The sequence below is a fragment of the Rhea pennata genome, chromosome 9 (genome assembly GCF_028389875.1).
Source record: "Rhea pennata isolate bPtePen1 chromosome 9, bPtePen1.pri, whole genome shotgun sequence".
Classification (NCBI taxonomy): domain Eukaryota; kingdom Metazoa; phylum Chordata; class Aves; order Rheiformes; family Rheidae; genus Rhea; species Rhea pennata.
This window is the reverse complement of record NC_084671.1, coordinates 6,426,011-6,695,659: the sequence shown is the minus strand read 5'-3', so window position 1 is coordinate 6,695,659 and position 269,649 is coordinate 6,426,011. Positions and strand designations below refer to the sequence as shown.

Here is a 269,649-nt window from a genome sequence, read left to right as displayed (position 1 = left end):
GGTGTGGGCATTGAACTGGGGCTCGCTTTCGTTTGCTGAGGGCATCTGCACATGTTTCTACTCTGCTGCTGAGCAGGTCCCTCCTGGAGAGTTATGGCCATCCCTGCCCTATTGGCCCTTTATGGTGGCCACAGGCAACTCGGGAACTAAAAAGTGACTTTCGCAAGGCCCCGGGCACCTTCCTGCTGCACGGGAGGAGGAGGAGGTTTTCGCCAGCGCCCGCCCGGCGAGGCCATCCTGCACGGGCCGCTCACAGCCCATGGAAAGCAGCCGCATTTGCACAGTCTAAGGTTGAAGTTTGGGTCACTTTGGACACAGATGAGTCACCTTTAATGGTTTTTGCATCCTGCCCCGTTGTCTGCTCTAGTTCCTTCATCCTTGCAATACAAATGTGATTTGGGCTGTGAAAACACTGGAAAGGAAGAAAAGCGCTGCAAAGAAACAGCTGTATCTACTTTGGGTTTGGTTTTTGTTTTGTTTTTCCTAAAAGCTGTAAAACCACGCTGAAAAGCATGCAAAAGCAGGACACAGAAAAGCCCTCCCCGCCCCCGGACATCACGGGGAGCCGCCGCCGCGAGGGCTCAGAGGCTGTGCCCAGCATCCCGGCAGCCCGCATCAGGGCACAGACAACTTCTGCCTTCCCATTCTGCATCTCCACTGCTTCTGCAGAAGGGGCACAAACCTCACCAGGCTGCCAAAATATCGCCCCAGCGCATCTAAACCCCAGCTTTCGTCCACAGCGTGAACACAGAGGGAGGGCAGGCAGCTTTTGCTGCCGCACCGTCGTTGCAATGATCGGAGAAAGCAGCTGCTTCGTTCAGGCCCCCGTGCAATCTGCAGCACGCTGCGTATTTCTATCTAACAGTTAAACCACACGGCGCTTAGCACACGTCCAGGGCGTCTTGAGAAACCTCCCCGGCTGAAAACTGGCTCTCACGTACCTGCAGTCCGGGGCGATTACGGGACGTGCGCTGAGGAGGTGACTAATGCGGGGCTGAACTGCGTGGAAATAACAGCCCCGCTCCTTGCTCTCACTTTCAATCCTCCATGCGAAAGGCATTGAAACTTTCTGAAAAAAAAAAAAAAAAAAAAAAAAAAACAAGTTTAGGCTCAGTGATTTCGTTACCTCTGTTCTCTGCCTCTCTCTGCTTTTGGCTGTGCCCTCCTGTGTCTTGCCCACGGTAGAGAGACTCTGTTGTAAGATCTGGAGTCACTGGAGTTAGGATATAGCTTCATCTTCAATGAGGTGGGCACAAATCCTTGCGTACGAAATGCACGCTTTGCCCTTATTATAAAATTATATATCCACATATGTACATATACACATGCATATATATTTGGTGCGGTAGTGCAAAACTAGGACCACTTCATTAAGGATTACAGATTAACTCTAGGTTTATAATGTTCCTTTTACTCAGAGTGAAACGATGCTATGGGCAGGAATTTGGGCACAGTGTCGCATTCTGCTTTCTGGGCTGCTGAACTTCTCGCCTGACTCAAGTTTCCATGGGAGTGTCTGAGTTTAAGTAAAATCTAAAAAAACTGTGTTAACCCGTCACTTTGAGGCAGACATGCATGTTTACTGACATCGCCCTCTGATGCCACCGCTTTGGGCCTTTACCTCAAGATGTAAATTCTAGCTTTAAATCGCGTTTCAGTGTCACGTGCACACGCGGCTTTATCCCGAGCGGAGATCGCTCTGCGCTCCTGCGCCCCGCGGGAGCGGTTCGGGCATTCAGCCCGCCCGGCCGGCGCGGCTGGACGCTTTCCCTCCCGCAAGGGGGGCAGAGCCTCGTCTGCTAAACCCCCGCCACGTAAGGACAGGGGACGGCGGCCGCTCGCAGGGAGCGCAGATGGGGATCACCAGCCCGGGGCACGCGTCCCGGCGGGGCTCCCTCGCCCGGCCCCGCGGGAAGGGCTGGGGCAGCAAACCCGGACAACACCCGGCTGCACTCGTTTTACTTAAAATTTACTTCACACATGATTTCTACAGCCCGCCCCAGGGCTTTTCCGAGAGCTGACACACCTGAGCAGCTCACCTGAGCACGAGCACGCAGCGTTAAAACCCTCGCCTGCGTAAGGCTGTGTCCTGGTGAGGTCTGGGAATCCATAAGACTCCTTCGGGGTGGGTTGTATACAGTTTTGCCCGCAGAGTTGTAGCCAACTCATCTAATGCACTAGGTGAAGGCCCCTCGGACACCAGAGCAAGGAAATGCAACCAAGAGGCTAGACACGAAGGAGACTTCCCTGCAGCCTGTGAACCACAGTGCAGGTAGCTGAGGCTTTGGCCTTTAGCCTTACTCTCTGCCTTGGTGGTTTCCCTGAGGTTAATAAATTAATCAGGGAGAAGGAGCGCTGCCCTTCTGCAGCCTGGATCCACCACTCGGCTTGTTTTTCCTTCCCTGAAATGTTTATGAAGAAATGAACTGGAGCAGTTTCAGCAAAGGCTGCTTTGCACGTTAAACGAGCCTGGTGTCCGTGAGTAATAAGGAAAGCCGCTGGCCAGAGTGCCCGGCCTGCTCTGGGGTGGGGAATGACACGCCGCTCTGGAAGGCAAGGTCAGGATCGGTCCTAGAAAGTAACAAAAACAAATCTTGGACCGTGTTATGAACTGGCGAAGATCAGCATGGTCTTGCTAAAAGCAGGAGAGGTATCCAGACTCCAGCCAGAGAATGAAACCCTTTACAATTAAACAAGAGATTTCTTTCAAGTATCCTAAGTTTCATCTTCCCCGAATGCAGAAAGTTTCCCGTATGTTTTCTCTCTGATTCATCTTGAGCAATAACCATTAAATGAAATGAGTCCAACTGGGCAAAGTTGCCTGGTTTCACACAGCTGGTTTACAATCCTTATCAGGAGCTACAAGAACAGGTAAAAGGTTGCAGTCAAACAACACAGTCGGAGATATCGCCGCTCCTGACGCAACTGGTCTTGAAAACACTTATGCTTTTGGGCCATCTTATGCCTGGGATTTCACGTTTTCATTCAATCCTTTTGTTGCCGTTGGTTTCTGTGGTGCTCAGAAGCCACCTCACCCGCCTTTCGTCACCCAGCTGGAGGAGCAGAGGCGTCCACAGGGAGCCCTGGTTCTTCAGCCTCACGTTTGTTTGTTTTCCTCTTACTTCTTCTCCCACCTGGGCCTCCTTGTCCCTTTTGCGCTTCTGCCCTACCAGCGCGCTTGCCACACGTGTCCTCCGTGGAAACCCTTTCTTTGCCTTAGCCACACAGAGGGAGAAGGTTTGATCGTCAGGTGCCAGGAACCTCCCTGAGGTCTTAGCAGTTGGGGTTCCTTATCAGAGGGCAGGTGGGTTGCAACAGAGGGTTTCTACCAAAACACGAGAGACAAGAGATGTCTCTTACTAATTGGTTTGTGAGAAGCTCACGGGGCTCCCTAATACATATCCTCACCCTAAAGAAGGCCAGAAAGCACAGTGGTTTCAGTTGCATTAGCACGAGGTGCTCTTGGATTGTCAGAATTATCGATGAAGTTTGCAGGGTTAATCTAATCCTGGTCTTTCTTCTTCTTCTTCTTCTTTTTTTTTTTTTTTTTTTTTTTTCAGAATATCTTCACAGGGAAAGAGCCACAGGAATTTGAGTGCCTTGTGCAAGAACAGCACGTTTCCTGGCTTTTCAACTTACTGTAAGTCAGTTCTGCGTAAGAATTTTGCTGCTTTTCTTCTTTTTTTTCTTAATCTTGGGAATGATGAAGGAGGGAGGTTTGCACCCCTCCTTACCTAAATTTGCCTTTTGCTTTATTTATTTATTTAACTATCAGTGTGATTCATACTGCGTTAAGCGTGGAGCGGCAGAGCAGCAAGGATCCAGCCGGATCACGGGCCCCTGAGCTTGCCCGGGGGAAAGCGGGGGGCTGAGTGGGAGGACACGAGCTGCCCTCGCTCCAGCGTGCTCCACCAGCCCCGCTCGCTCCTTTACCCCCAGCCACTCTACGCTTTTGGTCACAGTTGAACACAGTGTTGTTTACACGCAAGGCTTACCAAGCCAAACACTGGTTTACATAAAAACTTTACACAGTCCAGGTATCTACAAACATTTTGGAGCTTGCATAATGTTTGCTGCTGCATTTCAAGTTCAAGTTCAGATCATATTCACCAAGAAAAGTCAGGTGAGGACTTCCAGCACAGTGACAGCTTCCTTTCCTTTCCTTATGTAATTAGGCATGCAACTCGCTCCTTCCAATTAATATAGTCTTACGAGAAAAATAAAATTCATATGTGAAATCTAATAGCACAGGTAGATCTGTAGGGATTAACAATATGAAGGAGAACATTGTCAAGCATATAATGATATTTTGTGGTATGTTTGCTACAGCTAATGCTCTTAATTGCATTTTCCACTTTAATTCTAGTAGCCAAAGGCTCAATGCACAAGGCAAATACAAGACAGGATAATTGGCATGCCCAAGTGCCTCTTTTCAATACAAATCAGGCAGACAGCAAAGATGAGTTGAGCAAGGAGATCACTATGTTGCCGTTTAATTCACACAAGATTTTGCCAAAATGAATTTCACGCTGCAGGATGGAAAAACAGGCCCGGGAAATGAAGTCAAACGGTCAGGAGGGCCTGGCGCCGCAGCATCCCCTTCCACATTAACATTTCAAACAGGTGCCAGCAGGCTCGTTTGCAGACACATCAAGGAGGAATAGGATCAGAAAAAGCCGGCTTCTCAGGCACACTCTTCCCTTCCCTGCATGTGTCTGAAATTGCTCTGGAATTTGCATTCCTGAGAGAATCCTCCGGGACAACAAGCGCGATTAGCAGAAGGCTCTCGGAGCAGGAGGACCTTGCTGCGGTGCACACAACAGCCACGGGGCTTGTTAGCCATGCCCAGCTTTTAAGACATCAGCCCTGCAAATTCACGCAGAGGGGAACTATCACGCTATTTCAGTAAGTGCTTTGCAGCAGTTTGAATGCATGCAAGAAGTTGCGCAGTAACGTTTTAGAGTGTAAATCCTCTAGGGCAAAGATTACCTTTATAGGCTTAGATACACAAACACATTACCACAGCTTTACTCTTAATCCATCAGAGTTGCAAGGTAAAATAAATAAAAAGGTTAAGTTTTTTTCACTGAGTTTTAAGCCAAGGTGCTTCATCTTCCATTTGATCTAAGAGCACAGCCTGAGTTAAATTTGAAACTGCTGATATTCATTAAGGCGTTGTGCTTCCGAGTCTTACGCTTTTTTTGTTGTTGTTTGAAGATAGAGTAAATAAGTATTTCTACTTATCAACGCTACAGAGCTCGTGCGGTTTCTTTGGAGGAATCTCCAGTCTTCAGGGCTTTACGTATCAGTAACTGAGGCAGAGCTGCGCAGACTCCCTAAGAGCGCTGTCTGCATTTCACCAGCCGACAGCCGACCCTGCGGCTTGTGGATGGACTTCCAACAGCATGGCACCCGTTCAACAGTTAGTTAAGCATTTTTATTTACTGTAAAGAAAACACGGTCTGTGTTGGCCTCTCGACAGATTATTTGGCCATCTAACCTAAAAAAAACACTACGACGTTGTCAGTCACAGCCAGTTTTGGAAAGCAGCGCTGTGCTTAGTACAGTATTTCCAGGCTGGGAGCCATAAAACAAGCCCGTTCCTGCCTCAGTTCATGGGACTTTTGCTGTTAACTCTAACAGGATCAAAGCCAATGAACGGTCACAAAGACACACAAATTTCAAAGCCACAAATCATTGTCTGTAAAAACAGAGCAGTTGTGGGAAAACCAGGCACGGAGCAAACAGCCAGAAAACCATTTGTGGAGGTAGTTTCCTTCCTGTTTCGTTTTGCAAACTGGTGCATGGCAAGGACAGGTTCAAGGCAAGGCCAGTTCAAGGAAAATTGTGCGAGCAAGTAGCTGAGAACAACAGGACGTCTCCCTTCCAGCACCAACAAGCCATTAGGTTGACCTAGCCTGAGTGTAAGGTTGCACCCTGAAGTCTCTTAAGGGCACAACTTGCCTCTGCCTCAGTTCTGCGCTTCTTGTGGAGATAGACTTTGTACGTAGCCTTTGCACATTTACCTGTCTCGCTTCTGAAGTGGAGAAGGAAACATTTTTACATCCTCGTATGCTGAGTTTGCAAGCTTCCATTCAGATCTGCGTTGCTGTGAGCACTCCTTTTTTGCAGCCAAAAAAAGTGGTGTTATGAAGGACGAAATCCAGATGTTCCCTGTTTACCCAGTGATTATCAATGATTTCATAACATTTACCCTGCAAGTCATGACTAGAGTATTTCAGCTGCCAGCAATGCAGGCCAGGAATCGAGCAGTTCCCTCTGCTCGGGGCATTCGCATCACTGAACCAAGCTGCAGGGACGACTAAACTACCAGAGCTAGGAATAAAGGCTTCTGAAATATGTATTTGGCCCCTTGAAACCTAAATTTCACAAATGGGTAACAGGTACATCAAAAATGCTTCTCGGCGTAAGAACGTTCAGACGCTGAAGGCGTTCGACCTGGTGCTGGCGGATGAGCGAGGCTGAAACGCAGGTCCTTGTGCCCCTACGCAGACTCGGCAATATCACTACTGTTAGATTAATGCCTGATGTATTGAGCTGAATATGACCTAGGGTCTCTCTATTTACTTGTGTTAATGCTTCCTTCACTTGGCATTTCTGAGCAGAAGACATTTCTAGTCCCAAATCACCCAACACTTAAAAACCATTCACTTTGTCCTACCTTTACGAGACGTTTGCTCTCTGCAGTAACATTTGAGACTCTAAAAAAGAGCAGAAATTAGGTGAGAGTCTTCGACAGCCAAGCTGGATATTATGTCTTCTACCTACATGGATATGATAAAAAGAAAAAAAGTGAATACTGTACATTTTGCAAGGACTGCAAATTCTGCAAAGGTCAGCAGAAGTCCACATTAAACATACATCAAAGCTCTGCTCCAGGCTATGAAATGGAAAAAGAAATGGCAAAGTAACCTCGCTGGAATTTTGGAGGTGTACACACTCACCAAATGCTGATCTGCATCTGTTTTAAAAATATATTGTCTATTTGAAGAAACGTTGATACCATAAATCTCATAAGGAAAACAGATGAGAGATAATTCTGGCTCAACTGCAGTAGCACCACATCTGGAGATGAATTTCACCTGGAGTAATCAAACTACAGTAAACAAAGATTTGCTAGATGCAGCAAAGCTAAAGATTATTGCACGCTGGTAAGAAGTACACAGGCTCTGTGCGGGTATTCAAATACATACATGTTTAGAGATAGTTGTGTACATTCACACGTACACACGTACCTCTCTGTTTCTATGCAGACATGGAGATTTTTAGGTCTGAGCCACAACCATGTGCAAAGATTATCTGATTAGTAGAGTTTTCAAGTAATCTGTTCCTCATGACATTCCTTCAAATGCAAAAAAAAAAAAAAAAAAAAAAAAAAAAAAAGGCCCAGAGGTTTCTCAAAGCATCAATAATTCAGTTTTAAAACTCAATTTTCACAAAGTGCTCTTTGAACATGAATTCTTTATAATCTGCCTGTGGGGGAGATGGGTCTTGAGACTTCTTCCCCTTGACTGCCCCCTTGAAGCCCGGGACACAATGGGGAAGAAAAGCTGAAGAAAGCTGATAAAGAGCCCAGAGGAGGCCTGGGCTTGCAATCCTGTCCCTGGACCTCATGCCTCAAATCGTTTTGGTGCCCTTTGGTGTCTACAGAAACAACAGCTCCTAGAGGCAGGTGAACAACCAAGCGTCGATTAATAAAAATATATTTGTTAAAACGAAAGCAAGTTTCCAGCCTCAGAGCTGTAGTGAAAAGTTCAGAGCTCAGAGACCCAAAAGTAAAGAAAAGTAAAGGAACTGCAGATGTTTTCTCTTCAAATCTGTGTCAGACTTTGGGGATTCAGCAGCTTGCGACTCCTTGGATGACGTGGCCTGCATAATTTCCTTACTCAGTGGCATGCCTTCAGCAGGGGCAAAACATGAAATCAGGAGGAAAGAGGGAAAATTTTTGTCTCTCTGTGCACTCCATCACCAGCTGTGACAAGAGCTGGAGCACTCTGCAGGCTCATTTCATTTAACATGTTACACCTGGACTGGCTAAGCAGGGGATGAACAGAACCAATAACACACGGACTTTTTTATAGCAGGATCCAGGCAAGCACCGGAAGCTTAAACGCCAAACTGAAGACCCTCACAGCTCCTGCTCCTGCTAAGCTTGCAAGTCTTGCCTTCCTTCAAAGCAGCTGCCTTGTCCAGCTCTATGTCTCTGTATTTAAAACTGTTGCACGGCCATGAGGGTAAGACACACTTGAAGTCAGGAAGACAGCAAACCAATATATCAAACGAGGAATGTAATTTACCCTTCAGGCTCTTGTTTTGATTTACAAAGTGCAAATGAAGCAGAAGTTACTGCTTTTTTCAACTGTCCTTGCCTTGGGAGCATTTATGAAATTCTGGAGGCTTCCTGTGTTGCATTTTAAGAACCATAATTCAAAGCCACGGGCAGTCAGCTGATCAGTACCACTACCTTTGTGTGCTTGAAGTAGAGACTTCCAAAAGAAGAAATCCATTCCGATTTGCGAAAGGTTCTTTTCCACATAAGGCAATGATGCTTTTGTGCATTCCCTGACTCTAACCTTCGGAAAGATTCAGCGCATAAGAAAACTGATGGACTCCCAACACAAATTTAAAATCCAAAACAATATGTTGGGTCATTGCACTAAATTCTCACAGTTCTTTTTCCACAGTGCAGACTGGAGGTTAAAATTCCCAAAGACAACAGACTCTCCCTTATTCCGGCAACTCTTTACACTGCCCTTTCTGCAAATCTATCTGTGATTGCGGGGATTAGAGGCAGGCACCACGGACATGAAAGGCATGCTTTCCATTGCTAAGCAGAGATGAAGCATCACTAATCTACATGGTGACTTTAATCAGGGCTGGTATCTACACGGGTCTTGTGCAAGTAGGAGCCACACAGCTGAAGTCTCCGGTAGAAAAGTGGGTGCTCATATGCTGGGGAAAGGGGCTCCTCTGTGCATCTGGTCCACTGCAGCCCCGAAACTCCCTTCAGGAGCTGCAGCCATGTGAATGCTGTGCCTTGAGACAGCTCTTTCAAAACAACACCGTATCTAATCTCAGGGGTAGGAAGCAGCACTTGTGAGAGGGAGTTTTCACAAAGAAAGTGTATACATCTGCTTTGCCCCTTATCAAAATTTCCTGCTTGTCAGCTTCCATCTACTTCCCTCCTGCTCCGCAGCCCCCTCCGGGCTCTGATTTCATCTCTTCCCTTTGTTCACATTCCTGCACCTCCACTAACCCAGGGATGTTGAACTCCAGCAGGGAAACTCGAAAGTGCTTGGCTGCATTGTCTGGGCAGTGCTTTACAAAAACAGCGTGTGCAGTCTCTGCTATCCCTGCCCAGCTACTGTGCTCCCTTTGGAGTAAGTCCCCACAGAACCATGGAACCGCCCCAGACAAGCTCAGCAAACAAATAGCCCCGTATTACAACTCTATGCTTCTGCTCCCGATTTTTAGGCTGGAAATACAGACAAATAAACAATGTACGTATACCTCTGCAATAGGCACGTATGCAGTCAGACACCGGCAGGATCCGTGTGATCTGCCATACCTCTACACGTCAACGTTTTGAGGAGCATGTGCAGCACAGCCAAGACTTTTCCCAAAGAATCTGACTCACTCTGAATGCAGACATACATGGCAAATCTGAGATTTCTGCATGCATGACGGGCTGGTAAGAGCTACAGCGTATGCACCATGACATCCTCAAAATCACCTTGGGGAAAATTTCTGAAAGAAGAAAGAGGATATGACTGGAAAAACCCAGGCTGTGTATGGAACATTTGCAAAATACCACTAACTTCCACCTGAACATCTTGTAGAGATGAGGAAATTACTACTTAATAATAGGCTCCATAGACCAGCTGCTGCAAAAGCTCTCTGAACAAGTAGCCATTGCATGTGATATGTTTTAACTGACACAAGATTAAAAATAGCACCTCGTCTTTGCCACAGAGTGGCAGTGGTGGTAAATGTGGCCTAAAAAAGCTGAAGAAGAAGTGGTGAGGTGCAGATCAGAGCATTCTGCGGATCTCCCCTCCAGACAAGAGTCTCAAGCGTATTCTCTCCTCTTGCGCAATGCTGATAGAGACAACCCAGATAACCTTCCTGCCTAGATCTGTAACAGCAACTCATTGTCTTCTAGTATCCATTGTCTCTAATCTTAATTAAAATAAAATCCATATATCCATCAGCTATCAGCAGCATCCTAGCCCTAGCAAACATGCTGGGCCAATAGCCCTGCTGCTCAAATTACACAGCTATTTCACAAACCACCCCCTCCAATTTTACTATTTCTGCTGATAACAGTGAGTTCAAAGGTTCTGTGGCTCCTATTTCAAGAGCCAAGCTATGGTTTCAAAAGCTCTCTTCAGTTAAAATAGTTAACCCCCTGATGACGTTCACAACTAAGCCCTGAAGTACACTGTTCCCAGCTTCACTTTCTACCTTTCTCCCTGCAACGTGTTGGCAGGGGGAAAAAGTGCCTTTATTTCCTTAACTAAGGCAAATAAGGTTGGGTATTAGCATGGAATAACTGCACGGTATTTTAAAGCCAGCTCTAAGCTGGCTGGTCCAAAGCTGGAAGGAGTATGACTGTGGTGGTAAGAAGGTGTTGAGTGACTGACCATCATTCCCACTCCAGGCTTCTATCAACGGGGAGCTCTGGTGGCAGTGGTGGATTAAGGGCTTCTCACCCTCACTGCAGCGCACTGCCCCTTAAATACAACAAAACCATGCTACTACACCATAAATGACATTTGGGAACTGAGGAAGTTCCTGGGTCAGAAAGGGGCTGGGTGGAAGATGAAAACTCTAAGCTCGCATTGCCACTGGAGCCCAGGGACTGCCAAACCTCAGTCTCAGAGAAACTGCTCGTAACGTCTTCTAAACTGCCTCTGATTTTCTCCGAAAAGCAAGGAAAATGAGGCCATGGGGAGCCTTGTGCAGCTGTGGGCTGTCTGCAGGATCAGAGCTGCCCGCTTAGCACTAGCTCCGATTTCACTGAGCCGCATGATGGTACCAACAGACACCTACTTCCTGGGAGGCTCCTCAAAACGTAACTGCCTGCAACAACAAAAAGGCATTTTGGCAGAATTTGGTATTAACTGCTTCCCTTCAGGAAAGAACATTGCTGAGTGCCAAACTGCTAGTAGCAATGAAAGTGAAAATGAAACTTAAAAAAAATCCCTCTGAAGGAAATCAGTGTTCACTGTCTCCTAAGCAGCAGCTCTTCTCCAAACGAATATCCCATTAGATAAACATTAGGCAGATTCCCCCCTTCCCCCCATTCATCTGACAGATGAGTTTCAGCAGCCTGAAAAAGATCTATAATGATTTACAATAGGGCTGATAAAAAAGCTATTCACAGAGTCGTCTTTTTTCTCTGAAAAGCGTCAACCTAAGAGAAACCAGAGTAATCAGCCAGACCCAACCTCTGCACTGGCATAACTAGGGGGGCAGCTGGGAGAGCAGGGAGCCCTCCCAATGGCGCAGGATGGGAAACCTCACTCAGCTTTGTTGAGGTTGAACAAGGAACCTCACTCAGCCTTGTTCCTTGCTGAGTCAGCTCAAGTCACTAACCCAGAGGAGATCTAGTTGGCTTTTTTGGCTGGGTTAATGGGCTGCATTGGCTCTGATGAGCACTGGAGCTGATTCAAGATCAGCAGCAAGGCCACATAGCCAGGAGCAGAAGAAACAAGGTTGTCCTCTTGGTGCAGGGGCAAAAGGCTCAGACACCTCCTGGAATTTCTTGCAACCACAGGTCAACATCCATGCTGCGAGCTGGGGAATCTGGCACTGGAGAGAGAGGTATAAATCTCTTATCAGGGCTAAGAACCGAACAGACAAACTGCTAACGCCCTTTTCTCTAAGGACAGTGAGCAACAGAGCTGTCCGGGGTCCGTCCCAGCAGCTGGCGCAGCGCAGGAATAGCGGAGGACCTCATAGCTGTCTCCGATATCAAAAAGAAGCAAAACAAAGTGCCTCATATGCATATATGTGCTGATATCTGACCACCACATCGTAACCGCACAGCTGAAGCCAACCGCGCTTCGTTGAAAGGAGCGGCTAGTTGTGACGCCTCTCTCCTGATGTTTTTTTCTTACAAAATCCCATCTTTGACATTAAAGTCCACTTTTTAAAATTAAGCCCTTGAGTGACTCTCTTACATGAGACCACTCTGTTTCCATGTTGCTGTCTGCTACCAGAATACTTTTGGTGCTATAAAGGGCTCTCTGCTGAGAAGTATGCTTTTATATAGTGGTACTTCTTTTCTAGGTGATTAAGGGTCTAATTGTCCCAAATACATGCTAGAACTATAGCCTTATAGAAGCCAAGGAAATCAAGTTCAACTGCCTCCAAAATTCATAGAAAGAAACATATTATTTTAAGCCACAGCAAGCCCTAGATAATTGTTTAATCAAGTCATTTATGGAGGTGATTTTACAATCTAACTGTGCTGAAGAACTATTTTTACAAGCAGATTGCAGCCATCAGTTATTTTTCAAGTACCTTCTTGTGGCATTTCTTCCTAGTTATAAAGAAATTACTTTTATATCTGTTTTTTCCACATGACCATTCTGTTGCAACACACTCAAATTTTTCTTTCTCCAAACCTCACAACTCCTTAACCAGCTTAACCAGTATAAATTCTCTGAAAGATGAGACTAAAGCAGTATAACCTTTTACTCAGGTAGAAGTATTGACAAGAACTACTAAATAATGCCAAATTCCTTGGCCTTGCATGTTTTGCTGTGACTACATGCTTTTGCCGCCTCTTCACTGTTGAGTAGAGCTCGTACTTACAAGCCCAGCTACTGCCTTATAGTAACACATCTCAGGGGCTTCTGTAAGACTGATCTCACATCTTGCCAACTTCAATTTTATGCGGAGCTCCCCCATAGCTGTCTATGAATGTCCATGTCTCCTTAACAAGTCACAGGCAGCCTTCTTTGTGACAACTTCAAGTACTGATTCTGCCAAGCCAAAACCATTTACTCATGATTTTTTCAAAAATCAATAGCAAAAAGTCTTAAAATGGTTTTACTCTTGCAAAACATATTACAGGCAAGTCTGAGTTCCTTTGATATCTGGTTTTATGTTTGAACCCCCCGGGTATGCCTAGACTGTGCTTCCAATCTTCCCTCCTCCACATTAAAACTTTTTTTTTTTTTTTTTTTTTTACTCCTTTTCTACCAAAATTTAAGATCCTTGGTCAGCTCTAGCAAATAGGCCTTGAAAAAGGTCATCTATATCAAAATTATGTCATCATATGAACATTTTATCTGGAAGAAAAACAGTTTTAAGAGTTTCCTCCCATCCCTTGCTACCCTTCATTGTACTTCCAGTGGTGTCCCCACTGTAAATCACATCACAGAACAACTAAAATCAAAACAAACTTTTAGGAAGTGGGGCACTTCTTTTCCACTCATTTCTGTGATCTGTCTTTACACAGTGCCCCCCGCTCAGGTCAACCCGTGTGCAGTGACAGCCTATGCCCAGCTGTAAAGGAAACCCTGGTGAGACAGTGACAACAGGGAGGTCCACGGAGTCCCCCTCTGCTCCCATGCAGCTGCAGGGAGGGGGCTCACGGCATCTAAGGAGCTCCTATTTCCAGCTTCAGGAAAACTCAACAATCCTCTTGGAAACTCCATCTGAAAACATACAGCTTCCTGAAAAACTGCCCACTCCGGTCTGAGGAGAAACCTGGGAGAAAAATGCTTGATAGGACTTAGAGTGACACTTGTCTTTGTGCAGCACTTTCTTTCCAAGTGTTGACTTATTAAACATTATTTTCAAATGGGCTTTATTTGCGTTACCTGAATAAACCCTTCTAGTTAATAAATTACTTAGCAACTTTGAGTGACCGGAGCAGTAGTTAATCTATTGATAATGCAACATTTGTTCAGACCAACAAAAATAAGAGGCAGTGTCTGGATGAAGCTCAGAATCTTCTGCTTGCTGGCATCTGAAAATGTGTCTGGCACCTGCTTGGTGGACTCAAATCTCAGAGCTAGCTAAAACTTAATGGGGAAAAGCAAATGCTGCAGTTCGTTTAAAATGAAGTTCTGGGCTGCCTTTAGCAATCACTGGAGTTGTCACAGCTCTAAACCATGGATTTATTTTAAATACTTTGTTCTTCACTTCGAGACTTCTTACATTAGATATTTATTGTCAGGATTCTTTTCCAGCTTCCTTCCCAAGTAAATAAGGAAATCCTGTTCAAAAGAAACCAGGGAAGTGTTTGCTATACTTTTTTTTTTAATTCCCAGGCACTGAAGTTCTTGTTTTACAAACTGATGTCAGTTTGAGATTAACTTGAACGATTTGAGTAATGAAAAGAGAAAAACTTAGCCACAAGAGTAAATATACTGCAGCTTAGTGAAGTATACTGCAGTGTACTTTGAGTTAAATATTGCTATAGTTAAATAGTTTTCCAGTTAAATATTACACAATTTTGGAGTAGAAACGGTGAAAATAGAAAGCATGTTGACCCGAGAGACAGCTTCTCTTTCAATTCTTCCTCCTGCCTTTTCTGTTTACTGAATTTCAGTGCAGTACAAGCCCAACAAAACAGCTTGCACCTGGCAAGATCTGCTGCGTGTAAACAACGCTTGGCCAGGCTCCGATGGGCCGGCCTCTTTAGGTTCCCTCCCTTCAGCCACCAGGCCACAAAACTGTTTTAATACACTGTTTGCTTCTAGCTATAGGGAACTTCTGCTCCCAACTATATAATGACCCATTTTTCAGGACAAAAGGAAAATATCTTTGCTGCTCAAAGTCACCAGAAATACAAAGTGGCCACAGAAGAGCCTGGTACACATAAATATAAAGGTAGTGCTGTAACTTCCTTATTTTATTTGCATGATATTTATACCATAAATATAACTGTTTTTTATCACTACTATATGTCCAGTGAAGATTTCATTGACATCTTCACTGTGTCCAGTGTGTCCTTCCAGGTTTGCCTGAGGTCATCCATGACTCAACAGTGTGCACAAATAATTCCAGATTTCCTCCCACTCTGCACAATCTCATATTCACTCCATCTGCCACCTGCTTCCTATTCCCCCACCTCTGAAGGTCCCTTCTAATGCTCTTGGTGGTCTTGACTGACAATCTGACAAGAACCACATTTGAGATGGAGCAGATAGCACCAAACTGGAGGATTAAGGGAGTATTTCCTGAGCCGGAGAATCACCATGCCCCACTCCCAGAAAGTCTTTTGTGTCCTACCCTTGAGGCTAAATAGTTGGAAGATACACAGCCAGATTCTCCTCTTGTTACTGCTTTCTTTGTTTTTAATACCAATTAGGCAGCAGGAAAGACTGAACAGCTGAATCTTTCTAGTCACTGGCATAAAGTCCTTCAACAGATGTAAAAAGACCTATTGTATTGTAAAATAGAGAGTATCCAGATTAGAGTATCCACACTTCAGCAGTCATCCTGGAGCTAGACCCATGTGTCAGAGATGAGAGCAGCCCACAGGACTCTCCAGCATCTGCACTGGGGCTAACGCGGAGACCAGTATGTGTACTGGCACCTCACCCTTTACAAAATCTGCCCCAGAAAGACAAAGTGGCCACCAAGCAGCCCCAAAACCTCTACAGAGGTGTGAAACAGTGAAAAAATGCAAAAAGGCTACATGCAGCATTGGTGTCTCCTGAAGTGTCGTGATCCTCCTGCTACAAGCATTTAAATAAGCGTAAATACAAACAAAGCTATTCCCCATGGCCATTACTACGTCCTTAGGACAGTCGCGCTAGCGTAAATACAACTACATCAGGCCAGGCCAAGCTGAGACTTCAAGAAAACTAAGGTTCTGCTGGACAGAGCTGAGCATTTAGCTTCACTGCATGTTTCTAGCTAGAAGATATAAAGTAACTTGCACAGTTAATATAGTACAAATACACTGCCCAACCCATTTTGCTCTTCTTTTCTGGTTACAGGAGGAAGAAAGGCTTTCCACGCAAGTAAGAACAGTCCCCAGTGGCTTCCTCTGCTTCCTCGGCACCCATAGCGTTTGGTGGCACGCTGGGAGACCACGTCCTGGTGGGAGCCGCGCCGCTAACAGCCCTCGGGAGTACAAATGGCAGTTCCCTTAGCGAGGCAGCAACAATCTCATTAAATTCTCTATCAACTTGTGTATTGCTTTTAATCTGTCCCAGGAGGAAACTACATTCCAGGCAAAGTCAGACAGATACATGACAGATGCTTTACCATGAAGAAGCTTCTGAAAAGTACACACAAAAAAAGGTATTCTTATCTGGCACCCTAAAGAGAAATATTTATCCTCCATTGAAAATGGAGGTTAAAGGCACTCATCTATGATAAAGTTAATCAAATTTAATGCTTCAAGGCTTAAGCAGATTGCTTAGCAGGACTTTGCTATATGTCAGAAAAAAATTACTATTCTTTGTAAAATGTTACAGAGGCAGTTAGGTATGTTATGCATTTCATCCCGCTTCTCTGGAGCTGAGGCTGCAATGAACCTGTTTCGACATTATCACTTTGTTAATATAATACAGAGACAGGCTCGCAGGCAGCTGTAAACATCCCTTTTGTTCCCACAGCCGGGACCCTCGGCGTTGTCCGGTGCTTCGCGCAGCCCAGTCCTGGAATAGCTGCACGGCCATATCCAGCCTCAGCGCCTCCAGCCGGAGTGAACTGTGTCAACCTAAGTGATCTCCAGGGACACATAGGTAGATATATATATATATGTATATATATGTATATGTATACACATACACACAGATATATATAGCCCTTACGATGGATCCATCATTCAAATGATGAAATCATTTCAAGTACTCCAAAATTCTAGTCTACTGCAACAAAAAACACGTTTCTTTCCCTTTTAAGCCTCAGTGATCCAATAAATTAACTCAGTGCTCAGGACAGTGTAAAGCACAAGAAAGCTGAGGTTCTGGAGATGCTGCAGACAAACCTCGAACCTATAGTTAATGATCTTGGGAGGACTTACTAAACTGGAGAATATTGCTTCAACGTTCTTGGCAAATCTCAGTGAGGGAATTACCATCCAGTACACGCGCTCCCTTGCATGAATATATCTGCTCTTGCAGTACAAACCGAACAAAAGAAGTCCCTTCATTTTCTGTCCTAAAATACTACTGATATTATAGATTTAAAAGTGCCTGTGTTCTACTCAAGAACTGGCTTTCTAGGTATAAACTTTCTGTAGAAGGCTAATGAAGCACTATTCCCTTAAAGACGAAGGGCACTCATGAAGGGAAGTATACTGTTGAAAGTGCCCCTATATAATTGACATAATTAATGACAAAGCTCAAAACCTAAACAGCACCCAAAGAGGTGAAAGGTTCAGTATTTTGTCAATTAAAAATGAAAGATCTGAAGTCAGATCTAAAACATCAATGCTACGGCATTATTGGAGATCAGTGTGGTATGCGTATGCACATATATTCCCTGCTCTATTTATCAAATCCACTGCTTGGGGCATTGAAAGACAGACATGCCAGGTCTGAAAGAATTCATTGATATGTGCATTTGGGGCAATTATTGCTGTTATTTGTGTAACACCATATGCAGAAAGCGCATTGAACTGAGAGTGAGGTCCTCGCTCTGATCTGCTGACAGTATAAATCATGATTAAGACATGAAATCACAATGATTTGCAACTGCCAGTGAAAAGTGAGGTCTGAATCTGGCACATGGGGGAACTAACAAGCTCTCACAGCCATGCCGTGGTCTGCTCTTGCAGAGGCGCAAAGATAAGGACCATCGTCCAAGGTTAACTCAAACCTAGCTCAAACCCTGCTTTTCGCATCTGCTCGACCACAAGGCTTGACAGGGTGAGGCCGTGTGCTTTTACAGCCAAATATTCAGCTGCTGCAGGGTAGGAGTGAGTGGCTGAAGCACCACAGCCCAAATCTCCGGGTGCCAATCGATGGGAATCCTGAGTTTGGAGTTCCTTGTGAAGGAAGGACTTACATAGCCCTACTATCCTCTAGGACAAAATGCTACATCTAGGCCATGCTCCCAAGAGATGGAAAGCCACAGCCTGACAGCATGGCCACTGGGCTGTCCTTGTCTCCAGGAGAGCTAAATTCCCTCTTTCCTGCCGCAGCAAGAGTTACATGCTTTGCTAGCTGCGACCTCTGGGCAAATACCTGCATTGCCCCATCACTGCAACCAGTGAGGAAACACAACTACAGACTCTTTTGAGACACCCTCTTCTGAAATGTAAAACCCCACTTTCACACATTTTCAGAGCTCTTAGAAATTCCTGCTAGCCAGTCGGCTGGGGAAGAACTGTTCTCAGATACTGCGGGACCAGAGGGTTTTCTTTATATGCCAATTAATACAGGTCCCAAGTCTGCAGATTTCCTGCATTACCCAGGCATGGGACAGAGATTAAGGCTTATGTCTAATTAAACGGTTCACTGGGTAAGTTTTAATGGGATGAAGGAGCCTGGAAGAATCAAGAGGTTTTGCTAGTGAGCTACTTCCATGTGGCACTAAGCCAACACACAGAACTTTTTTAATGGAAGCAAACAACGTTCCCTCCCGCTGGTGTCATGACCTCGAAATTTTACTGTAGTAGAATTTCATCAAAACAGTAATCTGATACTCTCAGAAACTTTGAAAAAAATGTTTTCAGCATAAGCTTACATTTCTTAGAGACAAATTTTGAATGCAGAAATTCAAATATTAAAAGTGGCAACATTCTTAAGTATATTTTACAGTGAAAACAGTTGGAATTTCAGTCTCGTATTACCCTACATTGGTGCAGAAAACCCATAAATGTATTATCATTTTACTATGATATTTTTAAGATCTGAAAAATTCAAACTGTGACATGCTCATTTTTGGAAGGGATATTTGAGCGTATTTTCCCCCATTTTTCCCCATTGTTCTTTTCAAAACAGACTTCATTCATTCAGTCTTACAACACTGACAGTAACTAAATATGTATTTAATCAGAGACAAAGACTATCCATGGAGGGCTTCAAAAGAAGAGTAAGACCACATCTTGCAGATGCCTACCAGCTGATTTATGGTTCTGGAAAATCTTATGTGAATTGGTAGATTTGCCCACAAGAATAGTTCTGTTACAGTCATAGGTTGGGAAGAAAACCATGAAAAGACTATGGAAAATCAGAGAATGAGGACTAACTCCTAAGAATTAATAGTAAAAGAACTCTATAGCTTAAGAGTGTCCTGGCTTCCTTTCACTTTCATTTCTAGTCTTTTTGAAGACAAACAAAAGGAAAGTTTTGTTTCTTTTAAATGAGGTAAGATCTTCCTAACGCTTGGGAATGAAAATCTGCTAAAACCTTATTCAGGATGCAGAATTCTTTCTCTGATACAGTTTATCAGTAATTAAATCAACTTTTTACAAGGATCTCTCAGATGAAATTTCTTTCCTATGAAATTTATGAAGCATGAAAAAGAACATGAGATGGAAGCTGGGTTTTTTGTAAGATTCTTTTGTGCATGTGTTAAAATCTATTAGAAACTTCTGTTGTGAAGATCATGCAAAAAAAAACCCTTTCCATTAAATAAAAACAAATGGAGGTTCCTCTAGCACTGCTCTGTAAGGGGCTGGGACGCTGCAAGCCAGACGAACCCAGACTGTCACGCTGACTCTGCTGAGAAGTTGTAGGAGGAGATCATGAGCTCACTTTCAAGAAAACATTAATTCTCTCCATTTGATGCATGTTTTGGAGTTACACAAATTTGAATTCCTTTGGCACACAGTCTAAATACTACTCAGAGCCAGACAAACAAATTGCCTGTTGCCACATTAAACAGGAATGTAGGGATCATTTTGCTATGAAAGTTTATGGTGGAAGACCAACAACTAGTTTCCCTGTAGATGGCTCAATACAATGCAGTTACATCTTCTAAAGACCATCCAGATAGCCACAAGAGGTGAAAAGAAGAGCTCTTTGTTTTAATTTTGCCCTGGAATGCTACTGAGAATTCCCGTCTGGAAGCTGCCTGCATCCTAATGCTCAGGTTAGGACTTCCAGGCTGCAGCCACTATTTCAGCCTGAGTTGCAGCAACAACATGAAAGTGAATCCAAGTTTCTGTGTTTGGATTTGAAAAATCCGTTTTCTGTGGCTGCACTGTTAGCAGATCCATAGTGGTGCCACCTCTAAAGATTTTGAACCACCCAGAGCTAAGTTACGAAGCTGCTCCTAATCTAAAGACCCCCAAACCCCACTGAAAGTTGATGGACACACGTCCTACATCACGCTGGTGCCTTTGGAAACCTTCTGCTTGAGCTAAAAAGTGCGGAGAAGGGCTTGCAAGGAGGAACTGTGCAGGTTTGAAAACACACATAAGCAAACAACCCCCTCAAAAGTGAGTTCAGGTAGAGGATGTACGTGGTTAATCTAGGCATCCCACGCTCGGGGGTGCGGTGGGGGGGAGAACCGCACTGTCTGGGCAGCGGCAGCACTGGCTCGGGAGCTGATGGCACGGCACAGGAGCCGGCACCGCAGCGGGACTTGCTCCGAGAGGCTCCGCAGCGGCAAGGGAGCCCCGCGGCCGAGGCGGCGCCGCCCCCGCCCCTCCGCCGGCGGCCGGGGGAGGCTCCCGCCGCCGCCGCGGGGCTTTTAGCCCGGAGGCGGAGGAGGGAGCGGGGAGAGCGGCGCTCGCGGGCGGCCGAGCAGCGCCGCTCCCCGGGGCGCGGGGCCGCCCGCGCCGCTGCGTCCCTCCCTCCCTCCCTCCCCTCCTCTCCTCTCCCCGCTCTTCCTCCCTCCCGGCTCTTCCTCGCCGCCGCCGCCGCGATGCTGCCCGCCGCCGCCGGCGGCCCCAGCGCCGCGCAGACCTGCGGGCTGGTGCTGGGCGCCGCCGTGCTGCTCCAGTCCCTCTGCGTCGCCGTCACCTTCTTCTACTTCACCAGCGAGCTCAGCCAGGTGGGTGGCGGCGGGCGGGCGGCGGGCGGCCCCGCGGAGCACGGTGCACCGGCGTGCTCCGGTGCGGAAGTTACACCTTTTCTTTTTCCTTTTTTTTTTTTTTTTTTTTTTACGGCCCCAGAATTAGGTTTTTTCAGAGTTCCCAACTTGCTCTCTCATCACATTACACTGCTTGGTCAGCTCGCCAGAAACCTTAATAGCGCTCGGGGGACTGCAAGAGCAATCTCTGTGAACGGGACGTTCATATATAGACAACAGGTGAAAAAGACAGCCAAGAAATACTTCTCTCTTTCTTTCTTTCTTTCTTTCCTTTCTTTTTTTTTTCTTTTTTTTTCTTTTTCTTTTCTTTTCTTTTTTTTTTTTTTTAATGGCTCCTTCAGGAAAATACACGGTTTTAAGACACTGACTAATCCCCAAAGAATTTCAAGCAGACAGCAAACACCACTGAATTTCGCATCATGACTTGTAAAATACCCTTTGTATAGTCTAGGTTCTTTGGGTTTCCTGAAGTTTCCTGAAGTTTACATTTGGTTTAGATTCACGTGAGCCTTTGTGTGTGCAGTCCAACTTTATAGAGATCCCGCTCACAGTTTCCCTAAGTGTCCTAAGTAAACTTTACCACTCTGCTGTACGCTGGTACCAGCACGCTGCTCTCTCTGGGGCACAAAGATACAAACCTCCCTGTAGGTAAGTGCGCTATGGTTATGCAATTCCAGGAAGTATTGCACAAACGCAAACTATTATTTGTTTCCCATGCATTTACCCCACAGCAAATTTGACAGAAGTGGGAGTCTTTTGAGAAGTGAAAATCATTTGTGAAGCAGATGTTAACTTGCTTGTTAACTGTCCTGCAGTCAATGCTTGCATTTTTAAAGTGTACAAAAGAGAGATTTTTTTCTGCTCAGTCTATAGCTGTGACCCTTCCAAATTTTGGAACTACAGAATCATAGAAACAATCATTTTATGAAATCAGATTACATAATATCAGTAATGTAGAAAAGCTACATACCATGCCTTTTCTTCATGGTAACAAACTTGCCAGTCTAAGGAAGGAGTAGCCACACTCATCTTTCACTGAACTACATACACCTGAACCAGAACCACATCTAAAAGTACTTGCCCAAACTATAGCTATTTCTGAAGAATAATATGCCTGCATTTACACTAAAACACTAAATCTGCTCATGCTGAAATTCTGGTGGGCTAAAAAGTGACCTTGCTGGCTCTGTGGTATGTGGGGTGCCTTAAGCACATATTCTTCAGTGCTTCATCTGGTGCATGATCGTAGTATCAACATAGAATCACAGCGTTGGAAGGGACCTCTGGAGATCATCAAGTGCAACCCTCAGCAGAGCCCGTACAGGGATTGAACCTGCGACGCTGGCATTAGCAGCACCATGCTCTAACCAACTGAGCTAAGTACTCTGCCTGATAAAGAAGTATAAAGTTTATCTAGAAATACAGATTATTCTTGTTGAGAATTTGGGATAAATCTCAACATACATACTGTGATTTTGTCTGCTCATTTTTCTTCTTTGTTCACAATATCTGCCTTTCTACACCTTCAGCAAATTACTGTGGCTGCACAGATGCAGATATTTTTATCTTTACAAAACAAAACATGCATAACTCTCTCTACAGCTGTAGCCATCTGAGCAGAACTACAAATATGACCATTTGTTCCACAGTTTTGTTATGGGAGGAAGTGCTGAGACGTGAGCACAATAAAGTTCATTATGCTTCAGGATACAGAGCTGAAAAGCAAATACCCTCAGACTTCCTTCGTTTTTTAAAAACACAGTCCCTGTAGTAGTCCTGGAATAGGGAGAAGCTTTACGAGTGTTCAGATTCTGTTAGCATTGCTGTGGGACTTTCCACCGCAGAGATTTCAGTGCTATGCAGAAGCCTTGCAACACCCTGATGCTTTGGTTTCTCTACCTGCTCTTCCTAGAGAGCAGCAATACCAGTCCCTCTATACCAGATGTCAGTGATACAAGGTTGCATCACCTGCAGATCTCAAAATGGATGCAAAATACTGTTCCAGTGACAGTATAGTAAAGCTGTTTTGGAGGAAAGTATGACTGGTAAGCAAAAGGCAAAGTGCAGTACTGCTTGCTCCCAGGCGAGAGGGCAAAGCTCAGAGGGGAGCCTTGCCAGACCTGATAAGAGAATAAACAGTAATGTCTGGTCTGCACACTATTTTTTCAAACTATCTTGTTATAAAAACTAATGTAGTTAAATCCATCAAAGTCCTTAGCTTTAAGTGCAGTTGTACCTTAATAAGCACACAATTTTTATCACTTTGAGTTCTCAGAACAAGAAGCCTGACTTAAATACACCGCTGCCTTTGTCAGCAAAGATATGGAAATCTTCATGAACACTCATTGTGGTGGCAGCATTTTGCATGGTCGACTGCAAAGGACAGAAATCTTTTCAAATGCTTGATTAAGCTCTGAGAGTCTGCTGTCCAAATTGACTGCTTGCTGTTAAACAGGATAAGAACTGCAGTGTAATATGGGTGGATTCTCCTAATCCTTCCTGAGTGCAAAAGCTCATCCTAGATGCCTTTGTTTCCTAACAGGCAGGAAAAGAATGAAGTGTGGAAAGTGTGGAGGAGGAGGAGGAGGAGGAGGAGGAGGTAGATCTTGTTTGCTGCTTGCAATACCCCAGGCTTAAGGACAGCTGAAGCTGGTACATGTTGAGTTAATGTATAGCAAACCGAACCAAACTTTTTTAACACAAGAACAGTGACATTTAAATATTAAAACAAGAAGTCGGTCTGAATGCACATTCATTGCCGCTATCTTTCCAAAGTTTGTGTAGTACTTTGCTTGTGTAACGAGTCTTACCAGCCTTTATAGCTGATGCAGCGCCACGGAGTTCAAAGCAAACAGGAGTTCATAATCCGCTGGCACTTGCTCCCAGGCAGTTTAGCTTACGTGCTCTTACATTAAACAACAGCGCCAGCTTGAGTCCTGCGCATCGCCTAGCCCTGCACAGGCAGCAGAGCTTGGGAGAGCTTTTCCGCTATCACTGAAATGCTTTCGGTTAGATCCCCTCGAAGTCAACAGCAATTTTGCCACTCTACAAACTCATTGCTCTTTATCTGTTGGAATAAAGGTGCCCTCCCTTTACCCGGAGGGCACGGACAGGCCACCAGCCTTCAGCTTTATAATTCAACCTGAACCCAAACGCCTCTGCTGCCAGCTTTGCTATGGCATATTAGGCCAAACAGACTTCCAGATCGCTACAGAGCGACCCCAGACTGCTGCGGATATGTTCCAGGAAAGCCTGGATCAGAAGCGCATTTTCTGAAAAGACAGAATGGAAAATACTTTCAAGGTCTGATATTTGATTTCCTCCTCAATAATTTGAGGAGAAAAATCCATTGTGCAAAAGAGATATTTTAAGGCAGAATCAGAGAAACTAAAGTGTTCGCAAGGTTGTGATTTAGGTATTGAATTTCCCACAAAGCTTATTTAGTGGAGTGCTGCTTACCAAACCTGTGTCCGGGGAGATGGTGTAAGTGTTTCTTTGCAGATTAGGCATCTCACTGTAATTAAATAAAAATGCAAAATCAGGATGTGTTACTCATTCCGCCTGAACAGTCATAACTTGTACCATACTAGTAAGTGCTGCTAAGAAAAACAAGTGTGCTCCTAAGCACAGCGAATTAGAGATACACTGCAGCTGAACATCTGCAAGCACACCGTAAGCAAAAAATTTTGTCTTTCCCTTCCAACGCAGCTCCAGGACACGTATTCAAAGAGCGGCATTGCTTGTCTCACCGGGGAAGAACTCGGAAATTTCATACAGAACCTGGACGTAATTGAAAATGAAGAAAGAGAGGCCGATCCCTGCTGGCAAGTGAAGTGGCAACTGGGAAAGCTAATTAAAAAGGTATTTGGGAACCCGCACGTTGATAGAGCGGCGGGGTTGATGATATTCAAGCTCAGAGAGCTAACTTCCAGCAGCGAAGTCAGGCTGGGCGCGCGGGCGCGGAGCCGCAGCCGAGCCACGGCACCAGCCGGGGAGGAACGGCGCGGGCCGAGAAACCCTTCTGAAGGGGAAGAACCCGCTCCCCGTTCGGAAACGCGCGCCAGCACGAGCACAGGAGACGCCGCGCCGCGGGAAGGGAAGCAGGAGGGCGCGCGAGCGGCGCTGGGCACCCCCTGCCCCTCCACATCTCCAAAATCCCGGCGTATAAAAACCTCATCCGTACCTGTTCATGTCAGGCTGAGGCTTACCTGGAAAATTTTGCCTCCCCAAATAGACGCCGTATTTAATACGTAGGCAAAGATCTCAGCAGCTTCGGTGTAAGTTCTGCTAGCGAAGTCCTGTCACCCTGCACGAAGAAAACATTGCTTTATTTTGCAGATGTTCACGTATCTAATATATCTAATATATACCTGATAACTCTACTGTCTCCCTCTTGCTGAGGAAAGCTAATAAAAATACATTAAAAAAAGGGATGTGTAGGAAGTAAGATACAGTGGCTTACAAACTAGAGATAGAAAAATAAACCGAGTTCAGTCTCCCAGGGGTTGCAGAGAGTTGTCCTGTGGATGCTGGCGTGCCGCATTGCTTACGGAAGAAGAGCGCAGGGCCAATGTTTCCAAAAGGAGCAGAAACTCGGCCGTCGGGCTGAGCCCTCCTGAAAATGTTTTCCCAGATATTTAGTTACTAAAAAAAAAAAAAAAAAAAGCAGATACGGAAATATTTTATACCAAAGAATTAATGATGCAGGCTTTTTTGATTTGCTTAATGGTCAAATTCATAACGCCACTTATTCATGAGTCTGAGGATAAGAGGGCCCATTTCCTGCATCTATTACTTTCCGCCGACAAACTAATTATTTTTCTCTGTGTTTGTTGACAGATGATGTCAAGAAGCTACGAGGAAAACATATCTGCAGTCAACGGTACTACGGTTATTTTATTAACCGCAGCAAAAAGAGGCTGCTCGCGGGGTCTGACGCGTCGCGGCTCGGGCAGTTTTTGGGCCGCCCAGCCCCAGGGGACTCATCCTGGCCGGAGCCTGCAGATGCTCGGCGGGAGCGTGTGGATTTGTTACGGGGGGTTATTTTGGGGAGGGGAGAAGGAGACAGTAAAGCAAAGAGGCATTTAAAGACATTGCAAAGGGAGAAAGAGAGAAAGAGAAGTCTGAGCCTTGTTACCCCAAACCATCTCGTCCACGCTGTAGTCGATTAAGAAAAAGGCACGTGCATCCCTTAAAATAAGCTCAGACGAGCCGGGCGCGTTGACAAGGCGCCAGGCGCTCCCTGCCCCTAACCGGAGCCGGCGTTTCTCACCCTCCTTTAGCCGGAAGAGCCCTGACGTTGCCCAGCGCCGCCGAGCAGCCGCCGCTGAGTCCCGGCCACCGCGCAGCAGCGCACCTCACCGGGAGCAGCAATAGGAGGAGCTCTCTGTCCCCGCACAGTAAGGAGCAACCTGCTCAAAAAAAAAAACAAAAAACAGATAAAAATCGTGGCGTTTCTGCCCTCTTTGCTAGCTCGATGCTCACTTCACGCTCGCATGGAGTTAGCATCAAAACGTCCCGTACAGAACATCCTTTTTTTTTTTCCGGCTCGTTCTTGCAGCGTATGGAGAAACCCTGTTTGCTCGTGGATGCCTCACTAACTTTTCTTCTGGCGCCTTCATTAAAAAATAAACAAACAAACCCCCTCTTCCTGATGCTACGCTTTCCTCTTTGCTTTCCTCTACTTTCCTGCCGTTCGCTGTCCTCGTGCCAGCTGCTCTGGTGACAGACCCAGCGGGAACGCAAGACGCGGGCAGGGAAGACGTAGACGTCGAGGTCGCGTTAGCGAACGGCTCCCCCGGGTTTCTGCCCCTTTGCAGGGCTACTGAGTAACTGCACGGTGCTACGTGCTTGTTTGGGGCAGGGGGCAAAAATTGTAAGTAAAAATAGCGAATTCCCACGTTATTTTTGACAGACTGGTCAAATGAGCTGCCTTTGAAGCCGACGGGAGCAGCCAGCTCCCTTCTCTCCCGGCACGCAGCCTCAGGCTAAACTACTCACCGGCTTTTGACTTTCCACCTTCTCCCTCTCTCTTATATATTTTTTTTTCTTTTTTTCCTCCAACAGGTTCCTCGCCCAGACGAGGCCGCGGCCAAAAAATAAACAGCTGGGAGTCGTCGCGGAAAGGCCACTCTTTCCTCCACAACGTGGAGCTGAGAAACGGCGAGCTGGTGATGCCCAGCACCGGCTTCTACTACATCTACTCGCAGACGTACTTCCGCTTCCGCGAGAGCGAGGACGGCGGCCCGGCCCCGACCAGGAACCCCAAGCAGCTCGTGCAGTACGTTTACAAACTGACCAACTACCCGGAGCCCATTTTGCTCATGAAAAGCGCCAGAACGAGCTGCTGGTCTAAGGCGGCAGAGTACGGGCTTTACTCCATCTACCAGGGGGGCGTCTTCCAGCTCAAAAGGGACGACAGGATTTTCGTCTCCGTCAGCAACGGGGATATAGTTGACATGGACAAAGAAGCGAGTTTTTTCGGAGCCTTTTTGATCAGTTAGAAAGGCGGAAGCCGCGCTCCGAAGGAGCCGCTCGGCCTAGTTAGGACCAGCTTAAAATTCTGCAAAATCGGGGGCGAGAAGCCAACCCGGGCTCCCGGCTCCCGCGGTCCCCGGCGGGCTCGGGGCCGAGCCGGGGTCGGGATCGAACCTCCCTTTTACGGGAGCAAAAGGCCGCCAGAAATCCCAAACACGCCTCTTCGCCTAAGCTAGCAAAGCCCTTAAGCGCCTGATTAATTTTAAGCACACGAAGAGCCCGACTAAAAGCGGGGTTTTTACACGCTTGAAATTAAATACGCGCTTAAGCGAGCAAACAGGAGCCCGTCTGAAGCAGGAGGCTGAGCAGAAAAGCGGCGCAGTACGGCGAGCGCCGCTCGGAGCGGCCCGTCCGCGGGAGGCAACGCGCCCCGACACCCGGCCTTCGCCGGGGGACGCGCGCAGCTGCCTCCACCGAAGCGCGAGCTGCAATTTAGGTAATGCCGTTTTGGTCCTCGTTTTATTTGCAGGAAGGAGTGGACGTGTTTTTTTTTTTTTAATTTACACTAGCCACTGCATTTGTTAACTGTATGAGTAGGACTATTTCGTGTGTGTATATATATATGTATATATATATATAAAAAAAAATTTTGCTAGCGTGAGCTATGTGAGCCAGATCCACAGGATAAATCAGCTGGCATAGATCAGCACCTCAGCAATATCGGCGGCACCGGAGCGATGCTGAATTGCACCGTGCATCGTTTTGACTGGGTTTAGCAAAAACTGAAGAGAAGAAGGTGAAAGTGAAAAGAAAAATGGGGAGGGGGAAGGAAGATAGCTGCTCTGCACGCGTTACCTGGAGTCAAGGGAACGAGGCCACGGGAAAAATCTGGTGGTCTATTTTCTCCATCGTTTACTGGAGTGCTTTGCTTTGGCTCACCTGCAAATCCTCTACTTCAGCACCAAACTGAAAATACTTCTACCAAAGTTTAGTCCAGTTTTGGACTGCACTTAATTCAGAAATTGTCTCCCCAATACAAAAGACTAGGTTGTAAAAACCGTTCCCTACCTATCCGAATGCCTCCTGTATTGGTGAAAAGACTTTGGCAGCTGCTTATCTTTACCAGCAGCCCAGGCTTTATCTAAGCACAGGATTGACTCACATCATCAAATCTCGATCAACTTAGTCTATTAAGAAGTTTAAATTGTTTAAAAAAAAAAAAAAAAGTGCTTATTTGAAAGGAAAAATACATTTGAACTGTGAAAAAAAAATCAGAGTTATTAGTAGCAGCTTAGCATGAAAACCCTCCGTACCGTTGAGACATGGTTTATATAACCCAGTAGTCATGTTTTGCTAGAAAGGACTGGGAGGAAACTGTGAAAATGCAGGAAACTACCCAAACTGAGAGCTGAGATTAAGACAAACTGCCTAATACACACAGCTTTTTTTGCTTCATGTCAGTCTTCAACTCCCAATATGTAATATCACACCAACTCATTTATGCTCCCGGGCATTATCTTTTTATCTAAATACACCTATTCTTGGTCTCTGCATGCAGAGCATAGCCCAACTGTGATCGTACTGAATAATCGTATTTCTGAATAATCCAAAGCCATGCGTGCCAGATATTATCCTGGGGAGAGACTGTAAAGCGGTATCAGACAGGGCACATTTGAAGACGAATAGAAAGATATATCAACTTCCGTTGGTAGATTTGCACCTGGAATCATCCTTTTCATCTCATTTCTTTATGCCAGATGGTGAATGTAGCAAATTTTTATTCATGGGTGTGGGTTGCAATAACATACAAATTTTGTAATTTTTGTATGTATATTTTATATAAAACATTTTTACTAAATAATTATTTGGTCTTGTAGTGATTACTGGTGTCGTTCTGTGGCTCCCAACGTTGAGCGCTTCCCTGGGTGTCCCCCCCCATTTCTGGGCTTCAGTAACCATTCAAACACTGGAAAATCTATTTAGTATGGGAGCAGCTCATCCTCACCGTTACCTAACTGCTGCGGAGGATGTACTGCATTGACGATGACCACTGACGTGGATCTTGTGAAGCGGGAGTAAACTGGGGGTCCCGCGTTGCTGGTTTAAGCACTGCACGCAAATCACATACCAAAAGACCTCCCTAATGGAGGAGCAACCTAAAACTTGTTTATCCCTGGGCTTGTGTTAGCTTTAATTTGGAATAGGTGGGCACGTCTCAAGCCATGGCGAGTAGGTCCGTGCGCGCGGCTCCCCGCACCCGCGGGAACCGGTGCGCTGTCGGCGGCAGCCCCAAACCGCAGGATGCCCACAGGTTTAAAAACAAACAAAAAACCCTTTCCGTCCGCGTAGAGTGCTTTTATTTCAGCAGAGAGGTCTTTTTTCTGGTGTTTCCATGGGAGAGAGGGCATATCAGCCAACTTGCTTTCACTGCACCTTTCATTGCTTCATAGAAACACATTTCTGTTTTTTGCTTCTCTTTCTAAATGTCACTATTCCTGTTTGTATTACAGCAGCATTCGCTCGCCCAAACGGGATCAGGGATGCATTTTGCTATACACTAGACATAGAGATCTTGAGATTCACATTTTGAGGTTTTGTCTGACATCTAAATGTTAGGGTTTAAAAAGACTGAATAGAGGGATCAATATAACAGAAAAAAAAAGATCTCTGATACTGAGAAAAGATTCTCATTCATCTCTCCACTGTGTCTTGCTCCCTTCAGTATCAGAAATGGCAAATAGGTTTGGATGATCTCTAGGTCTGACCCAAATATTCATAGTTTGGGAGCTTTTTATACATCGTTGCACAAAAGTCTATAACCTTTTCATCACAACTATCCTTAATGCTGTTCTCCAAAACTTTTCTCCTTTCCTTCACATAGAAGGACTGAAATTGCACACTGTGGTACGGGTTAGAAGTCACACGCTGTCCTCCGAGGGACGGGGCACCGTAGGTAACTGCGTGACCGCTGCAACGCAGCTGCCCTGCAGCACCAGGCTGTTTCCTGAGACGTTTGCAACCGGAAGCTGTAGAGACATTCCCATTAATTTCTGCTGACAGTTTTAGGGGTGACACCAAGTTGGGACACCGGGCCATGACAAGAAGGCTGTAGATGGAGCTGCAGCTTAGGGCAGAAACCCGTCATTTAAGCGGTTTCCCATCCTTGCAGGCTGTTCCATCACACTCAGACTCCTTCTCTTTGGCACACGTAATCCTTTCGTACCAAACGCACGACACAGATAACACTCAGAGCATTAGCAAACGTTAGGGAACCCAGAGTTGTTCAAATTGCCTTTTAGAAACCAGCAAACTGAATGCAACAGAGCCCAAAGACGCAAATACCTTTCTGAGATACTTCTGGTTTTGTCTGACATGACTTCTTCAGCTCGTATTATTCTCTGTTTGTATCAGGTCATCTGTATTTATCCCATACAACTATGGGGTGAAGACAGAGTGGATTAACTGCGTATTTGCTGGCAAATTCAGCCAAATTAACACTTGCCATTTAACACCAGAGGCAGAAGGATCAAAAAGAAAATAGGGCCAAGAATAATTAATGCTCCAACCCCATCCTGCGTGTTCTGGCACGAGCACAACTCAAATCACGAGCAATACTAACAAATACGCACGAGTCAGGTGAACGTCTCCATCCCTTGTCAGTGCAGCTCTTCAGCCATGAAGTTCCCTGTTCCGCGAGTCGCTGGAAAGGGGGCTGCAGCCTCCAGAACCACAGTCAGGGTGACGTTAACTCTGAAACTGGGGATCTGATTCAGCAGGAACGTCCAATGACCTTCACAAAAACGCAGAATAAACCTTCCGTTACTCTCACACTATAAATTATTTAATAAACTCTACGTACCTTTAACTGAGAGCAAACCGATCCGTGACCACCGAACCATGTTCTCTCCCTGCTTAGTGAACAGGTAACCAAGAGAGAAGTTAATACAACGGTGCAACCTGGTAGCGTAAGAGACTGAAGCAGGGTGAAAAGGTAAATCTAAGAAGGATGCCTCTCTCAACTAGTGGTATTAGAGCAAAGCCTCGCTGATTAATTTACTAACACTATTTTGAAGTCTGCTTGCAGATATTTACTTCCATATAAACAACTACAATGTGATTTGAGCACATTCTGCATTTTAGATTAAGTTAGATTACCACTATTACAGCAGCAATATTCACTTGCACTTATTCAGTTCACTTATTGAACTGTAACCTTTGAAAGCGTACACCAGATGCTACCTTCTGTTCTTAAAATACATTTATAAGAAAAGTCAAAACATCTTCTGCCGCTCGATATAATCAAATAATTGCATTTGCTGTTCTCCGAATTGTTGGAGATGCATCATTTTTACCTGGGAGATCTCTCCCTTGAAGTCTGTTTTCCACTTCCTTCATCTCTCCACAATAAAACCATAATCATTCCATATTCAAACCCTTCAGCTATTTCCATGACAACAAACAATGATACAAACAAGAATTAAAACTTTATTGGATGAAAGAAAATGGAAAGAGTGGAACATAGGAGACATATTTCAAAACATCATAAATAGAAACACTCTTCAACCTTATCTCTTAGTGCTCGATAGAGCCTCACTGTTGCACAAGAGAAGCACCAATATTTTAGGAGTCCCATGAAAGGAAATATCTATTATAATTTTTTTTTGCTGTTGCTGAAATGTTTGATTTGGTCATACATCTAGTTAGTGGACAAAACTGTGAACAAAAAGTGATTAATTTCTGCCTCTTTCTCTCATTCCCGTAACATCAGCAACTTCACTGTTCTCTGTTGTTAAGGCAATGTAAAAGCACCGTCCTTGCAGCTGCGAGCAGGCAGCTAACGGTCTGGACCACGCAGCAATCTCCCATCACAGCTAACGACAAAGTTACCCACCGCTGTCCTTCACAAATCGGAAGCAGAGGCGCGACTTCATTTTTAATGCCAAGTAAAAGTTTGGTCTGCAGTTGCCACCGAATCAGACAACCGGAACCGCTTTCCTCCTCTCTCCCAGGCGACCCGTTTCTGGCCCCGGCCCTACGGAGGAAGGGCACCCAGAGGACCCCTCGAGTCAGGCTGCCCTTTAAACAACGAAGGGATTGATGCGGTTGGATTCAAAGCAAGCCTGGAATTTCTCACCCTCGCGGGTCATCATTCAACACACCAAAGTCCCACTGAAGCAAGTGTAATACGCAATTCCTAACGCCGCGAAACCGAGCCGTCAGGAGAACCTCGGTCTGGTGCACCTAGGCCTGCTGCTTCCTCACTCCTGGCTGCTTGAGTTTCCTACGTACGTCTCACTCAAGCATTATTTTAGTAGGGAGTCAAAATTTTTCTGAAGATTGGAAAGCAAGCTTTGCTCTCCTGGGGGAAAAGGAAATGGCCATTTTTGACAAGATACAACACAGTAAAAACTGGAAAAATTTCACGAGCATGAAGAAGACTCGTTGCAAAGAAAAGTCCCATTTGTAGCTGCAGACCATTTGCTCTAGCAAATATCAAAGTCCTGCAGGTAACGCCACTGGTTTGAGGCCATATCAGGAAAAAGAGGGAAAGAATTCTCTATAATAATGCAGAGCATGAAAAGCAAATGCAGAGGCAATTCCAGCTCTTCCACAACAATGCAGTGTGATATAAATTAAATTGGACACAAAATTATAACATGAAATTACTGTACATTGGTGGCCTGTAGCCTATGATTTTTCATTGAAAATATTTAAAGCAATTACTCAGGCAGATGGATAAACAAAATGGGAAGCATATTAGCCTCTTCTCAGCTGCAGTTAATTTGTAGTCATCCCCCATAAAATTTATCACCTGTTGAGCAACTTGCTACAAAACTGACTCACTGTTCGAGAACAGGAATGAGGAATTCTAGCTCCAACCAAGCTGCAAAATATATCATCCAAACCGGGACAGGGATAAGACGCTAAGGCTAACGCTTGCACCGTGGTGAAAAGCACCGTGATGAAAAGCACCGTGAACGCGCTCACGGAGAGGAGGCACATCGAGAGGCGCAGGCAGCGTTGCGCTTACGCGCCCGCCGCGAGTAGAGCTCGGCAGCTATCGAACAGCAATAGTAGCAGGCGGCGCGTGCACGTACGCGAGAGCATCCATCCTCTGGAGGCAAGCAGCGGGACGCTCCGGCTCCCAGCTGGGCGAAGCCAGCTGCCCTGGGAGGTTCAGCTCGGGGGCGGCCAAGGAGGACTGTGCCATGCCATGCCATGCCATGCCTTGCCCTCCTCAACGCCCTTGCACGGACCGGTTGGAAAGAAAAGGAGGGAAGAGGTCCCCCCCGCCTTGCAGGTGTTTTGTGCACCGTTTCCCGGCCCCGGAGCTTGGCTTAGGCTGCTCCCACCCTAGCTAACCCTTCTCGGGTACAGCGTTACCCTGCAGCAGCAGGCAGGAGGCTGCGCCGGGGGAGACGCGCAGCTGGGAAGGGCAGAGCGCGGCGCGGCAGCAGCACCGCGAAACCAGGGTTAACCGCAGGTAAATCACGGGGAAGAGGGCGCCGACCGCAGCCGCGCCGAGCTGCAGCCTCCCCGCGGCCCGGGGCGCCCGCCGAGGGCGGCAGCGGGAGGCGGAAAGGGGAGGGACGGCGGCGGCTCTGCCCACCTGCCTGCGCCCATCGCTAAGTTTCTAGGCGTCCGGCAGGACCGCGCGTCCCTGAAGACCCGCCGCGCCTCGGAGGGTTACAGCCGCACAGGGAGAGGGGGCTCTGGGCACCGAGGAAACGAAGCCGTCGCTGCTGCGAGAGCGGAACCGCCCTTCGCACCCGCCGCGGGCGGCAGCGGGGAAGCAGCCGGGCGCGGGGCGGCCGGAGCGCGCCTGGCGCCCGCGCAGCCCGGCGGCCGCACCGCGCCCGAGGAAAGCTCGCGGCGCCGCGCTCCGCGCCGAGCCGCGCAACGCCCGGGGCAGCGCGGGCTGCCCGCGCCCCCGCTGCGCGCCCGCCCCCCCCCCCCCCCGCGCAGAGGCGGAGCGCGGCCAGTCCGCTCCGCGCCGCTCCGCTCCGCGCCGGGCGGGCTCCTGCGCGGGGGCGGCCGCCGCGCGGGGGGTGATGCGCAGCCCGCGGCGGCAGGATGCGGGAGGGGAGCGCGGGCGGCCGCGGCGCCGAGAACCGCACGGGCCCCGAGCCCCCGCTGCACCTCTTCCCCGCGCCCGTCCTCACCGGCATCACCGTGGCCTGCGTCCTCCTCTTCGTCATCGGCATCGTCGGCAACCTCATGACCATGCTGGTGGTGTCGCGGTTCCGGGACATGCGGACCACCACCAACTTCTACCTGTCCAGCATGGCCTTCTCCGACCTGCTCATCTTCCTCTGCATGCCCCTGGACCTCTTCCGCCTCTGGCAGTACCGGCCCTGGAACTTGGGGAACCTCCTCTGCAAGCTCTTCCAGTTCGTCAGCGAGAGCTGCACCTACTCTACCATCCTCAACATCACCGCGCTCAGCGTGGAGCGGTACGTAGCCATCTGCTTCCCCCTCCGAGCTAAGGTGTTCATCACCAAAGGGAAGGTGAAGCTGGTCATCCTCTTCCTCTGGGCTGTCTCCTTCGTTAGCGCTGGACCCATCTTTGTCTTGGTTGGGGTCGAGCACGAGAACGGCACCAACCCGTTGAGCACCAACGAGTGCCGGGCCACGGAGTACGCCATCCGGTCGGGACTTCTCACCATCATGGTCTGGACCTCCAGCATCTTCTTTTTCCTGCCCGTGTTTTGCCTGACTGTGCTGTACAGCCTGATCGGGAGGAAGCTCTGGAGGAGAAAGAGGAAGAACATGGGTCCAAACACTGCCATCAGGGATCAGAACAACAAGCAAACTGTGAAGATGTTAGGTACGGCTCTGCTTGCTCTGTTTTTTAGAGTGTGTCTGTGTGAGTGTGCAGGCGAGAGAGACAGAGGGACGGAAAGGCTGAGAAAAACACTAGCAGTTCATTGTAATTGCTTCTGAAGGAAAGCATTTATTGGAAATTTTTCCTGCAAAGGGCAACAAGTTCAGGTTTTTGTAGAATAACACTTCGCCCTCTTTAGATTTATTTTCCACTGGTTTGAGCTGGGGGTTCTGCAATGGTTAAGCAGATGTTAGTAACAGTTACTGCCAAGGACAAATACGGCAGACACGACTAGTTACTGCCTGCAGATTTTTGAACATTTTTGTTCTTTGGTTGTGGATACCGACATTATTTAGAAAAAGAAGTTTATTTGATTTTTAAACAAGGCTAAACACAGAGCTACAAAGTTTAGCTGCAGACTAAGTAAACAGGATATGCTGCACACTTAGCTGTAACTGAAAGGATTATTGGGTTTTTAACAAATGGGAGATTATTTACAAGCGTGGCTGTCTAAGCTTACGAAAACTAATCTGCCTGTTTGTGTTAGAGGAACACCAGCCTGTGCTTAATAGGGAGCATTTTGCCTCCGTTGAGGTCTGCGATCCTATGAAATTCTCACTGACGTTAAGAAAACAGGACCGAGCCGACAGTCTCGGTCGTTCCTAATTTGGTAGATTCGCATCCCTGAACGGCTCGAGCGAGTCGCGGTTGGCACGTGGAAACACAACTGGCGGCGCCCCGACGCCGTCGGCCCCGCGTTGGGCGCCCGGGACGCGACGCTCGGCGGCCGCGGGGGTCTCGCCGGGCGGCCGCGCGCCCTTCGGCTGCGCGGAAGCAGCCGGGCTAACGAGCTGGATGAAGAGGTGGCAGCAGGTCCTAACTACCTTAATGAGTAAATGGGAGCCCAGCTGGGTTTTTTGTTCCTGCACTGGTTATTACTCCTGCAGCCGCTGCATAGTAATAAAACCCACAGCGTTCTTTGTGCCCTTTCGGTTACAGTTTACGATCAATAAAATTACTTCAGTCTGGTAAGCGTGACCGTGGAAGCAATTCATCGTTTTACACTTGTAGAGCCTCGGAATTATGAACCTGTACTTACTACAGCAAAGATGCTAGCGTACATTGCTCCCTTGTTTTTATTCCGAATACTTAACCATAATGAACTTCAAAGCACTGATTGATTATTTCTGCACTGAACTATTGCCACAAGTATTAATATTTCAAACACCTTTTTGCTTTTACAAGGTCGGAGAGTAGCAAGATGGTGTCAAGGGTGTCCTTTGCCAGGGACACAGCAGCCTCTAAACAGCAATAGCTGGATGGGAAGAAAAGTAGTTAATAAAAGCAGCTCACTGCTAGCAGATACACAACGTCCTCTGCTCTCAGTGATTTTAGTTTTCTGCTTAAATTTAGGAGGCAATTTTAAGTCCTTAGCAAGTCTTGGAGCACCAGGTAAACAGGATTAACAGCAACACTACTTTTTAGATTGCAAAGCAAGGGTATGCTTCTAGGTCCATTGCTACACCCCTAAACACACAGCCTAACTTTCAGAGTAGCTATCATACAGCATTCCTGCTGAAATCAGTGTCATCCTGCACCGGCGAGGATCAAACTGTATCTTTAAAAGTCTGACTGCGGGTATGTGTGGCCACACGTGAAAATACTGGCTATGCTTAAAACTCTGCTTATAATAATAGCAACATTTGTTACATGGGTTTAACTCCAGAGCACCCTTGTTAGCTCGGGAAACACGGTCTGAATTTTGCAGGGGGAGAAAAATGAGGGGAAAAATGGAAGTGGTTGGCTCAAGAAGATGCAGAGTTGGAAGCTCGATGCTCCGAATCCCAGCTCTGAGCTTTGTAGCCCACTGAAAGTCCTTCATTAATAGGCATCTAAATTTGGAATCTATTTCATGAAGTTTTTACGGAAAGTTGCCAATAACCGTCCCGCTTAGCGGGATTTCTGCTATGACCTGACATGGTCTGAAATCCTGCCCCATAGAACCTGGTGGGAAACCATAATTCACTGCAACGGGGTTCGGATTAATGCGAGCAGGACTGTTAACGAGACAGAGGAGATAACTGGGAATAATTATTTAAGACTGTTAAAAGCCCTGTCTTGAGTTTTCTCTCTTTCTGGTATATTAATGGATACATTCAAAGCAATGTGAAAAATACTGCAGGTCAAGAGCACACAGCAAACCAGCAGAAAAAGTTCCCTTCTCTCTAGAATGGAAATTCAGTACAATATTATAGGAATAACATGTAATAGTATGATTATACATTAAGTTTTACTCTTCTTGAAGAAATTCATGTTCCAGAAAATTGACAAATTAAATATAGTTTGAAGATATATAGAGAAAAACCAGAGGCGCAGGGTGCGCAACAGGCTGTTGTTACCTTGGAATATGTTCTGTACAGATCTGGATCCTGTCCCTTTATTTCGCTTTCGGCCCTTACCTTAAATCATTTTGCTTCCCGGTCATAGTCTCCGTTGTGAAGCCCAGCGTTGAGTCTGTTGCACGATACGTAACTTCATTCATTAAACTCTGCACGGGAGAGACTATGTTGATGCTTTTTTTTCCCCCATTCTGATTCTTTAAATCTCTTTTTATGAGAACCTAAGTTTATATAGTTCAAAAGTGTGTTATATCAAGTTAGCGATGCAGTAAACGTGCCACCTGCTTAAATATGACCCATGTGTATTAAATATAGCTAATTTAAACTGTCATTTGAGAGAGATAAAACTGAAAAATCAAGATGCATTTTCACACGTCAAGATCAGTATGTTAAAGGAATAGAAATGTGTTTGGTTTAAATCCGCTGCAGTTTAACGTTTGTACTTAACTCCATTTCTTTTGCTGTTTTTATTTTAGTTGTGGTGGTATTTGCTTTCATACTCTGCTGGTTGCCTTTTCACGTAGGACGATACTTATTTTCCAAGTCCTTCGAAGCGGGCTCCTTGGAGATAGCCGTGATCAGCCAGTACTGCAACCTGGTGTCCTTCGTGCTCTTCTACCTTAGCGCGGCCATCAACCCCATTCTCTACAACATCATGTCCAGGAAGTACCGGCTCGCCGCTTGCCGGCTCTTTGGGCTGAAGCCGCTTCCGAAGAAAAGACTCTCCAGCACGAAGCCGGGAAGTTCCCGCGCTTGGGCAGAGCCGAGCGTCGGCAGCTGACGCGCGGGCGCCGGCGCTCCCCGGAGAGCCCCGCGGAAGGGAGCAGCACGAGAAACGCAGGGCGACACGTCCTCGGCCGGGCGCGCCGGGAGCGGTGCAGCGGGCGGTTACAGGTTTCTTTGTCTTTTTTTTTTTTTTTTTTTTAATCTAAACATCTAAATTTTGAGGGTATGAAAGGAGGCCACGGTTACAGAATTCAGCAACGCTCAAATGTTATTTTTCAGCTGCTTTCTTTCTTTTTTTTTTTTTTTTTAACGCAGACTGTGGCAAGAGCGCCGGGCTTTGCCGCTCGGAGCAGGCAGCCGCAGCCTCGTCCACTTGTGCATCTTCGAGCAGCAGCTAATTTGAGCTGAATTTTTCTGGAGTTGACGTTAGTTTTGCTAAGAATTTTGCTAGCGAATAATCAGACCCTAAAGATAGAAAATTGAATTGCCTCTTTAGTGCAGTAAATATGGAATTTGATACACTTTTCATAATCCTTATTTTTTAAAAAAGCAAATTTTTTCCTCATTTATGGGAAAATAATTTCTTAAAAGAGAGATAAGAATGGATAACTTCTAAACATACTACTAAAAATAAACAATCTTCATATCTTGCCTGAATAGAAAGGAAATGGAAAAAAAAAAAAAAGCCTTCATAGAAATGACTCAGAACATGGCTTGTAGTGAATTTTTTTTTTTAAGTATATATATTAGTGGGATAAGGTCAGTGCTGACTTCAGAGCTGCAGTGATGCTATGAAAACATGGAAAGTAATCTCTCACCAAAGCAATTTTTTGCTAGCTAAATCATCCATACGTGGTTTGTTCGGCTTGACTGTGAACAACTTGTTGTACTTGAACTTGAAAGCTTTGAGTAGTTTCAGTGTCGCAATGAATCTGCGGCTACCTTGCTGCACACCGTGGTCCCCAACGAGCTCGTTAGCAATCAGGTCTCCTGCCTGGGGGAAAAAACATCCTTTTTTGTTTAGGGATAGCGCCGAGCCCGTCCGCCCCGCTGGCGGCAGCTGGGGCTTTGCCCCAGCAGAGCCCGGCACACAGTCGTACCAGCTCGCTGCGGCACTGATTTCAAAGTCACACTTGCTGCGGACTTCTAGGAACACGTGCAGCAAACAGGACCTGAGAAAGTAATGGAAAAAGCTGCTTTAAAACACAGAGGCAGAGATGGTCTCATCCTTGATCCATAAAAATCTCAAAATCAGTTGATTTTTGTAACTCAAATATCATATTTAAAAAAAAAAAAGCTTTTCCATATGGTATGCTAATGTGTACGTCTTCTATTGGCTCCGTTGTCACATCAACATGTGGATTTTGTGGTCCAGCTCCTGAGCATGCATGTGCAATAGCAGCTTTCTATTTATTTTGTCCTAGTATTTATTGCCAGCTGGTCCACAATTGATCCTACTTAATGAATTGTCTGTTATCAAAAATTTCCTGCTGCCTTGAAGCTCGTGTTAACGACGATGGGCTGTATCCTGGTACACCTCTAGCTAACGGCGCTGCTCGGGTGTAACTACAGAGCGAATTCGGCCTATTCTGCGTATACCGTCTCCTTTGTGTGACATTTTGCTGTGTTAGGACTATGGATTTGGATTGCTTCGCTTTGACGTGGCACCTCAGTTGGTTTTGTTCCCCAACGGTGGTATTTTTGAATGCAAATGTACGCTTGAAGGGACAAAATACAAGAATAGCTGGGGAAGCCAAGACTGGTCGGAGATGCAAAGGGTCAAACCAGCGAGACCCCGTTGGTGTGAACCTCAGGAGCGGAGCGAGCTCCAGGCTGGTGGGTCGTTGGCAGGAGGAGAGCCGTAGCGCTGCTGGGATCGTCTCCCCTTCAGTCCCTACCACCACTTCTGCTTTTTCATCCTTTTTGTTCTTTCGTTCCTTGTTGACGGACAAACGGATGTGATGGCAGATACCACATAACTCAGGGAAACAAGAAATTTGGGAATCTTGAAAAGGCTGGAAAGATGCAAGCTCCCGAACTACATCGCCGTGTAAATGAACTGAACGTATGCCTACCGTCACCTCCGTGTTTCAAATTTCGGCTGTGTCTATGGTATTAAATGTGAACAGAAAATGAAAAAAAGTTATGAGAACCTTTATAATCCTACCGTTTGCAATGTTTGTGGTGGTGCAGGAACGGCTACGCTGGCACGCGAGGTGGAAAGCAGGTCTCTGTCAGATTCGTTCTGGTCTTCCCCGACCAAACGGCAGTCGGACCCGGCCCCAGGAGACCTGGTGATGTGCCCCAGGCATGGGGCAGCCACCGGCTCTCGCCTGCCGTGGTCGGGCTGGGAGATCACGGTCATACATATAGGTGATGTCTATATAGAAATGCCAAAGCCAGTGGAGCTGCACTTACCAGCGCGGGCGATCTGCAGATGGTGAACAGGGTCTGCTCCTTCAAATTGTTCCTCATGTGTACGGTACTGCTCTTCTAAGGGTAAGAAAAATCACCTGGATCACCTTCAGTTCCACTTCAAAAAAGAAAAAAAGAAAAACAAAACACAAAAAACAAATGTTGTCATCGGATGCCTCAAGGAAGATATATGCTCCCCCACTCCTTAAATAGCTGCCACCACTTAAATAGCTGAAGGTGGAATCGCTTGCCTCGAGGCTAAGTTACTGCTGGAGTTGTGGTGGTTCAGTCACTTCTTCATTCAAACAAACGTGTCATCGAGATTTTGAGAGCGAGCTTCTTGGAAAAGCCGAGTGGAAAAGGAAATGCAGAAGTGTTTTCCACCTAGGCACAGATAACTGAAGTCAATCCCAGGTGGATATAAAGAATTTGTCCCAGGTAGCACCATTGGGAAAGGTGATGGGCAGGTTTCCCCTGTCACCCAGGGCATTTCTGCAGCCCCTCAGCCTCCTGGCACCTTCTCCCCAAAACCTCCCCCATCTGAAATAACTTTGTGGGGCTTTTTTTTGTTTTGTTTTGTTTTTTTCCTATCAGGCATTCAAACAGGGCTTTGAGATCTGTTTTACAAAGACTGGAGCACGTGCAGGGGCTCTGCTATTCCGTAAGCAGAACCTTTCCAGAGCCCTGTCTGTGTGGGAACAAACTTTACCAGTTCTGATGGGGGGGAATAATAATAATAATAATAATAAAATAAGCATAGGGGCTTTGAGAGTCAATATTTTGCTGTGTTCTCACTGCCTTGTGTGAGAAAACCTCATATTGGGAATAATTTGTCTGCTATGCTGGAGGTTCGTTCATTAAACAGTTCACACCTTAAAGGCTTTTCTAACTCTACATTTTGTATCGCAGCTTCACAAATAAACAGGAACAGTCTGGCTACATTTTATTTCTTGGCCACATGTTAAATTGGTGAAGAAATAGGTCAGAAACACTTCACCGGAAAGCTTCATTCATTTTAGAAAAGCACCTTTGATGGAGGCATGCGCAAGGCAGAAAATCATGTCCTAGTGTACTTCTTGCCAAAAAATATTCTGGAAAAATATCACTTGCACATTAAATTTTGACTTAATAAATTCTGAGTATCTGTTAATTTTGTGTCACATAACATTTGCATCAGCCCTATTTAAAGCAGCAGCAGTAAGATACCTGAGTACCTGCAAGCAGCTCCAGCACTGGTCTGCTGCAGCAGCCAAGGTGCAGCAAAGTCGCGCCACCTCACCTGCTGCTGGGCGATCACGTTGCTGCGCTTTTCTCGGGCATTTCTGGACTTGGATCTGTGCCCTGCAGGAACACGCGCTCGGCTTGGAAAAGTGCCAGCGGTCGGATCGCAGCTGGCCCGGAGCAGGGACTCCTCGCCAGGGGTTTGTCCTCTAACGTGAGCGCTGCCTGGTTTCTGATCTACTGTGCTCCTGTTCTGGCCACTAGCGCATCTGTTTGAAAGCTTCTAGGCTGCTTCTCTGGGTGTACTTGAGAATAAAGCATTTGGTAATGAAGGCTGTTTAGTGCTTTCCATGCTGCATTTCCCTCACTGGGATGGGAGTGAAGGTTTGGATCTGTGCAAGTCCATAATCACTCTTGGAGATAAATTGCCCCACACTCAACTTCGTAGGCTTGCTCTGAGGGCATGGGAGATCCTCAGTCAGTCCTTGGCCCCATTTTGAATGACGACAGGTCAAAAAAGCTTTTTTTTTCTTCTCACATTCTGAGTGATTTTCACGTGATTGTAGCACTGTGCATCAGAAAGCAAAGGCTCGGTGATTTCCAAGCTTTCATTTGCATTGCTTTTGCTTTTCGTCCTTCCCACAAGCTACCCAGCGCTGCAGAGGAGTCTTCATTAGAGAAGGCAGGCAGGGAGCCCAACACCACGAGCATCTCCGGCAGCGAGCCCAGGCACCAGGAGCTCTGCAGCGGAGAGATTTAAATAGCTTTAACACTCTGATATTGCAGAAGAGAGCAAACTCATACGACAGATTCTCACCAGAAGTTAAGCCAATAGCCGTGATGACACGCAGGCCTGTACTCTGTCCAGTCGAGAGCATCTTATTCTATCAAGCAGCAACAATGTGATTGATTTTTATAAAATTTGCTGTGCTGTATCGGGTGCACAGTGTGCAGATGCAAAAGGTGCAATCTTGTAAGCTATTTTTATTAGCAAATACTGTATTTCCGTGAGTTTGCAGTGTGGAGCTGTTCGGAAGCAACCACGAGCCCAGCAGAAGCGAGAGATGCTCCTGATGCAGGCGTGGGGCTGGGCTCCTCAGAGAAGGGGTGGCCGTGGGCGCCATCTGAGCATCTCCGGTCTCTAGCGCTGGTACGTAAGGGAGCAACACAATATTAGATATACTCAGATCACAGCAGTGGTTTGTTCATTTAAATAAATAAACAAACAAATCTGCAAGTAATTGCATAGCTTCTGCGATAGGAACTCCTAAACCACGTACTGGAGCGAAGGTAACGACAGGAGCAGCAGCAGCGTGAACACAGGGTGCCAGAGCACTCGCAATTTTAAACTGAGAACCACAGCTAACGCAGCTCGAAGGCCACACCGCAGTGCCCAAGAGCGTTAAGCCCTGCCGAGCCCAGGGACCCACTTTTTTCCGGTGCGCGTCTACCCCGATGATGGCTCAGCACGCGTTTGTGGCGCAGGGCACAGCACCTCTGCTAAGCCGTGAACTCACCAACGTTGAATTCAGCAGCGTTCTCTCGAGTGGCGCTTGGCCAGGACACGGTGACATTAGAATACGTCACTCTGGACGGTCACCCAAGCCGAGCATACTGTGACCAGCTCACAAGTGTTTTGCGGCAAGGAAGGGTATCTGATGGGTGAATTTCTCAGCTCTGTCCACATCTTAATCCTCACAAGGCTTTTAAGTCTCTGTACTGTTTGCTCTGCTTTACTTGCGGAAAAAACACATCTTTCATACAACAGAAAGTGAGGGAGATGGGCTAGTAAAATTACCAAGAAATGATATCCACTGAGCACATCGATCCAAGGAGCTATTCATCAACAGTCCTAGCAGACCTAAAAATAATTTTGTTTGCGTGCAGTACCATTCATGCTAGTGATTAGTACAAAAAAATGTCACTATTCAAACAACATTCAGCCACAACAGCAGAAAGCAGGCTAGCTCTTGAAAGCGTCCTGTGAAACCACAGATCCTTTCTATCCTTTTACTCTGGCAAGAACCTGCACACTGTGGAGACAGAGCAATTGTCAAGAGCAGAAACATATGTCCATATCTTCCTTTTTTTTTTTACTTAATTGTGGTTCTCAGCTCTGAGGAGAATAAGAGATGAAATTTGTATCTGCACTCCAAGGCAGGTGTGAATAGTAAGGGCATAGAATGCAGTTTCTGCAGTTCCTCAATAAATCACAATGCATCATGAATTCTCCGATAATTCAATAACTTCTATAAAAGATTTGTACAGGAGATACAATTTCCACAACATTTCCCACAATAATTTCTGTATAGCTTTTCTCTAATACCTCTGGGCACAGACGGGTCTAGCAAAACCACCAGGTTCATGTAGCTGTCTCAGATGCTGGGGGAAATCACTGCATTCTCCTAACGCATAAATCCCCAAGCTTCACTCAGATCTCAAAGGGCTCTGCACTTTTAAACCTCAGCACGGGGTCATGAGCACCCTTCCCCTCCGCCCCACACAGCTAGAGGAGGAACTGCTCTTCCCTCGGGGATACTGAGTACAGCACAAGAGCTCAGTTGCTAGTGATGATGAAACGCTGAGCTTCCACCATCCCTATAGGACTCTGCGTAGAAAGTGTCACCTTCCCTCTGTTTAGAGGGGAAAGCAGCATTTCCCAGGAAATTCTTTTTTGGTTCCAAACCCGTAAGTAATAAGAAGCATCAAGCAATAAGAAAAACAGGACCTGCTAAAGCCCCGACCCCCGTGCAATGAGCAGCTTAGGTGATGCTGCTCTACTCAGGATTCCTGGGAGGCCTCTTCGCTGGAGTTCCCGCAGTATTTCATTTCCAGGGATATTTTCAAATCTTTCTGTTAAGGTTCAAGAGAGGAGAGGCTGAAGAGCCCCAGTCCCCTGACACGGAGGCTGGAAGTAAGCCTCTCCACAGGCAAACGCTTTCTCATTGGAAAAGAGCTACCTGCAGGCAGCCCAGTTTGAGTTTCCTAAAACTCAATTGCTTGGTGAGTCTAGCAGGAAAAGCGCCGCAGGAGGCGAACAAGCTGCTGTGGTGGATTGACACTACCTGCTTGCCGTCTCATCGCCCCAAGCGCTGTACGGCTCAGACCGTTCCTGTCCTGCCGCACCGTGTTTGGATGCGGACAACCCCCTTCCCCGCGCAGGGCTCAACTCTCCGCCACTGAACCTGCAAGCGGGCTCCAAACTTACAACCACCACCGAGGCCAAAAGCAAAACAAATTTTGCCCGTTTCATTTTTGAGCAGGTTCTTTGGCTGCAGGGAGCAGAGGGAATTGCTGCTGCCATAGAAACAGCAGTCACTTGTCCTGGTGACCACGCTCTGCTGCGCGCAGGCTGGGAGGCTGCTCGATCGCAAGACGCCACGCGGCCCGCTGTCCACCTCCAGCAAGGCACCGCAAGCCCGGAGGTTGTTCACAGGGCCAGAAAAGCATCTCCAAGTCTGAGCCCCAGCTCTGCTTCAAGACTCCTACCAGCTTTCCTCTCAACCCCAAAGAGCATGCAAGAGAAATCGTTTTATACGATATTGTCCAAGCATGGTAACAACTTGGTTTGTGTTTCTTGACAAAGTCCAGGTGAAACTCTCTGCTACTTAACCCACCTCTACGGTCTGGGGCTGTACAGAGGACCCAGGGCGACTGCACCAAACTCACGGCCTGTAACATTGCTCGTACTGAGCTCCGAGATCCTGCGGACGTAAATACACAACTCCTGCTTCACCACCGCGGGCCTGCCAGGCAGGAGCTTTAACTGCTCTCTATCACCTCCGCAGTCACTTAGGATAATGTTGTAAACCAAGGAATATTAAAAAAAAGAATAGAGATCTCTTCAGATAACAAAGCAGCGGTTACTACTCTACTGGCATCTTTAAAAGATAATTAGAGACTGTTTTGGCAAGCACTGTTTAAAATGAAGAAAAGTTGAGCAACCAAACAAGAAAAATTACATTTCCTTAGGAGAAAAGCCTTTCACATTGTAAATTGCAGTAATTAAAAAGTGTATTTATGCAGTGATTTGAGGAAGAGAAGCTGAGTAAAAAGACAAACATTGTGTTTGCCAAACATGTATCAAGATGCAAAATATTAGATTAATTCCTTATGATAAGCAATTGAATTCATTGTACGCAATTAAGGAATAAGTGCAAACTTCCATATTTCAAGTGTTTAACTACAAATCTAGGTATATTATTAATACCACATTTTCACACAAGTTAATTAAGAAAATGATTCAAATACCCTCAGAAACCTGACTTTAAAAGTATTTCTACTAATCAGAGATTATTGTAAACCAGTAGCGCTAAAGGAAAGCAAACTGCCAGTGGGCTCCGGACCTCACTGCCACAACTAGGCTGCCCACGGTCTAGCGGGGCTCTAGAGACAGGACTGACATTTCACATGGACAAGGACACGGAGGGCTGGCCGTATTACGGCCCTGACTACCCTATCCCTGCTTCACACAAGGAAAATTTTCCTCCCAAGCAAGCTATTCCCCAGCTGGTTCCTGCGGTCCTTCCTGTGATCGCAGAGATTAAGCCTCTATTTTCAAAGGCGGATTTTAAAAAGAAACACCGATTACAAGAGTGCCACAAGCATGACGAGTTTTATCTAAGTCAAAGACCAGAAGAGCCAAAATTATAGTCAGGATAAATCCTCCCATCATCTCACTCATTAGTCCATTGGTTTCATCAATAACGTTTGATGTTTTTTAGCCAACAGAAGGCAGCTAGGAAAGCAATAAAACTGTTATAAGTTCTTAATTGCCAAATTAGAGCTTACCTATCTGCTGTGAGTATACTTTGCCCAAATTCCTATTTGCTCTCTCTGAAAACCAGCTCCTATCAGAAGGACTCCTGGCCTTCATGTGAAGGATTTTTAGATGAACATGGTAGTAGCCTTCAGTTACACAGTACAGGCTACAGCCCCCTTTGAAGAATAAGCAAGCCGTAGCTTTCCAGCAGGTAGAGTAGGAAGCGGCAGCGTATTCAGTTCAGCCTGAGAAAAGATGAAGCCATAAATCTCTGGAATGTAAAAGGCATCTTGGTTGCTCAGTCATGCAGAGATCATAAGCTGTTCAAGCTCCCTAGATATTTTCTACCAATGTTTCTGAACCATTTCTGTGAAGAGCTACATGGAAAGAAAGAAAAAAAAGTCTCTTTTCAAACAGGCTCCTTGTCACTGCACAGCAATTCATATTTGTGCTTTTTTTTAAAAAAAGAAAGGGAGACCCACAAGCTGACCAAGGTTGGAAACCTACAGGTCAAAGCTGTGGTTGCACAAGGTCAGCAAACAGGACAGTGCTGCAGGCTGCTGGTGCAGTTGCTGTTGCATTGCAAACAACAGCAGAGCTAGCAAATCAGCCAAGGTGCTCATCCCTATCTCAGGGAAACTACACAACTCAAAGCAGAAAGTTGATGATTTGTGGACTGCAGCTTGGCTGCAGCACCATAACAGGCACCATGAACCATGAACCCACCTTCTCTTGCGAGCGCTCCACTAGCACCACGGCTCTGCCATGGCCTTTCAGGGCTGGTGGCACTGAACTGCAACTGCAAACGTTTCACAAACGAAACAGATCTCCCAAACTGCAAATGGGCAACATCTCGCGTCAAACGTGGGGCCACGGCTCCTGCTTTAGGCTGCCGAGACATCCTGATGGACTAGAAGGGGGCCACTGCACACAGATTGAAAGGCCGGTTTGAAGAAAACTTTTGGTAATATCAGAAAGAATTAAAACATTTATTGGGCATAAATATATTACATATACACTACAGATACAGTTAAGTCTTACATACATAGTGTAGTATTTGCAAAATCTATACATTAAAATTGATATGGCAGTTTTAATACAATGCATATGAAATAGTCTAAAATTTACAATACAAGAAAACTTATGATTATTTTTCTCTTAAAGTTGAAAAGCTTGGAATGTATGTTCCCATAGTGAGGTAAAAACATTTTGTTTTTTCAATTTAAAGAACTGTGCAAGGATAAGGTTCATACACATTCATTTAGGGCACTTTTCAATTGTGACACTGAATACGGAACTACTGTAGCCAACAAACAGAATTAGGAAACAACATATCGAGTTCATAGAGAAAAAGGCAGAAAAATATAAAAATATCTCTCTCTGTCCTTAAGTTTTTAAATATTTAGTGTTTCACTTTACTTTTTTTTTGTTCATAATTTCTTTGAGACCAGAGAGTTTTCAGATTTGATTCAATGCTTGATACTACCAGATCAAAGGACAAAGATACATGGAGAAAGACAATACATCATGAAATGGTAGTATTCACTGGTAATGGAAATCAAAACAGGAATGGTTTAAGATCTGTGATGCTTTATTTATTTATTTACTTTTGTTAATAAATGAATTACAATCAAATCTCTATGGCAGAATATACAAACTAAAATAACTTCAAATTAACTTATTTAGGGCCTGTCCCAACTCCTCCAGAACACTTTCACTGTTAACCTCAGAGCTGGACTCGGCTTTTGCATTAGCATGATAAGGGACACCAAACAAATTAGCAATGACAGAAATGCTTAAAGTGTAACAAAATGCTTTTCTTACACTTCTGCTTGCTGCTTGTAGTTTTTTTTTTAATTTCAAACATTCAGAAGTGATCAAATTATCTAAAGCATTTTTTTTATTAAAACTTTTTTAAAAAAGGTGTCAAGCTTGGATTTCTTAGCAGCATTGCTGAAAATATATTCAAAAAATAAAAAAGGGAATTCTTCAAATTTCTAGGTTTCCAAACTAGCTGTCTTCTTGTTTTAAAAAATACACTCTTTTCCCCTCCACTGAAAACAGCTATATATGCTTTGCTCACAAAATACAGATGCAAGGTCACAAACTTTCATATCACAAATAAATTTAAATAAGATGTAAATAAATTTGACAAGCCATGACTTTGGCAAAAAACAAAAAAATATATATTTAGCTCAATGCCATTAGTTTGCAAGGCTAAATTAAACTAATTATAGTCAATAACAAAATACAGAACATTTCTAATATTTGCTACATCTAGAGAGGCACACAGAATAATTCATCGATCTTAGCACTTTCTTTCCAGAGATGATTATGTTTTTGGATACATGTAAACGTTTGAATCACCGATAATGTTTTTTTTTTTTTGGCATTTAATGTACTAGATGCTCCCATCTTCAAAAACGCAAGAAAATGTAAGAAGATTAATAATACTAGGAATGCTGACAGGTAAAAAGTTGACCTAAAGTACAACAGTATAAAACAGACAAAATATAACATGCTACAGGGAGGGCGGGAAGGGGATTAGTACATAAGTACACTTTTTATTTTTTATTTTTTTTTACAATAAATAAAAGATTGCACTGTAATTGGTATTTAAAGTACTGTATGCAGTATATAGTATAAATAAACCTAAAACAAAAATAATGTTGTTTTTCCCCATTACTTTGGTTAAGGGAATATTATGCTAGTACAGGACACTGAATCTTAGACAATGGAGACAGAGCACAAAAGAGCTAGGACCAAAGCAAAACCAAGTAGCAAAAATATACAAAAACAGTAGGCAGGGAAATACACTGTGTCTGTTGCACCCTTTTGGAATCTATTTGCACCTCCAGCTCATTAATGTCCCTGAGGTACTTGCACAATGTTGACTTAATATAAATAATCCAATGACTCAAGAGTTAAAAATCTAGTATCTTGATGGATTAAAATGTGGGTCTGGGAAGGGGCGGTCAGGAGACCGGCTGGGAACGCTGCTGTAAGAGCAAGGACGAGATACCTGCAGGACTCTCGGCTGAGTTTTGCAATGTACCAAGTATTTTATTTAACCCTGTGGCAAGAATTACATAGCCGCCCACTTAAGGTACTTAGAACAAAGAGATCTCCCTTCCGATACCTCTGAGAAAGTTCTATAAAACGGATACCCCTCCAAAAAATGATCAACTGACAGTAAAGTTTGCTTACGTTGAGTGAATCTTACCTAATTCAGTAGAGGCAGTAGACTGTCACCAGCTCCAATCATATTAATCAGGCTGAACATAATAGAATAATATCTAGTAGTAGATTAAGAATAGTTATATACAGTGACAAACAAACAAGTTAAAGCAGCTTTTAAATAGCTGAACATGGGAATAACTAACTATTGCACAATGCCCTCTTACTTAAAATTACTGCTAGGAATCAAAATGGTAAAAAAAAAACCTATAATGCTTCATAATTTATAAGCAGTTTGGTTATTTGATTTCTTATACAGGCAGTTCATAGTGTTGTAACTGTAAAAGTGACATAATTAAAAAGGTTTTTAGACCGCAGGATATTTCTTCGATTTAAATGCACTAAACAGTTAAAATAACAGTGTACACTTTATCTTGAAAAAATGGGGCAAAAGTATTGTAGTGAATAAATCATAGGCAACATTGATAATACTGTTCAATGAAAACCTGGTACTGCTGACTAACACTGTATTCTAGTCTTACCACTATACACACTTGTGACTAATGTTTAAAAGAAAAAGAAGAGGAAAAAAAAGTGACTGATGATTAAAATTTCCTAAATAGTAACATAAAAGACTGTAAGGACTTCAGTGAAAACAAAAAAAATCCAACATCAAAAAAAGGAAAATTGGTGACAATTTTCAAACTGTGAAGGAAAAAAAAAAACTTGCTTTTGGTATCTGGTTTGCTTATTTCTCCAGTTTGACCACTTCCTAGTTATGAATTTCAAAAAGGTGCATCAAAACACTGATTTATCTTTCTTCAAGCTAGAACTGTAAAAACAAAAGAAGTATATAAAATGTATGGTAGAACAAAAGGCTTTCGAAAAGGAATATCTGAATAAATGTGTGGATTATAATGCGTAGCATTAGTTAAATTCATATCTCAAACTTCCATTGAATTCTCTACTTCATAAAGAAGTATTGTAATATACAGGCAAATATAATCGACAAACTTGCAAAGCCAAGCACGATGAGGGCTGCAAACTGTTCATCACTAGGAATCATGCTCTTGATCTTAGGGTCATCTAGGCTTCCCACTTCTCCTGCGAGCATGATCTCACTTCGCTGGAGCACGAAGGCAACGGAGGGGCTGAAAGGGCCGCTAAGCTCCTGTGAGGTATCCAAGCACCGGCGACACACGCACACACGAAATCGATAGTCTGTGTTGACTTGAAGGCCTGAGATTTGGAACGTCGTCTCATCTCCCTTGTACACCTTCAAAACAAAAGAGCAAAGCTGTATAGAAAAAGCGGTACCAAGCAACCCCCTCCTTTCCTCCGTAACGTGTCAGAACAATTTAAACAAGTCTTAGACGCAATATTCTTGAGTGCAAAATGAGCGTAAATACTCCTTTCTGAACAGAGGTACGAGAAATCTAGACCTGAAAGAATTCTGCGTTTCACATATAGCCACAGGTTGTAAGAAATTTAGCAGCGTAATTTTGCAAGGATTTGGGACAGAATTTTAAGTTAGGTCAAATCTGCGTCTTGTGAGGAAATATTTCTGCAGCCCCCAAGGGAAGCAGCTCTCACCATGTTAATGAAGGTTTCGGAAAAATATCACCATATAGTGTGTTGTATGAGAGAAGTCCCACTGTGACAGCTCTCAGTCTCAAGTGTTCAATAGACTGAATACACACACAGACAGACAAAACGTCAAACAATAAATCAAACGCAAGATTGTGGGTGTAATAAATATTTCTATACTGTTAAAATTCCACTGTACGCCTCAAACAGGTCAAAGACATAAGCACCATATTTGGCCCTAAAACAGCAAAAACCTGCAAACTAAGGTTATTGGAAAACATTAACTGCATAATCTTAAAATTGGCTACACATCTTAATGTACTTTCTTCAGCTTTCTCTCAAGAGTCAGCAGTTATGTCAGAAATGACACTTTTAGAATTGTGGAAACAATAAAATATTAATTCAAGTATAGAAAGCTCCTCTTGGTTGCACTGTATTTGTTCTTTTAACACACTAGATCACACACCTATGCTAGTAAAATGTAGGTAACGTATGACTCAAGAGAGCATGAGTCACAAGATGAGAAAGGAGACAGTTTTGCAATTTAAATGGAAAAAGACCATTGTAACCATTTATGAACTCCAAAAACAAATAACTAGTCAACAATTTATATAACAGAGAGTTGTTGAAACTGGCATTTCAGGAAATGAAAAGCAATGTGCCATTAAGTGCTTGTATCTCCTGGGAAAATAAAAAACGAAAAGTTCACTTAAATTCTTCTTTCTTTACTCATTTAAACAATTTCCTTTTCTCCTTGCCGTGGGAACGACAGGAGGTAACAGCAGCTCTACTCCTCTAAAGGTACGAATTCTAACCTCAAAAAGGGTAACAAGGGGGAAATTACAACTGAGCTCATAGGGGTTTCAAGCATCTTTCTCTAGAATAAGAAAAACAGCAAGAAAAAAAGACCAAAATAAGAAACATGCTCATCTAAACACCAGTTAAAGAATCCAACCGTCTTGCCCATACTGGCCCCTGAGACTTAGACTAAGCTTTTTCTTTTATTCTTTTTTCCGTCCTCCTTTTAAACTTATCTAAATCTTTCACAGGTTTTCCAAATAAAGTTCACGTGATGGTTATTTTAAGTTTGCAGACCAGCTAGAACTCAGCTAAGTAGACTTATGTTTCTTGGCCCCAGGATATAAATCTGGAAGAAACATATAAACAAAATTATTTCACCTTCAGCAAGTATTCTCAGTGTTCACAGCAAGCTCACTGGAACTCAAGCTACAGAGGAATACATCATATTCCTACCATAAGTATTTGTGTTTAACCATAGCTATGCTCTGCTGTCTGTCCTGTAATCTTTGCTTGCCTGTCCAAAGCTAACAAGAACTGAAAACTAGGGTTAAAGTAACAGATCACAGGAAGAAGAAAATTAGCAGTGCTGTAGCTGTCCATAGCAACAATATAAAGCTTGAAATATTTATTTGCAAAGTGAACCTTAATTCTACCTTCAACATCAAGAGAGTCACTGCCACTGTATTTTCAGAGGGCAATTCCATTTCCGCCCATCTGTCACGAGCAACTGCCTTCCTCTTACTCCACCACCTAAGCTCCATCTTTTAGGCAGCTGCTACTTCAGTATATTCACATACTGTCATGCAATGTAAATGCATAAATTTGTGTGCAAGTGTAGTTTCAGTGAGTATTAAAAAGGTGCATGTTTCCACAACACTAGACTCTCAGGATTCCTTTACTTCAAAGACTTATCTAACTTCTATTTCTTTTGACTCTGAGATATCGTAACTCTAAGAATTTATCCTTACAATGCAGCTGTAAGGCAAGGTATGTTCTGTGGTGGCTGTTGTAATTATTCGTTTCATTTCAAAACATATCAAAGGAACTCTAGATGTCTTTGCCATAAACAAAATCCTTTGCAGTCAACATTACTACTTCTAAAACAGATTAAAAAAATCCAATAAAATCCATATAATGAAGTTTATTAATAAATTTACAGTCTAAGCTTCACAAATTACATTTACCAAATACTAAGGATGGGATATATACAAACTGTCTTTGTATTAAAAAAAATCCATCCAGTTAAATTGGTTTTGTTACTCCTTTCTTCTGTTGGGGTGGTGAATAGCAGTGTAACTGGAGGCTAACTTTTGCTAAATCAAAGACTTGTATCATCATTACAGTCTAATAAACACGGATGACCAAGTTCACTTAAGACAGCCAGTCAGCAGCACTTCAATAAAGGCCAGACAGTCTAGTGAGAGAAGTGTGCATCTTCAAAAAAAAAAAAATGTTTGAAAAATAGCTCAAAGTCCATATTAATTTAGTAACACTCAAGAATGATAAAGACAAAACATTTCTTGTGGCTAGGAAGGTGGTGTAAAATGTCCTGGTTTCAATGGTTGGATGAATATTTAGCACTAATGGAGCTATGTCGTGTCTCAATGACAGGCAAGTAGTCCTTGTGCTCAATTATCATTCCCTTTTGACAGCAGCTGCTGCATCACCCATGCCAGCTGCAATAAGGACCCCGGAGCGCTTCTTTTCCAGTGGAAAATGCGCTGAGCCAAGTTCAGCTGTGCTGAATTTTGCTGGCACTTGTGTCTCCAGGACCACAAGGAGCCAGCCCAGGACCCCATCAGTACAAAGGTAGATGGTTAGCTGTGAATGCAGTTATGCTCTATGAACAAGCTTCACTACAAAACTGTGAAAAAAAATCATTTAATTTGATAATTATCTCAAAGGTCTCTGAATTTGTTAAGTAAATGTTAAAACAAATACCACTCTATAAAGTGGATTTTTTCAGATGTAGCACATTGCACTTCAGTGGCAAATAAGTCAGAGTAAAGAGGCTATCTGATTTGCAACTTTCAGATCCTAGAAACAGCTCTTTTGTTTTAGGCACCTGAGAATATAATAAAAACATGATGAGCTGTTTTGTTGGCTCCCTCAGCGAAAATAATCATCACCAGTCATACACTGCTGCTGAAGCCTCTTACAGCATTTGATACCACTGATCAATGCAGACAGCTCAGAAAATGCCTGTAGGCAAGCGTTTCTCAATTTCACAGACGTCATTAAAGAATTCCAACAAATCCTCAATCTTTTTGAAATAACAAAGATGACAGCTACAATTGCTCTATAAGCAACACACTGGAAAGTGGAAGATAATCTTACCTGCTTGTTGCACTCCATTGCAATGACCAGTGTATTTAATAATTAATAAAAAGCCTATTTTGTATGGTGATAGGAAGATCAAGAATCAGAGGCGGGCCTCAAACTATTTAGAAAACATGCTCACTGGAAAGGTTTTATTTCTTCTAAGTCACCTGAAAAATTCCTCTTTAAAAAACTGACTGGGATTATTATTTTATCCAGACTCAATCAGCTTCACTCACTCCACTGCTGAGATGGTCATAAACCCTGAAGAGCTCTGTGGACAGCCTTGTCTCCTAACCAAGGCAAGTAGGAGTCGCTCAGATAACCTTCCAGGAGGTGGGCTGCACTCAACGGCCCTAATAAATATCAATTAGTTGTTCCGTCTCCTTACACAACACTGGCATCAGAAGGCACAGAAAATAGGACAAGTTACACTAATAATACAGTGCTAATTCATAGTGTATAATTACACTGTATACTGGCATGCCCCTAACATAAGTGCCTTTGACTTGAAGAAATAATGATTTTTTTTTTGTTGAGTTGAGCTTTACACAAATTAACATTGCACGGAGTGTGTTTCAGAGACACATGTACAGAGTCTGAAACAAACAACAGTAATAAGAATTTGAGCTTGGTAATACAACTGAGCTCTCCGAGACCTGCACCCCTCGGTGCATAACGTGCCCTCCATCTCCAGAGGCCTTGGGCTGTATCCTCTGGAGACTCTTACGCATCTGACGGATCTACCCTTGTATTTTCCTCTTTCAGAATGCCTTCTGGGAGAGTTTTCTCTCAGAACTGTTGTGGCAGATCAAACACCATGCCTTCCATAATTCCTCAAAATTTTAAAGGTAAAGCATTCTGCCTTAATGATAAACAATTTAAGGGTTAAGAGGCTCTAATTTATCTATCTCACTGCCTATAAATACCTCTTATTAAGAGCTGGCTCCTCAGTGAGAAGATCCTTAGACCTTGTTGAAGCAGAAAACTAAAAGTGCTGCTAGCACTGCAGAATGCAGACAGTTCTGCAAACGCAAAATTCAAACTATCCAAACTAGGAATGATTTTAACACACTTGAAAGCTAAGTTCTAACTGAGTAAGTTTTGTTAGATGCAACTGCAAGAAATAGGAAAAAAACAAGTCCGGGTCGCTGACTCCTGGAGTCTGCAGTGATTTACTTCCTGACTTGTCAACAAAAGACATTTCAATATGGGATTTCCTAAAAAGAACTGTCAGGTTATGTGCTATTGCTCTTTGAAGCACACATAAAGGAACAGGTCATTCAAAAAACAGAAAAAGAAATAGCTCACTTTTCCAATACGGCTTTTAGGTACCTAAACTGTTATCTGTTTCATTTCAGTAAATCAAATTTTTCGGACACAATTCTTAGCAGAGAAATATTTGCACGTGTTTTCCCAGACGAGGGCAGGAACAGCTCCATCCGCAGTCTGAGAGGGCTGTTGACTACACTGACGTCACCTTCGCTACGTCAAACGGTGGAAAACGGCAGCTTACGCGATGCGGAGAGCTGCTTCTGCGGGGCTACGGCAGGAGAGAGGCAGCTCAGGTGCCGATGATGCAGAAACTGCAGCCACACACAAGGGCGTGCCAATGGCTAAAGCTGCACCAGGGCAAAGAGAAGCTAAAGCAACATAGCTTATTTTATAAGTTAATAAGGATGGCTGTTTTATATGATTTAAACGCGTTTCTTCAATGTAAGAGAGGAAGAAATACTACTGTATTTCAGGGGGGCTGCTCCGAGGTGTTCTTAGAAATGCCTCTGGAGAGAGCTTCCTCCAAGATGTACATACACAGCAACAGCTGATAGTCAGCACCCACATTGGGTAAAAGTCTTAAAGATCTCAAACTTGAGAGAGTTGAGAGAGTACATCACAGCAATGTGATGTAGTTTTCTCCTATTCATGCTTTGCTTCATAATGAATTTGCTATATTTATTTATTTTAGACACAAAACATACTAGACAGGAGTTATGATGTCCTGCTTACGCAGGAAAACCTGGTTATTTGTAGACGAAAGAACTAATCCCTATGAATAAGAGAAATGAAAAATGGCCACTTATTTCAGTTTGTACCCTACTCCGTGAGAACACGGCGCAAATGGTGAAGCAGACTACTTCATGCTTAGTCACCAGCAAGTGCCAAGATGGATTCACTCTTTGAAACTGGACTGTACTCTGTGATGCAAAAATTTTCCAGATATAGAAATCAAGTGTCACAGCTGCACAGCTCAGATGACATGATGCATGAGCACGTTCAGGGAGCCTGCACGCCTGATACCACTCCACACCACGTTCACAACTGGCTCACTGAACAGCCACATGATTTAGCTGCACTTTGAAAAGTCAAACATGAACCGTCATTAAAACGTTCTAACTCAGTTTAATGATGACAGGATTTTTCTTTTCCAAGCACTTATTTGAAAAGACTCAAATCTATGGTGTAAAGCATACAACATTCTTATCAAAAAAATCCACCAGCTTAAAACACCTAACACAGTATGAATGCTAACCCTGTACCACAAAAGGCACACTAATATCTTCATACTGTGCTTCCCAGAAGAGCAGTATATTTTTAAAATTTCTTGAGAGGGAGAATGTTTGATATGTCTATTTCTCATCTAGTGTTTTTTTTAAAAAAAAGTTCACATGCCTCATCATCTTGATTTCTATTTTCCACAGATGTTATTGCTTTACAATCTAATTGGCTTGTTCTACTCCAAAGCGAGACACCTGTGCATGAACTTATATTCACAAACTTTTATTCTTCTTTTAAACACTGAAATTAAGAACTAGAGATTTAAGTTAAAATAAAGAAATTTGTTTTATTAGTCAACTCTTAGCTATATTCAGCTGAGGTAAACCACCTGGCAGCAAGCAGGGAGATGTGGTTCCATGGATTTATAGCAGGTTTTCCTAGCTGAACTTCTTAAGGCCTTGCCATGAAATAATTGCCTTTAAATTGCCACAAACAGAATGATCTTGGCTTTTGGCAGCATTACTGACTTGTCACAGAGAAAAAGCTTCATATATGCATTGGTTGAAAAGTTGCCATTTTAAGATTATTTTAAAAGTGGATTTTTATTCTATATGCGTATATGCTCAGTGACCTTGACTAGTACCTAAATAATGACATTCCCTAATGACACATTTTATTTAAGTGAAAACTAAGCGGAAGGCAGAACATGAACACGATCCCTACTGGAATGCATCCTACCAGCCATGACAACAGCTCTGTTTAGACAAGCAGCCATCCCACAGCAAGATTTCCTCCTTCCTCCACTACCAAGTCTGACCTGCCTATCTGGGGATTTCTCACCTGAGGACAGATCTCAGTAGGCGCAGGCTCAGTAGGCTACGTTGCTCCAGCACAAATCTTCCTAGCTCTCAGGCAAAAGTCGCAGGGGGAGCACAGCTGGAACTGTGCTGTCCTTGGACAGTCGCTAACAGATGGCTACCACGAGGGAGAGAGAAGAGCAGAGCTCAGACTCTTCTCATCGCGGCTTGGGCTGGTAGAAAGCAAGTCGCAGAGCAGAAGAATCACAATTGCCTTCAAGAGGCTGCGTGAAGGTGAGTTTGAGGATGAGCAACCCTGACTGTGACATGACGTCCTGCACATCCTGTAAATACCTTGACATAGCTAAAATCATAGATTAGTAACAAGCAGAAACAAAACATCTGCTCTGTTGCATTTATTTTCATGTCAGAGGGGCACAAAAACCTGTTTCATGCAGCTACTTTTCTCTTTCTTATCCAGCTGTATTATCTATGTTTCTTGGAAAACACACTTGCAACTATAGAAACGCCAGTCACTCAGGCGCTGATTCTTCTAGTGGGTGTATTTAACAGTCTAAAATTCTGTAATATTTCTCACTTGTAGAAACCTTCAAAGCTGTTCATAAAACTTTTCTAAGGTAATATGTCCCTCGACACACATATGCAAAACATCTAAATCACTTGCAGAGAATAGATTTTAAGTTTAGCACTTGCACTTAAAATACAATTAACATATCACTAAAAATTTCTTTTTCAGCTAAATAGTAGCAAGTGACCAAAGACACATTCTTACACCACAGAAAATACGAAGTTAAATGCATTAACCAGAAAATCACTGGAAAAATGTATATATTTTATCTAAGCTAAGAGCACGCACATAGCTACCGCAACTCAGCTACGCATACAATAATTCAGTCATGTGCCCAAATGCCTAGAACACACCCTCATCTGTGATTAAGAAAAATTATTTAAATTAGTAAAACTAATTTCTGAGACAGTAAATTGCGGCAATCACCCTCTTTTCCATAGGTTATTATCAGCCAGTCTAACCACTAAATCTGAAGTGTCAGCTTTGAGAACCATTGCCAGGATCTTTTCCGAATGAGTCACTTGTGAAAACACAAGCTAAATATCTCTCAGCAGGGTCATGCTTCACATGTTTTTATGAGAAATGAAAATCTTTGATATAAAATCTTGAAGGGACCTTTTAATTTCCTTTATTGCTGTTCTTTTTCATATGACAGTTTCTTGATTGCAAAGACTAAGTCATTATCTACCTTAAAGGAACATGAAGCTGTGCCCAATGCTCCAGAAGAACGGCCTTCCAGATTTTGAAGCACTGAAGCTACATTTACTAAGCTGCATACGAAAGCTATACATTTAGGCTACTTTGTAAAGCAGGCAACAGCACAACGGGTCCACTTATCCACTTACTGCTGGCATTAGCAGAAGAGCACAGCACACACAGCTGTTCTATTAGCTACACCAGTGCCCAGAATATTTCCCGACAAAAACATTTAGGCTTCTATCTTTAACATCAGCAACAGCAATTGAATTGCTTTGTACTTATGTCCATGTTGTTACTGCAAATTAAAGAATTTTCAGAAACTCTCAAAAAAGGGCTTAAGAGGAAAGGCACTGTTGTAAAGAAAGTACCACCTTATTCACATTTTAAGAATTTCATTTCCTATTCCCTATTTCCTATGCGCACTCCCTGTTTTGGATTTGTCTGGAATCCACATGATAATGCAAGAAAGAATAGGGAGAAAATACAGCATAGAAGAAATGCATCATAAATAAGACGTATTTGTGATATATGAAATGAAGGATTTAGGTATGAAGGAGCTGCACTGTTTCAGCTGCTCTGGGAAAATGTCCACTTGTGATTTCTCATCAACATAGAAAATGAAAGAAAGATCAGTCATGTATCACTTATTTCATGGTTCCACAGTGCAAGAAAGTACACACAGCTTCTGTGGGCTAGTAGATGTGCAGTAAACTTGTCCTGGGGAACAGATCCAAGCATCTAAACCCTGAACAGGAATGGGATGGCTGAAGCAACCAATTTAAAGATGTGTTTGACTGAAATCCTTGCTAAAAGGTTTTGAGAGATACCCTGGGAATACAGGAACTGGCTTAGGAATTAGGAAGCTAATCCATCCAGTTCATCATCTCAGCTTCAAACAGCAATCGGTAACAGCCAGTTCAGAAGAAAATATAAGCAGAAGAAATAATAGTGGGCAGATCGAATTCTGACTTTCCAAAGGTTAGTTCAGTTACGGTGACTAACTATGAACAGAGCAGAAATCACTCCAATAAGATAATGATGTTCTACATCTCTCAGCAGAGAAAACAACATATTACAGCCCTTAATTTTGACTCGGCCTTTACTGAGGCTCACCTGATGCACCACCATAGGGTGTAATTCAATTTAGTGGAAGAAAAGCAGCAAAGACAGTGTTCAAAAACACTTCCATTTTACTGTCAGTTTATCAGTGTTAAAAACAGGTAATTTTCCTACCTGCTTATATTCAGATTCTCTTCCAACCAGTACCTGCAGGATGTAACCAACAGGATCTCCCTTCATGGGTGGGACCATTTCCCAGGTGATTTCACAGGCATTTCCTTCCAGCTGGGTCACTCGAGGGGCTACAATAAAAATAAATGCAGTAGCACTTTAATATAAAGACTCTACTGACATGTCACTCATTTTACACGCACTGTAACATATAACAGAACATTTTTAAAGAGAACTTCAGGACATAAGGTTTAGTAGCAAAAAAATCTGTAATTATGCAGCTAAAAATCAGATTGCCATTAGAATTGAATGGAAGAAATAAAGCTGAGGCTGGCCTGTTAAATTACTCAAAACTTCCATTTATTTCAAGACAGTCTTGCCTGATTAAGTAGTTCAGGATTCTTGTAGTATCAAACTATAGCAAACACTATGCACAGAAAATTGGATGCAATTTAGATCTGATTAACACGAGTTTACTGTAGAACATAGTTCACTTCTGTAGAACTAAAGTGATCTGGCTGTAGAGTATGTCTTATCTGTCAGCTGTGCAACCTGCAAAGGTTGTACAGTAAAAACCTTGAACTTTAAAAATCCAATTGCAATGTCATGCACTGTTTTTTTCCAAGCAGAAGCCAATTCACAAATTACACTTGCATTACTAAAAGCAGAAATTTCATTATGTTCTAAGCAAACACTTGTACCCATGGAGATGTCTGTCCCACATTTTAAGGCAGCTGGCTACATACCATTGAAAGCAAGCACTAAAATCAAACTTTTCATTCAAGAAAAAGATGAGAGAAAGAATGAGAGAAGGGAAGCTAAAAAATGTTCTATATTAGAGATGAAGCCCAGTCTGGGAACCAGAAGTACAAGCATAACTTTAAATACTTGCTCTCATATCTAATTCTGAGCCTTAAATTCAGATAAGCAGACCTTATTTTAGCCTATTTTTAGTGAGACCTGTAACCAGTGCTTTCACCGGAAATGCAGGAGTGATGCAGAAATGCTGCCTTCCTTGCGAAGGGATCTCTCGCCAGCGGAAAGCTAAAAACCCCGCGCTCTGCCCCGCTGCGCGGCACGGCAGCGGCACGCGCGTGCGTACAGCCGAGCATCTGCCACAGGCAGGCATCAAAACCGCCGCGGCAGCGTTCCCGCTCCACCGAGCTCTTTACGGAGCGGAGCCCGCAAGCACGTGACCGAAAAATTAAACTGTGAGGAACAACGGCGCTAAACATTTTACTGAGCAGTTACTGTGTGCACGTGCAAGGACACGAGCTGCTTAAAGGCAATAGAGCTTCGCAGCCCTGGGAAAACAGACAACAGAGGCTATCAAAGAAAAACGCTGCTGCTGCTGCATACATCACACGAGTTTTAGACTAATTTGCTGCTACCCAGGAGGAACACATGAATTACATGCAGACCCAAATGAAATCAATACCTATTTACTTCTCCCTGCACATCTGCCTGTGTTGAGCCACTGGTAACAGAAGCCTTCATCGCAGCTGACAACATCCTTAGCTGCTTTCCCTCCTCCTTCCGTGCCTCACCCTGCTACACTTAGATTTTTGTCTGACGTTTACCAAACTCTGCCATTAACAATACTGCTATTTTAGAGCTGGCAACAGCAGGCAAATAATTAGGATACTTTGTAGGAGAACAAACACGTGCTTATGAGGCATGGAAACCTGTACAAAGTTTATGTTGCTCTAACACTGAAGGGAATCAACACAATTATTTTGTTGCCTGCCTCAACAGAGCTGCTCTCCCCGTGGCACTGCTTTCTCACGGCAGTGCTCGCTAATGCAGTTTTTGTTATGCCTTTTTCTTTATTACAGCCAGCGGTCTGTCACGTACCTACGGTCCCAACCCACACATGACCCAGGGTTTGCACACTGTATCTTAATGGTTTGATATTTAGTCCATAGCATGAGTCATATCTAACAGGCACTGAAAACTCAAGCAGGAAGGGAGTTCAAAACAAAGCAAAAATCTAAATGAGACCTGAACATACTAAAATGGATTTCCACCCAACAAACAGGGACGCGAGGACAGCGCGCACTGGCTGCCCTGGGCTGGCTTTGCCCATTTAGTGCCAGTAAGAGAAGCAATGAGACAAATAGTAACATACTGACTTAGCACGTGGGTCTCTGACAAAAATACATGCTCAGGCTGCGAGGCACATCTTCACTGCTAGCATCCCCTCCATGAGCCTGGTTCACCCGGCGGGAGCTCCCTCACTCGCTGGGTAGGCAAATCTCACCTGAGGACAGCTGTGCGGTAGGAGGCGATAAGCATCCCTCCCCCTCGGGTAAGCGTAACCCACACTCGAGCTCCGCACCAGACAAATACAGGTATCTTCGTCCAAAAGCAGCACTGGAGCAAACGCGAAACCCCAGGCAACGTCCATGGGAAGATGGAGGCGGGCTGCTCGCATGCACTGATTCTAGTGTAGTGAGGCCAAATCTCCCTGTGCTCCCTCCGCACCCAGGGCGAGACAGATGCTCTTGGGGGTGGTTCAAAGCAGTTAACTTCAGGGCCAGGGAAACTGCACGCTGGCAGTGCTCTCCCCCCTCTAAACCCTCCAATCACGAACGGTGTCACAATCACCCAAACCAGGTTTCAAAAACAGCAAAGCAAATGAAAACTCTGACAAATCCTAACGGTTGCTATTTCACACAGTGCATGGTACTGTTTGACAAACGAGTTTAAAGCACAAAGGAAAAACAGATCAGTGTGGTATCTGATTTTAGCTCTGTTTATCTGACAGCCAGTACAGCAAATCTGCTGCCTTCATAATAATTTTTTATGAACGGACTTGAACGTAGGGTAGACTTCACACAAAATAAAAGAGGTTTTGTTATAAAACTCCATTTTAATTAGGTCTTTTTTCTTCTAGTGGAAAATATACTAAATGAGATAATCTACTATCTTATGCATATGAAATATCAATGATTTTATAAATTGAAGAAATAAACTCTAAAGTGCTAAGCTGAACATCATCTATACACTTTAAAACAACACGCAACTTTACTAGAGCTTACGTTGGCATGTATACATACATACATACTATAGCACTTATATCCCTTATTAAGTGTTCCACTAAGCCATAGTAATAGAGCAACCTCCTATAGAACAGTAGTGGTTTGTACAACATTTATGTTGCTCATCTGAGATTTTCTTCAGTGATAATTTAACTTCCCACCATAATCCAGTTTCACTACTCTCAGCAATATGCAAATAGAGCACACCAATTTCTTACGCACATTATTATATACTTAGGTATGGCCTTATAAAATTACATACTTAAAAATTACTTAAATAATTACATCATTCTCATGTATGTAATATGTTACAAAAAATCTTCTATCTACCTTTGATTGCAGGTGGGACTGATTTAGTTGTGCAGAAGGTGCAGACTTCTGAGAAAGGTCCTTCCCCAGCATCACTGACAGCCTGTATTCGAAATGAGTAACAAGTGGATTCTGTCAGCCTTTGTATCTTGTACGTATGACTCGGTCCCCTGTAAATTGGAATAAACCTGGAAACAAAGAAATTGAGAAAACAAATTACACCAGAGTTGCAGTGACACTTCTGGCTATTATGCACAGTGGATCAAGGCATCTATATTGTGAAAATTGTCAGAGCATGCTTTGCAAAGCTATTAAACCTAAGTATAAAAATGGTATGTTATTAATATATAAACAATGATTATTAGATTAGGGAAATGAGGAGATCAGTCTCTTTTGCAATTAAAACTTATCTTGCAAAATGATTATATGAATTATGTGCAAAACCTTCCGTCAGTGCATCTCCTACTACCTAGTAATCAAAATGGATTAACTGTGTTCTGCTACAACACACCAAGAACGCTGTTAGTTTAAAAATAATTAAAAAAAAGATTAAAACTTCTAATCTTTTATTGCTTGACTTGGTTCTTATTCCCACACCAGATCTTACTGTTGTCCATGTCATCATAAAGCCAGAGTAACATTATGTAAATCAGGACATAAGGATTGGGGTTAATATATTATACGCTTTCAGTTTAAAGAGTTTATAGACTGAAGATGGACAAACAACAGCCGAGACAAACACGCTCAGAGAGAATACACTGCGGATCATGTGTGCAAAGCAATAGGAAGTGTATGATTACAGAGAGGGTATCAGATAGGCAGGCTGGGATGCCAGTTGACAAGATTTGGGAGACAACTGTAGTGATGTGTCTGCTTGAGAACAGGCTGTAAGAGCAGGAGAAAGATACACTAAGGAAGTGGCTTGCAAAACACTTCCTTGGACAATGCCAGACATCACCACGCGTTGTTTCCAAGAATATAAAGCAGAACAAAAATCAATGGCACTTAGTCAAAAACAAAAAACAAAAAACCTCAAGTTGCTAAAGAGAATCTGGCTTCTATTTTCAGTTGCTCTGCTCAGATAAATGTTTTTCAGTATGTCATACATTAGCCAGCAACTTCTAAGCATTTCTTTTCTCTAAAGACCTTGGGCTCACAGGGGCCGAGCAGAACGGGAACGAGGGTTAATACAGAGGAAGCGCTCGGCATGCTGCACCAAACCATTCAGCCTCTGCTCAAGAACAAGGTCTTCCTTGCAAGAGTCCTGAATCTGGAGAATATAAAATTCACCAAGTAGGATGACATGGTTTTATGAAGATTTAGTATACCTATTCAAATATCCTAACTATTTCAGCTGATTTGAAATCATCAGGAAGCCAATGAAGTGATGTGTTTTTGACCTCCCTTATCTAGGCACTAGCTCTATCCTGGATAATAAGTCCCGACCCCTTTGGCTTTGCACAGGATGTACAGTATAACCAATTTGAGCATTTCAGAGAAACTGGGGCTGTCGTTAGCTCTCAGGGTCAGAAATCAATTCATATTAAATTATGATTGAAATCCACAGAAGTACAAATAGAGAGACCAGGAATCATCTGTAATAAAAAGAAATGTTCAGGTAATTTAAATTGCTGAAAATGTACTCTGAGGACTAATTTGACTTACTACCCTCACCGAGTTTTAGTTAGCCCCTCACTTTGACTACAAATCAAAGGTCAACATCAATAAATTTTTAGCAGCAGATTTTAAAGCCTATTCCTAAAGGAAATTTTTTCAATCATACGCCTGTGCAGTTTTAAGCAGAATTGCCTGCCAGCCCAAGTTTTTGAGGTTCACATAAGCTGCAATGGCAATTTTCAAAAGACTTGACAGCAGGTCTGTTGCAGGAGTGAGATTTCTTGGGATTCACCACATGATCAGCAAACCACAAGCATTTTGGATAGTGTTACAACTGGAAATAAGACTGCTCAACTCTTTCTCTCTCTCTCTCTCTCCCCCTCTTTACTTTTTGTCAATCACACAACTGTCTCCGAAACCACCACAGTACTCACAGAAGTGCACAGCCTTGTCTCTCACTCTCATCTAAGGCTGTAGATACCAAAATAGATGCAATGCAATATTTAGATTAAAATTGTCCTTGCAATCATCCACGAAGCTAGGTAAGCATGGGAGGACAAACATACCTTGCCAGCTAACAGACATGTACACTTCTATCTCATTTTGGGCTGATGATGAGGCCCTTGCTAAACATATTGATAGAACAGCAATGAATTTTAGTTCTCTAATTAGTGTTTCATCTTTCAAATACGATCAGTCGAGGTTTCATAACACTGAAAAAGTGATCTGGCAAAACACTTCAGCTTCTCCAGTCATTTGGGAATTGGAATAATATTCCCATCCACTCTCCATCTCCACCTCCTTTTACTTTTATATCTCTATCGCAAGGAACATCCATAAAGAAAGCAAAAAGCATTCCAGAAAAGCTCTCATCCATGGTCAGCACACAAGACAAATGAAAGCACATTTAGCTACCTTTCTTCAGAAGATGACTGTTCTGATTTTAGAAGGCTGATTATTAAGTCAATCAAATTCAATTGCTGTTAAGCTGTTCTATGATAATACTTCATAATTGTGTTTGAAGATGCATATCATGATGTAGGAAATGTAATGCAGACGGAACATTTCAACTTCAAAACATATGTGACTTTTTTGGTAATAATATAGTATTTTCTTCAAGTCTAAAGCAGGCACTTCATAATCCTCCAGAGTTATTTCTGTTATTTTTAAAAGCAGTGTAGTTCCCATTTGATGTAGCCTGCTATAGAATTGGAGAAATATGTCCTACCAACTTTTTTCAATCTCCTAAGTTTTCAGCTGAAGAAAGATTGCAGTGAACTTAACACTGAACCAGTGTGATTGCTTGTGACTGCAATGTCAGCATACATTACAAACTGCTACAAATAAGACAATTTGTTCAAATTAATGCAATTATCTTTTTTTAAAAAAACTAAAGACAACTTAAACATGTACATTTAAGTCTCAGCTTTGTGTACCTTTGTCTCCTTGGCAAGTCTCGTGTTGTCCACTGCTCTTTATGTTCCAAACCCTTACCAATTCTTTTCACTCATCTAACAGAGCTTTATATGATTCATAAACTGAATGCGAGCAGAGAGAACACAAGTCACATACTCTGTACAGCTAACACCACAACTTACACATTCAGCCACAAGAGATGGGAAGCTTGTACTAGAATTAAGTGCAGAGTCCAGTGGAGCTCTTCTCAGCCATTCTTGATGTGCAGCTAAGCTAGAGATACAGGGATGAGCACATGGCCTTACAAATTACCATTTGTTGCCTCCTCTACCAAAACAGGAATGCTCTTAGTTGGCCAAACTGCAATGTTCAAGCAGTTTAGTTTAAGCTTCATGTGAAACAGTGCCCAAATACTAATGCTGATGTTTGAGGCACACTTCCCACAGAAGGTGTACTAGCTGAGCCTGCCCCAGCCTCCATGAGCTGACTGTTCCCACCACCATGCTGCTCCTGTGGTGCATCTTTTTGTAGGGTTAAATGGTGATCTGGATTAGAGAACTAGTATGGGTTAAAGAGCTACATAAATAGGTTATTTTTATATTGGATTAGTTCCCTAGCCTGGTTCAATGTTATGGTAAAAAAGTTGCACTGGTACAACTTTGGGAATATTATGGGGACACAAGTGGTTTAAACAAAAGTTTTATTTTTGTCAAAGTGCCAAATAAATGCCAAAAGTTTTCCTGACCTAAAAAATAGAGGTGCATTAACTTTGGTTTCTTATTTCTTTCTCAATCTCCCCTCCAAGGTGGAGGAAAACTAAACACGAAGTATGCTTGCATCTTAGCCAAGTATGCATTCCCTAACACCCACCTTTCTGCAACTTTCTCTAGGGAAGCAGACACTTCCCAGAGCATCCTTCCCCTCTCATCTCACTTTACTGAGTTGAATTACTCTCCTTCCCAGCCATTCTCATGTCAGAAATGGATCATTCATTTACTAACAGACAGTGGAAAAGACAGAACATAATGTTCTAGAATGATTGTTTAGAAGATACCACTGCTGTTATTTTTTCATCAATACCTTTTTACTCTCAATCAAGATCTTCTTGGAAATGTTTTACATGTTGTAGTTATTTTGTTTCCTCCTCTTCAGTCACTCCCAGTCAAGCAGAGGATTATGAATGTGCTCACTCTGCTTTCATTCATTAGTTCACAGCACATTTTAATCAGCAGGTTCCTTTTCAAGCTCTTTGGTTTTGTTTATAGTTTAATAACACATTTGTTCTCACAATAATTCACTTTGGAAGAAAATCTAATGTATGGCACTGAATAAGAGCAATTTCAAGCCAAGTACAATGGCTAAGAAGCAACCTGAGTGATTCTTTTACTGTCTCCCAGAAAAACGTGGTGATCTGCTGCAATTCTGGCTGGAGAGAAATCATTAATACACCAATGATCTAACCTGGTGACCTGAGGCTTCTTTTGAGAATATGCAGCCAATCACATAATTTCAAACCAAAGTACATGAATTTCACAAATCAATAACTACTTTAATAATATTATCACAACAATAAAAAAATCCCCGTTTTCTGCACAGTTATAGCCCTCACCTACTCTCTAGACTGTTCCTCTATTTTGTTTAAAGAACATTATCAAACCCTCACTGGTTTGTATGGTTCCCCCCCCCCCACCCCACCAACAGCTCCCTACACTAGGAGGTGGCACCCAGGAAAGCAGAAGCTTCAAAACAAAAACATCTAATTCACCACAAGGGACAGAGAACATTCAGTTCTTTGCAGTATTTCAGCTAAAAAAAAAAAAAAACCCTTCCAGATCCTCTGCTGAGCATAGCTTCACTGAAGTTCACGCATCTCCGCTCCACTCACAAGCTCGGCTCAGATCACTGAGCTCAGTGCTCCGTGGGCCCCTGCACCTCAAGACACCAACGGGGCCAATGCTTGCTTATTAATGTTCTGCATATTAAAACTTGCCTGCATTCAAATCATTGCCAGCCACAGCTGGTGGGAAGGTTTAACACCTATCAGCTTTCAAATGAAGTTTGTTCCTGCTGATGCAAGAAAGCATCATTTAATTTTTACTAAATCTAGATGCCAGAAGTAGAATTTAATTAATTTATTAAAAGGCAAATGATACCGAGAAGAACTTTAGGTGGATGTCAAAAGAGAGGTACCTTTTCAGTTTTTCAAGTTAGGCTGTAGAGGAGCCCTGAAGCCAGGAGGTAAACAGGAAACATGATGAATAATAATATTATTCATCAATTAATACTGCTCATAATCCAACAGTCATCTCCTTCACCAGCTGGTAAGAGCAATAAGCACTTGGAAATCTCTCTATCAACCACACCTTAAAGGTACAGAGTAGGCTTTTATTCTGTTTACTGGCAGAGATACATGTGCAGAAATCAACACACATTTTTCTGTTCTATTTTGGTTTAAAATCTTCGGCTCCCAATGGAAAGTTTGAAATCAGCAACATCTTCCACCCCCAAATCTACCTTTTGCAAGTAGGTGCTGAGGGAAGGGAAAAATCTGGGTGGAAGTTCCTGAAAGGGTTTCACACCCAGTGACTTCCCCAGAGCCTGACTTCCCATCCTACCATGAGGTCAGGATGGAGCTGTGGAGCAGGCAGACAGGATACCTTGGTCTCTCTGACCTGAAGACATGGATCCTGAAAGGTACCTTAAAATATGTATATTTGTTTACAATATGTCTAGAAACAAGCCTCCTCAGTACACTTCAATCTAATTTTTGGTTGAGAGACGTAAAAACATGACCACTGAAGGAGACAAGTCTGTCTTATACTTAGAAGAGCAAAACTAAGTGGAGAGAAGAAAAAGGAAAGGAAAGAAGTCGTAAGAGGTGGAAATAGTTTTGCTTCCTATGTCTATCTAGCATATTGTATCAACTGAGAGGATATGCTGGACATTCCAATCCACAGGCTAGACCAACAGCACATGCAGCCCAAAATTGATTTTTTGCTTGCTTCTACTACATCATCCTTTCACCTACAGCTGAGTTTGACCATGCAACCCGTATTTACCATAGATAGTCACTTGTCACATATCCAGAATTATTGAAAATGGAAATACTCCTGACATATTGCCAGACAGGAGAAGGTTGCAGCTCCTTTTGGTTGCTGCTCTTTTATTCCCAAGGCAGTCTGCCAGGCTGAAGCCCTTTAGACTTCTTGGAAGTTGGCAAAGTAGTTGCACGGAACCTACATAAATTCTGCTATTTTATACAGGTGGGAGATGGACACACACTAAGAGAGAAAAGCAACTAAGCACCTTGAAAATCAACTTCTAAGGATGAGCTAGAGATAGTGAACAATGTTTAATACTGAGTTCAGTGAGTCCTGAGAAAAACACATAGTAAAATCTCAACAGCTTCAGGGCACATTCAAGGAAAAATAAAAAACAGATCAGTAAAGTATCTGACAAACACCCCCCATGTGGAACCACATAACAAGCCAAGGATCAGATGGAAAAAAAATGAATACTGAGCACAAGTTAATAGGAATTTGCAGCATTCCACTGAAAGATTAAAGGGAAATTAGGAGAACATCCAGTGGCCCATAATAGCTATATAGTCAAAAAGAAACAGATTACAAATTAGACCGCAAACAATACCATGGTTTATAATGGCAATACATTAATAATTAACTAGATATAAATAAGAGTAGGCTTAATAAAGCTAAAGCCAAAACAGGGAAAAAAAAAAAAAAAAAAAAAAAAAAAGAACTAAAACCCCACAGTTCAGTGATGATAAATCAATGCTCTTATATGCATTTTTTTGCAGCATTACAAACCACTTTGCAGATATGGTAACAATTATTTTTATCAACCTTAAAACAATATCTTCATAATCATTTATCAAAATAACATTCTTAGTCATCTGGATGGAAACAAAGTCTAGGATCTACTTTATCAGCTTTAACAAAATCAAGTTGGAAGTTAGAGATGTGCCCTCTAAGGAAAATCAGCTAACGAGCTCCTCACCATAAGCCAGACCCCACTAGCACTTCATATATTAGTTATCATACCGACAAAGTATCATTTTTCTTACGAGTTTGTTACAAACACTTAGATCTAGCTTTCATTACAGAGATAGTCTTTGGTCCTGACTGTGTTCTTATATATGATGAATATTCAGCTACACCCATGAAGTCTGATGGTGCAGCAGGTGCATACTGGGGAAAATGTAAGAGAAAATTGGATTAGTATAAAGGGGTTTCATTCTAACTACTGAATTTCCCAGCAAATTAGGGAAACTTTGAACATACTTACTGAAAAGCATTTAGTTTTGCGTCTCATTAGAGTCCTAATATCCTGAATAAATCTTATCTCAGACCTTTAATATACTTTTCTCACACATCACTTTGTCTCAAAAGGCGAGGTGACTCATACCTACTAAAAACGACATTTTATTCCTGTTTCTAGGAACAAGCTGAAATGCATTTACAAGTTTTTTAAACTGTCCCTTGGGATATTTTTTCTTTATTTGCCCGGCACTCACTACAAAGCCTCAAGTATCCAATCACAATGTTCTTACTACAACTACTGCTACTATTAATAGCAATACTCATCTATACAATGCAACATTATCCAAGTAAACATAGGCTATTTTAAAGACTTTTCTGAATGACGACTTTACTCTGCAAGCCTAGCTAAATAGAAACTGTGGCACGCCATATGTCTTGGTGTTAATTGTTCATTTCCTTTCATCATTTTTTTACTCAGTATGAAAATTATTTTTCCTGCAGGTTTTTGCAAAGATACGTCAGTGTATCTAATTGTATATTTTAATAGAATTTTACAAGCCAGTAGGCCAGATACATATCAATAATTGCTGTTAAAATGGGTGCAAATTGTTTTGATCAAATCATGAGTGTAAACAGTTTTCTAATCAGACTGCTTGAAACTTGCAGTAACGAGATAATGGTTATGCTAGTCATCAGAGGGAATGTTTAGCAATTTATCTCTTTTTCTATTCTGCCTCCCTGTTAATGCAGGGCAAACATACACGCCAAGGATGATACACAGCAGAAAAAAAAGGACCATTTCCCACATCATGTCCCTTAGATCCAGTGAAAAACTTGCATGTCTCTGCTGTTTATACTCAGGCTTTAAAGTCTCTACTCTGCACCTACCAAATAGGAACAAGGATAGACAACCTGAGCCACTGGAAGGTAACTGACAGCCTAATAAGCTTACAGCTCGGATGTCCTCTGCTGCCTGCACTAGATTAATAGCGCACTCCTTGGCCAAGGAACATTATGGGTGATGCCTCCTGAAATAAATGAAACGGCCTTCAAAAAAGAGCTGGGCTGTGGCACCGCTCAGCTTTCTGAAATCGTCAGTCTGCTGTTTTGTTAGGTGGAATAAAAGACTGCAAGAGCTCTCTGCGTACCGATCTGCATACCAAGTTTTTACTACTGCTTTACAAATCTTGGTGATGAAGTTTGGTCAGTGCACAGCTTCATAAGAAAGCACCACTGGGAAAAATGCCTTCCCTGCTGAAATTAATGGGTAAACTCCAAATGATTCAATGATGCAGGATTTTACGTTAATGTAAATTTGAGCATTAAGTCATCAGTCTCTTTTGTTGAAAAGAAAGTCTTCGGCAATCTCAAGGCAAGAATCTGCAGGAGTTGCTTCAGAGCAGCTGTCCCATAAAGAAATTGCTATGTTCGGGAAAAGCTCTCCCGCTATTCACACTAAGGTAAAATTTCCCAAGTAGAAAGGTATTATGTTAGCTGGTTGCAATTCCCTCCTTGGAGTAGCTAGAATTTTCCAGGGCTACCTGTATTAGGGTATGGGGTCAAAACTCGTTTATCCATTAAGTAACAACAAAAGCATTTACAGTTTAGATTATCAGTAAACATCATCTCCTACAATCCATTTGCCAAAGCAGCCTTCTAAAGAATAGTGATCCTTCACTGATATTTTTAAAGAGTATATTTAAATTACTTCTTACCCAACATCACCAAGGATTCTTTCTTAATATATAATTACAGATAATTCTGTGATTTTATGTGTACATGAAGGTCCAAATAAAAGTATCTCAACTGCAATATATATTAGTCTAAAAAAAACCAGAAGCAAATGATGAATGACCCACTAATAATGTATTTGCTAATTCTCCTTTTGAGACTGGATATTGTAAGCATTTCAAGACATTAAGTAGTATAATTAGTTGTAGGAACAACTAAAGACTAATTACCAGTGGGGGGGAGGGGAAGCATTACTATAATTAGGCTCATTTGTTTCATTTGGAGAGGAAAAATACACAGTAATGTGGAAAATAGTGCAATCTGGTTAACACTATTTTCTTGACATTACTAAGTCAGGAAACAAAGTCACAACTGATAGTTTATTTTAAAAAGAAAGAAATTTTATAGTCCTTTTAGACGTATAGGTCAACTGCTCCCAACTAACATTTCCATGTACTGTGCTTTCTAGAAAAAGATTCTTCTTCATTTCCACTTAATGCTACACATAATTGAAAGGACAAGAGATGCTAATTTGATCTTCCTAAATGTCACACACTGAAGAGTGAATGAGGGATAAAGCAGGTGCATTTCGGACACACACACCTTTGCCAGCCCCTACATTAATCAGTGCCAGAAGATTTCCAAGTATTCTGTTTCACAAGGTCTTGCAATCAATGAAACATTTAGTCTGCAGCAACTTGCCTGTTACACCTTATTATGGCATGGGAAAGTTAAAACCAATTCTTAATGACCAAGACACACTCAAAAGCACTGGCTGACTATCACTGCATAAAATAAGGATTTTATCTTTAGAAAAAGGCTATCAAAGCTATTGGGCTTGAAATCTGACTCAATGTTGATTCTCTTTTTGAAAAGGATTTGCTCACTTTGCTTCTTTATTTCTAAAAATTTTCAATGGCATTTAGAAGTTAACCTATATTTTAACCCTTGTGAGTAAGCAACCTTACAATACACGAACTGCTTGCACAGATTCACTGGAGAAGGGAAAGTTGTACCCTGAGTGAGGGGATTTCAGTATAGAGAAAGAATAAAAATCTTCTGAACCACTAGGGATATGACAGAGGTTAATCCTCTGGCTCAACGAGTCTGAGTTATGCGTAGCCTTCTCAAAAGTCAGAAGCTATCTCTTCTGTAAGCAGAGGAGACACTATGAAACTTTTCTACAACTCATTCAATACCATGAAAGATCCCAAAACACCCTTCTACATCATTTATTCTGTGTCATTTTTCACTATAGGCTGGCCTTATATTATTCCATTCAATGTCCATCGTTTACCTGCATTGACCTGTATTCCAGGATTTTTCACAGGCATTCACATGAATGAGTAACTGCTCAGCTGTGGTGGGCTTTATTTTATGGATACGATCTAAGAGCAGACTCCTATCACCACAACTAACTGCTGTTTCTACCAGTTCACATGTGGGCTGTTCCTCTCCATTCATTAGGAATGACAGCTCTCCAGAACATACACACTTCTTTGCTGGATCCTTTCTGCAATATCTTTCGTTGTGATAGATGCACACAACAGGGACTATGAGAGATGGAATAAAAAAATGGGTCTTACTGCCAAGACCTGCCAGCTCCAACTGTTCTCAAACAGGGCACCGAACAAAGATAACAACACACCAAACCTGCTCATATGCTGTGCCCATGCTGGTGGGCAGTCAATCAGCCTGAGGGCTCGAGGCTAGGGCTCATTTCCGATATTAATTGAACTAATTGCTACTGTCACAACCACTAAAAGAAATCATTTTATGAAAGGACTCCATTCAAGCAAAAGGAAAAAAAAATCAATGCAGTACAAACAAAATCAAGTAGTTTCGGTGCACCTTTGGGGGCTCACGTTTACTGTAATCCTAATCAAAAGCTTGGAAGACCTAGCAGAGGGACAAGCGCAAGGAACAGTAACTGCTCCTAATTAAGTTCTTAAGAGACCATTTGCAGTTAGAAAAGTTTGTGCAAAAGCAAATGGTGATGCTAGAAAAAGCTCTCATCCTCTGCTGCCAGGTAACATAACATTTTATTCTTACAAGGAAACTTATTATTTCTCCAACATAAAAACAGGTTTAAAACAATTTATGGTTCCTCACCATCCTACCTGCAGTGTTACGTGAAAGCAAACAAAAGAAGCCTGCTGGATGTTTCTTTATTGTTGACTTGATCACATGCTGCTGCAGGTGATAGGCTCCTGCCAAGCATCATTGCACTCCGAAGAAACTGTTTTATCAGTCAGAATTTCAAATGGGCATTTATATTCACTGAACACCTCTCAGTATTAATACAAGGGATAATGTACCCTCTCTGCATCTCTCCGAGTTGAGACAGTAGGAGGTATTTAGGCATTACTCATGGTGGTTTCATTACTTACAATTAGAGCTGTTGGGCTAGATCTTTAGCTGGCATAAACTTGGCACAGCTCTATTTAAATTAAAGAAATCACGCTAATTTACACCAAATTATCTGTACTGAAGGTCCCTAAAGATTATCTACTTGATACATCAATTATTTTATGTAATTAAACCAGCTGAGAGTGAGTGTTTCTTAGTAAATTATGAGCCATCTATGATATTTATTCATTGAAGGGATCAGGCTTAAGCAACATTCACATTGTCCTCCCCAACCCCGATTTTGGAGCTTCTTGACCACATCTGTTTGTACGGAAAAGACTTGCAATGTCCAATTCTGCATGTTCTGCACACTCAAAGCTCCCATGGCTTTGAAGAAAATTTTAGAGAGGGAAGACATGGTGGATGAGTCCCCCTACATTCTTATTTTGTAATTACTGCATAGATACCAACCTGATGCTGACCTCCTATTTTGCTAATGCCTCAATAGAGTTTAGCTGTAAAATTCTGACCACCATGCTGCCCAAAGGAACTTATTTTGCCCAGTTTTGTCTTAGACTTGCAACTTTGTGACCAGCTGATTTATTAATACACACAGTACACTGGGAGCAATATCTCAGTCTTGTGCATTCCAAAGGGTAAAGTAGTTACAATGCTGAAGCCCAATATACAGGCAGAGAAGTCAGTGTTTTGCTAGAATTTCAACAGTACAGCATGGATTTCAGTTTTCTGTAATATGTTTAACAGCTTTGTTATTTAATTTACTTGGTCTGACTACAGGCACAGAATCTTTGTTAAAACTACATTTTTAGGTAGGTTTGTAGGTACAGGATAATGAGGAAAACATTTTTTCTTACTGTGATTCACAAATATTTTATGATGAATCAGAATCTGTTTTCATTAACACATTGAAAAGAATGTGTATCTCCTACCTTTTGTTTCTGTCTTCTATCTGCAAGATATAGACCATGTCATCGGTAGGATGAAGTTTGGAACTGCTGTCTCCCCATTTCAACTTCAGGCTCTGAGGACCTGCTGCAGCACACTCTAATCGAGGAGGTAATGGTGGTAATGGCCTAGTTTTTGCTTTAATAAAGTGGCTAAATGGTCCAGCTCCAATTTCATTGACAGCCTGGATTCTGATCCTAAAGCAAACAACAAAAAAGGTTAATGTTAAATAAGGTGCTTTCACAATGTTCTTGACATACAAAAGTCTCAAGAAACAAAATAACCGTCTGGACCTCACTGGTCCACTGTTAAATACTCCCAGTGATCAGTATTTGGCTCTGGCAAAGGCTCTGTAACATAACAAATATTATCATCCTGTTTATATCGTAAGAACAGCAATGAAGATACCGAGAACTGCAATCAGGTAGAAGCAGGAAGACCTAGCAAAGCAACCTCTGAGCCTGATGGCAGTCCCTTTAACCACCAGAACAAGTGCTCAGGACATTGTGAGGTTATCTAATACCTTTTATCATCCTTACAGTCTGGTGCAATGCTAAAGTAGTATCTCATATTGTGAGCAATTGTGTTTCCTCAATGGTACTACAGGCACAATGAGTCACCACTTAAAGTAAGAACCTAGCCAGTGGGATTGCAAAATATGTAACACTGGCAGCTCTCAAAACAGACCACCCCTTTGCAGTCACAGAAGATGACATGGAGAACTGCTGATTAATTATCCTCACTGCGAGGGACACAGGCACAGACACAAGTGAGGGTTGGAAAACTTTACCTGTGTAATTATAACTAAATAAAACGTGAAAGGGGCTTGTGCTTTTCTAACACAGCTCAGCTGTAAGTTAATTCAGGTAAAATCATCAATTGAAAACACAGGTGTAGCAACCATAAAACCCATCTCCATATTGTAAATATCTCTGAAGACCAATGAATAGTATTATTTCAGCATCTATGATGTCTTAGTTTTTGGTTAACATTTTTATTTTTATATAAAAACAGTGTATAAATACGCAGTGAAAACCACTTCTGAATTCCTTTCAACATTTTCACTAAAGGTTTGTAACTTAAAGCATCCTATTTTGGAAGGGTCGTTTTCAAATCCGATAATCACAATTTGAAAGTCAAAATATAAATAACATATTTAGGTATAGTACCTAAGTCTGTGGGCCCGGGGCAATATTATTTGTTTTCAATCTCGTATTTTCATAGAATCATAGAAACAGTAAAGTTGGAGGGGACCTCTGCAGATCATCTAGTTCAACCTCCCTGCTCAGTGGGGTCACCTAGAGCATGGTAGACATGGTTGCATCCAAGCAGGCCTTGAAGATCGCCAGAGAAGGAGACTCCACAACCTCTCTGGGCAACCTGGTCCAGGGCTCCGTCACTCTCACAGGGAAGAAATTCCCCCTCACGGTCAGGCGGAACTTCCTGTGCTTCAATTTCTGCCCACTGCCTCTTGTCCTGTCACATGGGACAACTGAAAAGAGTCTGGCCCTGTCCCCTTGACACCCTCCCTTCAGATACTTATCAATGTGTATAAGATTCCCCCCCCTCAGTCTTCTCCTCCCCAGGCTGAAGAGGCCCAGCTCTCGCAGCCATTCCTTGTAGGGCAGATGCTCCAGCCCTAGGATCATCTTTGTAGCCTTACACTGGATCCTCTCCAGTAGCTCCATGTCTCTCTTGTCCTAGGGAGCCCAGAACTGGACACAGTACTCAAGATGTGGCCTCACCAGGGCTGCACAGAAGAGCAGGATCACCTCCCTCGACCTGCTGGAAACACTCTTCCTAATGCACCCCAGGAGACCATTGGCTTTCTTGGCCACAAGGGCACATTGCTGGCTCATGGTCAACTTGTCATCCACAGGCACTCCCAGGTCCTTCTCTGCAGAGCTGCTCTCCAGCAGGTCAGCCCCCAGCTTGTACTGCTGCCTAGGGTTATTTTTCCCTAGGTGCAGGACTCTGCACTTGCCCTTGTTGAACCTCAGGAGGCTCCTCTCTGCCCAGCTCTCCAGCTTGTCCAGGTCTCTCTGAATGGCAGCACAGCCCTCAGCTCTATCAGCCACTTCTCCCAGCTTGGCAGCATCAGCAATCTTGCTGAGGAGGCACTCTGTCCCCTCATCCAGGTCACTGATGAATAAGTTGAACAGGATGGGACCCAGTACTGAGCCCTGGGGGACGCCACTAGCCACAGGCCTCCAACTGGACTCCACACCACTGATGACAACCTTCTGAGCTCGGCCTCTCAGCCAGTTCTCAATCCACCTCACTGTCCACTCGTCTAACCCACACTTCCTGAGCTTCTCTAGGAGGATGTTACGGGAGACAGTGTCAAAAGCCTTGCTGAAGGCAAGGTACACAATGTCCACTGCTCTTCCCTCATCTACCCAGACAGTCATTCCATCCTAGAAGGCTATCGGATTGGTTAAGCCGGATTTCCCCTTGGTGAATCCATGCTGGCTACTCCTGATCACCTTCTTTTCCTCCATATGTCTGGAGATGACATCAGAATGAGCTGTTCCATCACCTTTCCAGTGACGGAGGTGAGGCTGACTGGCCTATAGTTGCCTGGGTCCTCCTTCTTGCCCTTCTTGAAGACTGGGGTGACACTGGCTTTCTTCCAGCACTCAGGCACCTCTACAGTTCTCCAGCAGTTTTCAAAGATGATGGAGAGCAGCCTGGCAACAACATCCGCCAGCTCCCTCAGGACCCGTGGGTGCATCTCATCTGGGCCCATGGATTTGTGGATGTCTAGCCTGCCCAGAAGGTCTCTAATCCTATCCTCCTCAACCAAAGGAAAGTCCTCCCTTCTCTGGAGTTTCTCCCTCACATCCAGGCTCTGGGATTCCTGGGGGCTGCCTTTAGCAGTGAAGACTGAAGCAAAGAAGGCATGCAGTAATTCTGCCTTCTCTTGTATCCCTTATCACCAGGGCCTCCGCCACATTCAGTAGCAGGCCCACATTTTCCCTAGTCCTCCTCTTGCTGCTGATGTATTTGAAGAAGCCCTTCTGGTGTCCTTGACATCCCTTGCCAGACTCAATTCCAACCGGGCCATCGCCTTCCTCGCTGCATCTCTACATACTCTGACTGCATTCCTGTAATTCTCCCAAGTAGCCTGTCCCCTCTCCCACATTCTGTGTATTTTCTTCCTCTGCCTGAACATGGCCAAGAGCTCCTTGCTCACCCAGGCAGGTCTCCTGCCCCTCTTGTTGCACTTCTTACTCATAGGGATGCACTGCTCTTGAGCTTTCCTACTGCTTGTTTTTAACATATCTATCTATCTATCTATATCAGACTAGGCAAATTAAGAAACCATTAAATGACCTTTCATAGACCATTGTATTTTATAAGAGTTTTGACCTAGGAAAAGAAACACACTAAAGAGGATGTTGTTTTCACCTCCAAGTGCTTCGTATTCCAGCAAACTGAAAAATCACTTCTGAATTAATCTTACATCATCTGACACGAGAGGAGTTTGATTCACCAGTTCCTATAAGACTGGTGCAATTGATGACATTCTAGGCACACACACCTGCAAAAACCTGTTGGAATTAAAACGCTGCAGACTTCAAAAGGCAGCACAGTCTACTCCCGTCATCTGCCTGAAGACAATGGTTAACAGTTGTTCAGTCTCCCAAATCCCCACTCAGGTAACACTTTCCAGGCTTGAACAAGACTTAGTTTCCCACTCCAGAGCATAAATTCTGTTTTACAACCCACTCCTAACTGTTGACTTGAGCATCCATGCTCATTCTTCTCATCTTGAAAGATCTTTCCCTTGATATAGTTTAGAAACTGTTTAAAATTTTTATTCCTAAATCAAATTAAAAATAATCTTTGTTATTAAGCTTTAATAAGGCTATGTTTACCACTAACTTAAAAGAAGCATTCTTAAAAAAGTTGTTTTATAGCAAAGTATTACAACAGTACAGCACAATTAACTACGGAAAATATTGAGCAAAGCTTGGGAACAGAGCGTAACAGAATATTGATATTTCTATTGTTGTTGAATACTTATTTATCGTGGAATATGTATTAGCTTGCTTCCAGTTACATCAGTTCACAGAAAACGGGTCCAAGTATTATTCCTCCATTATCAGAACTTCCTGACTATGGCAGTAAAACGAAAGGATTACAGAATAGCCACGTTATGTATGTCTGCAGTTGGCCTGCTCGCCAGCGCTGGCCAGAGCTGATGATTATAGATGGCTTTTGGGAGGCACCTGCCTTTTGCAGGAGGAATGCTGGGCTGTGCCCAATATTGGAGGTGTTCTCTCCAAACCAGTTGGCCATTAGCTGCCTGGCAGATGTATGCCCCAGTTTGATGCCTCCAAAGTGTTTTGGGATGCAAATCCTTCTCACGGCACGTTAGCTCGATCTGCCACAATACAGAAACAGAATCCACCAAACTCACCAGCTCTGAGCTCACCTCTGCAAAGAGGCCTGAGCTTACTCTGTTTATCCTCCAAGATGCTTATACACACAGCCATTCCCAGGTAAAGGCGGACAGCAGCAGAGTGTCGTCAGACCCAAACTAACCACCCCAAAGAGCAGACACACATGTGCACGCTGTTAGAATCACGCTGCTATTCAAAACCAATGATTCTTTCCAATTTTAGCCTTGGTGCATTTGCAATAACCAAGATTTGCTTTCAAGTTCTGGGCTCCCACAAACTAAAACACTGACAGTGAAATTCAAATGAAACTTAAAACATAAACCTTTGCTAATTTACTTGAAATTTTGCTGAAGCTTTGGCAAGACATTTCAGAGTCTTAAAAACAGTAGTGTTTAGCTTGTTTAGTCTAGGAAAAACAAAGCTTGGAAGAAAACATGCTTGCTGCTTTTAAACACAGCGGGAAACAAGCACTTGAGAGAGAGAGAAGAGTTAGCTATGTTAAACAAAGCTGACAAAAAGAAAAATTGTTGGTGAACAAATTTAGAGAATGAGATCAACGCAGTTCTGAAATATCCTTCCAATTCAAATGTGAGGGCAGAAAAGGAGGAACTGGGAGGACAGAAACCCCAGCATCTTTTAAGGTACAGCTCAGTACACATATCGAAAGGAAATACATAGTGTGCTGACTCCAAGAGCAATTGCCTGGAATTTGCTTGTGATGAAGAGACTCTTTCCAGGCCTGTATTTCAGAAATGTTCCACCTTTGCTTTTGTAAAAGCATAGAATTATCAACAGCTTCCCATGTTCTTACTGTAAAATTTCATTCCATTTTCTGCAATAGTAATTCCACTTTAGAGTAGCTCAAGGAAATCATTCATGGTGGTTAATCAAAACTAACAATATTCTTATGCTTATGTGGCCCTTGCTGCCTGAAATGCACAGAAGACTAGAGAGTGTAAAGGGATGTGTTTATTTAGGGATATATTTACATGGGCACAGATGTTCCCAGATAAAAGACTGGTGTATATAAGTTTAAGGAAGAAACACAAATCAAAGAGTTAACAATCAATCCGATAACAAAATATTTCTTCAACATGTCTATTTTTATTAGCACAAAAATACTGCAGTGGGTACTGCATGAGATGCTTTTGCAACACAACTTCAGTCACTTGTCTTCCCTGACAGACGGAAGATGCAAGATTTGGGAGTTTGTTTTTCTCATTTTATTAAAGAAAAAGCTTTCATATATTATTGCTCCTGACTGGCCATCTACTGGTTTGTGCTCTTATCATTTTTATGAGCTTAGCGCTACAAAAATATTTAGAACAGTTAAGACAGTTAATGCTCGTACTTTTGCCCTTTCATTCAGATCAGAGACAAGCAGACTCCCAGACTAAAAACATGTAATCTAATTGAGTGCCTTTTACAAATTAAGGAAATCAGAATGCAAAAAAAATCCAATAGGAGCTCCGCAGAACAGTACTTCTTACGGTAGCAGGAATAAGAACTGCAGGGACAAAACTGCAGTATGATTAGAAAGCAGCCTAAGATCCTGTCTATCCTTTCATTCCAGATTTCCATTTCTAGACTTTTGACAAATGCCCTTGTCTCCAAAGGAAGCTGTAGACAAGCAGGAACCAGATCAAGAGACAGCTGCAATTTAGATGCTCCCTTCTGACTGTTGCTCAAAGGTCTTGTTTTGCTTTAGCTGTTTTGGCCCTCAACAGGACAGCAAGCAGCAGATCGCCCAAAGATGATGCATTTCCTCAGCTATGTAAGTCAGTCAATATTAGTTTTATTAGGTTTTTGCTTAGTCTCCAACCAGTTGAGTTCCCTGATCTGGCTCAAAGGAAGACCACATAAGCACCAATGCAGATGCAAGGGAGAGTGGGAGAAATGCACAAAAATGTGGAGGCAGAGGCAGGTCAGAAGTATGACAACTGCTAGAGGAGGTGGTTCTATTCTCTCATTCCTTTACAAAGTAAAAAACATGGTGAATTTTCAGTAAGATGAATTTTCCTCGTCTTGAATGTTGCAAGAAAGCTTTGCAACGTTCCCCAAAAAACAAAACAAACAAAAAAACCCACCAAAAAATACTACATAGTTTTCCAACCTAGATACTTTTGGCAACAGTCAGGACCCACTGTGCTAGGCATTGTAAGGACACAAAATGAAAGCATGTTGCTTGGTTTAAATAATTTTTAGAATGTATATATTTTTATATATAATATATAATATATATAGTATATATAATATAATGTATATATAATATGTATTATATTTTGTGTATATTTATGTGTATTCTGCTTGCTACAAGAAGTTCTCTTTTAGGGTACATGATAAAATTTGAGAATGGAACTTTTTATTAAATTCTACAAGATCTGTAGGATTGTGACCCTTGAATCCAAGAAAAATTTTGTTGTAGGTCTGTGCCATGTCTAATTTTAGAGCTGTGCAATTAGATTTCAATATTTATTAGAACAGTACTCAAAATAGAATTTCTTCTGACATGACTCCTGCTGTATTGCTGTTCACTGCCTGCAACCACTTAATTTTTGTTTTAGTTAGCAGTTACATGAAAAACATCATATAAGTCTGAAAATTAAAGTAACAATAAAATTTTTGGAATGCCATTTAGAAAGGAAATTTAGACTCTAGACTATTATGAAGAAATTGGTTTTAAACTCAGATTTTCTTTTCTTTATTTTTTCATATGCTAAAAATAAGAAATACCATTCAAAATCATACAAATAAAAGTTCATAGCATGCAAATTGATATCCATACATAGTTATCAATATAGTTAATAACACATATTCTTGGAATTTTATTGATTAGCATCTGAAAAAATGTGATGTTGCATTCTAATTTTTGCTATCATAGTCTGGGAATTTATTTACCTAGCAGAGCAGGTAAATAAATGCCTTAATGTTGCCTTAGCAAAGCAATGTTAAAGAAAAGAAAGATAATGGAAGGAGAGAGGGGAGAGTGAAAGGGCAAAAAAACCCCTCTAGTATTTAAACTTTCCATAGAGGAATTGTATCAGACTGATGGCTTATTTTTTCTTTTTTAAAACATCCTCTACATCCCATAAATATTTCCTGTGCAAAATTAAGAAGTGCAATCTCATCCTGAGTTTCTGCACTACACACACACAAAAAAATTTAACTTACCGGTATGAGGTTTCTGGTAGCAAATCATTGATAACATAAGTTGTAACATTTCCCACTGGAATGTTGTTGTCGCCAAGGTCAATATTGTACGAAGTGATCTCAGCTCCGTTATTGCATGGTTCCTCCCAGCTCAGTACAAGGCACATAGAGGGGGATAGCTGAGAGGCATCCGTGGGCTCATCCTCCAGCACAGAGAGGGCAGAGACTGCATCAGGTACAGATGCAGGGAGTTTGCATGTTACTAGATCGCTGTAGGGTCCAGCTCCTGCCTGGTTAACAGCCTGTGTGCCAAAACAGAATTTTTATAGGACAAATGCTCTTTTACAGGTCAGCCAAGCTTGTAACAGTGAACTCAGTGGTCAGAAACAGTTACATTGATTCTTTAGAGAATAAACAACGTTTAAATGATTCATGCTCTCCATATTAAAGCAACTAATATCTTCCTTTGCTATTCAGAAGTATCACTCAGACAAATTCAAGAATATTTATCTTTGTCTTAACAGCTATTTAATCAAACTTAAAAGTAACCTTTTTAGCAGTAGCAAACTTTGGTAAGAGCTAAAGCGTCATCATGCTGACAGTCATCATGCTGTCAGTGACAGCTGGTAGCATGCTGTCCAGCAAACGGGCTGCCCAAGTTATGCTGTCCTGTATACAAGAACGCAGTCTGCTGCAGTCTTCTGCCAAGTCCAACACGAGATACTTTATGCAAGCGGAGCATCCCAGACATAAAGGGCATTTTGCTTGCTAACAGCTACATTTGTTCTCAACTTACATAAATAATAGCTAATTTCATACCAAAAGTTTCTGATAAAAGAAAATATTAACTCAGCATGGTGTTAAATTGGTGACTTCCTCTGAAGTCACAAATCACTAGCAAACTACTGAAGCACATAGCTCTTAACATTTTCCACAAGAGTGCGGAGCAACCAGTTATCAAACTTCTCATCTAAATTCATAGATCCACAGTCATAGAGGAAACTAAGTTTCAAAATCTGGCCCGCTTCTACTCACTAATTGCAGAGCCCGATGTCTGTCCAAGCTCAGCTCTGCACAGTTGTACAGAACTGCTTTTTATCAACTGTTTCTCTGCATGTAGTAAAAGCTGTGTATGTTGCACTGCAATGGCACGGGAAATGCCCAGCATTACCTTCTCGTGGTTATTATACATGCTTGTGTAGAGAATCATAGAATCATCCAGGCTGGAAGGGGCACTGGGACACAATTTAGTCCAACCTGCCACTCCAAGCAGGATCAGCACTGAGTCCTGACCAGGTTGCTTGGGGTTTTGTCCAGTCGCATCTTGAAAACTTCCAAGAACGGAGAACCTACAACCCTTTTGGGCTACTTTTACAACCCTTAATTACTCCCACAGTGATAACATTTATTCTTTATATCTTTTCTGAATCTATTTCAACCTTTCCCTGGAGCGAAACTGGCCATGGTATTCCAGATACTGAGTGGCAATAATGGGGAAGAACAGCTTCCTTTGCTCTAACACCCATGCTCATTCTGATATAGCCCACTATGCTGTTGGCCAGCACGGTACACACAAAGCTTGTGATCGGATGTTATGGTACAGCCCGCACTACACTAGTGCAGATGATACAGGCCTCCAAAAGGAGCTTTTGACATTCCCCAGCATCATCCACCACACTTGCTTCCTTGACAGCTGGGAAAGTATGCCCATATTCTCCCACTGGAACATGACCGACCTAGAAAACTGTTTACTATCTTTTCAGTAGGACTAAAACAGCGAGGAAAGATATGTCCAACAATTGTTTGGTTTCTTGCTTATGCTTAGCTGCAGTGAATAATTCTGTCTGCTATGCATAGCACAAACAGATAGCCTTGGTTTGTTTTTCCAGGAGGTGTTTGTTCAATTGAAAAAAAGAGATAATAAAGTTAGATTTGTCAGCCCTTTAAAAAGCTCTTCAAAACAAATCCTGCTCCAGGGACAGCTTCTATTTAGTGAAGCGCTCCTAGAGCTCTTAAGTGAGCCTTGTTTTGTGGTCTGCCAATGATGTTATTTGTCTTGCCTCTAAACCACTGTTTGGCAATCCGTATCTGGCTCCAAGCAATGCATTTTTAGCAATACTTTTAACTGTTTTATTAGACAATCTCATCATCATAACTGATAGGAATTTCATTCTTTGCTTCCTAGATATTTCCCCTCCCTAAACGGCACAATATTTTCCTCTGTAGGAGCCACAATTGTATTCAGGAACATTCATTACAGGAGAAAAACTGAGCAATGGAGAAGACAAATTGTATTCCCTGCATTATACATGCCTGATTTCTCGATTTTCTCTTTTCACTGAGTTACTGTAGATTGAGATAGCAATGTTGTGTTTATTACAAGTCAGAGTAAAAGTTAGGGAAATCTATCTTTTAAAAGTAAAAGAAGGATTTTCTGTTTAAATTGCTAAAAGATAAGAAAGGAATATTGCCCTCTCCGTTTTATTAAAAAAAGTCTAAGATTTCTGAAACTTGTTAACTTTCCTTTTTGTCTGCAACACAAAACATGAGTTTTTTTTTCTTACAATTGTTTAAATGTTACAGTGCATCTTAAAACATGGATTCTCAGATGCTTCTGTATATACCACAAAGATGAGATCTACAGGATGAAACCCTCTAGAAAACACGGACTTCATTAAAATATCTTAGTGGTGCTGTGTATTTCATTTAACTTGGTCTACAAATTAAATTATAACTGATGTGTTAAAACCTGGGTAGCCTGATGGAACTTACTTTAAATTACCTACCGCAGCTATCAGCTACTATATAGCTGGCTGTCACCGTTTGTAACATTAAAACCTTCAAGTCCCCACCATTTGCAACAGAAGTGGCTCCATGATCTCCTCTTTGCCCAGCAGATTTTCAGTGCTTTCCTTCTTATGTAGGCAGAAGGCACTTTCCGGCTCACACTTCAGTCCACTCGCACATGCTCTTTCAGTTACTTTCCCCTAACATTGCCAGTTCAAAGTACGTGCGGCCAGTTATGACAAAGGCGGAAAATACAACCAAGCATACTTAAAAGTGTGGGACCCTAGCTCTTTGGTTTTTGGCTAACTGCTAGAAAGCCACTTTATTTTATATATTTATATATAAAGCATGTTCTGCTCAGAAAAATTTAAGACTTGACAAAAGCATGTTTTCTTTGATCAAAGAAACGACCCTGGGTGGTCCACATGTTGCCAGCTGGGTGGGTACATGAGCTTTTGGTTGGATTTACTGGTGGTATTCTGTCTTAGCATACAAATAAATCTTGTGGAAGAGAATGCAAGAGTATCTTGCACAAAAATGTTTTTACTACACTCCCATTGACTTCCCATTACTTCCTGTCTACTATTTTCAGCGGATATTAAGGAGAAAAGCACACATTTTACATATAAGAGACAAAACGGTAAAAACGAGGACTATACTTTCTGGCAGCTACAACTAGGTACCTAGCAACCTACTAACTGGTGTGCTTTATTTGATAAATGAAAAAGATGGAATTTATTACTTAAGTTAGGGGAATCTTCAACATCCTGTGTAAAGCGGGAGGTAGCTGTTGTTTATGTAACATTTCCTAGAAAAAATCATTTCTGGAAAGAGCCTAGAACATTATAATTTTATTTTAATGTAAGAGGACAGCGCATCACTGGTTGTTAACAGCAGTATGCACCGAAGATAAGGCACATGATACATGAAAGCAAATTTTGAGAGCTAAAAGTTGTATCAACCCTCTCATTTATCATTTTGAATTGTGCAGAATTTATATTGTTTGATTATAGATAACAGCAGTCTGCATTATTTAAAATAAAGGTACACTACTCGTGACTTTCAGAGCACTTAATTTGCTACTGGTTAATAATGAAAATAAAAACACAGCAGAATAAAATTACGTTTACATCTTAGACTACAATGCATGCAAAAAAATCACAGACAAAAACTCACAAAATCCATACCTGTAGCCTACAGCAATAATGTGCTGCTGCTGACAACTCACTTAGTTCAAAACAGGTATCTGTGCCATTATATACGAGTTCTAGAGATTCCTCGTCATCTCCCCACTCTAATCTGTATTCAGAAATGTCAGCACCAGAACATTCAGGGCTCTGCAAAACAAATATTTGTGTGGTTCAACTCAGACACAGACACTTCAGATCATTGTGTTTCACTGAATAAGGAATAAAGTCCCTTATTATTATATTAATGCATAACTACCACTGCAAGTGAACACATGCTGAATTAGTGTTTTATAATAGGTTACTGAAACAGGCCGATTTTGCACAAAAATTACCTGGAAGAAATTCACAGAAATGAGAAAGTATATGCCGGTTACATAGCGCTACTTTGCTTTTCATCAGGACACTCAGTAATAAATTGTCTCTCCATTGGCTTGGCAGAAGCACAATATGGAGACACAAAGCCCCTCAGCCTGGTCTGGCGATCAAAACCATACCTGGGAGAGCTAGCCTTCAAAAACCTGAAGGAGTTCCTCACAGTACTGGGAAAACAAAAATCTCAGCAAATGAGGCTAGGAGTATGGAATATGGAAATGTGCATCTGCATACCTTAATGTCCACAAAACAATTCCCACAGGATCCGTATATCCCCAACAATTCCTTTCTCATTTTGAAGTCTACAGCAACACGGAATATGTACCTGAATTTGCTAGAAATGTGCTAGAGCAGGTATAATGGCACGGTTCCCAAAAATCCCCAAGCATCTTGTACTTTTTACCAGAACTATTTAGGGCTGTACTGTGTGGATCGGGGAATCTCTGCTCTACAGGCAGTTTAAAACACATACTCTAGGACAGGACAAATGTTTTGTGATTACAACATGCACCAAGCTCTCTCTTCTCCTTCTCTCCACTGGGGACTCAGAAAGTAATTACGCATGTAATCTGGCTCAAAAAAACACCGCAAAACTCAACCTAGTAACTGTGACAAAATTAAATAAGCAGTCATCTAGTTTAGCAGCTGCAAATTTGTCTGTATGGCTACTCGTTACTTGGAAGACAAATGGTGGGCTCAGCAGAGAAGCACATGAAACTTCCACTGTAGGGAGTCTAATTTCCAAATAAAGGATATAAAGCATCATTACAACTATAATGGCCACCTCGAAAAAAAACACGCAGCATTCACTAGCGTTGTTTCAGAGCTTCTAGCTATTTAAGTAGGAACATACAGAACTGCTAAGCTGGGAAACAGGAGAGGAGCATCTTGGCATTTGCAACTTTCTGTAATAAAAGTGTGACCATCTTAACTGAAATTTACTGTAAAAGTCATAATCTTAAACCAATGTGCAAAAAAGGCATAGTAGGCTGCATGGCAGGCAGCATGGTGTGCTCTCTTCATAATTCTGCAGCCAGAAAAAAAAGAAAAACAATCCTTAAACTCAGTCTTCTACTGTTTTTCATTTTTACTCTGATCAGCTAAAAAGTAATAGGCCCTTTAAGAAAACCTAACCATTGCAAACTATGTAATTCCTTCCAAAGCTGCATTTTTAGTTAGAATAAACAAATGTATCCTGTATATAATTACAGAGCATGCCAGAAACAACGTAGCATTAACTCATGGCTGGGGACAGCAAGTATCTGTTCATGTGCTCATTTAAAAGGTAACATTAAAAAGCTTAGTGTGATTTTTATCGTAGCTTCACAAAATGTTGCAAGAAATATTAACAAACTCCTCCAAAATTGCACGAAATGTGCCTGTTTCATTATAAAATTAAACTCAGATTAGGCTTGTATCTACATATGCTGGCAGCACAAATCAATATATTCAAGTATCTCACTAACATTATTAGCTTCTTTCTCAACACTGCCCAGGTTAAAAGCCATCCTTTGTAGCTGACACAGCTGCAAGGTTTTTGGAGAAAGTCTCCGGCAGAATCACATTGCTCCATATCAGAGCTTTATTTACAAAAACAACCTTTCTTTTCCATCTTAATCATTTAACACTTTCTTTTAACAATATCAATCAACTCTTCAGTGTTTCAGCTATAATTTATTTAAAAAATCCCAAGTCTAAAATCCTGGAGGATGGAAAGGAAATACATACAAACAAATCAAAGTAAGTATTTGGGGAAGAGACAAACAATTTGAAGAAAAACTGGAACATACGCATTTGTGCAAAGTTAATTTCATATCAGAGACTCTAACTTCATCCAAAAATCAAATATTTGGCTTCATAATTCCAGCCCAGAACATTCTGATATACTAAAAGCCTGCAGAGTGTGTACTTCTAAATAGACCAGCGGTCTATCATTTGGTACCAACGTAGGAGGTCTCATGTGTCTGTATTCCAGGTCTGAATGACTCATGGTGAACTTTACGTAACTCTTTAAAGAGAAGAGTGGAGAAGATGAGTTTCTACAATAGAAGAGTTTGTGCATACGGTTTTCTTTTAAAAAAATCTGAACTAGTTAATAGTTCTCGAGCTGGCTTTCAAGTGTGCAATGACCAAATTGGGTTGGATAAGCAAGACAGAAATTAAACATTCAGGGCACCTGACTTACCTCCCAGCTTACAAGTACACTTGTATCAGACAGAAAGGACAAGGAAGGTGCTCTGCACTGGCTGGGTGGTCCTGCTGCTGTGGTGATTTCTGTAGCTTCAGAGTATGGCCCGTACTAGGAGGGAACAAGGCACCTATATATTAATATATGAACACACACATCTCTCGCTCCTTTAAGACTTTTTAAGAACAGCATATAGAAACTTTCCTAATGTAATAAACTTCCTCAAAGATAAACTGGGCTTCCAACACTCAAGGTCAATTATCAGAGTTCAGTATTAGACTGTGGCCATATAAATTATTGAAAAGTAAAGTGTGAGGTAAGATAAGGTGTGAACAGACAGCACATCAGCTGCTCCAGCACTCATGTCCATGCTCCTGTGCCATGGCAAACACAAGGGAAAATGCAAATCACCTCAGATTTACTGAGAAGTAAAAAATGTGCACTCAAAACTAGGATTACTGACAAACAAAGAAGGTGGACTAGAAATACTTTGCAACTTTGAACACACAGTTTTCCCAATAAGTCAAAATATCATACACTCCCCTTAGAATAATGCTCTCACAAAGGCAAGCAGGATCTACCCAGACCTCACTCAATCAACAAGAATTTTCCAGTAGATTTCAGTAGTAATCAAATCAGAATTTCTCATGAATGTGGGAAGGTACATCTTCTAAGGAACTCCTAAGAACAAAAACCTTCAAATAGTGTATATTTTTTCAAATAAAACCAAAAATATTCGTTAACAATGTAAACACTCCTCAAAATACAGCACAATGTATCAGTGAAATTTCAGACTTTGCTTTTATAGAATTAAGATTTCTAAAAACTGGAGGGATGCGATGAAAGAGGAATAGAGATCCCTCCTTGTAAGCAGATATGACTATTAGTAGAGATTTAGCATATTTTGGCCCAGGTGATTTTGGCCAGCCAAATCACTTCAAAAAAAAAAAAAAAAAAAAAAAAAAAAAAAGTACTGGATTCAAAACTGCGTATCTCCCTCTTAAGATCCTTTAAGAATTTTTCTCTTTCTACTCCATTTGTCTACCCCGCCTTCATCTTTCCACTCATCAGCACTAACATTATCACATTCAAGTATCATGTCTAAGGCATGCCACAACCTCCAGTGTGAAAAAGGCAAACCACACTTGAGCACGCCTGTTTTGGTGCACCGAACGTACCCCACCATCATTCAGAGCTCTCACTCTGAACTGGTATGTTGTTCCAGGAAGGAGATTGCTGACTGTGCACTCCAGATCAGGACCATGATACACTTCAGAAGTGACTTCTTCAGGTTCTGTCATTTCTACGCTGTACTCGGAGACAGGACAGCCACTTTCTGACGGAGGGGCATCTAGAAAGAAGTCACGTAATTCATTAACAACGTAAGGACATACGCAGGGAAGACTGATTCTTCACATGTCACAGATACACCTTCCATCAGCAATGTATCTATTCCCCTTTGACAGATGCCATACCCACAACATATCAGCCATGCATATGATTAGGATTTTTAAAGCAAATGAGTAAAATTAATTTTAACCTAAGTATTCACATGGTCAGACCCATGGCTTGCATGAGTTCCCTGAGGCAACAATCTCTGTGAGTGAGTGAGAAGCAGTGCTGGATACCAGAAGTCCCCAATTACTTAAGTAGGACACAGTAGCTACCCCGCCTCCGCTGACAAATTGTGCTTTCCTATATGAAAATGGTGTTGTGTGCAACACCCCCCCACCCCCAAACTTGGGGTACTTGTTGATCAGTAAGACAGAAGAGATAAAGAGTACAGAAAATTGCACAAAGAATGGGACTGGTGCTGAATATATTCTTTTCGTATCAGAGAGAAAGTATGAGACACACAGTAGCTGTCTGATATGATCTTGGCTGCCGGCTTTGATTGGACACAGGTTAGTACAGGGCATGTACCCTCCAAAACTACTGCTTAAGCATGGGATTTCTGGTAGGGCACCAATAACGCCCAATATATCTTTATTATATCTTTATAACTGCCATCCTCAAAATTTATTATTCACTCTGCATACAATAAAATACCACAAAGCCTTTATGAAGATTTAAATCTTCATAAAATGATGTAAATCCTGAACTTCAGTTGGAAGAATAGTCTTCTGGGAAACTGTTTTTTTTTTTTGTGCCCATATCTGGTTCTTTGCGGACACTTTGCTCACCACAAAACCAATATTTTTGGTAATAATTTTGTATTAGATCCTAAGCCAGTATCACAGAACCAATTCCACATGGAGTTTTGAAAAAACAGTGCTCCACTCTAAGATACGATCTCCTAGGAAGCAATATGAAACACTGAATGCACAAATGATTTTTTATACTGGATTGAGATATATTTGTCAGTTAGAAATAGTGCTGCTCTAGAAAGACACTTCCAATATTTAATTTAACAGATGATGCCAGAAAGAACCTTGGATGCTGAAAGTTTATTATAATGATCAAAGAATCTGTTGCATACTGCCATGTACTTTGTATTTAGAAAAACATGTGTTTTGATGGGTCAGTGTTATGTTTATCATCCATATACTTTTCTAAATTATAAGCTTCCAAAGACTTTTTAGGGGTTATTTTGTGAATCAGGGTTTAAATACCACCCAAGAGTTTCAATATGCTCTGACTCAAATTTCTGAGTGTAGTTTTAAATTAGAAGCAGTAAAATGCTTCTACAAAGTCACTATTGCAAAGAAATAAAAAGAATCTTGAATCACACAGTATTTTTGAGATAAAAGGATAGATATTTTAGTATAGCGGCTATGTTATAGTCTTGACATAGAGATAGATCCTAATTAACAACAATGGGAGCGCAGTTTCAGGCCCAAAGGGCAACTGAAGGACAACTAAGTTCAGCGAGCTCAATACAGAACCGTAGAAGCCGATGAACAGTTTTACTTCTGACTTGCACAGACTTTGCTGCAGTTGGGATTGTATTTCCAAGTGGGCAGAGCACACTGCAACTTATAAAATCCACCAATAGAAATAAGAGCTAATGAAGGTTTAGCAACTAACAGTCTAAGACAAAGCTGTTGCCTAGATATTTGCTCCACTCACGTACCCCATTGCAGATGAACTTCTTTGTGCTTCGGCTTCCCTAAAATCCGTGGTGGCCGGCAGGGGCCTGGTGCAACACTTAGCGTACGGACAGGTAAACTTTCAGAACACTGGAAAAGAACAGGAGCTGAAGTTAGCACTCTAATAAGATTACTTACGTGCCTACGAGGTGAGGCATGAATTAGAAAGTGATAATAAAAAGTATTTCCTATCGCTGCTGTTTCTAAAAAGACTATGCTAGTACATTAGAAATTCATATAAACAATGGAGGAAGAGATACTATCAAACATATTATTTATAAATGTAATTAACAGAGCTCTTTCATTAGCACAACTGAAAATTTCAGCTAAGGAAAATTTATTGGACAATTGTCCTTGGCTCTATATTTTAATTTCCATTGTTTTTTAAATAATACCAAGCACTGAAAGTCTTCAACTTATCATAAAAAAGCCTTATCCAGAGGAATGAAAATGTAGGTACTAAAACACCTCTAACTCAAAGGAAGATGGAAATGACGAGAATGGGTGTCTGGAAAACATAACTAAAAAATTTAAAGAAGAACTCAACCACTTAAAGAGCAATTAAATATTATAACAAGCTACACACATTACATCTTCTGATATCACCAAATTATGTCAGTACAGGTCTACAGTAGATAAGATTCTACAGCCTTTCTCAAGCAAGCAGTCAGATCAGATAAACATTATGGTCTTTTCTACCCTAAATTTAAATATATAAATCTCACTAAATTTCAATCTGCCGGGGGGGGGGGGGGGGTGTGGAATTCACAGAGGTAAAGTAGTTTTCCAAAATTCACTGAATATCAAGAAATGATTAAATGAAACTACTGTGGCTTTATTACATTCAAAGGCTAAATTTGAGGAGAAATCTTCAACTACTTTTTAAAGCAGAAATGATTAAGTAAATGTAACAGATAGATCTCTGAAAAATATATAAAAACAAGGAGTTCTTACTGTTAAATAATACCTACCTGACTGTGTCCACCTGTGCTGATACAGCATGCCCGGAGTTTATACAAAGTGCCTGGTTTCAAGTGAGTACAGGTATATTCTGTAGCTGATCCACTATATGCCACTTCCCATTGACTTGCTAGAAAAAGAGGTATATCCGTGTTTAGGGAAATAAAATGCAACAGCATATGATTACTACTGTCTAGGAGGAAAAAATAATCTTCAATGAAGTTTCCCACAAATTTCAGGAAAGTCATTAGTATTTATATTACTAATATTCCCACTTAAAGACATACAAAAATACACAGAAATATATTTTATAGATATCCATACATATATATACACACACACAATCATACAGTAAGTTCAGTCCTACAGTCTGGAATTCTACTTGTCTTAAAGGAGAATAATAATAATAATAATAATAATAAAATACTCCCTCCCCCCCCACCTCCCCAATGCAAATTCTCCTAGGAACCCCGGAAATTTTAAGGTTATAAGTGCGTAACTGGATTTTACTCAGATCTGTAGCATTAGTATATTAATGACAATAATACACTACAATTCGTAGTGCTTTTACTAATTAAGTGGTATGTGGTTTAGCTTTGTGGTTAATTTGTGTCCAGGGAGCTCTAATATGTACTATTATGACTAAGGACATTAAGATTTTTTTCTTTCCTTCCATCTATGTTTCAACAATAATTTTAGTTTTCTATTTCATATTTGGTAAAATTCACAGAGTACTGGGAAGATGTCAGACTATGTAGCTCAAAAATACCACCTAAAATACATGATACAATCATTTCTCAAAAATGATCATGCAAAAATAATATAATATAATAATAATAATAATAATATAATAATAGCTAAAAAAAAAGAAGTCATTACTCTCTTTACAGTAGTCATAATTATGAGTTGAAATGGATGAAACTGTGTTACCTACCTTCTGAATTTCCTTGAGAAATCTCTAATAGGTATTTTAGGATTTCTGAACCACCATTATCCTGTGGAGGATCTGAAAAACAAGGAAACTCATCAGTACATCAGATTAGGAGTAAAATTCAAGATGAAGTTTACAGAAGCGGTTTCTAGTTCTGCTTCTTCTCCCTCACAAACTAACTCCCCCACATTAACTACAGCAGGGAATTGTTATAGCAGAATGGTAGCACAAGTTATTTTTTTAGAATGAGTCAAAATAAATTTGTTGGGTAGTATCTCAGAAACACGAAAAGAAAATACAGGGAAAAAGCACTGAAAAAGATGCAGATATTTGTGCTAAGTATGGAGGTTTGCATCACTGATAAAGGAAGCAGATGGAATGATAAGCAGCATACATGTGAAATGGGACATGAAATGGAAGGTGAAAAGCCTGAATGGGGCACCTAAGTTAACTAAAATTTAATCTTAATTTAATTTTGATTTAAAATTTTTAAAAATAATAAAATTAAAAGCAAAATAATTTAAAATTAAAAGTAAGCATTTTTGACTCTGCAAACAAGCACTTTTACACATCTCTAAGTAGTCAAACAACTACAGCTGTGAAGCTCTCCAAACACATTCAGCTTGAACTGAGAAGCTGCATGAACAATCTTAGTTATAATATGCATTTACTTAATTTTATTTGAATTCAGCAATGTATATTATGTCCTACAAAAGCTGTAGTATGACAAACTGGATTGGCTTACCCCATTTAACACTAAAGCCATGAGATGTTATTGGCCCTTTAATAACGGGTCTGGTTGGAGGTCCTGGCCTGTCTGGGCTTGTTGTACAGACCAAAATTTCACTTGGAGAACTCCGTCCTTCCACATTAGAAGCAAACAACTGAAAAAAAAAAACCCACAACAAAAATAACGTTATTTCCTTTTCTGATAGCTTTACATAAGACCTCCCTTAACAGTTGCACAAACACCATTAAAACACAAAGCATGTCAGATCCCAGGGAGTGTGGGACTCTAATAATAAATATCCGATTGTCATGTTGTCTTTTCAGAAACCACACAGAATTTGCTAGTCCTCCACTACCCCAGGATCGTGGTAAGTTTGGATATGAGAATTACAGTCTTTCCCCTTTAAAAAGTCAAATGCCAACCTGTAGTTACGTAGTCACGGAAGATGAAAATAATGACAGCATCTATGTTATTTTTGAAGTATCTCAAAAGATATTTAAATATCTTTTATATAGAGCTATATATATATATAGCTAAATAGCTCAAAAGCTATTTAAAAGAAACTACTTAAGAATATCAGGATCACATAATCAGAAACTTAAGCAAAATTGCAGGAGAGTAACAAGTGCTTACTGTTTAGTTCTTCAAAACTAGCAGGATGCACGCAAAATATCCTCAGCCAAATCTTTTGTATCTACTCAAGAATATTTTCTGTTGACTTCACTGACAACAGCGCTAAGCTAAGAGAAGACATTAGGACCTGGCCATGAGACTGAGTAAATCCCAGTCATACTAGAACCTAAAATGATCTAACCGTAGCTGTTGGAAGTCATGTTAGTTCATACTAGTCTCTGGGACTTATAACTGCTGCCAAGGAAGTGAGTAATGAAATGTCTGTTATAACTGCTAATTCTTAATAAAAACTAGCAGGAACTTTTCCATTTGCAAAGCTCTGTCACAATGATTTCTATCATCTCTTCTAACAAAGGCCTTCAAATAAAACAATTTACAATTTTTAGGGCCAGGAAAAGTCACTGTGGTTCTCTAGTCCATACTCCTGCTTTAAAAAGCCATTAAAGCCTGTATTAGCTTCTGTATGAACTAGGACATATCTTTTACAACTGTAAATGATCTCAATATTAAAAAATGCCAACAAAAAAGAACCAAAAAATCATTACCATGCATGAGTGTCTCCTGAAACACCTGAATTTGCTTGGTTTATAGTTTTCTACAAATGGAAATTACCACTTTCAGCTTACTAAACTAAAATGCCAGTTATCAAAGTTTCATACACACTGGAGATCCTTATTGACTTGTCACTTCAATCATCCACCTGCTAAATTAAATTAATTGAGGTTGTGGCATTTTTTTTAAGATCATATTTCCTAATCATTTATTCATCTCTTGGCTGTTCTCTGAATATTCACCAATGAAAGAAACCCTAACATGAACACTTGATACATGAGCTAGCCAAACATCCAAGTAAGAGCAGTAGGGATCAGTGCCGGATACAGAAGTAACAGAATATTATTTTTTTAACTTATATATCATTCTATTTATATAGCTAAAGATTGTACTAGCCTGGTAGGAACTCAAAATTCATATTAAACTGATTGCTCAACCAGGCATTCAACACTTTCAGAGTCAGTGCTTCCCCAGTCTCAAACCCTCCATCCTGTTACCAGAAATAAAACTTTGTTTCCTTCTAGGTTGCCAGTGAAAGTATGAAATAGTGTATAGCAGCGCTGGCCGCTGTGGAAGCTCACCGGCAACAGTCACTGCTGATTCCCTTTTACGTTGATATTCCAAACATGTCAGAGAATGAAATTTCTGCACCTTTTCATGTTAAGCTTTGTATTATTTACCTTTCTTTGTCAAACTCTCACCTGATACTAAATGAACCATTTTACAAAGGTGTATTATGCTTCCATTACCATTGTAATGAACCAAACTTCACCAAAAACGCTAGCTTGGCAGGACACACCTTCTGTGAACACACATGGACTGGCAGGAATTAAATTTCCCCCCTTAATGCTTTATTAGCTAAAGTCCCATATTACTCGACCCATTACTTTGCCAAGGTTCCAAGGCAAGCCTAGAACTAGCCAGCTTCAAAATACTGCTGTGGTATTAGTTCTTTTACAGTTTTGGGGCTTCTTATTCAAGTCCTATGGCTAATTAATGGTGGTCCATACTGCTGGTCTGCACACCATGAGTGAAAAATCTCAGTACTGCCAGGTCAGGGTTGTGCTTGTAGCCACTGACTGCAGGAAGAAATCCAGTTCACTACAGTATCAACCCAAGTTTGATAAATTCATTTTAATTTCAAAGTAAAATTTTTAAAAGTAATCCCTCTCCCCTCCTCCTCCAAAAAAAAAAAAGCACTACTCATCCTCTTCCCTTAGAAGATCACAGGAGCTTTTGCAAAGCTAAACTAAAATATGCTTTTATTTTCCTCTCCTACTGCTACCTCAACAGCTTTCCGATTCTTCAGCTAGTTCTTCACAAAACTTTACGAGGTCTTTGGTCCCACAAAGCAGTTTAAGCAAAGTTGTTTTCAAAGCTTTAAACAATTCTGCGTGAAATTTTTCTGTTGCTACTGAACACATTAAGACCAAGGAAAGCCAAGTATTTCCAAGCTGATACAAAGCTATTGCATCCTGCTCTCACTGTGTTTCTTACAAACGACAAAAAGCTGTTTCCAGACACCTGTTTTGTTTGGCAACACTGACATGCGGCAAGCACAGCGATTATCAGCTTTACGGAAGACTTCGTGCCATCTAAGGAGCAAACCCTGCATACTGCATGGCGGATCGCCATCTCCTGGAGCAGAACTCGGATCACCGCCCTGGCTTTGCAAGTGCTGGCACAGGAGCCAGCCTTGCTGCAGAACATCTGATTTTGTAAAAATCACACTTTTTTCAGTTGATTACAGCACCTGGCACTTCTACTGTGCTTGATGACTTCAAGAGTAGCTAGGCAGATTTCTGACTTTGGCATCTGCTGAGGATTTCTAAGTATCTCTTTGGGAGGCCCGTATACTTTGGAGCACTCAGAGAGCAGGCGATATCAGCACCGGCTAAAACAAAACAAAACCAAAACAGCTACGCACACCTAAGAGCCATCTCTCTTAAGGAAAAGCTTTATTTCTGCATGACAGGTGAGGACACTACCCTGAGTCTAGGGAGGAAGCTGTCTTTGCTGGGCTCCTTTCAGCGTCCTTCTCAACTGTATGGAAGTCAAATTCTTTTTGTAACCACACACCAGTCATTTGGGGGAGAAATACAGCTGACTAAAATCACCTCCAAGATCACCTGGAACCCAAAGTCATATTTTTAAGAGATCACACCTGTAGTATATGGTACCAAGAACTATGACTGTTTCAGAAAGACTGAGCAACAAGAAACTTTAATAATTCCTTTTACTATAGGTAGAATTTGTATTTGATGACTCAGTTTTGCAGGCAGTAATAAAAGGTCCCTATAGTGCCTGGAAAAAAAACAACACACAAAATACTATATAATGACAAAAGGAAAAAGATCTCCTCTAAATTTACCCTGAATTTATACTGTGTGCTTCTTCTGAGATTCTTCACAGTACAGGCTTGCTCCTCTCCAGTGTACTTTGGATGAAACACAGTATCCTAGAAGAAACAAAAATAAACACATTTGCATAACTAAGAAGTCTGAATAAGTGCTCTCTGTATTACAGTGTGCAGCTAGAACACATCATATCAAAAGGGCTTTAAAGTGGGGTGGCTTTTTTTTCCTTCTTCAGAAAAGATTAAAGATTTTATCTATTAACTATTCTTAATCTATTAGATCACAATAATTGTCTCTAAAAGTGTCAGAATTGCAGAAAGCAAGAATATCACACAGACGCAAATATAAAATGGCAAATTGAACTGGTTAAGGACAAACTGCCCTTTATCTTATGGACTCTTGTGCAGTTTTGCAAGGGAATCCTGGATGACAACATAGATTTTTAGGCAGTTTAGCTAAGGATTCTAATTGCCAATGTGGAGCAACATAAATCACACTACCAAGTAGTGAGCGCCTCTAAAAAGGTTTTAGGTGTCTTCCTCCTCTTCCAGTTGCCTTCAGAAAAGAGGGAAAGGAGGGAGAACAGAGAAAGTTCAGTAGCTCTCAGGACTGTACCCTAACCATTTCTGGAAAGATACCCATTCAACAGAACCAGAAACATGAAGTATATTCAGAAAAGACAAATTCATTTAAGCAATGCACCCCAATATACATGACCTAGCTTCAGATTCTATTCTTCTAAAAGAATAACTTCTCTATTGCATAAAGCTTTAAAGAGTCTTCATATAATCTTTACGAAAATATTAAAAATGGCTCTCTACAATAGCAAACCAGTCTTCTCAAAAAACTTGAAATAATAAATGAAAACCCAATCTGAGCCACTCTTTACATTTAATAAACACAGTACTTACATTATCTTCTTCCTGAATTTCTAGAGTGTAGGAAATCACTTCCTCTGGTGCACATCCTTCTACTTTATTCCACTGCAATGTGATCCATGTGACACCAGCTCGAACAAGTCTTGGTGCAGAAGGTGTCTGAGGAATATTACCTGCAGTGTAGCATACCACTTCCTGGCTGTAGCCACTGCATAGGGAGGGAGGGAGGGAGGGAGGGAGAGAAAGGAATATTAAAAAAGTGTATTTAGATACATATTTAATATTTTTGGAAGATCTAACTGATTTTAAAATTGCCTAGGTGGTAAAGACAAGCACTCAAAGTTAGGAAATAGCAGAACCAAGAATGGAAACGAACACAGGATTTTCCGTGTCTTCACTGTCTTTTTTTTTTAAAAAAAAACAGATCTTATCACAATAATATTCAAAAATATAACATTTGATTGCCTCAAAAATATTAACTATTAACTATGAGGTAGAGTAATATCTCCACTTTACAAAGTCCACCTTGTCAACTTTTAGATGTTCAACTTAAGATGAACAGACTTGTTTGGCAGCTTCTGCCTTTTATAAACTCAAAATTTAAGTTCTGTTTAAATGATAGATGTGAAAGCTGAGTACTTCAGCAAACTCAGTCCCACATATTTCACAGACTTCTCTCCCCCCACCCCCCCACCCCCCAAAAAAGCCAGGAAAACTTAGTTAGCCAGTCATGACCATACACGCTCAGCACCGCATAGAAGTTCTCTGGTGCAGGGACAGGTAGCTCCCAACTGTCCAGGCTGGTTCTCCACCTATCTAATTTTACCTGCCCAAATTCCTTTGCATTTGAAGCTGAGCATAAAGTATGGTTCTTCCTTCATACAAACTCAAATCAGAGATAACCGTTTACAGCAGGAGATGTACACAAATTCCAGCACAAAATGCCTTGAAATGTCTTAGGAAGTTGTGCTGAACCAAGTACAGAAAGACCTTGCCTAAGACTCCAGGTAGACTGTATTATGCACAATGGAAACTTGAAAACAGGACTTAAAACAAACCCATTTTGGTGAATTTTTAGAGACACATCAGACCTCTCAACCAAATATAAACTTTCTTGCAATTTTCAAATCCATTTCTAAAGCATAAATGTACTTTATTTCTTAACAAAGAAGTTGTATGAATTTAATACACATGAAAAGCCTCATCTCGTTCTTCCTACTCTTCTTTCTTCTTCCACAAAAGAGCCAAGTATCTTGGTTGAAATATTTTCATAGTTTAAAGAAGATCTATCTATAGCCTACATGCAACAATCTAACGAAAACCTACCTATAACAGACACCTGAACACAAAAACATCTCAAATGGATGGTCTATAAACATTACAAACAACCAAAATCACTTTACAACACAAAGTGGTATTATCCTGTCATAATTTTGAATGGTGTCTATAAAAATACACTATGTCTTGGTGGTGCTTATCTCAGGTTAACACAGAGCAACTGCCCATGAGTGCAGTTCTTAGCCCACTCCTTCCTCAACTGATTGAGCAAAGGGTAGGGGGTAAGGGAGGAATGGGTGTTGCTGCATGCTTGAAGCTATCTTAAAAAAAAAATTGAGGATCTATCAAAGGGAAGAGATTCCAAACCCAGGAACTCTGCAGACCCCATTACCAGGTGGTCCCCTTCCATTTAGGCTAAGCAGTTCCAGCTCAAGCCTCTCCCTACCCTACAGTTCAAAGATTATTTCAATAGGGAGAGAGGTGATCTTGCAAGAAGTCACCAAAAGGGATTCTGTGCACACAGGAACAGTCCCAGCACATCTAAGAATGAAAACACAGAAATGTGAATAGAGTAACTTTTTAAAGCTATATATTGTCAGGACTTTGATTTTGGAAAAAACAGATACACCAGTAGCATTTTCTTCCCATTGTGCAATAATTTATTACTAGATTATGTGTGGTTAAGGACAATGAATGAATATACAAAAGCACTAAGTGTTTCAAAAATTACTTCAGCTTCTTTACAGCTAACCTTTCTTACCTATATTCTTTCAGTGAATACATGAATACAGGCCCTGCTGCAAGAAGGGTTTTTGGGTATGCTCTGGTCCTTAGCTGCGTAACATTTCAGCCCAGTGCTACCTACAACTCTATCCCAAATCTGTAAGGATTGGAATAAGTCCCATTTCTCAACATTTTCACATGAGTATATCTGTTTATGTTGAGAGAAAAGTGCAAACAAGATACAGAGAATCAATGCCCTTGTGCTGTGCCTCTCCTATCTTGGTCTTGGCTCTTACACCCTTCTTCCTCATCCTACTTGCCAGCCCTGCCATTCCTGCTGAAGAAGGAAGAGATTGTACTGCTGAAAAAAAGACAGAAGGACATTGATCTAAAATAGAAAAATAAATACATCAAAATTCCTTTCAAAATCTGTAACTCAACTTCCTCTTGCTTGTTTTTCTTGGTTCACAGAGGTCCCGACTGGGAATTTTACATAACAGATGTATTCTTCTTGCATTAGAAACAGACCACAAAACAGCATTCGACACCTCAAAATAAGCCTATCTGCTTAGCCTAACCTTCACTCTTAAAGTACCTTGCAGTTCCCTGTGAGGTGAGTGACACCACCAGGGCAGGTGTGACTTACCCTAGACCACTAATAATGAAACAGTAGAACTTCAGATACTTAACTCAGAGACATACAGAGGGAAGAAAAATAAAAGGAGGAAACCATTGAGAGTTAAACTTTTTGACTGTCACTTCTTCTCAATGAAATACATAACTTAGGAATAACTTACCTAGTACCAATGTCATTTTGAGCCGCTAATCGGAAGGTGTATCCCAAAGCTGGGCAAAGCTTAGTCAACTTGCAATGCTTCTGGCTTCCGAAGTAACATTCTCTGAAACCACTGTTTCTTTTTCCCTAGAAAGAGAATAATTGGATAGCTACGAAACGAAAGCATGCATTGCTCACATTAATTCTTCCTTTTAAAAAGAACTGTCAAATGATTTTAGAATTTGATACTTTTACACTGTGCAAAGACGTGCAAGTCACTGACAGCATTGCTACGTTATTTAAAACGATACATATTCACACAATCAGTCCGCTGTCAGATTTCCTTTACTATCAGATTCCTATCTTCATTGCAATTGCAATGGATCCTACTTATTAAAGAAAAAGTGTATGTTAAATGTGAAATTCATCTCTGAAACAATCGGGTCACAGGACTACAGAAAACTTGCAACCAACATTTCTTGGAAGTGCAACCCTCTGTACCGCAAATTCTATGTAAAGCCTTCAAAAATACTTTATCCCACAAGAGGGCTCTCGCTCCCCACGGTTGGGCCATAATAAACTCCAGCTACTTCCATCTGAGAAGGGCGAGCACGGGTGCAGCGTTTGGCTCTGTATGGCATAGCACGCAGAATTATGCCCTAAGGGGCAAAATAGGTTTACTCACCACAGAGAAACATTTAATGATGCCACGTCCTGTACCCATCTGACTGTTCAGAGCAAGCGGCACACAACAAGCACACAGGATAAGAGCGTGTTTTACTTTAAGAAACTTGGCTTTCAAGCAGGCTCTGTTTATGGGAGCTTGACGTTAATTTGACCTGGAGCTATTATGAGTGCTAACAAAGCCAAGATAATGCAAGAGCAAGAGATGATATCAAGACAGCTCTCTAACTCCCAAGTCCTTCCTAACGTACATCAAGTACAAACCCAACACAGTGGAGAACAGGAATATCCAAAACTTCTCTTCCTCCCCTCCACATTTAATACAAAATAAAACTCTTTTCAATCCAGCCCAACTTTGCATGCATGCTCCATTCAGGGTAAAAACAAAGCTGACTGAGCTTTTTGCAGATATCAGAGTAATTGGTCTCATTCTGTGTCATACTGCTCACACTTGGGCAATAATCGCTGTGAAAGCTTTCCGGACTGAATGCTAAGAATAGTCCTGAACTACTCGACTCTGTATAAAGACACCTACCTGAACTGAGGTAGTGATAAGGACTTAAAACTTAATGGAAAAAGTAACAGATAATAACATAATGAAGTAGAAGTACCCAAAAGTAGAGCAGAAGAAAAACCTACCCAAAGAATCAACATGAGCTCAAATTGGCCCATGAGAGTAAAGTAATGGTCATCTCTAAAACTTCTGACCTAAGAAGCTCTGCTATGCCATTTTTGGCATCTGTCTCTACAGTTTTCAGTTTATCTTGGTAAAAGTCACATCTGTCCTGAGAGCCTAGACAAGACTATGCACTTCACGTGATGCACCGAGTCGACAGAAGACTCTACGTTTCCTAAGCTGACTACCGTGAGAATTATTTATCAAGGTATCCCTACCTGCAGCTAACAGCTTGATATGCTGATGCCTCCATGAATACTGTCTTGTCTCTCACGTATCATACTTCTTCAATGGGCAATACATCACTTCATCTTTAAAGATTTCAAAAATGCCTGAGTCGGACACTTTTTTTTTTTTTTTTTTTAATATAAACTGGCCCATTCTTCAGCCCCTATCCATTTCCACCTCTTTTCACTCAGACTGCAACACAGAAGCAAGAATTTCACAAAAACAGTTTGTAGTAGATCTCCAAAATATGTTTATCTGGCTAGAAACAATCATTCACACCTCCTGCACTGCACAACAATTTGGAGGCACCTGAGGGACACTTAGTACACGGGCAAACAGCCATAACTTATTTACACAGTGTGAGTCTACATTCATTCTAGAACTTGTTTTTATACACAGTCTTTTTAAAATTCACGCAACTGGTCTGGTTGTGACACTGCTATACAGTGCAACTGAATTAAGCTATAAAATTGGAAGAGATCATTAACCCTAAAATGAAAGCTTTTTATATACAGAAAAGCATTTATCAGATCTTAAGCCCTAGATACACAGTTATTTAACAGAAATCCTTTTAGACAAAAATGATAGGTGATAGCATTCCCCAGCTCAGAGGTAATATGTTTAATATTCAGGTTATAAAAAACCTAATTACCAGTCCAATGTTTTACTAAAATATCCATCGATCAGTTAGCGACTATTTTTTTCTACATAAGCTCTCTTTTGTAGATTCAGATGCCTTGAATTATTTTTTCCTTAACTCTTTAAAATCATCCTCACTTCATTATTTTTAAAGCATTTGAAAACAAAGGTCTTCATCTCTATTTTCTGCTTAAGAATGTATTTATATTTTATCATTTTCCTATGCTTTTTGCCCCTAGTGAACAAGAGCGACCAAAGGCTAAGCATGTGGATTGATGAACAGATGCACTGTGATAGCTGGTTAAAGAATAAAGTCATGGGAAAGCATCACCTGTAGCACACAGGCTGCAACACCTGAAATACAAGCAAAGGACCAAGGAAATTCCAGTTTTTCAAACTGGTGGGTTAAATCTTTGCAAAGACACCCCCCAAAAAAACATCTTTGTTATCTTCAGCTTTATAATAATAAAAAAAAATCTGTTATTATATCTATTTTTCTTCGAGAGCTGGTTTTGTACGCTCCCCAGACTCACTCAGAGACCGACTGGTATTCCAATTACTCAGACTGGCTGGTATTTCAGATTCTATTGGCACTAATTGGAGAGGCTGGCCGATATTTCTAACTATCCTGGCATTAATAGCCTGGAAATAGTCTCTCTACTCCTTCCCTCCCAAGATTTATGAAAGCTCTAATGCTGGCATAATTATAGACAAGAACAACTGGCAGGCTGGTACTGGCTGCCACCCAAGAGTCTTACAGCTTTCCCAGAATCCTTCTCTTATTCTTTGTACACTCAGCATCCAAGATTTAATCCTTCAAATAATGTTTTGTAAGTTGCTTAAAATATACTTTATCGTTTCCTCAGAAATCTTTAATCCTCAGGTCTCAGATTGAAAGCAGACACGGTCTGCCTTCTTCACTAGTCCTGCTTTCTCCAGTCCTACGGTCCTGATGATACTCAAAGACACTGTGATGATAATCAGGACCTGCCCAATGAAACACGAACAATTCAGCTCCACAAATCCATTAGAATTTGCACCATAATGTAACATGGCATAAACAAAAATGTCTTGTCTGCCAGTGCATTTATACTTAAAACTATATACTCACTTAAAGCCAAGTCTCTTTTGCAGATAGAGTTCAAAAGCATATTTAGATAGTGGTTATGAGATCTTAAACAGATTTTATTGACTGTACTCCATAGTAGACAAAGTAGTAAACACAAAATAAAGAATAAATCATTACAGGTAGAGTGGATACAAAAACATAGCCCTGTCCCTCACAAGACCTCTCTGCAAAAGACAGAGTAAAAGCTGCCAGCACCAGAACCGCAATCATAAGGCCAGGCGGTAATCTGTTCCAGTCCATACTAGCATTAACTTCTCCTGTTTGGTTCATACTGGCAATAAAAAGCAACAGATTGATATTCAATCTGACACAGAGCTGTGGAACAAATTGCCTACGATTATTATAGAGCACCTTAATATCACTACAAAATATTTACTGTGCAGGCTTTTTTTCTTTTCCTTTTTTTTTGGCATATAAATTTTGCATATATACAGAAAACAGAACAGCACCTACAAAACACCTCTAGGTATTAATTGTAACCCAAGACTCCTCTCTTGCACATGTAATACCAGTGGCATAGCCAGAAAACAAACCTAGAGGGCAAGAAGGCAAACAAATACAAGCCCAAGCATGACAGTGGAACTCAGCGTATCTGAATTATGATGGATCACCATGGAGATCCATGGACCAGACGGTCAGAAGTTAACACATCTCTGCTAACCTCAAGAAATTCAAAACTTATAAATCTCCACTTCTCAATATATAAACTTAATGATTAAATTTTCACCACCAACCCATTAAATTCTCTGGTAACGCATCTGCATCTATCTTGTGCAAATCAAACTGAACATTCGTCACATCAGAATTAAAGCTGCTTTTGAGTTGTATACAAACAGAAGAAAAACAGATGAGTTAGGTGTCTCTGGCTCAGGAGCGGTTCTCCACTTTCCCATAGAAAATGAATAGGATACTCTCATCATCTGTTCACACATGAGAAACTTTTATTTACTACCACTTAAGCACAAAAAGATCATTTCATATCTAATTAGGAACACAGACCTGATTCTTACAGCAATGCCAGTGGCATTTGCTCAATAGAGCCACTGACTTTGATGAACACCGTAATAAGGAAAAAGCATCACATCCTCTACAGTGATGTTTTCTGTTAGGTATTTTTTAATATCATTTTTTTCTAATCAGCCTTTTGTTTGTCCTAATTGATCGGTTCTGGCATAAAGTCATCAACTGCCTACTTTTAGCTTGTAAGTTCAAAGAGAAACATATACAAAAAAGGAGAGAGTCAGAAGGTGAAGATTTCCGTAATTGCTACTTTTAAGTGATTTTGCTGCCAGCTGTACTATTGCTAACCACTTGAGGTGCAGGCATTTCCAGATCTCACTGAACTCCAAAACACTTGAGAACACCGGCTGTTTCTAACCCCTCTGAAGTCAAAGAAAACTTCAATACTGTACATCCAATTTAACTGAATGACAAGTCACCAAACTGATCTTTCATTCTGCTGGTAAAGATCATTCACCGTAGTTCTTTAGGCAGTTAAAACTAAAACATTTTATTAGCAAGGTTTTAGAACGGTAATTCAAAGACCTACTTTGGTATTGAGAAAGCAAGTAATCATCTTCTAAATAGAACAAAACACTAGTCATATCACAAGCAACTTAATCCAAATTAGGAGGGAAGACAACAGAATAGCAGGCATAGCTTTGTCTATCCACCACTACTTCCTAGAGTCCACAGGTCGGAGGGAAAAACCAACAACAGCAAAAGGACTACACTGAAGAACAAAAAGCAGCTGGGTAAAACTGCACGAAACACAACGAAACAAGGCAGCGTGCTCTCCATCAAAAGCAGATCAGAACATAAAGACATTAGTTCCCACGAGGAAACAAACGCAACTCGCGTGCGTTTCAGCTAAAGCTCATCTCATGAGGTGAGCGAGGATTTTTAGCATATCTACAGAGGGGAAAGCAAACCCTAACCAACTTCAGAAACCAAGTAACCCAATTACTTGTGGAGATAACTCTAGCCTTATCTCCAGTAAAACTCCAAGGGGAAACGTTTCCACACGAAACCCATCTCTCTTGCTGACAGGCATCCCGTTCCCAACCGCTGTGATTGCCACGAGTAGGTTGTTCGGATTTCAGACTCTGAACAAGCTCCTGAAATGCTCACGGAAATGAAGAGTCATATGGGCCTTTTACACGGTATTCTGCATCTTCTCAGCTCATTACAGTAAAATAAGACAACATACAGTAGGCGCACTGATTCGTTCTCTTTGGAAGACCTTCCTGCTGCACTTTGAGCAGCTTTTTAAAGCAGCGGGAGCACATGGTGTGCGTGCCCATCCCACAGCAAGGCACTCGCCGAGGAACGCACTGCAGCAAAGTCCTAACGATACCGCCTAATGACAAGCTGGAATTTTAAATACCTCAGCCCTGGAGGTTTTAGCAACTGCAGCCACGAAGACATAAGATGCTGTTCCCTTGCTACAGTTTACAACCTAACCTAATCCAATGGCAGTAAAACGGCATGCTGCTTTTGCCATCGTTCTGCAGCAACACTATTTTTTGAAAGTAATGCTGTCTACAGTCACAACCTCATTTTAGTTGCTACAAACTACAACTTTAGCTACTTAGTAAAACCATGTGGCATTAGTCGAGATACTGTTTTAGCATTGGGCAAGCTCCAAGACGCAGAGTGTCACCCCATGCTGCGGGCGGCGAGGAAGCGCTAGGAGGCTGCTACCACCGCTGGTGCGAGGAGACCACATGTCCTCCGCAGAGCAGGCGCCGGGGCAATCTGCTGCTTTATCTGAGATGCAACCCTCGACGTTCGTTGCTCATTCTCGCTGCTCTCCCACCTCTCTCGCCCAAGGCCAATTTTGTGTCTCTAGTTGCAGGCTGCCACCTTTGTGGGACAGCTTTCCAGGAGCTGTGGGCAATGCCTGTGTTGCGATTGCTCCCCGCAGTTCATTCTCACACTACCCTTCATTGTGAAGGGACTCAATGTTTTCATAGCAGACTGCTGTTTTTAGGGTGTTTTTGTAATTTTATTATTGGATAGGTATCTTGTACTCCACTCCTGCAAAGCTCCCTCTGCTTTGCAGGCACAATTTAATTTCCCTCTGATCACCGATTTTCCTGTGTTTGTGTTTTATTCTGTGCCCTGTAGTTAATGAATGTTGCTCTAGCTGAGACCTGGCTGAGCTTTCACTGCTGCCTGGCAGGCGTTTTCCTCCTCCCTGATGTATTTATTTCTTGATTTCACCAGGACAGGGTGGCATTGTAACAAAGTTTGTGCTTTTGCTTACATAGATTTCACATAACCGAGTGAGAGGGCACAGGACGTGACAAGTGAATTCTCTTTTGTGCTAGGATGCTGTAACTTCTGCTACTCAGGTAGTTATGTACCCTAACGCAGATGACTGGCAATGTCATGTGAAAAAAGTGAGCGGAGCGTGTTGCCGCTGAGAAAGAGCCAGCTAGAGCAGGGGCCTGCCGAAACAGCCCTCTTGCACATCCAACCTGTGTTTTCAGACTTTTTTCTTCACTAGTCTTGATATCAAGTTCTAATTCATTAACTCAAAAGGGCATTTCTGTCACACATCAGAGTAAAAATTTCTTTAGACGAGCTACACCTGTGGCTCATTCATTAACTACCTCGTGACTGGACAATTACATTTCAATCCGGAGCCGGCCTGTCAGACCACTGGAGATGTACCAAATAAATGTGTGTAGGGCCATTATTCTTTCATCTTTGCTGGCTAGCTATCCACAAGGAGCTCAAATTTCAGGATTGTTGCTGAGAAAACAAGGTAATTAAACATCTAGACTGAGGACCTGGGAATTAAGATTTTTTTTTCTTTTCCTTCTTTTTTTCATGGGTACATGAAGTAACCTAAAACAAATTACTTTTACCTTGTAAAAACAGATATAACAACAATTCTTTCTGAAGATGAGACTCTAGGCATATACTAACTATGAAAGGCTTTATAGGACAACACCATTTTAGAATTGTCTTACACAAATTCAAGGTTTTGATTGGGTTGCAAGTGAACAAAATGAACATCCAAAGAATGTGCATTGCAATAACAGTTTGTTATTGGTCTTTCTTTTGACAGGACTTTCTGTTGCTTCCCTTCCCTTTGCAGTTTGGGGTCACTTGCACATTTCCACTACTTCATTCCTTTTTAGCATTATGTTCCCATGGAAATTACTGCAAGAGAAAAAACTGCACAATCAAGATGCCCCAGAAGGTATAATAGGCTTCGAGGCTCATATCTCTGATTATGTCGGGCTATTATTTTGAGACTTTTATTTTTTATACTTTCCGAGATCTCATATTCCATCATTTTTTCTTTTTTATCGACAACCTTTCATTCCATTATTCAGACTGGGGCAGCAGGCCATTCTTAAGCTGTTGTCTGATTTCAGTTCAGTTCAGTGGGTTTCTCGTCACGTAGGTCCCACTTGCTGTGATACTGCATGCAACAAATGTTTGCACAGTGTGCAGTTCCAAATGTCAAACCTAGCAGAATGATCTGGGAACCTGTTACTAGTGAAATTATGGAAAACTATTCATAACATAATATTCCTCTTAAAATATTATTCTGAAAAACACTAAAAACCTCAGGAGAGGTTTATCAGACTGTACAACCAAACACCCTTTCACACTCATCCTTTTCTTTTCTTTTTTTTTTTTTTTTAATTTTTAAACATCTTGCTCAAGCCTGTTCTGTCTTTCAATACATATTTTTTCCTTCTGAGATTATATTCACTGACTCATGCTTTCTGCAGAAATATGGCTTGTGCAATAGAAAGGAGGTATAAGGGAAATAGGGGAGGAATGGGGGGGTGGGACTCAAAAGCGAAACCCACCTCGAGCAAGCAACACTCTCCACATCTCTTGCCTTTGGCAATCTCCCCAACTGCTTGCAGCTTATTAACAGTGTAACATCTTTGGGGCAGAGAATTTATTTTCCTTTGTGTCTGTAAGTGGACTAGTTGCCCATATATAAAAGACAACTTTTTTTTTTTTTTTGGACCTCTAATGTATTTTCTATAAGTAGAGCTGCAAAATCATGCCCCATCTCGTTTGAGGCAGAAACAGTGCTTTATTCTGTGCTTACATAGCATCTAGAAGGAGATTGTGAATTGAATTCTAAGATCCACCACAATGCAAATAACTGAACAATACGTAATACTAATTAACAAATTAATTACAACAAATGAGCACGAGAAAATTAAATTCCAAGCTTATAAACTCAGAATATTGTCTCTTCATAAAACACAGTGGTTGAAAAGTATCCCCCTCATTCCCCTTTTCACTTTCCAGATCTCTACCTAATGTCATCACGATTTCATTTCCTTACTTCTAGTTTCCCCTGCATTTAATTACTTTACCCGTCAAATCGTCATAAAGTCTGAGTGCCATTTATGTATTTATTTCAACTAGTTACTACTTACCTCATCCCATTCTAGAAGGTAGCTGGTGATTTTTGAACCATTATCAATGGGTGCCTATGAATAAAAATAAACAAAAGGCGATTTTGGGAATAAGAGAAAACTACTTCCCCCTCAGGCAATGACTACAGTCTGAAGCAAAACCAAAGTCTGAGGTTTGCACACAGCTTGGCAACCTTTTTAACGAATAACGGGAAGAAGCTGACTGTAATGAAACACATACATTTTAAAAGTCATGTGTTAAGCCAGTGCATGGGACAGTATTCATCAGACTACAGCAAGTTCAGGTCTCTTATACTAAAAAATGGCTGTCTCAGCTTTCAATTATTTTCAGCACTTATGCCAGTAAACTACTTCTCTCTCCTTTCTTGGGTGCCTGATTCAAGCAATACCTACCTTCCATTGTAAGGTTAAGGAGCTTTTGGTCCTGTGCGAGGGTTTGGGTGGGAAGGGACACTCTGGTGCGCAGCTGTGAGTGGTGAAGCTTACTGGCTCTGAGCAGGATCCCTTTACCGAGTTGTATATTGCATATACCCTGGGAAAGGACACACATACACGGGTTATAAATCTGCTGACGCTTAGAAGATGAGAACACACTGCCTCAGCCACAATATTTGACTACCAAAGCATCCACGATACTATCCACTAATGATAGATTTCTCACAAATCAGTGGCTATCGCTATTCTATTTCACTCGGTACAAGCATGCAAAAAAACAAATACACAACAGGAGATGATCATTACAGTGTTTCGTGCAACTTCTCCCACAGGCAGCTGACTTATCATCATCTTTTCTTTTGACCACAAGAAGTCTCTGCCACTCTTTCCATGGCTCTTGGCAACACTTCATGCACTGTGCTCAAGCCCTCTTCAGCATACAACAGAATGTAAGAGCTCACGAGGAAAAGGTGCGAACATTAACGCCCTACTTAAATTGATTTGTGTGTACCATTTTCAGTGATAGCTATTGCTGCTGTCCTTCCACATGTACAAGTTTCTCCAACACTCCTCAAGTGTCTATACTCAGTAGAGCTCTGAACTAAAAACTAACACAATAATACAAATAGCTCGAAAACATTGCTTTGATAAACCAAAAATCTTCAAAACAATTTTGATTTCAAGCAAATCCTCCACATAACAGCATAAAAGGGGATATACTGCAAACTAACATGGGAAAACAAGTACAATATATTTGAGCACCTCCTCATCAGGTGCTTTTCTCTGAAAAACTAATGATGTTATTTTTCCTGTCACATTTTCTGCACAGCAAAAGAAAAGTGCAAGTCCCAAGTCTTTTGCGCACAAAACTTTCAAACTGTGACCAGACAATGACCTCAGGGCTGGCTGCAGCTATTGTGTACATGAATGTAGAGTTTAAGAAAGGGCAATTTCTAATTTGTTTTCAGTAGATAAGAGTAATTTATGTGCAATGGCCACCTACATAGAATTAAACCTTTGGGGGGAATTCACAAGAGCTGCTTGCCCTCAGTGGAAATATCATGTAGTGCTGCTTTATATATCTCCTGTTAGCAGTCAAGAGTGAAAACAAATGCGATTAATTACTTGAGTCTGCATCTGGCAACTGGATACACCGTTTGCATGTGTCCCGGAAATCAGTGTAGCTAAGAGTCAAAGATGCATCATTGGGGAATACAACCACATAAAAATGAGTTTAACAAGAACATCATCTGCAAATCAATGGAAAATTGCATTTTTGCTTCTGCCACTTGGAAGTTGCCGTGGTACCTGAGGTTTGTCAATGTTCATTACCGTAACTCTACTGCCTACTAGGGGGTGTAATACAAACTCCTGAAAAATGAAAGAAAACAAATGTCCTGGAAATAAGTAGCTCTGGAATTCCTACAGTAGATTGCAACAGGGGCCTCTCGGAAGATTAAAAGTTTAAGTGGAAAAGAGACTGACTGGCCCTCAGAAAGGTGAGTGGAATCATCCCTGTAACTACCAAAATAATAACCTGAAGAAATCTACATCTTGAACCTAGGATGTAGGTTCACAGTGAAGCAGGTTGTTCTAAATGTCTAGGGTCAAATGAAGAAGCAGCAAGCTCAAGCAGCTTCTGTGTGAAAAAGAAGTCCTTAAAGATGCTGCCAAGATTAAAGAGACCCAATATGATCTGCTGAGTAACTGTTGGTCACAAATTTCTTTACTTAACAGATTTATTTCTTCAGAGTTGTTAATATGTAATGCAGTTTCAATGGAGGGAAAAAAAGTATTAGGAAACAATATCTGCTTTTAAGTGTTGGTTTCTCCCACTGTAAATGCGTGCTGCTGCTTTTAAGTCTGACTTTCATATCTGGCAGTTTTTTGTTTTTTTTTTTTTAATAAAAGTTACTGCTAGCTGTTTACAAATGATTTATAATTTGGCAAATATGCAGAAAAACGCAGGGAACTGTAGGCTGACAGAATGAACTGATTTGGAAGTTAGCCAGGATATAGGGCAAATACCTCGAGCACCATTAAAAATTGCATGAGACCTCACCAGTACACTTTGAACGACCACCACTTTACTGTTTGAAGCCTGCTTTAGAAATTAAGCTCAATTGCTTACAGCAGGAAGCTCAGTAGTGTTTTACAACTTTCTTCTTCCTTGAATCTACTTACTCAGAAGTTACTTATGGTCTTTAGCTTCCCTTGAAAAGTACATTTTAGGGCACTATTAGAAAATGTCCTTAAAAGAAGAAGCTAGGATATCAGAGAAAAAGAAGTGTTTGTTTTTTTTTGCTCAGAAGCAAAGTGTTCATTTTCCAAAGTTTTACAAATGGTAGCAGCCTTGATGAGAAAATGTATGCCAAGCTTAGCCCTTGTCTGGAAAAACAGAAGGAAACAATAGACAGGAGTGACAGTTTTTTTTTTTTTTTTTTTTTTTTTTAAGGATATTAAGCATAAGTGAACAGGATGTGAATTTGAAGCCTTGGCTCATAAGCAAAAACTTTTTAAAAATGCAAAAAAATCAGATAATAAAAAACCGGTATTAAAAATATCAAGGCTCAAAATTGAGAATAATTATGTAATTGTGTAATGAATGTAGTTCTAGAAACGAAGAGAAATATGCTCTAACACTGAACTCTCATTGGCATTACTGTTGCACTTGAAGGAGATGTGTTCCTCCAAAAAATTCTTTATAAGATCAGATCAGCCTTGCAGAATACATCAGTTCCAGCACCAGCCTTACTGCCTGCCTTGCTCCTGCCATTCGTGACTGAAAGCACATGAAGGCTCTGGCATTCTAGTGTTAGCTTTCCATCTATAATAAAAACTATTCTGCAAATAAGCAATAAAGCTAATTAGTTTCAGTGGAATTTATGTATGAAGAGTTACATTTTTAACAGATTCTCTGTCTCAGATTCAGGTGCCATTTTATGCACCTATGTTTTTGCTAATTTTTTTCTTCACCCTAACATCCCACTGAACTTTTACCCCAGTCTCTCTTTCCACTTATAATTACCAATCATCATTCTCTCTATAACACTACAATCCAGAGAGATCATAATGTTAGCAAACGTTAGCTTAAAATAGCAAGACAGACCAGTGTGAATCCATTTCTTAGAAAACAGTAAATATTGAAATTATTATAGCCGGATAGATTTGTCATCAGATTTGCTTCATGAAGTTAGGAGTATTTAAGAAAAAAAACACACAGGACTACTTTCAGTTTTTCTAGTACACATCTGATATAATAAGGCAGACAAACACCAATGCTCTGGTCAAATTTTTGAACAAGCTTGAGGTATCCTATACTTTCATATCTAAGCACCTCAAGACTTGTTATACTTATATACATATATATAGATAGATAGGCAGAAGTAGAGGTAGAGACAGATGTCTTTTTACTCTTACTTTAGCAACAACAGTATGACAGAAAAGATCGTGTTCAAAAACACTCTCATAGTTTTCAGTCTAAGATAAAATGGATCAAAGAATACTTAGCAGGCATGAAAGTAATCCTGCATCTGTTACTACAAAATTCTTGGGTTGCACTACGTTAGATAAAACCTTTCCACATTTATTCTCACATATCTGAACAGACTACATTTAAGTGACATTCAGAGTCTCACTAACTCACCTGACATGATAATCTGTTGCTGGCCTAAGGTCTTTCAGGTTATATTCTAGTTCTTCTCCACTGCAGAAAGAAACCATTAACAAATCATGAAAAGCAGTATCATATTTAGCACAGCTATTGATATTCCAGTGACTAGGGATTCCTATATATAATGACTTGAAAGAAAAAAAAAATCCATCACAGAAAAATAATAGTAAGGAATACAGAACACTTCAGGTTTCCTGAAAGCCTTATGAAGCCTGAAGAGAAGAGTAGTTACGACCCCATTTATAAAGTCAACTAACTATACGGCTTTATTTCAGTGCTAGCCTTCCATCTGTTGATATTCATATAAAGCTTATAGCATTTTTCAACCTTCTCAGAGTTGAAAGGACCTGAATCAATGTAACATTACTGTTGTACTTTTTGCATATTTACTATTTCAAACTACTTCAGAAAAGTGACAGTCAAACTTCACAGGTAAATAGTAGTTCACAGCCAAGTTCACGTCTCAATTTTCTATCCTGGACATCATTAAAGGGGAAAAAAGAAAGGTATAACACCATATGTATTTGATCACAAAATAAGCTCAGATGATCACTGAAATTAGAGAAATCCCTCAAGAATTTTTACTTAAGACTGCTAACAGCCAAGTATTCAGCATTTCTCAGTGGAGGTTATTACATAGTCTACTGGTGGGCATCCTCCCTTCTCTGTCGATTAAAGGCTATCTGAAGCAGTAGAGCCCTTACCAATTGCTCTTCAGCTCAAGAAGAACTGGGTTTAATATTCTTAATTATGGAAGTCCACAGAAAACACAGTCCATCAGGAAGACAGCTGCATGGTGTACACAAAGGGATTTTGACATTTAGCAAAGATAAATGTGCTGCTTTTCACTGTTAACGGGAGACACAGCAACACACGTGATACCTATCGCAGGCTAAGGGGGCAGGAGAGGAAGGCAGTCTGGGGCCTTGTGCGGTGCACTTAACCAGCTTGCCACAAGCTCCTTCAGGCATAAGGATATGAGCAGAAAAGAGGATGTATTTACAAGTAGCTGGGACACATTTGTGCAACTCATGGGGACCCTGAAAAGTGAAGAGAGATTATTTCTTATGCAAATACAAATTGAGAGCAATACAAGTGTAGAAGTTATACCATTACCTGTAAATTATCTTATATTTTCCATCCCTCCCTTTATCTGATAAGGCAACCTCGTAAGTACAGGTGTAAGGCAAACCATTGTTGTGTCTATCTGCGTTTAAAAGGCCGGTGGGAGGTGACCAGGTAAGTAAAGCTGTTCTTGCTTGAATATTTGTAACCTATAAAAGAAACATCAGTTACTCTGAATTCAAGAAAAACATTGTCTTCTAAATATTCGCTTTTTGCTTGAATCTTTACAATCAATTTCTTATAAGCAGCAAGAAATTTAAGAACTAGAGGTGAAAAGTAAAATTAGAAATGGTCATCAACAAAACAAACAAAAAAATGATTTACAGAATAACATCTAAGAAATGAAGAATAGAAAGACACATATCCCCACAGGGAGCTGGCTACATACTGCCTAAAGGTTTAAGTACTCCCTGCACACTTTTAAAGTACTCCGCTGTTGTGGTCGTGATCAGAAAGTAAGTGGAAATAAGACAAACAATGACTTCATTCTAAAGATTTTCTTGTCTGCACTTATTTTTCTAAAGCTTCTCTTAGTGAGGTTCTTGAAAAACCCAGCAACAGCATTTTTAGTCATCCTGTTCCTTGTTGTAACTCGAAGCTGCAATAATTCAAGTATCTGCAAAGTTGCACTGACTCAAAGGCCTAGGGAAGGATCACATTAAAAGTCTGACTTAACGATTAAAAATTAAATTCCAAATCAATCACTTTATGCCCTGCCAGAAAGAGGGTATTTATGACCCATAGTCGCCACTGGGTGCAGCTCTACAGGAGAATCTAAATGGCAGATGGGCCAGAATTCCCTTCGAATAAAACACTGAAAAATGCCTCAAGCCCCATCACCAAAACAGCTTTATCATGGGCAGCAACGCAGCTGTATTCTTCTGGAAACACGGCTCCAAATAACTTTAGATTGACAGAGGTTAAACCTCCTGTAGCTTTCGTTGTGCGACTCCAGGCCTCAACAGGAAAGCCCATGGGCACATTGCCAGCAGCATCCTTCATCACATGCATGTGCAGAACAGTAGCTTCCAGGAGAACAGGCTTCTGCTACCAAGCCAAGAAAGAAAAAGTCCTTCTCCCCACTTACTGCTTCAAAAGAAATAATAATAATAATAATAAAAACTATTGTTATTTTAGCTATCATGCAAGTCTTTGGAGAGAAATCCAGAGACTATTCGGAAGTCCTAAGCAAAACACCCTGCCACAAACTCTTCGGCTTTCATAATGAAAGCGACTCCTTAAAAAAAATAAATTAAAAATAAACAAAATAAAATAAAAAAGCCACTTAGATAGCCTCCACAAGGAGGAACAAAAGCAGGAGGTTTTAAATTCTTTATTAATTTCTTCTACCCACAAAATTTCACTCTGTTTTATCATTTTAGCAGATTTCTCCAAAATACAAAGCAACTTTGTTATTTCAAAAGATGTAAGAGGGTAATGGAGAACGATGCAGGTGCATAGCTACACATTTCCAATACTTTCTTTGAGGCATCTGAAATACCTTAATGATTTAGCAGTGGCATTTTAGCATTAGTTTGCTACATAACTGTGCTTAGAACGAAATTGCTAAGGTTCAGTTTGGGATTCTTTAAGAATGAAGCCTAGCAATGGGCTGCAATATCAGATTTTAAGGTCTGCTTGCTTACAAGTCAGACTTCTGGACAGCTTTAAACGTATATACTGCAGAATATTTATCTTCTCATGTGAAAACATGTTGCTCCCTGCTGAAAAGCACTCCAACTGTTGTATGTGATGCCAATATATCAAGCACATGCTCTTTAAGCAAGTCATAAATCTGCGTTTTTAACATAATGACAAGTAGGTGAAACCACAAAGTATCTCATCTTAATTTCACCACTGTCCTCTCAAAAATTAAAGATTTTTGTTTATTGCAACACATTTACTCCTGCCAAAAAGAAAACTTCTGTTCAACATAATATGAAAACTTCTTTTTTTACAACTGGTTTAAGTAGTAGCAACCTTTCTTCATTAAAAATATGAACATGTGAATTCTTGTACACATATTCAGTGATTTCTTGCTCTAGTCACATTTTTCTGCTGCTAAGAAATCAGCTTCCTTCAAAACCTGGACTAGCAAAAACTGAGATTAGATATTTTTAAAATTCTGTTTCAAATAAGACAAAAAGTTAAATATCATATATATATATATAAATATATATATATATATATATATATAAATACAGATATGAGTTTAATTGTGACAAAGATATTTAGAGCTAGAAATCTATGTGTTCTACAATGTATTCAATAGGTCAGAGAACTGGATAATAAAAAGATCCAAATCAGAATGTTCTTTTAACATACATTGCTACTATTTATCAGCTCAACCCATGAACAAGCAGTTTCTTTTATTATTATGGAAATAGGCTTGCATAATTGTTTTTCATAAATTCAGATGGACTTGGAACTCGAGGCATGATATCCTGCCAATGTTCTCTTGCAATGTTTTTCCCTCCGACTAGTCACGAGGACACACGTATATATACTCTGCATATGGTGAAAGCCTTGGACTTTCATGAACTCCAACAATCTGTAAAAGGTCTTTTATCATTTCTTAAAATAAGACTAGGAAATCCTAGAAAATGGTAGGTTAGCTTTCTAAGTTAGTGTATACATATTTCCACAGAGGGGATAAAAGTTAGAAATAGCTCCTAAGCACAGCGTTCCCCTACCTACCCCATTGAACTACTACTGATACAGGGTTCAGAGTTACTGTTGGCCTATTTCAGTGGTATTATGTATGTAGTAATTGCTGGAGCAGTTTTTAAAATAAACATAATAGATCATTAAATACAATAAATCTTAGCTGCACTGAGTACACAAACTAAGTGTAGCAGCAAGCAAGCATGTATGATAGAGTCAGGAAATACAAAACTCTACCAGTGCCGAAAGCTAGAACAACAGTGCTGTGCATGGCAGAGCAACAACTGATTTATTTGTATGAACGGAGATGCACAAATCTGCTGCTCACAGACTAAGAGGCTCAAAGTCATGTCATGCTTGCTAGAGGTGTATCTCTTCAGTATCTTATTCAATGGCCAAGCAACCATTTAACTTTACTAACTTCTACATGGAGCAAAGAAAACCCGCTTTGCTATGAAAAAGGGTATAGTTAGTAAGTGACATTAGGATGCACTGAAAACAACAAGCAAAAACTCCCCAAACAGCTCAGTGCCTCCAACTCCAATTTGTCCCCTGCACGCCCGGGAAAACAAGCGCCTTTTGAAAGGTGCTACACAGCTGAACAGATGCGGACCAGCACCCTTCCTTGGATTTTCAACACGGTAAGACCAGGACAGCTGCGGTCCCAACAGCAGGCCTAATGTCACTGACTCGGATGCCATTACTCGTTCAGGGTATTGTTCAAGTCAACTTTCAGTTACAAACATCTTACTCTAAGTCAGGAACAGTTTATTGATCACTAAAGCCGCTCTCTTTCTATCCCACCAAAACCCAAGGAACCAGCGAGCTTCCTCGCAGGCTGGGGAGGCAGAGCTCTGGGCTGCCTTCCAGGTAGCGCGACCCGACTCGCCCGCTCGCAGAACTGCCGCGTTTGGTTTTAAGGGAGCTGGCTTTTCCTTCTGGCTACAGGGGCACAAAAGATTCTCCCCTACGGAGGTTTGTGTGCCTGCTGAAAAGCACAGTTAATTAGTTTCTGAAAACTTCTCAGTTTACGCAGCAAATGCCTGCTTTATACAGTACCAAAACTTGGTGGTGTAAATAATTATCTTATAAAAGCCCCTGGGAAAGGATCCCAGCTCCTCCACGACTTTAATAAGGTTACACGACTGATGAATATCAGTCCTCGCAGGCATTCAGGTACCGAACAATGTTTCTGTACAACTTTCATTATCTTTTAAATTCCGGGTTAGCGTTCACAGCCATCGGGCTGCTCGGAGCTTTGTTGTACGTGTGAGAACTACACCGCAAGCAACATTCATTTACTCCCTCGGGGGCAACGTCTGACAGACTCGGGGGTCAAACGGATTCATGGTGATTACCAGGTCAAAATTTCACTTTTAAACCCTGGGTCTAACCCAGCAGTTTTAGGCAAAAAGCCCGATGCTTAAGGAGGAGCTGCCCGGCAGCCGCGGCGCTGCCCCCGGCACTGCCGCCGCCGGCACGCGGGCTCCGGGAGGCGACGGCCTGCCGAGCGCCGCTCCGCCGGCCGCCGCGGCTCTGCGCTCGGCCCTCCCCGAGACGCAGCTTCAAGCTGCTCTTCCCTCGCCGAGGTGTTTGCTTCAGAGAACGCTTACCGAGTCCGTGAGGTTTCAGTTTAAATAAAAACATGGGGAAAAAAAAATATAGCTTTTTTGCTTCACTTCTCTTTGCCACTAACTTACTGTTTTCTGTCTGTTTTTCTAAACTGCCACTTCTTTCTACATAAGCGTTTTTCTATACATTGTTTTACTTCTTTCATATACACAAAATGCTTACCAGAAACATGGCCCACTTGACTACTTATACATAATATGTATTTCCACCATATATAATACTAAATACATGCACATAATTACTGAAAGCAGTCAGTGGCACATGATACTCATACAAGTTTAATCACAAATGTCAAAGTTACAGGAGAAGTCACAGAAAATCCCTGACATCTCCTTAAACATCATTACCATTTAACCAGCATTTATCATATTCTAGACATTTTATTTTTTTAAAAAAAGATTCCTTTAAGAGCTACTTTTGAAACGGTGCACACAAATTTATATTTTCCTATCGGTATTTTTTGCTCCCCTCTGCTTTCAGTACCCTGGGTACCAGGAATCTAATCGTGCAGGGCTCTGAACCCTGCAAAGTTAAAATAGCTGCTCTTCTTACCGCTGTAGATATATAAATGTGAACTATCACATTTTTCAGGTCAGCTCTCTTGATGTTTGTAAAAGGTATCAAGCTGTGCCATTCTACAAGCCGAGGCACATTCAGGTAGTCCCCGGCACGAAGCACTGACACAATATAGTAGCATAGTTTGGTGCTAACTGTGCATGCTTAGCCGCCTGCAAGCTAGCTTTCCAAGCAATCCTTTTCTAAGGGCTTCAAGCTTTATACTGTGTCACTTGTTTCTAAATGAAATAAAGTAATTTTCCAACTTGCAAACAGAAACTTGGGCTGCAGCCCTCTCGTATTTATTATCTCCATAAGTCTGACTTCGGTCTGGCTGGCCTGGCTTAAAATGGACACTTTCATAAGCAAAGACAATAGCACCCAACAACTGAATACCTTTCTGATTTATTCAGAATGAAAGTATTTAAGAGAACAGGTCCTAAAAATAAAACCTCAGACTCTGCTCGTGCATGCTCTCCCTCAGGTATGCCACTTCTGCAGCTTAGCAACTACCACTTCTTCAGACTTCCACTGCACAGTTTCTTTCCATCAGCTGTTCAGCTGCTACTGAACTCAGTCCTTATAACAGCATTTTAACTATTATTTGTTTATTTGCTCTCTAAGCTTCCAACCTAACACGAAAAGCCCTACATGCTTCCAGAGCAATTAGGATAGAGAACCTCAAAGACTCTCTCACTGTCTCATGATTGCTTCTTCAAGTTTTTGTCTGGACTATTTAGGATCCACAGCTTTTCTTCTGACACAAACTAGAAAAACATCACAGGCAAAGGCCTCATAGTCAGATTTATTAATAACCTTGCTTGATTTGGGTCACACCCAAATTAAAGTTATTGTATAGTGATTGAATTTTCTTCACAATTCATGTGCTTTCTTTTGCTTAAGACAAACTTGAATATGATAATTGCCATTGAATAACAGAATTAGCTTAATTTAATCATGATTACAGACACAAATTGCTTATGACAAATAAAATTAAACTCAGGCGGAAGGGGAGAGGAGCTATGTAAATCATCACAACTACACAGTGCTGGGGTCCTCATTTCACTATCAATGCCGACAGTCTCTTCCTGTAAACAGAGGACTGGTGCAACTCTTGCAGTGGGCAGAGGCCATACATTCCCACAGGCATAGAACATCCTTAGAATTTACGCCCATTGACTATATCCCTGAAAACTCAACTAGATAAAAATATACAAAGGCAACAATATAGCAAGCAAAAATTCAGAGATGCTCCCTTGCGAAATCCCCAGTAGATTGTGACAGAATGTACTCATCGAATTTGCTATTTTTCCTTGTATGTGGTAATTCTGGATCACATACCTGTGGTTTCTCCATTCCAGAAAGAATGTCTTGAACCCTTTTTGTTTCTGAATCATATTCTGTAAAACAGAGAATGTGGAAATAGGAAGAAAAATAAATTACCACCATTAAACAAAGATGTCACCTATATCAATATTCTTTTAGGAAGTTGTAAACAGGAGATACTGACTATCTGTACATGAACACCAAGCGTTTTTTGCTCTTGTGAATTTAATGTACGCAGTTACATAAATTCACAGTAAATGAATTTATGAGAACAAAGAGGAGCAGAACAAAGAGGAAATGAAATGACACATCACTGCAGCCGTTCAGAAAGGTGGGATTATTTGCTGAGGTGTCCTCCACAAACAGTGCTATTGGCTAAAATTTGGTTTGACAGAGCAAAAATATCCTAGTTCCAAGGACCAACTGCAGAAGAGGCTCAGAGGTTTCTACAGCTCAATTACTGCTGAACCTAATCCTAGTTTGTTAACTAAATATATCCTTACTCCATCAGCTGTACAGCTTGGCTATCTGCCCGCTCACTGGTGCACCAGGCTACTGGAGAAGATAAACATACATTCTTACACCCATGCCGAGCAACCTCTGGCCAGCTGAGCAGGGTGTCCATCCCAAGCACTGAGATTTCAGGCACACAGGAATAGCTACACAGCAGCTCACTGACCATACAGCTATCTGTCTTTAAATGGCATTATTATTTAATGGTCAAAGCTCTTGTAAGAGCCTCTCCACTATCAAAGTAGTCATTTCTGGCCAGGCTAATTGCGTTGCTGGACACACCATAATCCCTATTCCCTCCCTTACCCCCCCGCCTGGGGTAGCAGCTCTTACAGGGTCTACACACAGCATTATTAAAGAAGAGGGTATGAAATAGTTTGCAAAACTTAGCCAGATTCTTTTAAGCATAAAAGGTGCTACAAAAGTGATCAGCTGAGCAGTGGAACCAGGCTAAACCCCTTCCCAAAGTGTCCTGAGGTAAAACATGAACCTAAAGTAATGAGGTGACACAGAGCAGCTTTATCCCTTTTGGACCACAGCAGAGAGAGAGGCCTCATTTTCCTCTAGAGTATTCTTTAATGGAAAACTGGAAACATTTTTTGTCATTTAATCATGATATAAAAAAGTTTGCTAGTCAAAGCAGATAAATACAACAAGCATATACTTAAAACAAAATGAGCAGGATTTCTTTTTTAAAAAATAAAAATTTTGGCACAGGAAGTAAAAAAATATTAATAAAGAAAAACTAGCAAGATCAGATCAACAGCTTTCCCAAATGATCCCCCCAAAGCCTGACCTACTTCTTGTAGCTGAAAACGTGTCTTTATTTTTGTCTGTGACCTGCTTTTAAAAATGTATCCCTACTTCTTAAAAATTCCATGTGCTAGGATGCCAAAAAATAAAACTGGCTGAATGCTAATGGCAAAACTCCAGTGTAAATGCCCATCTCTCCTTAAAGGAATGCACCTTGGTGCACAGTATGAATGGCAGAACTCCCCGCTTCACACATTCCTGAATGCCTTCCCTTTCAGCCACTCTGAAAAGAAAAAAGCAGTAATAATTCTGAGCAAGAGGATTGTATGACTGTCTTCTTCCACAGTAGATAACCCTTAGAGTATATTAATGAAGTGTATAAAATGGCAAGATTCAGCCAGCGTAAGATAAAACTGGCTTGAAAAGTACACAGGTGGATCCAAATTGCTAAGGAAAAGGTTGAGATGTTGATCCAAATAAAAACATAATTGAAATTTAGGGGGTTTCAGAACTCAGGGTTCCCCTCAGTATTACGAGGGAAGCAAACTGAGCCATGAAATCTTGGATCCAGACCTGGAAATTCTGTAGGTCCTGTAGGCTTATCTCAAAGGGATGTTAGTAAGAAGCAGCTTCTGCAGTCACAAAGTAACAAAATGCTGCTACTATTCTACTGAAAGTTTATGGTTATTATGTCACCCCTAATTACAACTCCCAGAAGCTGAGCATGAATCATTCTCAACCTAAAATCTCAAACATGTGGACTGAATTTGCTCTCCTCCCTTTGCTTTCGAGCAAGGATGCTCTGTGTCGCACTCAGTAAGAGAGGAAAATAAACGCTAAAGCCCGAAGAAATCTCACTTCCCTCTCCTGTGAAAAACGATCGCTTTGCACAGCAACTGAGCCCTCTGACCCTTGCAGCTCAGGGTTGAAGGTTCAAACTATTGCAAATACTGGAACTGACTTTAAGACCTAAGGGAGTAGAGTATCCCCAACAAATAAATTTTTAAAATGCACAGGAATCAAAGTCCTAGCACGGAGATTTTTGTTATTAGCTCTCCAAGTACATAATAATATGCTCAAAAGAGAAGGGTTTGACTACCAAATACACAGTGGCTTTAAGTTATGACATGTATGACCACAAACGTTCATACAGATAAACCGGTGCTAGAAGACAACTGAGATGATTTCTTTAAGGGTTACAGAGGGAGGTAGGGGGTAAAGAGGGAACGTGGCATCGTAGAGCTAAGGTGTGAATACAAGGCGAAATTAATAACTAAATTTAAATTTGATTCTCATGGCCTAGACAGCTTGACACACAGATAACTACAACAACACTCATATGGATGAGCATTACATCACATTTTCTAAAGAATAAGACCTATCAGATGATGTTCGTATGCTGACCAACTATGTCAGATGTTCCCCATGTTGAAGCTCCAGTGTGTTCACACATAAAAGTGGACAGGCATAACTGAACATTCATTCATTGCACATACACCTACCACTTAAAAGGTACAGACCAGCTGCCTAGTGTTGCTCATTTGCTAATACCATGAATCATATTACAAAAACAAAGAACAGATTTTATATTAAGAAGCATCTTTCACCACTAGCTTTGAAAACACTGTACCACACAGAAAGGACAGTGTGTGCCTTTGAGCCTTACACTGAATTAAAATTAAAAAACCTTAAATATTAGGTAAAGCATTGTAAAAATAGAGCAAATCAAAATATTTGATTAAAAATTAAATACAACGAATGACTTGTATAGGAGAATCAGAGAATAAATCAGGTTAGAAGGAAGCATCAGGAGGCCATCTATCCAACTTCTTGCTCCAACAAAAAACAAGCGCACAACTGTCCCATGGAAAAACTGGTTAGCAAAACTAAAACCATCAGTTTTGAGAAAGTAGCTCACAGAATCATTATATCTTACAGTATTTCAAACACTTACTTTCCTATTTCATAAGCCATAAAAATTTCTCAGGGTTCTATGGACACGTGATCTACTTTCAGTAAAAAAACAGAATTATTCACAGTCCTGAGCTAGACTAACCTACAGAGAACTGGACTGGTCATGAATCCTTCCCTCCGTAGAAAGATGGTCTTACCTGCCAATGTCTCCCATAACCTATTAAGCATCAAGCTAAACATCCTTCTCCCAAGCCAACATGGAGCAGAAGTCCTTTTGAAATTGAAAAGGATACGGAGAAAAAAAAAAGCATCTTGCACGCTCTACGCTTTTTAAATAGAGTTGGTGAAAAGCTTTTTCTCTTTCAGTAATGCCTAGCTCATTTCCGTTGTCAAACATCACCCGCAGAGGTCTGTTCTACTGGATTAGCTCACCGGGACATTTAAGGATCTGGAGCACATGCACCTCTCAGGTGTCACTGATGCAGTGGTGCACAGGTAGACAAGAACAAGACAAGGAAAGAGGAAGCCCTGATTTAAAACAGAAGACAAAATTTAGAAAAATGACTTACAACTCCTTGGGCAAAGGAGTAGGTGGGGGTGATTCACTTACTTAACACTGTCCTTGACTAAGGAACAGCTGATTTAATTTTAATCTCTTCCTCCCTGTTCCTCAGTTAATTGAGCATGGAATATCTGACACTAGCAAATAAAAGCTTTGTGCCTCTCTCTCACTCCACACTAACAATGAGACTTGTAGAGACAAGGAGCCAGCATAAGCTGCTTTCCGTATTTGACGTTGGAAACCGAAGTTCAGCCATGTCAAGAACCACCCAACTAACACGTCATGTCATTGTCCCTTTTTAACTTTTCCCCCTAACATCTGGTCCCTACATCTGCCAGGGCATAACTTCTTCACCCTAGGAGGAAGCTGGGGGTAGGGATAAATTCCATGTGAACGCTCAACAGAGGCCTCCAAGGGACAGAACAAAAATCTGAGTTATCCTGCATTTGAGATATTATAGTGTCCCAAACTAAAAAATCAAGTTCTCATTCCCAAGCTGTGGATTATTTGGATCCAATGTTTTGGGTTAACCTTTTGTAGCAGAGAAGTCAGCTGTAAGACCTAGACAACATCTAAGCTCATGCTATGATCATCTTCACCGCCTCCCCCCAAAAAAGTTGGAGTAATAACCAAAACTCCATAGATATCGTAAGAGTAAACGCCCCTGAAAAATAAGAAATACTTTTCCAGCAGCTGTTTGATACTGACAAAGCTTCAGTGTTAATTCTTGCTGAACTGAAGCCTTTTATTATATGCTTCTATTAACTTATGTCTATGTTCCTTCCTGCACGTAGAGTACAAGTAAGTTTTCAGACCTTTCCAACAATACTTTTGAAAACCAAGAACAGCTTTAAAAAATAGAAAAAAATACTTGTCATTTCAAGATAAGTTTGAAGTTTCCATGAATAGTTTTCATGGTTGCATGAACAGCAGCTGTGTATGTAAATCGTTTGAAATAGCTACAAGCTCTAAACTAATTAAGATTTTCCCATTGCAAATACAGATTTTAGTTTTGTTCTGCATTCTTTCCTTCACAGAAAGGAAGAGGTCCAGCTCAATACTTAGCTTCTGGCCACAGACAGTATTTACTGTTTCAACGGCCTTCCCATTCCAAGGGAATGACATCAGCACTGGTGCTTTGCAAACTTTAAGTCTAACTCTCAAGCAAAGCTCCATGCTCACAGATATGCCAGTCATAACATAACATGCCTTCTCAGAATTTATTCCAGATTTATTGGGGCTGGGACCAGCTTTTATACTAGGAAAGATCTTTTATCAGTCACGTACAGCACAACCTACCATTCGCAAAAAACCATACATTTCAGTTCACAGTACATCTCCTCTGTCAAGTACCTATTGATGTCAAAGTTTCAGACAAAAAAAGAACACGTGGACTCTATTTCAGCTTTTAGAAATAAACAGTGAAAAATCCTTATACAACAAAGAACCTAAAAATTAGGATGTCATGCTGCAACTGAGTCACAGAAAACAAGACTAGAGTGTCACAAGGTCACCAAGTCCATACCCCTACTCCAAAGCAAGGTCACGTTTGATCTTTTTCTAATCAGTTCTTTAAAAATTAAATATTAAAAAAAAAAAAAAACATGGCCATGGCAATCTTGCAACCTTTCCTAGGCTAGGCAATTTATCTCAACACCTAACTATCATCACCATTTCTGCTCAAGTTTACCTGCTGCTACTTGTATGTAATACTACTTTATTGCACTGGGGATAAGTTTATCATCAGCTTCTTTATTTGCAACCTTTCACATATTCGGAGGCATCTTTCTTTTCAAGCCAAACAAGTTTATTTCTTTCACAGACTGCATCTACCAGATCGCAGATCACATTTACTGCTGTCCTACAGTTTTTTTTTCTTTGTTCTTTTTTTAATTTGTCTACACTCTTCTGCAGATGTGGTACCAGCATCAGTGTCAGTGCTCTAGCTGAGGTCTTAACACCACCTGGTGAGGAGAGACATACCTGCTCACACGGTTCATTTGGTGGTTTTGTTCCCTCATCGTGAACAGGGCAACTTGACATGCTTATTTAGCAGCCTATTACATCTCCCAGCCCTAATATGCATAGTGAAAAAGCAGGTGTGAGAATGACTGGTGTGAGAATGACAATATAGTACTTTTCCCTCATCTTGATCAAACTGTTCTTTTGTTTGTCAGGTTGTTTTGGTTTTTTGTTTGTTTGTTTGTTTTTTGGTCAAGGCCATTTGATCATCATGTCCTCCTTCCCTTCCCCCTTAACCACCAAGCACTCTCAACCCTATCACAGCCTGATAAAGGCTATAATTTAATAAGAATCTATTTCTATTCCATTTTTCAAGTTCCTAATGAAAATATTGAATAAAATCAGATCGAGGACAGATTCAGGCCTAATCTAATCTGACACAGCTTTCCAGTTTGTCCAGGAGGCAGCCCAGTGCAGGACAGGATAGGGATGAACTGCAAGGAGATGTGCTGCCTAATAGGCATAACAACGAGCAAGAGCAAAGTCTAGTGTCAACCTGGACACTCAGTGCTTTATGCACCTCTGTTCTGCTCCTTTTTTGCAATGGGAAAACTTGGAAGCCCTTTATAATCAAAAACTTTTGAAAGAAATATTTATCTTCAATAGAGTCAGTAACATCATACTAAAATATAATAACCCAAGGAAGATCACTAATTAAGCCTACAAATGCCTGCATGAGCTTTCAGTTCTAAATGCTAAATATTTCAAATTTCTGCTAAAGACACAAAAGCTAATAAAAACATTAGAAATACAACATGACTGCAGCTCGCATGTTAAAGCTAAGGAGCTGAACATTTTCCTGCTTTGAGAAAAGATCCAACCATTGAAACATGTTCAAGTTCTTAAAAATAAACAACTAAATGTTGTGCACAAGCATCTCCCATAAGTTTTCTAAGAACCTTCCTACTCTTGCTTTCTTAATCCTCCTGCTAAAACGCCTCATTCAATTTTATGAGCTTATCTCCCAGCATTCTGCTTTAAAAACTAAACCTGACATAGACAGCATCCAAAACCAAGTCACTCCCTAAATAATTGAAGTTATAAAAAACTCTGCATAAAAAAAATAGAAATATATGTTTTCAGATTTCAGTAATAATAATAATAAAACCTTAGCCAGGGTATTGTATGCTTACAATCCTGTCTCATTGGGAATTAAGGCAAAGGATAATTAGAGTGTATACCTCAGCATCCTTGTAATTTAGGCATGAATTTAATTATGTGTTTCAAAGATTTTCCAGGCCATAGTGCACATCTATTAAATCAATAGTTAGTATACTAACTCCTACTGCTTTTTTCACTATCAGTAGGGAAAATATCTGTAGTACAAAGGCACTTTCTGGCTTGTCCCTCTGTTTCAAGTCAGCATTCTGCATCTATCTGCCATCGCACAGCCAAACATCAGATGTTCCCACATCAAGCAGACGTGGAAGCACCCAGATGTATGTACTGAAGTCACTTCTGCTAAAATTTGTTTTAAAATTAAGTGCAAGCTCATTCAATTCTCCCTCTCCCAATTTTGTTTTGCTGTACACTTTTTATTGGAATGCAGTAAGGAGCATAAGACCAGCTGCAATGACAAGGGAAATGAAAGACTGGATGCAAGGGACAAATGGAGCGGGTAAGTGACATGTTGGTTTTGTTTTTTCTACTTTGTTGCTGCTACTGCTGGGACACAGCAATAACAACTCCTACTTTATTGGCTAAAGATCTGAGTGAATTCCTACTCTGAACATGCAGTTGGTCCACCAGAAGGCAGAGAAAGGTTTTCTCAGTAAAAATATAGTACCCCCATCTATATCACATACATTCTGTATCTTAAGAAAGTGCTTTGTACCTCTTACAAAGAAGATAACAGATGCAGCGCACTACATATGGCTGCAGCTGGCTGTTTTGAAGGAACACCAAACTAAACAGAAACAGAGAAAGTGCAAGTTAAATTTGCTAGAACAAGAAACTGCACTTACACACAGGAACTCTTTCTGCTGAGCTCCCTTTCGTATTTTTGACTTGCTTTAGCTTATCTTCCCTGTCAAAATAATTTTTATATCTTAGCCAGCTTCTCTTTTGCTAATATATAACAGAAGCCTGCATGCTACTCAGGTTTGAAAGCCCAGAGAGATCTTTGCAGATAAACACAGGCTGCCACTTGCAGTGGCCACCAGTCTTTCTTTTTCTAAAGTAAGCTTTTAAAAACAGCATAGCTCTCATACAAAAGTAGCTAACCAAGAATAACTATTTAAAATTCTGTTGATTTTTTTATTAGCATAATCTAAATGCTACAGGCTACAGTTTCAAAGAGTTCTTCCAAGCTGTGCTGGCACGGGCAAAAAGCATTTGTGTGAGCAGGCAGGCAAGCAAGCATCCACATGTGTGAGACAGGTAACGAGATGCTTAAGCCTCTCCCTACTGGCAAATTCTCACGTGTGTAACATCTAATAGTAAGGTTGCACAAAGGAGCTTGTAAAAATCTGAGTTTCTCACCTTTTGGCCAAGGCGGGAGATGTAGAGCATAGCTCCATGGGTTACACGCCAAACTGGCGTGAGAGCAAACATCGGCTCAGTGCCAGGACTCACAACAGTCAATTTGGGCTATGGGCAGATTTTGAAACAAATTTTTCTCCCCTTTCTGTTGCCCCTTCTGTAGAAGCATTAGATATTGTTACACTGTATGGCGTTGGAGTTTATTAAGGGTAATAGTACAGATTGAAGTAAACGAAAATAGAAAGTGAGGCACAGTCATTCCTTTCCAGTTAAGGAATGATTTTAGTCATTGTCCCTTCTTGCACCTTGTCTGGTTTGACTGCTGAGACCTGTTACGATGTAGCACAAAGGTTTATTCGGGTTTCTTCCCTTTAAATAAGCATTAATTCTTTATCTTCATTTTCATTTCTATCGACTTTCTTCTGTATCATTTCTGATTTGTTTTGAGTTACATGTTTTTCACATATCTTTGTAAAACATTCTTCTACCTTTTCTTTCAGGTGTTTAAAAGTCTATTCAGAATTGCCACAGAGGTTGTTCAATTTGAACAATAATACTTCTGCTTTGACAATGAGACTGAAAGGTCATCTTACAATTTTCCCAGAGCTCCTGACTCCCACTTTCAGGGTAAAAAAAAAAAAAAAAGCTTCATGCTCCATTTCAGCTGCAAGCTTTGCTAGTACATGGTAACCTTTTCCTAGATGCAATGAAGTTCTCCAAACATCTTATGATTTCCTATGATAGCTGGAATGTGTGGTGTTACTTTATCCTTAATCCTTTCATTTGTACACTGCTTCATGCTTTCCTTCTCTTGCTTCTCCTCACTCCCCATCACTTCAGTCTGTGGCTGCCTGTCTGACTCTCCTTCATTAGTATTCACGAGTCATGGTACAATCTGGCAAGACAGTCCCCGGCAGCCCTCCAAGTCTGATGAACTAAGTGGCCATTCAAAAGGAGAAGTAACTTCTGCAAAGATCACAAAGTTACTATTATTATTATTACTATAGACTGCCACAAATGACATGGTCATAAAAGCCCTACAGGTTTCTCCAATCCAAGTAAGGAGGAGGAGGGGAGAGCCAACTGACTGGCTAAGATAGCCATCCTTCTTAAAACGTAAAAGGCCTCAATAGCGACTCACAAGGGTATCCCATTGATGCCAGCTGTGAAGGGACATTATCTGGAATTCACAGATTTTCTCTCTGAAATAAAAGGTTCCCTTCAACCCCAGCAACTCATTTCTCAGCTGCTGGGCAAAGCCAGAGCCTAAAAATAAATAAATAAATAAATAAATAAACAAACAAACAAACCCCACACATCCAAACAATAAAAGGAGGTGTCTCAACACCTCTTTTCTCCCAACGGAGTTTTATGTTGATGAAAAGCACAAAAATTACAGCGCTGTCTTGACAAGCATGCCGCAGACAGCATCTCACTGCCAGCTTGAGCAGCAGCAGACAGCAAGCGCGTGGTTTTGTCTCTCTTGCCACTTCACTCTTGAGCCTTCCTGTTGAGATTGCCAGCTGGTCTGCCAGTCTCAGAGGTGATCCGTGCACTCTCTAAGAACTGAACGGAAACCAATAGCCCCTCTAAAGCACAGGCTCTTAGAAGTCCCCACTGCTACCAGTCTCTGTGGCATTCAAGCCCGGGTCCAAAGGGTGAAAGGCTTTTGTATGTATGCTATGTCAATCAGGAAACATTTTTTCCAGAAATAATATCTCCAAGGCAGAGAGACAATGCCATCTGTATTGAACCTAATAAAATTCACTTTTTTCTTCAATCTTCAAAAATACAAGCACATGATAAATAGCCAAAAAAAGCCTTTGATAATCAGCCCACTGTACAAAATAATAGCATTTTTCTGATCAAACAAAAAAACTAGCAAAATAACCTGCAAATCTGCATATTTGCACAGGAACACAATCAGACAGAACAACCAAAATGAACTCCATAGGAGCTCCAAACTTTGTCTGGATTAAACGGAGCTCTGCAGCCAAAATTAACAATCTCCCTGGCAATGAACCTTGTATAGCCATTGAGTTTGTCGCAGCAATATGAAGGCAGGGGAGCACTTCCCTAACGCAGTATAGTCTAAGAAACTCTCAGAAAATAACCACAGGCTAAATTTTGCCCCCAGTCACAACTACTCAGCCTCACTTGACTCTTTAAATTTTACTGGGGGGGAACAGAAAGTGCTTTGCAGTGCTAGATTTTAGCAATAACCACTGTATCTCTCCCTAAAACAGAGCACAGCAGGTTATTAGCCCTTCAAGAGAAAGTAAGCACGCAGAACTCTCTCTAAAGCAGGACAAAAGCACAAAACTGTCACCTTTATCACCCTACCTAACTTTAACATTTACATTAAGTTGAAATATTTCTGCATGTTTTAAAAGAAGTTATATTCCACTGGAGAAGTTTTTTTAAAAAAATAACTCCAAATTATAATTCTTGGCATATTGAGTCTGTTCACAGAACCAGCACCGGAGTTCTTTACTGTCAGCCTAGACGAATGGCTACAGAGCTGCAGTATTTCTGAATGAACCTCATCTTTGCTTTTCTGTTAATCCAGAATAACTTATCTATTCCCTTTTTTCAGACTATGAGATAATCAGATTGCAGTGAAGAAGGGAATATCCCAGTAATTTGAGAAAAGAACAGCTTTTTCATTACAGTCAGCCCAGCCACCGCATCTCGGAGATGGGGAAGACGAAGAGCTACCTCTTTAACCCAAGCCAGACACCTCTGAATCGAGAGGTGAACAGAAACAAGCCATCTTCGTTGTGACAGAAGACGATCAATTTATTTAAATAACCACAGGCCAAATTGTTCTGCACTTGAATCTGAATGATGAACTATGACTACCTGCATTAGAATTTCATTAAACAGACCGTACATTGAGGAACCCGTGTGACGAGAATTATGAACACAGGAGCAACAGAACCGAGTTTGCAAGGAAGCAAATTTTTTGTGCAAACGTTGGTTATGGCTGGGTTCAGCTTTGCATTTGCAGGCACTCCAGCTGCTCCCCAGCTGTGCCTCCTAATCCCCTCCAAGAGCTCCAGCACACACCACAGCATGAGAGCCCGGCGCTCTTCAAAACCTTACGGCACATTTGCTACTAGGACTGGTTTTTAACCACATGTCTCCAGTGAATTCAGAATCAATCACTTTCCCCGGTAGGTGTCAACTTCCTACAATACAAAATGTTAAAAAGTTGACATGTTATCAGTGCCTCTCATTTCTGTGCTTCGAAGAGTACGCTCAAGATAACGGCTAAAGAAACCAATCTACATGTCTACACCAATTAACCATAAGTGAGTCAGAAGAACAGCCCATGCAATTTGCACTACCGGACAGAAAGAGGACAATATGCGACCTCAAGAATTTACATGATCAGCTTCACCACTGAGAATCTTTCCAAATACTTAAAATAGCTTAGAGAAATATCCACCTCACTGGAAAGGCTTCAACAAGGCTACAGGAATTTCAGCTTGATCTGGATTTCATTGCTGAGATGAAATTCAGACGAAAGTCACATGGATCACAGTAAATGAAAGCAGCTGCTTTGAGCACAGCTCCTTACAGGGGGAAAAAAAAGGCACACCCAAGCTTCAGGGCAAAATCTTATATAATATACCTAGCAGAAAATGGAAATGGCCACTTCAACAGACTGCATTTTCAAAATAAAGCTTCCCTCCCTCCCCAAATAAAAGATACTGAAGATCACAAAAACTTTTGAAATCAAATTCCATCCTTCCTCTGAAAATACTGGGTTTTGTAGCACAGCTGAGAAGAGCTAGGTAAACAAATCTCATCAAGTTCAGAGGGACATGAAATTTCAATTCATCGTCTTCTTAATTCAGACAAATATACAAAAAGACATTATTCAAAACATCTGGGTATACAAATCCCTATTTGTTGCTCATTAAATTGTTTGACTTGAAGGTGTTTTATTTTTTATACTCTGGGGGAGGAAATGTTCTACCTCCCTTCTATAAATACACTCTCTCTTCTGGCACAATGTCCCAAATATTTCCAGACAAGGAAAGCATCTTTGCCTCCCTTTCTATGTAACCGTCGGTGGTCCACATTATCTCCTATTAAATGGTCAGAACACACTGTTTATCTTGCTCTGAAGCTCTGAGACTTTGTGTAACTTTTCTGCCCAGCACAGGGATTTATTTAAGCAGGATGAGAGTCTGCTTGACTGTCTTTCCTGTTAGTTGAGTATCTATAAATTACGTAAACTCCTAGGAAAAATACTCCCGACTCAGATTTCGGTCTTTTGGATTTGACCGTCAGTTCCAGCAGAAGCTGGAAATTCTTGAGATAATACGAAGATCCTCCAGGGGAAGAGGCTGTGCCTTACGTCATTCAAAACCAACTTCTTGATAAATCATGGAACAGATAGCTTATCAAACTCTCTTCAGCCAGAGACACTGTGGTAGCAATATGAGTCAAGTGAGGGATGAAAGCAGATGAGAAAAAAATGAGAATCTACAGGGGGCTGATCAGGACTGTGAAGAATAGCCTTGGCGAAAAACTCCAGACACAGTTAAAAGGATTAAGTCAGTGATAATGTCAAATGAGAACCCTGGATCGCAATTTCCCTACTCTTTACTAGATGTTCCCTACAGTTTCCTAGATGGACTCTGACCTGTCTCTTCAACAGGCTAGCAAGCTTACTGTTAGGGAGCTTCACTTGAGGTTTGTCTGACCTTCTGTGAGGAGACTAAAAAACGGAACAAGAGTCATGGTCACTCATTCTGCCGTATTTATGTTTCAGACCTGCAGGACCCCAGGAGACAACCTCTCAAGCAGCTCCTAATCACACCAAATCAAGGCTTTCTGCATACCACAGCTAGATGTTTTGTTTGTATTTTTCAATTACTAAAACTTTGGATAAATCCAAATTTGACACATTTATAGTCACCATTAAAAAAAAAGCTGAGATTCTAGATGAGAGAGTATTGTGAAATTAAATTAGGAGGCTAGGCTATGCACCTATTCAGGTGATGAAGTGAACCTCTATCAGCAACTTCCAGTGACTAAGTTAGGAAGCTGGTTCCTTAGCCTTCCGAGATAAGGGCATAAAAATAGAGTGTGAATATCTATCTCTTCCTCTCCTTTCTCCAGCCCTGCAGTTTGCAGCCTTCTGTGTTAATGAAGCACAAAAATCCTTCTGCTAGGAAAAAGGAAATGTGATGTTAAAGGTAGGATTGTAACATTATTCATACTTCTAATAAACTTTGTTTTTGTTCCTGCAAACAGGGTGCTTGCTGCAAAATGGGTACTGTATAAAAATACCTCCATGTTCCCAACACTTCACATGAAGACAAACTTTCATAGGCCTGTAAATCTCTGGAAATTGTGTGCAGTGGACCTCTGTGGAAAGAGCTGGTCATGGTAAGATGCACTACAAGGTATGCACTCATAGGTAGCTCAAATCAAAACACCACTGTCCTTGCGCTGAGGGAGGGAATATGTTAGCACTGAGCATGGACCAGTTTTTCAGTATCGCTGGTTTATATGTGATATTTATCCTTCTAGTCTTCTCCAGCAGAGCCTCACAACGCGAGACAGCTTCCGGAGAGCAGAGGAAATGGAGATCCATTTCTCCGCCTCAGTACAGTACCTTTTTCAGTGATCCTGGATAAACATCTTGGCAATTCTGTCTGCTGAAGAAAAGCCATAAATTAAACCTGATCTGGATACATTCTTGCATGCGTACAGATTGACATGAACTTGGGAATGCACTTTGCTTGAACTCTGCATAATGTCAGTATGTTTCTAATACATTCATCAATCTATATGAGCCCACATAAATGGGCTCACCTAATTTACGTGATTATTGTGTTAAGTATTCTTTGCTAAAGAATCTGTGTGGTCCAGCTAATGGAGTTGATGCTGGTACACAAAGATGTATCTCAGTCTGTTAAGATTGGAAGTATCTGAAAAATATAACCATTTTGTCTCCTGCACAGATAAACAGTCACACAGCTTATTACTTTAGAGAAAATATGGAAGAATGTTTAACAAGTAGACATATATCCAAATAAAAACAAACACACACACAGAGCAAAAACATCAGCTCTATTATGAGGTAAGAGTTAAGATAGAAATACAAGAATATAATACTGAAAATACCCTGGTATCACAAATCAACTGGTTTCTGAAGTTCAGTGCCTAATTAATGTATCATATTTTCTTTCATTTGAAACTTAAAACAGTATTCACAGCAATAAGAATAGTAATACAACTTGGTATTTCCTATGTAATGCTAATCTATACTCAGAGGATTCAACATGTCTCTCTATTCTGATTAAATACATTTCATATTCCATTACTCAGGGTAATACTAGAAGTCACATTTATTGACAAATGTGTTAGTCTGTAGAGTTTTCCCCTCTCACCTATACTTCTAATAAAAACACTGTGTCAGTTGACAGTTTATTGTCTTTTATAAAACCAAACACACTAAGGGAAACAAGAGAAGCTGCATTTACGCCAGCAGTATTTTGTGTGCTAGTAGAAGAACCACTTATGATAAGTTTTGTTCACAAATCATTTTTGCATTGGTATAATAAAGGTCCTAATTAGTATGTACTAATTCTTCAGTTTCTGGCTAAGAAAACATAAACATTACATATCCTATAGTGTTTCTCAGCTCCTCTTAAACGGATCACAATTAAGCTTTTAAATCTACAGAATATACAGAATACAAACAGACATACACGTACACACACACACACTTTAAAAAGAGCTCAGTTCAGACTTTCCTTAAGTGCAAGCCCTTTAAAGCCTACATGACACCGATCTTACAAACTTATTAAGGAGGCAAGAGCAGATACAAATCCCTGATAAACATTAAGATCAGATTTGTCTCTATCTGTACTTGCTAAAAGCACTAAAGAACCTTGCACAGTCCAATATACTTGCAAAACAGACTCGGGATCACAGCTGAACTGCTTTGGCAGGCTCTATCTAGGATGAGTAAGCAGAGGAACTTTGCCTGGTTCCTTTCTGCACTGAATCACCCTCACTCTCTCCCTCAATTTCCCTTTAATTCACAGGCTGTGAGTTCAAGAAACTTGATCAAATTTATTTATTTATTTTTTAAATCCCTCTAAACCTATTTAGATACTATAAAAACACAGAAAATAGGATAGGCCTGTATCAAGAAAGAGACAGCTCTAGTTATTTTATACTGTGTCCGCCACTTTGCATTACACACTACTGGCTTGCTGAGCCTGTCTCACGTAGCTCAAGGACACTTGCTGGATCAGCTCTGGCTAGCATCAGCCCAGGCAAACAACACTTGCCAACTCTAATTCTGCATCACCAGATGGCTGGAACAAAATATTTTCTATACGGAAATAGCAGCCTCTCAGTTCAGATATATGGGCAGAAAGAAAAACTATATCCTACAGGGATAAGGAAGCAAGAAAAGGGATAAGGTCAGTAGCAAGAAAGCCTCATCTCAGAACCTGTCTTGCTTTTGTCTTCAGTAATTTTTAAAGTGTTTTTGAAGTCAAACTGCCACGGGCGGGAAGCTCTTTTGCGAAGTCCATGCTCCTGCATTCCCCACATGGGCAAAGACCCGAGAGATTGTAGCTTGGCAGGTCTCTAGAGCAGTGCGTATTAGCAACGCTCACAGGAACTGGAAGCATCTGAGGTAATGGTCTGGCCCCTGCGAGTATTTGAAGGCTGCTTCATGCACAAAACCAGGTTTATAAAACCTCAACTACAAGAAAGCAGCTTCTCTGAGTTTTAAAGAAGCTTGTGCACTCATGATAACAATACTGCAGAAGTTCATGGTCTTCCCATGGTCAAAAACTACTCTAACTATTAAACCACATCCTAATCTTTTTAATCTCTCTCTCTAAGCAACCCTAAGGCAGGCCGGTGCCACGCGCTGCAAGGAAAGAGGCGAACGGCAGCGCTAAAAACATCAGACATCCTTACAGACTGCAGGTCTCCAAAGGGATACCGAAAGGCCCGGGACCCTCCGGGCCACCCAACGCGAGCGCGGTGGGCCCCGCGAGCGCTCCCGGCGCGCGCCGAGCCTCCCCTGCCGCTGCCAGGTGCGGGCGAAGCGCCCCGGGCCTGGGAAACGGCCTCCCCTTGGCCCCAGCCGCCGCCTGCTTGTTCCGGCGTCCAGTTTCCAGAGCCCAGCCAGTCCACGGACAAGGATACACGTAACAATTCCATATCCTGGTTTCTACTTTTATTCATTTTAAGTGTTTTGGTTTTGGCTATATTAGGTTCTTAAAGCTCCAACGGAGATGGGAGGGGGAGATTTTATCTGAGAGGGAAAAAATGTTTTACTAACAAAACAGGCAAAAGCATTTTAAGCATCCTCCAAACTGCTTATGTTCCCACACTGTTCGCAGTCGCACACAAAACGTCTCAAACTGCTACATCACTCCGTGACCAGCAAGTGAACCACCGAGCGCCTGAGCAGGAAGTGACTCACACCGAAATTCAGAAAGGACAGCATGAATGGGCAGGATTTCCCCTTGCAGCTCTTTCTACATGGCGAGGCTTCTCTATAAATAACAAAGGAAAAGAAAAAAAACACAGACCCTCCCTCTCCATTCAATTTTTAAAGCACCTCTACAGAAAAGCTATACTGTGGATCTTAAAACCCAAATCCCTACTGCATGCATCCATCCCCACGGCACGTGTCTAGGGTGGTCTGTACAAGACAGCACCTTACCTACCACCACAGCTGCTCAGGGGAGCTGTTTACTTTTTAGACATTTATAAGCCATCAGTATTTCTTCCTTTTTTTAACCTTAAAATGGCATTTTCTGCATCTAGCATAAAGCAGAAGTCTTTATTTACAAGCACAGTCCCCACCACGAAGACTCAATGCTGTTAATGCAAAGGCCAGAGGAAATGGACTTTTATCCCCAACTGTCATTTCCATGCTAAAAACACATCACGATGCTATGCTACAGGGCCAGCATGGGACAGAGGGTTTATAACAGAAGCACTAACATGTTTTTAATGTACCACCATATTCTGCATAGAGCGTAGGGTAGGATGAAGGTGTGCGTGGTGGCTCTGCTGCTGACAAGGTGAGCAAACCAAAATACTCCAACAACGTTTATGTACTTCATTTTAGTATTATGGGTGATACTACCAACCCATCTCTTCTACCAGCACTGAATTAGCAGCTCAGAAAAGCTCTGACTCTTCACATTAGAAGGAGGCAGCAACCTATTGACCCAAGGCAGAATTTTCCCACAGCACTTGCAGTTTCATGGGCACAATACATTTATAATGAAAAAGTGCATCATTAACTTGAATATCTCACATCCTGTAATTCCTCATACATTTTCAAGGAAAAGAAAATTGTCCTTGTATTGTAGAACAAACATTTTCTTCAATATTATTCTTACAGTACCATATAACCCCCTCATTACTGCAGTCATAGCAGAGATTGCTAGGCATTGTAAAGGTGCTTCGGAAGAGGCAACATCCCCCCAGGCATCACCACCAAGCAACAAGACAATCGTTTTATTTTTGCTTTAACTCTTATCCCACCAGTAATGGAACCAAGAACAGAAATACCTATCTTCCACTTCCCAGTCACAACGCTGCTGCGCAGACCACACTCCTCTACTGATAAAAACAGGCACCCAAATCACCTTCCAAAAGCGCCAGTTCAGCAGCTGCTGCCCACCCACCGCCCGACGCTCGCCGCCAACACGGCCCAGCCGGCGCTTCCCAAAGGCACCAGCGGAAGCCTTGAATCCCAACTGCGGAAAGCTGCTTTGCTTCTGAAAAGCCAGTCCTTAAGGCAAGCAATTACTCTGCCGTGTATTTTAATACGTACTGAACCGCGCTATGTTCTGCTTAACTGCAGTCACTAGAATTTAGGACCTGCACACCTCTGCACCAGTAACGTACAGGATCCTAAAGCACCACTCGCCGGCAGCCAGCACAGCACCACGACCGCTTCCACGGCTGCGGCCTGCCGGCCAAGGCCGCCGGGCCGCGCGGAGAGCCAGCTCCGACACCTCCGGCCAGCGTGCCGGCCACCGTTTCGCAAACACACACATCAACCAGCTACGACAGGCTCTGCTACGCAACACACCACCCCGCAGACTAGTAAATTCATGTAAATGAACCCATCGCATCCAGTTCTTCCTCACACCAGCTGTTCTACTCTAAGTTGGTACATTCTTATTTGTCTCTTTTTTTTTTTTTTTTTGTTCAAGTCTGGGTTTCTAAATTGAGACTCTTATTCTTTACATACTACACACACTTCATAAGGTTTTCCAGGATATTCTGCAGTTTTGGAAGCAGCAAAACATTGTCAAATTTTAACTGTTAGCATACTTAAATCTATACACCTACACAAAAAGTTGAAGGTTTAAATACCTTTGCTGTTCATTCCTTATGACAGTCTTTTACTTAGCTATTCTAAGCATACAACCATCTTAACATGAACCAAAATTATCAGATGTTACCAGCTTGCTTTTCACTTTCATCCCAGTTACCTCCATCGCTCTCTTTCTTAGGTAGCAATAAATCCTCAAACAGTTTAGGTAGAAACAGATAATGTAAACATAACATAGCAGCTGTGATCGCAAGCTTATAAATACCAAGTGGGAACCTCTTTTAGGGCTCTGTTCACTGGAAGTCTTTACAAAGCCTCAGTGACAACCTTTCTGCAGAAATTTTTGCTTTGCTATGCATGTATGAATATTCCTAATAAACAGACCTCGAGGTGAAAAAGCTTGTATATTCAGTGCACAGTATTGTTAACAGTCCTATTTCTCCTTTCTACACTATAAGCATACTTTGGACATGGGCTTAATCCCAGAGTAGTCTGAGAACGTGGGCAGTCATTATTGAATGTAGATGTAGCACTTAACTTTAAAATGCCAATGAATTTTATTTATCAAGAGGGTGTGAAGATTGATATTTATTTACATGGTCTCGTGCTAGGGATTTTTCCACAGTTTGGTGGAGGACTCCATCACTTGGTCTGTTCCACTTTTCAGGCTCTCTCTGGCTGACAGACCAGCTGTTCCACGGCCCTGATTTCACTCATTTTCTTGGCATTTTGAGCGATCAGGATCTTCAGCTGGACTAGGGCACACTACTCCAAGAAGGAAGTCAAACATAAGGGTTGCAGAAAGCCCTTAATGTATTCTAAGATACTCTTAGAAATAGCTTATCTTCAAGCTGAGCATCCAGGCAAATTTAGCACCCACTGAAAGCATGCTGCACTTTAAATGCCAAGACTGTACTTTTTTCCAGGTCTTTCATATAGATTCTTCATCCCCATTAACTCCACAACAGACTAGAGACACAAAAGAAGGCCCATCCATGAGCACCGATATTAGAGGTGCTATGAACTAATTTTACAAGAAATAATTAGGAAGTCTACCCTCTGCTTCAGAGGAAAGGTAACTTGTAGTTAGTCAAGACTTCACTTACAGCTGCTTGGGCAGATCTTACATACAATATCTGAAAACAGAACAAGGAAGGGGGGAGGATCTCACAAGATACAAGTATGAATTGAAAAAAAAAGGGGGGGGAGGAATACCACTACTAGGGTTTACTATAACAGAGTGATTCCTGACTATTACCTGTATACAGCCTAGGACCATGGATGTCCTATAAATATCCAGCCTCAGGTGGCTTTCCTGTCTCCATGTTAGATAGAGCAAAGGCCAAGTAGTCCTATTATTGAAATTCTTGAGAAGTGCTCTAAGACAGACACTAAACTTTGTTCCTCATACGAAGAATTTTAATTTAACTTTTTTCGATTAAAATATTCCCAAATACAGTCCTCCACTAAGAGAATCACATCCTTCACATCCTAAGGAATCTGAAACAGGGTTGGGTATCCTCATTCCTTGGTACATTATAGTTAATTTTTCTTCTTTCAGCTACTGAGGAAGTTACTTTTCCTGAGTATTTCTTGCAGTTATCTCTCACGAGTAGAAGTATACAGCCAAATAAGCATACACAATATTTAGATAATGGAAAAACTATGTTGTCTGCATAAATCTACATAACAGATTTCTGAGTATAATATACTACATTACAAATATTTTAGACTGAGCTTCTTAAGTTGCTTACTGCACAGAAGTTTCTTCAGCCAAACGAAGTTGTAATAATCAGAAAGAAGACAGGAAAAAAACAGAATGGATGAAAGGTATGAAACTGATTAAAAATTATTGAGCTAAATTTAGGTGGAATAGGCTATATGTGGAATGGCTGGTGGTAAACAGCAGATTGAATGACCTATGAATTTCATATGAGCGACTTATTATTTTACAAAAGACTTTCAAATTATTTTTACGATAAGCCCCCAGAAATGTGGAAGAAAAATTTTTTCTGTTGTAGCCACACTTAGTTAACCACAAATCCCAATTGCTAGGATTAAGCAATTTTTTTTCTTGAATTTCTTCTGACTCAGTCAACTTGATTTGCATTGAGCTTTTCCATAAGCAAACTTGTTTTTTCAGCAGTATCTCTAAACGATCTAGTAAATTTAATACATTCACACAGCAGATACAAAGTAGCCCTACCTATTAGTCAGGTTTTGGTTATTAATTAACAAAAGAATTTTGCCCACAAAATACAATTATTTTTTGAACAGTTAAGAAGAAAATGATGCTGCAGCTACCAGGGAGTAATCATGGAAGATAGGGAGGTAAGGGGTTCCTCTTACAAAACAAATACAGCGTAGCAAGCTCAACATTTATATTTAAGTTCACACTGTATTAACACTGTCTTTATGTGTGGGTGGTAGTGTTTTTTGGCATAGTTACTAGATTCATATACAGGCGGTTTTAAGCCAGAAAGGTGCAATAAAAGGGAATTAAAAATAAATAAAACTGTCTTTACCATGTGGGTCTTGTTCACTTGACTTTGGGCTGCTTCTTGCTCTGCGTTCTGGTTTTTTTACTCCTGGTGCCCCCCCACCGCCGCCGCCGCCTCCTCCGCTGCTCGCTCCGTTGTGACTCTTCGCGTAACCATTATATACAGTCGTGCAGCTGCCTATATGGCTTTTGTAGATGGATGAAGGAGGGCTATTCAGTCGGTTTTGGCGATCAATCTGCCTGTCTTTGAGTTTTTTGTGCTGTGGCTTGCCGTACTGATCTTCCCTAGTAATATAGCTGGACATTCCATATAGTGGTATGATTTCTGAAATGAAAGAATTCATGCACATTAACATAAAACAACAACAAATTACTGAAATTTTTCAGAAAACCAAATTCCTGACCATCTTGAAACGAAATTATGTCAGATTTTTCTAGAGATTTATTTCTACGACAAATCTGTATCTTTTCCTTTTCTTAAGGAAGCTTTTCTGCACGGCTGGTGATTTTTTTTTGTCATAAGCATGCTTGTTTACTGTTCCAGATCTCAGAACTCTTTTGATGAGTGTGTACAAACAAATTAAATACAGCAACGAAGTCTATAAGTTTTTCCCCTCCTTCTCAGTCTGTGCATTTCACAGACTCAGATTTCAAGGAAAAATGCCAGGAAAAAGTTTTCCTAAATTCATAGCAATCTAGCAGCTTCTTCCCCAGAAGCTGATGGCTAGAGTAAGTGCGTAATGCACTTTCCTTTTGCACTTGCTTTGAGTTTGAAGTTTGAACAAATTCACACTCAAAACAACACAATAAAAAACCCTATCAGTTTTGTCTCTGTTAGCAAAATACCAGTCAACATCCAATATATTCTTTATGCTTTTACTAAAGCCATTCAGAAATCATCTTACAAACCTCCAAAGCAAACAAGCATTCTAGTCAGCTGTTGGAAGCCTTGTTTTTAAGTTGAGACTGCCATACCATATTAAAATTTTCCAAATTGTTTCAACTACCCAGACTTTCTTTCCTCTTCTTTCAATGGTGTCTTGTCTTTCGTCTTTCCTTATCTAGGTATATGACTATATTTAGATTCTTGCAGCAGCTAAGGGCTAAAAACAGCATGCCACAAGTACATGCAGTTTTTGTTACTTTGTATATGAAAGGCCGTGTCTGAGATGGAACGTTTTGCAATCAGTGCTTGTTAGGGCAGAAAAATACTCAGACTAATTGTTCTATTTAAAGTATTACCCTTTGTGCATCAAATGGGCAACGGTGAAATAACATTCATCAGCACAATATTCAACTTTTAGTTTTTTTTGTATTACAAGTATAAGTCCTTCCAATAAGGCAACCAAATAACTTTTTTCTTCTCAAGTTGAATCACCCTCTTGCTCTCTCCAGACTATAGAAATATTGAACATCTACTTAACACTAGTTAAGCTGAAAGCCTCCATCTTTGCTTAACATGCTACAACATTTGCACACAATGCTTTGTTAAGCAACCTGACAAACTGTACTGCCCCCTTTCCAAGGGAAAATTTTCTAACCTATTTATATAATTGGCTATACCGTCCCACTAGTTTTCTTATATTTACTTATAGGACAGCGTAATATTTTAAATAAACATTTCAAAATATATTTTTACATAAACTAGAACTGCTGGCAGTTTCTCAGTAGTTTGTAAATTTTCAGTAAGAAACTATCTCCTGCTAAAAGACTTTCATCTTGCCAGCAGTTTCCTGATGAAAAATTAAAATGTCTCTTCATGTTCAAGTAGACTCAATATTAATTGGAATTTTCGCTTGACCAGAGCTAGGTTTTGGATGTGGTACAGGTTAGGAAAAAATATCGCTAAAACAGACTGCATAGATTCTTCTCCACTTTTCCACTCTTGCCCTTTCTCAAATGTAATCAAGTTTGTGTGTCAGCTGCAATGGTCCACTCTTTAATAGAAAATGAAGTCTGCTGGTCAACAGAAAATTGGAAGAGCAGCATAAGTACATATTTTTCTTTCTTTCTTTCTCTGTCTCTTCTCTCCCCACTCAAACCCCCTCCCCCAGTTCTGGTGATAATAGCTTAAATTCTTTAGAAAGGATATTAATTCCAGGAAGTTTCACAGTTTGGCACTAAAAAACATGAATCCCATACTGATTTCCACGCTAAACACCTCAAATGGTTTTGCTGATTATTTCTTCAGTTATTGCCTTCTTTCAGAATACACGAAGACTTCTCTCAAGGGTGAACCAGATACAGCAATACACACTTCAGACAGCAATATCCTGCTTTCACTCCCTTCACTGCAGTTACTTATGGTCTGACTAGGGTTGCCATGCTACTTTTTGGTATCAGATAATGCTTTTCAATGACTTACTGCACAATCTTAACCAAAATAACAAACTAAAAATGCCTGTTATTTCTTAGAAAACCACCATAGCTATAAACTGCTAGAGGGCAAAAAGCACATTACTGCCAACAGGAAGTTGGTATTCAGCTTCTCCCACTGGAAATGACTGCGGTGAGACTTATTCAGATCTAGCCTTCCTTCCAAGCCCTTATACATTCGTAGTCGCAAGCCTGGATTGACAAATTTTGTTTTTTGGTTTTCTGTACAATGCTGCATCATGATGCAGTAAGAATGACGAGCATGACTCACATCCTTAGTTTAAAAGACAAGAGGAGAAAAAAAAATCCCCTTTATAATCGTAAATTAAAACTGTTTTTGCATCCGCACCCTAGAGTTGCAGCATATGATACCTTGAGTTCTTGCACTCTGGATGGTCAGACTCCTCAACAATTGCCTGCTCTAGCAATTAAAGCAGGAGGCTCCACTCACGTGGGAGAAGTCATTCTACAAATTCTCTAGTTTGGTTGCCATTCTTGATTTCACTAGCCCTTAAAACCTGCCAAACACGGATGTGAAATGCCAGCACTTTCTTTCAGCTCACCTTGTTCTCCATATATTGTAGGGGGAAGATGATGCTGTGGAAAAAACTGTGGTGGCATGTCCCCAGGTCCAGTGACAGGAGGATAAAAAGCTGTATGAGAATTGTGAATAAAATGGGGATGGTGCGCCAGGTATGGAGGTAAGTGGTGGGTTGGAGAGATGGCTGAAGGATAACTAGGAGGGTAACACTCTGGAGACTGGGGAGTAACCACCACCCTCCGAACGCCTGTGTTGTCTTCTATCACCTAGAAGTGAAGGCAAGGAAATTAGCACAGTATGTACCATTCAAATCAAACATTTTTAAAGCCGCACTGTTCACAGTTTGTTCTTCCATTAGAAAATGGAGAGTCCTAAGTTTTATTCATAAATATATTTCTAAAATTAATATCAGCACAAGTAATCATAGTTGCAATCTACCTTTTCTTAGAGACTCAGATAGCCATACTAATCACTGAAAGACTTACTATTGCTAGTGATAACTATGTGGCTAAGGACCGAAATAAATATCCTGTTTTAGAAAATAAAACAATTAAGAAGAGAGCAGAAAGTACCAAAATAAGAGTACTCATTAGGACCAATCTCATCTTGTCCACGTAAAACTTTTATCAATTTTGACTCAAATTGAGTGCTATTTGAGAGCACGCAGACTTAGTAACACTTAGAAATTAACTGACATTGCTACTGTGGAAGAGCCTGGGTGTGTGACATAAAGAAACGGTTTCTGCAGGAATCTTTTATGTTGACACACTTTTTCAAAATAATTGCTCTGTTTACAAAAGACATGTGTTAAAAACAAACTATAGAGCAGAAGTGCTTTTCTGCTGCATCCTGGTCTACATGTCCATGCAAATCAACTCTGAAATATGCATTCCTTGGCCCCAAATACCATAGTCAAAGCATATAAAAACAGATGTAGGAAGGTGAAAATGTGCTTAGGTTGAAAAAAAAAAATCAGCTTATAATTTTTCCAGAGTTGTATTTCTGGAGAACAGTCAACCTGCCAAATTTCAGTCCAGGCTTAAGAGCCAAACTTTTCTTTAAGCCTATGCAAAAAGCTTCTGCCATTTTGAGGAATTAAAAATACAATCATATAAGAACAGTTAATATTCCTTTAGTTCTGTGTGTACAACTAAATAAAGTAGAAAAGCATATAAGGAAGCACAATTTAGTTTCATACAACAGGCTGTTACAGAGACTTGTTTCTAAACCGACTGAGGACACATCGGAGGAAAACAACATAAGCAATGAACGTGTTCCACGAGATAAGCGTACGTGCAAAGGCATAGCACAAATGAAAGGAAAACCCAGCTTGCTTACTTATCGACTAAGATGCACCATCCATTTTACCTTTAAGGTACTCCTATTGCGGTTTTAGGAGTTTTTGCTGTTTTGCATTCAGGACACACTCACCTCAGAGCTCAGGTTTTCGGCAGACACAGTCTAACAAAATCTAGGCATCTGCCATAAGATACTGCCGCTCTCAGCTGCTTGCCACCACCACTTGCTGGAGATAGCAGCATCAGCAGAAGAGATCCTGCTAAGGATTCCCATGCTCCAGCTACTCCAGTAAAATCATGGTATCTTAGCCTAAACCGTAAAGAAAAATTTGCTTATGCTAATACACACTGGACTGAAGCAATCATGGCTTGGGCACGCATTTGTTCCTGCTGACTGCTGCAGAGTGACAAGGTTTGTCCAGAAAGCAAAGCCAAAGAGCCATGAGAGGTAATGCTCCAGCAAACATGAGTCTGTGCCTCCGGCATCATCTGAGCAAGTAATCACAAGGTAAAATTTAACCAGTATTAGCTGACCCATCCTTAACCCAGTGGTGTCCTAGGCTTATCTGAATTTAACCTCTTAGCTACAAGCTAAGACCACGGACATGCACAATTTCTGTGAATCAGCTGACTTGCTAGAGAAGACAATTTTCTATAAAAAGTAGCTCAGTCACATGACAAAATGATGTTTTATGCTAAAAAGTGTGTCCCTTGCTATGCCGAATAACCAGAATAGAAATCATTTAACTCAACGTATTTATTCCTAACTTTTAATCTGACATCTTAAGTTAGCAATTTGTTACCTGCCAGCTTTAAATTTCAAACTTTACAGAGTCCTCAAAAGACAGCTGACCTTCATGTCACTTCAAGCTCAGTATTTTCAGGCCTCCAATCTTTTGTTTTATTCAACTTTCACAACTGCTCTGATCCTTGCATCAGCTCTGAAACATATACTTAGAAATCTGGAGAAGTGGAAAATCTTTTTCCAATTAGCACATACTTAAAAAGCAGAACTATTCATTTAAGACTGTGTAGAGAAATGCTGGACTTACTCCCTTACACTTGGATCATGTTCTAATCTAACTATCTAATAAGTTCCTAAATTTTGATGTGAAGCGTTTTCATCATGGCCTGAAAGACGATTTTGGTATTTTTCCAGATCGGTACAAGCTCTTACCTGTACAGTCAGGCCAGACCACAGATGCGTTTTATACCTTGGATGAACCAACAAGCAGATTCAGACAGAAAGACTGCACTCTGTAGTAGCATATAATGTAAAGTGAGAGTTAAGTTATTAGGGCTTCTCTTCCAGAGCAATATTCTAGACAGCCCGGAGGAAAGCTCAAAGTCCCTTTGACGATCTGATGCAATTCTACGATGATGAAACTATGCAGTGCCAGCAATAGGGAGGGAAAAGCCCAGCACTGGGGATGTGATGGCCTTCCAAATGACTTTTGTCAAAAAGCTAAGACTACCTTTCTTTCTCTTCCTTGCAGTCCATAGATGCTTACAACATCTGGGTTACTATACATCCGTATGTTCCAGACGAATGCAGAAACACAAAGAATCATGCACACAATTACTTTATTTCCTTGCCTACAGGATATTTCCTCTCCAAATGAGGATTTATAGATATACATGCAAATTTCTGAAGCTCCACATACAGTCTTTAAACATGATATTTTGTCTCTAACGGAACAGAAAATTGGTAATCAAATGTATTATACGTTGTATGTATTATGTAACTATAAAAACAGGAATGGTTGAACTGCAGGTGGGTCTGATTTGTAAAATTTGCAGGGGGTATATTTTAGTAGTGCCATTATGGGAGATGACACACACTATATCAATTTGCGAATCAGTTCTTATCCATTCCTATAAAAACCCTATAACTCAGAGAGGTTAAACTTTGTTATTTAAAGAAATCTGCAGTTCTTTGTGTCTGCTTAGAATTGCTTGTTGTGAAGATCTTAAGTTCTTCAGGTAACTCACTGCCTACTGAACTGCCTCTAATTCAGCGCCCAGAAGCAATGAAGCCCTAACCTCTGTTGCAGTCTCTAGATGCAACTGAAATATTAAAAGCAATTGCTAATTTTAGCAGTTTGTATTCATAGAAAAGTATACCTGGTCATTTGGCACTTAGAGGCAAACTTTTATTATTTTGTGTTTTCCAAACAGTTACTAGCTCATTGTTTTTTGCTCATTGTAAATTGTTTTTTGCTGTTATTTTTTAGTGCTTGCTGGTGTAATTGGCACATTGCCTCAGCAACAATATTATTATACCAGTTTTGTGTATTTTTTCATATTTTAGGGAGCTTAATTACTAAGTGCGGTAGATGATCTTTCAGGAGATTTTGGATGAACGTAACTCTTATACAGTAAAATTACCTCCCACATTGGTTGCCACATTCTGAGGATAGTATTTTAATGGGTTTTTTTTTTTTAGTTTTACATTAAAGATATCATTGTAGAATGTCAACTCAATCTAACTGAGAATTCACTTATTCAAAATAAGTCACTACTCCATGTTCTCTGTTTTTCTCCAAAGTATAATCCTACCCCTCAAGAAAAATAAAAATATTTATTTTGTACAGGTATATTGTACCTGTGTTTTGTAAATTCCAGTTAAAGTAATACAATTACTCTTTCCTGTAACATACAGGTTTACTGAATGGGTGTAACACATTAAGATGGATTTAATTTCCATTCTCTTTCAAAAAGATATTCTCATTTTATTCAGACTTTGTGTGCTAGATTCTGCAAGGATATCTGGAATACAGCCACTGAGTGGGCCACAACCAATACTTTGAGAATGTCATAAACTAATCTGAAACTTCACTCATAAATCAATCTGTACTAGAAAAGAGCACAAAATGAGCTCATCCACAATGAACTATTTATTTATTCCTTTAAATTAAGGATGCCAATGCAAGATCAGGCCAGTCCAGGCCAGTCCTGACAAGTTTAGCATCACTCTCTTTGCCATCCATTACTTACAAACACTAGTATTAAATATCTATCTCAAACTCAGCATATAGACAGGATGAGTATCTATAATATTGACAAGAACGTGGTGATATTTTACATCTAGAACAATACAGGTCTTTAGGGCTAATGCTTACGAACCAGGAAGGTTCGTCACTTTATGGTTTGCTCCATATGAGTATGTGATCTAAAAAAACACTGGTTTATGTTGAGCATGTTAGGGAGGATCACGCTGTTAAAGGATCACTCAATCGATCACAGTCTATAAAATGCAAAGGAAGCTCTGTGAGCAGCAAACCATGCAAAAACAGAGAATTTGTGGCTAAAAGCTTATGCTAGACAAAATCAGTCCAGAGGAGAACATCTCCTTTAGTGCAGATATTTTCACAAGAAAATCCTGCTTAAGGATGTGGCAGATTTTCCGCTGCTTGAAATATTATTTAAAGACTTTTCTCTTTCTAGAAGTTTTGTTCTCGTTCAAATGCTATGTGCTCAACACAGGAATTACCAAAGTGCGGGAGCATGGCTTGTGCTGTGCGGTCCGGACTGCACGACCCCAGCATTCCCTCCTGACAGATCAAGTCTTATCAGCAGCATGCATACTTCATGCTCAGATTAGTAAATTAGTCCTTTAGCCTTAAAATACCTGTGGCAGAGAGTGAACATTGACAACTCTGTAAATAAAACCAAAAGAGGATTTTCATGCCAGATTTTGTTCTCACTGATGTTCAACTACATATGAGCAATTCTTCAAACTCTAACGGAATTACTCCAGATTTAAATCAGAGCAGTCCTCAGCCAATAGCCATAAGATGACAAGCTCATAACCACATTTTTTCCATTTTTATATTTCCATATATGGAAATATATGGATATTTCCATTTTTTCAAATCTTTGTCACTCTAACACTCTCAATTCTTCCTTTCCTCCCCCAAACTACAATGTAAAAATGCAAAAACAGCACTTCACGAAGATGTCCCCAAATTTCACAGTCTAACATCTAAATCACCATTTTTTCACTCAGCTCATGCTCTGGGAGCTCGGAGGCAGCATCACAGCTCCTCAGCGGTGAGGGGCAGCCTCACGTCAACACCTCTAACACGCGCGGCAGCCCTCCTGCAACACCAACAAACCCAGCTTCTAGTCATCACTACCAATGTGGCCCTTGAAGTCTAGAAACAGAGCTGATCTCGCGGGGCACAAAACGTCCTGCCAGGTCCCTTCTGCTGATCATTTCCCCAGTACCAAAGAGGTAATGAAGCATCACTGTAGTCCTGGGCTCCAGGCAGTAGATAGCTAATGCAATGTCTGAGGCTAATGCTTACAGCTCCAAAGGCTTGGCACAACAAAATGGAAAAAAAGATTTCATGGCTTTCCTTAATAGGCACCGTTACTCCTCCCCAGGGGTAGCTGCTTTCTGCCTGACTCCTACATATACACTTTGGGGCAAATCAAACCAAAAATCAGATGTGTTTTTATTCACTTCTCAGGATGAATTAATTTGCCTTACAGCCTTGCCGTTACCATTCCAAATTTGTATTCTCAGGGTTTATCATGAAATAGTTATTAATTGTGAGACAATAGAGCAAAAGCAAGAGCAAGTAAGGCAGGGACATTTATGGCAATAATAGCTGATTTGATTACTACCCACTTTCAAGTATTATTTCATATCACATTATCTGAAAGGCAAAAATGCTCTCTCTCCACATGGCAGAAAAAACATCCTGCTGCTAAAAAGCACTGAACATATAGTTTTTCCCTGCAACTTTACAACACATTTCCAGCCACTTGGAAAATTTTATTCAAAGAAGGATTTCTTTTTTTTTTTCTTTCTTTTTTTTTTTCTTTTTTTTAAAAAAAAAACTTTTTTTCCCCTTTTTTGGGGGAGGGGGGAAATGGCACTTAAACTACTTACGGGTTCTTTAGCAGAATTATTATGGTGCCCCATAAAAATCCTTGCAAAGCAGACAGGATGAACTGGGTTCAGACAGAGGTACAACTGGAAGACTTTCATCACTCAGTTGGAAAGCACTTCATTTATAAAACAACCTTTTATCTTATCTTATCTTAGGGCTGGTCGGTAAAGGAGTTTAATGATAAAAAAAGGTGTCAAAGCTATTTCAAAGGAAAAGTAATTTTTTTAAAAAATAAAGCCAAATGGAGTTTTTATTATTAAAACACAAAAACCAGAAGTCAGTCAATAATAACAATCCTACATGCTTTTTTAAGTGTACCTTTCACTCAGAGACCAAGGAAAACCACGAGCTTTGAAACACACGCTGAGAGTGAACATTTTCATTGTTGCACCAAATGGAAGAGAGAGGCTGGTCCAAAAAAATAAAATAAAATAAAAAATAAGATAAATCAAGTCTCTCATTGAAAATATTCCCTCAGTTTCTCACATTAGTTGAAACTGGAGGGCATCAAACCACTTTGGGATATCTAGGATATTATCTGTACCAAGAATGCAATTAGGGCATATCACAAACACCAGCATCAACACTTCTTTCACTGAAGCACTGATTTCTGAGAATTGCCTCCAGATATCTTCAAGTCAAGACTTTCAGGCAGGTCCTTTTAAAAGATGGAAGCACAATATCCTCTATATTTGAGGCACACTTTCCCGTACTCAGAAGCTGAAGTACCACAGAGTGATTGCAGTATTTTGTAGGATGTAAGTATGATATCATCAACAATTTTTCAAAAACACACAAATTCACATTTGCTGGAAAGGGAAAGGGATTCCAGGACATCATACATTCTGTACATAATATTAACAAGATGTCAGAATACACGTATCAGAAGTTCTTACGTTATCCATTAATGATGTGAAACACTGTATACTCTTAACGAAGCTTTCAATCCAGTACAGGTCTTGATGAAATCGGATTTACTGTATTGTTCATAGAAACTTTTCCTTATATCATTTTTTTTTCTAATTTCAAAAATAACGCAAGCTTCGCAGAAGATGGAAGGAAAACAAATGATCAGATAAACTTAAATGTGTTGTTTACATAAAAGAAGGGTAGCTGTTCAGGAGTCCTAAAATCTAATAGCTTTGTGAAAGGCTTTTTCTATCTTTTCCATAAATACAAATTTGAAAATTTAATCATGCTCCTTAAAAACAAAATCAAAAAAAAAAAATCTAGTCCTTGACATGTTGCAGGATTTCTACTGGGATTATGCTGAGAAGCAACAGTGGCTCCTTCTCTCACTTCCAGACTCCTACCCCTCATGATTTTCATGTTAAGGCATCACCCAACAATGCAGACTGCTCAGAGCAGTAGCGAAGTTGCACATATAAACTCAGTTTGTGCACATAGCTTTTGTTAGCATTAAAAAAACTTCGTATAGACACACCATATAGTTTGTGAAGGTGCACATGCATGCTCACATGGGCACACGTGTACGTACTGTCTGTAAAAGAGGATGAAGAGGTATTGCAGTTTTCATTTTCAGCAATATTTCTAAAGTACAGAACACTTCAGTCAAGCAGAGTTCTCCATATGAATCAATGCTACTGCTTCTATAGGCGTTTTAACTCTTGAAGAAGCATACCTGTGAGATATAACCTGGAGGCACATGTATAGGGGGAATGGATCCATTGGGTGACATCATAGGAACCTCTGCTGGTCCTAGCAGAAAGAAAGAGATGGAATTTTTTCAGTTAAAAAAAAAAAAAAAAAAAAACCAAAAAAAAAACCACACACACAGTTGCTCAGACAAGGATAAAACTAGCTTTACTTTAGAAGCCTACAATAAAAAAATAGAAAAAATAAAAAAAACCACTCAGCAGCTCCAGTAATTTAAGGTGTACGGACGATGCTTTGTGCTCTCACATTCAGAATAAGATCACTGTTGAATAACACATTTTGTTGAAATAACATTTTCAGCATAAAACAGCTACAGCATAGGCTTTATGTTACCCACTGATCAACTTATATAGCATTAGGCAGTAACATAATATGTCCTTTAGCAGCCCACAACTCCTATACTGAAATCTGGTTAAGTTATTCTTGTCAAAAGCAGAGAAGAATTGAACAAAGCAGAAACTGTGCAGCCTGGAACTCGGCACCTCCCAAGAAAAGCGTCCAATTGTACCAAAAATCACATATGTGAAAAACTATCTATCTATGTAAGAATGCACAAAGACCAAACTCATTATCTCAGCTATTCAGACTAACCTTGGAATGTGGTTATATAAGCAAAAAGCTTATGGTTTCCACTCTGAAATCCAGCCCTGAACATACCAGTTCCATTTGGAGGTACTAAGTACAAGTATAACAAAGTAAGTGCCATAATCATTAGATTTTGCAAACAGAGCCATACAGCTAAAAGAAAGTGTCTAGATAAAATGGAAATTGTTCACTCAGTAGCTCATTGATTTAGTCATTAAAATCAGGAATATCACGCAGGAGACAATTAAAAAAAAAGACATCAGACACATACTTGCAATAAGCATTTACTGCTTTGAAAATGGAAAATTAATTTAATTACATTCTTATTGCATATGAAAATGTTTACACAAACCTATTTTACCTAGCATTTGCCATGGGCTAAAAAAAATATCCATCATCAGTTACTGCAGCTAAGCTGCCATGTGACAGCTTAAACCACACAACTCAAACCTGTGATTGAGCTATGATAGACATAAGGTAATAAATATTAGCTTGCCTTTTTGAAAGAAGCCACTATATTGAGAAGAATTTGGAGAGAACTCTACTACTTTACTGTAAATTGAATGTTACCAATAACACAAAAGATCACTTCACTGCCTTTTCTGATGGAGCAATCATTTTACACCTCCAGCCCATATTGCACTCACAGAAAGGAAGCTAAAACTAATCCATACGGAGATCCATCCCAGGCAGAGACGGGATGTAACAGCCTAAGCTGGCACTTGCCCATCAGCACAGGACTGACTGCTCGTAAAGTTAAGATGCGTTCAATGAAACTTCCAACAACGTGAAGTGAGCCAGAGTTTATTTTTCTAATATCAGCAAAACAGTAAAAACAGTCCACATAATTAAAAAAGTCGCTCCTTATGCACCTACGTTTTTATACTCCTCGGACTACTTCTCCTGCAATAACCAGGCCTTCTCACCATCTCTAAACGCAAGTTACACACGTGAATTCACCTGAATTATTTCCATCTGCTCTGATTTTGGTTCACTTTTCCCATCCAGTTATTTATAGTCTAATCCCATGTATGGTTTTCACTAGTCACATCTAGCCTTGAAATATGACAAATTGTCAAGCTTATTAAGCATATGAAACTCCTAAAGTTTAAATTTCTATTATTTCACAACTTATTTTGGAAGTGTGCATTTCTGTTACTCTTCATACTTTTCTGCACTTAACTATCTAGGAAACTTGATCTGTAGTATATTCCCACAAAGAAAAAAAAATCTCAATTACTATTGCTTATTATTCAATGCATGGGTTTTTCTTACTATCTCATTCTATAGCTCTGTCTCAATTCTTTTTCTCCTCAGAAAAAGATCACGCAATTCCAATTTTAGTGTGAATCGGAAAAAAAATCAGTATGAGCAGCAAGCAGTTACTGTGGAAGGAGAGCTGTAGTCTGCACGGTTCTGTTTAAGGCCATCAAAAACAGGAAGCAACCACTAGTTCAGAGGAGTTTTTCAGAACTATTGAGCAGATGCATTCTTCCTATCAAAATACCCTCGTAAAATTTTTCTGAAGAATACATTTTTCATTTCTCTCTGATTCTACTTTAGTTTATATAGGCGGCCAAGTTCCACACCAGTCCGTTGGACAATATATGGCTACAGATAACAGCCCACACAGACAAGCACACAACGGCACTTCGCTGCGGAAATCCAAGCCACACTTGACAGTCAAGCGTTGCTCAGTTTTGCAGGACAAAACACGTCTGAGAATAGCTAAGATTAATTATTAATATTGCTAGGTGACTCACTTCTTATTGGTAGCCTTTCAGATTTGAAAAACTTCAAGAAAAAGAATCTTTATCAAATGAAGATTTCTGAATACAGTCATTAAGTAGACGCCACAAGCAAACAGTGCTTTACAAAATAAAGTTTTATTCTTTAATCTGTTTCAACCTTCTCCAAAATGGTACCTACTTATATTTACAGTGGCCCTAACTGCTCTTTCTCCAAAATACATACACTGACTTGAAATTAAATTTGAAAAAAGAAAGTTTTAAATTTCTCTATGTAGATCAGGAGGTTGCTATACCACAACCAACCGAGCCGCACTTCACTCGGCATGCTTCATCATCTCTCCTTCTAAACCTTTTGCCAGTTGCTCATATGGAGTAGCAATCTTCTCGCAGGAAGAAATCAAACTCCCACACAGATGCTGTTGACTGTAACACTTCCATTTCAATAAAAAAAAAGAGATTGTATTTTATCATCAAAACGTGCACCATGCAAGAAGATTCTTAACCTTGGATATGACCCACAAACTGTTAAAGTCATTTGGATAACAGGTTTTAAAAGAATGACAGCTTAGTGATTTGCAGCTAGATTTTGTTTCCAGTGCTTTGATTTCAAGGCTGGCCAAATGACTTTAGCATACATTATTTCATCTCTCCCATCATTGTTATCAAAACAACTTCAAGTGGTAGTGAGCAATATACAGAACACATCTCCGCAGCACGACAAAGCCCAGGAATTAAAGTCAATTCTTGCAGTGAAACCACTCCCCATTTAGCACCAATACAAAACAAAAGCTTTTTCTTCCTTTCTTGGTATATTTTTAGTTATGGCTAATATTTTTGAACTGTTAAAATAGTTATTTACAGAATAACATTCTTAAGTTACTTATATCCAGCTTATATTCATGTCTTACCTAAGGGATCAGATTCTTGTAAGTTTAAACGAAGCTTCTGTTTCAATATAAAATTTGACCTAATTGCAAAAAAATTCAGTCTGCTTCAACAAGGCTGCCATAAAACTGAAACGAGCTTGTTTTAATACTTTTTGAACTTGTTAACAAAATAGCAACATCTCCTGCATTTGTACTGAAAGAAAGCCAGAAGAGATTTGGCCATCTCCACTAAAAAAAACAATAGGCCAAATTCCACTCCAGGTTCCAGCATCATAAATTCAGCACACCTCTCAGCTCCTGGAGGTTTGCCTCAAAATGCTGGGGATGGCTCCATTGAAAATGCAGGTGCAAAGAAATGATTCCTCCTCATCAAATGCCAGAGGAAAACTGGAAGAGCCAGCCCTTCACAGGCTGAAAGCCTATCCATGAAAATAGATCTACCCAGGAAAGTGAAAGAATATTGGGAAAGAATTGAAAAGACTTTCCCAGTTTTGTTGCCTTTAAAATACCTGCACAAAACCAGCAAAGTTTATTCTAGACCTACTTGTATTACTGTGTATTATCTGAAGTTGCAGATTTAAAAAGTTTGATTAAAAAATTTTTATTTCTATTTCCATTCCCAAGAAGTCCACTTCTGTCACGAAAAGATCGCCAGTTCTTCTGTCCATTTTTCTTCTTTCAGGAATCACATGTCAATCCATTTGAGGAACTCCCAGATTCTTATCTATGACACTTTCACAATTCTTGTGTAAAAACAATTTTATAAGAAGTGTTTTTTCTGCTCCTGAGTAACCTTTTTATGCATACATTAAAACTCCCTTTAGTTGAATTAGTTTTCTTCCTTCAATTGCAGAAGCAAAATCTGGCATTTCAGTTCTCTGGCTACAGCAACTGCTGGCTTGCTTGCTTACCACATAGCATTACAGGGGAAGGAGGCCATTGCCTGGTATCACTAACTTGTTTTTCTTCCTTCACTGTTATATTTAAATGCATTATTTTTCTCTTCTTTGTGTAAATGATGCCCACTGGAGAATATTATTCACATCCAGAACGTGGGCATATGTTCTACTGTGTTTCCACTGATCATTTTACATGGCTTATTACTAAGACTCAAAACCCGTCTGGCTTCATTATAAACTTTACCTTCTGCCCAGAGCCACTGAAAACTGGACTAAGTTCCTGAAGAATCACAGCCCTGCTTCCAACCAGCTTGTGCTGACTTACAGTTTCACACTGCAATACTTGCATTAGCAGAGAAACTAAATTTAATGATTTTGGCAGTTTTACTTTGAAGAATCCTATAAATTTTAACAACATGAACCTACTGCACTAGCTAAGCAGAAAACGAAATCCAGCCAGGTAAATCCATTATATTTCATAAAGCTTAACAGTTATAGTTGGTCCAGGAAAAAACATTACGCCTCTCTCTCGTTCACCCTAAAATTGGTATCACATCTTCCAAAAGACAGGCCGCTGCTTAGGAAGCATACGTATCGAGCAGGAGGTGTGACCAAACGAAAAGGAAAGATAATTCACGGGCAAACTGGCCTGTTTTGTATAACTGCTTTGCTAAAGCAAACGACCCAGGCCTTGCTGCCCTTGGCAGGGACCCAGCGGTTCCCGTTTTCACATGGACAAGCAGCTGTTCCGTAACAATTTCCTCAATGAAATAAGCACAAACAGGCTCCCTTTCACTATCAGGCACACATGTCTTCTCTTTCCACTTCATTATTCTCAAACCGACATACGGGCCAAATAAGGTGATGACACAGGGGGAGAGGAAAAAAAAAAAAAAAAACACAGAAGGGAAAAATAAGAAAAGAAAAAAAGCCAGACATTTCCACTCATGCTCCTTCCTTTGCAGCAGAGGTGCGGATGGCATTTTTCCCTCTCTTTTTGGCAAGAGTAAAACTGCTTGTTGCACAAACTCGCCGTGACAGAACAAAACGTGTGTGTGTGTGTCAGATCAATTTTATAAAATCCTAATCCTTTCAAGTAGGATCTAAATAGTTTTCACAAATAAGAATTGCCACAGTTTGGAGGTGCAAACTCTCCTAGACAAGAGCTAATTCAGATGCTACAGATTTTATTTGAAAGCTATTGATCGGGATGCTTGCAAAACCTGTGTGTTCTCCAGCCTTGACAGAACCATTCTCATCCATGAAAATAGGTACAATATATTTACAAAACAGCAGTGCTTTTTTATAACTTATTTATTTTTTTTACATATTCCACTCACATACGGTAAAGGTAATGGAAGATTGAAATCCTGTGTGTCTACTTATGTTAATAAGATACAGGATCCTAAAAAGACATTTATCTTTCAGAGTTTCAGTGCATTATCATCATTAACATTAATCACCAAATCATGCAAACCTGAACCGCATGTTCAGTGCTTGGATCTTAACAGCAAAAGGCCCTACAATAATACTGAGTCCAGAGTCTTTGACTGATATTTTGAACACACGTAGACAAACTTACTTAACCAAATATCAAATCAAAAGATGCCGAAATTTGTGCCAAGAGCATCAAGCAGCCAGTTCCTGCGGCATTTTCTGGCTACTTTGTATGAGAGTGCCTTTGCTGTATACACCAGAGACTCTCAACAACTGCTTATTTTACCTGTGTTTGCTACTTGACCTTCTTGCACACAGCAGGAGGCTCAAGTACATTTGATTTGTAGCTAAACAACAGCACTCTACATGAGTTGACTCTTTAAAACAAGAATCAAGAGATTCCTATTCACTAGCATGCTATTTTGCAATGCGTCTCCCCCAGAGGTAGTAGTCTAGTTTGAGGCATATTTTAGAAATAATAAAACACAACTTGGAACAACAGGCAATTCACCAAAATAGATCAGCAGCGTTTTCTGAGCACTCTGTCTTGAGCTATCACAACACAGAGAAAGCTAGTTTAAATATTCATTTTTATGAAATGAAAGGCTAAAATTCAGAAGGCAAAAGATGTGGTTGCCCCAAACAGGGCAGAGAACAGCAACACCCTGCAACGGAGGTGGGGTGCTCCCTGCCCACCTTCGCGAGGTCCTCAGGTGCCACGCTGTCAGGGCCAGGAACCAGCTCCTTCCCTCCCTCCCCAGACTGTCGGGTTTCCTTCAGAGGGAGGCTTGCACAGGGGACCAACGTGCCATCGACAGCCTCTCCTCTCGCCACGGGGCCAGAACGCGAGTGGGACGCGTGGCGGACGGGCAGGGACTCGGGCTGGCAGGGTGGAGCCACCCTACAGTGGCTGCAGTAGAGAGAAGCTGCATGAGCACTAGTAACGGTAATTTGCATCAGTGACAGTTAATCTCACATATTAAGAGAAACTTTCATAGTATGAAGAGCATTAAACACTTAGAAAAGGTTAAGAATAGGCGAGTACACTTGTTTAAGCACAGAGAAGGGAGATGGACTCAATGAACTCTTCAGGTCCCCTACTACTTGACATTCCCAAGGGGGCTTGCTTTGTCTGCCTTTTTTTTAAAACAAAACAAAACAAAAAAAAACAAAAAAAAAAAAAAAAAAAAACACAGTCCTAGGCCCATATATACCTGCAGAAATCAAATTTAAAAATCCTACAGCTGAACTTACTCATCAGAAATTAGTATTTTTTTGGAGTGGAAACTTTTTTTTTTTTTTTTTCTAATAGAAATGGAATACATTTTGCCCCAATCTGAATAAAGAAGTTAGATGTTTTTGCTAAAACAAACCTTTTCTGGTTGTTGATTCATCAGCTGCTACTGCAAAAACACTTGCAAAGAGTATGTTGCAATACTTCAAGCACTGAAAATAAGCATATCCCCATGGCAATTCACCAGATGGGTTACAGACTGTAAATCATAGCTGTCTAGACTAAAACACAAGAGACAAACATCTGTCTAAAATCAGTTAACTTGAATGGCAAATACTGTTAAATAAATTAGGAGTACTCTGGACATTGAAAACATCTGAAATTAATCCATTTGCACATAAGCCACCACAGAATAACCTGAAACTGCAGAGACATTAATTATGGGATGAATATTACCTAAGATGATGCTCGACTTCTGAAGCAGGAACACAAAAGCATTCCTACTACCCAGCACCAAAAAGCAGCACAAATTGCCTCAAAGGATTCACGAATATGTCCCCATCACATCTGTGTGGAGTGGAGTTATGATCCTCACTTAACAAATAAAAGCATGAGACAAAAAAAAAAAAAAAAAAAAAAAAAAAAAAAAAAAAAAAAAAAAAAAAAAAAAAAAAGACCGAGGCAGGCTCACACAGGAAGTTTGTGGGAACATAACTGGACACAAAACCAAAATACAGCTGAAGTCACAAGACAATACTTAAGACCAAATGAATTTTCAGACTTTTAACAGACTTTTAAAGACCTGTTGGACACCACATAGAAAAATAATTCTACTTAGAAAAAACAAGTTCCTCTTGTATCTGCTACCTTCCGCTATGGCTTTGCATAACCATTAGCTTTATGATAGAAATATTCTAGAAAACCAGCAGATGAAAAGACTGCAGCCTGCCCATGGCAGAAGGAGCTGAGATAAAGGGAAAGAGACAGCAGAAAATTGAATTTCCAAGCAGGAGCAATTCACCACACAGCTATTGCCTTGGAGACCCCACAAAAGACAGAGCTCAAATCTCACATATCGAGTTTTTGCACTGCTATTGCTTTGAACAGCAACAGAAGTATCTCTGTTCTCCATCCGTGCTTTCAGCACTACGGTTGCGCTCTATACCCGGAGAGCCGACAGCAAGGCCGCCGAGCGGCAATGCCGTCACGAGGAGCGGCCGTTGGCTAGGGAGACCTGTTCCATTTTTACCCCAGACATTAGCAGCATTATAATTTAGATCTCATAAAACACTACTTGCCTGGTATCAGGTGGGATAGTTTATTTGTAGAAAGACAAACACCAAGATGCAAGAATATCGCAGGGGATGAAAGTTCACTCTCAAAACCTTTTTTCTCCCCCATTTGCAATCTTGAAACAGCTCCTCAATGCATACTAACGATGTGCACGATTTTGGGGTGGGTGAGCGCGCTTTCTGGTACCTCCATAGTGTGGTACTCACTAGTTACAGGTTTGGCTCTCCATAAAAGATTTATACAAATTCTAAACAGTCAGCTTTGAGCACAACTTTTGTTAGAGATAGTTATAATTACACAATACCGGTTCTCTGAAGCAGTAACAAAAAAATACTCCCATTATTCATACCACAATTATTATATTACCACGGCAACACCAAAACGTCTGTACAATCAGCAACAGATGCCACCTCAAGCCAACAACAAAAGTTAACACATTCGACTCTCTTCCATGCCAAGCCAGGCAATTGCTAGGCGATGGCTTTTCTTTGCACTCGTCCACCCACAGCGAGAACTGTCGCCCAGACCATGAAGATTCAGGGAAGAGCCGAGCCCTCCGGCCCAGCCGGCGCTGACCAAGCAGTACCGCTAGCAGTCGTGACTGGGCCCGACAATCTCGACCCAGACTTCAGAGGATCTATCAGAATTCCTACACCTGAACGTAGCAATCAGAAACAAAGCAAATAGTATTCACCTGACACAAACAGCAATCCTGATGATTTGGCAGGGAGGGAAGGAGAATCAATACCTCGGATGACTGATAAAACGTGAGTCCTAACAAGCCAGGAAGCGGCCCTGGCGGCGCAGGGAAAGGGATGAAACCAGGCCGCGGGAGCTCCTCAGTGAGCCGCGCTCGACGTGCAGCGCGCTGCAGCACCGCTGCCCCCGGCGCGGCCCCGTCCCTTGCCTCCCTCAGGCCTGTGCTGCAAACACAAGCTCCAGCCTTACTGTGATTAAGTACTTCGCAGTCGTTTCGTGAGGTATAGGAAACCGTCAACATTCATATTCACTACTTAACACCAAGAAGCGCTAGCACAGTTGCTGTGACAAACTACCGCTTCCCCAGGGTAGAAGCACAGTTTTAGTACTTACTAATATATATATACTCTAAGTATTAAAAGCAAGTTTCAAAATATCATTTAATATTGTGCATCTCTCTGCTTGGGGGCTTATTAAGTATTGCACCATGATTTGGGGAGGGAGGAGAACCCACAAGTTTAAATTTAAAGTGTAATAACCAGTCCAGTGTTCTGGATAGCAAGTGCCCTCCATAAAGCCCAGGAATTTTCCAGATGAATCTCTGCCTCCTAGTAAGAACCTTTTTCTCCTTTGCTCCCAATAGTTCAGTAATTGCTGCCGACACTGAAGCAGCTCATTAAGAATAAAACAAATAAACCAAAAAAAATTGCATCTTAAGTACAGAAGCCTCAACAAAAATCATTCTTCTGCTACAGCATACGCTGGTCGCTGAGCACGACAGCCCTGAAACACCTGCTCGAGGCAGGGAGCTCCAAGGCAGGCAGCTCTCCGCTCCCCAAGGCGGCCACCTATTCCTAAGCCACTTCTGACAGATGTTCGTCACATTTGTTCTTAACAGTTTCCAGTGACAGAAACTCCACAATGTCCTCAGATAACGTATTCTCATTCTACCTGCTTTGGCACTGAAAGTGCTTGCTATTTCTGCTTGCTATTTCTTCTCCTGCTGCAGCGGACATAGCACCCTCCTAATGTTTTCTTTCCAACAACTGTTTGTAAAAGTGTCCCCTCCCCATCCCCAGGTTCACAGGTTCTCCTTGAGCCTTCCTCCTTCCATAGAGCAAACAAAACCAAATTTTCAACCTTTTCTCATAGGTCACACTAACAGACCCCTGACTCCTCTTGCTGCTCTACCCTGAACTCCTTCCAATCAAACCAAATTAAATGGAAGGTGCTTCAAGCACTGCATAAAGCTGATCAGAGCTACCTTAATCCCAGCGAGGCAGAAAGCTGCTTGCATTAACTTTTATTTGTCCTTACCACTCCTGCTCTGGCAGGCTCTCCTCTCAGCAGCTGTCTTCACTACACATTGGATTTCCCAGGAAAGGCGCTGACTCCCTTTATCACAGTCCACTTCCATTTATTAAAAAAAAAAAAAAAAAATCAATGTGGGGGGAAGGATGTGACTTGTCAGGTTATGTTTGGCATTCCTTGTCATCCTCCCCTCATTCTTACTAGCTTTTGTATTTCACTTCTCAGATTTCCAAGCTGAGCCACTGAGATAAGAATGTTAGTTGAGTAGTGCTTTAAAACATGCTTCTTGGCTCATGACAGCATTATACCCTTCAAAAAATAAGCATTAGCATAAACCATATGTTCTTGTTTTCCTCCATCCTCAGATAAGCAATCCTGATGACACTACATGAGATAGCGGTGCAAAATTTGACTCATGTTCCACATAGATTAACTGCTCAGAAAAAACAAACACTGTATAATCAACTAAATTCTTCCAACTATCAAAGTAACACTTCTGGTTTAAAAACATGAATCTAGAGTATAATCTCTAAAATATTTTAACTTTTCAAATTCAGTAAAGGGAGTTTCTCACTGGTTATATGAACTGCATATTAACTATGAAGTTAATTTGCCATCTAAAACGCTCATCATGTAGTTTTACAAGGTAACAACTTGTATGCTCCAGAGAATAAGAATTTCTACAACTACATACGAACTGGCTATCACTCTTTAGAGATTTACTGCCGAGGAGTTTTTAGGCAAACAAAATGCAGTTTGCGAACAAAATGCAGTTTGGTACTTCTCTTGGGCAAAGTAGAGTGCAGAGGTTCCCCTCGTCTCAGCTCAGGTTGTCTTTGGAAAGCTCATGCGACTCAGCCAAGGGACAAAAAGGTGACAAGCTTAAACAAAACAAACAAACAAACAAAAAAAAACCTCACCACCCACATATCTGAATGTCAAATCTCTACGTTATATCCTGTGCTAACGCCCTGGCTGCATGAGGCAGGAACATGTAGTGGCAGCTGTAGTGGACCATGGCTCTAGGACACTCGTGCCTTGCTTGGACAGCATGTCGCCTTTGGCAGAAACACCAGCTCGAGGTATTCTTTCGGCCTAACTCCCACCCCGCTCACCGTTCATTGCTGCCTCCTTGCCATCCCTTCAGCTCTTCCAAAACAAACTGCTTTGCAGGTCAAGCAGTGAACTGGATCTTTTTTTTTTCTTTTTCTTTTTTTTTTTTTTGGGGGGGGGGAAGGGGGAGGAGGATTTCTAAATTATTTGACTGATCCAGTCCATCAGGCTGCACTGCCAAAAACTGCGTCGGCAGCTAGGAGACAGGAACACTGGAAGCCAAAATGGCTGCACATTTCATAGGATCTGTGTAACAGCGAGCAAAACAACTCAGTGGGTCACAGTTTTGTGCAGTAGCCCCCCTCCCCCCCCAACACACACGCACACAGAACCGCCACCACTCGAAGGAAGCTTTGCCTCTGGAACAGCACGTCGTTGTAACTCCTGACCATCTGCACGGGTCTGAAGGGCTCATGACTTCACCCCTTTCAAGAAGCTACTGAAATCCGTGCACTTCTCAGTGTGCAGTTTGGCTGAAAAGCAAGTGAACTGGAGAAGTGACCCCATCATCTAAGAATATAAAAAAAATTAACATTTTCATTTTCCCTAGAAGGCTACAGAAGTTAAACTCATCAACCCTTCTCATTAAAGGCCTCAGTTTTTAAACACAAATTTTTCTAATGTTAAAACTGCAAACAAGTTCAGGAATTGTTTTGGAAATACTGGAGAAAAGGATCCTGGAGATACACTTCCTGTGCACCAACTACTTTATTCTCTTGGAGGATTTAAACTGATTAACTCGATTATGTTAAACTTGGAGAGATTTTTCTTCTTTTTTTTGTCATCTTGTACTTCACTTTCAAGATTGCTGCTTCTCTTTCAGATGTAAAATTGGGTTTCTGCCTCAGAAAGATGATACACTCAGAAAAAATACTTCACATCACTAAATTGTATTTCTTGTACAAACTTGTGCAGCACCCTGGAAGACCTGATGCAATAATTTTTCAAGAGAGAAAAAAAAAATCAATTTTTTACGATGAGATCCTCACCTACAAAGAATTCTGCCCAAAAGATCAGAGGGCCACAGATGTTTCTACTATGCTCTCTACTGATCACACTCTTGCACGGAAAAGATGACTCAAAACTTTGCATCCAATATTTTGCATCGCACAACCCAGCCTTAGAAGGCAAGGTAGCCTCTGATTTCAGGCAACACTGGCCACCACCACTTTTAGCCTCAGAAAAACGGAACATAGGACATAAAATATTTTATGCCAAACCCCAGATACAAGCTAGCAGAAGAGGCTAGCAAATTCACAGGCTCAGAATTTGCAGTCACCTCATTGATTTCTGGGGAGAAAGCTTGCAACAAAAAATTACATCTTGTATTTCACTGCACATCTTGTGTTTCACAGAACCTTTAAACCTCGCTTTTCATAACCTAATAAGTTATAATACACCCTTAATAGAAGCGGACAGTGAAGAGGAGAAACGATCAGATACTACCACATCACCAGTGAGAGAAAGAATCAGGAAAAGAAATACAGATGTACTGTGATGCTCAGCTCGCTAACCACTGAATCGCTCTCCCTTAGTACTTAAGATTCAGTAAGTAATATAACCTTCCCTGCCCAAATCAAAGGAAAACAGCTTAACAAATAATTCTCTGAAAAATGTGCTTTATCACTGTGCATTTTGCTCTGCATCTGAGTTATATTAAATACAGTTTTCATTAAAGAAACTATCTTTTCTCAATCTTTGCTGTGTCAGCATAATAGGAATATTACTCCATACCGTACGTTTTAATGTCCTTTCTCTAACTTATGCACAGATATGCATGAATCTATATAACACTTACACTGGTATATATGAGAAAAAATAATCCTGAAAAATAACAATGAAATTTTAACCCACAAATCTGAGTTCATAAAAGATGTAATCCATTGCATGTGATGCTAATCTAGCCACAGTAAAGCGAAGTTTTGAAGAAAATGCCCTACAACGATATCCATAGAAGATTAATTTGTACAATGAGTGGATGTTCAGTGAAATTGTTTAACATTCATCCAAAAGATATTGCTATTTCTAATTGATATGCAAAGCTGGTTGAATGTTTTCCAACAAAAAATTTCCTATAGTTTGACAAAACCAAAATACAACAAATGAAAATTTTGATGATATTCTGATGATATTCTGATGAAAACTATATAGGTTTTCAAGCAACACTCTCCTGCCAGCTCTCCCAGCGGACACCAGGAGCTGTAAAGACCTGACAAGCTAAAGAAACTCTCCAGGACTCTCATGCATCTGATATAGCAAACGCGTGGCCAACCGACAGGAAGCCCGCTGCTTTCTGCAAGCTAAGCTGGGCTGCACTGCCCCATGGCTGAGTTCTCTGAAGTTTTATTATATTCTAGAATGACAAATGGGGGGTGGGGGGAAAATCAAAACTTTCCACAATATGTAATACTATGGTTCTCATGGCTTGTACTACTAATATAATGGAGAAGCCACAGCTAGATCCTCTAATTTTGTCTAATTCTGTAAATATTATCTGACTTTACAAGATATACAGTGAGAAATAATAAACTTGAAAGCTCAGGTTCCAAGCTAAGTCCTTAAGCTAAAAAAAAAAAAAAAAAAAAAAAAAAAAAAAAAACACGCAGACACGGCTATAACTAAACTCTTTCTTCTAGATTTTTCTTTAAAATTGGATTTCTGATTATTAAGATATATTATTAAGATATAAGGGATCATCTTGTAAAATCGCTAATGCAATTTAAGTTTTCCTGATTTAAGATAAAATTTATTGAAATTGTGCACTTATGGATATTTTATAGCCCAATATACTATACTGCGTGCATTAATCAAGGCTATTTACAGGTATTCTATAGAACTGTGCACTATATGAAAATATCTGATCAGCATTTTACAGTGCAGTCAGCTATTCAAATCTCAGAAAATGGATTAACTTTCAGTAATAATTTACAATATACTGTGAAGCGTTTTTACGCACTCTGATGTGGTTCAGTTTCTCTTTTAAATTTTCTTACCATACACCATTGACTATAGCTTATGTCAATATTCTCAGAATCAGCTGCAACTATAGAAACATTGGAGCTATGACAGCGGGGACTTCCCTCCACACAAAAGGCTCAGTAACAAATACTTCCTTGTTGTTATTTCTTAGACAGCATGTGCAAAGTGCAACATCCTGAGCAGAACTTCAGAAGTTCAAGATTTTTCACTTAAGTTTTAAAATGCATTTCTGACTTTCAGCAACTCATCCACTTCGCATTAGCTTTTTCTTCCCTATAAAAACACTTCTAACTTTATAATTGCACAATTGTTTGTGAAACATTTTGAAATCAAAAATAGATGAGCACTGCAATTAAAGGAATTATAAGCCATGTTTATTTAGGTTAGATATAAATATAGTTACAGAATGGAAGAATGTTTTGGGACGGAGGGAAGGGAACATGGATGACATTTTAGTTTTGTTGGAAGGAGTCAGAAGTTATCATTCACTGCAGATTATGACAATTTTCAGGTCAATTTACCAAAATCATCTCATACCTGTCAACAAGTTATCTGCACTATTCAACTCAAAACTGGTTTTATGAAGTTAAGCTCCCATAAAATCCTCTAATACCAAATGGACTTGCCCAGGTAGCAGAACAGTCCGTGCAAATACTTCTGGAGAAGCATGCATTACCACAGTAAGTTTCCAGTAAAGAAATACGTTTACAGACTACAACCCAAGCCTCAGAAGACAGAATAAGTTATTTTACACATACTATTTCAGTCTCTTTAAAAAAGAATTATGATTAACTTGTTAGTCAAGCAAGGTTCTTCTCCAAAATAAAAGCAGTATGTTGAAAATCTGCATTTACAATTTTTACTTTTTGCAAGGAGAAGTTGTAAATACAGCAACATTTTCTTTGTTAAGAAGAAGTTTAAATCTAAAACTGACAAAGAGTAAAAATCCTGTCCCTTCTTTTTACCTTTCTTCCCTTCCTGAGCCCCTGCATTAAGAACCAAAAGCAATATTCTGATATGGTCACTAAAGGTTTTTTTTTTTTTTTTTTTTTTTTGAAATTGCAAAAGGCTGAAAGAAATACTTCTCTCTCTTGTATTCAGAAAGCCTGAACACAAGAGGAGCCATTCAAGCCATGATGGAGTGCCTCACAGAGCCGGCAATATGCTCACAGTTGGCAAACACAGCTCTGTTTGGACAGCGAGTACAGCCGTGCGCTCCGCAAACATCAGCATTCCTCCGACTCCGTGGCAAGGGGAACTGTGGGCCCTTTGCTTGGCTCTAGCAACCGCTCAGGTTGGGTCTCCCGAACAAAAATGCCTTTGTGCAGCACTTACAATGCAATAGGCCCAACAGCTTTAAAAAGCTGTCTCTCGCCACTAGGCATAAGATTTGGATCCAAGAGTTATTAAAAAGCTGGAAAACAGACAGGAAATACCATGGAATTATATTTAAGTATCTTCAATAGCTTAAACTTTTGGACAATAATAAAAATCTGTCTCTGGGTACTTATCTGGTCCCCAAAACCTTGACTTTTTGAATGCTTCACAAACAAATAGAAGTCACTAAGTGTCAATCAGATGGGAAAGTAGTAGTGTTACAACAAGCCTTCTCCAAGACTTGCAAGCGTGCCTAAAGCTTCTGCCTCTCCTGATCACACCAGCTTTGCAACTGAGCTTGCGGGAATCTACACGCAGCCGTCAGTGCGCCCTCCCTCCGCCGTGCTCCCGTCACTCGGCGGTTATGAGCTAGCTTTCTGGCAAGGCACTCAAACAAGCAAGAATACGTTTCCCTTCTGGGCTCCTTCCTCTTCACAGTAGACCTCTAACTCATTGTGTTCCTATAGAAATGAACCTGACCTTCATCCTGGTTCATTTGTGGTTATAAACCCAGCTCCAGCCCCAAGAAACTGAGAAGTCTCCATAACACAGAGAGAACCTGACAGAAGGCACTAGGCCTCCAAGCAATCAGCTGCAGTAATTAGCTTTCTCTCCCCGATGCGTGCTCCATCTTAACGATTGCTTTTTTGCACTTGCTGGAATTCATTAACACAAACCCTAACAGAGAGGCTTATAACTTCCCTACATACCTAATCAAACACCCTACTACAAAATACATTCATACATTTTCAGATTCAGTATGAGAAATAAAAAGAAAACTACAAAATTACATAAGAAAAGCATTATTTGAACATACTACGCTGTGGTACAAAATCAAACCAGCACGCTTCTTGCCTCTCCTTACTCCCGCCTGCAGTCCCAAGCCCAATGCCTGGCCGCAGTGCATTTAGTAACTGGGCTGGAGGCAGGGGAAGGAGAAGGTAAGGAAGGAGGGTTAAAATCAGAAGAGAATATATTCTGATATACTCCAGCTCAAGAACTGCAACAAAGCTTGACACAACTAATCTTGATCTTTCAGTCAATGCCACATGGCTTAAACAACCAAGATAATCCTTTTTCTCAAATCTCTGAATTTAAGAATCTAACTTTCCTCCTCCATTCTACCTGGGCACTATTAAAGCAGCCTTTGCTCTCACTTCCAGGTCTTAGCCCACTTAGTTTTCAGGAGCTGGGATCAAAGTGAAAAAAGCCTGCTCATCTTTTGTAGTCTTTGGACAGAGCACACTGCTCGCACACAAGCGCTGGAGAATTAGCAGCTGCCCGCGGCTGCACATGCTTAGCATTTCCTCCGCTTCGTGGCTTGAGTCAGATCCTGCACTGCACTGTGCTAGACAGACATGTAACGGGGAAGGAAAGCAGTGAAAAGTAGTGTGAAGAATGGACCACAGGAAACTGAAGAGGGCACAGAGGTAGGCTCTGCAAAGGAGGAGGACAGACTTGAGGGAGCGGGTGGGAAAAAGATCTAACAGAAGCAAAGAGGCCTCAGAGATGCACATCCTGTTCCATGTACATTGAGGAGCTCCTTGAAGCGCTCATTCAATGAAGAGGGGCAAATTCCCTCTCTAGGCTTCAAAAGGCAGCATGTAGACCAAAGAGAAGCAGGAGGAAAAGGGTAAGTGGAAACCCTCAAACTCCTGGAATTTTTTCATTTGCCTCTTGATTTCTCAGGTTGCAGACTAGCAATGCTGCTTCTCTCAGGTACAAGGTACAGACCTCCTCCACCCTGCCCGGTGGGGACATCAGCAGAGCTTCAGAACCAGTAGGAGAGCTCTTCGCCTTGCATGCATGCATGCAAAAAGTCTGTATGCACTCTGCAATAGTATACCACTCACCATAAGCCTAAAAACGAATCACAGCTCAAGGGTTCTCTTAAATGACAGGGAGGTCCATTTTTAAACATAAAATGCAACAAAAATATTTCCACAGAAATTATGGAACATTATTCAAACCATCCACATGAATAAAATACCCCACTTCTGCCAAGTTTTGTTCAAGCTGACTTCAGCTTTCTGCTTAAACAAACCTCAGGCCATACTGACATCATATATAGCAGAGGCAGCATTTTATTTAAACTTGAAGTCTGAGGGTGTTGGGTAGATTACCAAATAAAGAGCTGATTTTTCATCTACAGAATCTTTAACGACCTGATTTCAAAGGCTGGATTTAGACTCACTAAGCCAATGGAAAACAAACATCTTTAATCTCCATCCTGACATTAGACTTGAACAGAAAATAATTCTGGGAAAAGCCTTTTATCCTCACACTACCACATAAAATAGGAGAAAGGTGGAAAAAATCCAAATGATTTCACATAAATAACCTGCCTCACAGGCAAGGTTACTTAGTCCCTTTCTTACTGCTGTCTTTTTCCATACCATCTACTCGCTTCTTTTTTAAATGTTAAGATATGCGAGGCATTGAGCCTAAATAAACATACTTGAACACTAAGAATTTACTCTAGGGCAAATACGGCCATTGGGGTACATATGCAAACACCTGAATATCTGTCTTCTGCACCTAGGTGCTCCTGCACTTTAAATAACTAAGAAAGAAGCTTTGCACATGAAAGAAAGATCTCTGGCAGCAATAAGTGATCGTTTTTAGCCTCGGAGATGTCAACATATTAGACATTGAACCTTGTTCTAATACAGGGTTCAATACTGTCCATTCCTTAGCTTTGAAAATATACCAGAAGACTAGGAACTGTGTGCCTGGTTAAAAAGGATAAGATCAATCGTCATCTTCCCCACGTCCAAACCAACAGCTTTCAACAACTGCTCAGAAGCCCAAAATATATAATATGTCCCAAAAGAAGAGAGAGCAGAAGAGGCAGTCATATCCCTTACCATACAAATCCTGCTACCAAGTGATGTGTGGTCCAGGTATCCGTATGACAAGCTACCATTGAGATGAAACAATTTCTGGGTTTAAAGGCAGAAGTTGTTTAACAATGAACAATAGGGAAAACAATAGTCAAAGCAAGAAAGATACCATAAAGTATTTGAAATTACTAGATGAAGTTTATTTGGGGAAATTCCAGTATACAGTCCAAAACAGCATACATCCTTTATTCAGGCTCTGCAAGGCAAATGATGTAAGGAAAGATCTTGCAAGCTGCACAATTCAGACTTACAAAAACACACCCACGAGTAGTAACACACCATCACATTTCTTCTTTAAACAAAATCATTGCCCTTCTTTTGAAAAGGAATATAAAGTTTCCTGCTGAATAAATTAAGGGAGCCTCATTATTTTTAGCCTGCTAAGTGAACCTGTCAATCTACTTACTTAAATATACACAATTAGTATGATCCAGCAAGATGCTTAACATATGTAATTCCCAGACTTTAGAAACCTGAGCAACTCACAGGGTGTACTTAGTATCTTGCAAGTATGGAGCTATATATATGTGTATATATATATATATATATATATATATATATGTATATATTATATACACACACACATTGACTGTAGCTTAAAAGTAGCAGAAATACAGCATTAAATCTGGAAGCTCAAGTTATTCCTTGGTACTTCAGCACTGAAGCACACAAAGTTTAGGTTCACCATTCCTACGATCTACATACATGAAGTCACACACATTTTACATGTGCTAATGTGCAAAAACCCTTTTAGCCACAAAGCACGGAGCACAAGGCAATGCTTTTCACATGCAGTTTTCTACTAGTAACTTCATGTTACCAAACCTCACAGCAAAGCTAGGTCAACAAGCTAGGTTTTGTACATACACTGTGAAACCTGCTCCTGTGCAGAAGATGTGAACAAGCCCTGGGGAGCCAAGTGGCACACAAGCCACACAGCTGAAATCTATCCATAGTTCTGCCTTTGAGATGTGAGCTATACTGATTAATTCAGCTTGATTTCAGAAGAACCTACTATCAAAAAAAAAAAAAAGAAAAAAAAAAGAAAAAAAAAAAGAAAGAAAGAAAGAAAGAAAGAAAGAAAAAAAAAAAGCACGTGATAGTCAGTGAAGTTGTGGAAACCTCCTTCAAATTCCTCTTTCACAGCAGTGAAGAATCTCTGCAGGCCAGGAGAACACCAAGAAGCTATTACTTAACACAGGCAACTTACTCAAAGCAACAAAGTAACACACTGGGAAGGGTACCTTAGCAACACACCACCAAAAGCTTTTGCTGCATCATTAATTTCAACTGCAGGCTCCTGGACGTGGACAAAATAAGAACCTGAGAACACAAAACAAAATGCACAATACCTCGATAGGTAGAAATAGTTGAAAATATTATTGAGTAGAACTTTTGAACATTTAAGTAAGCTTTCAATATTTATGGAAAGAAATAGATCAACTGCAACTGGAATGGAAACCACATAGATTCTAACTCCGTCCTTTAAAACATCAAGCTGAAAATCTGTGTGTAACTTCAGAAGGTTCTTCAACAAAATACAACCTAAGATTTAATTGCAAACAATGCCTTTGTCCAGACGTATAAAATGTTGAAGGAAAATCCATTACTTACAAAAGCTACGCGCAACACTGAGGGTACAGAGAAGATGGAGCCTTTCTGAGGTGCCTTTTGAGGTACCTGAAAAGGTACATCTTTTCAGAGCTGCACAGTGATAGGATAAGAGGCAAGACACGAACTGCAACACGGGAAAGTCCAATCAGATACATTGATTTATTTATTTCAAACCAGAAGGTTGATCAAATATGAGAACAGGCTGCTGAAGTAGTAGAGAAGTTGTGGAATCTCTGTCCTTGGAGGTGTTCAAGACTCAACTGAAGAAGCCTCTAACAACCTAATCATATTAGGCTGGCTTTGAGCAGCTGGAGGTTGGACAAGATGACATTTGGAAGTGTATTCTAATCTGAATTATTCTATGATTTATCTATATAGTAGAAATCATTAGTTCTAATGCTGAACACAAGCCTTGGAAATTCTACCTATAAAGGTGTCTTAAAAATATACAAAAATATATAGGCGTCCAAATACTATGGAATACATCATAACAAGTAATCCACAAAGAGACAAAGTTTACATAATATGTGTTTCTGCTCATGATTGTTAAGTGAGTTACGGCCTGTTGATTACTCCACTTCATGGCAGCAGTTTTATTATAAATCTACCAAGTATGAAAAGAATGCAAAGAATATCAGGTAAAAAACACCTGGAAATTTCTTCTGGTTGCAATTTGTTTCAACACTTGTTAATAGTGAATAAATTATTTATAGAAAAAGTTAGAAACCCCTAAGAGTCCCAAGAGTAGCACTGTAAGAATTTTTGAAACATTTCATTTTTCGGAAGCTTAATTCTGCTACCTATTTGCTTTTCTCCTATGCAGGCAATACCGGGGTAAAGCAGCTTTTCTCTTGAAAGTGTTGTTTTTGATGTCATTAATGGCAAGAACTTCTAAATCTGGCACGTCACTCTTGATATGATCAAACACCACACAATTATTTAATGAAGCCCACTGGATGAACTTCATCCAATCTACTACCCTGCCTGCACTCATCTTTGAGCAGTGAAATTGTTTTTGCGTTATTAAATTTTAAGACTGGCATTAAGAAAGCTTATTAAGAAAGAGCTTTTTAAGCACTCAACAGTCTAGCTAGTTACTTTGTATGACTGCTACGCATGATCAGCATTAAAATCATTATAATCAGATAAGTTCAGGGCTTTAGGGAACCATGCTCTACCATCTGGGGACTGACTATGCTGGAGTAAATCAGAAGCAACATCCTTGAGGGAATTAGTATTATCAAACTTTTGAAATTGATCTTACAGGCTATATTTTGTGGTCTACTAATTTAAAAATACACTAGGTGATTTTATTTTCCAATAAATAATATGGGTCAAATGATGAAATAGTTTTTAAACAAGCAACAGTCCATTACCAGTGGCAGCTAGCTGACAGCCACAACACAGCCTAAGTTGCGTACCACGCCTGTACAAGCTGGAAGTCTTCCCCAGGGAGTTCTGCCTGTGCAGGTAAGCACCGACGCATGCTGTGCCCGCCGTCCATCTGAGCACCTTGCTGCAGTGCAGCAGCATCACCAACACACTCGCAGCCCAGGTGCTCTGCTCTAGAAATAGCCTGCAAGGATTGCGAACAGCGAGCCTTTCCCAAGATTCCCAAATGAACCTTTGTTCAGAGGTTTGTAAAAATGCCATGAAGTTTAGAATTCACTTCTGCCCTCCCAGTGAAGAGGATATATGGGTCTGCCAACTTCACATAAATATTTGTTATTACTCAGAAATATTTTTCTGTTTACGGAGGTTCACAGCAACTGCATGAACCAAAAGTAGCCTGATGACCTGCACGATAAGAACGTTTTTTCATGAGAAAGAACAGGGCAAACTCAGAAGATGAAGAAGGTTTACAAATTTGGCAGTACCAGATATCTGTAAAACCAACTACTTTCAGATTGATCAGAAAATATTTATTAGATCACTCCCATACATAAAGAGGCAGCATCTTCCTACAACCAAGTTTCCAACTGGGAAAATACAAGTTCAGCCCAGTGGAATAACGTGTTAAAAATACCCTCAGCTTATGTTTCTTGAAATTTGCTTTTGCAACAAACTGAACATTCAGAGCAACTGCATATAGCCAAGATATTAGAAGAACCACATTCTAGGTAACTGCAGGCTTCAAAAACAAACTCCAAACTTAGAAAACGCACTGATTTGCTTGAGGCACCTTCCAGTCTGGAGAAAATATTAAGGACACAGCTTTGTAAGGGAGCACATGCACACACAGCTTAAGCCCAAAGAAAACAGGCAGTTCCTTTACTCAACAAGACTTAGTGTCTTTTAAAAACAATCAATTTTTTCAAAAAAATTATTAAATTTATACAGCATTTATCATCTTTCCAACTTTTAATTCAGAATTTGTAATGTATCCGTATTTTTCAATCCAAAAATGAAATGTTTCTCTACATCATGAAGAAGCTACAGCAGCACCAGATGGACATAAGCTGCTTCAAACTTGCATACAGATTTTCTAAATTAGAAGTCCAATTTTATATTGCTCTTTATTTTGTACTGGGGGATGTAAGAGCCATTTCATAGGCTTTTCATAATAGAAAAAAACCACAAACCAAACACACACACACAGTGCATACAAACACAAGCAAAGCCAAAGCAAGACAATGTTAGCACAGTCCCGTACAAGACGTGCAAATTCATAAAATGTTCCAGGAGTCTCACATGCACATACATGCCTCCTTTTTCCACAGTTCACACTAGTATTTCTACTCAAGCTTTCTAAAGTTTTCACATTACCAGAATAAATTCTAGAGCTTCATAATGCTTTTAAAATGATGGCCATTTTTTAATCATCAAAATTTTGTATATAATCTCCTTCATGCACTTGCTACACAAGTGAAAGACACTTATGTTGGCCTCCCAGATTTTATGGAGACGCGTGAGAGTGATTTTCGACAATCTGGCACATGCAGCAGCAAGCACATTTCCAAAACAAACTAGCAAAGCACGATCTAGAAAGACACGAAATCCCGGGCCGTTGCGGAAGCGCTCAGACGCACTGGAGTCATCTCCGCGATGAAGACGCCTGCAGTTAGTAAGGCAGAAGAGCGGAAAGAGGCACAGGGGCAGTTTTACACCAGGGCTGCAGCAAGGGCAGTCCAGCCACGGGGCCCTCGGCGAGCCTTCCCCCACCTCCGGGCAGCTCGCCTTCCCCGCAGCGCCTCTGTGCCCCCGCGCAGCCCAGCACCGCACCGCACCGCCAGTTCAGGGCGGCCACGTGCAGCGGGCTGCTTAGCAGCACTAGTTTTATTATAAAATATTCTAAAATACATTACTAGAGAATGTGCTTGTGTGTGCATGTAAATATACATACATACAAACACACACAAATAGAAAAGTTACATTACCAATACGTACACCCGCTTATACTGATGATTAACTGGATTGCCAGCAATTCGTGAACTCTCACTTCTCAATTCAAGGAGAGGGGAAGAAAAAAAAAAAAAAACCCCCACACAACAGTAACTATATTTATCCTCAACTTCCCTGCCTGTTTCTAAAGAGCTACAATTTCAAATTTTTAAAAGTTTCTCTTCTCTACTCTTACATAAGACGCACCAAAAAACCCACAGTGAATCACCTCAGGAGCTATCCAGACAAAATAGTTTTCACTTAAAAAAAAATACAAATAAGAAAATTACCAACACTCTTTCTACAAGTGACACCCAAGAATACATAAACTGTACTTTCAAATAGGAAAATGATTTAGAACCAAATTATTCCTTTAAAACCTAAATTGAATTAAAGCATTGTCAGTCTGTAAAAATGAGAATAAATTGGCAAACATTTTTTAAAGCAGATGAGCATTTTCTTTAGCACACAGCACATGCAGGATAAAAGCTTTTTTTTAAAAAAGCCTCTTTCAAAGGATTTCTTCCCTTGTGTTTAAGAATTAATCTTGTTTATTAATTGTTGCCTTTCGAATGAGCAAAGCTTTTAGTTATGTCAAATCTATTAACAGTGACAGCTGTGCATTAAGCAAATTAAATATTCAGCAGTCTCATTCCAAAGTATTTCTGTAAGCATGCATTTACCAAGTGCCTTTTCTTCTCTTTTCTAAATAAAAGTGTATGTCTGTGTTTTTTTTAAAAAAATAGCTCATTTTAGATTTCAGAAAAATTTTATACAAGTATTTACAATAGTTGTGTAAGTATCAAGTGATTTTTTTGCTGTAATACAAAATAATTACAAAAATATTCAGTTCCTGGGGCTTGTACCTATTCAGCGCTTAGAATTCCTGGAATTCTTGAGCACCATCATTTCAGCATCAGGGCAACAGTAACTACAACCCCCATCACTGTTGGCTGAAACTTCCTGCAAGAATAATGACACGCAGCAGTTTGGTAGATAAAAGCTCTAAGAAATAAGGATGGTCTACAAGGCTTTCAAATCAACAAATTCCATTTCACACCATAAAAACAAATAAAATCAAGTTAAAAGCTTTACTAATAAAAGCTCAAATCTGCATTAATGCTCACATTTGCTACTAGTTAACTGTGGAAAGACTGCATGTATCTTATTTTTCATTATGATCCATCTGGAAACAGGAATGAAAAATGCCCTGCATTTTACTCTTCTATGTATTTTCTTCATTTGGTAGATCTGTTAAAGATTCTCTTTTGATTTAACTAGCATCGCATAATATTTTCATTTTTAGACGCCCTCTAAATAAGTGCTGTGAATACATATATACTAAACAAGTAAGCACACATATATACACATATAAACACACATTCTGTATGTAACAATTACATATATAAAATTACAGAATGAGAAAAATGACAAGAACTGTTCCAAAAACAAAAATACCATGACAGGAAGAAAAGTTACAGAAATGATGCTATATGCAGAATTACAAAGACAACATGGAAAAAGAAAGTATGCTGTCTCACATAGTGTTTCTGGGTTACACAGTTTTAAAGCAATCGGTAGATAAAAATAATACTTTAATCTCATTTGTTTCATTAATAATCAATCTGAATTTCAGATAATGCAAAACAGCCTCCTAATATATCCTTGCAATGTCATGCAAATTAATATACCCATTTAAAGAAGTAGAGTTGGACGCAGATTTTTGTTTGACTTATCTGCTCATAAAAGGTGAACTGTTAGATGAATTTTCAACCTGTTAGACCTGTTTAAGCCTGTAACATCTCCTACATCAGCACTGCAGACCAAAATGCACATAGGTGTTTTAGTATGCAAATAAGATAAGCGTATTATTTTTACAGTCATTCAAAGTATTATTAGAGCTTGTGACACTGAAATCCTAACTAGGATAACGTAATATGTATACATAAAGTGTGAGCATATATATACAACTATTTAATAAAAAGATACCTTATTCTTACCTAAATAATTATGAAACATCTTAATACAACATCCATTTTGTGTCTTATCAATTGTTACAGAGGAAATGGAATTCTAAACCCAAAATTTGTAACAGAAGTCTGTTATATTTCATGACTTAGTTTATTACAAAAAAAAAAAAAAAAAGAGAGAGATCTATGTCTAGGTGACAACATACATATTCAACTGACCTTGTGGCATGCTCATCTACCTACCACATGCCGCATGCAAAACATTACAAATGTTGCTATATTCTTTCTTTTCAGCCTTTAGTCACAAAACACTACAAGAAATCTTGAAAATCTTATTTGTGCAGAACCAAATAACAGATAAATTGAGAAACTCTGCCAAGGAGCTGCTTGGTCGTTTTCTACTCTATTGCTCAAACAGTTTAGGTCAGTCTCTAACAGAAAGTATTTGTTGGCACACAACTGTGAAACTTTTAAGGTTATAACAAGCTTCCCAAAGGAAAAGAAAAAACAAAGGTGTAAATAAAACTACAAATGTTAAGTGATGTCTGGTATTCTGAAGTTGGACTTGAGAGAGCATATTCTTCCTTCAGTGTAAACCATGACCCTTGATTTTTAATAGCTTGCATGAATCTAGAATCATGCAATTGAAGTTTCCACTTTTTATTGTGAACTGATCACACATCAGAGGTAGGATTAGGCTATTAGGATATTGTCTCAGGAAGAAATGAAGGAGTTGCAAAAAATTTCACTGAGATTTTTATAATAAGAAAGTAATTTCTGAGGTGGATTTAAGGAATTCCACGTTCTTATATAGCATAAGGAAACACCAGTCAAATAATAACAGAAAAGGAGTTAATGTTGCAGTCTAATTTCTCTAGTTTTTAATATTATTTTGTCATTAAACAGTCTCATTACTAGCTTCAGCACTAAGTCAAGCAACTGTTTGTTTTCATTTTCACACTATTCTTCAAGAGGGAACGAAAATCAATTTGGGCAGAAAAATAAAGTAAAAACTAAAATTTCTAGTTCAGATCTGTCTACATGAAGAACTCCCTGCTGTTTTGTTCCAAAACAATCATTCTAGAGCAGTTCAGAAGAAGTGACAGCAAAGCAAACCTTGGAGCGAGGCTGGAAAGACCACAGGCAACAGACAAAAATCTCAGCAGCTTCTGGAAAAGCACACGGAAGAAACAACTAACAGAAAAATAACGAGTCCAAGATCCCACGAACTCTCATGGATAACAGCTTATCAGTAAAAACTGAAGCCCACGAAGCTTGCATTGTGAGAAGCTTATTACATATTAACAGATACGACTGTAGCCAGTCAGTCTCAAGAATCATGAAAAGCTAACGAATAAGGAAAGAACCATCTCGTGATGCACTTTGATATGTATGAGTTTACTTGCCTACGTCTCCAGGAAAAAATAAGGGGGGGGGGGATAGAGAGGACAAATAAGCATTAATCTATAGACAGCCATAACCATGTACTTATTTGCATGAGCTAGAAATGAGAAAAATGCTGCCATGCTGCTTTCTGATTGTACATGCTCTCCAATTAAAGCTTACTGTAAATTCAAAATGTTGACAACACTGTTAAGGAAGGAAGCTCTGAAGGAAACGTGTTAATCCAGACACTTAATGCAGGATACTGGCATTTACCAGGACAGCTGGCCCAGCCTGCTCACGTTCCTTCTTGAAGATAGAGACCTCTCAATCAAAACATAAAAAACAACAGAAGACCTGAAGATGTTCCCTACATCTTCTGCTAATTTTAGAAGGAATGACTTGTGCATTTGCTTTTTCCCTTTTTGAAGCAAAACACCTCCGAGTCCCCTGTCATATTTTTGAAGTCTAGGTTCAATTAACAAGTTTGAAGTATATACTTAACTGCACTACTGAAGTAACACAGAAAGTTTTGCTGGTAATGGAAACGTTAAATAATTAACGATTCAAATTACAAAACCTGCAAGCAGGAATAACCAGACAAACATTTTCACTTTATTTTGCTTCCAAGTGTCAAGTGAAGTTTTGCTAATAAGAAATAACTGAATTATTTTTATTTATTTATATCTGAACTTTATTAACATCTACTGAAAAAGTTCAAGGGTATGGAAAAAGGAGCAGTCTGAAAGACAGTTTCTTTCAGCCTTCCTTCTAACAAGGCTTTCAGCATTCCTTTGCTTGGCCCACAATATTAGTCAACTGTATGTTTGACTAATGATACATACCTCTGCTGCTGCAATGGAAGCAGGCATTGCATCTGATCTGCTCAGAGTTTTGCCGAAGCATTGTTCTGTTTGATCTAATTTGAGTCACTGAAGTAGCTACGCTACTAATTCCTCAGCGTCCACACACCTCCCCCCCCCCCCCCCCCCCCCAGGAATCCTTTGTCAGCTGCAACATGACTCCAAGTCTCTCCTGCCTAAAACTGCCTTCTTTGTAACCAGACTATAAATGTTTCAGCAAAGAGTAGAGCTACCAAAAAGCACATAAAATTATCACCCCGTGACACAAAAAGTTCTCCCCTTAACTGTATTATATTCTATTGACAGAGTATCGTGGACATATCCTTAATACTCTAGAAAATAAAGTATCTATTTTCAAAACAGACAACCTCAAAGTAGCAGCTGCACATGTGTCCAGGAACGCTTAGGCAGCATTCCTCAACCCTGCCAAGGATGGTCAAAACGAGAGGAACGGAGCAAAGACCAAGCATCTCAACCAACTTCACAGCAACCAGGTCCTGGTAAAGAGTTTAATCCAGATTCATCTCACCTAACTTTAGGTGCCCAGAGCAGTCATCTCATCATACTCATTTATGTCTCAAGTAGTCTAAAGTACCTGCTGGGTACTTTAGAGGCTGAGAAAGCCTCTGTCATTACAGAGAGAACCAAGGTTACTAGACTTGGTCACCTCAAATAAGTGTCTGAGGTTACATGAGATCAGTATAAGCCTTTGGTCATTCACCAAACTAATAAGTGAATTAGAAGCAAAACTGTTTCCTTAAGAAAATGTCTGTATGTCACAGCTATCCCATTTTAGGCTTCCTGAAACCTATGGGATTTTTCAGATTCTTAAGACTCCTTACCTTCTGATCTCCTAATTCCTTTCCCACAGATACACTTTAGTAAAGCTTTTGGTGACAACTATTTGGTGACTAGTACAGAAATATCATTTTAAAGTTATTTACCCTACTATCTTTTTTCTAAGGCATGGAGACCAAATATCTGAGAAATCTCTCCAAAAGCAAACATATGAAAGAGTTTCAGCATATTAGTCAACTGAGAAAAACATTATTTCAAGGTTATTGGAAATAAAAAGCCTCTGTTTCTGAAGCATCTGAAGACACGCGCCTTTTTCAGTTCCCAACGGTCCCTGCTCCATCTGTCTGTCTCTCTCTCCCTTTCTCCCTCATGTCAAAAACCAAGCAACTTCCCCAAGACAGTATTTTTTCCAATTTTTATTTAAATATATTTAGGTGGTCTCTATTATACAGTAGTTTTATCTTACATAAGTTACTGTAATCACCAGAGATTCTACTAAGAAATTAAACATGCAATAACAAATTGACTTATGTAAGTAGAGAAGAAAAATGAATTCTCACTGTCCAGATCCTTGCACTACTTTGCTGTATGGCATGCATTTTCCCATGAGCAAGCAAAAGTAACAGTTACACATTTAGAGAGAACCTGGGAAGGGTAGAATGAGTCCTTTGTCTGTCTAATAATAGATAAAAATCAAGTGACAAAAAGCAATGAATTTTATTTAGATGTGCTTGGTGCATGTTGGGAAGTTAAGATGCATTTGTACTCACAAAACATTAAGTAATAAGCAATAACAAGGCAGAAATTCAAATTATTAAGATTTCCCAGCCGATGTATCACTATTAGTAACAACACAGTTATTCTCTCATAAAGTTAAAATAAATGCATCCATTCTTCAAGATTATACAGCAACACCACACCTACAAGCCTACAGGAGCATTACATGACTCACAGATGTTGGCAACCTGGGGGCGGGGGAAGGCAATCTACACATCTGTTGTTGTGGGAAAAATCCATGTTGGTGTTTTGTCAAATTGTCTCTATTAGTAATGAATACAGCTGTTCTGCATTGGATAATCTGTGTTGCAACACTTCACTGAGTAAAGTGACTCCACACAAAACTATGCCCTGCTGTTCATGCTCAGCTGTAATTCTGACTGTCAAGGGAGATGCCACTATGCTCAAAGAAAAAAAAGAAAGTGTTGAATGCAGCTGTTTCTGCTTCAAGTAATGTCAAAAGAAATCATTTCTCCCTCCCATGTATGTATTTTTCACTGTAAATTAAAATGTGTTCTGGCACTAACACAATTGCCCACTGGAAAAACACAAAGAAATGCCAAACATTTATTCAACCCAGGCTGAGCACTTAAGGGCTTAAAGTAGACTAGAAGTGACCTAGGTTTTATAGAAAGACATGCAGGACTTCTACATGCATCAGCTTAAATCCTTGGAAAAGTAAACTATTTTAAACTCCCCTCCTGCCCTTGATAAATTCCTGCATGGAAAGCAGTACTCACGTGCTCTCACTGAAAGATCTCAGTGCTCTATGTTTTAGTTTTCACTTACTATCCTCTCGTCACTTCTATGAATGCAGTTACACCAAATACGTTCGCTCTCCAGAAGTAATTTAAAACAAAAAATACTAAGCCCTAGACCTACTGCAACGGTACGTATATAATGACCTCTTCAACCTGTTAGCAGGTGCACCTCTGCTGCCCTTCAAAATACATGAGTTACAATCAGAACATGGAATGTGTATTTTCCCCAGAGTTCAGTTTTCAAATTTTGTAAAGCTCAAAAAAGAAAAAGAAAAAAAGAAAAGAAAAGGAGCACAGAAACCCTTTGTATGCAAGTTCCAGGTGCATATTTCTGTACTGCTGCTGGCAGACATCTCAAAGGAGCTTCTTTCTTTGACTAAGGGCAATAAAAATCTCATCTTCCGGCAGATATAGTAGTTTACATTGTAGCAAGTCATTTGCACACAGAAACGAAGTTGATGTCTACACTCTATACTAAAAACAACATTAACTTCAAAAAGATGCTCATAGGCCAGTTAAAACATTTCAGGTTTTCACACAGTAGTGTAGCTGTAAAAAGGGGAAAGAGCTAACTGGGAGTGAATCAAAATTCAGAGATATACAAAATTTCTTTGGAAGTGAATGTGTATTTTTTAGGCTTTTATTCACCATCATAATTCACAGAAGAATAAAAATATCAGATGGACAAAATTTCACCTTTACAAGTGGAAATACAGGTCCTAAGGAAAAAATTCATACACGCATCCGTGTATGTGTGTTTATATTTAAAAGAACCATTTACTTTTCTCTGCCTCACACAGAGACCAACAAAAAGGCAGATACACGGTCTGCATATCCAGTTACCGACTCAGAAGCATTCAGTTTCTGCAGCTTTGCACCAGCAAGCACAAACCCAACGTGGGCACAGGTGTGGGCGCACGTGCAAGCACGAAGGAATCCGATCACAGCTGGTCCATTGCAAGGATTCAGCCGGAGCAGGGTTGCTGTAAGCATACTTCGGCATATTGCCGCAGTATTACAAACAAGCACTGGTCTTCCTGTTCCTCAGGAAACAACCGAGTCTTCAGTGCAGTGAAAACTGCTCTTACAGTTAGGCATAGCTCTTCTACACGGATACTGATAGATGAATAAATAAAGGGTCTGGTAGAAATGATTCTACCTCCCTTAAGGAAACAGAGCAAAACAAATAAACAAAATAAACAAAATAGGCTTTGAGGAAATCTACTAAGTTTAATTGCTCCTTTTGAAAAGTATCAGTTCAGAAAAATGATGCCAAGTACCATTTGACCATTGTGAAAAGCTGGCTATTTCAAGAAGTTTGGAGGCTGCCCAGAAACAAGCATGTCCTCAGGAAAAGTAGTACATAGTCATTTCCTCTGCCTGCAACTCCACCAGTTACATAGGTGTAGGAGACCACTTTACAAAACAAACAGAAAAGCCCTCAACTCTTCTGGCATTTCAGGAGTCCTAAAAATTCAAATATTTGAGTTGATCAGAGAAATTTCTGCTTGTTGAACTTAAGCCACAGCACAATAAAGAGTTCAGAAACTAAGAACATGTCATCCAAAATGCTGAACACATTTTCCTAAACTAAATGGGCTACTGTCACTTACAGATGCCAGCCAAAGTGGCAGCCTGTTGACTCTTAGGGTGGAAAATACTACAAGTACAGAAGTCGTAAGTGTTTCCCATGGAGTGGACGTACTGAAGCAATGTAATACAGAACATACAGATCAAGTTGGAAATAAGTCAGAAAGACGAACTAACAGCTAACTGCTGTTCCCTTTCTGAACTTGAGAAAAGAGGTGCCAAGCCCCCTGAACTCCAGAAGTAGTTCTTGTTCTCCTGGTATTTGTATAGAAGAACAAAACAAACAATAGAGACTTGTGAACTCAAGAGTTGATATTGCTCTGAAATTCAGGAGGAATTTTCTCTCAGCACAACATTGTTCTGCGCAGAGAATTCCTGAAAGAGGACCAGAAAGGTGGAGAAGGAGCAGGGCTGCCATGGAAGACCTCTTTGTACACTCTTTAGAATTTACTGGTCCATAACAAGTGTTCAACATGTCTTGAAAATAAGTTAAATGTTCCCAGATAAATCAAAGAAAAAGCACAGTTCTGCCAGTAGTTCTCAATACCACCAAAGTGGCAGCTGTCTGCCTGGCACCTCCTTTGCTGAAGTTCCTTTTCCGCATTTGAAATTCCCACTTTTTCTGGGCAGTTTAGCAAGTGTTCAGTAAGCTTCACAACAGAAAGAAGACTGAGGTTACCTCAAGTATAATTGATGGTTTTATTTTTAGGCAAAGTTTCAAAAGCCCACACTGAGAGTGCATGCAAGAGAAATAATAAAAAGGAGCTGAAACACAGGCAGGTCCCAGATGGCCGCTCTTGCTGCGAGGAACGGGGACCTACGTGCTGACAGCTTACATCCAGCCCCAACGAGTAGCAAGATCTACAGTACATGCACACAACAAGCAAAATAAGCACAGCTTCAAAACATACATAAGCTAAAGAATTCAACAAAAAGCCTTTTTGAATACAAAACTTTTTAATGTACAGCTCATACTCCTAACCCACAGTATTTCCTACTGGGGGACATACTAACAATAACAAGTAAATGGGTTTGTGGGCTAGTGCCACCAACACAAACAGTCTCTCCCTCTCTCTCTAGCCCCCCTCTCTTCCTCCTTCTTAGCACACTTCCCTGAACTGTGGGAGCTGTTTGAGGAGACTTAATGGCAGAACAACTATTCTTTTTTTGTAGGCTCAGTATTCCCTGAACAAGCTAATTGCAGGTCAGGCAAATACCAGCAATCAGCAAAGGAAACAGCGGGACCATGAGATGAGGGGTGAAGAGAACATCAGAAGGTTGTGTCTTCCAGCAGCAGCTATCCATCAAGTCAGGTCAGCTCTATCATGCTGCAACGTTTATGGAGCCTGAAACAACTGCTGCTTTTATCAATACAAACTTGCTTTCTTCCACTCATACAGAAAGGACAAGGAAGGGAACTGCCTTAGCAGAATAGCACTGGTGGATGCCAGCAAACAAAATAAAACGATTAAACAGACAAATAAGGAATAAAATACAACTTTCATTGTCATCTCTGTCCAGGGATGCAGCATAGGAAAATACAAGTTTTCAACTATGACCCTCTACAGCCTTTTATCTTTTTAGCAAGTTACTTCTGTAGAGAACAGACGCAAAGGAACAGAGCAGTCTAAACTTAGCAGTATTTTGTTTCCCCTGCCTGCTCAGAAATGCTTTTTTAGAAAGTGACAATTCAGAGCAAGAGGCTAAACTACACGCTCCAGAACTCCTTCTGCAGGGGACAAGCTAGCAACGCCGGCTGTTCAGAAAGTTCAGGGACAGCGGCCTCCCTACAGTCAGGTAGTGGCCGCCGGCTGCCTCCTGCCCTGCTCCCCTGGCCCTGCCTCACAGGCCTCTCCCCTTACGGGAAGCACCAGCGGCGTCCGGGGGGCTGAAACGCCAGTTCCTGACACAGCAGCTACCACCACGCACAGGGAGTTACTTCTCCTGGGGGGGCAGGAAAGGACATGACATGTGAGGAGAGAAGTCTCATTTACAGAACTGCTGAAAGTATGAAGAGCTTTGATGACAGCAGTGTGCAAGTACCTGCTATTAAAAATACTAATGAGAGAAAAGGACAAAACATTCTTTATCAGTAGCATCACATGCTGTATGCTCTTAAGGGCTATAGAGTTTGAAAGGCAAGTTTTTAGTCTCTTACTATATTTGTACTTCAACAAGAATTACTGGTCATTTAATTAAGCTCTTATTTCATTTTAAATTATAAACATTGCATTCAAAAATATCTAAATATTTGCTGAAACTGCATTTAGCAATTCATTAAACTTGAGCAGAAAAAAATCAACCACTATCCCTGCTTGGCACATCCGCCTTTAAAGAAAAATACATTAAGAAAAATAATACTCCAGATTAGACACTCAATTGGTCACTGAAATATATTTCCTAAAATAAGCCAAGGGCTTAAAAAAAAAGGTAGAGAGGAGAGAGTACTGACAGAGCAACTTGCAGCTATACAGCTTGGGGTTAGAAAATAACTTTCTATTTCTAGCATAGCAGCTGGCTCAAAGTAACTGGTTAATTCACTTAACTCATTTTGTACATAATCTTTTCTTACCGTGTATAGAATGGAAAAAGCCTATGTAAATGAGCAGCACTTGGTAACTGCCAGGTATCTGCCACAGACTTCTTCCTTTAATTTTGTGTATAATACGCAACACAAAACAATCTGCCCAAATTTGATATCTGGTACCTGGGATGGCCTTAAAGCTGAAATTCAGTTTAATTCATTTTATTTTACTGTGCTTGGCAACAAAACAATTTTGTTCTCAGAGGCACCTTGTAGAAAACACAAACTTACGCCATCTGAGTACACAAAAGGCAATAGTTCAGCAGAGAGCTGGTATCAAAAAAGAAACCAGAGATCATTCCCCCAAACCTCCGGAACACATCCTGCCTCTTTAAGGAGTCAGCCCCAGCTGCCGAGGAACTGCTGAAGGGGAGAAAAAAATTCGACTTACAACAGCATCACAGACTTTTTTCTAAACACATGGCTTACACTAAAACACAGTCAGGATGTTTCCATACGTTCTGCATGACAAATATTTCTGCTCGACTGGAACTACTGCAACACTATTAACATACAGAGCATAATCATTAAGTCTACCACTTCCACATGCCCCACCACAAGTTCCTCTTTCTGTTTAATATCTTGTCACATTGTGAAAACTAAGTGTCCAAGACAATTCTAAACAGCAAGTTTAATAAAAGCTCCATACTGCTTGTATGCTCATCAAAAGCAGCACACTGCAATAATACCTATCAAAGTAAAAAGTTTTGCAGTGCAAGTTTCTACTCAGACTACAAAATTCATTTGCACGCAACCACCAGTGCACACAAACACTTGTAGCCTCAAATACTGTTACTTTTATAAGTGTTTTTCATTAAAATGGGTTTCTAAATAGCATCATGTTAGCTGTTTAACTTTGTATTTACAAATATCATCATGAAATGGGCTAAATTTGGAAATCAGTTAGTATTTCACTACTAGATAAATAATAAGACAGATTTTTTTTAAATGAGGTCTTAACCAGCACATTAATTCAAGAGCTAAAATATTTTTGAAGGAAATGTATCAGAATGCCCTATATGTAGGAAGTGCAAAAAGCCTTAAACACAGCAACTGTAGCCTCCCAAAAAGCACCTGCAAGCTAAGATTTCTTGTGTGGGAAAATATCAGGAAAGCATTCCACCCCTGCCCTAAATAATGTCACTGCTCAACAGGAGACACCAGCTTGCTAAGGAGCCTACTAGCCAACCTAGACTTTTGGTAAGCGTATCCTAATTAAACACAAACTAAACTCTAGCTACCCTGGCAGACTACAGAGTGTACAGAAATGCAAATAATCACAAAACAATTCTGAAAATCCCTTCAAAATATTCTGACAGTTTTGTGTCAACACTCCTATCCAGTCTGACATACTAGTTATCGAGCACCTCCTAAAAACAGAGTATCCCAAAAGAGAATTTCAGAAGCTTAAACATCTGACTATTCTTGATGTTTAAAAAAAATAAACACATGCACAAACACTTCCATGTGACAAGACCCCATGGGGAAATTTTGTAAAAGCAGCAAAAAGTCTTTATTTAAATCAGAGAAACAATTAAAGCATTAAGGACAGATCAAAGCAGGCATTACTAATTACCCCTTAATTGACGGCACTCACAGTAGGGACATGCAAACTGCAACAATAGCAGGTTTGTTACATACTAATTTTTTTCTGACTTGAGCACACTGCACAAATCCATCAGCTCTTCAGCAATACCTGTTCAATACAACACAGATTTAAAAGAGCCAGTAAAAGAGCCAGACACCTTTGCAAGAAAAATGAGCTTTTTTTCACCTACCAGCATAGAGATGTCTATGATCAAGATCTTGCTTAACTGCTAAACTTTACTTATAAATAAATATATGAAGTTATTTAATGATTTTTTTCCTTCATATGACATAATATGTAACAGTAAATAAGAACCTAATCACAATGTTCACCTCCTCTAATTACAGCCATTTGTTCACTCAAATACACATTCCAAAGAAAATGATGTTTGATTACTAGGATAAAAATAAGTCATACCTTCAAGGGAGAGGGAAAATACTGGGAAGGGAAGGATGGAAAGGACAACAACAAGGACAGGACTGTAAAGCTTAACAGTATTTCTTAGTGAATCCTCATCCCCTTTTCAGGCCTAATTTCTTCAATCCGATCTATAAGAACATTTACTCAAATCTATACGTTGTCACATTACAGTCAGAGTCCTGCATGGGCACAGGAATGGGCCTGCAACGGTCACAAGGGCAATGAAAACTACAGCAGAATCTTTATTTCTCCTTAATCACACAAGAACAGTGTTGGTCATTAAAAAAAGTGTTAAAAGCCACATAGTTGCATTTAATCATTTGAACGGGAGGCAAAGTGTGACCTTCCTATAATGGAGCGGGAGGGGAAGAAGAGAGACTTTCCCACAACTTGTTCATTTTATTTCTTTAAAACATTCCATGGATTTTACAGTAGTTGCTAACTTGCCCTAAGGCAACAGCCAAACAAGTATCCCAGTATGACAATGGAGAAGTGATTATTAAAGATGTATTTATAAGGCTCTCTGTCCAGTTATTCTATCACAAGCTAAATTAGGTCAAAAAGGTAAAACTGAATGGGAAGATTCAAGGGAAGATACAAGTTGCTACAAAAAGTGATGTCAACATTTCAGGCTACTTCACTTATCTTTCAAGTCTCTAGCGGGAAGCACCCCACGTCATGTTCAGGGGTTAGCACACAAATTTTTGGCGACATTTATTTTAGGAGATAATGTGCATTAATATCCCAAGTCCTCACAACCTGTGAGAAATGCCACTAAGCAGCCCAGAGCCCTCATCCTTCCTTAGCTTGGTGATGGGAGGAACGAGGTCCACACAAAAGGCCAAACAATAGAGAGACAATCTCAGAATCTGTGTTCCCAGCAGAAACAGGGCTTCCAACTGGACTTATAAAATAGGGACTCTCTTAAAGTCTGCAAAATTTACATTAACTGTGACCATAATACAATAGCTATAATGCACAAGTTAGAGCAACTTTCCCAGTCAACAACAGTTTCACCTACTATGTGCTATGACAGGAGTAAACAAAGTAATTTTATAATTATTTTGGTACTAACTGCAGAAGGCACCACCTGACAGGAAGTTAGTCTGTTCCAACTATATTAAAATAGAAAAGAAGCAGGCAAAGCCCCTAGTCTCCAAGAAAATTACAATATGATACTCTTAATTATACTAATTGTGTTTCCCGGTATTGAGGCAGGATTAATATAGTATTTCTGATGTTAGATTTCATAAACACAATTGGTTTCAGTTTAACCCTTCTTCATAATTGTATTTCACAGCTCTTTCAACCAAAATTAGCCACCAATTATGCTGATGGCTGATAAACATTCACAATATCAGAATTTTTCCCCAAGGGAGCCAAATTACTTCTTACTTGTGAAGTAATCTTAATGAACCCTGAGTGAAAATCCTGTAGTCAAATTCCCCAGCAGAGTTTGCTTACTACCTCTATGCTACTACCAAAGAGGAGAAAACCTCCACCCAAACGCAGAACCACTCTCAACTAACACCTCTTGAACTAGCATGAGAGCACAACAGTCTTAAGAGTAAGGAAATGACCATATATAAGTATGTATAGACATGCACAAAAACATTTGTTTTAGGAATCACCGAAGTATCTGAGACGGAAGCAAGTCTCAAGACAACAGGTGCTGGGAACTGTACTAGAGAGATCTTACTTGTCTCTCACTCCCACTCTACTCGTCAAAGTCCTTTCACCAGTCTCCAAGCTTGGGGCTCATACAATGGAGAATGACTGGCATTGTGTTTCTGTTCCCTCTCCAGGCACAGTTCCAACACTCACAACGATCCATCCAGAAACATTCAAAAACGTTATTATGAGATAATATCTTCTGCTGAAATAAATATAATTTCATATACTGTTACACCAAGCTCATCTACAGAGATCTAGCTAAGATGACATTTGAAGAGAGTGATCCTTAACAGAGATAGAGGTGATAATTAGACAGGTACATTTTTCTAAGCATTTTAGGCTGGATTTTATCAACAGCATAGTCTAGCCATGCTTAAGATGTACCATCACTTGAAATATGGCATTTGCATAAACACAATAAAGGGAGATAAAGGCCACATTGTTACTTAGGCAACTTTGCCTGGAAGCTCTAGGGACACAGAAACAAGTATCTTGAGCACCCAAACAAAAAGTGAACAGAGGAAAAAAAAAAAAAAAAATCCCCACGAAGTAAAAGGAAATGGAGACTCTTGAGTAATAAGCAATAGTGGCAATAGTGAAGTCTTCCTACAAAATAACAACAGAAAACTTTTTTTACAAATTCTTAGTAGTGGTTCTCTAAGAGCTACTTAGGTTTCTTTTTGAATACCTGTGGGGTCACAAACCCTTTTTATGCCAGCAGAAGAGAAGATAAACCTTACTGGTGAATAAGTTGTTACAGCAAGTGTGCACAACATTTTTTCTGTGCTTCTAAATATTTTTAATTTCCTATGGATGAAATTTGCAGAGAATTAACAGCAACCCAGAGGACAACTGGGAGGGACAAAAGAGGATGTACAGCTTCTAACAAACCTTATACGCCAAAAGGTTCCCCCCTGCCTTTCCCAAGGGAAAGGAGAGAGATCTATTTACCCAAAACAAAGAAAGAAAAACAATAAAACTCCAAAACACACTCCACCAAAAACGTTAATTATATAATCAAGGAGTTGTAACCAATGACCAGTCACAGCTTATAAACAAAGCATTTGCAGAAGTCTGCAAATTTTCTGCTTTACAAACACATACAGGGTATGTAAAAAAAAAGAAAAAAAAGATGTTGCACAAATTAAGACCCAGAACTTGGTCTCACACTGAACACTGAGAAACAAACAAAACACTCATCTCCAGGACTAGCTTCAATTTTTAGTAGTATTTGATGGTCATAAGAAAAGTGAAGATATACGTTTGTTTTTTTTAAAGAGGTATCTTGAGATAAATAAAGTAGCATTCAAAAATGGGCAAACTGCCCCACGAAATAGAAGTCAATCTGAACTTCTTCATATTTCAGAACAGCATTCCCCGAAGCCTATTCAGCTATTTGGTTGGTTAAATTTACAAGCAAACCTTCAAACTTCTGAAGTTTTTTTTATCTAAGAGAATTACAAAATCTTGCTCTAGCTCTGCTCTCCTTTTTTAAATTACCCTGTTGTGCTGCAGATTTGCAAAACATGACTTTAAAATGAGTAAATCTCAGCGTAAGTTTGTTCATTAACTTGAACCTTAACTATTTCAGAATACAAATTCAGATTCCATATTTACTTTTTAGTCAAATATCACCTATGCTTCTGGATGGTTATTCTACTGTCTTTGAGGTTGTCCAAAGAGTTACACTACCTCAAACTGATTTTTTTTTTTTTAAGGGTCAGTGATGTTTTCATCACAAAGCTAACTCAATGATTTGTTTCTTAACAAATGACTTGTTAACAAATAGTGATATAGAAATATTTTTGATATATTTTTCATCTAGAAAATACTTTTGACACAGAAAATGATCTATTGATGTTATAGGCAGAAATATCAATGTCAGAGGCAGAAAAACCATACATAGAATTGCAGTGAATACACATAAGCATCGGTGCAGAAGAAACAAATAAGACTTTTAAGGGTATGATGACAACAGCTTAGATTTTTCAGAGAGTAAAAGTCATTCAACCAAGAAATTGGGCAAAGTTAATTTCAACACTAGCATTAACGGTTGCAGAAAATACAGCTTTTAACACCAAGCACAGACTTCTTCACAGTGGGCATAAATACAACTTAAAATTCAGCAGAACCAACAAGCTTACATTCTTTACCATCAAGATATTTAAAGTCAATTCTATTAATAAAAAAAAAACACCATCACCCAAAGGAATTGCTTAGTCAAGTTTTTTAATTAGAACGTAAGAAATATCGCAACAACAAAAATTCCTGTAATTATGCTGAGTGACAGTGCACTTTATATACATCCCCCAATCCACATCTCTTACCTTAATTCCACAGTACATCAACAGATGATCTGATTAGCTGCCACAGAAGAAAACCTAGTATCTTCAGCCTCCCCTAGGGAGGGAATTTCATCAGTAATTCTAAAATGAAGCTCCAAGTATAAGTATTTGGAAATTGCTAGCAGGTTTGTTTCAGTTTCCACTTTATTGCCGAAATAGGTCACTCAGAAAAAGTCTGCATTTAAATCTGCCACTTAACGTCTGGGGTTGGGGGTTAACAATCTGACTACACGGAAAGAAATGGCTGCTTTAGCCATTTTACACATATCATAAAAACATTCGCTATGCCAGTTTCAGACAGTTACAACAGAGTATGTGAAGTTAATAAAAGTTATAAAACTGGCAGAACTTGCTTTGTGGAGAATATAAAGTTTCATTCCTATAAGGAAACAGTTAGCATATTGTTAGAGCCAGGAGAAGCAGTGTCTTGTATAGCATAATCATTTCCCAGCTCCAGACAGTCATGTTCAAAGAACTCATCTGCCAAATATACACAGAGTCCTTAGAAGGCTGTAGAATCTGGGTTAAAAAAAAAAAAAAGATCTAATAGAGATAATGCCTTCTCCACTGGAAAGTGTGAACAGAAGGGTAGATGAAATACAGCAAGTGGGCTACTGTCCTTCACTATTTATACCACTCCAGCTTGAGGTCTTTCCTTGCGGTGATTTGAAGATGTTAAGTCTGCAACACATCAAACAAGCTTTGTACAAGGAGCCCATGCTAGAAATGACAAAGAGAGTTAATTATTTATTGCATTTGGATGAAATATTCTCTTCAAATGAAGGTTAATGCCAGTTGTGCAACAGTTATTTCTGATGGTTTCGGCATGAGGAGCAGAGAGGACTTCCCTTACCAGCATTTAACCCCAACCCACTAACAGAAATGTTGCACTGAACACCGCGCAAGGACTTATCATATTTGACATCCAAGACAAGCATCACATTAAAAAAAAAAAAAAAAAAGTCAGGAAACCTGCACATTTGCCATCCTTCCTGATAGTCTACTTCCTCCCTTCTCCTATCCCTGCTCCCCCCTCCAGGAGGCCAAAAGATAGGGTAAGACTTTTTCTGTAAAATTATACAAAGAACTGTTTCTGGTTATAACAGCTCCTGCTAGATTTTTTTAAGGTCTAATATTTATCTAACACTACAACGTGTTGCATCTTTTGTGTTATTGTTTATATATGTATGTATACACACAAAGATGACTTAAAGTCAAAAAGGACAAAGAATAAAGAGTACGGGAAACCAAAAATTTGTCTGTGAGAAGTAATGGTATTTAATAACCTGACAGAATCATTTCTTGACTTTGCTGGCCAACAAATACAATTTTTCAGATTATAAAGGTTGAGTATAATTGCTTTACTAACTTAGAACTATGGCTGCGTTAATAAACTTAAAAAGGATTAAAAATACTGACTAATGTGATTGCAATGTCTGTAGACTGAGTAAAGAATGTGGATCTTGGATTTTAAAATACTGACACCATTGATTGGAATGTGCCAGGTCTACAGTTGCAGGATTATTTTCATTTGAGCAGGTCCTATATAGATAATTCAAGCATTCCTGCAGACGTGGGTCTCTCTTCACCTATAAAATCTCCATATTTTTGAGAGAGATCCATAGATACTAGGATACATTCAGAAACTGATGATATGAGAATGCTGATGAGACACTGACTTTCAAAGAGTCCATTCAAATTAGTTTGAATGCATCACACTTACCGATCCTTCCAGGCATACGTATGTACAAATAAGTAAACATGCAAACCCCAAATACAAGTCCTACTTATTTACAAACCCAAAGAATTTTGAAAATTAAAGACATAGAACATATTCTTTGTGTCTTTAACGTCTGCCAACCTATTTCTAGAGATAAATGCATTTCCCAGCAGTAGACTCCTAGGGATTGAAAAATAAAAAAATTCTTCACTGCAACCAAAGGATAAACATTTTACATGAACAACTTCTCTGCTCAGTTATGTGTTTTTCTGCTGTGAAGCAGGACGCCTTGTTTTTATATACTTGTAAACTTGAATAGTTTGAGTTTGACTCTTAATTTATTTCTCCTCCTGCTGATGATTCATCCTTTGCCCCTCTCCTCCACGTTACACTGAAGCTCCTCTGTTCAGCTCCTCTTGTGGGAGGCCACGTCAGCAGGAAACGGCGCTGGCTGCCAGCTCACATTCGGGACTGTCTGGAGCAGACAGTGTGCGGCGGCGCACAGGCCATCGCTCCGGCCTGTGCAGTGAGCAGGCTTCAGAGTCTGGAAAAAGACTATCCCCCTGTACAGTCATATCACTATACAGGCGCAGGATTTCCTATCCTACAGTACACTTAGAGTTTCCACGTTTCAAAGGATTTCAAAATTATTTCCAGTTGCAACAATGTTTCTCTCCCTTACTCTCCTCTCAATGTGTAACATATTCAGACCTGAAGATTTGGAAAGGATTAATGTAAGCCAAATCAAATTTCATTACACACCGAGTGTTTTTTCCCATTTAAATTCCTGTATCAAGGGAATTATATTAAATAATAGATACTAATTCACCATACTTTAAACACAATAAATTTTTAACATAATAGAGTATTCTATAAACTAAATCTCCTATTGCAGATGCACCCTACTCGAGATTTATTCCAGGCACATATAAAAATATACATATATATTATAATAACAACAATATTCTTAGTGTTACTAGACTTAAAATGGAAATGCTATCCCCACAACAAACAAAGCATCCTATTATTTACTGGTGGCTTATTACACAGCTTCCTATACTTTACCCTACTGTGCTAAAACAAAACCCTATGAGAAGGCAGGCTACAATTTCAATGACAATAAAAAGGAAAACAAAATCTATTCTGATTGAGTTAGCATCTCTTGCCTCTCCTTTCCCATGGATGATTTCAACACAAGTTTCACAAAGGTATGGAAACGTGAAAGTTAATCCACACGGAAGGAATAAAAGAGGCACAGTCAGGACCTTAGTTTTTTTTTTTTTTTTTTTTTTTTTAAGATGACCATATACTAAAAGACTAAAGCATGCACTTACTACATCTCTATCTATAATATGGGTAGAATAACTACAAAAAACTACACTGTGTGCTACATAAGACGGGGGAAGGGGAGGAGAGGAAGAAAGCAACAGTTGAACCCAGAACTGCACAGAAGACAACTGACATGCTAAAAGTGACATTGTCAGTTCCTGCTTTGCAGAAAATGTATGTTCTGATCAGTGCAATGCTTTGCAAAATATTCTGAAAACACTCATAACTGGAGTCTAAGACTTTCTTGAAACTTCACTGTGGTCCAAGTTCTGAGAAGCCAGCAGGTACTACAGAAAAAGGAAGGAAAAAAAAGGTGCCAGATAGGACTTGAAAATTCAATCAAACTGCCTACCTGAATACTGGCAGATAAAGTTTTTACTTCCGCACACCTCTTTTTTTTTTTTTTTTTTTTTTTGGGGGGGGGGGGGTGGCAGGACAGGACTACAGTATCCTCTTTCTTCAAAGCCTTTGTGCACTGTTAGTTAATTGACCCGTACCAGTTTTGGCTTCCGTCCGGGCAGGTGCTGCATACCTCCGTGCTGCTGCACGTTCCAGGTGCGTGCCTGCTTTGCCGAGGTTCCAGAGGAATGCAAAACCAACGGCTGCACTTAAGTGTTCAAGATAGCGTTACACCCAGGAATGTGACGGGCTGCACTCCGATTATAGGTGCGTTTGCAGCCTGCAAAAAGCTTTCCAAAGCAATGTTATTTCAAGTGCTGCTGTTACGTCATTTTAGAATGGAAGTAACCAAGAAAGCTGTACTGATCAGCAACCCATCAGCTAGCAGCGCATCTGGACAGCAGTGGAAATGCGTTCAGGAGCTAATGAAAGAGATGCGTTGATTCTCAGAGAATACTAAAAACAGCTAACTATCTGTATTTTTTGTTCTCTCCCTTAGACTTCCTTCATCCCAAATCTCTGATCCTACATCCAAGTCCCTTGTGTATTCCCTTCACTGCTCTAATCTTGGCTTCCTCTTGTCTCCACCCAGAAACACACCAGTTATCAGTCATTTGCTTACATGATGTCCCATCTATTTTCAACTCTTTCCTTCCCTCCAAGAAACTGAGTCGCTTCCTTGTTTGCAATCTCACAAAAAAAAAATGTTTTGCTTCAACTATTCTGAACACTAACAGCCTTACTTCACACACATACACATCTTCCTCTATAAACCCATAGCTATTTAGCTTCTAAGAAATACATCTATTCGTTTGCATTGTTGTGAGGTCCGCCGGTGAAAATCTTGGCAAAAAATTTTTAAAAGTAATAACAATAAAAAATTGTATTAGTATTGATCATCATTTATTTGGAATACTTCCCCTTCCCAAATTAAGGGAGTAACTCCAGAATATACTAAAGAAATCAATGCTGGATGTTTTAGCGTACGTCTTGCTTTCCCCCAAGTTACTTGCTTTTAAAGCCAGAGAAATTTAACTCATGCATTCTTTGTTTTACAGGAGAAAAACATACAAGAACTCTGTAGTGCTTCAAGTTTAACATCAATGGCAAAACCCTGGAAAATATCAGCTGAGGTGAATGCTGATTTTAGTAAGTTGGGTGTGTTTATTACCCTGTTTTCATTTCAAACTGTAACCCCTCCACACACACACACACCCTCCCAAAGGCAATTTAGGCTGCTGTCTACTACACAAATACTCAAGCTTAAAAACATAGTTGAATAGCTGAAACCCTACCATGCCACAGTACATTTTTGTCTTGTCCTTGAAAACATCAAAACCAAGCAGAAACCTAAATGTAGACTCTTGTTGACCTGTGCAATGCTAGGATTAAAGCATATCTTCCTTTTTCTCTTCGCACACAGCAATTTTGTGCTTCACTATTCCAAATCTAGGGCAGAGACACCAAACAATCAAAGACTAGAGATAAGTTTCAAGAACAAGTTGCCAAAAGCACAGTCTAGACACAATACTCTCAATCTGAATTTTTATCACACCAGGTGCTCTTCTGCTATATGTTGTATCCTTTCTTCTAATTTTTGTTACATGCTTTTCACATGCTAAACTTCTCTACAGAAAGCTACAGAACAAAAGCGTTTTAGTCTAACTTGTTTGTGGCAGAAAAGTAGCACCTAGCCTGACTATAATTTATGTTGCTGGCAATTTAAATGAACAATTTTGTGAGATCAACGGATGAAAGTTGTCTACAGTCTGCCTCAAGGTCTCCATATATATGCAATTTCAGCATGGGGATGACAACCAAGTTCAAACTGCATCAGAATAATTATTTTGTCCCTATTATTCATAGCACAGTGCACACGCAAACTTGGCATTACTGGCTTCCAGGATGAAAGAGCACTGAGCAGATGTTTGAGTGCACTGCCACTGCCTCAAACTATTTCCAAACAATACCATGTTTTTAAGTAATTTAGTATCTGACACAATTCTCATACAATAATAAAAATGCATACCAAAGACCTTAAGCTATTGTGTAAAAATGTCAATCTTCAGTCAGCCACTAGGGGAAGGGAATTTGCTGAATAGATCAGATTCATCCAGAAATGTAACCCAACATGAACCTATTTATTCTAAGATTCAGACAGCAGAGAAATTGTTTTTCAAATATAGGGAGTTTGTTTCGGTTCTGTTCCGTAGCTAATCAGATACATGTCCGCCCTCTCTTACATATTTCACTCAATGTGATTACACTAAAGTACTAGCTAGAAGCAATCTCTATATCAAGGAGTGTGCAAGGTCTACAGCTACAGCTGAGCAAAGTGGGAGAATATACAGCATGGCTTTGTCTTTTCCTTTGCAGAGCTAGCAACAATCTAGTCCTGAGTGAGCCTGTGAAAAAGGCTGGAAAAATTGCAAGTAAATGAAGTATTTACATCATTTACGACCTAACAAAACTACATAAAAAGGTAAAGTATTATGCAGAGTAGTTTTTATGCTGGTAATACAGTGTACATATACTCATTTTATTTTACAAAAGTACTGAATTTAAATCAGTCTCTTCAGTAAAACAGAAAGGTACAGTTTTGCAGTTAAAACCCAAAATCAAGCCCAGGTTCTGGGGACAGAAGTTTTGGTCTGTCAAGTCTCAAAGCTCTCTCAGTGGGAAGGAGATGCACTTTTTCCACCCGGGGCCCTGCCTTTCCAGGGGCTGTAGGCCTGGTGAAACTCACTCCTCCTCCAGTTGGAGATGAGGTATGCCAGTAGAAAGTAGGAGTGGAGGAGCAGGGGAAAGAACCGGCAGATGCTGCTCTTCAAAGGCAAGTTCCATCAATCATGGGATCAAGCACGTTTTGCCCAAAGGAGGCAGCAGCTCACACTAAGTTTCAGCAGTTAAGAGCTACCACCTCTCACAGATGCTTCTTTCCGTACAGATGCTGTAGCTTGCAGCCCTCAACCATTTCCAGCCACAGGCACGCTGTGTAAAACCTGACTCTGCTCTTTTGGTGCTTGGCCCATAAATTCCTGACTCAAACGGACTTTGGGTGCTATAAGAAGGGTGAAGATACACGTGCCTTACGTTCAGGCAATCAGAAATATTTCACGAACAACTGAAGTTTGGTGTTCAAATCTTTGTGTAAGCAAAGACTTCAGCTAAGTTTCAGAGGAGTTAAGCATGTGTAGCTTCCACAGATTTCAGCACAGCATGAACAAGGCTTTCCTTCCCCTCTCCTTGGGATTACCACTATTTTTGGAGGAAGTACACTAATACTTTGTTATTAATATACATGCACCTTAAAAGGAACAGTCAAAGACCAGTCTTCCAATAGCACACAAGTAATGTGCTTTATGCTCATACTTTATAAGATTTAATTCAGGCCAGGTGGCCAGTCTCAATTTTCAGCAAGCATTCAAATGCTTAACAGGCCTAGATAGGCAAGACAGCATGCCTTCTGGCTGCACAGATAACATCAAGTCTCAGTATTTCACCTGTTTCAACCTTTAGGAACTATGAAAAGATTCCTTTTGATCAATCTATAACATACCCTTTCTTTATTCCTTTTCCTGGTTGTCGTTATAAAGGTTACAAGGGATTTGTAATCTCTCTGTAATCCCTCCACTCCTCAATTTCACAAGCTGGAACTTGATGCCACTGTTTCATAATGACAACTTGTCAATCATCAAGCATCAGAGTTTTTATTCCCCTTTGTTAGCATGACGTTTGGATAAACTCAAACTACTAAAGGACAAATTTTGCTGTAAATACAATGAGAGTGGAAACCGAACTTTGCAGAAGCAGTACTCCCAGACCTCCCTAAGGAAAAGGGATCCTGACAGTAACCAGCCCTCAGAAGCAGGTATCACATGAAGATTGTGGAAAATTATTTTCAGTTTAATGTCTTCCTTATAAAAGGAACAGAGATCTTTGTTTGGCTTTATAGAATGGTTTAAACAAACAATTCCCAACCTTTACAACCAAGTGGGACAGACGGATTGTTTTTATGACAAGTCAAACCCCACAGCCTCTCTCTTACCACATGACATGAACTGAATAAGCTGTTAGAAAGTTGCTGATGAGAAAAGTCACAGTGAAACCACCTGGAACAGATCAGGAGCTCCCCTAAATAACCAGATGTGTGTCCTGTGCCATACAGACTTCTACTGAGGGCTACATTTCTCTGAAAGACCAGATTTATCATTCTAAATCTGGGCTTTCCAGGCAACATCCAACACCCTTGATGTCCCCTGGCTAAATTTTCCGCAGTCACCATCTTTTTAGTCAGTTATTTACCCACCACCACCACCACCCCCCCCCCGGCTCACACGACTTACTGGGCTTAGAAACCAGATGTCCGGAACAAGGCATCCATGGTACCCAGAGACAAACAGGAATGAAGACAACACTTACTATATAACATGTCCAACGTTCAATTAAAAGAACACGATTATTCTGATTTTACAGCATTTTAGAGGTTGGTTTTCTCAGGGTTTTGTTGTTGTTTTTACTTTCTTTTTCTTTAAGTTTTCACCAGTTATCTGACTGGTCAAACCATAAGGAATTGGAAAAAGTTATTAGATTCAGATGTGTCAACTATTTCAAAACACTGGAGACCTTCAAATGTGCATCTCCTTTTTATTTTAAAGAGATTACTTGATCAGTCAAGAATTAAATTTCAGGGTGTTTAAGACTGAGAAAGTTTCAGAAGCACAGAGGTTATTTTCCCCAAACACTTTTCTTCCAATCTTTAGAAGACAAGTGTAAATTCATTAAATTTTCATCTGTGCTAACTTGATGGCAGTTCTCCTAATCATTCTTATCCTTCCCCAGACATGCCAGGACTTGATCACAGAGCCAAATGTAATCCTGGATATATAAAATCAGTGGGTCCCGGGATGCTCTTCTACTATTGCTGAAAGTGAGACAAAAAGAGGCTCCAGGAGCTCAAACTGAAGATTTCAGACTTCTCAGAAAGTAATATAAAATAAAAATTCACTAAGATAAAAATCACTCTATATAAGCAAAGTTAGCTGCAAAATGGCTACACGATAAAGAGAAGCTTTCACATACCCTAAAGGATTTAATGTAGCTAAATTATGGCATCTCAAATTTCTAATAAAACTGTTCACTCCCTAAACTCAGAAGAATCACACAAGTTATTATAAAGGATTCCTGCATATTGTGAATACGAATAAATCATACTTACAAGGTTATCTTAGAGCATAACATCGAGTATGTACCAATAAGGAAACAAAATATTTTCCATTCAAGATGGAACTACCAAGCCAGGCATACACACTATTTACATAAGAGACTCTCATGCTGCCTTAACACAATGTTAAATAGTACAACACGGTAGCAAAAATATAACATAATATAAATTTGGCCTGAGTAGAGAGAATATATTAGCTTTAAATATACACAATATTGCAACACGGAAAAAGTCACAACACGTTCTAATGCTCTATGAGGAGCAAGAGGATATGCGATCTCTAGAAACATATAGTAATTTTGCCTTTCATTTTAATCTCGGAGCACAGGAAAAAAGCAGAACCATCAAGATTCATAACTTTAGTGCTATTTGCTAGCAGACTAAGAATTTTTTTGAGCGACTGACACTTATAAATGATTCACCGTTCCACCGTGAAAACTGCTCAACCAAAAGTGGGATGCTAATCCATCTTTGAAGCACATATTCACTTCAGCAATATACATATTTCACAATAAAACACAAGTTGAAACTTTATCCTGGAGAGAACATAAAAACTTTCAGACAGAACTTAAACGAGGTATAAATATATTTGTACGTATACACACACACATATATATACACACACAGTGTGTGTACATGCACAGGCATGTGCTTATCTATACAGAGGTATCAAAGATGCTGCTGATGAGTACCAGCCAAACATTGTTGGCACTAATATGTTAAATTACTACAAATACATAACAAGAAGGTTCCAAACTGCATTCATTTGAACAATTTCTCTGAACAACACTTTGAACATTAAAAATAAATAAATAAATAAATGCTGTCATAATCAGGTTCTAATGGAAAAATTTTATATATTAACCTTTGTAAGAAAGTTCATTTCAAATAAAAGGAATAGCCAGCTTTACTATTCTTAATTGCCATGTGGACCAATTCCTTACTACACACTGGGTCAGATATAAATTTTAACAAGTTTTAAATTGCTGCTATCATTGCACATCAAGGCCAAATAATCCTGAATGGTGTTTGGAGAAGCTTCTTTAATTCCTATCTCAAATAACTATTAGTTCCTTATTTCCATGGAGATGAGATTTTTAACAATAAAAATATCCAGCTCTTAGGTACATAGCTCACAGATACATGGGTCCTCTGTACTTGAGCGACATTTATCCAAAAAATCTTACCTGATCAAAGCACTATTTTTTCTCTCGATCTTTGTTGAAAAAAAAAGATCTTGGACAATCAAAGGAAAAAGTTTACTTCATATTTACTTGTAAATTTTCAACTCTCAAACTCCTGAAACATGGGTAGGATGTTTTTCAGCATCTTTTCTTTTCTTTTCTTTTTTTTCTTTCTTTTTTTTTTTTTTTTCCAAAAAACTAGGATTATCCTACCAATCATTAAGACGTTACAAGAAAGTTTTGTAGAAATGTATTTCAACTTTCAGACACAAACTGTCAGTCTTCATATGACAGTTCATATGACAGTCTTCTTTGGCACTCTATACCAAACTGAAGCAAATGACATTAGGATGGCTAGGAGGCTGAAGCATACGACCTCCGAAGACAGACTGACAAGGCTGTGGCCAGCCTGACCTGACTGTGAAGCTAGCCCTGCTTTGAGCAAGAGATTGGATAAGGTGATCTCCAGAGGTCACTTCTAACTTAAATTTAAGAAAAAGCATAATTATCCTTGAGCAGTATGATTGGACTATATGAACTATATTTAATGCAATCCAAGGAATGGATCGCTTGTGTAGATTTCATTTCCACAGTCAAAATCAGCAGTAATTCACTGGCTATACAATTGCTATTACATTGATTATTTTCCACTATTGCTATTTTTTTTTTTTTTTTTTTTTTTAGGAAAGATTTCTCAGTGTGCAGCCTACTAAGACTTAATGATATTTATATCAGGAAAGGATGGGGGAGGCAACACTATTATAAAATTTGCATCTCCCTCTACCTCCCTTCTCAGAAAAACATTATGGTGGCATAAGTACCCGCCCCCCCCCCCCCCCCCCCCAAAAAAGAGATCACACTGAAAACAGTATTTGCAGTATGCCTATGCAAAATCTATTCCCTTTAAGTTTTGATTTTGCCTTCCTATATTTACTGTAGACAGTGTTATATCTAGAAAAATGTGTTTCTCTTCAAAGCTGTATTTACTCCTAGCTAGAAACCTTGCTTTATAATATTTAATAGGGAATCTGAAAGGTCTTTTGTTTTTCAGTCACTTCTACCTTCAGACTTGTTAAAGTTTTTAATAGTCTCTGTATTATTAAAAAAGCAATTGCTATTTATCTTACTTGCTCTATTTTACCAACAGGTAAAACACCAAAAGACTGCTTACATACTTCTATCCAAGTTAACTAACTTGCTCTGCTTCTAAAGAGGTGATAAAAAAAAATTCTGTTCAAAAAATACATATATATACACACATATCTGACTTCCCTAGCATTCTACATAGCTGTACCACTTTTTATTCATTTTGCACTCCTAATACTAGCATGAAGGAAAAAATCTTAGACATCCATTTGATTGTTATTCATCTGATTCACAACCCCTCATTTGTGTTACCATTTCATTGTAAGGAAAAAAACCTATAGATACAGATATCTAGACAATGACTTCAAAAAAAAAAAAAAAAACACCTACACTTCTAAGAAATTCATGTCTCATTCTGAGGTATGAGGAAAAAAGTCCTGTGACACAGTAGTCTTGTCTAAAATTTCTCACTATGTATGTCACCATTATATTTCAGAACTATTTTCAGAACTACATGTCACATTTTTGAAGAAATTAGAGTTTAAGTTTTTCATACCAGAAATGACTCTTGTCTGCATGTTCCCATATATTCTTACCTTGAATGCACTGCAGGGTTCCATCTTCAGCCCTTATTGTAAAGGTTTCACCTGGATTAACTTGAACCAAAAACACCTGCCAAAAGAAAGTAGATAAATTCTAATCACTCTAATCTTCAAAGGTTACATCTGTTCAACCCACTTATCTTCTTTAAAATAGGGAGAACATAAAACAAACAAATAAAAAACCACAAACACACACAAAGAAAGAAGTAGGCCAGTACTACATATTTAGGTACCAGCAGGGTCTAGTAATCAATACAGATTTAAATATTTTGCCCACTCATCTAAATTTTAGAAGCTGAAACAAAGATTTAACTCAGTAGTTGTATGTAGGTGAGAATTATGGTTTCAGGTTCCACCACCAATGACAGCGTACTTAAATCGGCCAGATGCTGCCAGCTAAGGAAATAAGTCTTTGGACCACAGGTACCTTCAGGCAGACAGTACATAACAAACTACAGCATGAAATATCAAGTCAAATGGTGCTTCCAATTTCACAGGAATAAAAATTCCTTGCAGTAACAATAGGAGTTTTATCCATTGCATTTTAAAAAAAATTTATCACACAGTCCTAGACATAACAGATCCTAGTAAAGCAAAATCCATAGACACACACTGTTTTATAGTTACAAACAGAACTAGTAATAAAATATTTAGTATGGAGGGAAAAAAAAAAGCGCACTCACTCCCAGTCTCCCACTGCTCAATTCTGCAGACGATGGGAATGCCACGAAGTCCAGAAAGTGCCAAAGCAGCATTCCACACTCCCCCTTTATTGCAACTAAGAGGTTGTTTCAAAAAAAGCATTTTGCATTTACCCATCTTACTTGTTTCCTGGCTCAAGTAGGGGGTTAGGTTAGAAGAAACTATTTTTAGTGAGACTGAACAAAAATGTTTATGCTACAGGAGCTCATAAGCAGCTATATCCTGATGACAAGGCGAGGCCGGCTGTGCTTATTTTAAGTAGGAGCCTGATCCTGACAGCACCTTGTGCACAGAGCACTCGGCCCTTCGGGGGAAGCTGCTCCAGGGCAGCCGCGTGGCTGGACTCCAAAGCAGCGCCAGGACACCTGCACAGTTGTCAGCCAAAATGTCTTTTACCATTTACCGAGTGCATTTACCAAGCACAGTGCAAAGCTGAAACAGCGCAACTTGCACTGACCTTTACTGAAGATTTAAGATAGAGAATTTTTATTGACATTAAATTGATAATACAGTGGATATCTTTTTGCGAAATCCCTCTCAAAATTTATCTGTAGTGTTTATACTCTGAGACACCTGCATGCAGAATTTTTGGTTGTGCAAAATGGAATGAAAGAATTTGAATTACTGTTCTGTTTCTGGAGCCCTTACATTAAAGGCATATTCTAATTATTGCTTACATGAACCCTACAGAAACCAGGTGTCACAGTTAGATTTCCAACGTACAAGTTGGAAACCAGAAGAGTGACAAATACAAGCCATTATTTGGTCTGCAGCAATAGTTTTTCAGAGAACACCGATCAGAGCAGATCTGATCCGGCAGGCACAGACCACAGAAAATGGTTTGGAAAGGCCAAGAGCCACAAAGCCATCCCAGCTTAATTTCCGAGCGATCGGCGTGTGACAGTTGCTCTTCTGCTATGAATAGGCAGAAATTATTGACAACAGGAGACACACGTCTGGTCACAAGAAGTGCAGGGCAAACCAATGCCACCCAGCTTTCAGGAAGCCTAGAGAGCGCCAGGGGCAAAGAACCATAAAAATCCTCGACTGCCTCCCTTGCATTGTCCATTTGAAGCAGCGCCTCTCGAGCTGGTTTCTTCCTAAGGCAGCTGATTAAAGTAAAGCAGATGCCAGGACTATCACGCTTTTAGGAAGACTTAGTCCAAGTCTTCAAATTACATACAGTAAGTAGATTGGGGCTCCTCGCGTCCAAAAAACTTAATCTTTTCCCTAAACTACGTAGGTCACAGAAGTCAAATCAGTCCCCAAAAGCAAAAACCAGGCTACAGTTTGCCTGCTCCTGGGCGTCTCGCTGCTGCGTCTAGCCTCCGGATGACTGCGACATCGACAAGCGCATACACGAGCTGTTAAACCTAACAGCAGGTAAGTGCCGACCTAAGAGAGAGATTCCTGTTCCTACATGATTCATGTTACTACCACAGAGTTATTAGAATGACATAGTTTATAAATTCCTTTAAAAGGAGTCATTTGTAAAGGTCAGCCACTAGTCCAAATGTCTGCGTTAACATGTCTGCAGACACATTTCAAAAGTTATTTCTAGTTTTCCACATCAAAAGAAAAAAAAAGCAAATCTCAATTAAGATTGTATCCCCAGTAACAGCTCATTCGCGACGGCTGAAATAAAGCAGCATTAGCCTCGCTCCACTACGCAGGTTTTCACACAAACAAGTTGTTCCGTCAACCGATTCGTTTCCTGAAGGGAAGGGGATGCCCCAGCTCCACGCTTCCCGCCACCGCTTCCGAGCGCGGCGCGCGCTCCTGCGCCGCCGGTCCTCGCCCGCGCCAGCCGCCAGCGCGCCAAGCCGCAGGCGCTGCCCGGGCCGCAGGCGAGCGGGGCCCGACCACCGCCGGCTTTTCTCGGCGAGACCGAGGGGACGGCGAGCCTTCCTGCGCCTCGCTGGGATGGGACATTTTAAATGGTATCATCCGCTGCTTGGCTGCTCTGGTTACAGACCGAGCAAGTCGCCGGCAGCCCCCGGTCCAGCTCTGCGCCGTAGCCGCGCTCAGGTGCATTTGACAAACGCTCAATTCAGCCCTCAGTTCCCCCGCGAGCAAAACTGTCAGCGAAGGATGGTTTATTGCTACCACGAGGGAGGGCAGTTATCATCGTTGTAATTTAAACAGAAAAGAGGTAGCAGTAAAAAACAACCTGGAAGATGTTGGTGCAACTAAAGGCTTTCACAAATACTTAAAAAAATTCTCAGGGGTAATCAATCTCATATTTTGGATAGTAGGTTTGCTAAAAGAAAAAAAAAAAAAAGCTAAGATTCCCATTATTTACTGTATTTACTGTAGGATAACAACAGATAACTCTCGTACTTGGCCTGTCTTGAGTATGGACTATAACATTTTGCCCAAATAGGAGCTGCTGCCCAGTAAAGACCAGAGGTCACAGAATATTTTCACTTGGGATCTTATTTTGAGGCTAAGTATCAAATACATTAAAAGGATAACCTCTTCCAACTATTTCCTGTGCAATTAAACCATTGCAAAGATGTTGGTTTTAAAATAACCATGTTACAAAATAGGATCCTCGATTTTCTGAACACGCCTTCAGTAAAGGGAAGAGGAGGGGAACGAAGGATTTGAGTAGGTTTCCCTTGCTTACAGCCACCTAGCACTCAGAAATGCCCCCAAGAAAGCACTCTTTTGCTACACACCCAACCACTAGAATGAACGAGGCTCAGCTCAAATGCATTTCTGAAGTTGCTGGAAACCAAAAGAGATTAAAAGCCCTCTATGAAGCACAGGCACAGCCCACAAGGAGCGGCTTTGAAGCCAGAGCTCGTGGTACCGCAGACTGCTCAGTCTTCCTCCCTAATTAAGTCTGAATTTCTGTTTTACATTTCCATGATTTGGGTTGCTTGTGCTACTTGTTCTCCCTGGTCAGTCAGTCAAACCCATCTCTAAACCGCCTTATCGCTCAGCCCAAGCTTTGGCAGACAAGGCACATTGTACTCTTTCCTCAAGCATTTGATGACTCCTCTTCAACTATAAGAAGTCATCTCTAAAGAGGAAAGCAGGGTTTTCCTGATGGAACTCATTTTCCCCCTATAGCTTTTAATACCATCATTTTAAAATAGAAAAACCTTTCCTCCTACCATTTCTTCCCCTTTCAATACGACAGTTACTATCATCTTTGTACCCAGTGGAAAAGGTCATTAATGGGGTAAAGCCTTGGAGAGTTTGTTAGAATCTGTTTGGAATTTTTTTTAAATTATCCTTCTTAAATATAACTCTGTGGAAAAAAAATGCATGTAATTTAATTACACTCATGTATGCAAAATACTTGTTATCTACCTGCACAGATTTTAATATATGCTTTTTAAGTTACACTGTTTCTAAGAAAGCACTGTTTTGTTGACCAGTGACATGCAGTAAGTTCCTTTGTGTTTTTCAATCAAAATCCAGTAAATCAAAACTTGATTTAAGATGAAGTTTCTTAGCATCAGCGTTAATAAAATATTTGTGAATGTGTACCATTTGTAAAACTCCTAACAATAAAGCTGTAAACCACAATGTATCTATTTTTATTAGTATTTAAACATTTAAATACATATACCAGCACAAAGATTTTCAAAGAAGGTCTATGAGCTTGAATTCTGTTAAACCAAATACAACTTCTGCAAAGAACAATTGCAACCCCAGTAGGTCTGCACTTCTAGAGTAGTGTTTTTCTTACACCATAGAAAAAGAAACATCAACATATTATAAGTTTGTTCACTTCAACAAAACTGCAGAAAAATTCAGAGCCAAGGTCCAAGAACAGAATCTAAGATTCCCAACAGCCAAGCCTTTGCACAGAACTGAAAAGACCATCTTTTCTCAGCAGTTTCCAAAAAGATCAGTTTTGCAGGATTTCTCAAAATAATGACAAAAGCAACCTCCAGCTACAATGGTATAGAAAAACACATGTGAAAAATAATAATGGTGAGTGCACATATGGACTTAAAGTCATACTGTACGCAAGAAAAGCCACCCTATAATAAAAACACAGCAGCCACCATCTTCTAAAAGACAAAACAACCCCTTAAGTTCTGAAGATACGAAAAGATATTTTTCTGCTCCGATGTTCAAATTAATCAGCCACCTCTGCAGCACAAGAAGAAATCTTTATCGCCCTGCTGCTGGGGGAAGGCAGCTACACTGAGAGCAAACAGGAATAATCTCCAGGTGACCTACAGGAGCCCTTGTGTGGATCAACACCAGAAGGAGGGCTGCACACGCAGGAAGCATGGCCAGCGCATGATTACACGCAGCAGAGTTGGCCTCTGAAGGAGCTCTGGCATGGGGGTTACAACCAGCACGGGACAGCAGAGCTGCTCCTCTCTTGGAGGACCCTAGCTTTGCCCCCAACCCCTTGCAGCAGCTGCCGCAGGAGTTCTTGTCCACCCAGCCCCAGCTTCTCCTCTCCTCAGGCCCAACGATGGCAACAATTCCCAGCCCTGCACCAGAAGTTTTCCTGTGCAGTGATTGCAGCACTGCAGACCACAGCTGCTTCCACACAGCTGCTCCTCGCGCCCTTCGGACTATGTCGAGGCCAGATCCACCATGGGATAGCCGCTCCACCACGCAAACCGTGCAAACCGAGCACTCGCAATCTCACCACAGACTAATGCACTGCAGAGTTAAGGTCAGCCCGTTGGAGACGGCACATGCTGAATATTACACCTCCAGATGTTAAGTCATTAATCAGAAACTAATTTAGATGGGCACATATACACGACAGTGCATCAAACAACTTGTCAAAATTCTACCACAGCTCTTTCCTAATCGCGGGGGTGGGCGACAGGCTGTTCCCCTGCTTCCCTTATTTAGTAGCGCTTCCAAATTCTTTAACTGACACTGTTCCCTGCAGACAGCCAAGGAAGACGTGAAACACATTTTCCAACCAACGCCCCCCTGACCCTCCCCCACCACTCCAATCACATCGGAATAAAGTAAGATTCTCTGCGTGCCTCTAGCTTGGGGCTTACTTATGCACCATGACATCAGTGCTGTGTAAGGAGCCAAGTTCAGAGCTCCATCTGGGACAAATAATATCTAGGCACATTGTGACTTCTTTTGTTTATACACACTAAGTACGCCTTGGTGGTAAATGAACCAATTCTAAGATTTATTTCTCCCAAGTCCTCCTAAACAACAAAACAATATCCTGCATTCTGGAACACCACTTTTCTATTCCAGCTTTCTTTCTACACAAAGGATCTTTAAGAGAATGCATTGGTTATGAAATTTATAATTAAAATCTGAGCAAAATAATGGAAGTACCTAAGAATTACATCTCTATTTCAATGTAAACAAATGCAGAGGATCTTTAGTTTCCATCTGTCTCTTCCAAAATTTACCATCCTGAATAAGAACTTTTAATTTACAAGATACTTCCCCTTACAACAAGGGGAGAGATAACTTGAGAAGTCCCTTTGAAATGCAGTTGCTGCTCATGCCCTTGCTGCTGACCTGGCTGCATCGCTACGGGTGCAGTCTGGTGAGAGTCAAGCTGAATTTCAGTCTCATGGCTCCTTTCATCTAGCTCACATGTGGACTGTCTCCAACTGGACTTTGTGACAGCTTCGAGTACAGTGTCAGCAATACAACTCCACCTCCCTCCCCCTGCAGAAAAAAAAAAAAAAAAAAAGGAAACCCACCCTCAGATTGTCATTTTAGTAAATTAACACTCGCTGTCGAAGCCTGGACTTACCTGTTGCATTGTCAGGGAAAGCTGGCTACCTCCATAGCACGCTTTGACACTGCATTTATTTTGCATTTAAAAATGTTGTTATACTTTAAATAGTTGTATTTGTTAAAACTCTGATTAGTGTTACTAAGTTACATAGTTAATATAAATATTTACACTCACACACACCCAGTTTGGCTGTAAGCGCTCTGTGTCCAGATCAAGCTTTCATGACAGACCAACAAGTTTCACTCACGTCCCCCTCGTTCCTACTGTCCAATTTTTATGCCTACAGGGAGCAGGGGAAGAGACAAATAATCCTGCCAAAGTCTGACAGAGGCTTAAAGCCCAGTTTGGGAATACAGAACTCATTTATACCGTGGGTAAACAGTTGCACACAAAAGATAGAAAATGCTACCTGGTAAGGACCCAGGGTATGTGCTGTTACCCATCTGGAATAGTATCTGTTTACTTATGCAAGTGTTTAAGTACACATGACAAAACTCACATTCAAAACATCATCTGCTAGATGGCAGGTTGCAGTTCACTTGTGAATGCAAGCATAGTAGCAAGTAGGAAAACAGTCCCACACATTTGATGCAAAGTAATGTAGTTTAAAAGATTTCTGCTCATACGCGGCCCTTTTCCCTGTTAAGGCCAAACAGCGTCTTGCGCAGCTTTGGCAGGCCACATCCTAAAACCTCCGCTGCCCGATGTGGGGGATCTTCCCTTCCCTTTACAGGCACGCCACGTTTCATACGGCCGGTGGACGTGTCACAGGCCTTATCCGGGATCCAGGCCACAGGTACTTCTAAACTGCTTTAAACACTACTAAATCTACTATATTCACCATTTATAAGCTGCATAAACTTTGGAACATATTGCATCATTGGAAAAAATGTAATAATCAAATGGGCTCATTCTTATTTCCACTTTGTGTCCTAGCTCCTATTGAGTTACCAGCTCTGGTGCCCAGGAAGGACCAAGGTATTCAAGCTGTTCTTTACAAAATATTCTTTCCAGGAATGCCTTCCTTCTCAACGACACAGAAGTGAGTAGGATAAATACTCTCAGCCTCACTTTTGAAAGAAAAATCAGATAGTGTACTACTTCTTAAGCAGTAACTTCTACAAAGTAATACTCCGATTATAATGTTTAAGTTGAATTATCTACTTTTTTCTGTATAACAGAAAATATAGGCATGGGGAAGTGAGCTCACCCTGAACGCTGATAGCAAAGCTCAAAAGCAAGTGACAAATCCTGAACCTCATGATTTATCATAGGTTAAACAGACTCTCAAACAACCAATAAAAATTCAGTATATCTGTGTAACAAATTACTCTGATAAGCAAGTAATTTTAAGCTTCAAGAAATTTTAATGAAATCCACGCGTTGCCATTCCTGCATTCACAAAGAAATTTGTGAGAGCAGAGATCACCCACGAACATCCTTGGGTTAAAATCCCACCTCTTCCACCTTGGTAGCCAATACCTCTAAGAAGTTTGTTCTGGAGACTTCCTAGAGAGCAAACACTGTCCGCTACTTGACTGTTCTAAGTGCTCTTCTGAATATCTTCTCTAATATGTACTGAATCTGCTTAAAAAAAAACCAGTACATTTAAACAGAAAGGAATTCAGACATGCTTTACATTATAACCATTTTTCACGGTCTGATGCTTCTTAGCTCAGGTAACTTTGACATGTCCCAATTATAAACTTTTGTCCTATTGAAACAAACCCCCTCCCCCATATAAGGTCATTTTTTGCAATTATATAATAGAAGATATATTTCAGGAAACAAGAAAGTTTATACAGTAAGTTACTCCTGTCAATTGCTCTGTACTCTTCTTACAAAATTGATATATAAACAGTAATTTACCAACACAAAGCCAGAACACTTGTAGTAGAATCTAGAAAGACCAAGAAATAAGGAAGCCAAACAGCATCACAACAGAAGACAACGTAGAGGTGACAAGAAATGCTCTTCTGAATTTGAATCAATAGTATCTATTTAAAAGTTTAAGTACAAAAAGACAATCTGATCCAAATATTTTCTGCAAAGTATCAATCTGTTGCACACAGTTTGACAGTGACAGGGTGCTTAAAAGCAATTTAACTCATATTTAACATCTTTCCAATATAGCTGACCTTGATCTATTTGAGAACAAAACACATAAGCAATTCAAAACTGTAGCTTGATCTAAGCTACTTTATCAAAGTTCATTTATTAAAATCAGACTACAGAAATATGCACAAGAGTCCAGATGCTACTGTTTAGGTACAGTAAAAACACAGCCAGGTAAAGCCTTTCACGTTCTTGCAAGCTGCACAGATTTGTTGCACTACAGAAACCTGGCAAATTTTGTTTCATGTTTGGATGCACTCTGACCTCCCTTATTCAAAGTTTATGACCCTAGAAGGCAAGAATATGCACATGTAGGCACTATATACAGTGCTTGCTCTCAAGCCCAGCAGTGATAAAGACAAACAACTATACGAAACTTGCTACACGATTGCAAATCCACTGACCTAACCAGGTCAAAATAAAACATCTCAAAATAAACCACATAGTACTCTGCACTGACATGCTATGGTCCAACCACCTGCCCCTCCGCCTTTGTACTCTTAAGATTTTTAAAGCATGCAATGGAACAGCTACCAGAAACCAGTGAAATTCTTGGACCAAAAGTTTAGTTAGAACTCTCAGAATCCCCACAGGAGTTACAAGGGGATTAGAAAGAGAAACAGAGTAAGAAGCAGCTCAGGAAGGGACATGAAAGCACTAAACACAGTCAGCTGTACTGGAAATTAAGTGTGGGAAGCAAAAAAGTTCATAATGCAAATGCCATTTTGGGTAATCTAGAGAAGAGGGATTACTGCCAAGCAGGCAGAGACATTCTTAGTTCTGCCCTGTACTGCTACATAACTCTTATCCCCAAGAAAATGAAAAAAAAAATAAATACCTTTATGCAATTGTCTTGCAATATACTACTTACTGCTTATTGGCATCTCTCCTTTTGCAGCACTCTCCACCTGGCTGCTGGTAAAAGCTAAAGGATTTTATCCACTTCAGTATGATTGTCCACAATACGAGAATACCACTGGCAGGTCAAACACTTTCCCTGGCTGTCTCTTTTCTCAGTCAGGCTCTAGGTAAATGGGCTCATGAGAAATACAGAGGGGGCTGGGAACAAGCACCATGCTGTCCTGACTGCTTTGGGCATGGCTGCCCATCATTTTGCTCCTGGGACTGACAACGGCATTGCCTTGCAAAGAGGTAGTCCTGTTTCTCACAAAATACGTGGGTAGCATGAGAATATCCAGAGTTCCCATCAGAATCCTTTGGGAGCTCCTGCGCTGACCAGCTTCAGCTGTACCACCTCTTCTCTTCTACTCCCCAAACCTCTGTTGACATCTGCACTCCAATGACTTTGAAGTCTTTGAAGTCCACAGTCTTTGAAGACTACTGTGAAGTTTGAACCATTGCAAAGCTCCACAAGAAGCAAAGGGCATTACAAAAACCCTCACTTGGTACTGCAGAGGAGCGTTCCCTACTGGCTTACATGCATAAATTACACTCAGTCAAGGTGATTCCAAAGCAAAAAAAAAAAAAAGAAAAGAAAAAAAAAAAAGAAAAAAAAAGAAAAAAAAAAGCAAAGAGCCAAGCCAGGCATAAAGTAATACTGTTTTGAGATACCATGTTGAAGAGAATCAGCAAGTCAGATTAACTGACAACATATTTTGCATGCATCTCAAAGGAAAAATTTTACAGTTCGGCAGTGTTCCTCGTTACAAGGATGACCACATACCTCATGCTAGACACCAAAATCAGGAATTTAAAAACTTTTCTCTATGAATCCAAGGCATTACTCAGAACTCCTTTAGTGTCATCACAGAGTAAGCTGTTACCCACAACAGGAAAGCAGCTCTGAGGTTCAGCTCAAGCAAACTCAGGATAAGGTGTCTTAATCTTTCTCTTGTGGCTCATCTCTTTCAAAAGTCCAAGCGTTCAAAGAATAGTATGCATACGTGCATATGTTCAGAATTTAATTCCAAGAGAAAAAAGTATGTAGAATGCATTGGCAGGAAGGTGGAACAAGTAGTTAGAAGCAGGTAGCACCGAAGACTCTTCCGTACATAAATAAAAACTTATCTTTTGAGAAAAATCCTTTTTCTACAGCTGAGTGTTCCTGGTTATGGTATACAGCACAGCTTGACAAACAACCTAACTGGTATGGCTGAGGCTGTGTGCATCTGATAAAGCTTAAAGTGTGATCAACAGCAAATGTACCTAAGAGCATCTCATCAGAAACAACATATTGTCAGCTGCAGAGCCTGACATACTGATTTGCATATTGGCTATACCGCAGTCTAGAAAACTCAGCATGCTCCCTCTCATACCAACAGAGCTATGAAGATGGCTTTTAAAAAACAAAATATACTAGTAGAGACTGTAACTGGGACCTACAAAAGTAAGTGTCTTTATAAAACTTGTACCTATTTACAGAAGAATAAAAAGCAGCTTTGTCAAGGAAGCCATTCTTGCATGGAACAAATCTGACAGCTCATACTGCCTTACAAACAGTCTCTTAAACAAACACGTAACATTTGCCTGTACGTTAGGCAAGAAAACATATCGAAAGCAATTAATTTTGCAAGCTGTAATATGCAAAGATCAAGCAAAGCATTTAATCCAATAATTTTAGAACTACACTTTTTAAAAGTGAAAATACCAATTAAAGCTTCAGGAACAGGATGAAAGTGATTAAAGCATAAAGGCAGCTGAACCATGCTACACAAGATGGCACATCCGGACCAGAGGGAGAAAAAGTTTTTCACAGAACATATGCATTCCAGCTACAAGTATTTAAAGAGATAAAATGATAAATTATTCTCATTTAAGGTCAAACATTATCCGAAAAACATTTACACAGAGAAGTAATCTGACTCAGAACTGTTCTGCTGAGTCACATTTGCTCAGCACAGTAAAAGCAAAAAGTAATTCACTTCTACCGCATCAGCATATTTTTACTGCAAAACATTAGATGAGAAGCTGATTTACAGGCAATAAAGCTATCTACCAAGCGAGGCTACTGAATCATCACTGATGGGGAATTCAAAGATTGACTTAGAACTCCACCTCAAAGGAGTGCTCAGAATACTTAATTTATCCTTTCCGTAAAATGGAAAGACCCATTGGAAATTCTAACTTGATAAGCTCCCTCCTACCTTGCTGGAAACCATTTAAGAAACAATTACGCTTTCAAATACCAATAAGCTTACTCCTTCATTTAAGCATATCAATATTGGACTTCATAAACAGAGCCATTAAAAGCTTCTTCCTTCGTTAAAGTTACAATGCACTACGTAGAAATACACCTTTAAAAAAATTACAGCAATGCAATCCTGTATTATACGAAGAATCTAGACAAGCAAGCAGACTTAAAAGCTTACAAAAAAGGGAAAAATATTCTTCCTCCTGTGACTGCTGCAGCTCAAAACACAGCTTGGGGAGAGGAACAAAAAAACAAGGGAATGAGAAGAAACTGAATGACATTTTATTGATTCATGAAGGAGAGCTTATTTCCACCTTGATTAAAGTACTTTGTTGAAATGCTCAAACAAGCAGGGAGCCAAATAAAGCAGTATCAAAAAACTGCTAGGATAAATGTTCTACAAAATGAAAGACTAACCCAAGTTGACAGGTTTGGGCAACTACTAACTATGAAGCTGAACCTTCAGGCTCTATCACAACATAAAGCCATAACTATCGTCCTGTTTTACACCCAAACAAGCTTGCTAGAGAATACCTCCCAGAAAAATTGAAAGCAACTTTGCCTTCTTTCAAATGCTTGCTCAAAATTCACTTCTGCCCCTCTTAGGTTTATCATAAAGCATAGGTCTATTGTGATTAGTACACTTAGCTAAGCATAGCAGACATCATAGAATACTTGTCTTCCATTTTCTGTACGTCTCTTTCCCCCTTTCTATAATTTAGACCCAAAGTACTTTTAAGTATTTAAAAGTCTGTTGTTACAGATACCAGCAAGAGGTCTGGACAGCAATTAGCACAAGTAAATCAAAAGACTGACTTTCCACAAAATCTTCAGAAACAACATTTGCAGTTGCTTTCATCCTGTTATTTTAACTTCAATTAATATATTTGGAAATAATCACATTGAGCTGATTGGCACATTTAAAGCATTGCTTTTGAAGTTATTCCTGTTAAAAAGTATATTTCTACCTTCTATTAAAAAAAAAAAAAAAAAAAAAAAAAAAAAAAAAAAAAAACCACTGCCCTCCCCAATACTAGGGAAAACCAAAGACTTTTTTCCCCACCCTCAAAATCGCTTGATGGCCCAGTTCAGTTAAGCCAGTGTCTCACTGCAAAGCTTACTGACCTGCTGCGATCCATCGCCATTCACTATGTGAGGCATCATGGCTACCTCCCCATTCAGCAAGGGCGGCAGTTCCAGGGGAATTTGGTCGGTCATCATCATTGTGACGTACATTCATGGAGAATTTTCCTCAACGGGCTTCCTGCAAGAGATGCATCAGTTAAAGACTCGAGGAAAAAAAAAAAAAAAAAAGAAAAAAAAATATTTGCACTTTAGCAGGACATTGGCATCCATGTAGATTTTGCCACGAAGGTAACGACCTGAAGAGTACGTCTGCTTTTGCAATAGTCTACATACAGGAACCTGGGGCGCTGAACAGAGCAGTAGGTTTTAACTGTTGAAGCAACAACGTGGGTAAGTCAAGTTTTCATGCAAGATTTCAGAAAGCAAGCTTGACTGCTTGTTACCACAGTTCTTGAAAAATACATTATCTATATAGCTAACACTGTGTATCAAATTCACTCGTAATACCCACAGTTCAAAGTTAAATGCCAACTGACACCTAAAAACAGAGAGAATAGTGCCTGACTTTCACTTACCGTTATCCAAAAGAGAAAGATTTCTACTGGAGTGGGAGGGACACCACATTCCCCTACACTGAACACCTTATATAGAGGACATCTATATATAGAAGACAGACCACGGTGAAAAATCTCACTTAAGAATTCGTAGTGAATTATATATCATTTTCAGCTTAATAGCTAATTGTTTGAAGTGTTGCATAACTACCACTAAAACTACAGAGAGATTGCTTTGTAAAAGCAAGTCTTAATTCAGCATTAATAGTACCGTCATACTGTTTTATGGGGCAGCAATCCAATTCTCTCATGAGCAGGACGGATGATCTAGCTGCATAGTTTATCCAGACTTCTGCATATGAACTCCTAAGCAAACCATCTTTACAGGCTTAAAACTGATCAAATAACCTACTTCGAACCTTTCATGCCAGGAGATCCCCAAATGCTCCCAAATAACTTTGTATACATCACAAACTCAAGGAGGGATTAAAAAAAAAATGCTGTGACTTGGGTGGACAGTAAAAGTCAGGTAAATCACTTGGTGCAAGAGCAAAACACACAGTAAGGAATTTTTGCCAAAGAGCAACAAGGAAAAACCTGTTTGTGAGGAAAGTATTAGGAGATCTAGTATTTAGATGGAGTTTTTTAAAGCAATCATCACAGAGCCATAAAGCATGAATCTGAATCTCTCCCCTGTAGAGGGGATGAGGGACTAAGCCAGCCTCACTAAGATTAGAACGTGTGGTTCCACAGAGTCTGCATACTGCAAACCTAATACCCTGATAACTAATCTACCTCCAAGTGCTGCTGGGGTTTAATTTTAGATTTTAAAGTATCCATTCAACAACTAAGTTAGGAAACATACTGACATATGCTCGTTTCATTTTTATCCACTTTAGTTGCTTAGATCATCTAAAAACGAGCTCTTCAAGAGCTCGTCACAGTCTGTCACCTGCAGAGCTGCCTAATAATCTGAGAAACGAGGCAGAGCAGTAGCCAGTATCCCAATTAGGGAAGAGAAGCACTTGGGTGATGAAGCGACTGAAGCGCCCGTTTACAACCGCACACTCATCCTTTCATTCTGGTCGCACTGACCTCCTTTAAACCCAAGTAGTAACAAAAGACTAGAAGCGCATTTTTTTAGAAGATGTGCAAACTTGGCCCTGTTATCTCCAGTTGTACCTCTAAAGACTATTTCAATTTAACTTGTTAAAAATTTAGGAGGACTCTCACTGCTTTTTCTGATGCTCTTACAAGAGTGAAAACACAGTCTCTCTAATTTTCACTTCACTGAAATGAAAATAGAGGCCATCTATTTTCATCTGTCTTTCAATGAAATTTTTCCTTTTATTTGAGATTTAGTTACAGGATAGAAGTTCTCAGAAGGCTTGAAAAGCAGTGTTAACATTTAAAAGACAATGTATTCACAATCATTTTTAAAAAGTCTCATCTTACACTTGCATCAATTGTTTTGCCAGATAGAGCCTGGCAGTATTTCAGGCCTCACAGTATCATCACCTTGAATAATTGGTCCAATAGTGCCTACAGCCACAGGATGGGGAGTGAGGAATATTAAATACTCGCCCGGCACAGAGGAGCAAGTTCTCTGAAGCGTCACTGGTCTACCAGCGACCACAGTCTCCCTGGTTTAGTAATTCATAGCTCTCAGCTGCTAGAACTGCCACATCTCAGACCCATCCGTTATGGGGGCTACAGAAACCTGCTCAAACACCTAGAAAATCTGGTCAACACGTTTCCCCCTGCCCCCTTCGGTTTCATAATATTTGGAGGATTTTTCCCGAAAAACCTTTTGGGCTTCATTAACTAAAATTATCAGGTTTAATTCTGAGAACGATCCACAACCAAAGACTCATGTAACACTTTTTAGGAGGAGGTAGCTGGTGGAAAGGGAAATGTGCTTTTGCACACTCACACACACACGCGCACACACACTTTCTTCCCTGTCATTATGGGGTGTATTTCAGAATCACTTCTTAAATACTTGGGATTGACGAAAGCATAGAAAAAGTCTAATACAGACCTTAACACCAATGCAAGCATATGACTGAGCAGTTTTCAAAGGATGTAGATAAATTTAGTCAATAGGTGTATTTCTGACTACATTTGTAATATATAAAATTATATACCTATATATAACTTAAAATCATTTTAAAAGAATGCAAAGTTCATAGGACCTACTATAAAATCATGAAAAGCCTTCTCCCCCGCTCAATGGCACATTCATCCAACCTGAATCTGAAAGCCTCAGCTTTAACAGACTTCAAGCGTCATGCCAATTCTATTTTCTTAAGGGAAAAAAAAGCCAGATTGTAGCTTGAAGCTACATATTTTCCTAGTAATATTTCCATTCCAGGCACAACAACCAATATGTTGACATTTATTTGCTATATGTCATTATTTGAAGTTTTACAGCTGCATTCCTTTCGCTTTATTAATGGTTTCTCACCACAGCCATGTCTATACTTGCCTCTCTTTAAAGGGGAAAGAGAGAAAGAAAAAAAAAAGAAGTTTCCTGTATTTGTCAGGACTGGTACAGCTCCACCAGCAACAGCAACGCCAGCAACAGTCCCGGCCGCAAAGCAATGCTGGCCACGGGCGTTTTTTTAAACGGTACGTCACATAGACGTACTACACGCAGCGCTAGATGAGGTGGGGTTAAAACATTACCGCAGGACTGGCAGACTTCACACTAAAGCCAAAAGCTTTGGAAGCTGCTTCAAACACTTTTTTTAAAAGCTTATTCTCTCATCCATGCTATTTAAAATACAAATCAGAAAGGAAAACAAGTTTATTCACCAGGAATTCACACTCCTCCTTAAAATAAGTTCTCCCTACCTAAGGAGACACTTCACTAACACAAACAGTCTGAGAGGTTTGAACGCAAGCCTCTTTCTTCCAGTGATGCTCCTGAATTTACAGAGCGGAAAACACCAGACACGGACTGAAAAGAGCTAGGTCACATTTCAGGATATGAGAACTCTTCCTCAGTTAAAATATGAGCTGCAAAATACTAACCCACAGCTTTTTTTCAGGTACTAACTCAAATTTGGGGTTTTGTCTAGAAAGCTGACTATATTTAAATTTTAAAAAGACATTTCCTGTGCGTCTACATTCCCTAGGCTTGGCTGGGACAGACCACAAAAATGCCAGTGCTCTCCGAGAGGCTGCATTTCCCTGTCTAGCTACCTCCAGGAATATTGGAAATCTCAGTGTTTCCAGCCTTGCTTCTACTGCAAGGAAGCAGAAATAAACACCCGTTTCTTTTCGATGTTTCTCTACCCGAACCGAACTTCTAAACCTTTTGGTGTTTGCAAGTTACTGTTACAAACCTGATTTTCAATTCAATACTGCAGTCTTCTACTGATCATCAAGATGACTAACTCTCCTTAAATTAATTCAATATGTGAATTAGTAACATAAATCAGTTGCATATGGCAACAAAGAAAAAAACATAAAAGAAAAGTGTAACTATCTAAAACCAATGTCCATGTATGGTGAATTACTATGACCTAGCATATGAAGTCAGAGTTCTCCTTAAATTCCAAAAGCAGTCTGAAGTACATTAAGATAACCAAGTGCAAGTCTTCCTAGAAGGTTTTACCCATGCTATTAATTGAAGTATAAGCCAAGAACATTTTTCCTTTTGTGATTCTCTCTCGGCATCTTCTCTCTTCTATAAAGCTGAGAAACTTCTTCCAGCTAAGGCAGACAAACTCAGAAAATCTGGCAAAAGCAAGAGCTTTCTAAATATTTAGTCCTGTACTCACTTTCTATACAGGGTAAATTTTTATTTGGATGCAACAGATTATTAAAAGCTGCTGAGTAAGATGTTCTGATTTTAATCAGAATCACTTGAAATCATAAAAATTCCTGTATTACAGAGATGGCCATCACCTCATCAATACCTAGTAGAGCTACATATCCTGGTTTAAGATACACAAACTCAGCACTAAGTGCACCTTTGCACTGGTGCAGTGCTCAGGGTTATTCAGTCTTACGGAAAAGAAAAAAAAAAAAAAAAAAAAAAGACCACAGTGCATTGAACAGCTCTAAGGTACATCATCTTCAGTTCCAGTGTCACTACAGGGAAGATTCGAAACAATATAAAACTTTAAATGGAACAGTTTCCCTTAAAACAGTTCAGTCTTTCCAGTCTAAATAATCTGACAATTTCAACTTGACTAAATTCACACGTACACATTCGTATACACACACAAAGCCCCAAACGTGCACATAGCTGTTTAGCAAACAAGAACTAAGCAATTTTCTGCTAGAACTGTCCTCAGTTGTGACAAGTGGTTTTGCCCATAGCCCAGCTATCTACTGAAACAGGTTTGAACTGAACACTTCGGGCTGCCAGCCCCGTTATTGACCTAGACCACGCTTCACTCAAACGGCTTCCCAGGAGAGTAATACCAAACGCTACCCAGCGACGGCAACAAGCACGGAGAAGACGGGGCTGACTGCCCGCAGCTCCCCCTCCCCAGATGAGGCATACATACATAGCTATCATAATCAGTAACCATAAGCTATCCTGTCTTTACAGCAAAACCTAACAATTACATTGGATTAGCGTATATGATGCACACCCATTCTCCTCCCCTTCCCTTCCCAGAAGAAAATTAACCCAGAGCTTTCCTTAGAGAGATGAGTTAGGCACTGAAAGTGGCTTCAAAGATGAGAGAATCTATTACCCAACACAAAAGTAACTATCCTGACTGAACACCCAAAACCCTAGAACACGGAGATCAGAAAGGGGAGGAGAGGCTCGTATCAGAACCGTGCGTTCTGTCAAACATCAGGCTGTACAGTCCAACTTGTCACCTTCTCAAGCACCTTTCCTGCCATTCTCCACATGACAGCGAATCTCTCCTTTTGGGCAGAGATTGGTGCACTGGCCAGGCAAGTAACTCAAGACAAGACAACAGGGACTTCCTCAGTAGTTTACAGAGAAAGGGGAAAAATTAGTTCAGGTGGGAGCCACAAAGACACAGGCTTTTGACAATACACCTGGTTGAACGGCTAGTAGTCACTCAGGGTGCAACCGCTGCCTCCTTCCTACCGGCTGTTTTTTTCCCTGGCCTTTTCCATCCACCCACCCTGCGGCAAAGCAGATCCCAGAACCAGCAGGTTCGGAAACTGGCACTGCTCTGACCACAGAAGGAAAAAATCCTTTCTGTCATCTTATCTGTACCCTCAAAGCTGAATCCTAACACCACGACCAACCCAACTCCTCCTCCTTCAGCAGACACAGGTCCCCCAATCCACTTTGCTGTAATGACACACAAATACATTGTATTGCTGTAACCAGAGAAAGAGGGAGCAGGAATCACTTAAGATTGGTTTTGGTTTCTTTCCCTGCCCATGGCAAAAAGCAAACAAAAAACAACCCCCCACACACACATATAGGATCACAGGCTAATGTCAGAGTGATTTTAGCACCACAGAAGCAAATACCACTTTGTAAAAACAGGCCCTGATAACAAGGAAAATTCAAGTATTTCTAAAAGTAATCTCATTATGGAAAGAAAGTGAAGTGTACTGAGAATAAGAAGTTTTTTTTTTTCATATTCAGAGCAGCCTTTACTTGCAGCACAATTATTTTTCCATAAAAACAATAATTCAGAGTACCACTTACTATTTTCTAGAAGTATGCATATGGAATTGAAAAATCGTATCAGTCTAGTATGTCATGTCACTACTGATCATTACGCATTTTTAAAGTGTTTTTTTTTCCAGAGATATTTTGAGCTACCTCCGCTAGAGAAAAATAACTATGAAGAAAACTGCATGCATGTGCCTACAAACAGAATATATATACATACACATATAAAAAACCACACACATAATATTAACATGTATTACTACATATATACCCATAAGCTTATTTGCACACAAAAACACACACACACACAGAGGAAGTATCTGAAACAAGTACGTGACCCACTAGGAAGGCTCCTAGTAGAAAGTGCTTTTTCTGCACATTATTGTTAATGCTGCTGCTTGCATGCAAGAGATGGAAAAGCTTACACAGAGCCCAGGTTCCCTGCTGTTACGTTTTGTGCAACACATATCTCAATATAATCTTTATTAAAACATGCATAACAATTTTCACTGAAAAGCAATGAATGTACCTCAATGGTCAATATAGTTGCTTTCAAGAAACTCTTGCCATGGCTTGCCCACTTGGATTCAAAAAGGAATAGTAATAATTGTTCATGTAGAAAAACCTCTTGAGACATGAGCAGTACCTGGAGGTATGCACACAGATGGTTGGTCAAGGCACAAACAGTCTGGAATTTGTCTTGTCTGCTGTGTGTTCATTAGTTTAGTTAAATCACATCTGTCTGAAGAGAGACTTAAACCTAAAAGCATTCTTTCTGTGTTTAATTGCAAGCACAGCAGATTAATTTGAAAGCATCTAAACAGACAGGCTTATTCATAACAATCTTAAAAAAAAATATATGCATTTTTTAAAATCTATTATGATAGAGAAAATAGCTTTTCAAGTGTGCATTCCTTCTAATCTATCTGGCATATCAGGAAAAGGACAGTAAAATGACTGCCACTTGTTCTCTAGACCATTTCACAGACAGCAAGGCTACCAGTAGCTTTATCTTACCTTCACTAATGGGAGGGGGGGAACCACTCCCCCCACACACACACACCCCACCATCCTCAAAACAAATACCATAACTTCAGCATCATATTTTTAAGATTTGAAATTCCATTATTTTAAGAACAACCATTTTCTAATCCAGTCAGTTACTAACCCCTCACAGAATATTTTGGTAATTCAGGAACAAACTACAGAAATGGATCCTACCTCAACTTTGCGACAAAATGGAGTAACCAAACAGGCTTAACTATTACATGTCATCTCATCCATAACCTAAGCAGGCCCCTTCTCACTTTGAGATAGCATTTACATGCATGGTTAGATTGTAGCCCAACAAAAGCACAAACTGTGCATGCAGTGTCATTTTTCCAGTTCTGTTTTTCCTGCATAACACATTTCCCTGTTTTGATTTGTCAAAATAAATAGCAAGAAAGAAGATTCAATCAGTCCATTAAAAAAACAAACAAAAACACTATTACTAGAATAGAGGACAAAGATCATGCTAACCGTCTATAAATATTAGTACTCTAAAAGCGTATCAGAAGCTAATGTCAGGAATGAGTTGATTAGGTTGCACAGCATTATGCAGGAGTGTCTAATTTCATAAGGCAAGTAAAACTAATCAACATATAATAGCTCTGATGAAATACCAGAAGCAAGCTAGCTGATGCACAAAGGAGCCTTTTACCAAAGAAATGTGTCATTATTTTTTCCTGTTTGACCAGAGGAGAATCTTGTGAAACTTCTCACAAAAAAAAAAAAAAAAAAAAAAAAAAAAAAAAAAAAAAAAAAAAAAAAGCTCACACTCTTCCTATGGTATGTACAGCCCTGCAATACTAACATGCCCCGAGACTGTCATATTCAGGGAAAAATATAATGGTACCAAATTTAAATGAAAGAAATATACCAGAAATTAAGTGAACTTAATAAAATTATTGGAGATTTGTGTTAGGCACATATGAACAGAAAGCCACAAGCATACAAGCTAATCCAAATATTTTATGGCATTCTCCTTTCTGTAAACAGTATTGTAACACCAAATTATACTGCCACTCAAAAAAAAATCAAAACCATACCAACATTCAGATGGCTACAGCTTTCACCATTGACACAAAAGTCAGGTAACAATAAAGAAAACCTTTATACAACTCTCCTACCATCTGAATTTCTGTACCTTTTCTTCAAGCTAAATCTTAACAATTAGTCCCTTTTGCTATTTATATTCCTCCCTCAAAGTCTTCACACCTTTCTTCCTCATCTTCCTTTGTATTAATCACAACAGATAAATGGGACTTGCAGGCTTTTTAATTGGACCAACTGATACAGTTATAAAAACAGACAATTTTTCAGGCACAGAAGTCTCTCAGTATTTCACATTATTTCCTTTAGTAGCAATATCTGAGGTTAACTCTTCTTTTATAACAGTGTCCACTAGTGGTGTTCACATTTTCAAATGGCAGATTTTAAAATAATGCCTAAATACAAAATTTGCCCTGGCCCAATCTGCTTAATTTAGCAACCACTTGAAACAACTGTCTTTTCGTTTTGTTTTTAAGGGAAATTAGTTTTTGCAATTCCAAAACTACAAGCAATATCAACATTTCAAACTAATCTATTCCTGCTCATCCACCCTTGCAGAAACTTTATACATAAAAGGTGTTCTGGGAGCTGCTCAACAGACAGCTGAAAAGAAGGGGAAGGACACTGCCTGGGGAGCGGCGCTCGGCATCTCTGCGCTTCTCTAGCCCACAAGCTACGTGAAAAAGGACAGGCCCGAAGGAGAGAGGACCTTTTGGTTTCACCAACACCTTCCTCTCAAATAGCTAGCCACAGAAGAGAGATTTCTCCCTTTCCTGGCCCAGCTGCTGTGCTTGGTCCCTCCACGTGCCAGGGCACACGGGAAAGCGAGAAGCAGAGGAGACAGTGCCCCAACAGCTTTCCTGCCCACAGGCTGACCTGGGACCTTAACGGCACAGAGCAATTTTGTGCAATAGAGACAACACTGCACGTTTCCTAACTAGAACATAACTGAAATTGCTCACCAATTTGAAATAACCGTTCTGATATCTCCATTTGCTAAAACCCCTTCCTCTCAACCTGATACTCTTTCACCAGTTACCTCCAGCCTGTATTGCCTCGTTTGAGAAAAACGATTCACAAGCGAGATGGACAATCAGCAACCTTAAACTTTGCTCCAAACACACACCAAGTTATTTCAGCTATCTGCTTTAGGAGGAAGAAATCCCTTAAAGCCAGACTTTCAGTTGTCTGCAGTTTGGGCCCAGTCCTACGACCATTTGAGAAGGGTATATCTTTAGGCCCTGTTGATAGTTTCATTGGCACCATCAGCACTATATTTAAGTACCTAACGCCGCAGGATCATGGCTCTTGTCCTGAGCGCACGCATAGGATCACAAGCAAAACCTCTATAGGAGTACAAGTTCACGTAAAGGTGCAAACCAGATAAGGTATATGCTTCATCCACTTGCTTTCTTCCTACATTCAATAGTCAAAACAATGCTCATGGTTACACACTGATAAGCATAGTAGTTTAGTGATTGATACCCTCCCCTTCAATTTTGCTCTCTCAAAGTAAAGCAAGAATATCACAAAAAAAAAGAGGTCATCTCCTCTTGAATTCCTATTTTATATAAAACTTGGAAAAAATTACTTAAATCAGTGGTTTTTAACCACTGCTTAAACTAAGAAGAAAAAAAAGATAGCTACTACATCAATCTGTAGCACTTTAAAGCAAGCACATCAACTCTCATTTACAGCAAGGTTTCAGCACACCTTTATGCAGCGCAAACTCTTCTGTTGTAGCTGTGCACTGTTAACCTGACTCCCAGCTGACGCGGTACTGACAAAGTAGCTCATTGTATTATTGTGGGAAACCACTTCACACAAATCTCCCATTCAACCCCGGGGTTCAAGAACAGGCATTCACACAGAGCACTCACTGCGAGAGAGCACCTCTGGTTAGCCGCCGGAGAAGTTTCTAATACAGAGGGAAAGTTGAACCCATTATCATCACGCTCACAGGATCTGAATGCTTAAAGAACAAAACACAGATAAACAAAATGAACAAAAAAGACACACACACAGAGCACACACTACTCGCCATCAGGAGAAAAAAAAAAAAAAGTTCTGTTTCACCAGCCTTCAGTTTCACAAAATACATTTTTAAGGAATTCCTTAATTTTCTGAATTGCTTCATGGAAACTAAAGAAAAACAGTACACTATCTAAGAAGGTCTTTTTTTTTTTTAAATTCTTATCTATTTCAAATTAAAAAATACATACACATAAAACCTGCAAAAACTTGTCAAATCACTGCTGTATTTTCTACTGAATAACTCAGGTATCCAGCACCTTAAAACAAGAAACCTCTTCTCCCCCAGTTATCTGATTTTCCCTTGATAGTAATAAAGCATCAAACAACCCAAAACGTCAAAATTTTAGATGTGAAAAAAAAGTAGGGAGTTTTTTTGGGGGGGAATGTTTTTTGGGGGTAAGGTAGGAATAAACAGCATCTGTATTTACCTCTAATCACTTCTACTGCAGTTAGAAATAAAGAAATAACCTATCACACACTGAGGCATAAGTGCCCCTACCTTCTTTTCAGATCAAAATGGAGCTAAAACCCACATAATGCACTTCCTCCATGGAAGAACATACTACTAATGAACTGGTTGATGCATATCTAGAAGATAAAGCACAACTGCAGACAAAAAACTTCAAGCAAAAGAATTTTGGACCCCATGGCAATCCATAGCTGAAAATGGAGCTCACTTGATTAAAAAACAGTAGTTGGCAAAAGACAGGTTACATATCATACTAGAGGATCAGTGGTATATGTCAACTGATTCTATTGCAAAGCTCAAGTTATCTATGAAATGGTTTAAGAAATGCTTTGATTTTTCAAAGCTGAATATTCACCCCTTTTACAAATTTAATTCACACTCTCTCCAAAAAAGTCAATTCATCCAGACAGTGGGAGTCATTTATGCTGAAAGTTATTGTCAAGCAACCTAAGTTAGTATCCTGCTCTGATAATACATAATGCAGGGGAGCACTAGGCAACTTCCCATGTGAAGCTGGAAACTAACACCGCTTCAAAGCGGTGACGTGAAATGCAGCCCTGCTGGTTAAGGGCAGCCACCTAGCACAGCGCCAAGGCAAAGGGGTGCTCTTCCCTAACGTGCCCAGCATGCCCTCAAAAGGCAACAGCCCCAGTAAGTAGGAGTTACTACTTAATAAGTTGTGAATGAGTCTTTGTTAATTAAGATCTCTTAATATTTCAACTATTCACCTCAATATCAGCACTTTCAGTGCTAGTGGAACACAAAGAGGGAAAAATATTTTAAAGCTGCAGCTAAAGACTTAATATCTTATGTTAATTATTTTTCACCCTATGAAAAATTTCTGAAGATCGTAGAGAACTCTAAGTTCTAGCACAACAAATATACATCTTCCAATTCATAGCTTACTTCTAGTCACTTTCTTTTCAAAATAAACATTCTTTTGAAAATTACCCTTTTAAGGCAAGTTTAAATAAAACTTATCTTGAAATTAAGCCCTCCGCACCCCAAGCGCAATTAAACTGTGTCCCTTGACACAATTCTGTTTAAGCAAACAAATTAAATGAACAAGTAGAAAGTCAAACTTAAGCTTCATGCAACAATGTATAATGCTAATTTCATTTTTCCTCATTATACCTGCAAAAATTAATTTACATCAGTGCACAACTGTAGGGATGCCAGAGTCTACAGTCAATAAAGAAAAAAGCCTACACAAGTGAAGTTCTGCTCTTCAGAGGCAAATCATGTGGGAGATACCCATGATACACATGATTACATGATGGGAGAAAATAGGGACTCCTTACCGAACACCGGTGTCTTTTTGATCAAGGGAACAAAAGCACTTGATGAAGGAGGTAGATGCACCCTTATTTCTATTCTGCAAATGAAACACTCAAGTACCATCTAATTTTAGTTTGATCCTTCCACTATCCTCAGTTCATATAGCTTCATAATGTCATCTCCAGTAATGTCACTGCAAAGTAATATCCTAATGAAACAGCAGGGAACCATAAACTTCCTGCTTTTCATATTGCTGAGAGAATACTGCTGTCAAACCACACGCTGAGAGGCCTTTCAGACTGAAACGGCACCAAGAGTCTGTTCGCACCAAGAGCGCTGTACTAATATGCTACCTCCACTGACCTAGCAAGGCCTCCACAGCCCAGCAGAAAAGCAGCAAGGGCCCGCGTGCCCCTGCCCAGCAGGACCATTTCGCGAGCAGGGGTCGGCCACGAGGCCAGCCCCGGACGGCTGTCACTACTGCTACGTGCCTCAGGGATCACACCGCTTCCCTTTCCAACCCATTAGCCGTGCCAGGGGAAGGGTGTAATGAGAACTCAGGCCAAAAGACTTCTACCTTTCCCCACCACTCATTGGCAGAAAGTAAACTTCCCCCAGGTCCCTAGTTGGGACAAGTGACAGGCCTGCTATCTTTAAACAAGAGCTCGATCCATTGCACAAGCCTAGGAGTTTTCTAGGCAGAAAGATGAAGAAAGGAAGTCATAAGTAACCACCAAATGGAGTTCATCTTCAGGTCATTTTAAACTACATTGCCCTGACTTTCAAGATGGCTCACTTTTATCCACTCCTAGAAACAACCATTCACAGAACTTCAGATTTCTGGAAAAAATGTTTATGAATGTTTGATCCAAAAATATTTTGTTCAGAGTTAGAATTAAAAAAAAAAAGTTTTGCATCTTAAGATGTATATACATATGTTGACCTGAATCACAAGAAATGGACTTTGACTTGGTTAGCACACATGATGGGGAAGAGGACCTTATAAAAAAGGTAAGCTGTTCCGGAGGCCTGCTGAGTAGGTATTAATAATATACAATTCACATAAAGAATTTCACTAAACAGATGAGAACAGAGCATGCAAATCCTTCAGATTAAGGAAATCTCCTCAGAACTCCAGACAGAAGTGTCCCAGCTGGAAAAAGACAAAATACACCAAAAGGTGCTACTGACTGAAACTGCAAGAAAGGCTAAGTCTTTTACATTTGATTTCTACAGTATCTGGCATAAATGTAAACCACTTTTCTTTATCACTGCATATGCTGACACTTCAGCATTCAGTTTTTCCTTGAGATGTGCCTTACCTTGCTTATCTCAAAAGAAATCTAGCTAAATCCTGATGAAGCAAAGGATCTTATTCTAAGTATATGTCCTTTTAGAATGACTTCCAAATTAAGTAGATCAACTTCCCTTTTTGTATAATACAGCACATACATAATATATATAACAACTTACCCTTGAGAAGAAAAGCAGAAACTTCAAAGTAACAGCAAAATACCAGGGTGTTCCCCAGGAGTTAGTCTGCAGAATTCTTAATACAATCTGATGGAGTTAGCATCAAACTCAACTGAGGAACGAACAAGGTTTCCCACCAATATGCTGGAATTCAGTTGTGCTTAATTCAGTGGCATTAATCAATGATGCCACTGACCTATAACCCAAGAAAATTTTATTCCATTACTTTAGCAGCCAGAGGAGCCTTATTGAGGCACACTTCATTTGTATGAACAGGCTGCACACCCCAGATGCTATTACTTAAGAACGGTGTAGCCCTGGTTTTCCACTATTTACTGACCGACCCAATTCAATGACATCTTGTCAGCACACAGCAAGAGACCATATAGATACCTAGCTTAAAAATACATTGTACAGTTCATTAGTGACAAAAGCCTACCAATTAAGATGAAATGCTCTGCCTGTCAAAAGGTTCACAGGTCCCTTTTCCATTAAGTAGCATTATTAGACATGCTAGTATCTAGTAAAAAAAAATAAGTGTTTTTTTTTTGGGGGGAGGGGCAGGTTTAGCTCAGTTGGCTAAAGCGTGGTGCTGCTAATGCCAGGGTCATGGGTTCAGTCCCCATACAGGCTATGCTGAGGGTTGAACTAGACGATCTCCAGACGTCCCTTCCAACCTTACCATTCTATGACGTTATTCACATTATTCACTACCTATACCATACTGTATTCCTAATAAATCACCTGATGACAAACATAGATCTGTATTAACGATCTGATGTTCAGTGCACAATGTTAAACTACACTTAATAGGGCAGGGAGGAGGGGAATCTCAAGTCCATGCAGCAATTTAATAAAGACTCTCAATACTAACTAGTCTACATGGGGAAAAAGCCCCCTGCTCTCTCATGTATACATACTCCTCTCTCCACTTCTTCCTCTCTGTATATGTATTTTTTCCATAAATATAACCCCAGAATAGTACAGAAATGCAGTGTGTGGTGGTTTTTTTGTTTTTTTGTTTTTTTGTTTTTTTTTTTTTTTTTTTTTTGCTTTGGTTTAAACTGCTGATGACTACATAAGCAAGAGAGCATTGCAGGCAAATCCTTCAGACTCAGACAGCTGTACAGCATCTCATCCTCCTCCTAATGTTCACTAAGGAAATTCCCTCATCTTTAATGAATTCTGACCATTTTTTTCCACTGCCTGAGATGAAGCTTTAGCCATAAGATTTTTCCCTAATCTTATTGTGTGTTCCTAGGCATTACTTTATCAAGCTACCACTTCCAATAACCTAAATCACAGATGCATTGATTAAATGAGTCAGTTGATTGACTTTTCTTACTTTTGACAAGTCCTAATGAACCTCTTATTTGACAAGTATCTAGAAAGCATTTAGTCTAATAATAAAAGAGAGAAACTTTCAGTACCATGAGCAATTGCATTGTGGTTTTACCATGAATGCTGAACTGCAGTTAGAGATTTAGAAATTCTTCAGAATCAAGAGAGTTCTGATCAAAAATAGAGTTCTGGTGGTATCTAACAACAGAACTACTAAGCTGGTAAAAGAGCAGAATTTTTAGATGAGGTAATAGACTGGAAACCTACTATCCAAAAGTCGCCCTTTCCTCTCTAGCAAGACTCATGATGGAAAGAGCATGGTACAGTGGCAGTGTAGTTTAACAGTGAGCACTGAATATCAGATCAGATCTTCTATAATACAAATCTACAGTTGTTATCAAGTGATTTCTGAGTGCTGCTGGAGTACTAGTAAGTAGGTAATGTAGAAACTAAGCAAGAGAGCTCCCTATCCAAAATATAATCTCCATCCCTGTGTCTGCCTGTCCTGTTTATATAGTAAACATGGAGCCTATATTAAAAAAAAAACTATCTTAAATAATGCCACATTATTTTTTGAAGTTATTTACTGTGAGGTTCTCTAAGTTTAATTTTAGTTTAATAGTCAAATACAAGGCAGAGGCCACAAAAAGATGTTCAGAACATGTATAAAAACCATCAGTGAAGAGAAGATAAAAAGAGGTGTAACAGGTGCACGAAATTCACTGCTAGATCCAATCAAGATAACTACTTTTACAGCTTCTCTTGGCAACTTAATCTGCCCGTAGCCCACATTTAGGAACTTACTCTCTCCTTATCTAATCACAGGGGTTTGAGATCATCATGTAAGTCATTGTGCTCCTGAATCAATAGCTCTCCTTGAATACACAAGCACATATACTGACTCAGAGTCACTGACTAACTTCAAGGATGTTCATTAATGAGATTATAGATTTAAACACACACATATCAAGACACACAGAAGTTTGTATTTATCTACATAAGGGGTATAATTACCTTATTTTAATCACAACATTCTTAGAAGGCCTAAACCACACTCCGAAATATGAGAGTTCAAAGAATTAAGATTCAGAAAGCTGCAACCTGCTACAAAAGTCTGTAGCCTGACAGTGCGTCTTTCAGTCTTAAAGGAAAACATGCCTGTACACCAAAACCTTATACAGCACTTGCTTCAAAAGACTGAATGTACTGGAGGATTCAGCTCTTGCCACTGGCACATACCAAAGATTCCAAGTAATTTTTACACCACTACTACAATGTCTTCATCAGTGCTGGTTTTCTGTTTTAACATGCCCAATCTAAAAATGCAATCTCAGAGTGGTAAATCCAAAGTTGTTTAAGGAAGACTTTTCTTGGGTGGCAGGTATGGAGAGAAAATGGGGTAAGATGTTTAACACACAAACACACATACACGAATCTTCCTATTTCTGAAAACAAAGCCCAGCTATAACTCTAAGAACTCCACACCCCTACTAAATTCTTCTCTCTATTTATCAGTATAAGGGGGGGACCTTTGTTAATGCCTCACCTCTTGATTACACTGTCTTCTTTCTGTAAATTTTACCAGATAGCTAAATGTATGTTGCTAAATGTATGTTGCAAACTTTCAGGTATATCTACAGGCAGAAGAATCTTTTGTGAAAATACTTGTTGCTAGAAATAAAAAACAAAACAGAAAAGCTACAGTAAATACATTCTCATTGTATTTAATAGTTGTCTTTGTTAGAAACAGCTATCCCAGAATATGCAACCACATTCATAAGATCAAGTGAATTCTATCTTAAGTTTACAGAAGGAAGCATATACAAACAAACTTACAAAGGTATTTTCATGGCAGGAAGCTACAAGCACTTCTCTGCTGCTACAGTGCCTGACCCCACCGTACTACAAATGAACCATGCAGCCGACGGGGGAGCAGACAGCGAGGGCAGAAGCAGCAATGCAAAATACACTTCAGTTTCACTAAAGGATTAAGCAGATCACAAATCACCAATTAAACACTGCTTTATGATTTAGGCTTTAATTCATTACAAGACAAAGGCAAAATATGCAACAGACCCTGGAAGTTAGTCAGGAATGTTTTGCACCAGCTACTCCTCTCCAAAGGCTCAGGCTTCTTTGAAAGTAACCTCCCTCTTAACCGAAGTGTCCAAGTGTTTCCTTTTCTAAAGGACCCAATGGGTAACTGCCGTACAATACTGGCAACAGTAAACACAATAGTCAACTATTCAATATGCACATTAGGCATGCTGATGGTTTACAGCTATGTAAGAAGTCCATATTTTTCAGTTCTCCAGTGCTTTTCTATTTCTTTTCTCAACAAATGATAGGAAGACTACAGAAAGAAACCTAGAGTCTTCCACCTTAATGACCTTAAGGTGCAAGCTCCCCCCCACCGCTTCAATTTTCTGGATTTTAATTGCTGAAAAATAAATTCTTGTGAACAGGAAATCTCCTGAGCAGAGGATATCCAGCTTAAGGTATTATGCATTTTTCCTTATCTGTCATTCCACAGGTCAGTTTTCAACACAATGCAGACCGAAAGGGCTGCTTCCCCCAGACACGTTCCACTGCAGCAGTGGCCAATGCCTTACAGTTTCGGTTAAAACGGCTCTTTAAGATTTTCTCTTCCACCATACTCAACACCAAGAGTTGCCTTACAGACCAAAGAAAGAGAAGCAACACTGCTTTCCAACTAACAGCAGCTAGCAAGAGTACATCCTTCCCAACCTCTCCTTGCTATGCTGGCTGCCCAAACCATAAGCACCATACAGTGTTAAAGACCAGGCTCACAACCCTCAACCATTAACGGTCTAATCTTACCTAGGTGGCGTGGCCTTTCAAGCGATCCCTTCACTCAATTTCCTCAAGAACTGCACTCCACAAAAACAAACATCCTGTCAATTTTAAGAGCCAAATCCACAACTGTAGCAGGCAGCTCTCAGCAACCAAGGCAGCAGGAGGAAGAGGGAAAGCTGCACAGTCCCAGAGAGTCCTGGGCAGGGTGGCGGAGAGCCCCACTGCCTGCAGACTTCGCTGCTCCATTCATTCACTGGAAGGAATCAGAAGTTACGGCAATGGGCACTTGGCTGTAGAAGAAAATCTGTCTGACAAATCTTCAAACAGCTTGCAGGGTTCCCACATGGCAGTTTCTCGTGCCTAATCCACATGGCTAATTGAGGCTCCCCGTATTAGCAGCTTGTAGTCCAATAAAAGCGTCCGAAATTGCCCTTTTGGGGATAACATCGACTGTATAGAAATTGTGAGCTTGCAATGAACTCATCTAAATTACACAATGTAGGTACTAGGGAATAGTCATGCTATAACTCACCATCCAACTTTTCCCTGCTTGACCATTTTCAAGCCCCAATGAAACAATATCCGTTTTGATGATTCATGTTAAACTCTTTTCCAGGAGCTTATGTTTCTTAACAGCAGAATAATCTTAAAAATCAATAATCTTAAAATCAACATTAGATCCCTTTAAGGCACCTTGACTCTTAAGTAGCTTGTTGTCTCTTCCTATCACGAGAAAAAAAAATAATCAATCAAAATCCACAAAGCTAAATGTGGAAGAACGTGGAAAGCCTAAGATGCCATCTTTAGAAAAGGTAGACTGTTAAATTTTGCTGCCCCCGTATTTCAAGATAAGCAAAGCAGAAATTCTGGCAGTATAGATCTGCAAACATGAAACTCAGTTCTTTTAAAAAGACATTTCTTTAAACCTTTTAAGTTATCACTTACTATTCTTCTATTAAAAAAGACATCCAGATCTACAGTCTTAGTAACATACAGTACTTCTACTATGTTTGCTATTCTCTGTTTAAATATTCCCTATCTTTACAAGAATATGGTTCATCATTCATGATTTCACTGAAAACAGCTAATGCTTCATTTTTAACACACTCCAAAGACATCTGCTGTTATTTTCAGTACTCCATAAAAAAAATTATGCTTTCTAAAATGTTTCAATATATCCTTAACCAAAGGATATTTTCATTTTAGTCAGTTATACTCGCAACAGCTGACAAGCTTATGGGTAAAGTAAATACATTACAAAGTAATGTTCCCCATACACTGATCCTTGTGCCCTGACTATACATATACATTAATACACTCTCACAACTCATGCTGATTTAGTACCTTGCAGAAGTTACCACTCTGTCTCCTCCAACTCTGATAATTGCTACCTGAAATTGAAAAGCAGCCCAAGTTCTTTGAAGTTACTTACAAGGGGCTCCCACTACATTTCGTTGTCTTTTTTCTGGAATCAAAATATTCCCACTTTACCAGCTTAGGGCCAAGGCAGAAACTGGTGTGCAAGTGTGCACGTGCACACCATCTTCATCAACAAATGTGATGCAAAATTACTGGGAAATACTTTCATCTCCGTACTAGCACACTATGCGCTATGGAGCTTTGGGATAACGGTCATCACCAGAACCAGGTGTGAACCCCTGAACTGACCCATGCATAGACCTGTCTTGGCTCACCACTATCCTGTGAACCTCCTTGAGCACCATAAGGTGCTGCAAGGGTTAAGAAGTAGGCTACCCAGCAACCACCACAAAACCCAGGCTGACTCTCTACAAGATACCTTGAAATCACCCTTCAACTCACATGACTAAATTAGAGAAGACTTTATTAATACAGTCCAAATATAAACATATACTTACAATTGCAAACAGCTACATAGGATCAAAGAGAGAAATTATCACTTTTCTAAGAGAAGCCTCTTGCAACTCCTCTTAAAACAGGGCACACCTGCCTATTTACCCAACTAGAGCTACAGATCCATTTTTTGCAAGAGGCTTTTTTCTGTGAAAGCAAAGCAAGAACAGTTTGTTCTCCCACCGACACCCCTTGTACCCATGTAAGTCTTATACCTAAGACTTGTCTAGACTCACCATGCTGAACTCTCTCCTCCTCCCGAACACTGAATCTCTGCAAACCAAATCCAACCAGGTTTTGGATCTTTTCCTCCCTCCACCCCAGAGAATTAGGTGGCGTTTTCTCCACCAGATGGGAAACAGACTTGTTAACAACTGCTCCAGTGCCTCATTTACAATAAAACAATGCTTGGACTATTCGGTGTTCCTCACAATGGATTATTTCCCAGTCCTATCAGTGTCCCGATCCAGTTCGCCACACAGACGTGGGAGCACAATGAAAACAGCAAAGCAGGGGAGAGAATGAGCTGTCAGAAAGTCACTCCAGTTGCACTTAGCCATGCTAGTGCCATTGTTCGGGGAGCTGTGCTGTGACCTGAATCAATGCTCTCATCTAGGTTAAAAACAAGCCCTGTTGGAAGGCTGTCCAGATCAGAGGGCTGATCGAGCTTGCAGAGTGACCACAGCAACAGCTGTGAGGGCTCAGGAGCAAGAACAAGCAGCTAGAGCTTCTTAAACCTACCCCTGCCAAAACCCCCATACCGTGAAGCTATCCCCTCTGCACAGGAAGGAGCAATACACCAAATGCTGCTCATCATTTCTGCGTACTCATTAAACACGCACAAGTGAGATTAATGCAGCCAATTCACTACCAGCTCTTAGTTACCATCGAGTAATGTATCAAATGCCTTTGAGCAATAGTGAATATGGGATGTACAGCTGTCGAAACCTAGCTTTAAAATACACTACGGTATGAAGCTTATGAGCTATGGTAGGATTTATACTCCTCCCAGCGCACAGGTAAATTCTGCAATCAAGATTTAATTTTATCAGTGATACTGATGCTATATTTACTGGCCAAAAAAAAGTCAATGGCATTTTTATTCTCAAACGAGGCCAAAAAATGCTCAAGTCTTATCAACGTCTGAGGTTTCTAACTGTAGGATTAGTCATCTTCTGCGGTTTGAGAAGCTCCTCTTTTCACTCGAGGTGGTCAGTTTTCTCCTGACACTCAGAATCCCATCAGTCTTATTCTAATTTGGTATGAAAGAGTCAATGATATTGAGATTCCATCATAATTTTGTTGTTGGTGCATTTCCTCACGTAATAAACTTGAGTTGGACATAGTCATTCAAAACTTTTGCCCTGTTAGCTGTCAGTTTGTTTTGCTCTCAGACAAGCATTTGTAGCAAAACTCCCATCAACTTCAATAGATCTAAGATTAGATTTCCCAGTCCTCAGTTATTTCTAGAAGGTAGGTCCTGTCAAGCAACAGCTCTAGCTGTTCTGCTTTGTTACCTTTGTACATTGAAATTCACTTCCTCAGAAGTGATTCATTCTCACAATGGAAGTGTTAAGTATTTTTTCCAATAGTAGCATTCCCTTTGAAAGGCAATTCTTTATAAAGGAGCTCTATCTACTCCAAAAAAACAGAGGCTTGTATGCACTCAGGCTTTGGTCAGTAATGCAACAACAGAAGTAAAATTTTAGTGTCTTTTATTCCGATGTATACTGACCTCATCTTGTTATTTTCACTGGTGCATATCTATTTCTGACATTGTCGACAAGCTTTGATTGGACTGCAGAAGAGGAGCAGAATTTTGAGTGCAACATCTGCTCTTACTCATTTGCCTAAGGGGCAGGGGGAGGCAAGAGAGCCAGTAATGCAAGTAGAGAAATTTTTGTCCTTAGGTGACACTGAGGCTATCCTTACATGTCAAAAATGTTGTGTCATTAGTATGTTCTAAATTTTGAACCTATGCAAGTGTATTTAATCAACTGCAAATGAGTAGTCCAAAAATAAAGCAATTCAAGTAACTAATTGGTTAAAAATGTCAAATGGAAACAAAATTGAGTGTCTAATTATGCTGAAGTGTTCAACAGAACACAGATCTATTAAAAAACTATTTCCTAATTTACTCAAAACAATTCAATTAAACACTACTGCTGAGCAACATCAAAGAGAAAGCTATTTTCCAGTTACTTAAGAAGCTATAACAATAGTTAAAGATCTTATTGAACCTTTCCAGAAAGATTTTTCAATCCACAGAAGATCTATATCTAATAACTTAAATGGAGTTCCTCCCCCCACAAAAAATTACAATATTTAACTGGCAAACTTGAACCAAATTCAACAGATCAACAGCTTCATTCCTAGTTTCTGAAAGACAGTTTTACTCAATAAAATTCATTTAAAAATAAACAAAAAATGTTACATTTTTGTCTTATTTTTCCTTCTATATCCCTATGGACTGCATACTCTCCTGTATCTTTAGCTTTAATTCTCACAACAGCATCTAATCTTCAGATGTAATTGCAAAGCCTACTGAGAATCTGGTGTTGACAGGTATTAGTTCAGCAGGGAAAAAAAAATTTAAAATCTCAAACCCATTATTCCATTCTTTACCAATAAATGGTTCTATAATGCTAGAGGTTATGAGAATTTTAGCCTAGTTTATCTACCGCCTTCATTAGGACAAGTAGAAACTGGTTTTTCTTCCTCACTTGGACAGTAAACTTTCAGTATGTCTGGCAGCTGGCAGATAAAGTTCACTTTCAAGCACAAAGAGTAAAGAAAATATCTACATGGAATTAAATTAATGTAAGGCAGACTCTCCTCTAAGTTGCTCTCTACACAGGCACTATCATCACCAGAGCCTTGGTGTTCTTGCTAGCTGAGAAAAGACATTCTGCTAGACTATTTCTGCTCTTTATTTTAGATTCAGGTAGAGGAAAAGAGATGAGGAAGTGAGAGGGAAAAGGCAGCATTATTAGAAAACATGCCATATTGTTCCAAATATAATAAAAATACTGAACTTTTAAGTATTTACATGAAATAGATGATATGCTCTCTTAAACTATTCAAGGACATCACTTGGCTCTCTCACATTATCAATCATAAACATACAATCTAAACAGAAACAACTGAAGGTTATCAGATTTCTGACAATGTCACTTTAATAGCTCAAAGTGTAACAATTTTAGAGACATCTTGAAAACAATGAAGCCACACTGATCATCAGAGAAAAGGCTAGCTACATGCTTGTCAAATTCTTATTTTTATTATAAATTGAATAATTGCTACTGAGAATAAGCGACAAAAAAATGAGAAGGGAAAGACAAAAGCTAATGGAACAATACAGACCTCAGAATATAAAGTCCTCTTAGAAGTTATTCCAAATTCAGTTTTGCAGAACTTAAATGCCAAATATAATAGATGGTTCTGATTTCCCTTTCCAGGAATTCCATTCCTGACAATTCTTTTTTTGATATAAAATAAACCACTCTGGTCAATAACAAAAAAAAGGAACATCCAGAAGTCCTTGTGTGTGTCCTGGAAGTAGCAGCAATACATTTTGCAGAGGAATGTTGTTGTAGTTTTGGCAAATATTGTCCACGTATATTTTCCTTATAAAATCAAACTAATTCAAAAAAAAAAAAAAAAAAAAAAAAAAAAAAAAAACCTCACACACACTTTCTGGCACTGAATACCAATCACAGTAAAATTCTGTCCTTATGTATAAAAAAAAAAAAAAAAAAGTGCAAGTCTCACTGAATCAGATGCAACCTCTTTTTCATTAGGAGTAAAATAAATTCAATGCTGAGTATTTGCTAGTGTTATCAGTGGCTACATGAAAATAAAGGCAAAAGACTGGACTTTTGGGACTTGTTTTGTCTAAGTACAATTGTTTACAATTCAAGAAGGTTTGGGGGAAGGACTTATAAAACGGTTTTTAGAAATAGTTAACCACATTGAAGTAGATACATGAGTTCCCATCACAGAGGCTATACTAACAATACTAAAAAAAAACCCCAAATTAACCAAAAAATACTTAGAATTCTTTCAGCGTTAGAGATCCTCCCATTCTGACATTGAGCATCCCAATCCTGTTCCATGGCTACATTTAAATCCTTTGATCTACCCTTTTGCAAGACAAAGTCAACTGCTGAAAGTAAGTCCCGAATGATGTAAGTGACAACACCAGCAAGTGCAAGTGTAGCAATAGTATAGGTGAGTCTACATAAACTCAGCTGAAGTCAGTTAAGTTAAGCCCACCACGTTAAGGGTGCACCTCTTTCTACACACACAGAGAGGGACACATGACCTAAGGCTACATTCTTAGGAGAGAAAACAAACAAACAGACTCTATTTAAAGTGTTGCTCTGTTTCACAGCATGTTTCTTTTTGGATAGGTTCTTCTAACAAAGATGCTATTAAAGGAGGTGTTATTAATAGTTCTCACAGTTCTGAACACCAACTGGAATTAACACATGAATATAGGTCTCTGCTACAGATATTTTTCTATTATTTGTTCATAACTTGTTCACTCCATTTTAGTGCTAGTTGTGCTTGCGCGTCAATGCATGCTACTCTTCCCCTTGTAAGGGCAGAAGTCAAACATCCAAGTACAATCATTTTAAGTCAAACATACCCTTCACTACTTCAGACTTTAACATAAGCAAACTACAGCTCAGCTGTATTCAGTCTGAACTCTTGTTTATCTCTTACTAATGCTTTAGTAATTATCTCTGACAAAAGAGAGACATTAATTAAACAAGCAATGACCAACCTTTACTTACAAAACTTCTCCTGTTGCAGAAGTTCAACCTCTTTAAACAGTAAAGACATGCCAAATTTGAGCAGTGAATAATCAGAAAGCATTTTTACCACAGAGTTAAAATGCATATTTTATAGCCATATCTGAATGATCCACAATAATACAAACAGCACAAACCTCTCTCCTGCACCCTTAGCTTCTGCAAAGTTCAAATAATACAAACAAAACAAGCTGTGCAGGCTGCCAGAGAAGCATCGTCCACAAAAGTAATGTAGATGCACAAAACCTCTGCATGTTAGCGAGTGCTACTACAGATCCTCATTATTTGTGCTTTTACAGTACACACTGTTCCAGTGAAGCCTAGGTCACTATTATTCAGTGCAATGCACTCTGCATTGAGTAAATATAAAGAAAGACAAGGTTTCTACCTCAAGCTGTTCAGAAGGAAAAAGAAAAAAAATCTAAGGCTTTCTTACAGAGGACGTAATAGCCCTTCACTTTGAATATGAAAAACAAAAGCAGAGAGTTCCAAAGTATGAAGAAATGAAGGACAGGTAGCTAAAATATTTTTAAAAAACACCAAAGGAGAACAAAATTTAAATCTAAATAGGTTGCCCAACTATTCTTTAAATCAGCACTTACTAAGATATACTACAGCAAATCAATTCAAGTTTTACACATTTGTGCATGGCAGAACATTGAGGAATCCAAGAGATTTACTTGCAAAATTTTCACATTCACTTTTTCTTAACCCTTTTTATTTAGGGTGGGATGTGGTGGTTAGCAGAAGAGATTAGTGAACAGGGAGAATACTGACATTTGTATTTGTAATTATTAGTCTTTATATATGACTACTGTTAAAAAAGAAACAACACACCACACGTGCACATCATCATTTCTCCACTCAACACTGCTGTTTCCCATTTCCACTCTTACCTACCCAGGAACATTCTTCCCCTCTGCTGGAAAGGTACATAAGTAATTATTTCAGTTGTGGAGCAGGTTTGGAATCAGGAAGTCATTTTATTAGTGAAAAGCAGGGAAATGCTACAAGTTCAATATGTCCAGTTAGCACACAGTGTCCCACCTGAACACTCCTTGCACATATGACAGGAGTGTAGGAGGACAGTTTCAGGTAAGGTTCAGGCAAGCCTAAGAGAAGGCTACTACCAGAAGGTACAGTCATAACCCTCATCTGCTACTGCCTCTGGTATCAGGAGAGAGTTAGCGTTCAAGCAATGGCAGGACTAGTCTACAAATTACCTTTCTACAAAGTTAGTTTTCAGGTGAATCGACTCACTGCACTAAAACAAGTGATAGGAACAAGTAGAATTGGACTGACCTTTCAATGCAGCAACACTGACCTGGAACTGTTTAAGGCAGCCAGGAATGCGCACTGCAAAGTGCACAAAGCGCACTGCAGAATTTTAGCTGTTGATACGCAGAGTTGGATTACACCTAGTTACCATATCATGACATGTAACTAGTTAAAAGAAGAGCTACCAAGTTCTGTATGACAAGTACTTATGAAACGGTATGCTTCCCCCACAGCCTAAAATGTATCTGAAGAATTATTTGATTACATTCACAGAACTACGTTCAAAACAAACAAAGACTCCCCTACATCACACACATACAACATATGTTGTTTCCATATGTTAAGGAAAAGCATTTTCCTATCCTTCAGTTTCAGCACGTGAAACACTCAGTTGGAATTTCATCTTCAGAGGACTGGTCAGGATCACCCTGTGAGAGATTATGAAGCACTACAGCAATCAAATCTTTAAATAATAATGAAAAGAAAAAAAATCAAAGAGGGAAATTAACTTGAACAAATAACATGCAGTTCATGTTTGAAACAACAAAATGTTAATTTTCTAAGACTGATGAGGATTGAGAGAAAAAAACAACTAAAAAAAATAAATACAATTGTGAGCCCACTTAAAAAAGTCTATGAAAAGAGGAAATGTGATCTTCTCATTTGAGAAGGAGGCGATCTTTGGCTAAAAGACAAATTCATGCCTAACTGAAAAAAGAAATAAATATAGTTAAAAAAAAGTGCAGGAAAGAAGGAAGAACAGTGATCAATATGCATTAGAACTATAGAAAAAACAGTAAGTGAAACCAAGGCTGTTACCAGAAGTCAAGGCAAATCAAACAAAAGAAAAAGTGACTTGTAGGACAGAGGAAAACAAGCTGGTTTTTAGAACACATACAAAGGAGTGAAATCTAATAGTGGTGTAAACCCTCTACAAAACAGAAGTGAAAACATGGTTAATGATGCCCAATAAGAATTTAAGTATGAATGAATTACCTGAATGAATTACCTGAGCGACCAAAGAGATCCAAAGATCTCCCAACCAAAAGTACCAGCTGAGGAAGTGCCCTGCCTACTCTTAACAACAGCACACACTGATACAGTGGGAAGACAGGCAGGGCACGCTCAGCCAACGCCGTTAGGTATGACGGCTGCAGGATGACCAGTGCAGTGACATGCCATTCATAAGACACAGCTTTCAGACAAAGCAATGTAAAGGCAACGTAGGATTCCAGGGATAAAGAATTCAAAAACCTGAACGTGATCAATAATGTTGTACTATGCAGAACAGGTCCCGTTAAACAAGTCCTACTGTATTCTGACGAGATTACGCGTTTGGTTGATAGGGACAGCTGTGCTAGCATACGTATATCCTCTAACCACCTCTCGACTTGGTTCCACACAACATTCTAGTAACAGATTTAGCACTGTACAATCAAACTGAAGCATTTTAAATGGACTAAGAACTGGCTAGCTAACAGATTGAATTAGTTTGTGGTCTGATTACAATGCCTGTGACTCAATCATGGTATCGGTGCAGATGTACCCAAATGGCTCGATGTGTGGCATAGCAACAGGATTTTTAAGCACTATGCAAGATTTATTTATAACTGTCCCAAAGCCAGCACGCATCAGACATTAAAGAACAATAAGAACCAGTGAGCAGAAGCAGAAGCCAGGCAAGTTAGAGTTGAGCACAATGCTAAAAACAAAACAAAAAGACTAGTCACTGGAGTAGACAGGCTTAATCCAGGGCAATGAACACTATTTCTTCTTCTGATGGTTCTGAATCAAAGTAGTATGACATTGTATGTAGTAGCCAGAAACATAGTTACAGGTAAGCCAAGGTAACTGCATAAACTTAAAGTGCTTTCCCCTTAAGAAAAGCAAAAACAAACAAAAAAACAAAAAACACTATAACCTTACTAAATTACGCATAGGCTGTACTGCCTGCTGACAATGTTATTAGCTTGCAAAAAACTTAGCTGACTTTTGTAAGCAACCTGTTTTTGTCCCACTTTACCATAACATGTTAGTCTTACAAATATTTCCTACAGATAGCATGCAAAATACTAAATAGGAGGCAGAGTATTGCCTCCTGCCACGTGAAGGGGTCAGCATTCCTCAGCTGGGGGAGACTTTCAGAGATACTCTGAAACCACACATAGGCACTTCATTTCAGGGAGGCTTGTCAAGTCTCATTTCAGAAAGGGAAACCCCCAGACACATGCAGAGCACCAGTAAGATTTCCAGTCAAGCCTTAACAAGCAAAAATCTCCAGTTATTTCACCTTGGTGTTTTGTCTTTTCAGCTGTGAAATAGGGGTAATGAAATCCATCTTCCCTGTAAAGTGCTTTGGTATCTACCAGAACCAAAGTAATGATCATATTGATTATTCATCAATGCTTAGGTAATGATTTGCTAATGGCATTGACTGTCTGTCCTAGCCAGTAACAGTAATTAAAATCCTCAGTTCAGAGCACCTACCTAGTGGTCTACATTAGAACTTATACTACAAATCCTTCATGCAGAGAGCATTCTAAATTTGGAAATATTTAGTAGATGATGGGTGGTACCAGAAACTAAATCCAGCTAGCCCACTACAGATGTACAGGTAGCCAGTAAAAAAAAACAAACAAACAAAAAAAAAAAAAAAAAAAAAACACAAGTCACCATCACAGCCCAAGTTTCAGGCCTTATTTAATTCAGCAGCATTATTCCAGCTAGCAGGGTACCTCCTGCCTGCGCCACGGGCTCTGTGCACAGGGCCGGGAGCCTTTGTGTGCCTCACCTCTTCTCTTCCGCACTGCCAGGCTGTGTTCTTCCAGCTCCTCCCTTCCTGCTCTCCCATCAACACTTTAATCTCCTGAAGCTGGTTTAATTTCTAGTGCCCAAATTAACTCTTCACTTGCCACACTGGGTCAAAATCCCATCAAAACAACCACTTTCAACATATTTAGCACCAAATGAACCATTCTTGAACAAGAGCAGCCACAATGCTAGATGTTGTTACAGTTGTTTCATTAACTCCCCAGTCGTATTTTTTTCTTTAAAACTTTAAATGCACTAGCTTCTTGCAATTTTCAGTTAGCAACAGGATTTCAGATAGAGCACACCCAACTCTCAAAAAGGGGAAGAAAAAAGTATGGATATGTTCGTGAAACTATTGTTCCTTTGTCAATACAGCTCATTAAAACCAATGTTAATTCCGAGTTGCTCATTCACACAGCTTTAAAAATTAACAGCTGGACACTTTATAATGCAGGAGAACCTGCAAGCTAATCCTTATTTAGCTAGCAAGGAGTCTCAGACAGAATGCTGTGCCTGATGATCCCACCAGCACTGTTTTTGCCGCACTGTACTGATTCACCTTTTTCACTTAAACAAAAATGAAGAGAGTCTGCAGTTACAGACAAGGAAGACAGCTGTTTTTTAAGCGGTTAAGTGGTGGAGATGATGGCATACTTAATTATGTCTGCTAGTGGCTCATATCCAGAATCTGCCACCATGTGGAAGTTTGTTTGGCTTTTGTTTTAAGTCTCCAGCTCTGATGGATGAAAACAAGCTCGCAGTTCTTGTGCACTAACATGAAGATAATTAAAACATTTTTCCCCCAACTAGCTCATAAATGAAAGCACATCACACCAGACTTAGATATATCATCCACATTGTCTCATTTAAAGTAAAATCTGACTATTTGGAACAGAAAAACAAAAACTCAGTTCAATCAGAGAAAACAGCTTGGTCAACAAGTTCCTGTGACTCCCTGTTGTAAGAGGAAAACATTCAGATGAAAGCTTGCACAAGCACTCATTGCACACTCCTCTCTCCAAGAAACATTAACTGCTCCCTGACAAAAGCATTTCTGCCGAACATCACAGGCAATATTAAAGCAATTTCAGTGCAGCTACCAAGCAATTAACTAGACAAAAAAAATCAGCATGTAGTGAAGGTACTTTTTCAGAGTACTCATGCAAACGTAAAAAGCAATTTGTTATTTGCACAATCATTTCTGAAGTTGCAGGTGACTCAATTTAGATTCCCCCCTCTCCTTGTACCACTAAGAATATTTCTTTCTTTGGCACTTCATACTCATTTACAAGGTGGCTGGGTTTGGATTTTTTGTTTGTTGGTTGGTTTTCGGCTTTTTTTAAAAAAAAAAACTTATTTGAACTCCAATATTGTATTTCATAATACATTCCATCTTCCAACAAATATAAATTTAAACATTTTGACCATTAAATATTTAACTTCACATTCGTGAAATATTACTTTTAAAGAAAGCACCAGCATAAACCGAGTTTATCTGGTATTCTGATCTTGAAGTTTGTGACCATCTTGGAGTTAATGTGCTCCTTCCTAGAGGTCATCATTAGCACTAGTTTGGTTTCAAATCTCCATGCTTTACTCCAGTAAATGATCGACTGCTATTACAGCCTTGGGAGAGACCTTTACTGTCTCCCCTGGTGTTCAAAGCTTTCTGGAAGCTACCTGTCTTTTCTGATGTTACGTCAGGATTTTCCAGCAGGATATAAACACCAGCAAAAGGATATAGGAATGAAATTTCACCACGATCAGAGCCATATCAAAGCTTCAGAATCAAGACTGTACAGCTCAGTACATACATGCCTTCCTATATAAACAAATGTCCCCAGAGGGGGCAAAGACAATTGCACATGTTTGTGGTTGACTGGGGAAGACACGTCCTCACTTCACCAGCAGATTTGTGTAAGGTAGACTTACGTTACTAAACAAAGGAGTCTTTGGCATTAAGATCTTAATCTGTCTTAATATTAAATCTGATCACTGTCATTAAAAACTTGAAAAAAGTAAATATTATAATTTTGGTTTCCTAAAATAAAGATCCATATAAATTCACTGTTACAATAAATGCTTAGTGTTTTCATTACACAATACACAAGGACAGAAGGTCCCTTTCCTCCCACTTCACTGAAGCCAGATTTCCACTTGTATACTGTTTATTCATATGTAACAATATTAATGACACATTCTTCTGCAGGCTTACTCAAAGCTCTACCTTACAACTAGTCACATCTTTCTGCTAGTCATAAAGTATCTCCTATTTGGAAGGCTAGCCTGGTTTTGGATTAAGCCATTCGATCAAATTCGAGGGGGGGGGGGGAGTATTTATTGACAGCTTGCATCCATTTGTTCTTCTCCTAACACTGGCTTTCAGCTTAAACAGTCTTTTGGTCTTTGCAGTGTTTACACCCCTGATGGATTTACAGAGAGTAATCATTCTTTCTTGGCACTTTTTCCTGCCAAATGTTTCTTCCATCCCTTTTATAAGAAAGGCTTTCTATACTTTCACTCATGCTTGTACCCCTCTTCTGCAGCTCTACCACCTCAAATTTATCTTTTCTTAAACACAGGTGATCAGAATACACATATTTCTCAAATGAAGTCCCACTAGGACTGGTAAAATAGCATTAATCCCTTCTTACCTCTTAATCCTATTCCAGATACAGTCTGTATTCTTCATAGCTATACCACCATCAACAGAACATATGCTATGGTCAAATAGTACAAGTAGTTACATGGATAAGTCTCTTAATTTGCTTTAAAAAAAAAAAAAATCCTCAATGTTAATGCTGAACACAAAGGTAGGGAAAAGATGCTGGCAGAAAAAGAAAAAAAACAAAACACACATACATCAACCATGTTACAACCATGTTACATCTTTGCCTAATATAACCAGACAAGAATAGATAAAAATAGTATTTATCCATTTCTTCCTCACAATTGCTTGTATATATCACTGAAGAGAACCAATTTCAATTGGTTTCCCACTTCCATTAGCCAAATTCATTTGTATTCTTCAAAAACATACAAATTGGTGGCACGAGAAGCCTTCTCTGAGGAAGAATAAGGATATCCAAAAAAAAAAAAAAAAAGCTGAGGATGCAGAATATTTTATACACCTAAATTAGTCGCTAAAGAACAATCCAGCACTCTTACATATTATATAAAGTAGCAGCTTATAGGAGGTTCTTCATTTAAGTTGTCTAAACTTCGACTGTACCTCCCTCACACTGTTTTCCATTTGTCATGCAGTAAGATGAGGCACACAGACAGTTAGAGCAGACAGTCTATGCAGTCATTCGCTTCCCTGCACTGAGCTGGCTCACAGTTCTTACCCAGCGCCTGCGAAGCATTTCAGGCAGGACAGTGATCCTGGAGGCAGCACGAGGCATACAGCTTTCCGAGGAAAGCATTAGAAGATAAGCCTCACTTACAGAGCCAGGACACCAATATATAATTTTGAGCTGCACAAACAAGACAATAATTTTTTATATAATTAATGGAAAATAACTCTCCTGAGGACAGACAAATAGGAAGGCTGACAGGTTCGATCTGCCATTCCCATATACTTTTTGACTCGAGTGCAAAATCTCTTCTCACCATCTGGAGCTAGTTCAGGCACTAGGCCAAAGCTTTGCATTTCCCTCCCAAAGTAAAACGACAGATTTCTAACTGCCACGTTGCTAACCTACAGCCAGAAAAAAAGCACCTCATGTTCTATCCAACAATCCTTACAGTTCTACAGTTGCAACAAGAGACCATTGCTTCTTATAATGAGGATCTATCAAATTTGCTCAAAGGTGGTATTATATTATACATAAATATATTGAGTTTACTTGATCAGTGATATTTCATTTATAGATTACCAGAGAATCTTTAGTGATGCCAGGGACACAAATAATATGTTCAAACTATTCTCTTCATTTTTATTTTCAGTTTCTTCAGTCTTCTGTATTTTCTACCTTTTAAGTTTCAAGTTTCAGAGTATACTAGAACCATTCACCCACCTCAGTTTTCTCCCCTTATATTACCCCAACAGTTCAGGACACATTGAAAAGAATAAGTGGTATTTAAAAAAAGAAAAAAAAAAAAAGAAAGGAAGAAGGGAAGGAACAGACAAGTGAAGAGATATTAAGATAGATGACTGAAGTCTGAGATCAGCCAACAGAGAACACACTGTAACAGTCTACATAGGCTGAGAAACTGTAAAACTTTTACAGCTACTTTTTAGACCATACAATCATCCTGTGGGACTACATGATCAAGATATGCCAAAAGGAAGTGAAACTGTTGATGTCTAATTCCAATGCTTTATGTATATTAACATGGTCTTCACAGTAACACAGCAGCTCTCACTTATGCACCAAAGGAACCTATTCAGGCACACAAAACCCAATATGTAGTTGCCATCTTGGATGTTAAACAGATTGTTACAGAAGCATTTCAATGGTCTGACTCAGGTTTTGTCCAGAAGTAAGAGACTGCTGCCGTGAAAGATATCAAGGATCCTTTCAGTTTTATCATGTATAGAGCTTCTTGCTCTTGCTTAGTATGGTTGCACAATTTCCACTGATATAACCATTTCCTGTCCACTGAGCAAAGCAGCTTAAAACCCTCTGGACATGACTGTCCAGCTCTGCTTGGTGCAGAGAGGAAATGGTAAAAGATTTAACAGCTAAAACATTGTTCACGTGAAAATTTGTAGAAGTAATAAAATAGGGTAGCAAGACCATTTCTCTTAGTTTCAGAAATTCCAAAAAAACAGTCACGGGTGTACAGAGTACTGAAAACAGCTGTCATTTGCAATACAGATCCACATGACAAATCAACTTCAAATGAGTAACAACAACTTTGCCCTGCATGGCTAAAGAAGTCAAAGACAGAGGATGTTTATCTTCTGAGTAGTCATTAAAAGTACCAATGAACTTAATCAGCAGTAATAAAGATCTGGAGTAGCAAAGCACATGGAGTAGCAAAAATAAATATGTGCAAAGCTTAATCCAACAAGCCAACTTTGCCACAAGCTGACTTACAAGGCATAATTATTACAGCCAACTCTGCATAAGCATGGGTAATGTTAACAATTTGATTACTTTTGTCCTCCTTTACATCAAGTTTTGCCCAGGTTTTGCTTCATTGAAAGTCTTAGAATGACATTCTCTTGAGCCACGTAATTTCTTCCTGTGTACAGCTTATGGTCAAGTATCAATAACATAACCCAGCTATTCCACACCAAGCCCCTTAACAGTGTGATTCTAGACTTGTTTATGAACCAAAATTAAAATACACTACATAGTAGCAAGGAAAAAAAAAAAAAAAAAAAAAAAAAAAAAAAAAAAAACACTACTGAACAAGCCATCAGCTACTACTTTGTTGATTTACTATCCCAGCACAGTAATTGCTGAGTGCAGCACATGTAAGAAGAATTCAACAAGACATTACCTATGTCACTGTGGCTAAATCCATAGGATAAGATGCTTATCTCCACAATACTTGACATCAACCAAAATATATGAAGTCATTTTGGTTTTCCCTTAATTTTAATGTTTTGCTGAACCAAAATTAATTGTTTTTGTAACTAATAAACCTCAAGGATAACGCACAAATAGAAAACTAATAATAAAGCAACACAGGTATGAGCTACCTGCCTTTTCCACTATACGTTAAACTCAGAAAATTACACTTGGCTTCTATTTACTCTGAGAACATGAGTTAACTTTCCTAATATTATCTGAGACCAGCAGTGCATTTATAGTAATTTAAATCAATAATTTCCAGTTGGACACAGTGAGAAAAATCACTGTCAAACAACTCAGAATCATGACTATATCAATAGTTACTCAACCCTTCTAAAATTAACCAATCATTTACCCTCAGACTATCTGAAGTATATTTTCTGCCAGTATAAAATAGGCTTGAGCTTTTCAGAACGGAGCTGAAAGCATACAGGGTCATGAAGCATAAAGTGATTGGTAGATGACTGAGTTATCAAGTCATTTTGCATTGATCCAGAATCGTAAGTGTTGCTAAACTCCACAATATATTTTGTGGATTCTTTGCAACACTGATGCCTCTCCTCCCCCTCCTCCAAAACCAGGTAACATCACTCATTTAAAGAGGAAGCATCGTATACATGCTCAGCATTTAACACAAACTTAGTGAAAGCATTATTTTGTCAGTCTGATAAAGAACAAACAGATTGAAAGTTACAATTTATTTTGACTTTAAGGTTTTTTGCCTTCCCTTTCTCTTACCCATAAATAATATACCACTAACATTCCACTAAATTAGACCACTTCCAAGTTCTCCAAGGAGAAATTCTTTCTCCACCTGTGTAAGTCACACCTAATTTTGCTCCTCCTTCCTTCATTAAATCTCTGTTTATTATGTATATTATGTATTTTTTCCTTTGACATGTTGCCATTAAGCCAGCCCATACTGATTATTGATTATAGCCATGCACCACCATGATTACTGGAACACCCCACTGTCTTTGGCCCTTATTATCTTCCAGATATATTAATTTTTTCCCTGACATTACTGTCTTTTTTACCAGTTGCACTGTTCTCATCACTGCCTTTTTCACCAAAGTTCCAGTTTCAGCCTGAAAGCCATTCACAACTTCACTCCTTCCAATGCACCCAGCTTAATCTTAATGCACCACCTCTTATACATGACTTTCAAAAACATGGAGCCACTTTGCTACATTCCTAATTTCTCATCTTCTTTTCTATCACTCCTCATACACAAATGCCCTTAGCAAACAAGTCCAAAAAGCTTCCGATCCATTTCTCTAATCCCACTTCTAACAGGTGCCTATGGATTCTCTCTCTGTGCATTAAGAGTCATTTCAGAGTCAAGACATGGCCACCTTCACTGTGAGATTGGGTGCAGGCCCACTATGCGTGTGGATGGACACACTTCCTCCAGTAACCGAGCATGTACATGCCTGTGTTTGTAGTCATGCAAAGGCCACATGTCACACCCATTGCAAGAATAAACATATGAAGCAAAGGGGAAGAGAGCAGCGAGGAATGTACAGGGTCACAGAAAAGAATCTGCAGTCTGTTCTTTGCCCACATCTGAAATATTGAAATAAAAAACAGGCAAATAGCAAACATTAGGACAAGCTAAGTGTTCTGCATCTCTTCTTCTCAGTCCCCTGTATTGCCAGATATGCTTTTTGTTAGATCATACAAGCTGCTCAGGAAGGACCTTTGTTTCTTAAACTTTCAGTACTACACCCAGAGTCTTTGGTCTGGAATACAACACAAATAACCTCACTGCATTACTAAGGATGACTTTTCAGCAACTGTGCAGTCAACAGAAGAATATAAATCACCCTGAGATACAATTAAACAAACCCAGTATCTTAGTATTAGAAATCATGGTTAGCTAATGGACAAGACTGCTAAAGAAATGATAGGCAAATAGTACACTGAAAAGAGCCTATGAACTGAAAAATCTCACTAGCAGAAGCAGATTTAGTAAAAATATAGAATAAGGAACAGTTGTTCCATTTGTTTTTCTTCATGATGCCTATCTTCTAACACTTTCCAGCATCAGAAAATAAAGACTTGTAACCCTTCTCTTCCCAAGGTAGGCTTTGAAAACAAGTTTCCTAGTCAACCTGCCAACACAGAAGATTTGACAACAGCTAACAGTGCCCCCCTACCTAACTCAGGGGACAACTCAGTGGAAATTCGCACTCAAAAAGCTTGTTGTCTTCCACCAGTTAGTGCAACTGAATAAGAACAGGTTTCTCACTTTTGTTAAAATCCATACCTTTCAAGGCACCACAGTCAAAGGTAGCATTGTGTTAGAGGAACAGCACCAACACATTTAGTTGAAGAATGACAGCAAACACTCTGCATCTTTTTCCAATCTTTAATATGGTTAATAAAAAGGTAGCTACTGGCTAGAGACTATAAAAGCATTTCCTTCAGGTTTTGGAATACCTGACAGAAAACAGGATATTAATACATGTTAAGTAAAGTGGATTAAGAACTAGGAAAAACAAGCCTAGCAGTTTTACTGTTCAAGCCAAAGCAGTACACACGCAAAACTGATCTGATCTGACAACACGACTATACTTCTACTACAAGAATAGAATGAGCACATGCAACTAATTCATGGCATCTCAAATTTGGTTTGAGCTGAAATAGTTTAAAACAGATCTAGAAGAATGATGTACAAGGTATATTTCAAGTATATTCGGATTTGCATTATCTTGTTGTGAAAGTAGAAATTTTTCCCTTGTTATTAGCTGTACTAGTTCAGTTCATGCATCTTTATTTACAGAGCCTTATTTTGATCTGAAAAGCAATACTACAGTTACCTAGTTCACATCAGTTCCTTCATTTAGCAAAATTCATTCACGTGTAAACGCTTCAATATGTAAAACACATTTACAAAAAAACAGGTATGAGAATCATAGCAAGCCACCAAGCTGTCCTCTCAATAAAGTAACTGTTTTAGGGAAGACAAAACAGATGGTCCAAACAAAAGTCAGTGCTGAGAAAAACAACTACTTTGCAGTTGAAACCACTCGGCGGCGGCGGCGGGGGGGGGGGGGGGGGACACATTCTTCAGAAGAATTTGAAAAAAAGATACTCACAACTCAATACAACTACTGTGGTAAGGCCTCAACAACTGTTGTGATTTGTGCAATAGCAACATGCTTAAAAAACATGCCACTTTAAAAGCTGTTAGCACTTTGGCTGTACTACACTGCTTTGTTGCTTGGGCTAATATAAGTTTCTTACACCCAAGTGCAACCTGGGAGAGGAAAGGGTGAATACTATGTAAGTGAATGTGTTTTCCTCTGGAGATGTCTTCAATACTTCTCACAGATCAATAAATTGCCTCTGCATGTTTACTTGCTTAATCTGTAGTTTTTTGGCAGTCACATCTTACAATCTAGTCTACCTCAAATTGTTAAAAACACGAGCTTGGAGGACTACAAAGGTAAAGAGGAATAAAAGGATTTTCTAGGTCCCAAAAGGGGCAGTACCAGTCTTTTCATCATAACAACACATCAAAACTCTATGTACAATGGACTTCACCATTTCTCCTTTGATGTTTAAGAATTAAATGCTTTCAAAATGTAGGTTAACTGCCAGAAGATATATTAAGGAGGAAGTTCTGTAGACCAGCATCCCTATTCAAGGAAGTGTGTTTGCTTTAAAAATTCTAAGCCTGCCTACCCAGATTGCAGCAACTTGCAACAGTAGTAAGAATAACAGGCAAGTATGAAAAAATACATACATAGTGTTTTAGCTTTATTAGTGGTGACATCTCTTAAGAAAGAGATGACTTTCTTTACTGGAAAAGGAGCTCCACTAGCACACAACCTACAGACCAAAAACACCAGTGGGAGCTTGGTGGCTGGCAGGCAAGACTGTAGCTCAGCGCTGATGCAAGGAAATGCAGGAGGCTCTGTAGCAACACAGCAAGGCCACCAAATCACTTCACAGCTCAAGATAAACTGTACTGCCAGCTTCTGACCATTGCCCAGCCATGGCTTAAGGACAAAATAAGGAAAGACTGTTTATATCCTGAAATGTAAAGTAAGACCAGACACATTGCCTATGAATCAAGTCTTTTCTACCATGCCTAAAGGAATCTAGAGTTGGACAGATTTATAAAATTCTCTCAAATGTATTTGGTTGGCAGAACAAAACAAATACATTTATAAATTGGCATGTGTGACTCTCAGCTGTTGTAATCAATGCAAAAGCAATGTCCAGTCCACTGAAAAAACAGCACATGTATTTTTATTTTCAAATTACTCATTCTCTTTCTCTTTAAAAAGGGGCATCAAAAAGCATTTGGCAATACTACACTCAAAACCAGTAATAAGATTAAGTATTCAAAACTCATCAGTCCAACCGTAAAGATCACGAAATTCACTTTAAAAACATGCAAAATTTAAGAGCAATCTATTTTGGATTTTCTTTATTTGCTTTCTGATATGGGACATAAAGAGGTGAAAAGCTAAAAAATATTAACGTCTAAGATATTTCTGACTGCTAGAATTTCAAATGAAAAACAAAAAAGCCAAGTTGCAAGATACAGCAACATCTTTCATGACAAAAGTCAAGTCCAAGTTATGCTTCTACTCTTCATCCTCACCATCTCTATTTGTATTTACAGACAAAAGCCAGTATTCAGGTTTTTAAGTTTAGGCATATACATCCAGAATCCAAAGCCTTGGTTCTTTTGGCTTTGTCACTTCTGCTCTATTAATTTAATCTAATAAGGGGAATCTTTTTTGTGATACACATTGAAAATCATTTCTCTTTTCTTCTGCAAGTTGACATTACATTATTCTGCAAGAAATCAGACTCATCAGAAGGAAACCTGTCAACACATGAGAGCATTAAGTAAATGTCCTTTTCTGTTGCATTATGCTCCATCAGTAAATACCTAGAAAAAAGAAGGCATAGTACTCAATAACATACTACATCAGCCCATCAAGCACAAAGTCACTCTTCACATTATATAAGCATACACTTCCACAGTGAAGGCAATCTAAAAACATAGAATGAATTCCAGTAACTTATACTAAAAGCAGAAAAATTATAGTGATCCTGAAACAAATCAGACCTCCTCTCTCCTACGCTGTTTTTGCTAATAAGGTTCAAAAAGAAAAAAAAAAAAAGAAAAAAGAAAACAGGAAAAAAAAAAAACATACTTCATTACAGAGTTCAGCTTGACTAAAGTTCTCACAAAAATATTTGGGGTACAAGATAACACAGAGATTTAAATTACTATACAGAATTTTAGCGTTTTATTACTAGCTGGGTGGGGAATGGAGATCAGCTATATAAAATCAATGGTGCTATGCCCAGGGAACTAGCTACAGACTAAGTACAACATGTTTAAAATCTTGCTAGCTGGATTAAAAGCATGAGGAAATCTGTCTGCGACATTCCAAGGACCTTTCAGGCTGGTAAGGGTCATCTAAAATTGTTGCTTTTTGAAGTTTTTATTAACAGCCTCTTGAGAGCAATTTCTTTTTTCTCTTTTCAAAACATTCCATATGAAATGTTTCTAAAAGTATGAAGCACATTTAAATATATATGCAGCCTATTATTAGATTTCTTTGCAAGAAACTAATAATAGGAATGCTCATAATTACGTATAAGGCAGTTACAAGAGTTACATATGAAGTATGCTGTAAGAATGTGCTATGCACTGCTGCCACATAACAGTTATACACTCAGCACAGAGAAAGCAAACAAGCCTATCACCTGCAATTCCAGAGAATTCGAGTTTTGTTTAGGTTATCCTAAATCTAGACCCTAGTGACAGAACCCCCCCACACACATTTCCTCTTGAATTCACTCTTGAACTCTCATCATTCCGAGAAACTAGTTTCCCTTGAGAAACCATGAAGCAGTCTCCACAACAAGCAAATATCACATATCAGTCTTAGTTGCAATCTTTGCTCTCTTTATACAAAACACACACACACACACACTTGCTTAACTACTCAGGAACTTTTTGATGCTTCATCTTACATAAATAAGAGAACGTCATAAACAGCTCCAGTTTAGTAGGCTGAGGATCCAAATGCTAACTTTCAGTATTTATCACCATTATATAAATTATCACAAGTGAAAATAAAAATAAGGAATGTTTTTTATACTTTTGCTGTAGTAGCCAGCTTTCTGTCCATTATTCATGGATAAACAGGAAAGGCACATATGTGCATCTCAGGTTGCAGTTATCATGAACAGGTAACACAAAACTTTAGTATTATACCATAGTATCGTCACTGTGATGTTTCCAGTTTATTTGATAATTCAGTAATTCAAATTCCAGCTCCTAAGCTAAACCCCTTAAACCAGTTCTAGCTGGAATTGATCTTCAGACTGATCTCAGATCACTACAAGTGTTGAGGAACAAATCCTGAAAAAAAAATTCAGTTGTACCTGAGGTAAATCAAAAGTGAGCAGACCAGGTAAAGCACTGAGCAGAACTTAAGAAATTCAGTTTTTGAACTTGTGGCACTAAAGTAAACAGTATTCTATCTGTAAGTATAAGTTGAATATTTCATTAATACCATATATATGTACACACAGTTCTGAAAGTTCTGACAAACCATAACTACCAGAAACACTGTATGTTAGAATACTGAACTATGCTCAAATTTAAAAGTGTATTAAATAAACCTGCATAATCTTCTAACATCATACTCATATTGGCATATTGCTACTTAAATATTACAGACAATCTTGTTTTAATATTATCACTTTATTTAGTATATGAGGATTTCAGAGACAAAATAAGCTTTTATTCACAACATAGTTTAGTTATAAAGAAAGAATTCATTAGATCAAATGCAAAAAGCATGTCACTTGAGAAGTGGTTTGTTTTAACCTCTATATGTCTTTTGAGGCTAAGAAGCAATCCATCCTTTCACAAATAAGAGCAACACAAACATGCTTATAAAGCCATACTACCCAGGAACTCCTGGGAAATTCTGCCTTTGAACAAAATTAACAGAGATTACACTTTCCTTGTGAGCTTGCTAAACAGCACTACAGTTTTTCATTCAGAGCAGAGCACAGATTTAATATCTGTAGCAGCACACTCTGAAATGCAACTAACCTCTCCAGTACTGTTAAAAATTCCACAATAAGTCATGTTTAATTAGTTTGTGCTTCTTTCCAGCTATCTGCAGTCCAATAAGAGTAGGCTTTTAACTATTATTTTGCAGAGAGAGGCGTTTGGACTAAATTGGGAAAAACGCTAACCACCACATCTCAACTGGAAAATGTTTAAATAGTTATCTGTTTTCAAACACACAAACATTCCTGCCTGTAGATGGCCCGTTACCGTTGTGTATCTATCGTCTCCTATTTCGACTGTGTTGTTTGAAGAACTTCCCTCTTCCCACATACCTTCTATCTCCAGGGACAGATCACACAGTGACACTAAACCTTGGCAGTAAACAAAATTACTTTTGATATTCCCGTTTCTAAAGGATTCCCCACTGCTCAACTGCTGCTATTTAGTAGAGCGGAAAAGATCACCTATGCACAAGTTTGCTGCCGGTTTGAGAAACTTTGCCTCACTGGCATCTTGCACAGTTGAGATTTACATATGCTTCTGCTGGCTTCTTCTACTATTACTTTATTTGCTGTACACTGCAGTCACATTTGTTTACAATACTCATTAATAATTTGCAGCATGTTCCATGAAGCCTTTGTGATATATTGGTACACTTGATTTCCAGACTTAATTCCTGCTACCAAGGCATTCTTGGTTGAGAGACTGGGATTCTTTTCCAGGACAGCCTGAACTGCCAGTCCTTCCACTTCTCAAGAATTATTCCATTTTTCCCCTCACACTTCTGCTCTGTAGCAGAGTAGCTAACTGTACTGAGAAAAAAGTACTGCTGGAAGTCATTTGTTCTATTCAGCTATTTATCAATTCTGAAACTTTTATGTAATTATAGATATTTGGTAAGAATTAAGTTCCTCATACAGAAGACGTTTTTTTGTACCATAAAATTTGTTTTTGTTTTACTGTTCACCAGACTGATGATCTACATTTTTGAAGGAAAAGTCAATTAAACTAATTAGGAAGTTCACAAATAAAACTACACACATACAGAATTTTGCTGTATGATTTGTATGTATTTTCTTGCACAGATTTATGAGTTGTAGATGTTTCCCGTTACTGCTCCTCTTTCCCTCCCCTTAGAGGGCACTTAGTGGAATCTATAAAGTGAAAAGAAAAAAGAAAATTCTATGCTAGGAAAGAGGCAGTGTGCAAGAATCTGCTTTAGGTCTACCAAATACCATACATAGAAGACAAGTGCCAGAATAAATGCACTTCAGATTGGAAGTTACAAACTTTGCTGAGAGCAAAGATAAACTGCTTGCAGTATTAAGTTACAAGTCCAGCCTTCCCAACTGTAACAGAATACCAGCTTATTTGGGATGCTAGCTTTATTCATTTCTTATGCTTTGGCCAGATACAGGATAATAGTATTTAAAAAAACAAACAAACAACAAAAAACTCACTGCTGTCCCAGCAGTGACCTCAAACCCAAATCTGCTGAATCCTGATAGTAAAAAAAAATAAAAATAAATAAAAAAATAAAAAAACACACTTACATATAGACTTACCTCTGAGTTACATTACTAAACTGGGAAGAACAATATATGCCACTTCTGGGGAAGTAGATCCTTCTGCAACACCAGAGTCTTGTTCTAACCACAAAGCACAACTGCTTTAAAACTAATGAGAAGGAACCACAAAGCACTGAAGATTAGGTGAAGAGCACTAAGAGACTGCTTCTGTGCAAGACCCTAAGTGACCCCAGGAATGCAGCCAAGAACCATTTTCATACTGGTAACACCAGTAGTATATTGTCTTACTGCTGATTAAAAAAAAAAAAAAAAAAAAGAAAGTGGTAAAAAGGACTAGGTGAGATAAGCAAGATGCTCTTGAATACAAAGAGGCAGCCTGGGTTTACGAAACGATGCATTTCTCTGTCTAGAATGGCTTCATGCCCAGACCAGTTCTCCATCAGAGGCGCAGAGCCCCAGTTTACCAAACGAGCACAGGCACCAAGACACTGTGCAAGATCTGGAAATTCCAACCTTTTTAAATCAAGCTCAGCTGCAAAAAGGTTGGGAAACAGTGATGTAGGCTTAAACATGGGCATGTTTGAAATCCCATTACCTCGCACATTGTTAAACTCAAGTTAGACGGGTTTAACACCTTTTGGAAATGTATTAGTTACTTCTGTTCAGTCCTAGGCTCTGCATGGTAAATGGTTAGGGAATACAGCAAACGCGGTGAAGGCACAAGGAACTAAGAAACTTGAATTCTGTTCTTAACAATCTCACACTGAACATAAAAAAAAAGAAAAAGGAAACTTAAACTTTCCATATCTCCATTTCCTCATCTCTGGAGGGGTAACTATCACTTTAAAGATGCAAGCAAGTACTTTTAGGTAACTAGACAAAGAAAAACAAATGAAACAAAGTTATTAACAGGGCGAGAGAACCTTGGGTTTCCCCCCACCCTTATTCTACAAATATAGATGGGATAAAGGGTTTATTACATGAAATTCCAAGCCGCATTACCTTAGCCAAAACCTTATTTAAACAGAACATTTCTGAGAACTGGTGGGGTGAGGGGGGAGAAAAGAGGGAGGGAAGCAGACGTAGTCTTAATCATCTGAGAGGTCAGGATTTTTTAAAGATTTTTTTAATTCTTTCTGTCTCCTGGTAGCATGCCATTTTAAGGTGCTGTCTGGCAAGCAAAAGAACAAGTTTCCAGGATTTTCCTTCGCAAAGCGGTCCCGGCCAGGGAGGCGCGACGGGCAAGAGCCCGTTTTCTCCGCCGTGCCGCCCGGATCGAGGCGCTGCGGGCGGCCGCGCCGAGGAGGAGCCTCGGCTGCTCCACCTGCGCGGCAGCCCCGGGCGGGACGCGCCGCCGGGCACCGGCTGCCGGCGCCCGGGCTCGCACCCGCGGCCCCCTCGGGAGAGGCGGGCAGGGCGGGCAGCGGGCTCCCCCGCGTCCTTCCCTCACGTCCCTGCTGTCAGCCAGCGGCACGGGAGGGGGGGACGGGGGACACGGGGGTAGAAGCACAAACCTCTCCCAAGCTGAAAGCAGGTTTTTCCGCCCCATCTCGCGGGCGAGGGGCAGGGCGCGGCGGCGGCGGCAGCCCTCACAGGAAGCGCCGCGGCTGCCCCGCGCACCGCCGCCCCGGCCCGGTCCCCGCCCGCCCCGCGCCGCCGGCAGAGCAACGTGCCGCCGCCCGCCGCGGCGGCCCCGAACAAAAGGGGGCAGGGTTGGGGGGGGGGGGGGGCTGCGGCGCCCCGGCCGCCCCGCCGCTGCCGGGAGGGGGAGGGGGGGGGGGTCCCACCCGCGCACCCCCCCCCCCTCCGCCCGCGGCGGCGGAGGGGCGCCCCTTACCGTGGCGGCGAGGCGCGGCGCGGCGAGCCCAGCCCGGGCGCGGCGGGCGGCGGCGAGTGGCGGCTAGCTGGAGCGGCGGCCGGGCGGGCTTGCTGGGGATTCCGCCATGTCAGTGATGTCGGCACCACATGGGGACTCGCGCCCGGCCCACACTACCGCGCACTCTGGAGTAGAAGCTCCCGCGGAAAGATGGGAGGGAAGAGGAGAGGGAAAGGGAAAAAAAAAAAAAAAAAAAAAAAAAAAGCCGCCGGCGGAGGCGGGCGCGCGGCGGGCGCGCGGGCCCTCCTGCCCCGCCCCGCCCCCCCCCTCCAGCGGCCGCGGCGCGCGCGGAGGAGCCGCCCCGCCCCGCCCCGCCCCGCCCCGCTCCGCGGCGGCCGTTGGGGCCGTTGGAGCCGTTTCTGGCTGCGGCCCGGCCAGGGCGCTTCGCCGCTGTGTTTCCAGCGAGCCCTGACAGAAAACCTGCCTGCCTTTCCTCCTTCTCCACTTCCTACCTCTTTTTTCTGTCCTCGCTCCAGCGTCCTTCTCTTCTGCTTCCTGGCTCACCCCTTCCTTCTGCCCCCAGCCCCCTGCCGCCTCCTCTCTCCTGCTGGGATGCCTCTCTGCCTCCCAGCCCAGCCCTGCCCCAACCTCCACCCTGTCCCTTCTCTTGCCATCAGCTCAGCCCTGGAGCCTGCCACATCCCCTTCCAGGTGTCCCACAGAGGAAAGGCAGTATCCCGCATAACCTAAATAAGCCAGATAGAAATTGCCAAGGAGCTCTGCGTGCTTTGACCTACCCTGTGCATGTCACTGATGTGCCTCTCATCCCATCTCTCTTACATTTTTATACAGCAGGCAAAACAGAGAATGTCTGCGTTGTTACTTATTTCCAGATACTTGGATCACCCTTTGAACACCCTTTGAGCGTGGGCAACCACCAAACCTACTTCCCACACAGTTACAGCCTTCTGCCCTTGTGACAGCAGAAAAATACCCCCGCAGGTTGTTGCTGTCGGAGAAATACCACTGCTGAGGCAGGCAGGCCCCCATCCAAACAGCCGGAGGCTGGGATCTGTGTATACTTTGTGTGCCCTTCTGCACTTTCTTCCCCAGGCAACTGCTGCTGGTCACTCCAAGATACTGCAGAAGAAGAACCTTTGATCTGACTCAATGTAGTCGTTTCTATGTGTCTGTGAGTTTGAGAGTAAGGAGAAGAACTTCTAGGCATACATTTTTGGAGATTAAAGAATACTCTGACTTATTTAAATTGTTGCAGCCAAAAAGAAGAAAGATTTATCCTTTTGCTCTGGAACAGAGCCATGAGGAACCACACTGGTAATTTACCTCTCAGCACAGCATCTGAGCAATGAGGGAATCATAACTAGAGCTTTAATCTGGTTATAGAAGAAGCTTAAAATAGGGCTCTGCCTCACGCTTACTACAAAGTTGAACCATATTATGAAGGATCTTTTGACTGGACCTTAGACTCTTGGTTATCTACCCGTCTTCAAGAAAATCTCATCATGGGCCTATCTTCTGCTCCATGTTCTCTTAGACACTATATATTATCTTCAATATTATTTTTCCTAAAGCTTTTTTCAGTGGTTGGTTTACTTTATCCATAAAAACAAAGTTTCCTTTCAGAAGCTAGAAAACTCTATAGAGTCTTACACAATTCAGGTATATTTTTGTTAACTTCCATTAAAATATCAACAAAAACATTTCCCCTGTAGGACTTCCTGATTTTTATTTGTTGTTGAGACTGGCACTGAAAAATACTGGTTTGGTATAGAAGTTCAGGAAAATCAAAACGTTTTGCCCAACTAAGCTATTTTTTTTAAAAGTGTCTAAAAGACAGAAAAATTAAAGTTATCTGAAATTGATAATTCCTGCAAAAATAACGAATTAGCATTTTCCTATGGGAAAGATTTTTTTAGTGTAAAATGGTCAGCCAGCACTGAGTATTGTTTATCGTTAATTGCAAAAACTTCTGTAATGAATAAAATCCAAAAGTAGGAAAAAAGTTTTGTTTTATTAGTGACCCAAAACTTGCAGACTTTTTGATGATCCTGAATTGAGTTACAGAGTCAGATGAGATTAATTATTCACTAGGGTGGTAAAGCCTTTATTTGATCCTGTAGAATGTTTTGTGAAGGAAAAGATAGAAAAAAAGGGAAAGAGGAAGGTAGTGAAGAGCAGAGTGGTGTTATAGAAAAATCACTGATGCAAATTACAAAATTATAAAAAGGCAAAATTTAAATTAAAGAGTAAACAAACTCAAACCTAAAGAAGAGATAATGAAAATAAATAAAAGAGAGGAAGGAAATAAAACCGCTAGGTGGATTTGTTCCTCTCCTGTATCAGATGGGCCAGAAAAAAAAATGCTAGATACAAGCGTGTTCTCATTCTAAGAAACAAAACAGACTTGGGGCATAGGGGCATTTGGTATGGTGTCCCATCCCCTACAGAAGTGGAACAATGTCCTCTGTCACTGTTATGAATGGGTAGTTTAAATTTCTTTGTAGCTGTGTAAAGCTTTTACAGTTCACACTTACTTCACTTTGGTTTCACTGTTGGAGCAAAGTTCAGAGAGACACTCATCTGCAATAACCACATTTGACAAGTTTGAGAACAAATGTGTCTAGTTACTTGATTTTCATGTGGTTTCTAGTCTCACCTGAAACCATAAAATTGGCCAGATTCACATAAAATACAGCAAAGCTGTTCTAGGTTGGAGATCTGAAAATAATGTGTACTCTTCATTTAGAACGCTTTTTACCTGTATTGATATCTATACTGATAAACTCAGGGACCAGATATAATTAACAGCAATTGTAAAATGGTTCAGTGGAAATGGGACATGTTCTAAAAAACAGGGAAGAGGACAGAGGAGAGTGAAGCAAGGACAGTTTTCCCTCAAAAATCCCTGCATAAATAACAGATAAAACTTGTTTTTTAATGGCTTACTACCTAAGCCAGCTGATCGAGGAGCATTAATCAGACCAAGAAGAAACATCTTCTGCCTCTGAAAGAGACAAGAACTAGTTTGAGTAGCAAAACAGCAGGGATGTGCAAATTACTTTGGGGAAAATGAACTGACCCAAACTATCATCCAAATAAATATAGACCGAAGTCATGAACTTAACTTTTCTATTTTGATACATCTGTGTTTTTTGCAGCTGAGCTTTGAATGCATATTTTTTGTTTTCATAGTGAACATCTTTCTGTTTATTCATGAAGTAAGTTGGGTCAGAAATGCAATAGCACAGGTCTCTCTCATCTCTCTTCCAATGTGTCCATGTTGCAGAGAAACAGGATGAAGGGATCATTCTGCCTCCTTCTTTGGCTTTACTATTGGAATTATGTACCAAGATCAGTCATTCCCAAGGCACAGATCTACAGGGACCAGACTGAAACCACTAACGTCTTTGAAACAGGAATTGTTTAGCCATCAAACAGTAACAATTTAAGCACTGTTGGCTGGGGCTGGATCCAAACCAATTCTAAATTCTGTATTCTGTCGTCATTCCCATTTGCCATTTGGTGAAAAATTCCAGAGAGGGGTCTGTGGAAACTCTGTCCATTCAATCCAAATGTGGCATCTCAGATCAGACATCATTATAAAGGCTATGAAGACAGTCTTTATTCTCATAAGATACTTTCCCTCAGGTTTCTGATGGGATTTGAGTTAAACTTTTACTGTTTCAATAAGTTGCATGTTCTGTATTCTGGAGGGTAAGTAGGCAGAGATCTTGGCATCAGTTCTGTTTAACAGTGTACAGAGAATGCTTTGATTGATTTATTTGCTGAATACTGTTTTTTTTTTTTACCTGGGGTGTACTGCCCTCGGTCATTTTTAATACCACATAGCACTGGCATATACAGTCAGTGGTTCTGTTCAGACACTGGATGGCCTGTGGCCACAGGAGTTTTCTTTCCACATATGTAATTAGGGTTCCGAGCAGCTGTTGAATGGGCTGGCTCCAGATGCGGTGTCTAATATGTTACATTTACAGTGTAAGAGCTCTGGGTTCAAACTCTTACTCTCAGGACCAGCAGCAGCTTGGACTGAGGGAAAGAGACATACTCAGCCTCAGCAAGATACACCTTACACGACCTCACAGCAAACTCTCTCTGACCAGGCTGAGGGTGGGCATTGCTGAATTCCTTCAATCAGATCTTCCTCTGTCACAGGAAGGTTTTTGTGAGGTGAAAAGGGCAGGATATAAAAATTAAAAGAATGAACGATCCCCTTAAGAAAACATCCAGAGCAAAATGGATCCTCTCCTCCCTCTTCCTTATGATCACATAATTTACTCTTCCTGTGGTATAACAAAGGGAAAATATAATATTTTTTTTCTTGATAATAAATCCTTTTTTTCTGCGTTGTTTTTTTATGTATCACAAGCAAGAAAGAATCAGTATAATTTAAACAGTTAGGGACTCAAAAAAAGTTTCTGGTCGTAGAAATTCCCTCTTATATCTGATAAAAGGAAAACTATATGCAGATAAAGTCTAAATAGTATGGATTAGAATGTACTCAATCTTTAGTATCTTATTTTCAAGATACTGCCAGTGGAGACTTGGCACAAGTCAGAAGATCTGGGTAAGTCTCTTCCATAGGTCATAATGGTCAGTTTTACTGTGGGGAATCCAAAATTCTGCAGAAGGCTTTTTTTAAATAGCGAGGGCATGTAAACATTAGCATGAACCTGGATTTCTATCTGTACCTCTCTATTTAGAGCAAATGAATGCCAGTTATTCACTAAGTGTATATTCATGGGTTTTTTGCATTCATGAACTGACTGAATTTGGTGAAGAGTCTGTATTCATGGTATTAATTAGCAGTCCTTTCCCTTTCTAGGACACTGCTCAGTATTTCTCATGCTCAGCAACACATACAGAAAGCTACCATCAAAAACTTTTCCTTGGGGTAACATGAAAAAGCTAATTACTGTAAAATTCGGAAATAAAAGTTATCTCCCTGTCTTTTGGGGGTGGGTGCATGGTAACTTTGCACATTGGCACAGTAACCTATAACAAAACCAGTTCTTTACTGGATATCCTTGTATTACTTCTAGTAGGCAAAATCCTAAGCTTGGTGTTTGAATCTTTCACGCTACTACTATGTAATATATATGCCCAGTCAAACTCCATTAGAAGTCAGAAAAGACCCACTGACTTCAGCAGAAGCTAGAAGAAGCCTTCTAAATACCAGCATTATTATTCCACAGATGTCGTTTCTGACACAACAAAAGGAAGTTTTTGCCAGGGATATTATTCTACTAGTTATTTCTTAAGTTTTACAGAGGCATCATGGAAAGAAAATGTTCCTGTTGCCAACCCTTCCATGAGAAGCACCATTGTCTTCATAATTTGTCTGCTTGCAAGCTGAGGACTTACACAGTGCATTTTTTGCATTTTTTCATCTACGTTGG

The 269,649-nt window shown here is 40.2% G+C and overlaps 3 protein-coding genes across 4 annotated transcripts; 2 read left to right on the top strand and 1 right to left on the bottom strand.

Moving 5' to 3' along the window:
- Window positions 1–20,725: 20,725 nt before the first annotated feature.
- On the top strand, window positions 20,726–29,320 carry TNFSF10 (TNF superfamily member 10). Its single transcript, XM_062583107.1, has 5 exons — window positions 20,726–20,943; window positions 24,691–24,843; window positions 25,822–25,864; window positions 26,265–26,381; window positions 27,049–29,320. The coding sequence occupies exons 1-5, from the start codon at window positions 20,815–20,817 to the stop codon at window positions 27,483–27,485; spliced, it is 879 nt and encodes a 292-aa protein (XP_062439091.1). The 5' UTR covers window positions 20,726–20,814; the 3' UTR covers window positions 27,486–29,320.
- A 5,213-nt stretch (window positions 29,321–34,533) lies between these two features.
- On the top strand, window positions 34,534–38,464 carry GHSR (growth hormone secretagogue receptor). The gene is made up of 2 exons (XM_062582927.1): window positions 34,534–35,287; window positions 38,160–38,464. Exons 1-2 carry the CDS (start codon window positions 34,534–34,536, stop codon window positions 38,462–38,464), a joined length of 1,059 nt encoding a protein of 352 aa, XP_062438911.1.
- A 9,344-nt stretch (window positions 38,465–47,808) lies between these two features.
- FNDC3B (fibronectin type III domain containing 3B) lies at window positions 47,809–264,364 on the bottom strand. Of its 2 annotated transcripts, none has more exons than XM_062582738.1 (26): window positions 264,234–264,364; window positions 219,852–219,990; window positions 207,046–207,121; window positions 155,257–155,333; window positions 147,438–147,681; window positions 144,524–144,823; window positions 123,418–123,476; window positions 117,217–117,374; window positions 116,074–116,133; window positions 112,386–112,524; window positions 111,993–112,046; window positions 103,236–103,360; window positions 100,471–100,645; window positions 99,574–99,660; window positions 96,033–96,171; window positions 95,291–95,362; window positions 94,368–94,486; window positions 93,381–93,486; window positions 91,486–91,658; window positions 90,305–90,418; window positions 87,745–87,894; window positions 83,792–84,072; window positions 76,196–76,408; window positions 63,874–64,040; window positions 60,506–60,633; window positions 47,809–51,260 (listed from the first exon to the last, which is right to left on the bottom strand). In XM_062582738.1, exons 2-26 carry the CDS (start codon window positions 219,960–219,962, stop codon window positions 50,949–50,951), a joined length of 3,639 nt encoding a protein of 1,212 aa, XP_062438722.1. In that variant the 5' UTR covers window positions 219,963–219,990; window positions 264,234–264,364; the 3' UTR covers window positions 47,809–50,948. The 2 variants fall into 2 exon arrangements, with proteins under 2 accessions (XP_062438722.1, XP_062438723.1); XM_062582739.1 differs by lacking the exon at window positions 264,234–264,364 and adding an exon at window positions 263,911–263,999.
- Between the last annotated feature and the right edge of the window lie 5,285 nt (window positions 264,365–269,649).

Bases quoted from the DNA above. Each gene is read 5' to 3' on its own strand.
- TNFSF10 (XM_062583107.1), top strand. From the start codon at position 20,815: ATGCTGCCCGCCGCCGCCGGCGGCCCCAGCGCCGCGCAGACCTGCGGG. The intron at 24,844-25,821 runs GTATTTGGGAAC...GTTTGTTGACAG, and splicing joins TGGGAAAGCTAATTAAAAAG to ATGATGTCAAGAAGCTACGA. The intron at 26,382-27,048 runs GTAAGGAGCAAC...TTCCTCCAACAG, and splicing joins GAGCTCTCTGTCCCCGCACA to GTTCCTCGCCCAGACGAGGC.
- GHSR (XM_062582927.1), top strand. From the start codon at position 34,534: ATGCGGGAGGGGAGCGCGGGCGGCCGCGGCGCCGAGAACCGCACGGGC. The intron at 35,288-38,159 runs GTACGGCTCTGC...TTTTTATTTTAG, and splicing joins GCAAACTGTGAAGATGTTAG to TTGTGGTGGTATTTGCTTTC.
- FNDC3B (XM_062582738.1), bottom strand. From the start codon at position 219,962: ATGTACGTCACAATGATGATGACCGACCAAATTCCCCTGGAACTGCCG. The intron at 123,477-144,523 runs GTAAAGACAGTT...TCTGTTTTACAG, and splicing joins AAGTGAACAAGACCCACATG to AATATGATTCAGAAACAAAA. The intron at 95,363-96,032 runs GTAAGCCAATCC...CTTGTTTTTCAG, and splicing joins TGGCTTTAGTGTTAAATGGG to ATCCTCCACAGGATAATGGT.